We start from the raw sequence: 284,494 nt of genomic DNA on the forward strand, positions 1-284,494 counted from the left end.
GTCAGTTCAGGAAAAACAAAATAGAATTTTCATTTGGACCAAAAAACATTTTGAAATTATGAGGAGATTTGTCATTAGTCAATTTCTTATCAACATACAGATAAAGTCTGCTTCTTCTTTTTTTTATTGTTCGTGATTATGTCATGGCGGATATCATCTTTGTAAATCATGATTTTATTACTGAAAACAGCAGTTAGTCATGTGGAATATTGGTGCTTTTCCATTATACAGTTCTCGCTCAGCTCGACTCTACTCAGTTTGGTGCCAGTCAGGTTGTTTTCCATTACTGTAGCTCCTCCTCAAAGTGGGCGGGGTCGCCATAACGTGGTTTGCCACGCGACGCAAACACAACAAACTAGTGACTTGTAAAGCAGTTGTTTTGGGTGTAAGTGAATCGTTAGAATCAGTCGATTTACAAAAGATTCGTTCACAGAATGGTTCAGTACTTCCTGCGTGACACTGACCTCAAATACTGTACGATCGGCGGCTTTCAGCAGTGCTGAGATTAACGCACGTTTTCAGGATTTTTAAGTCCTTTTTAACTGATCTACAGTTCGGCATTGTTCACGTTGACTCCTGTGTCGGACTCTTCCAGTGACGACACATCGCTTTGGAACCTCGCCGTGATAAGGTTATTCCAACATTGTTCCTTTCAAAGCTCCTGAATCTGCAGGAAGGTGCAGTTGGTCTGCGGCAGCGTGTGCAGGCACAGAGATGCTTGAAGGAAAACATGTCAGCGTCTTGTTTGACATCTGCTCATTCAAATACCACAAATTATAGAGGACAAGGATTTTCGGGGACCTCCAACAAAGTTCACTTACATAACCGGAGAGAGGAGATTGATGTGGGGGTTGTGGGGATGACGGGACGCACTGAGACGAATAACCTCAGAACATCCTCATGATGAACGTGTGAGTGTGAGTGAATGTGCGAGTGAAATTCTGCCCACGTACGCACATTTCTGTGTCAGAGCGTCCACGATGGCGTGTGAGATTGAAACACATACAGCGCTTGCGTGTGGATATGGAATTATAGAAAATGCAGCTTCTCTGTTACGTGATTTTGGATTATCAGAGTCAGGACATTCTGATTCCCTGACAGATTATTTGACTTGATTGTGGCGGTGGAAAAAAGGTCCCAGATTTATATGTATACACATTTATTTTGGCCATATGTCCAGATTTAGGCCGGATAATCTGGATTTTTTGAGTTGTACTGTAATGCAGCATAGATAAAACATTGCAAGAATGATAAATAGTCCTAGTTAAATAAAATTGAATAATGAGGGGGAACAAAAGAGTTAATTTGGAGATTAAAAGTTTATGATTTAATAGTTAATAGTCATAATTAGGAGACACATCGTCATAGTTATGGGATTATGGGAAAAAAACTTTAATTCTCAGATTTAAAACAAAAATTGATTTGATGAAAAAATGTATTATGTTATTTGAATAGCATATCATAAATAATCCCTGAGATAAACTGGGATTAAGTCCACCTCATTCTCCGTCATTACAGAAGAGAATCCCGATGACCTTTCAAAGTTTCAGAGTTTGAGGTCGAGTCGTTCCAGTTCCACCAGGGTTAGGACCTGGAGACGTCCTGGACTTGAACTGTGATTTCAAATGAGACAAACTGTGGCTAAAGATGTCCCCCGTGGACATGTTTTTCCCTTTCATCTACAAAGACTGGAATCATTAGTAGATTCCTGTCTAAACATCTCGACCATTATCCTCCATCATCTCACCTGCTCTCACTGTTCATACACACATTTCTCACACGGTCGATATTCAGGCACATTTAGTAGAAGCCAAAAAATCAGGATATTATAACAAACGACACGGTCACTGTGTGTGTGTGTGTGAGTGTGTGTGTGCGTGTGCGTGTGTGCGTGTGCGTGTGTGTGTGTCCCTTCAATGTGCCGGTGAAGGCAGTTGAGAGTCTGACCTTTGCTAATGTCAAAAGAGACGGATTAAATCAAAGTTTCACTCCCTCTCAATGATGTCATCGTGTTTCCAAGTGAAAAAAGAAAAAGCTTTGAAGTTATTTATTCCTCTCTGTGTGAGGAGGGAACCCCAGGTTTTTCACCACATTAAACCTTTGTGAGTGAATCTTCTTAATGTTGAGGACACTATGTGTTATATATGAATATATGAACAAATGTCAGGTGATTATAAAAGGTTTGGAAACCAGATTAAAGAAAGATTAAAAACATTTTTAAAACAATGATGCGATAAAAGTCCATCTTTTAAGATAAATACTCATATTATGAAATAAAAAGTTATAATTATGGGATAAATAGTCAGAATTATTGCATCACAACATCACAAGCTAAATACTGAGTTCAAATTACGAAGTAAAGGGTAATTTTGAGATTAATAGAAGGCAAATTATAATTATAATATATATATATATTATATAATACATATATATAATGTATTATAATAAAAAATTATGCGTTACGAAGATATACGGAGATACGAGATAAGTCATGGTTATGGGATAAAATTAAATGATATATTAAAAAATTGTCTTAATTATGTGATAAAAACTATGAGATTCACAAAAAGCCAATTCTTAGATCAGTCAAAATTGTGTGAAATAAAGTCAGAATTATCAGATTAAAATCCTAGTTTTTTGATAAAATGTCAAATTCAGAATTATGAGGGGGGAAAAAAGGGATTTAAACAGTCAAAATGATCAGACATAAAGTCAGAATTATCAGCCATAAAGTCCTAGTTGTGGGATTAAAATAGTCAAATTTATGAGATATATATGGTAATAATTATGAAATAAAAAGTCAGTTTTGGGATCAAAGTCAAAATTGTGAGATATTAAATCATAATTATGAGATGAAATGTCCTACTTTTGGGATAAAACGTCAAAGCAGTGTGATAGAGCCAACTATGGGATTAAAAGTCAAAATAATGAGACAAAATAAAAAGTGAAAAAATATCGATTTTATTTGAATTTTTAGGTCAAACTAATGACTCAACATGACTTGTGCTTATTTATTATCCAAGCCTCCACTGAAGACGCCGCTCGTCTTGACGTCAATGTTCCGTTGTCCTGTGTCTGCTCGGCTGTTCCCGCTCAAACAAAACCTCAGTCCTCTGTGTCCTCAGTGGCGGAACATGAACGTGTCCCCGTTTGTCCCGCGCGGACCAACAAACGTTTGTGACGAGCGACAGTGAAACGTGGACGGGGAACGTGAGTGGGCAGGAAATGGCTGCTGAGGTGAGAGACCTAAAACTGAGGACATGAACCACCTGCTGGACATCAAGGAGACATCAGCGTGTCCACCCCACCAGTGTTCCCAGTCTGTCCCTCTCTGATGGTCCACACTCACTGTGTGTGTGTGTGTGTGTGTGAGTCATGACAAACACAGTGAAGCTTTGTTCCTATTTATAAACGACTCCAGTGAAGCCGGGGACATTTTCCACGTTACACAGCGCGACGTGGACTCGTCTTTGATTTAAGCTCCTGCGATGGAAACTTCAAAGACCTCTCTGTTGGCACGTGGCCTTCAAAATAAATCTCACACGTGGCCTTCAAAATAAATCTCACACACGATGAGAACGTTCGTATGGGGTCATTAATATTCCCTCGTGCTCACGTGTCTGCGAGCATGTTCCCGGCAAAAAATGCACACTGTCCAGAGCCACGCAGCGGTGTAGCGGCTAGCACTGCTGCCTCACAGCAAGTCAGTGGACACTCAGAACTGAGAGGGAATGGCTGTTCGTCTCTGTACGTTGTCCCTGTGATGACGGACTGGCGACCTGTCCGGGCTGTGACTCCGCCTCTTACCCTACGTCACATGGGATTGACTCCAGATCCACCGTGAACCTCCCAAGACTACGATTCAGAAACATATCCAAAAAAATGGGTTCTCTGTCTCCCCTTCCTCCCCTCTGTCCCCCATTTTTCCTTTCACCACAACCTGTCTAGGCAGATGGTCGCGCTGATGCCTCGTGTTTGCTCTGCATTGAATTATTTGTTTAGGTCCAAATGATTAAAGAAAAGCCTTGTTCCAGTTCCACAGCATGGATACCCAGAGTTCCGTGATTAAAAGTGTTATTTAAAGGTGATGTAAGCCACACTGGAGGTTTGCAGCTCTTATGCAACGGCACCTCTGTCTGTACAGCTAATTGATTCTGAGAATGTGCAACATCGCACCTTTGAGGTTTGGGTGTTGACCGAGAGAAGGAGTCGGCGCGGCAGATTAACAGGGCGGAGACGCAGTTTAAAGTTTATTTTTGAGATTCCCCACAAGAACCCGCAGGACATGACTGTACCCAAACACATGCAGAGTCATCAGTGATCAGTCAAGGGTCTAAATGTCACGTATCATGCAATTACTGATGTAACCAGAAAAGAAAACATCTGCCAAGTTCAAAATGTTCTCCATCTGGCTCGGACATTCATCACCGTACATGACATAATAGTTATGTAACTGTGTAATTGTCTGTCTTTGAAGAGTCTGTTGAATTTTGTGTAATGAGGAGAAAAAAGAAGAAAAAAAGCATTTTCATGGAAACTTTGGCGCTTTGGAGAAACTTTGACTTCAATGGGAATATTTCTGCGGGAGGCAGAGATTCTTATATATATTATATATTATATATTATATATAATAAACCAGCTCAGAGAGCGAGAGAGAGGGCGCGCCTCCTATAGAGCTCCAGTGAGCGCCACTGGATCCAACCTGACCGAGTTCACTGTCACTTTAAATTCCCAGAGATCGAGCGATATGTCACGAAACTTAGACTGAATATATCTCGTCTGTATAATTTAGTTTGTAAACAGGTGGAGACGACTGGCCACGTTACTTTAAAACAGTAGTTACCAGAGTTATTATCTAAATCTTTAATCATGAAAATATGTCAAAGAATTTGGATTTGAAACTTGAACCCTTAAATTCAACTGCATGTTCAATTAAATATGTTTAACGAATGAAATGGACACTTGATAGAATGAGTTACTGACAGAAAAACATTGCGGTGAAATGGTGAAATGTTGCCGTGTAGTCGATGATTTACAGAGCGGGAACAACAAAAGCTGCAGAATAGTGGACACTTCTTTCTTTCACACGTTACCAGGCAAAATAAGATGATCGCTTTGTTCAAACTTCATTAACTGTTGAAGTCCCGTTCCGTTGTCTCTGGTCACGTACGAAACACTCGTGTTTGTGCCAAACGTAGAGGATTCTGTGGACGTGAGCTCTGACAAGCGCTCACTTCCACAGAAGAGAATTGTTTTTTTTAAAAAGAAATGAAAGGCTGAGTGTAGTCTCGTTTCTCTTCCAACTTGTTTGTTCTGAGGAAAAATGAACTTAACTATCGTTCAACGACGGAAAAGTTCTGGCTTATTTGCACTTTTATGACAGAAGAAGACATCTGAGGACAAACCAAATAGTTGAGAAAATGAAAAAGCAATGAGAAAAGTTTAGCTCTGTAGTTCAGGGAAAGTCCTGTACAGCTTCTCTGTGTGTTTGTTCCACCAAAGTTCAAACTTCAGCCTTTGACCTTTGTCTCCTGCCTCTTCTTGACCCTGACAGGAGGCGAGTGCTTTGATGCTTTTTGAACTTGACAGCTCCTTCAGCCCATATTTTCCCTTGTCCACCTGGTTTTTCCTTTTTTCCCCCGTCACTCTCTCCTTCTCTCCTGTGAGGCATCATCGCTCGCTCCAAATGATCCTCAGTTTGTATGAAAACCTTCCTCAGAGAAAACAGGTGCTGCTAATAACTCAGTGTAATTTTCAGGGAGTGTTGAGAGTTATTCTCCCCCGTATCGCGTTTCCCCCGTCTCTGTAACAAGTTTAATGTCACGGGGGGGAGAAGCGGGAGGTGATACTGTACGACCAGCACGTGTTCCTATCAGATCCAAAATGGCAGATGTTACGGTGGGAGTGATGTCGTCAAGGAGACAGATCACGTGTCGCCGTCACTTTGATGATGAATTATCTACAAAAGACGTGATACTGAGACGGATTCTTCCCAAAAATAACAAGAAACGATGGGTGATGTTAATCTTTTAGTCTTATTTTATTGTATTTATTAACTTCATGTAAGATTTTCCTAACATGTTGAACGGACTTTGTGTCTGCTGAAGAAACTCCTCCTCCTCCTTCTTCCTGTGTGAACTGTGTGGCCACAGGAAGTACATTCACCGTACATTCAAAAATAAGGTCTATGGAGAGAATCTTTTTTCCCATAGACCTTATTTTTTGGAAAAGACAGTGTCTGTAGTCTGGTTCATGAGTACGTTACTGATCTAAATGCTGGTGAATGACAGAAAGTGGGTCAGAGTGGTGGATCACGCTGGTCAGAAATGAATGGAATTGAACCAAAGCCTCTTATAGAGCCACTTACTATGATTACATTAATCAGATTAGTGGGAATTTGTCGAGGGATTAACTGATATGATGAAAACAGCAATTTGAACAGAAGTTGTCATCAACTATTGACCAGAAAATGAGTAAAAATGAGAAAAAAATGAGTTAAATCTGATCTTAATTTGACTTATTTCCATATGAACATGTAAATAAATTCAACTATTCCTTCCCCTACCACATTTATTCATCTTTGTTTTGGGATAATCTGTTATTTCAATGTAAATTAAAGCTGTAGTAGGCGACATATGTTTGACATTTACTGATAAATTATTCCTTAACAACACGTCGGCATCATTTAATCACGTGATCTATATGTATATATATATACATATACATACACATATATATATATTCACAAACACTGGTGGAGCCTTTTCAGAAATGGAGACAGTGAAGAAGGAAAATGGTTGAATAAACTTAGTCAATTTAATTTTGACTAAAAATTTGGCAAATGAAATGAAGCAAATTTTCATCATATAAATTTCAAAAAATGTCGTCATCCATGTTGTTCACTGAAAAATGTAAGTCGTTGACAAACTAAGACGCTCAAAGTATTTCATTATATGAACAAATATACATACAACTGACTGACTTAAGTTTAAATGAAGTGAATGGATCATTCTTTTGTCTGATAAACAGATAAAAATGTTGTGTTTATCTGGAGCGAGGTGACACGGAAGAATCAAAGTGTTTACTCCAACTTTAACTAACAAGGGATTTTCTTTTTAAAATGAAACTAAAAGCCTCTGAAAGTGGAGACGGCTGCTGTGCTTCAAACAGACTGAGCTTTAGCTGCTTCACTGACCTGCATCCAAACAAACACACAAACCATCTCACACTCAGAGGCCGGGTGAGTTCAACCAAACATGCTGATCTCACACTCAGAGGCCGGGTGAGTTCAACCAAACATGCTGACTCTCTCTGTGTGTGTGTGTGTGTGTGTGCGCGCCTCCCCTTCCCTCCCCTCCCACCTCTTTCCCACTCTTCGAAGATTCCCAGAAAAAGAAGACACGACCGTCCAAATACCAAAATAGGTCAAAGCTGCTGGACAGCGGAGGAGGTCATTACCTCAGGAGACGACCGCAGAGACAGTGACAGCAAACCAATCATTTACTCTGAGTGTTTGACTAGTTTTTGTTTTGGTTTTAGTTCATTATCCTGTTTCTGTTGTGATGTGTCGCGACCATGTGGTCTCCAGGAGCCGGTCCCACTAAGACAGAAACTCAGTATTCTTCATGTCAAATAAACACGTTAGTCTGACTAAAATCAAGCTAGTCTTAGTCGGACTAACATACCTGGATAATGTGTTTCATAGTCTGATTACTCCTGCATGTGTACGCTTAGTCAGACTCGAGTCAGACTTTGGTGTTCTGCTAATGCACCAAAATGTCCGGCCCGGTCTTTGACCCGGAAGTAGAAGGACACGGAAACTCTGGCACTGTCTTTCGTCTGACAACGCGACGACCACAAGAGACATTTACTTTGTATCACGATGAACACGTGCAGCAGGTTTGTCTTAGTCAGACTATGACCTTAGCTTGATTAAACTGTGCGTCATTAATGATCTCATGTAAACAATAACAGAGTCTTGTGAGGTGAGACACTTGCAGCCTGACAACGTTTGGTCAGTCTGACCGTTTTTCAAAACAAGACAAAGATCTGAAAAAGTCCGAGTTATTCCTCCTCCTCCGCTCCCTGTTTTCTCTCTCGCTCGCACTCCTGCTTCACGTCACTTTAAATGTTCCATTTAACTCTCGTTTCAGATGCTGTCTTCACTCCCTCGAACTCTCTCTGTCGTCCCTCTGTGTTGTGTCTGCTCAGCTCTCTTTCATGTTGTGATTCCACCATATAAAGCCATGGAGACAGTGAGGGAGGGCTTTTAGAGTGAAGGCGACACACGTGCCACACACACACACAGTGATTGATTTGGCTGCACGTGAAAGTCAAAGTGTCCGACGGTGTAACACGAGTGACCTTATATGGTAAAAACAACACACAAACAATCACAGGCCAGACTTCACTGTCTATTTACTGACGTAGTACAACTGGAGCTACAGGACGACCGCATGTGCACTTTAAAGAATAAAAGGTGTGAATGTGTGAAATTACAAAAGCATGACACACATGGCTATTAAGGATTTATAAATAGAGGTGGGAATCACCACGATACGATATCATCACGATATTTAAGTCACGATACGATGTTATCACAGTATTTAAATCATGATACGATATTATCATGATATTTAAGTCAAGATACGATATTATCATGATATTTAAGTCATGATATTATATTATCATGATATTTAAGTCACAATATTATATTATTATGATATTTAAGTCACGATACGATATTATCATATTTAAGTCATGATACGATATTATCATGATACGATATCATCACGATATTTAAGTCATGATACGATATATCACAGTATTTAAATCATGATACGATATTATCATGATATTTAAGTCAAGATACGATATTATCATGATATTTAAGTCATGATATTATATTATCATGATATTTAAGTCACAATATTATATTATTATGATATTTGTTAAGATACGATATATTATCATATTTAAGTCATGATCACGATATTATCATGATCACGATATCATCACTTATATTTAAGTCATGATACGATATATCACGATATTTAGGTCATGATATTATATTATCATGATATTTAAGTCACAATATTATATTATCATGATATTTAAGTCATGATACGATATTATCATGATATTTAAGTCACAATACAATATTATCATGATATTTAAGTCACGATATGATATTATCATGATATTTAATTCACAATACGATATTATCATATTTAAGTCATGATACGATATTATCATGATACGATATCATCACGATATTTAAGTCATGATACGATATATCACGATATTTAGGTCATGATATTATATTATCATGATATTTAAGTCACAATATTATATTATCATGATATTTAAGTCATGATACGATATTATCATGATATTTAAGTCACGATACAATATTATCATGATATTTAAGTCACGATATGATATTATCACGATATTTAAGTCATAATACGATATTATCACAATATTTAAGTCATAATACGATATTATCATGATATTTATGTCATAATACGATAATCTTTTCACTGATGTACTGTAGTATTTTGTATTTCTGGACGTCTTCTATCCAGCCACAATCAGATTATTCTACTGGAATAATATTTCTGTTGGCCTGGAGAAGCAGCGACGGCTGGTTTCCTCTGTTTCTTCTCTGCTCGGCTGAAAACATCACGTCATGGTGTCAAACTCTGTGTCCACTGTCCAGGTCCTCGTTGTTTTGCAGTTGCCAGAGTCCGACACCCAAACAAAAGCTCACATTAAACGACACGGTGAGATGAACAGCGCTGAGATGATTTATGAATGGAAGAGTGAAGAGTTAAACGTGTAAATATAAGACACGTGTGTGACGGAGGTGAAGAAGAGCGCCGCTCTCTTCTTGGCCTGTTTTCTGAGGAGGCTGTGTTATATTATATTATAAACAGCACAACTGCAGAGTCACGGGGTCACAAACGTGATCGATGTCAGAACTCTGACACTGTGTTTCTGTCTCTGGCTGCTGTAAAAGTTCAAGTACTCCAAACGCACATATTTCAAGTGTTTAAGTAGCCGACTTTTTCCATACACGTGCACATGGAGTGTCTCATTTTTCATATAAACACATTTTAGCTTGGACCAAACACATAAACATGTTTTATTTGGCTAGTGCTTAGCACATAAATGTGATTTGAAAGGCTATAGCACTAAACACATGTTTTAGCTAGTGCTAAATACATCAAAAGTGTTTTAATTTGCTAGTGCTGAGCATATGTTTTAGCTAGTGCTAAGCATACAAACATGTTTTAGCTAGTGCTTAACACATAAAAGTGTTTTAATTAGCTAGTGCTAAGCATACAAACATGTTTTAGTTAGTGCTAAATATACAAGTGTTTTACTTAGCTAGTGCTAAGCATGCAATCATGTTTCAGCTAGTGCTCAAATATGTAAAAGTGTTTGAATAAGCTAGTGCTAACCATATCACATGTTTTAGCTAGTGCTAAGCATACAAACATGTTTTAGTTAGTGCTAAATACACAAGTGTTTTACTTAGCTAGTGCTAAGCATGCAATCATGTTTTAGCTAGTGCTCAAATATGTAAAAGTGTTTGAATTAGCTTGTGCTAAGCATGCAATCATGTTTTAGCTAGTGCTCAAATACGTAAAAATGTTTGAATTAGCTTGTGCTAAGCATATCACATGTTTTAGCTAGTGCTAAGCATACAAACATGTTTTAGTTAGTGCTAAATACACAAGTGTTTTAAGTAGCTAGTGCTAAGCATATCACATTTTTTAGCTAGTGCTAAGCATACGAACATATTTTAGCTAGTGCTAAGCATATGAACATATTTTAGCTAGTGCTTAATACACAAGTGTTTTAATTAGCTAGTGCTAAGCATAAAAACATGTTTAAGTTAGTGCTTAACACATAAAAGTGTTTTAATTAGCTAGTGCTAAGCATGCAAACATGTTTTAGTTAGTGCTAAATGCACAAGTGTTTTAATTAGCTAGTGCTAAGCATGCAATCATGTTTTAGCTAGTGTTAAAATACATAAAAGTGTTTGAATTAGCTCGTGCTAAGCATATAAACATGTTTAGCTGTGTTTGGTATATTTGCAAAACACGATTTGAACGTTTGTGCTGAAGATGAACTTTTCTTCACTTCTGATTTACACAACACAAGCAAAGCTAAGACAAAGGTAAGACCCACAATGCAGTTTAACAACTCTTTCTGCCGCTCTAAGTGAATGACAAGTGTTTCATGTGACACCTCAACTGTGTGTGTGTGTGTGTGTGTGTGTGAATCAGTTCTGGATAAATGGAGATACATGGATCAAGTTCATTTCCTTTTCAGTAAAAAAAATCCCCACATTGTCACATTAACAAATCTCCACTGTCTTTTCACTGACACATTTTCTCTAACCAAAGTCTCAGGGAATGTCAAGACTAAGGAGACCAAACTATTTCTACCATCCAGCCTGAAATAGTGAAGCAGAGAAGACTCAAACACACAGGTGATTTTAAATGATAGCAATCAGCGTCGCACCTGGTGATGCAATCAGCTGCATGACAAACACATGTGCACACAAATTAGATTCCACAGGAATGAAGGACTTGGACAATAGCTTTAAAAGAAAAATCATAAAATATTCTTTTGGATGGAAAAATCCTTCTTCTTTTTCCATATTCAGACCATTTCAGGGTGTAAAGTTTCCCCGACTCACTGTCTTTCCAACACAAATCTCACATGTTCATGTCCCAACTGTGTAAAATCACTGGTGAGGTGACAACCTTTAATGCGACACAGCTCCAGCGCTCACCGAGACCTTTTTCACTCTCGCCTTCAGTATTCATTTCAACGTAACCCTTTCCAGATGCTGCGAGCAAGAAACGGAGATCCCCGAACGTTTCGGCAGCACAATCCTAAACCCCAACTCCTTCACAACAGGAAACGACACGGCAGATTTATTATCCGTGTACGTACATACGTGTGACACACAGACACTACAAATCTGCTCACATTCTTTTGCCTCCTCACTCTTTTGTGGAGTGAAATATGCCATGGTCAGACACAGGAAGTGTAAATGGGGGGAGTTTGTGACCTAGATATCGCTGTTAGAGTTAGACTAGGATTACAAACCCAGTAAAAAACATACAGTTTCAAGGACCTGTTTCCTTCAGCTGCATTAACTCCAAAACACAAATTATGTGACAAATAAAACTTGTGTTTTGTGAGTTTCGGGTTTTTATGGGACACAAATTCTTATTATTTGACAAAGATGTTGTGGGATTACGTCAACTAAAGCGCCTCATGGGGACAATCAGAGCAGTGGAGCACATCGGCAAATTTGTATACTGTATATTTTAGTGTCATATGAGGAGAATAAAATGAATCATCATGTGTATTGTTTTTTTTAAATCAATATAGCTATAATTTGTGCTTCATTTGTAAGGATTGTACTAGAGATGGCTCTACATCGCTTTTTGTTCAATACTAGTATCACAATCTTCAGTATCTACACTAGAGGGTACTTGGTCAGATTTCTGACAATCGTGGATGTCTTCTGATTTGATGCTGATTTGAACAGATTATCTGGCCAAATTATCCTGTATCGTGAGGGATTAACAGATGTGATTTTTTTATGTCATAGAGTGACAGAGAAATAAAACAGAGCTAAAAACCAACAATGAAAATCACCGTGCGCCTGGAAACTTGACTCATACAAATGAATACCAACTGGACTGATTCAATAATAAAAACACAAAAACATGTTTAAACTGTGCCTGTGACCTAAAAGTGTTTTATAGAACTAGTGCTAAACACATAAGCATGTTTTAGCTAGTACACATGTATGTTTAAGCTAGTGCTACGCATACAAACATGTTTCAATTAGCTAGTGCGAAACACATTAACATGATTTATTGACTATAGTGCTAACCATATAAAAGTTTTAATTAGCTACAAGCACTAAATACATAAACATGTTTTAATTAGCTAGTGCGAAACACATTAACATGATTTATTGACTATAGTGCTAACCATATAAAAAAGTTTTAATTAGCTACAAGCACTAACTATATGAACGTGTTTTAATTAGCTAGTGCGAAACACATTAACGTGATTTATTGACTACTAAACACATAAACATGTTTTATTTGGCTAGTGCTACAAACATTAGCAGGTTTAAGCTAGCTTTTTTTTTTAGCTTTTCTGTCATTTATTTATAAGTAATTTGACTGAAAAATATTCTGTACTGACATTTTCTTTAAATGTTCTTTTCAGTGTTTTCCTGCAGATATAAAATCATTTTCAGTTCTGACAGACAAACAAATCCTGTTGTTTCTTAAGAGCAATATTTATTAAAGTCAATGACATTTTTTGTTCTCATGAATGTTGGACGCCAGATGTACAAAATATACAACGTGGTGCGTTTTGTAGCAAATATAGTTTCTATAGAGACGACAGCAGCAGCAGCAGCAGCAGAATTGGCATGTACAAAAATACATGTGATTTATTTTCTCTCGCTCTCTCACACACACACACAACACAAAATACCAAAGGAAGAAGTTCATATAATATTTATATAGACATATATATATTTATATATTTCTTTAACATAAATACGCAGAGCTATTGTACACGATTGACGCAATTCACCATCATCAATGAGAATAATTATTATTGATACAAACAGGATAAAGTACATTTTGAAAGTGGCGACACTTACATTTGACAATGACCTCATTCCAGTGTGTGACAGCTAAGTTTATAATAATAACACTATGATAATACTGACATTATCTACAGCTACTGCGTGTTTGTATATATGTATATATATACATATATATACATCAATGCACAGTGAAATAAGGTCATTGAATGTAACGTGTCACATTAGGAATCAACACAGCAAAGAAATATAATTATTATACACAAATATACAACAGAACAGGTGTTTTGAATGATGCTTCTCACACACACGCGCCCTAAAACCAGGTCTTAACCCTGAAAAAGCCATTTTAAGGGTTGACAGAATGGTCCTCAGAAAGGTACACACACACACGCACATACACAAACACACACATTTGTAGTGAGGACACTCATAGACTTAAGGCATACCCTAACCCCTTAGCTTAATCCTAAAACCAGGTCTTAACCCTCAAAAGGCTCTTTGAAGGGGTGACAGAATGTCAGGACCAGCCAAACTGTCCTCACTCCCTGTGGTTTCTAGGTTTTTTTGGTCCTCACAAAGATACTCATACAAGACCACACACATATACATTCTTCTACACTGTTCTTAGTGAGGACACTCACAGGGCTTCTCAGTCCTGGTCCTGGTCCCGAGGATCCACTAGTGGCCTGCATGTTTTTGAAGGTTCCTTGCACCAACACACCTGATACACATGTTGACCTCGTCATACTGCAGAAGCCTGGTAACGACCCATGCATTTGAATCAGGTGTGTTGGAGCAAGTGGCCACAAAGTGGCTGCTGGGAGTTTGCATGACCTACGTCAGCTGGGATTAGCACCAGCAGCTGTGCGACCCTCACGTGGAGGACTAAGTGGTAGACAATGGATGGAATGTTGGAGCAGAGAAACGTCTAAAACCTGCAGCGCAGTGGATCACCAGGACCAGGGTTGAGAATCCCAACCACTAACCCTAACATAAACCTGAATCGTAACCCTAATCCCGAAGCGAAATCTTAACCCTGGTCCTCACAGAGACATACAGTACTATGCAGAAGTCTCAGCTTTGTTGTTTCTACTTCTGAACAAGTGTCTGCAAAGTTCAAGCACGTCTTCAGTAAACACTACATGGACAAAAGTATTTGTCCACACCTGTTAAGTATTGAATTGAGGCGTTTCAACGAGGCTTTGGGCTCTCGGCCTCCTTGTCTCCAATAAACTATTCAGCATACCGAGACATTTTGGACAATGCTATGCTTCTATAGGACTATAAAGACATGGTTGACCTTGAGTTTGGTGTGGAAGGACGACCTGGTACAGAGACTGTGAGCCAGGTCTTCTCGTCCCAACAAAAATCCCAAAGAATATCTTGAGGAAAGTCTTCCAAGAAGAGTGGAAGCTCTTATAGCTACAAAAAGGTCCTGTCCTGTATACGAGCATGTTATTACAGTCCCTGTTGGTGTCATGGTCAGGCGTCTAAGTACTTTTGTCCACACAGTGTATTTGTCAAATATAAAAGTAGGTCACACTGAATTCTTGACACTTAAAACCTGTTTTTCTATTATTTTAAAAACTCTGTACATGTTTCCTGTAGGTTCTGGAAGTGTTCCAGTAAAGTCACTGAGAAGTAATTATAGTGTAGCTGAAACAACAACAAGCTAATGGTGGACTAAGACTTTTGCACAGTATTGGACACACACACACACACACACACAGTTTAAAAACTAACCAAAAAAGAAAACAAGAAACTGTGCGTTTGGAAACTTGACTCGTACAAATAAATACAGACTGGACTGATTCACTTAGATCACTGAAACACATGTATGTAATTATTGGTCACCAAAAAACAGAAGGTACAATTATGTTAAAATGTCAAATTCCCCATTATTGTGTATTATTGTCTTAAAGGTACACGATGTACGCTGTGTTCAGTGGAGGGAATCTCGTTGTTTCCTCGTCCAAACATCACAGGTGTTGTTTTAAACATTAAAGTTAAAAGCTTATATAATAAGTTATAAACATGTGTTACACCTGTCTGTGTATGTCTTTGCTTCTGTTTGCATATAAATTGGTAAAGGAAATGTGTGTATCTGTGCATTTATGTCAGAATTTAACTTTAAATTTAGCTAAATTTAGTTAAAAACTGAAGTCAGAAATTCAGTTTTTTGGGTTTTTGACAATCCGTGACGCTGGCTAGCACTAAATCACAATTTGAAACAATGGAAACCCTTGCATTAGCCAATATTTTAATTGTGGATCTAAGACGTTGTAAATATTGAACGGGAGTTCGAACAATTCTGCAAATGACAATAACCATGTACGTCTATCAGGTAAATTACATATCGCAAACCAAATCTGTGTCACAAAATCCGACTTCAATACTCAATAAATCTTGTTTTTTTTTTTAGATTTCAGCCACAAAAATTCAAAGAAACTTATTGTCAAAGAAGATTAATGTTCAAACTTGTTCAAACTTCAAATTCTGCTGCTGCCAGAGGGGAAGATTGTGTAAGTGGACGAATATAATCACATAATTTATGACAAAACTGGTAAAAAAAAACATCAAAACATTAGTTATCTGTGCAATTATTTACACGTACGACTCTTCCGCGAAAAACAGCTGCTCAAAGTCGTCGACGCGCGGGTCGCTGCAGCGCTTGCTCTGCCACTCCCTCTTGCCCTGCACGATCGCCAGCGCCACCTCCTGGCTCCTCCGCAGGCACACGTCGGCGTCCTCCTGCTCCTGTGGCGAAAAGTAGTCCCTGACAGTCCGCGTGGCGGAGGGAGACAAGCAGAAGCGCGGCTCCACGTGGCCGGGCTCCACGTCCGACACCCTGAGTCCGCTATCTTGGGTCTGACCCTTGAGAGTCCGAGGTCTGTTCAAGGTCATAGAAGAGGAGGAGGAGCCGGGGTTTGTGGACGACTTGGCGGGTTCAGACGCTCGGCGAGGGAGAGGAAGGGTCCGCCCTCTCTGATCCGTCACGGTCGGAGTTAGCGAGTCGGACTTTTGCCTCTGGAGGACCAGAGTTGTGTTGCTCTGTCCGTAGAAGACCCCCTGTGGCGGCTGCACGCGCTCGTTCCCAGCCGCCCTCTGTGTGACCTCACTTCCTGTGTGTGGATTAGGATTATTAGGAGTCTGGTTTGGGGTTGTCGGAGGTCTGAAGGTACAGGTTTGATCGTGAAGCTGCCTCAGCTCTCTGACCGTCAGAGGTTTCTCTGTCCCCTTGTAGAACGGCGAGCGGCTGCGTTGCAGCTGCAGCAGCGCCTGCTGGTAGGACGGAGGACTGCTGGATCTACGCTGAGTCACCGCCGTCGCCGCTGCCTTCTGGTGGCCGTTACACGCCGGGCTGTTTTTCCCGTTTACCGCGGGTAAGTCCTCGTCCGTGTGTCCGTTATCGGACTGCTTCAGTGACAGACGGCGGTCCCTCTTGAGCCACATGTTAGGATGGAGGCCGTGGGGGTGGGGGGCGCTGGTGACCGCCCGGGCGGGCTGCGGAATCAAAGGCGTGGCTTCCCCACCCCGAGGGGGTGAACCTCTGGGCGACAGCTGTGGCCGCACGGGAAAGAGTGGCGAGAGCGGTGGAGGCTCGCTCGACACAGTCGCACCGTTGGTGGTGTAGTCTGTTGAATACTGTGAGAAGGCGGAGTCTAAAGAGCTGAGGGAGGAGCCTGTGGGTGAGGTCGCAGGTGAGGACAGACTGGAGCAGCTGGCGTCCAGTCTTAACGGAGGCGGCGGCGCATGCTTCACTTTCCTCCACCCGCCATTCTGGACTTTAGCTCCTCCCTTCTCACGCCCGTCCTCGCCCTCCTGCTTCAGCTGGAGTCCGTTCAGCCTCTGCTCCAGAAACACCTCGTCCTCCCCCTCCACCCGCTCTCCCACCATGGCGGCGTCGTAGCTCGCCTTCCTCTGCGGCAGGCAGAGATTGTCAGCATGAACCACCAGGGTGCCTGACGGAGGCGTGGTCTCTAGAGCCAAGGCGGGTTCCGAACTCCTCCTCAGCCTCCTGGAGCCCTGCGACGTGCCGTTAGCCTGCCGCGTGCGCTGCTGTCGCACTGCGGGGCTGAACCTCCGCGGTCTGGCCAGCGGGGGGAGCTGCAGCAGGAGGTCGGCCTCCGCGTCTGGGTCGGGGTCGCAGTCGCTGAGCGTGATGACGGAGTCGCGGCTGCGGCTGTCGGGCTTGTCCTTGTCGCGGAGCGGCAGCTGCTCCTGACAGGGAGACTCGGGCTCGTCGTTGAGCTCGTTCTCCAGGCTGTCGTAGGACGAGTCGTTCATCTGGAAGGACGACGCGTCTGTGAGGAGAGAGGGACGGACGGACGGAGGAGGTGGAGGAAATAAAAGAGGAGAGAAATATTAATATTAACATTTTTTCTGAGTAACCCTGCTAACAGGAAACACATCCAGGACACGTTCTAACGTAGGTAACTGGTTAACAGAGGCTTCAATGCCAGAACTGTAAAAAACGACACATATCTATGTTTGTGTAAGTGTATAATTATATTTGTTTTTGTAGCCTCAGAATACGCCTTTTTTATGTACTTTAGGCAAGCGCCATCAAACACTGCAGTTTTGCCCATTCACCCATTCACTCATACTTGGACAATTCACTCTACCATCAGTTTGCTTTCAGAAAACGTATTACGACTCCAGCCAGATAAATATGAAGCTGTTCACATCATTTTTGGTACAAAAAGACCACCGTAGTTCCGTGTTGGGAGGTGTGAGCAGGGGATTCTCACCATTAGATGTAGCTAAGTATACACAATGGCCCTTCCAGGCTGTTAAAATCAAGTTTAAAGTGATTATACATGTTTTTTTATCCCCTGAAACTTAAATAAACTCTACAAAAACATCTTAAATTCAACTCTTAGGTAAATGTCTGTAGGTAAATGGTATTTTGTGTCCAAAAAACCTTGACAAATGCAAAATATTGTTTAGAAATATCCTGTATTCTCTGAGATAACAGTGTATTGAGTCTGAACACTGACTGTCTCACCGCGTGTGTGAGGTTCTTTCAGGCTCGTTGATTGGGGTCAGCAGATTGACCTGCAGTAATTTTCGGTGATTGCCGAGGTCGCAGGTGCTGATTAACGCACTGTTGAATCTCTTCATTCAGACAAATGCGACAGACCTCCAGCGACTCTATAAATAACCAGGCGAGGTCAGGGAGCATGCGGCGGGACGACGCTTTGTCCTCTGTTCTCTGCGTCTCCAGCGCTGAACTGGGACTTTGTTCGTTCAGCTCAGGACTCGAGGTTTGACATCTTGGGTTTAGCGGATGAATTGAGTCGTGTAGTTTTACGTGATACGCAGGTATATGTTGAATACCTTCTACAAAAAGGACTAGGATTTACGTATAACCACCGAAAATGCACAAATATACGCGTCAACACCGTTTCTTTGACAAACCTGTGGTTTTAGGTCATTTTCAAGAGAAAACGAATGAAATAACATTAAATCGTTTCTGTTTTAGAGGGTAACTGCAACCCATGCTCAACCGTAGCACTAGACTAGCACCATGTATCACTGTTGTTAGCATAGAATCAAGGTGAAGCTACGGCGTCTTTGTAGGATAGTGAGTCAGCAGAAAACAAAAACCACTGCTGCAAGTACAAGATATTAGCCTGATGCTAACAGTACCCCCACTGCTAGGTGAAAGTTTCAAATGAGTCTTTGTAAGTGGACAAGCTAGCAAGCTAACACAGAAAAGTGCACCCTAATACTTTATACATTGTTTTTTTCTAGCGTTTTGTTTTGTATGTTAAGTAGATAGCATTAGCATGCTAGCACACTCTTTTTGCTAGCACCCTTCTCTGTTAAGAAACCCAGACACAGCACAGTATTTTGAAGATCTATTGGCATATACCCTTACAGTCCTTATGGAGACCTGGTCCCAGAACCCCATTTTATCAACCATTTTATCAACCAGGATTAACCAGGTTAAGTTTAGGGCTAATATTCAAATTGAAGGTGGTAGTCCTCTTAGATCAGATCTAGTTAAGTCTGGTCTGTTTACACCCATTTTCATGTGAGGGTGACGCCACAACAGAGTGTAAGAGGAAAATGTTAATATTCTATAATGATAATAATATTATCTCGAGCTCTTTATTCGCGTTCCTCTGCTAAGTCTCATTTACCTGATCCGTGGTCACTGCTGCTGCTCTTCTGGCTGAAGCTCCTGAACAGCGTGGTGATATCTTCTCCCAGGACGCTGCTGCAGTTCTCGATGAGGAAGTGGACCAGCTCACACACCTGCAGGAGGACAGACAGCACGCGGTTAAAACACCAACTCTTTAACTTCTAAGTTTCTTGGACTGTAGCGGTGTTTCCTAAATAACTTTGGTGATAACTTCAAACCTCCTTCGTTCCACTTGTGGATAACGTCCTGATAATAATACATGACGTCACATGTCGGAGACTGATGTGTTTCCCCTATAACATTTAAAATCAATGGCCCCAGAAACAGTTTCACCAACACACATGAAAATGGACACACGTGTTCATCAGGATAAGATCTAGAGAAAAGTCTCTTGGACCTTTCACCTAAACGCAACCGGAAGGCGGCCATTTGGGGTCAAGCAGCCGTTTCACGCCCATTTTTGCTTGAATAAACTTCTCCTTCAGTTTTATTGCCATCAACTTCTAATTGGGTGAGGTCACGCTGATAAGGATTAATACTTATCAATAATGTGGTGCAGTTCTGGCACTAGGTGGCGTCAAAGTTGCTTACATAGAAAACATCCCGACCAAACTTGCTATGTTGACCTGTGTCAAAGTCGTCTAGTTGTATTTGTATCATATTACGGCTCAAATGTCCCAACGTTATGGCCCTGAATGACATCTGAGGGACATTTGTCAGTGTGTTTGTTGGCCCTAAAACTAACAACACATGATGTTCTGGGACAGAAAGACGCAGGAACACGTGTATCTGTCACAGAGTGCGGAACATTTCCTCTAAAATCTGCCTAAGTGAGTTTTTTTTAATCCACAAAAATCCTTGCTGTTTGTTTGTGAAGCCAGATGTTGTCTCTGTGTGTGTGTGTGTGCGAGTGTTGTCCACATGTCCACGTAAAAAAAAAGTATCTACTGTTTTAGCAGTGATTTTTATCACTTTATGTTTTGTTTATCTCTTTTCACCCGGTGGACGATGAGCCGTATTTTTAGTCCAGAGTAATTCCATTTGGGTTATCAGCGACGCTTAATCCCTTAAAGTTTTTTAAACCGGAGAGCAGATGCAACTCTTTCATCTGCTCTGCTGTGTGTGGGTTTTTTCGGTGCACTAATGGCTGCTGGATGAAAACCCCGAGGCAACACTTATCTTGGTTTGCGGTTAATCCTCAGCTCTGTTCACCATAACCTGCGGTGACAGTTATAGCTCACAGTTACACTATACTAACAATATGTCGTCCCCCGGCCACCGCACGTGACATCGGAGACATTAGAGACAAGAGACAGATTTTGATGACGTCGTACCATCAGAGGTTTTTCTAATTTGAACTTTCTTTGATCGTTGGGTCGTTTTCATGTGTTCACGGACTGACTTTTGAGGTTACTTTCCTTATTCACTCTTGATTTACTTCCTCTTCGTCTGTGATTGAATGCTCGGCCTTGATCTGTTTCACCTGTTTCCCATTTTCCCTGTATCTGTCTGTTTAGATTGTCTCCTCAGTTTAGCAGTTTAATGTTCTGTCTCATTGTCCTCCTATTCTGTCCAAGCCTTTCCTTCCCGATACGATCTTTTTTATTTGTTAAGTTTTCTATATCATGAAAACCCCCAAAAACGACTATAAAAACTAGAGTGTATATGTCGGGCCTGTAGAAGAAGATGGTAAAGCAAATGCAAGAGGTGGAGCTATGACATCATCATCATTTTCATAAATTGCCCAAGTGTGGTGTTTTGAAATTGACCAAAAATAGCGTTTTAAAGGCTCCCAAAACGTGGGTTCCATGTGGATAAAAAGCCTGTATGATGCAAAACATTTGTGGACTCTCCTGAACTTCATCCATCCATTGTCAACCGCTTATCCAAAATCTGGACCACATCATCCAACCATGATTGGGGGATCCCCAGGTGCTCCCAGGCCAGTGAGGAGACCTAATCTCTCCACCTAGTCCTTGGTCTGCCCCAAGGTCTCCTCCCAGTTTGATGTTCCAGGAACACCTCCCTATGGAGGTGTCCCGGTAGCATCTTTCCAGATGCCCGAACCATCCTGAACCATCCTCTACTGAACAGCAGCTCTACTCCGAGTCCCTCCAGGATGACTGAGCTTCTCGCCCTAACTCTAAGGGAGACCACAGGCACCCTTCTGAGAAAACCCAAATCCAGCTGCTTGTACCTGCGATCTTGTTCCTTTGGTCATGACCCAGGTGAGAAGATCGACCAGTAGATTTTCTTCTCGTTCCTAAACTTTGTGAGTTAAAGCTGTCAAATAATTGTCATATGAATTCTGATCCAGAGGTTGCTGGTTCAATTCCGGACTGCAAGGACTATACTTTCTGAGGATTGGCTTCCTTGCCAGATCAGACATGCAACCATCTAATATCTGAAAATGAAATTGCCACGATTTGTTCATTTGTCATGGATGAAGTGAGTGCGATGTGTTCTGTGAACGTTGTTTCTCTGGTTACGAGAAGAGGTCTATACCCGAGTGTGCAGGGTCTGTGACTGAATTTCCCGAAGGCGACAAACTAAATAACTACTAGTTCTTTAGCTACTTCTGTATCCTAATCCTAATCTGCTTCGGATTTGTTTTATGTCAAGACAAAACAAGGCAACAGCAACACTCTGGGTGCTTTTCTTGATATACTATAATATAAAAGGCTCATTCTACGGGAATGAAAAACAACTTAAAGAGAATTGTGAATAATTATTGTATCTATTACCAGTTTCTGCCATCATTTCACCTCAGTTTTAACTCTCTCTGGTTCTCATTTCTACATCCTGCTCTTGATTTGCTCTTGATTTCTTACCTGCCCACCCTTCCCTTTCACGCTTGGCCTCTCTGCCCTCGTTCAAACACTCACTCAGCATTCCTCGCTGTCAATCAGAGCGCGCCGCTACGTGATGCACGGCACGCTGAGGAGAAGACCCGGCGCTGCAGGCGTCCAGAGGACTTTCACTCCTCCGCCCATCCATTCATCCATCCCTCCATTCCATCTGTCAACAGCCTGTTCCTTTCACTCTATACACAACCACTGCTCACATATACTAAACACCGGATGAGATGTGTGTGTGTGTGTGTGTGTTGTGAGGATCTCAATCTCTTTACACGGTCATGTTACGGGGACTCGTCTTCCTTACAGAGACAAAAATCACGTCCCCACAATGTAAATTCTTACATTTTAAGGTGAGGACATGCGGTACAGTGAGGATAAGTGTCCAGGAAAGGAACGCAAGTCAGTGTAATGTCCTCTGTAGTCATGGAAACCGGACGTCAGATGTCACGCTGGTGTGTCAGTGGGTCATTTCCGAGTATTTGTGAGGTCATTGCTTGACCCACGCATGCATGAACTCGAGCTGTCTGTGAGTCACTTGTCTGCTTGATGTATTCTCTGTTATGATACTGTTGATGTTCTGTGGTTTGATTTTTAAGCACATTTTTTTTCATTTTAGACACAAAATGAAAAAAAAGGGAAACTTAAATTTTGAAAATAAAACATAAAAATTGTCAATTTTTATGCTGTTTTTTTTAACGTGATAAAGTAACTCCTACTATTTCTTTTGAAAATCTTGTGAAAATGTGCGATACATTTGATTTAAATCCAGACTAGTGTCCGAAAGAAAAGTCTCTGTAATAAAAAACAAAACAAAAGAGAAAAAAAGTTCAATTTTAGATCTTGTGTCGCCCGGCGTCATTCGTGCCCTGCACACAGGAAATTATTTTTTTTATGTCAAGGCAGACAGAGGATGAAGCGTCCAAGAAAAGTGAATTTTACTTCTCGAAGAAAATGTTTCTTGGCTTAAAAACCCTTCTTGACTCCGCCCGCCCCTGCTCTACTGCTGTATACACACACACGCTCCCTCAGTCAGGTCTGATTTGCATCACAACACTATAACGTTACATCATTCCTGTTCACAGAGACGTCCAAACAGAGGCAGAAAAATAACATCGACCAAAACCCCCACAAAAAATGACATACTGCAGCTTTAAAGGCATCCGAGCGATTTGTCTCTCAGTAAAAGAAGAAGGAAACACAGACTTTTAAACCTCAGAATCTCTTAAACAGCAACATTCAGACCCAAAAACATTTAAATTACACGCTGCGTTGAAAAAAGTGGGAGGGCCTCGGAGACGCAGGAGCGTTCACGTGTCTGCAGACGTGACGCAGAGCAGAGACCGGTTTAAACTGGACCACGGTCCTGACCACAGAGAGGGATGGGGGGGGGGAGAAATGTTGAAATCTCACTTTATTATTTTTTAAACGCTTTTTTTCCCCCTCAAGAAAAAAGGGACGTTTGTGCTGACACACACACACGCGGGATATTTAGGTATTTGTGGGTGTTAGGGATACTAGTACTGACAAGTGTGTGTGTGTGTGTGTCCTTAACTCTGGATTCTGTAGGAAATTCTTTGCATGTTTTTTACTCAATGGATCCCGGGCCGCCACACACACACACACACACACACACACACACACAGAGGTATACGCAATAGCAGCCACCCACAGAGACAGTGTGTGTGTGTGTGTGTGTGTGTGTGTAACACAATAACTGTATAACCTTCCAAACACAAACCAGAAATCCAAAATCTTTCTTTTTGTGTTTCATGTGTTAGTGACTACATGATGGTCTGTGGTTCAGTGTGTGTGTGTGTGTGTGTGTGTGGTTGGGGGGGGCGGGGTCAGGTATTTCAGGTCACCCTGACTGACCTAGTTATGAGCGAGGAAGTCTGACGTTTGCTCCAAATTCACAAAAAAACGCAGGTTAAATTCACCACAAAACTAAAAAAACAACTTTAAATTAAAACTGTATGACATACTCATTTAAAAAAGTGACACATTTATTAGCAAATACTACGAGGAAGTGTTTTTTGTTTTAGCTTTAAAAGGTGGTATGTAAATCAATGAGCAGAGAGGAAGTGCGCCTCCTACTGGCTGTTCTAAGACTGCATGTGCACGAACGGCTACACTGGAAACAACCGTCCAAAACAAGTGGGAAATATGGGGGGGCGGAGCCTTTCAGGGGTCACCTGGTGCATTTGAATCCTGTGGGCGGAGCTCAGGACAGAGACTTAACAGTCGACTCTTTTGTTCTGCTCACTCTGCTGTCACATGAAACATCATCATTTCAATCGATGTTGAAGCAACACCTGATTGGTTTTGTTTTGTTATTATTATTATTATTATATAAGATTGTGGCTTAAGTTTGATCCGCACGTCTACATTTGCTCATACCCTCACAGAAGAGGATATTTGATTTATAATCTCTGCTAACAACACTTTGTTGCCATAAAGTTTTGTTAAAAAGATTTCAGTCTGAAGCAGACACTGAGAAGCTTTACTTCATGACTGATGACATGTAAACGTGACTCTGTGTGCGTGTGTGCGTGTCAGTCTGCTGATGAATACATTTTCGGGGGCTGACAGAAGTAGCATGTGCATGTTAACACGTATACACTCCACATGGTATGAACATGTGTGTGCGTGTGCGCGCGGGGGCGTAATGGTGTCAGGAACGCCTCAGCATCTTCACCTGTCTGATCTCGGTTTGCTTCAAATTTGCCACTGGGATGTTAAATTCCACACACGCACACACACACACACACGCGCACACACGCACACACACACACACAGAGGGAAGCTTTGAAGACACCTTTCTAAAGTTAAAGACGTAACTGCGACGTTTCCGCATCTCCTCACCTTTTTCGTCCCCTCCCCCTCCATCTCGGGGGTGCTCGGCGCCGGAGCCCAGAGCATGCTGGGAGCGATGCAGACGGACAGATTGAAGGCGTTCATCTGGTTGTCGAGGGCGTTGCCTTGGATACGGTGCAGGATGGCGACGACGTGCCGCAGCAGGAGCAGGTTCTCGGCGGGAAGGAGGCGGAGCAACCTGAGAAAAAGAGAGAAGGATGAGTGAGTGAGTGAGTGAGTGTGATTTTTTAATATTTAGCTTTTTTGACAATGGTAATTGAATTACAACTTCATGTTCTGCATGTTATTGACAACATAGAGACATAAATCTGAACTAAGAGATTGGGAAAATTCATTTTTGGGACCCCAAAAGATCTCCGGCGGCCCATCTGTGGGGCTCGACCCAGTCTTTGGGAACCATTGGTTGAGGCTGTCCAAATGAATGGAAGTCAGTGAAGTATGGCTGTGTGTGTTTGTGTGTTTGTGTGTGTGGAACGTTCTCATTGTCGCCTTCACGGTAACTTGTTTTCTATTTTCTTAAGGAGAAAGGAATTCTGTTTTGTTGATTTTGGATGTAAAGTGACCCCCACACACACAAACACACACTCTCTCTCTGCCCCCTCCCCCTCCTGTTTTACCGTGTAGACATAAACATCTTGTAATTAGAGGAAAAACCGACAACGTGCCACAGGAAGGTGCTGGAACACCACAAGCCTCCAGAACATTCACTTCAGCCGCCACAGATTTTCCTTTCATTTGTCTCTGAATGAAAACTGTGTTTGTACAAGATTCTGGACTGAAATATCTTTTTATTTGCACAGAGACAGGGACAGAGACAAAGACACAGACAGAGACACGGACAGTTCCTTACCTCTGGACAGTGGGCGTCCTCTCGTCCCCTCTGTCCTCCTCCATCACGTCCATCCACTGCTCGTACAGATCCACACTCAACAAACTGCTGGGGATATTTCGCAGGAAATCCTGTGTGTGTGGAAATCATTTGTTTTAAATTAGTCAATATTTAACGTGGTTAATTAACATTTCATATCAGATTATTGATTATTTCTCTTGTCATTTAGCTGCTGAAGTGAATTATTTGTAGCAAATGAGCTCTTTTTTATTCATTGTTGTGCCTTTATTTTAATCATTTGTCTTGCATGACTTTTTATGCATGAAAGTGCCTGAATGTGCTTTATTGAGTTAAAAACATATAAAAGTATTCAATATTGTGTAAAAGTACCGGTGTTTGTTGAGTAAAATGCATTGAAATGTTAAATATTGCATGTTGAGTCTTAAATAATTGATTAATTGATTTAATTACGTAGAATAACGGCTGGCTCCATGAAAACTCTGCTGTTTTTACAGTTAAAAGCGTTTCTGTCTCATGTGTTTCACAGTAAATCAGTCGTACACATAATTACTGCTCAATATTTATCCATTTAAATGTCCGAGGACAAGTTTAACTCCACGGCAACGCCACTCCCTGCTCCGTCTTCCGAGTTCCGATGTAAATGGAACGCAGTACAAGCCTCATACTCACAGTTTTATAAGTAAATACACTCACTCATCTATGTTTGCCTTTAAAAATGTGAATAACGACGATGTTTTAGTCTCAGCTCGTGTGCACGACTGGAGACAAACACCTGAGCTGCTCCCATGATGCATCACAATGCAGCGCCTTGTGTGTGTGACTGGCAGACTGCCTGACACACACACACACACACACACACACATTATCCTGTCTGCACTGATGTGACTCTGGACGCACATCAGTCACTCACGCCTTCAGACGTGTGTGTGTGTGTGTGTGTGTGTGTGTGTGTGTGTGTGTGTGTGTGTGTGTGTTACCTTGAGGACGGCAGCGATGATGAACACAGACTGGTGTGAGATCTCCGGGTCTTCAGTCCCACTGTCCAGTCTGTCTCGTAGTTCCCGGCAGGCTTTGGCCCCGGCCGAGCGCCTGAAGACGCCTTTGGTGTACGGACCCTCCAGATACAGGAAGACCAGCATGTCCTGGAGGACAGAGGACAGAGGACAGAGGAGAATTAAAGGTCACACACAAAGAAAAGTATGTGTTTTCTTACGTTACAGTTTTACTCAAGGTGTAAATGTACCGCGTTATTGTGGATTCAATACTAAGTTATTCAAATATGAATTATGGTGAAATACGCTAAGTTTCTACGATAAACAGATGATTACGTACACATTTTGTTAACGTATTGTGGAAATATCGCATAGGGCTCTAGAAGAAGCTGTGATGTTCCGATTTTTTGTCTCCAAGGTCTCGTAAATGACGAGTTTGAAAAAGGGACTATAAGTGGGCGGAACTATCGGCAGGGGGGCGGGGCGGGACTTCAAGTCGTCGCAATCACGCAAAATCACACGAGCAGTCAGAAACAACAAAATAAAAGTATGAAATCAGATCAGTATCACATGATAAGGGTTAGGTTATGGTTACACAAACAGCAGGAGAGGGGGCAGAACTACGAGTGGGCAGGACTCGACTTGTAGCTCCGCCCACTCATGGTTACGCCCCTGTCTTGCCCTCTGCAGACACGCCCCTCTGGAACTGAACGAAGTTTAACATCATACAAAGTCCAGTCATCTGCATAGAAGTGAATGATTGTGTTTTGAAGTTTGTGATTATTAATTTGTTCCTCATTAATTCATCGTCATTCACTGCAGGTTAGGAATCAGAGTTCTTCTGCCACCCAGACTTCAGCTCAAACAAAAATTCATTATGTAAAGAATGAACCTTCTTCCTCTTCCCACTGCTGACCCCGCAGCAGACAGGGTCGCGACCCCTGACTGCTGGTGTACATGACCTGCACCGCCGAGCTCACCATGACAGGTTTGGGCAGGCCGTGGTCCGGAGAGCAGACGGAGCTGAGGGGTCGTCCGAACAGACGACCCTGGGTGGGGGACAGCGGGGTCGGGGACAGGGGCAGGCCGTCCAGCTGTGGGCTGGAGCCTCTCCAGAAGGGCCAGTTGATCAGAGAACGCTTCCTCTTGAAAGACTTTGGCTGACCGGGCTCTGCAGGGAGACACAAGAGGAAGAGGAGGAGGTGAGCTGTCATGTTTAAGGCAGTGAGTAAGTGGAATGCACTGAGGCTGGAATGTCCGAAGCATTCCTAAAACTTTTTGACTTCTTAAATGGGGGAAACCACTTAATACACATCTACACAAATTCACAAAATCATGATGGTAAATTTCTGTCCCATTTCTCAAACACATGATATTATTTTTGAACGGGAAAACAACATTCAAATTCCCCTCTGAAGGTTCTGACTCGGGCGTAACTTGAAATTGCAATTTGAAACATCGCAACAATTCATATATTTACGTTCTCATTGTTGCATTACAGTAGAGGAAGAAGAACTTTATTTTGAAATTTGCACACAAATAAGCATTGTAATTCAAAATATATGACAATATAATGAATTAATACAAAATGAAGGACTAAAAACTGAGAATTTTTACATTTCGTTTTTTTTCTGATATCTGATCCAGTGATTTTCGGACTAAATATCTTATCAGCTCATCAAGAGCAGCTGATGAGACAGTTTGACACCAGAGACTCAGACTTTGAGACAAACGTATGCAGACGTGTCCTCACACTTGAGCGAGTCGTTTAATTTGAAGTGCGTGTGTGTGTGTGTGTGTGTGGCCGGTGACAGTGTGTGCTTTGTTCAGTGGTGCCTCATGTTCGTCACTATGCTCATATTTTCGTGTTTACCTGTCTGTCTGTCCCGTTTCTCTGCTGGTGTGTCCTCCGTGACATAAACAGCTCAGCTTGTGTCTCTGCTCTTATGAAACTACCGTACATACTGTGCGTGCACTGAAGTTTACATTAGTGAAAAATGCACTGCAAACATTTGCCGTCTGACGAGCTGAATTCCACAGAAAGACGACTCAACCCAAGGAGGAAAAATGAGTCAGTCTGTCCCTCTGTGAATAAGCGACACCTTTAAAGACACTTATTTTAGTACAAATTTCCCAGTTTTAGATCTTATTTATCTCATCTATCTAGCCAGTGAGCTAATGGAGCTAGCTATTATTGTTCACAGGAAATCCTTCACGAGGAAATGAAACTTATGAATCAGCTAATATCACATTTCTAATACGATTAGGGTCACAGTTTTGATTATTTGATGTCAAATAATAATTTTTCTATTTCTTTTTTAAAAATGTAGCTGTTTAAGTGAATTAGACGTAGTGGGCTAATGACCTTGGCATTATCTCGCTAGCTAGCTTTGTTTATTTCTTTTTAGTAGATTTTTAATTGAGTAGTCACTGAGGCTATCGAAACACCAAAGCTTTGCTGGTTTCAGTGACTTTAATGTGATTCTTTGCTGTTTTTCTCTGTGTAATTGTTAAAAGATCTTTGGATGTTGGTCTGTTGGTTGGATGCTCCTTCAAAGTCACCATTAATGGCTTTTATGTGATTTCTCTGGCGGGAATATCATTTGATTGAATGGATACATATTAGTCTTTTTTTAAAGGATTTACTATTGTACTATTTTAGGAATTTATTTCTCTTAACTCTCTAGCTTTGTTCTGGTTTAAGGTCAGTGCATACTCCACAAGAACAGAGGGATTTGTTCTCTCTCCCAGGGCTGCGAAAAAATAATGACATGGTTCTTTTTTGTGTAATTGTTAAAAACTTGTTGGTCCCATAAAATTGTGAGTTCTCGTGCTCCCTATGAGGACCTACCAGGAGTTCTGCACTTGTCTTGTGAAGCATGAACTGTCCTGGCCAGAAATTTGTTCTTGTTTTTTTCCACCTCGAGAAAAAGAACAAATGTCTCTGTTGTTGCGCAGTACGTACAGACCTTCAGGGTTGTTCCCTTTTTGTCTCGGGGGAATGTTTAAAGACGCTGTGCTATGGATGCTTCAAGGTGTTTGGCTTCATATGCGTTGATATTTATTCTTCTAAGTGCAAACCTCTTGCTTGACAGGAAAAAAGTCAGTTTTTGTGTGTGTTTGTGTAGTTGCAAAGACATTCATGTAATTTCAGGCAGGTGCAAAAAAAACAAAGCACCCAAATATTTGCAGCAATATTCTATTGCATCTCTAAAACATCTGACATCTGTAAACTCCCTATCAATAACTCACTGCACTAAAGTTTTACTGCAGCAGCTTTGATTTGCCAACAATCTTGAAGTGATAACATAAATGTTATTATGGGATTGTGATTTACTTCCGAGGGTGGGATTCTCCGAACAAACAAAAGATTCTTTCGATGGGTGGAGGAACCAGCAGTCTGAGAGGGGCCCCTAAAAAATATGCGTTGAATCCATTTTGTAATGATCAGCCATGGCGTCGTGCCCAAATACACTCTTGCAACAAAGTGCAACAGTAACAGTTACTGGCGTGCTCTGGCACTTCTCAGCGGGCCTCGCCAACAACATGACCTCGCTGTAAATCAGGCGTTACATCACTGCAGCTCAGCTTTTGGAGGGAGCGGGTGAGGAAGCAGAGACAGACGACTGCAAATAACCTTTCTGCTGGTGGGGTACAAAACAGGTGCTGGTTGTCATGTCAAGACCAGGCTTTACCCTTCCAAAGAAGTGTTGGGGGAGCCAAAAAGGACTGATGAAGTTGCACATTTAACCAAACGGACAAACTGGATACATTTTTGAAAGAGCGATAGCGCCATTAGGGCCCTTAAACCAAGGACACACCACCTTCATAATCAGCCAATGGCAAAGAATGACGACCAACCATGACACATCCTCGATTGGCATGGATCGGGGGTGGGAAGTGTGGCACTAGCACACATACTCTACACCGACAAGCAGATGGCAGAAGTCAGTATTTGTCATCACACAGATGGCCAGTTGTACCAAATTCAACATGTTATCCAAGGGGCTCTTGTCGATGCCAACAAGGACCAACGGTGCCACACACACTGTCCCATGGAAGGCCAGTAAGTCCAAGGCTTCAAATGTGCATTGGTGCAACAGCCTGTACACAGCTAACGATAAAATCTACGATTGTTCCCATACAATTGTGTTTTGTTGTCTTCTGGTGCAACCACCCAATTTGGGGCCCAGACACCCTTGATTACCCTGTTGCGAGAACCCTGTTTTGGATGCTTTCAGGAACAGACAAGCTTCAAATATCTGGCATAATTATGGGCTGCGTGTAGGTCTTGGTATTCAGAATTAAAAACCTGAATGAGGGCTACTGCTGTGGCCACAATCAAATATGTTCATTAGCTCTCGTGTTTGGGTGTGAAAGATTAGCACTTTTACGGAGGCTTTTTATGGTGAGATTACGCAAGATGCCATTGTGCTTGAGGCAAAGGAATCTGAGGCTCAGCTTGTGGTTGGCAAACTGGAGCCTCCTTGCCTGGAAACACACACTTTTCCTCCTCGACTTGTTTTCCTCTAAACCTCATCATCTCCTTCTTTCTTTTTTTTCCACCATCATTCTTTGTACCCGCGGCGTGTCCTCGCGTCTGTCCCTACACTGTCTGTCCCTGTCTCTCTCCATCTGTTACAGTCTGTTGTTTCTTTTTCCTTCACCTCCACTGACCCTCAGATTTACTCAATAGCTGTGTCACCTCTTTTCACTTTCCGTCTTCCTATTCTCACACTCCTCCGTCCTTTCTGGGGTTTCTTCCTCTTTGTATGTCTATTGTTTTTCTTATTTTGATACTGCGTCCGTCCCAACCCCTGCCTTAACCCCTTGTCCGCTGAAACTGCCTTTCCCACCGTTCTCGCCGGCTCCATTTGTTGTTCTTCTCCTGATTCAAGCTCAGAACGAGCATCAACGGACTCACTGCTTGTCTTAGATTATTAAGAAGAAAACAAAGGCAAATTGTTGATGTAAGTGAAACAGTGTTTAGGGAAGTACTTTTGGTTCTGCAACAACACTTCTGTGTCCTCATACTTCTCGTTTTGGTTTCAGAGTGATTTGTGGATAGATTTGAGGATGGATTCCTGATAGTGACATCCAAAACCTGACATGTTGAGTTTTGGAAAACACCTTCAAGCTGCTACTTTTTTTTTTTTTTAACTAGAAAATGTGTTTGAATCCAAAATAAACCCAAGGTTTGTCTATGTTTTATGTTGAGTTCATGTCTGTTCTAAAAAGAAATCTGTCATGTGACTCCTTCTGCCTTTGAATTCCTTGGATTCTTTTTGGTAGCACCACAGACGCGTCCTTAAGAATCCCTCTGTCTTTTTTTAAGTGACTCTTGGGTCATACTTCATACCTTACATGTCTCCATTTCCTTCCATTCATACTAAAATAATGGTCTATGTTAAATAATGTGTTGTGCTACAGAAAGCAAGTCTTATATTTGAAAGTATTTGGGTATCAAGTTTGGAAACATTCAAAACATCTCCTGATTCCCAAAATATCTACAACAGAAACTTACCTATCAGTTGTCCTGGTGCAACTTTGTTGTGCTTGAGGATGAACTGGCACTGGGTGTCAGGAGGGAGACACTGGTCCAGTAGCAGGACTTCTGGACAGTCTGTGCAGGGACTGGTTGGATCCCGTCCCCCTCCTCCTCCTCCTCCTCCTCCTGGTCCTCCACTGCTGCTCCCACCATCCCGAATGTGGCTCATCTTGATGCTAAAAGGAAACTCGTGGCCTGCATGAGAGGGTCAGGGTGCGCAGAGGTTAGAGGGGAAAGGTCGAGTATGTGTGCAGCCTGTGCGTATCACGCTGAGCCAAAGAAAAACCCAGGGCAGGAGTATACTATAGTGTTCATAAAATGAGTTAGGAATTCTGTGACAATTACACAGCAAAAAAAAAGGAAACAGAATAAAACTAAAACAAAAGTAGAAATACTGCTGTGAAAATCTAAAATGCTCCCAGACGTTTTTGTTGTAGCACTGTTTTGTTCAGCAGTGACCTCCCACGACGAATCATTTCCACCCAATTTACCAAAATATTGCTTAATTTGTTTTTTTAAATAGGCTTATGTAATATATAACTACACATATATTATCCTTTTTGAATTTGACTTTCATTGTTCAGGTTTCACATAGGACGGTCGGTGACAGGCGGACTCACCGATTAGCGGGTATGGAGGGTCGTCCTTACTGGAGCTCACCCACAACCGGTGGTCTTTAACACAACCCTAGACAGAAGAAACAGGAACCAGGTTTAACAAATCCAGTTTACATCCAAATTAATCTCTTTTCAGGTATCTTCCTGGTTGAACATCTCGAACCAGGTAGATACCAACAAGATCCAGGTATCTTCTCTTCTCTATCAAAGCTTAAAATCTCTATTCAGGATTTATACCCATATTTAACAGCTTCGGAGTCATTGCGATGGTTAAATGTCTTGTTTTGTGGCGATTGGGGGGCTGTCTCCACTACCACCTACTGTCTGTTGGTGGAAGACCAGCCTTGCAAGATCAGGGCTAGCGACCCAGAGTTCTTGCAAAGTCTTGGGTCTAGCAAAAAACAGTCCATTTTTACATATTTCAGATGTTCTTCATGGCAAGAAACAGAGAAAACCATTGTTGGAGGAAACCACTCTCTCTGGAGACATCGAGTGGCTTTTTTTGCGAATGGCGAGAATTGAAAAACACAGAAGCATGCCAAACAGGCGCCAACCGGCAGGATATGGCTTCACGGTGAGTTTTTATAACAATCAGGATAAAGCAGCAGATGATGGATGGATGTTTACGCTGGTATTGCAAAAAAAATATGTACTCCGAAACTATAGGGGGAGCTCCAGAGCGAAAAAGGTTGAAAAAGCGGCACATATTTTCATTCCAGTTTGTATATAGTGACTTAAAAGCACATGAAAACTTTCAGGGAAATACATTTTCAGCTATCAGAAGCAGACGTTTGACCAAGCTTATGTTTTAAATCCAGCCACAGATTCAGCTGAAACTTTTCTCTCCACCTCACATTGAAGTCTAAGATATAATCAGCATCAGCACTGTTTACTCACTGCTATGCCAAACTGCAGCAGAGCCATGCGGATGACATCAGTGGTGCTGTCAGTGTTGCTGACCGCGAGCGTCTTGGCCTGGTGGAAATATTGTTGGAAACATGTTGGAGTTTGCACTGTGAGCAATATCATCAATTATCCACTCAAGGCGATCAAATCGTATTAGTTTCTGTGCTGGGGAAGGAAGAGGCTCTTACATATGCACAGTTCCCGATATCTTTGGCGAATATCTTGAGTGGAATGGTCTTGGGGTCATCTTTCTCTTTCCCCTCACTTATCCGACTGAAAGTTTCAGAAAAACAAAGGAAGGAAGACGGGATGAGATTAAAGAGATTGCTTGAATATGCCATCACTTAAAATATCAGCTCGTACATCTTAGCTTTTCATCCCGATGGTTCGGATTTCACAAATGAATCTCATGTGGACTTCTATTAAATCACTTTTGTGAAATTCAATTTCGGGAAAATAAACTCAAACACAAAAATGAACAGATTAGCTTTGGGAGGTTTCAGGCGAGTATTTACCTTTTGATGAGTGTCAGCCATTTGTCCTTAAGCTCCTCGGAGCTGAAGAAGAAGAGGGAAAAAAAAGTGAGCAATCAAACATAATCAGAGCAAATCAAGTCAAAAGCAGCAGTTAAGCAACCGCGGCTGGGAAAGAAATGGCAGACTTTGCCCCGAGCTGTGGATTTCTATAGCTGTAATCCACAAGATGTGATGGAAAAAATGGGTGAAGGAGTATGAACACATGAACAAGAGTGAAGCAGGTGTAAATGTACAACAGCAGCATCAGCATCAGCAGCAGCATCAGCAGCAGCAGCAGCAGCGGTGTGTATGTGTCTGTGTGACTGGAAAATGCCTCGACACAAACATTCTGTAGTTGTTCATGTTCAACATCTGCACCACAGGACATCGTGTCTGTCCCTGGAGATGTAAGTGTCCGTGTCTCACAGAGAGACATTCAGTTTAACAGTTTAATGACATGCAATACATGAATGCATACATGCAGATGTACTGAATAAAGTCAAGAGGACACTGACTCACTCTTTTCTAACTGAGGCCTCATTTGGACACAGAAACAGAACTTTCTTTGGTCTTAAAACACGGAATTGTTTCAAGAGATGTCTTCGCACACACCAAATCGCCTTAAATGACTCTAACTGCTGTAGTATATATGGCAGGCCTGTATGTGGCACTGTAACACTGACACACAAATAAACCAAAACCAGAGAAGAAGACGTAGAGAATGTGCACGTTTTCCCAAATTTCCAAATCTAAACATCTCGTAAAAATTAAACCGTACTCCAAAGATGTTTCATCTCTAATTCAGGAGGCGTCTTCAAGAAATCTACTTCAAGTTCAGTTGCTACGGATTTATTTACTTTACTATTTTCAGGATGCCTTGAAAGTCTGTGTCTGTACCTGAAGGTGGCGACACAGTTGCAGGTGGGCCAGCCCATGACGAAGCTCCTCTCTGCGATGGTGCTACCTTCACACACCTCTTCCAAACAGTTGGCCATCCACATCTCACACACCCGCACTTGGGCTTTCACTTTAAAATGAGTCGGAGACCTGTGGCAAACAGACAAAAAAAACAGGATTTTTCCATTAAAACAGGATCTTTCAGCTTTGTTAAACTGATTGATAGTGGATAGATTGTTAAATAATTGCTTTAAGAAAAGTTTAACCCAAAAACCTACTGTGCAAAAAGCTTCCATTAGAAACAACATGAAGGAGTTCCACAAGGAACCATTTGAGATCCGCTTAACTTTCAGTCTCAGTTACAGTTTCCTTGAAATAACACAGTGCTATAAAACTCCACCACATGTCAAACTTTTAAAAGACTTAATATAGAAGCAATATATTAAAAATTTGTTGGATTTTTTTCCCTCTCCTGCAGATGTTAAACCAAGCTGCTGTTGAAGTATATTTATATACCGCTGAATCTGTGATTACAGAGGGGGAAAAAGCTCACACACACACACACACGCCGTCAAACGCACACACATGCCAACACACATTCCTCTAACGCACCCTGTGTTCAGCCACAATGTAATAAAACCAATTATAGCTTATACTCAGTGCTGGAAGGGTCAACTCCGCCCACTGGCACATGACTAGCAGGACGGACCACAGAGGTCTTGCTGTGTCTGCGCACACACACACACACACACAGAGTGGTGTGTATGTACAGTACACACAGCACATGCCTGTTCATGTGTTCATGTGTTTGTAGACTTTTAAAAAAAGCCTCTCCAGGCTTCTATTTGTGAACGTGTGTGTGTTGCAGTTGTGTGGGCGGCGTTTGAGCTGCGCGCTGTAGACCCCGAGTCAGGCCAGCGTGGCTTTGATCCGAGCCAGGCTTCATATGGATTTAATTGGCTGGGAAATAATTATATACTGCGGGGAGGAATGAGGGAGGAGAGAGGGGAGAGGAGGAGGAGACTTAGGAGAAGGAGAGAGGAGGGAAAGAGGCATCTCCAGGAAAAAGTTTTGCTAAATTTAACAACATTTTTAAAGATTTGGTAAAAGAAAACACATAATTATATTATATTATATTATATTATATAATAAGTAATGGGACTATAATTACACTTTCAACTAATTTAGGATTAATTTCCCAATATATTTAATGTATCATTTCAAAATTCTAAAGATAAAAGATAGAATTTAGAAAATATGTTTAAATAAAAAAGGTTTAAATTTGTCTTTTTTCACACATTTCAAAATAAAACCATTTCCATGTCTGTTCCAGAATAAGCAGTAGGGGGCGCTAAAGTCTGAGTCACCACAGAAAGGTAAGTTGATGACGTAAATTAAAAGAATCACTACGTGTTGCTATGTGGTAACGTTTCGTTTCCCTATCGTAGTCATTTTTGTTGAGGAATCAATCGAGTGAGAAGTCAAGGCTCTTTTTGCAGCCAGTGGAGTCTCCCCCTGGTGGCTGATTTCTACTTCCTAGTCTTCAGTCTTCAAACAAGAACACCATATCCACTTCTTCTATATTTCAAGATAGATAGACTTAATTACTCAAGCATAACGGGTTGATTCTGAAGAGAGAGAGAGACAGAGAGAGAGAATCATCTGCATAGAACAGAACAAAATCCAGAAAGAAAGTCAACTTTACCCTCAAATATCATATTTCTAAAGTGGTATTTCAAGAATTTTTGGGGGATGATTTTTGTGTGTGTTTTGATTCAGGTATTTAAATGAAAACCAGTCTATTGTTTGTGATCCGTCTCGTAGGAACTGTTTAAATGTCCCCATCTTGGTTTCCTCAAATTTGTCTCCCTGGTTTCATTCTTGTCTGTTTATGTCTCACTGTCCCAATTTTCTGTCTCGCTCACACGGCCACAAAAACACACACGAACACACTCATTTCACCAAACATGCAAGCGGACACTGTCTCACTCACTTGGCCTTGGCGATGAGCAGCGCGTCTGTGAAGAGGAAGAGGTGTCTCTCCTGCGTCTGCAAGCCCGTCTTCAGCTGCGCTTGGGCGTGGCCCAGGAACAGACGGCCTGGACCCTCGGCCAGGAAGGCCTGGACCAGGGGACTGGACTCTGGGCTGACTGGCGTCAGGCAGCTTTCCCTGCAGGGGGAGAAACACACAACAAAGACACACAGATTCAAATACTACAATTGATCCCCAGAGGAGACATTTGTGGTTTTGGACGTGTTTGTGTTTGGAGACATGGACAGGTTTACGTTGACTATAGCTGGTCTTAAATTGACTACTGCAAAACTACAATTGAGCAAAAGTCTGTCAGTGCAGCTGCCAGAAAAACTGACGTCCAACAACTCAGCACTGCTTTATTATTTTCACTATACTGGATTTTTCCAATCTCCCCCAAGAGTGCGGATTAATGACTCTGCGATGTTCACTGTTTGCATCTAAAGAATGGATGTGAAAGTCCATTTTCCTTTAAGTAGTAACATAAATTATAGAAGTGACATCATGTTTTATTGGAGACGAGCTGAGACCGTTTTTCTCCTTACGAAAACCTTATGTTTTTGTAAAGTTATAGTTACTTTTGCAACCAATGGTGGTTAAATGCTAACTTTCACCCTACTTCCTAGGCTTCAATTTTCAAACAAGAACACTACATCCAATTCTCCCAAATATTCTATCCAAATATGTTCAGAAATGCTTAATTATCCCAGTGTAATTGGGTGATTTCTGTGTGTCATCTGCATAGAAGAGAACAATCCCGATGGAAGAAAGCTGGGAAATGAGTGCAAAAATTCCTTTCCAAGCAAAAAGCATAATACGTCTCATTATAATAATACTGAATTAACGTGAGTGACAAAATATGTTGTTTAACTCTAACACCAAATCTTAATTTTTCGTCATTTTTCCCTTGTTTCTTGCACAGTTTATAGTTGTGGTTGTCTGCTAGCATCATTGGTTAAAGTTGTGTAACTGTGTTACTGGGACTGGTGCTTTGTTCTTAACGTAGTTTGTCGCAAAACAAACTTATATAACAAAGAATTAAATCATGTCAATCAAGTGAGGTTTGTCTGAAAATGGCAGCTGATTTGTCTGATTTGTCTTTGATCAAATTGACCTTAAATGTCCTGTTCGGCGCTGATAATGACACAGTAGTAATTATGTAAGGAGAAGACAAACATGAGGCCCACGAGGTCATCAAAAAGGACTGTGATCAAAGTCCGACAGTGGAATTTTCACATCATTATTTCGTGGCTTTTCACTCTTGCAAACCGCACACATAATAATCATTAAGCTCTGTCAATAAAAAGAATCACGGCCTTTTGGACTCGTGGTTGTTTGGCTGCGACTCTTGTGTTTGCAGAAAATCTGTTAGATATTACTTTAATGTTCCTTCACAAAGACGACTCTATTAAGTCAAAACGCAGTTGGGTAACGCTGCCACGGAGACGACAGAGTTCTTCTTCCAGCGATTGATGGCACTCGTACAGTTCTGTGTGAGGGGAAAATTAGCGACAGACCTCGTTTGCCTTGTGTTTCTGTCACCAAGACAAATGTAAATAAATCCTCTCGTCTGCTGTCAACGTGAGCCGCTGATGGACACACATAAACATGGGGGGGGGGGGTTGGTGGCAGAGGAAATAGTTGGAGAGCTCCATCCTTTCCTGTTTACCCTCCACCACCAGATAAAAGCCCTAAACAGAGACGCACATGCACACGTATTTATAACTCGGGCCTTTTCATGTGTCTCTCTCTCTCGCTCATGTACACAAACAATAACACACTCTCTGCTCTGTCACGCACACACACGCCCACTTCTCTGCATACTTTCATACTTTCTACTTTTCATGTGAATTCCTTTCACGCCTTCAGCAAACATGGGTCATGCACCTTCTTTCAAGGTCAAATTCAAGCACTTTTCAAGCACTTTTAAGGTTATTTGTAATGGTTTTCCAGCACCTTGCAGCTGTGGCAAATTAATATGAATTCTTAAAAAGATAATTTAATTATTTCTATCGCATAGGAAGAGGTGGAATTTTGCTATAAACAAATCATAAACATGTTTTCAAGCACTACATCTGAAATTCAAGCCCTTTTAAGGTTATTTGTAATGATTTTCCAGCCCCTTACAGCTGAGGTAAAGTAACATTTATATATACATACTTACAAAGATAATTTCATTCATTCTATAACATTAAAAGAGGTGGAATTTTGCTTTAAACAAACCAAAAATCATGTTTTAAAGCAAATTATTCAGCCAATAGGATACTTTTTTGTGCAGGAAATACAGTCAGTTTTTCAAACCTTAAAAATAAAAGCATTTTCAAGGATTTCAAGCACCCTCACCGATCCTGAACAAACCACCCAGAACCCCCCGAGTCTCGCTGCAGGGACGGAGGAGCAAGAATTCGCTCGTACGCCGTTGCGTAAGTGATTAGTTACATAATTATTAACAAAGAACAGACGACCACACTGGAGCGCTTCCCCATTTCATTTTTTTTTTGTCTTTGTGTTTGTGTGTCGTCCAAAAATAAATCAAAAAGGCAGCTGCGCCAAATTCAATTAAACGCGATGAATGTGGCCAATTAAGCAGCCGAGGGACACGAGTGGAGCAGAGAAGTAAAAGCACAGAAACACAGAAACAGAGAGACAAAGAAATACTTTCCATGTGATTAAATGGCAAAAAAAATTAAAATGTGCTCTTCTTTGAAAACATGTGCGGGACTTTTCTCCTTTAAATCAAACACTTCTCTTTACTTTTATTACAACATGTAAATCTTTATTTGTGGCGTCAGCTCCTACAGCCTGATGTCATCCTTGGACATGAGTCCATATTTCCCTCCCTCCTCCCGTCCCTCTTTGGTTTGTCCACATTTTCTTCTCTAAATAAGCAGCACAGTTCAAAAAGACTCTCTGACATGAGGCTCAGCAGCTTCAAAGCTCGACTCCTTTAACTGGATTTGTCCTCATGACAGCGGCAGCTGCTTTGAGGATGGTTTCGTGAGTAAGCTTTTAGAAAATGTTTCCAGAACGGTTCTGATACCTGGACTCTGAATATCGACCAAAACCAGGCCCGGCTGCCTGCTTTTATACATAGACACCAGTGCATATGAAAAATCTGTATGACAAGACTATGAAATGATCCTGAATGAAAGGGATTGTTGTCAGATTATTGTATGAACTGATTGAAATACATCATTTCTGTAACACCTACTTTTATTTTGAAAGGATAAAACCAGAGAAGAGATAGATGGACGAAACGTAATTTTTGTCGATATTATTTTTTTACACATCAAGTAAAAATGTTTAAAAGTAGTACTGGTATCACTGTCAGTATTGGTATCGATACCAGTATCACTATCAGTATTGCTATCGATTTCAGTATCACTATCAGTATTGGTATCGAATCATTATCACTATCAGTATTGGTATCAATTTCAGTATCACTATCAGCATTGGTATCAGGATCAGTATCACTATCAGTATTGGTATCGATATCACTATCAGTATTGGTATCATTATCAGTATTGGTATCATTATTGCTGTCGATATCAGTATCACTATCACTATCAGTATTGGTATCGATATCAGTATTAGTATAAGTATCAGTATTAGTATCTGTATTGATATCGATATCAGTATCAGTATTGATATTGGTATGGATATCAGTATCACTTTCAGTATCTGTATCATTATCAATATCAGTAGTAGTATCATTATCTATATGAGTATCAAAATCAATATTGTGTTGGTATCAGTATTGGTATCACTAATGATATCAGTATCCGTTCGCTCTCTAATTGAGTTGCAGTGAGTTCAACATCATTACGGAGCAAAAGTCTAGAAAACACATCGTCGTCTGTTCTTTATGGTGAAGACTGACCCAGGAAATGAGCCCACACACACACACACACACACACACACACACACACACACAGAGCTTCCAGTAAAGAACCCTTTCACATGTCGCTGCCCCCAAAAAAAGGACAACGTCTTCCGTATTCACCTCACATCGTTCACTGGTGAATGTCAGATTGACGGCTGAGACGCTCGTCCATTCAGTCTGACGGACGAGCAGCTAATGGCTCCTTTGTACGTCATGTGATGTTGATAAATCGCGTGTTTGGCCCCCGACCGCACAGACACGGCCGACCTTTTGTCAACTGGACCCAAAAAAACCAACACAACAACAACACAACACAGACACGGTGGCGACAAGAGCGCATACTAATGAGCCGGTGTCATGAATATTTAAGTCTGAATACTAAGGGTCAACTCATCTGATCAACATTAATCACAAACTACAACGCAAGACACAAAAGAGACTTTCACAATAAGAGCACATTTCGTTTCATACGTGGAGGCAAGATCCGACAGGTGTAAGACGTCCACACCCGAGGACAACAGCTGGACAAACAGCTGGACTACACATCTATCATCCCTCCTTCCTCTCCTTTTGAGTCACTCACTTTCTACTTTGGCAATCACTTAAGACTTAACTTAAAGGCTGATGTGAAAAGTCACTCATAAATTCTCCTGATTGTGAAGTTTTCTTAAAAAAAAACCCAATGCTTATTATTATAACCCTAAAAGAAGCAGCTGTGTTTCTGTGGATAAAGAGAAGAGTGGAGATGCTGTCGTGAGTGTGAATCCCTGCCAAGGTCTTTTTGGCTAAACTCACATTTCCATTAAAAGCACATTAACGGCTCTTTGGGGGAGTTTTGATATGATTTTACAAGTGTTACAAAAACATGAAGACGCTTTTACAACAGAAACTGCAATAAAGACACTTTTTACCTCTACCTGCTGTGAGTCACATGACCACATCATGATTTCACGTCTCTGCCACACTGAGACACACACACACACACACACAACATGAGAGGTGTCGACCCCTCATGACCTCCTCCTCCCTCCACTGACCCGTCCTCCTCCTGATGGGATGATGTCAAAGGTCAAAGGTGACTGAGAGCTGAGAGTGTCATGGCCTGGCTCCACATCTCCACACACACACACACACAGTGGTCAGACTCTGTCAGTCAAATCAGTCAGTGTCTTGACCTTTGTCTGTGCTTCCAACTTTCTTCAACACACACACATCACTATAGTGAGGACATTCCCTAACCCCTTACCTTAACCTTAACCATCACAATTTTCTATCACACAGCCGTCAAGAGCAACCGTGTTAAGGGTTCAGTGTCTTGCTCAGGGACACACCAGCATGTACACACTGGCAGAGCCAGGAATCAAACCAACAACCTTCCACTGAGCCACCTTAGTCCAGTGGGGGTGAGAGAAAGTGATGACAAATGAAAATGTCCTCACTTTTCAAAAATGTCCCTCCTAAGGTGTTTTGGTCCTCACAAAGATACACAAACAGGAACAACACACACAGGTTTGCACAGCTCTCCTTCTTAGGACACCGCATCGATTCATTTAGACAGACTAAACAAAGCCTTAACCTTAATCTTAACCTTAACCACAACTCAAGTCATAGCTTTAAACTTGACCAGTTCCTCAGAAATGAGGTTCTGCCTCATTAGGACCAGGTTTTGGTCTCCTGTTAAGGTCAGTGTTCATGCTAGAAAAAACAAGGTCCTAAAGAGGTAACAAAGACAAGTTCACACACACAGATTGAGCCACTTGAGTGTGTGAAAAGTGTCTCTCAGCACTCGCTGGACTGTGAAGGTCCAGCATCGGAACCTGATCTGTCTGTGTAAACACACGTCAACGTAAACATGACACGCAGACGCTTCACCTTTAAGGTTCTTTAATACGAGACTACAGAAGTGCAACTAAGTGTTAATATCACTAAAAAATATTTCCTAGAAGAAAATTGGAGCCGTGTCTTAAAGAAACCAGTCCTGAAGGAATCCTGCAGCACTTCCTTTCAGATCATTCTTTAATCTGTTCATTTCTCTGTGACTAACTGATTTTGTTTCCAACATGGTCCGATCCTTTAAACACAAACACCGTCTCTAAATATACAAAAACAACAACAACAACAACCTGGCTCCGACAAAGAGAGAGTGATAAGTTAAACACGGAGTAAAATCCGTGTTTTCCTCCAGGGGTTTGTAATGGCTTATTTCCGACCGTGTTAAAGGAAGAGGAAGGGATTTGTGTGATAGTGGGTGAGGAGGAGGGTGAGGAGAGGAGAGAGTGAGGAGGAGGAGGAGGGTGATGAAAGTCCTGATAGCTCTGGGAAAGGGAAAGCCAGCCTCTAATCCATGAATGAGTCAGGAATGTTTTCAGGGAATGTTGTGGGAAAAGGAGGTGGAAACGACGTGTGCCACTTTCCTCCCGACACATTTTTCTTCTTCTTCTTTTCAGTCCAGTGATTTAAACCAGATTTTTTCTCTCTCTCAAACATTTATGTCATCGCCCTGTTAAAGCTCCAGTCTGTGATACCTCATCCCATTCCATTCCAATCCCATTCCATTCCAGGAAAACAAAGAAATTCCCCACTGCTTTTCGACCAGCGTTCGCAGATGACTTTCTCTTGTCCTTCCAGACAGAAGAGCAGTGGTCAGCAACTGGTGGCCCGTGGGCCAAAAGTGGCCCACCAACATCAGTTATCTGGCCCCCAGCAGAGGATTTTAACAAAGTTCAGAGGAGTTCAGAGCTTTTATTCTGAAAAAATATGAACTGATTCAAAAAGATTCTTGACAGTGAACCTAAACTAAATGTTTGGATTTAAAAATAAAAACACTGCTGTTGTCATGGAGACAGAAATAACAAACTCAACGCCCACACTATTGTTAACTTTAGGCAGCGAATGTGGGTTTGAAGACGTTTGAAGACACGTTTGTGTGATGCCAAGTTTTGGCCTAAATTATATTCACTTGCTATGTTTACTTGCTGATTGATCCCTGCAGTCGAGAAAAAGGTCTCAAACCCGTGGCCTGCGGACCACATGTGGCCCTCCACTCGATTTCATGTGGTCCGCCACTTAATGTCAAGTTGTAAGGAGCTATTTCTGTTTGTATGTTGTCGTTTTTTTGGAGTAATAGATGATTAAATGTGTTATGTCTATGATGTGTCCTCAGTAAGATATAAAAACAAGTTTGTGTGTGTGTGTGAGCTCATACCTGGACGTGCTTCTGGATCTGGTAAGTGCTTTGCTGATGACCAGTGATGGCGCCGACTGTCGTCTCTGAGCCAAAGTCTTCATCTTCTGCACGGTCGGAGAGAGAGGGGGGGAGAGAGGGAGGGCGAGAGGGAGAGATGGGTGAGTACAAGCGCTCACTGAAGGTCATGGTTCACTTGGCATCAAGTTATAAAAAAATAAAAGCTACGTAAGAAGGTTTATTTATTTTTATTTTTATTTTAATTCATTATTGCCCTGATCGGTACACGTCATATTGAATGAAGAGAAACTTTTTTTTTTATCACAGATCTGCACAAATATCACACAATCATCCCTTTAGATGTTTTTCCAAATGAAAAAGAGAATAATGATGTTAAAATTACCGTTCCAGAACACGATTCTTGTCAAAATAATCACAACTAGATATTTATTCAAAATCTTGCAGCCCAGCTAAACTGTAAATTAGCATTAAATAAATAAATGTTTAAAAAGACTTTAATAAGTGTCCCGTGTACCTGATAAAGTGAACATGGACTTTACGTCACACAGTTGCACAACGTTTACAATCTTTTATTCTCGCTGTAACATGATCTAATGTGAGCGGCCTCACAGAAATATATATATATATATAGATCTATACATCTATATATCTATAGCTATAGATGTATAGAACACAGTGGCAGTGATTCACTATAGAAATGGTTTGAATTGAGTGAAAGGTTGCGACACAGACTCTGTTTCTACTGTTTCTACATTCCTCTCTCCTATAGAAGACGAGCTGACTGAGCAGAGTTTGGACTCATGTTGATCATAAAACCGCAGCGCATATGTAACATGACATGATGTATATCATGGGATGTTTGGAAAAAAGAGACATTTCATCTGCTTTTCATTTCTCCAAAGAAAAGGAAAGTTTTTTATATATATATATATATATATATATATATATATTTATATATATATATATATATATATATATATATATATATATATATATATGTATATATATATGTATATATGTATGGGTGAGACATGTGGTCTGTTGAATCTGCAGAGTCGACAGTTTCCTGACAGCTATGCTGTTCAAGATTCTCACAAAATCACGCTTCAAGATTCAAGCACTTTACAACATAATACAGTTTTGGGAATGATCTAGTCATTCATTTATTAGGGCTGGGAATCACCAGAGACATCACAACACGATATTATCACAATTTAATAATAATATTATTGCAATTTTATCACGATATTTTAGCCACGATATTTAAGTCATGATATTTAAGTCACAACACAATATTATCACGATACTCAAGTTATGACACGCGGTACGATATTGTCCCCAAACCTTTGGATATTTGGAGGATTCAGGAGGAAAGTTACCAGAACATTATTATTATTATTATTGCATGAATATATACAGTTTTTATTATTATTTTTGTACTTACTGAAACACTTTTAATACTTCTGTAATCTCTGTAAGTCTGTCGTTTTTCTGTGACAATAAAGCTATTGTATATATATATATATATATACATATATATTTATATATATATATATATATATATATATACATATATACATATATATATATATATATATACAATATTACTATTACATATATTAATAAATAATGTGCTGCCCATCCGCAGCAGAGGAGAAATCAGAGTTCAGCAGGTTTAAGGCAGAAAATGATTTTTTTAATTATTATTCTCTTTGTTTGTGTACGGATTAATCTTAAGCCCCTCCCATAAGGCAGAGGGGAAGAGCCACATTCATAAAGGGACTGACGGTGATTGACAGGATTCATAAAAACCTTTCACATGGTAGATTTTATGCAGAGCCGGCCCAAGGCAAGGCCAACTCAGTGGCTCAGTGGCTACGGGTTAAAAAGCAAGGTGGTGGGAGTACCCTAAAGGCACCCTAATTCGAATTCAGCTTTGGGCCCCATAAAGGCTTGGGCCGGCCCTGGATTTCAGCACCATACACTCAGCTGGAGGTGAAGCCGTCACACTGTGGACACGGAAAGCATGTGAAGAAAGAAACAATGAGTGAGTGAGTGAGTGAGTGAGTGAGTGAATGAGTGAGTGAGTGAGTGAATGAGTGAGTGAGTGAGTGAGTGAAGGGAGGCATGTGGACGATCCACATTCACGCCGCCTCTCTGCAGCTGACAGCTCGTCTCTCACACACTGCACAAAAACAAACCACAATCTGAATGAAGCGGCTGCAGCGACAGACCACGACTAACAATCAGCAACAGTTTAGTCCAGCTAAGGACATAGTCTGACTAAGACAGACAATCGGACAACTTGCCGAGTCCGAGTATGCCGACCTGTCCTCCAACTGAAGTGTAACTATGGGTCATTTTTGGTCAATCCCTGCATACGACCCAGAGTTACATTTCCTTGTATCGCTCTCTAAGCGAGTACGTATTGAATCAGTTTCCTGTTGACCTTTATGTCACAGAAAAACAAACAAATGCGAATAACGAGAAGCATAAATCTCATCTCTTCGTCAGTCCAAAAGAGGGTTCTCTCGTTAGCTTTAGCTGCCACCAACGCCAGCGTGTTGTTTGTCAATACTGCAGTCTGACTAAGACTAGGTCAATCTTAGTCGGACTAATGTGTTTACATGACATTAAGAAAGCTATTGTCCAACCAACTGAACGCATCAAACTCTTGCGAGACAGCAACAGTTTAAAAGGGTAAACAGACATCGCCATTGCTGTTCTAATATTCCTGCTGTCTTCCGGCACTATTTCCTGTGTCCCCCCTACTCTTTTTCATTGGCTGTTGATAATGTGTTTGCAGTTGGGTCAGTAATGAATCATGGGTAAAATATCATGTAGTGTGTCCCCGCCTTAGGCGCTTACATGCAGGAGTAATCGGACTGTGAATCTTAGTCTGACTAACGTGACCTGAAGAAAACTTCATTATTGTCTTAGTCTAAAATTAGACTTCGGAACTCGGATTTCCAACTTGGAAACAACCTCCATGTAAATGGAACGCAGTTATAAGTAAAACATTTTTAAATATTTATGCTTTAATTTTATTGTCTAATTATTTTTGCTAAATCTAGTCAAATAGTTGCATTTGTTGCCTTAGCGTCTTTCCTGATCCTGAGTGGTGGAATGCTGAGTCAGCATTTCCAACTGTAGCATTCCTGTTTTCTGATATCAGCTGGGAATGCTGAGTCAGCAATTCCTATTTCCGCCGTTGCTATCTACATTCTCCAGCCGATTTAAACAATGAATACATCAAAATGCTTGGCTCGCTCAGTCCTTCCAAATTTGTACGTTATTTTACAAAATATTACATGTATTTCTTGTCTTATTTTCCATTAAATATGAATTGAAAACTTGTCTGCCTTTTATCTGAGAAAACAACAGGAAAAAAATAGTTGGAAAATTGCTGATTTAGCATTTCAATGTTGTAGTTAGCGACAAAAAAGTGGTTAACAAAGATTTTGTTTTTGGTTTTCGCAAATAAATCTGCAGTGGAAACTCATTTTTTGTAAATAAAATAATATTATATTTCATTTTAGTAGTTATTTCTATACAATAATTACACACAATATACTGCTGCACTTTTAACATTAGGAATAAATGCACACGTTGTAATTATTATATCATTATCCCACATTTTTAGGTCGCTGGATCTACATTTTTGAGCTAAACAACAGATCGCACATCAGAACATTTGCATCTTTCGCTATTTTCTGATACATTTTCTCTTATAGAAAATGAACAGATAGAAAATAGTTCTAATTTCTTGCTACTGAACATGTTAACACTTAATTGTCAATAAAGCAGATTGTATTTCCGATTTTATAATTTAAACAACAAAACAATGGAGCATACATATATATATGTATATATATATATACATATATATATATATATATATATATATATATATGTACACTCTGATGCCAAGATGCTGCACTTGAGCCTTTTTCTGTAGGGGGGCGCTGTTTCCTACAAGATCACAGAGAATCTCAGCGTCTCCAGAAGCATCGTCCACAAATAAAACACAAAGAATAAATAACTGAGAGTGCAGGAAAAGCCAGAATTCATGGGTGTGAAAAAAAATAATAATGAAAAAAAGAACAAGGTGTGTTGTAATGAAGAGGAGTGCCACTCCTCTGTGAGTGTGAGTGTTTGATTGCCAAATCAGCCACGATCAGCAGTGATTATCGTGATCTGCGTTTTGGTTTCGCTTCAGCTCCTCAGCCTCAGTCACAGTCAGATAAAAACTCATGATAAACACAGATACATCTGTCTCGACTTTGACCACAGTCACAAATGGAGATAAAAGTCACTGAATATCAAAAATGCAGATGTCTTTAGAGATTTAAGTCTGCAAATATGTCTGTAAAATCGCAAGAAAATTCACCAAAATCAATTATGACGTTATTATCCAGAATCAGCTCTAAAACAGACCAAACGACTTCAATAATCAAGATTATTCAGACAAACGTCCAATAACGCCTTGAATTCAAACCACCAATAATCTCTAATCTGCCTTAATCTCACTTGTGAAATCACAGGCACTCATACACTGTGTTAAATTCCTCATCACGGCATGGTTTTGATGTGAAAACACGGATTAATTCTCGCTGGAAACACCTGGAATCCCCGCGCGTAAAAGAGAAGCGCACGCGTCAGGACGCAGCGGAGCGTGTCCGCGCTCCATCCATTGTTACCTTTTTGTTTTCGGGGAGCGGCTTCCTGTCTCCGGACAGAGAGTCGGACCTGTTCTGTCCCATCGTCCCCTGCTGCGGTGACATGCTTTCCATCAAGGCTGCTGCTCAGATCCACGGCGCCGAGAGTGTCCGCAGCGCCGGTATATTCCCATCATACGCGCGTAAATCCAACGGTTTATCCAAAGACTCGCGGCGTCCGCGGAGGATCCATGAGCGCGGATGCGGAGGACGCGATGCGGAGTCCGGATGCGGAGGCTCCAGAGCTGAGTGCGTCTCTGTGCGCGTGCTGGTTCGTCTGAGAGAAGGAGCTCCGCTGCTCCTCAGCTCAGTCTCACGGTGTGAAGCGAGCGTGGGTGAGACACGCTACTTCCGGTGATACCTTTCAGAATAAAAGTATCACCGGATGTCAAAATCCGGTGGGGGTTTGTGTGTGTGTGTGTGTGTGTGTGAGTGTGGCGTGAAAATAGAAAAAATACAAAGGAAATGTAGGTTTGGATGAAGTTACGTTTAGTTACGTTACTTTAAAGGTAGAGTCTGTATAATTTCGGGGACACGATTATAATTTGGAAAAAACTTTTAGGATAAAATAATTATACTATTTATTTATCATGATAGTTAAGTCACGATACAATATTATCACCAAACCTTAATGATTTATTTGTTATTTGGAGCAAAGAAACTGAAAGATCTAAAAACATGTTTTAGTTGTTTAAAAAAACAAGTGTACAATTTATACACCTTCAAATTTATATTTATTAAGTGGCCCACATGTCTTTTGTTGCAACAATCTATGTATTCTAAATCAGTTATTGAGGGTCTTTTATTTTGAAGGGAGGCCGGACTTCCTCAGCCAGTCTTCATACCCTGATGCAGCTCATGTCCACGGAAACATGCTGTTGGTTTAACTCTTGATCTCTTGTGTTTTGATTTTAAAGGCCCCCGCGGTCGTCGCAGACGTATGTTCTTGCTCGACTGGCCGTCGTCAGCGGTGGCGTGAAGAAGCCGAGTGTTTCTGCTGCGGTGGTTTCCACTGGGTCCCGGTCCAGGTGTAAGAATGTTCCACGGGTGCCAAGAACAACACGGCTGATGAGGAGGAATGTGAGAGTCGACGGTGGCAGTCGTCGCTGACGCGTAACTGTACGAGCCGCAGTTACACTGTGCACCTCAGTGTGGAAGTGTTTACGTTCAAACGTGGGGCAGAAATCAGAGCGCGAGCTCCTACGTTAAAGCTGAGGTGATTTGTTGACCATGAAAACTGACTGTTGGTGTTGTACCACTAGTGTGTGTGTGTGTGCACCCCCCTGGTTTTTATAGCAGGGGCTTTAAAAACCAGGAAGAGGATAAGCATTGAAAATCAGCAATGCCTTAGAAATATGTTAGTTTTGGTTCTTTTCCTTCAACGTAAATCTGAAAATACAGACGTCAGAGTCAAGATTTACACTTAGGTCATTTTCACACCTAATAATCGTCCGCTAGACTCGACTCAGTTGGGGGTTGCAACGTTCAGCCGGTCTGAGATCGCTTTCACACTTTCGCACTTTAGTGAAACAAAACTAACCTTTTGAATAACGTATTGCCCCTCCTCGCCTGAGGCGGCGCTGCTTCAAGAATTACTGAAGGAGAAGACGAGACAAGGATGAACAAGAAAACTCACTCATCTGTTGGTTAATGCTTCGACACTGTAACAACGGGCTCAGACATTTCTCCCCGGCTATCGTTCTACACGCACGCATGTTCTGGTTGGGTTTACCCACAATGCCCTGCGTTGTAGGCTACTTCCTGTATTTGGTTCACCAGAGTTTGCTTCTTTGGTCCGCAAACGGACAAGGATGAATCATTTGAGTTAGGTGAAGTGTAAACATGACGGAGATTCAAAGTGTTCTGTTCCACTGATTCTGATGACTCAGTTACACCCAAAACAAACGCTTTTTGTTGACGACGACGCCCACGTTGAGGAGGAACTATGAAGTTGTGGAAAACAACGTGACTGATACCAAACCCAGTCGAGAGCTAGAACTCTAAAACACAAAGAATCGTCCACCAAACGATTCTGAAGTCAAATCTTCTGCTGAACAAACCTAATCATTCAAAGGTTTGACGGGGTAAACACTTCTCGTCACCGCCCGCCCCTGCTCTGCTGCTGTATACACACAAACGCTCCCTCACTCAGACGCAGCATATCAACAAACGTTACGTGGTCGTGTCACACACGCGAGTCTCCTGTAGACCATTGTCTGCACAAACACAAAGGTATGCAACAATTGACTCATCTTATCTGTCCTCTGATGATTAGAGCATTGATACTGTCGCTGCTCGTCTTTGATCATGTCACAAGCCGCAGAGAGAAACACCGTGGGCTTCTGTCTGGAGAACAACTTCACAGCCACATTCCTTCTCTCCTTCCCTGCACCTTAGATCATCCTTTCATCGAGAGCCCAGTGTGGCCAAGTCACATTTGTGGGGTTTTTTTTGGAATTAAATTGTGCTTCACGTTCACATGCAGTTCTAAAATGACGGCCTTTGCTTCCATGCTTCAAGTTTCAGGAGATCAGGAGTCTCTCTGGAGGGAAGAAGAAGACGAAGGAGAAAAGTGAGACTAAAGCTGAGGGTGTGTCAGAGAATGTGGTCAGAAAAGCCGCCGGTTGACCACGAGCGTCTCTGCGCTGCAGTGTTTTGTTTCTGCCTCCTCATTGTTCCACTCTGTCACTGGAAGACGCCACTTTGCAACAATAAAAAAGGGCCTGTGTTTTTATGGTTTTTTAACTTCTAGTATCCATGGCAGAGGAAGAAACACACTTTTCTGTGATGAGTTCAAGGCCACATGAAAACACAAACTTTCTCTATACCATCTTTTTCAGGGCGGGGGGGTTTGTTTTCCGTAAACATGGCATGGTTTCAAGAAATGTCTTCATACACACAAACCCCTGCCAAGTTATTGTAAAAACATGGTTCTCAAACTGTGGTACCACTGCTTCCTCTGGTGGAAAATCATAAATACTGTTCTACTGTACATGCCAGGGTATGTGATCGGAGAAGAGCTGAGGATTTTTCAGTGCGTCAAAACCTTTCGACAACTTTTCACTTTTGACCAACATGCTCGGACAGCTTTGCTAATTTACGTAGGGTGCATATCGTCAAAGTGGACGCCAAAATTCAAAATGGCCGACTTCCTGTTGAGTTGAGGCCATGGTTCTGGTCGACGTTTTCGTTCGTCTTGGTCTGTAACATCTTCCCACCAAGTTTCCCGAAATTCGGTGAAACTGCCTCTGTTTTCACCTGAGGGGGCGCATTAGAGCCCTTGACCAACGCCCGGGTCCGGGAACTATGCCAATATCGCATTTTCGCCAGACCTGACCTCCATGAACGTTAACCCCCTCAGAAATGACCACACAACCACAGATATAATAGTGATCTGAAGGATAACAATAGGCTCCTCGCACAAATCTGCCTCCTGTGAAAAGTCCGTACACCACTGTATGTTAACGTTGGGGATGATAGGGTTACTTTGAAAGTTTAATATTATGGTACTTGGTATAAAAGGTTTGTTTGGTACAAACAAAAGAACGCAATGGTGACGTTAACGTTCTCTGTGGACAAAAAGCAGATACCATAAAACACTTTTCGCAGATTCTCCTATAATTGCTCTCATGTGCACGGACCCTAATATACCCTCCTCTTTAAATTTGTCCCAGATTTCTGCACCAGGTCACACACACACAGATGAGATGAGCTTAGTGGAGTGACTCGGAGGAAACGGGAATCCTAATCTCTGCCGCTGACTCTCCTCTGGACAGTGACTCAATAATGTGTCCTTGTGAATATCGTCTGACGTTTGCTTTGAAGTGTGCCTGAAAAAAAGGGGAATGTCTCCGTCACGCTCGGGGAGTCAGGCTATTGAAAACCTGAAGCCGAGGAGGAGGAGGAGGAGGAGGAGGACAGTATTGACTTGGAAGGCAAACAGTCGATTCCAGGGAGAGACACTGAGCTGGAGAGAGTCCAGAGTTCTGGATCTGCACGTGAAGCCTTTCATTCTCGTCTGCTTTGTAGGCTCCAGGTGTTAGAGATGCACTTTGTACCGTAAACAAAGGCACAGACGACTCAGAATGAGGCTGAAAGTGTATCTGAAGAGCACTCCGCCGCCCCTTTCTTCTCCGCCTCGTTTCATCTCGCTGCTTTCAGACGTTTTTCCTGAACTTGTCCAGACGGGCTTTTCGTTTATCTGAACACGAATGTCCACAAAAGTGTCAATTTTCCAGATACTGTCTGAGCAGGAGAAGCTCAAAGACTCAACAATGAACAGTTCTTGTTATAAACCCACACCAACTGCCGTTTGAATGAATGACCTGCTGACGTGAAGTGATGGAAGTTTTTAAGGTCTGCTTCATTCTTTCCACATTTGGAGTCTTGTGGTGTTCATAGGTAATGTTCTTGTGCTCTTAAATCCTGTTTAAACCAGATTCACTTTTAATGAATTAAAATTAAATAAAATAAAATCAAAATATAAGTCATCTCCTTGACTCACGCTCATTTGTCAGTAAGGTCTGAAATCTGCTGTTGTCCCTCTAAATTCTATCATTCTGTGGCACATCTTTGCATTTTAGACAGCTCACAGGAAATAGTCAAGTTAGCTTATTCAAAACCAGGAAGTGACTGTGCATATAGTCAATTATGGTCGTTAGCTCCTTGTTTACGTGTAATTCTTCCTGTTTTTGTTAGTGACAGCTATGTCAAGTATAACCCTTCTGGCAACACGTGTGTGAGGCGAGCCGTGATGTTGTTTTGAGTCTGTTTTAAAAAGCTACGGTGCTGTTTTGTGTTTATGTGAGAGCTGGTGTTGTGAGCTAAGCTAAGCGGAGCTAATGCTAGGCACACGACTTCTTCACATTTATGACGTTGTTCTTTCTGTATTGCTTCCCAATATTATCTTCAGTAAACTTCATAAACAGTGGCGTTAGATTTAGCTGGTTCATAGCTAGCGCTTCAAGCTAGCAGGGCAAGTATCGACACACCTCTGTTTGATAAAAACACAGGACTCTGGCGACAGGATCGGGACCAGAAACAGGATTTGTTCTGTGAAAGTACAAACGTTTTTTTGTGTCTGATACCACAACTTTGAGTATCTGCGATACCGATATCAGTCCAATACAGTCAAAGTAAAATGTTGTTGCTGCTTTTATTAGCTGTTTTACGGTCTGTGCTTTGTATTTATGTGATATTTAGAGTTTTGGGCTCATATCTGATGCAGAAATTTGGACTAACAGCGACTCAAGTTTTGACAGGAAGTAGACGCATTTCACACGTGCGTAGAACAAGCCAGGTTTCTGGTACAGTGTGGGTATTTATAACCATGTTCTGGCTCCTGTATGATCCGGGTCTCGTTCCAAATCCCTGGCTCAGATGTTTTTGACACATTCTGCCGCTGCATCAGTCAACACATACCCACTTTTCCTGGAAATGATCCAGGGTTCGAGTCTGAAAATGGCTGCACGGGGGAAGCCACAGGGACGTGATGAGCTGCCTTCACGGATAAATCCGGGGAGAGATGGTTGTGTGACGGATGACAGGGATGATTTAGGCAGACGGGGAGTTGCTGTGACCCAAAAACAGAATCCACTACCCAGGAATGGACACTTCTCCACCACAGCCACCAACACCACCTTCCTCCTCCTCCACTTCTGCTGCTTTAAGAAGCCAGACTTCCACGTTGCCTGCCAAAAATAAAGACCTGCTGTTTCCTTTTTTTTTTTTTTACTCCCCCACCAAAACCAGAGGTTTCTGGGCGACAAATGTTTGAGGTATGGCTGAACAAATTCTGGAAAAAAAAACATCTGGGAGGGAAATCATTTTTAGCTCATGTCTCTGACTCTAATCCCGTGTCATTATTTTTTGTCAATTATTATGCTTAAATATCTGCGTTTCCAGAGGAATTTGTGCTTTTCTGCTATTTTGAGCTCGACATTGCTTCGTGTCCTCGTTTCCACTGTGGAGTCCATCGTCTGTTTACTCCTCGGGGATTTACGATCCAGGCTTCAGAGCCTGCGCGGCTAACATCAGGGTTGGTTCCAGAGAATGTGGAGGCGGAAATTTCAGCATCACTCTCCTCCACAGTCGGCGCGTCTCTGTCTCTGTCTCTGTGTCTTTGTCCAAACATCTGTGGCTCACAGAGAGAGAGGGAGAGAAGAGGACGAGGCGGCTCGGGCCGTGGAGACAGACTGCGGTCAGAGGGAGGGACTCAGGTGGAGGACGGGGCGGGAGGAGACACGTCCACTGTGACATCGCCGGGTCTTATTTTGAGGACACTTTTTAAACTATAGCGTTCTTTGTCCCGAGCCAAACTTAGCCAGAGGTTTCGTTTCGTTTTCATTCTAACGACTAAATTACAACCAGCGCTTGTTAATTGCAACTTGAAAGCAGCCGTTTTACACACACACACACACACTCAGGTTAGAAAGTGTAATCAAAGTTATTTCCAGTGTTGGGTAACTAACCTTCTCATTTGTGATGCCTGACAAATGAACACCCGTGTTTACAACAGAATGCTTACTTACATGTCATAATCTGGAGGAAGTGCAGGCAGGAGCCTTTGTTGTTGTTGTTGTTATTATCGTGATGTTGGAACCTCCCAGTATTTTGTGTGACAGGAGTGAGAATGTCAGTGCACTTTTAAAAAGACTTAAAAAAAACACTTACATTGCAGGTTTATTGTTAGATACTAATGTTTTGTGACTTACTGTTAATAAGATATTTGCGTTAACAGACAGTCAGACAGGTGTACCTAATAATGTGGCCGCGAACAGACAAACAGACAGACAATCAGACAGAAATCAGAGAAACAGACGGTCTCAGTCTGGGTGGTAGCCTGTTACATCTGCTATCTAGTCGCGCACACACACACACCGCCTCCCTCCAGACCCCCAAACCCCGCCCGCTAATCTGATTAGCACAGTCTCCCCGCAGAGTTTTAAAGATGCTATTGACACAGAGTGACATGCACGCTTATGCTTTACTGTTGCTGTTGTTGTTGTGATTGTATTAGTAGGATTGTGTGTCACTGTGTCTCACACACACATGCAGCAGCATGTAGCTTAGCATAAAGCATTACACATCACACAACAACTCCAAAAAAATGATGTACGACTTTTATTCCAAATTACCTGGATATTCACAATGCTGACTCTAGTCTGAATGTTTATTTTTATTTAAAACAATAGTTCAACTTTGAAGACAACCTGAACGATTTAACATCACGGCTCACAGGAGCGGTTAATCACTAAGTTCAAATGTCTTATTTTGTGACTTCGGTATTTGAAATGCTTTCTTCAGATTAATCTCAGTGACACAAACTGACCACACGAGGCAGCAGTCGACACAGCACCTCCTGTGTCCCTGTGAGCTGCACACACAGCAGTTTTTTTAAACACATTATTTAAATGTCATAGACTCCAGTAGGTGCATATTTTGTGCGTTGGGTGAGAGACAAACTTTTGTTGAGAGACTGAACTCTATTGTTCCTCGTGTCTCCTCCGTCTTGTTACTGTCCAGACAAAACAAAACAAGTGGTGTGGACGAGGCAGCGGGACAGGTTAAGAGTTATCCCCTCAGGTCTGATACAGGACTGTAAAGGTTTCAGTCAAGAGGTCGCGCTCGTGTCACCAACAGGTTAAACCGATCACTGGTGCAGCGTGAGCTCAACCAGAGAGATATGTGCACGTACAGTGTTGACTTCCACCAGTGTTTTCTACCACATGCCTGCACAGAGTCAGCACAAAAGGAAAACATTCTATCTGACACGATCTGTCACACATCAAGAGGAAAATCCAACCGACCCAGTTCTACAGCAATCACTCAGTCAAGAGGAAGTTTGTTTCCTCTAAAGTGGGGCGTTTTTGTTATATAAGTAACATAAAAATGTGTCATGAATTGTGCAAAAATGTCATTCTTTTGATCTGACTTTCTTGTCCAGTACAAAGTGACGCGTTTTTAATGTTGCCACGATTAACGTTTTTGCACAAGTTTGTCCATTTACAAAACGTGCAAATGGCCAAGATGGACGCCAAATTGGAAATGGCCGACTTCCTGTTGACGCCATGGTCGCGATTGACTTTTTTGTTCGTCTTGGAATGTGACATGTTCCCACCATGTTTTGTGAAATTTTGTGCAACTTCGTTTTGGCTTTGTCCTACCGGGTTTACTACTGAACCATTGTGTGCCACTTTTATGAATTTCTCATATTTCATGAAAAATTTTGCCAGTTACAATTTGTGTGCCAAAAATGCAATTGTGGGTAAAAAAAATGTTTTTGAAGTGTTAAAATGACTTTCTTTCGCCTCAAAGGTCAAAAGTTTCATTTATTCTACTTTCTCATGCTTCATTAGCCGCCTGTTATTGCAGAATATACCGGAACGATCCCTCGTCACGTCCACATCACGTAAACACAGACACGTCCAAACAAAGGTCGTCTTCCAATTAATCCTTCCCTAAACACACGTCAGTCACTCGGGCTTTCAGCAGCAACAGTTTTCCATGAACAAATGCAAAAAAACAAACCACAAACATGAAGTCAACAGCAGCGTTAGCATTAGGGTTAGCGTTAGCAGCAGCAGCGTTAGCCTCATGTTCTCTCTCTTCAGACTCCGATTGTGTTTGTATCCACAGACACACACACACACACACACAATTGTTGGCGTAATCTTCAGGATCTGCCAGGAACTGTTTACACACTGTCGTCGACTGACTGAGCTCTCTCACATTGCGTCATGTAAACAGCAGAAACACTGAGTGTGTTTACAGCTACACTAATTATTGTGTTAGTTCAACTAAAATGTGGCTTTTTAGAGGACATGTAAACATGTTAGTGCAGCTGAAATCATACTCAATACTCAGGGATTTATTCTTTTGCACTAGAAAAATAATTTAATTTTACTAGATTATTATGCTATTACAATTACCAACAATAAGAAGCTTAAACAATGAGGCATGGAATCTGTACTTTTACTCCACTACATTTCCTCTAACTGTCTTTGTTAATCGTTACCAATTAAAATCAGAAGAAGAAGAAGAAGAGTTGCTATTATGGTCTGTATTTATATAGAGCTTTTGTAGTCTTGATGAGCTGCTTTACTACACTTTTCACCCATTCACCTGCTGCAACATGGGGTTAAGTGTCTTTGCTCAAGGACACATATAGACGAGCAGAGCCAGGAATTGGAATGACTTAGAAGTACAGTAAATGTCATTTACTTTCGGACTTTTACTTAAGTAATATTATAAAAAAAAAGTGACTTCAACTTCTACCAAAGTAATTTTCTGGTAAAATAATTGTACTTTTATTTAAAAGTATCACTTTTAAGGTACTTTATACGAGACTGGACAAAGTGAGGATTACTGGAAGTGTTTGACCTTCATGAAGTGGATCAGTCAGTGAGTGTGTTCATGCTATGTGCTGTTTTTCTAAAACCTTTCAATGGTCATGAATGTGCTTTTGTTTACCACGATACTTAACACTACAGATAATGACCTTTTCTGTTTATTAGTTATTTTGTCCAGAACGTTGTTAAAATGTCCATCTGTGATTCTTTTCAGAGTTCCTAACATGTGACTGAAGCGTCTCCTGTGGTCTTCTGTCTGCTTCACACGGCTTCATACTCAGTCCACATTCACCAAACTCTGAACTTTGACCTCTTAATCATTAGATGGTCATCATCTGGTAGAAGAAGAAGAAGAAGAAGAAGAAGAAGAAGAAGGAGCTTGTTCCTCTGTGATGGTTTTAGAGTCCCGTAAAAGAAAAGCACAAGTTTTATGTAACACAAAATAAAAATGAAAATGTAAAATATAGAAATATACAGATTTATTTTGTTTTTTTAATCACAAGGTCACAACTAATGAGTCTGACCTCTGGTGGAATGCAGGCTGTGAACTCTTGACCACACGCCTCTGGTGGGCAGATAAGAAACTGCTGCAAGTGACAGCAGCTCACACACACGACATTGAATTCCATACATTTGGACAGTTTAAACAAAGCAGTGTCCTCCATCTTATCCACTTCATTTCTATGAGGTTCGGACTCGTTTCCACCACAACATTCCCTGAAGGCCACATCTCAAACATCATCCTATCCTGTTGTCACACATCTTCTTCTTCAGGTTCCCCCTTTAGGGGTCACCACAGCGGATCATCTGCCTCCATCTTGTCCTCTCCCTGTTACACCAACTGTCCTCATGTCCTCCCATGAACCTTCTTTGTGGCTCCTCTTCTTTTCCATCTTCAACATCCTTTGTCCAATAGAATTTGACCCAAACCATATCCACCTTGACTCTCTCTACCTTATCTCCAAACCAAATATGCAATCAAATGTGTAATCCATGTTTCCGCCCTGGTCAATCCCAACGAAAAGTCTCAGCATCTTCAGCTCCACCTCCCAGAATGGGAATGTCCACAGGTTTTTAGTCTTTGGAGATCCAGTTGTACAGCGACTGACTGTTACTGTGGACAGAAAACACTACATTTTGCTGGCAGGCGAGAAGAAACCTTCTCAAGAACTTCAAGAACTCCTTGGCTTTGTCGTTTTCTGGACATTTCCTTTGTGAAACTATCGTCACGATCAGTGTTTCTCCTGATGATCCTGGTCCTCAGGGACCCACTGTCCTGCGTGTTTGAGACGTTTCCTTTACACCTGAATCACAGCTGTTTCAAGGGGAACATCTAAAACATGCAGGACACTGGGTCCCAGAGACCTGGGTCCCAGGACCAGGAGTCCTCCAACCTCCATGCAGAAAAGCTCTTGTTCCGACTGGGTCGCTGCTAAGGCAAGAGTTCTAACCACAACACCAACGATGTGCGACCCAGTGCAACATGAATGTGCTCAAATGTAATATCTAACCTGTGCGGACATGGAAGGTGCTGTAGGTGGGGATGAATGGGTGAAAAGTAAGTACTCACTTTCACACACACACACACACAGTGTCCTATAGATTCTATGAATGTGAAAACCCACATGACAACAAACAAACAAATGGACTTTAAATTCACTCGCTCACACACAGACAAACACGTGTGGTAAATATCAGCTGACCGACTGTTTACATAAACACACTTATCTGATTCTCTTAACTGTCCTGATTAACTTTTCTTCTCTCTCGCTCTCCCTCGTACTTTCTCCCTTCCTTCCTGTTCTTCCACTGTGTGACAAAGTGAATAAAAGCTGAACAACACAAGAGTGGAGCGCTGCTTTAACTTCAGTTACGTTATAATTTGACAGTTTGACAGGAGTTAATCCCAGTCCTACTTCAATATACACGGCAACGTCTGGATTAGATTAAGAGTCAGGGATGCACGTGTGTGTGTGTACGTGTGTGTGTGTACTTGTGTGTCAATAATGACACGTTTTGGTTACACAGTGCCAGAAATAAACCAGGATCTGGACCAAAACCTTTTCCATTTACTATGACCACAAACTTTACTTTAATTTAATTTAACGAAAATTCACATTGACACACGCACACACACGTACACCCAACAGTCACAAACTAACACACACACACACACACACACTCAGAGTCACTCTGTGTTTCCAGGGAGCGCCTGCGGCTATTTCTGAACGTGCTGCACGCATGTGTCGTAATCGCTTCTCACTGCACATTCTGTCAGGAATCAGGATCCCTGTCAAAACAACACTGCAGAGGAAACGTGCAGCAGCAGCAGAAACAGCAGCAGCAGCAGAAACAGAAACAGCAGCAGCAGCAGCAGCAGAAACAGCAGCAGCAGCAGCAGCAACAACACAGACACAAATGGAGATAACAGGAGTTTTGGCCTGAAGCCCTGAAACACAACCAAATCCTGCTGTGTCAACATCTGTGTGTGTTTGAGATTATGGTGTGTGTGTGTGTGTGTGCGTGACGCAGGTTGTGACCACCTGCAAATGTTTCCGTTTTATTTTATCTTAACTTTTTATCTTAACGTTTGATTTATCTTCTTATATGAGACGTTGAGTGACCGTGCTGAAAGGTGCTAACAAATACAATGTATTATTATTATTATCATTATTATTGTTATTATTATTATTATTACTATTATTATTATTAGTAGTAGTATTATTGTTATCATTATTACTATTATTATTATTGTTATTATTTTGTTGTTGTTATTAGGCAGTGGAGACTTCCCTGCTCAGGTTTTTGCTTGCAAAAATAAAAGGAAAAATATTTTTTCCTTATATGAAAACTGTATGCTGCACTTTATGCATATATTAAAACACAGTCTGGAATATTGTCATTTTTTACTTTTATACATTTTAATATGTAATATTTTCTGTCCTTTGGTAGTCCTATCTTATATATATATATTTTTTACAATATGAGCTGATTTAACACTGTGATTTTCCACATTGTGGGATCTTATGTTATCTTACATTATATTATATAATCATGTCAAACTGGTCCTGGAAACGTTTCTATCTCGTTTTATCTATTTGTTGATATCTATTTCTGTGTAAACACTGTAAAACACACGTAACACAGTGTAATAAAGTGTAGATAAACTGTCATGTGACACAATAGTTGGATGAGTTCACAGACTCACCAGCAGAGGGAGCTACTTCTCCCACTGGAGTTGGAAAAAGTTTTCGGTGACGCAGACAAAGCCGGTTTGATGCCATCTCATCAAAAACTTTGATGAAAATCCCCCTTTTCATTCCCTCCCTCCTATAACTACCGACCCTTTCCCGCTCCTCTCCTCCACCTCCTGCTCTCTAACCTGGGAACGCCGGGGATCAGCGGTGGCGGCGGCGGCAGGAGGTTTTAAGGCAGCTGTTCAAGGAAGGGATTAGCCGCCGCCACGACGCCTCAGACTTCACAACCTGCCCATGTCACGAAGCGGCGCCTGAAGCCGAGGAGACGTAATGCAGCCTGACACTGAGAGGCAAGAGGCCTTGCTGAGCCAAAATGGCCACCCATGAGGTGCAGAGGTGAAGGGGAAATCCAGAGAAAAACACAAGGTAATCGGGGAAACACAGTCTTTCTTTCTAGGGGTGGGTCAAAACTATTGATTTGGTGATATATCGTCATCCTTCCTCGTGTAATAAGATAATAAACAAGTTAAGACACTCTACAGTAAAACAGCCTTGACCAGTTTCACTCGCCGGGCGTGCGGCGCGAGAGTTTAAGTCTTGAGGAAAGATTTGAGTCTAAGTCTAGTCTGGAATAAAAATGTCACATCCTCAAATCTTTACCAATATTTTTGGACTTGACTTTGCAACGTCTCTAAATCTTTCTTTACAAAAATCCAGTCTCAAAAGGTGCGTGGGTTCTCTTTGGGTTCACTGTCCAAAAACATCCAGATATGGGGGGGATTTCGGCAAATTGGACCATAGGTGTGACCATGAGACCCTCATGTGGAGAATAAAGCAGTAGAAGATGAGAATTCAAGGTCTTTAGGGAGGAAAATCATCGCAGACCGGGGTGTTAAAGCCAAAGTTGAGACAATTTCCTGGGGCTTGCGATGAGATTATGTTCGTCCACAGCAACTGGCAGCAGTTTTCTGCCAGGTTAGGGTGGTGGTGTTGGTGTTACCCCTAACCATAACACTCTGAACTACCATTCTGAACCATCCAGATCCACCGCCCAGACAAAGCTCCTGAATCAGTGCATGAACTTTCCTGTTTAATGAGTTCATTCAGTGAGTCTGCAGCAACTTATCTCATCTCAGCAGCTCCCAGGTTTTGTTGTCGTAAAAATGGTTGCGACTGACTCTTAAATCAATCTTTGATTCATTTAAAGCAGGTTCAAGCTTCATTTTAGGGAAGGAAGTGTAAACGAAACCACAAGTTTCTTGTCTTAAAGCCTGTTTTACATAAATAAATCCTTTAAATGTGTCTTCATGTATGTACGGGCTCTACTGGGTGAAAAACTTGCTCTCGAGTCTTTGATGAAACTTGTAAAAAGTCTAATTTTCTGTGGCCACAGACGGATTTGTTTTTCCCTACAAAAACACCCCAAATATGCTGAAATCATTGTAACGCTTCCACGCTTTAAAAACACCACAAAGCTGTGACATCAAACACATTCCCGACCTATTCTTCTCGTCCTAATTAGCCAAGCAAAGATCTGAAAATGTGAAAGTCTTAAAAGATGTGGCTCCATGTTTTCATTTCTGAACAACTTTTGTTTTTCCCGTTCAAACAACGACACCGAGAAGATTCTCTATATCATTCACACTCATTAAATAATAATACTAATAGATTTTATTTATGGGCGTCTTTGAGGACATTCAAGGTCACCGTACAAAGGATAAAGAGAGTGAAAATGTCAAATAAAATACAAGAAACAACACAAAAACAAACCCAAATGTTTACGATAATGAGTGAGTTTTGAGTTGACATTTCCTCTAACGATCTTGGTTACTCGTTACTACCAAATAAAATCAGAAGAAGAAGAAGAAGAGTTGGTATTATGGTCTGTATTCATATAGAGATTTTCTAGTCTTGATGAGCTGCTTTACACTATCATTTTCACCCATTCAGACGCTGCAACATGGGGTTAAGAGTCTTTTCTCAAGGACACATGTAGATGACCAGAGCCAGGAATTGAACCCACAACCTTCCAGTTGAAAGACAACTCACTCACTCACTCAGACACTGATTCATTCATTATTTTGTGACTTCTGCACAATAATCACAACTGTGTGATATAACATGAATCATAACTTTGACTCAACAATAACATAAGAAGCCTGAAGATGTGACCTAGAAACACACACACACACACATACACACAGGACGTTCATATAAGGAGTTGTGTTTTATTCCCGCGGTAATTTACCAAGAGTTCACCTCAGGGTTAAAGTGGAGGAGGTCAGTGAGGTACTGAGTGAGTGAGTGAGTGAGTGAGTATACTGTACATGCAGTGACTCAGTCACGTGAAAACAATCGCCTACCTTCATATAACATGATTATTAACCTCCTGACTCCCACACACACACACACACACATAAACACACGTGTAAATACATATACAGTTCATGAGTCAGATGTGTTATGACGTGGAGGCAGTAATGATTTAATGATATAATTATATAATGATATAGCTGGACGATAACTTTAATGACTCTATGTGTGTGTGTGCGCGCATGCATGTATAGATGATATAGCATCAGAGTGTGTGGACGCTGTGTTCACACACACACACTGACCTCTGACGTCACGCACTCCAACACACAACCCTCGGAAAAACAAGACAATGCCATTTTTGGCCTCCAGAGACAAATATGTACACATGTTCCGTAAACATGGCATTGTTTCAAGAAATGTTTTCATCCACTTTTATTCCCCTCTCTCGGGGAGGCCACAGTCATCCAAATATTTGTAATTAAGGTAAAATATCGTTATTCAAATAACTTCTTCAGAAATCTCAGTTAAAAATACTGTTATTTTAAAGTTTTCAATACAGTTTTTTTTTTACAAAAACAGAAAAACTACTGTAAAAAAGAGTAATTTACTGTAAAATTAGGATTTTTTTACAGTGTACATTACAGTGTTTACGATAACAGAGACAGAATGAAGAAAGGAAAGAAAATGAAGATTAACCTAAAGTGAAAAGACAGACAAATAATCTCCAAACACAAGAAGAGGAAGATTATGATGAAGATAAGTGACAGAGAAGACAGGTGTTCTCCAAATGTTGGGTTATTGGTTGTTTACACGAAAACAGCTGATTCTCCTTGTTCTACTTGATTTCACTCAGGTTTTTGAGCCACTTTTTTAAGTCTGACTTTACATTTAAAATAGAATTCCCCTTGTGTTCTACTGTACTATGCAATATCGTGTTCCAAAGAGAATTTACTGTTAATTTGACTCACAAATGTCACTAAATCATGTTTTTTTTTTTATATTTTGTCCATTAAAAATGTATGAAAATCAGAAAATAAATAGAATAATATCATCATAGTTGATCATAATAATGAAGTAAAGTGAACAGGAAGTCAGTAAAATTGCAAACAATGGTGAAAGGATTGTATCTAAAATCCTGATTTTAAGGACTATTTTGTATTCTTTTGTTTGGTTAGATACTTTTGTAATAATATTATTGTTTGTGTAATATCATGAGTTACCAGGTGATAATATGGCTCTAAGCTTGATGTAATCACAGGTTTATGATTGATTAAATATGACGAAATCACAATATTGTGCCTCACACTCAATTCTTCTAATGCTGCCAAAATGTGCCTCCAGCTACGCTTTATTTTGAAAAGGTTATTAATGATCTATGTGTGTGTGTGTGTCAGATGATTATCACATTAAGTCTTTGACTTGGTGTTTGCAGTAAACTCCTCAAACATATACTCTAGTATATACTGTGACAACAGCGGCTCAGGCTGCTGCTGGTACGACGTCTGTCGACTGTCAACAGCGTCACATGGACACACACACGCTCCTCTGTTTGTTTGTTGCCAAAGCTTTTTAAAAGCTGCCTCTTTTTTTTTTTTAAATAGCACTCTGTGTGTCCAAATAACGTGTCTGTAAAATGACTTAAATAAGCGTTTTGTCTGCTCAGTCCAGGGGGAAAAAATGGCTCTTCAATAAGGGCAATAACAATATTTGTGACGATATTTCACAGAATTTCTAAATAAAAGCATTTGTGTAAACATGGAATGTTATGAAGTTCACAATAAAATGTGTTTATGATGCAAAATGAATCTTTAAATGAAAGGAAAACAGAAATAACTTGAATTATAACTTGATATTAAGTTGTGAGCCACATGAAATCAATTGGAGGGCCACACATGGTCCCTAAGCCACAGGTTTGAAACCTTACCCTATTTGATGGTTAGATACTGTATGTATGGAATCTTAATGATGTGTTTGTTGCTTTATTTTGCCATCAAACTAAACTGTCTGTGAAGTCTGTGTCACTTTGCAAGCACCACCAAATCCCATAGAAAAAATTGTCGATTTTACATCACAACATTCAGGAGTTTTTTATCCGTGTCTCCTTCCATCACTACGTTCAAACGTGTCATTTTGAACTCCTGACGTTGAAAACAGTTGTTTGACTCTATTTAAGTAACACAAACTCACGAAAAGAGGCAGCAGTAGACCTGCAGCTTCTGTGTCCCTGTGAGCTGAAAAACGCTGATTTTCTCTATGGAGTTTGGTTTGCGGATTACAAAAGTGACACAAACCTTAGTTTTTGGGACTGTTTACTATCAAAATAAAGCAACAAACACATTATTTAGATTGTATACATATCTAAGCATCACAGTGCAGTAATGTAGAGGTGCCAAACCTGGTTATTTCTTGGGTTTTGCATCATAAATCTGTGAAATCTGTGAGTGAGCAGTTTGCAAAGGCCAAATATATTAAGGTGGACAATAAAGGTGTATTGTGCGGCACAATATCCAGAAATAGTAAAAAAAAGCCTGTGTTTAATGGTGCAAACACAGGTTTCTGGTTGACTTTGAATGACCTCCATTGAAGAACATACTTATTACGCACATTTTGGCTTTTTACCAAAACTGTTGGGCTCATTTACTCAAAGTAGAGCTGGCTAAACACACACACACACACACACACACACACACTTGAGCTCAAGCATCTGGACGTGTGTGTGTGTGTGTGTGTGTGTGTGTGTGTGTGTGTGTGTGTGTGAGTGTGTGTGTGTGAGCCTCCGTGAACAGTTCAGCTCTTTTCCAATCACTGAGATCTGTGTCGGTCTGCCGGCTTTGCACAGAGACACAGAGAAGTGCTTGTAACAACAGTTCAAACTGATCCCGTCTAAAGATCACAGGCATTATTATTATTATTATTATTATTATGTGCACTTTATTGAATTGTGGAGATTTGTATCAGAGAAAGAAAAACACACAAAGACAAAGACAGAACCTTGCGGTTATGAAAGTGAAAACCAACTGTTTTTTAGGGTTCTTTTAAATAAACTTTTCCATGGTCGCTCACTTGTTTGTATAGTGATGAGAGCCGTATAACAGGGGAGTGATATGATCAGACAATTACCCGGCCACTTTATTAGGGACACCTGTTTGACTGCTTACTGTTCACACAAATGTAAATGAGTGAATTGAGGATGAAAATTAGAAAATTTGAATGTGTTTTTAATCAGAGTAATTTAGAAACCGGGACTTTTACACTGAATGATATAAAAACAGAGCGGAAACCTTGAAGCAGCTGTACCTAATAAAGTGGCCATAAGTGAGTAAGCTTATAGCCCCCTGTTATTCTCTCATTTTTTATTTTTTTTTATTTATAATTATTTTTCTTCTCCTTATTTACTTCTATATAACTTTACCTAGGGCGATTCCCTATTTGCAAAATGTCAATAAAGTGTTTGTTCAGCAAGTTTAATGTATTTAATGATGTGTTTTTTTTAACTAATTTGACTAAAAACTTTGTACTATGACAGTATTGTTGCACTTTATCCAAACAATAGTAAATGTATTCTTATAATATTCCCACATGTGAGCCTGGAGGATCTTATTCATTCATTTCTGTGAATGAGAACCAGACTGGTGTCACATTCTTGGCGGCTGCGGCCGCTCCTGACCTGCAACGAGCGGAGGGAAAAACACATTGTGGTGTTCTCCTGTGAAATTCCATCATATTCTGCAAAGTCCCACATGAAAATACATACTCCATCCATGTTTGTGTCAGACTGGGCTGCACGCAACTCATACATGTTCATAAATGCCAAAAACCATGTGACCTTCTGACCCCAACATCAACAACAACAACAATGCACAAACAGCCCTGCTAGAGTCAAACGTTCTTAAACATCGTGTTTTAAGAAAATGACTAATTTTGCAAATAAGGAATCAGCAGAGGTAAAGTTATACATACAAAAAATACAATAAATAATAATTAATAACCCCTGAATCCCTAAAATGTATAAGATAATAAGTGGAAGTAAAATAAAAAAAAATAAAAAAGATAGAAAATGAGAGAATAATAGGGCTATAAGCATATTCACTGACTGGCCACTTTATTAGGTACAGCTGCTTCAAGGTTTGACATGTTTTTGGATATTTTCTTTCTTTTTTGTACTGTAATTTTCCTAAAAACGAGGAAAAACGTGCCAAAAGCGAATAAATTCTATCAAGACACGTTAACTTACTTTATAGCTTATAATTTCTTATGTTTGCACACACACACCAGTTACTGACAGTGAATTTTGCATTTAAAGCTTAAAAAATAAGCTGTAATAACTCATGAAGACACTGTTTTCCTTAACATTTTTTCATTTTTCAAGTGAAACATTTGCCTGCCAAGGTTATTTTTCCCCCTGAGGGCAAAAATAAATAAGAGCAGCTTCAGAGAAACAAGGAAAAATCCAGAAAGGAAACTTACTTTGAGTGAAGAGAACTCCACACAGCTGCCGGCTCTGCTCCGGGCAGCGTTCACACGCTCGTCCTGCATCTCCACCAACCCGTCCATGTCCGAGAACCTGAGTCCAGCTGCTGGCATCGTGCACAGCGATCAGTGTCTCACTCTGTGTCGCACTCTGTGTCTTCTTCCTAGTTCCAGTGTGTGTGTGCGTGTCACCCTCGTTGTCTTCCAGGTCCACAAACGTCCGTCCTTCACACCTGGCAGTGATGAAGATGCAGTGAGGTGAAGCAACAGGTGGAGGAGATTCATTCAGACGACGACAGTGTCTGCCTCATCTGTGTGTCTGTCCTTCTGTCTTCATCCTCCCCTCTCGCTCTCTCTCTCCCTCTCACACACGCTCTCCCCCCCTTCATTCTGTGCCTGGACAAGCCTGTCTGGTCTCATTGGCTGGTCAGGTGGAAGAGGGAAAACAGGGGGAGGTGCTGAGACCACAGAGAGGAGGGAGAGGGGGAGGTGTTGGGGTAAATGGATGACGAGGGGTCATAAGGAGGGCTGACAGCACGCTCCAAACTGTCACAGGGAGGAGGTGACCGCTGATCCTCAGTGAGGGGACGGAGGAGAAGTGAAGAAAAAAACCACCTCCTCTTCACAAGACGGAGAGAGACAGAGCAGTGGAGGTGGAGGAGGACCAGTGAGGCCTCATCCTGGACTCAAAGATAAACCAAAGACACATGCAGATGGGAGGTGGGGGACTCTGGGGGGGGTGGGGTTATCTGGAAAACGAGAAACCAAAGACAGAAATAACTAAAACCAGACAGAAATGAATCAACCGGAAACACAATTGCATGTGTGTCAGTGTGTTAGTGTGTGTGTGAGACAGACAGACAAACAGACAGACACTGGGGTGGTTGTTAACCTCCACCCACCGCTGCCCCTCACAAAGCCTTTGCTATTCAAATGCACAGCTCTGATGAGATGAGAACAGGTCATTGTTTTGAGCCACGACGCAGCTTTGTGTGCAAGAACAAAAACACACACACACACACACACACAGGCTGGTTTCCAGGACTCCAGAGGACATTGACTTACATTCATTTTCTGGAGACGTAGTCTGAACCTTAACCTTAACAAAACAACATGTCTTTGCCTTAAAATGTAATCGTTTATATTACGAGGACTTGATTTTTGTCCCATAATGAAGACAAGTCTCCATAATGTGATTTAGGTCCCTAACCTTAATTTACCAAAATACACGATATGACTCAAATCTTAGTCCTAAACATAACCAGTTCCTCTGAAATGAGGTTCTGCCTCATTAGGACCAGGTTTTGGTCTCCATGAGGACTTACTGGTCCCGACAAGGTCAGTGTTTATGACAGAAAAAAAAGGTCCTAAAGAGTGGACAAATGCAAGAACACACAAACACACACCAGGGGTTGACAACAAATTCAAGGACTTTTCAATTACTCTCCAGGACCAGTTCCCTCAAATTCAAGAGCTTTTCAGGGACTTTCCAGGACAAATTCCCTCAAAAACAGAGCATTTCCCACCGAGATCAGTGCGAAGAAAATATGACAGTAGATTTATGCCGTTCCATTAATCCTCCTCTGACCCCGCGACCTCTTCCTCTCTCTCTTTCCCTCTTCCTCTCTCTCTCTCTCCCTCTCTCTCTCCTAAAATCAGCCGCGCTTGTTGTGACGAGCCGTGGACCGCAGGGATCAGACGTCCAGATAAGATAAGACGAGATATTTTGACAACACGTGATGACTTGTTTGGACTCTTTCGCTCATTGGTGTCCTCATCACTTTGGACGGACTCCGTCTCCCTCAGGTTTCGCCTCTCGCTCCAGTTTCTCTTGTTTATGAAAGTGATGTGTGTGTGTATACGTGAGGATTAAACTCGTTCTGTCTGCTCACTGGAAACAGAAACAAATGTGGTGCATTTTCTCTCTTCATGACGCTGGACGTGTGGCGTGTGCGTCACTGCTGTCCCTCTAATATGATTATGACGTCACTTTCTGATTCATTCACTTTATTTATTCAATCAGGGACAGAGTAAACAACATTTATAACTTCAACTTGTTAGCGGTAAGATAAGATAAGATAAGATAAGATAGAGATAAGATTATTTATTCTGTACATATATGAAATGTTCCCAGTTTCTGATAATTTGAATTTTGTCAAGTTTACAGGCGACACTTGTGTATTGTTCTGGTGAGTACATAAATGAGTAATTACAAACTGTAAAGAGTAAATTGATAAAGTTAAACAAAATGGTTTGATGCAAATACGTTAGCATTGAATTAAAATAAAAAAAAAACTTATGTAGTATTAGGCCAAATTATGAAGTATTAATAGATCCTAAACTTTCCTTTGTAAGGAACGAGCCCCATGATCTTGGAAATTCAAAGTTCCAACAACAAATGGATTGTACCATTTAGTCGATTTTTTGGGGGGGTCGCATGCGTTCTTTTTGGGTCCCCACCCCCAAAAAATGTAAGAATCTTTCCAAACCTTCAGCCAAGATTTGTGTGTATATGTTTTAAACATTCCTAAAATAATGTTCAGTATTGTTGTGTGCTATTTGGTGTTACCAAAGTGTGAATGTATTGTGTTTTGCAGTAAGTTTGGGAAACACTGCACTAAAGTCGATATTGCTAAGAGCTATCGCTAAAATTCCATGTAAATATCAATAAAAATAAGAAAAAAAAAAAATTTTAAGTGTAACAAAACAAAATCTTCAGTAGACTCATGCACATATACACTGTTTACCCACTAATCATGAGTGGGACTTGATCATCCATATTTATACCCGCTGATATGGAAATGAAGCAGTGGTGATTAGTTGTAATGAAAACATTGATTCAGGTGAAGCAGCTGCTTCATCCAACTGTTGCACTAATGAGAGATAACCTGGCATCCGCCCAGTGCTCCTCAGTGTTTGGCCAACCTTTGTTCTACAACTGGATTTGACTAATTGGATCATCGCTCACTCGAGCTTTCATAACGCCAAACAGACAACTGACCAAAAAAAAAACATAACAAGACGCCGCACACGGAGAGTTTAAAGGACGCGGCGCGATACACAAGACGTCTAATTAGTGTCTGGTTTTGGTCGATGATGAATCCACAAGTCTTTTTTAGCTTTTAATCTAATCCGTATGATGAGCAAGTGTGATCTGAATCCCTATTACTACAGAATACATGGACAAAAGGTAGAATTCCACTATTATCCTCTATTATATGAAGACATTTGCAATATTGTTGCAGCACAGGCGATAAAATGAAAGGTAATTAATAGTAAACAGTGACTGAACACCAGGAAGAACAAAAACTATAGAAACTATAGATTAAATACAACAATTATGAGTGTTCCATCAAATTGAAACAGCATTCTTAATTGAAATTCATGTCAACATGATCATTTTTTAACCACCGGAAAAGATAATAACCGCTTCCTGGTGTGGAACTCTGTTCTGCTGAGTCGAAAAATATGTGTCTTACAAATCATAACTTGGGAGAATGCAGTTCTCGTTGAGTGGAAACATAATTTTTGTGAGTCAGTGTTGACTTAAGATAAGATAAGATGTAAATTTTTATTGATTTCTCCATAGGGGGAATTTATGACACCAGACACGGGATTATGTAAAAACACCCTACTGCACGTGATGTTGCAGCTGAAGACCTGATCCACTGCACACATGTTTTATGTTAAACTGTGTACGAGGGTGGGCTGAAGAGTTCACCGGCTGACGAAGAAGGAGTCATGCCAGAGCCATGAATCTTCACGTCCAATAAATTCAACTTTTCATGATACCAACGGCGCTGTTTCCTTCCAGATAAACCCGCATTTGATAGCTAATTGAGGACTTTGTTCTGGAGACATTAACCCTAAAAGGACATTCATGCTGATGTGGTCGATAATGCTTCAGCTTTATCAACTTTATCTAGTGGGCAGGTGAATTCAAGAAGGGTTAGGGAGAAGACCCAAGGTCTGGACATCCTGCCACAGCCACCACCAAAGAAAACATTGATGGTGTCCACCGCAAGGCGATGAAGGACAGATGTTTGACTAGTAATCAGATCGTCAACGTTGTAAACATCTCCCATAAAGGAGTAGTAGAAGATTCTGCACAAGAAACTTGGCGCGTTGAAGGTTTCTGTATCATTGGGTGCCACAGATTTTGACCCCTGATGTCTCAGGAGAACTTGGCACATTCTGCAGCAGATCCATCTTGTTTTCTTGAATGTTTCCCGAACCAGAATGAGTGTTGGGCCATCACTTTGAGCCAGAGACAAAAAGACAGTGGACATATCTGCCGTTTAGGGACTTTTTGGACAATCCCGATGAGGGCTTCAGGTTTTAAAAGTGAACCAAATTTGGTCAAATTCCATGATTGCGTCAGTGGTGAACTTCTCAGCCCACTCTGGTATTATGTAATTATGTCAAACTGATAGTTTTATTTGGACTTTTCCATTAGAAGAAATGTGATACAATATTTTTTCAGTAAAACCAGTTTCCCAGTTTGTTTGGATGCAACATAAACAGAGGCACAAGTATCTCTTCAAGTTTTCCAGCTGAAGCCAGTGGGCGGCGGTCTTCCACACCAATTCACACGTGATTTAATATAAAAGATCTGCATTTATAAGACTATACATGGTCCATAAACACTGTATCACTGCTGTGCAGGTCTCTCCAGACAAACCAGGGTGATGTTTTAAAGTGTTTCTACGTGCTGGAATCAACATAAAGGAAGTGTAAATCTCCGGGAAAAATGTGCCAAAATTCATCAACCTGTCAAACCATTACCACCTTTTCTTATCACACTCGAACGAATCACTTCATCAACCAACAGAACTCCTCTCCTTTATAAAGAAATGCTCTCCAGAAAGATGTCTGTCAGAGACACAGGCAGTGAGTGACAGCGGATGTTTTTATTCTGCAGAGGACGTTCAAAGACTGACTGGACACCTTGGACAGAAATGTCAGCCTACGATTCATCTCCTGACCTCTCCACAAACCCTCGCCGTCTCTCTCTGTCAGTGTTTATCTATTCTCTTCACCTCTGTCTCTTCCTCTAAGTGTGTTAGTCTCCAATGCTTTATGTCGACTGTAATGAGAATTTTGAATCATAAATCTGTGGGATTTGGCTCTGACCTTGCATCATATTTGACCACAGCTCTGGGAAGTATGTTCTGAAAACGAACCGTTCACTCACAGATACATACAGAGAGTTTTTCCTGTTTGTATAACACACATCAAGAAAGCTGTCAGTTTCTCGTCCCTCTGCCGTTTAAATTTAGCTTCAGTGACAAACAGCTCAGTGGGAAGACGACACGTTAATGACGATAACTGCTTTGTTGCGTTTAAGAGAATCGACTTTGGAGAGACGAAGGTCCCGCGGTTACTAATGTGTCACTGTCAAATGCAGGACAAACGGTTATAGGTGAGTCACACTGCTCAAACATGCAAAGTAAATCGGGAGAGATTAAAACAGAGAAAAGTCACAAATACCTGAGAACGCAGCGAGCAGGAACAGGAACAGGAACCAGAACCAGAGAATGTTGCAGAACAAACTGGGAATGAACCGGCAAAGACATAATTGACCACAGGGGAATCACATCAGGGCGGAGCAAACAATCACATAGGAGGGAAAACAGGACAGGATACAGGAAGTCAAAGTAAACTAGGAGGAACTACAAAATAAAACCAGAAAGTAACAATACAAAATACAAAATACAAAATAAAACAGCAAGTCCACAAACCACAAATGTACAATCCTGTCTCTACATTAACTTTATCATAATCTCACTGATCAAAACATGTCCATCAAAGATCAGTAAAGTTACTGATAACACTGTTATTTTGTGTAATTTTGTGTAATCACAAAATAACTATTTGCTGACACCAAAAAGTTTTTATTTTCTAATACACAATTCCAGTAAAGCACTTGTTGGTTGGTTGATTGATGGTTGGTTGTGGTTGGTTGGTTGGTGGGTTGGTTGGTCAGATGGTTGTTGGTTAGATGATTGGTTGGCTGGCTGGTTGGTTGTTGGTTAGATGATTGGTTGGCTGGATGTTTGGTGATTGGTTGGTTGGTAAGATAATCAGTTGGTGAATGGTTGTTGTTAGATGATTGGTTGGTTTGATGTTTGGTGATTGGTTGGTTGGTTAGATAATTGGTTGGTTGGTTAGATGATTGGTTGGTTTGATGTTTGGTGATTGGTTGTTGTTAGAAGATTGGTTGGTTTGATGTTTGGTGATTGGTTGTTGTAAGATGATTGGTTGGTTTGATGTTTGGTGATTGGTTGGTTGGTTAGATGATTGTTGGTTTGATGTTTGGTGATTAGTTGGTTGGTTACATAATTGGTTGCTGATTGGTTGGTTGGTTGGTTAGATGATTGGTTGGTTTGATGTTTGGTGATTGGTTGGTTGGTTAGATGATTGGTTGGTTGGATAATTGGTTGTTGATTAATTGGTTGGATGTTTGGATGGTTGGTTTGTTAGGTGATTGCTTGGACTCACTACCAGAATTCATACAGCTTCAGACAGTTAAACTCTTTTCTGATCACGGAATAATTTTTGAAAAAAATAAATGTGACCTTGTACAGGCTCTACCTGCATTTTGACTTTTTGTTCTGCCAGTTTTGCAAGTTCAGAAGAAAAAAAGTGAAGGTGATGTGTGTATAATACCTCCATCGATTTCCTGTGGATTACACATGCTTCCGTTTTGGATTCCACAGACTTTACAAAATCCACACGTGAGCCAACACACAGGTGTAATAGCTGAAGAATGTGTGTTTCATGCCAGGTGCAATTATCGTGAATCTCTTGACAAATAGGAGGTAATCTCCTGTCTGAGGCAGAGCTACTGCTGCTGCTACACAGACTGTAACTCAGTACATGTGTTTTTTTATGAGGAAGAAAACAACACAGGTTTGAAAACAGGTTAAAACAGACTTTCACCACCAGACGCAAAGAAAAATCAGCGAAACTCTAAATTGCAATTTTTTTTGATTATTTTCAATATCTTTTATTTTCTTTTACATATTTTAGATCTTTAGATGTGTTACTTTCTTTTACAGATTTTATTGTTGGTGTATAGCCAACCATGTTGTTTTTAAAAGTGCTTAAAAGATAAAACTGGATTGGATCTGTAATGTAATGTTAATGTATTATTATTGAAAGTAGAAGTAATAGTAGTAGTAATATCTGGGCTAGCATGTGTCTTTTCCGTTGTCATACCTCATGTTCCTCCATGTTTTTGACCCTGGACACAGCTAGTAGCTATAGCATCTAGTAGCTAAGTAGCTCTCAGTAGCTAGTGACCTGAAATCTGATGAATTATCCTCTAGTTTTGGGCTAGCATGTCTTTTCAGTAATTTCACCTCATGTTTCTCAATGTTTGACCTTGGACTAACTAGTAGCTATAGCATCCAGTAGCTAAGTAGCTCTTAGTAGCTAGTGGCCTGAAATCTGATGAATTATCTTCTAGTTTTGGGCTAGCATATGTCTTTTCTCTTGTCTTCCCTAATTTTCCTACACGGTTTTGTCATTGAACACAGCTAGTAGCTATAGCAACTCGCAACAACTCACTCTAGTCACTGATGCCTTTGTGCATTGTTTGATGTTTTTATGTAGATTTAATTCAAGCATTAGCTGGTAAAATACACAGATTTGTGAAAAAAGCACTATTCTGAATCTAACCCCTGACCTTTAATGTCCCAGAGCCTTAGTCATTCACAGAGCTGACGTACGACACGTGACAGTGTTGACACAGTGATGACTGAAGAAGATACGCGCTGATGCAGTGTGTTATTTTGAGATAAGTGCAGGATTTATCAGATTTGAGGAAAGCATAAAGCTGGTGTTGTTTTTGGAGATGTTTTAGCTTTTAGCCTGAGCTCATTTTAGACTAATCTCACACTCACATTTTTTAACACGAGAGATAACTTACATGTCTCCCAAAACAGACATGTAGGTTATCTGTAAAAGAGCAACAACAACCACACCTGCACACAAAACCTCACATGCACACAAACAGTTCCAGAGACCTACATCTGACCCCCCAACCTATTTCTAAAATCCCAGGATATTTATTGCAGAGATGAGGATCTGGATTTATTTCCTCTCAGGAGGCTTTAAATTAAGAGCGAGGGTTGTCAGAGTTTAAATATGAAACATGGATTCCCAGTCAGACGAGGACAGGTGAGCTGCACACAGTAAAAGGTACAATAAAAATGTCTCAGTTGATTGTGCTGCATGGACAAAATTGTCCAATCCAGTGCAATTACTTCTGTCGAGAGAGGAAGAACTTCAGCCTCTCGTCTTTCGGATCCATAGCGTTGTTTCCTCGGCGATGACTTCTTCTGTTGTCAAGTTTTTTCTGCTTGATGAGGGGGGCTAATTACTCCACCTACAGCGGCGGCCGGAGTTCAGTTTGCGCATGCGCTGTCCACAGAACCGATAAATCGACAAATGATGGTGTAATAGCGGTTATGGGTTATGCAAAGTGTGCTTGCACAAACACGTCGTCTGCGATACGCTCGGTGTTAAAGGGTTAACAACTGTGTTGAATCCTGATCCTGCAAAATATTAATAAACTCGGAGAAGAAATAGATTTTTGTTTTTAAGTCTCATTGATCTGTGCTTGTGTAACCTCACCTCGTGTGGCGAGTTTGACAGTATTACCGCTTATTATCAGGAGGGAAAGTATTCCATTACACCGGCCTTAACTGGGAGCTGAGGGCTAAATTAAAAACAAACAACCAAGGAACAAGAATGTGAAAGATAACAAAGCATCATTTTAAAAGTAAAGCTGTGTTTAGCAGCCGTGGGGAGGAGACACGGTTGTTTTTGGCAGCGCCGCAGTGTTCACAGGTCCATGTTGGCCATTAATAAACAGCTGGTTTTCTTACTGAGCCGTGTCCAATAAAGTGTCAAAGCAAATGAGTCAGAAAATGTCTCTATCTCTCTCTGGATGAGTGGACGCCACAGAGCTGCAGCCACGTTTAAAGAGTCACATTCATGCTCTGTCAAAGGTTAAGTTTCTTCAATTTTTGTGTCAATTTAGTCCTGAGCAAAGTTGCAAATACAGAAATCTAATCCAAGTGTTACAGTTTTCAAGCTCTGAGCTCATGAATGACGGATGGAGAGATCAACAGAAAACCAAAAAAAAAGGAAAGAAAAGAAAAAATGACCCTCAAGAGGCAGCTAAATATTTTACGAGCCATGATCCGTCTTCAAGTGTTCGCCTGTGGCCAAACCACAACGGTTTGGACCAATCAGTGCTCTGCGAGGGAGGAAGAGACTCGCATAAATATTGCTGCTATAACATCAATTATATTAGAAGTGGACATTATTTTATTGCCCAAAAAAAGAGAGAAAAGCGAGAGGGAAAACGAGAGGCTTCTTTCACTGGAAATTATATCTTTTTTTATGGTTCTTCTGCTGCAGCAACTGACAGTGAGAGAAATGGGATTCATACAAGTATTCAGTAATTACATCAACGTTTGGTAACCTTTCAAAAAGAAGGTTTCCCCCAGTACTTTGTTATTTATACTTCTAGCAACTTTTACTTTTCCTACAGTACCTTTGTTACTGCCAAATAAAATCTTGGTCTAGTCTTGATGAGCTGCTTTACACAACAGTTTTCACCCATTCACTCATTCACACGCGTCAACATGGGGTTAAGTGTCTTTGCTCAAGGACACATGTAGATGAGCAGAGCCAGGAATTTAATCCACAACCTTCCAGTTTGAAAGACAACTCACTCACTCCCTCAGACTCTCACACACTCATTCACTCACTCACTCAGTTAGTAAAAACATGACTTCAACTTCTACCAAATGTACGTACTTTTTGGAAGAAACCATCTAAAATACGAGCCATTCCATCTCCATTCAATCAGATTTATGCCTTTCTGCTTGATTTACATGACTCTCTGTGTCTCAGTTTGGCAGTGTTTTTCGAATCTCTGCAACTTTCCCTCGCTGCGCACAGGAAGTGGTTTGTTTTCACGTCATTGACTGGAGGAAGCACCACAGCAAGAGAGTTTAAATAAAAGCTGCAAATGTTTGTAGTACGGCTGAAAATTCCAAGAATATTAAGTGTGTCTTGATGACCACTCAAATATACAGTTTCTTTCAATCACTCATTCATACAGTGGATTATGTGCAGCACTTTTTCCAGCGCGTGTTTTTCAAACATATTCAAACACTAGAGCAACGTGGGGTTAAGTGTCTAGCCCAGAGTTTGTGTAAGATTCCAACTGAAGTAAGAACGTTCAAATATTCTTGAGATGTGTTACTTTTTGGGGCTTGCACACATGTCACTGATACATTTCCAAAACGTGACGAAGTGTCTGTGTGACTGACATGAAATGAGTTTAAAAACCTGAGGCAAGGGTTAAAGAGAAGCTGCTCATCAAAGGCAAAGTTTCGGTAGAGAAAGAGGAAATGGAATTTGATGTATGTACTGATCACACAACTGGATAAGTAGGTTTGCCTTCAGCGGTGTGTGTGTGTGTGTGTGTGTGTGTGTGTGTGTGTGTGTGTGTGTGTGTGTGTGTACCTCTTTAGAAGCTCTTCTGGTATCAATCCTGACCTTGTCAGGACCATTAATTCTCATGGAGACCAAACATTTTTGAGGTTTTTGAAGAACTAGTTAAGTTCAGAGCTAAGATTTGATTTGAATTGTGGTTCAGTTTTGTTTCAACATTTCTCAATCCTGGTCCTGGGGAGGTTTCCAAACACACCTGATTAAATGACTGGGTCGTTATCAGGCTTGCTGATGAGCTGACCATTTGAATCAGGTGTGCTGGAGCATGGAAACATCTGAAACATGTAGGGCAGTGGGTCCCCAGGACCAGGATTGAGAAACTTTGCCAATGAAGTTCTCGGTCAACCATTACATAGCCATCTTTACGAGTTAGGGTAACAGGAACTGCTTGAGTTGAGTTGAAGAGGTTTCACCTCTCATCCAAGAGAGCAAGACCAGTTGCCTACAGCTAACTGAAGATGAGATCACTGGACATCTTCAGGAACATCTTGAAGACGTCTGACTTCTGAAGGTTTGTGGAAATCTGGGTTTCACCACAAACCTTTAGAACTGAAGAAGCCAAGTCCAGTTTGTTTTGGAAAGCAATGACTTAAATGATTGAGAATCTACACAAACATCAGAGAGAGAGAGAGAGAGAGAGAGAGAGAGCTCCCACTTTTGACCAGGCTTTGTCAAATGGTGGGTGGCAAAAAAAGGTGTGTCACTGGGCGACTTTGAGTGGGTTGCAGATGAGTGGGTGTGATTTGGAAAAATAAAAATGTATACTTTTATTTTTGTAGGATGGGCTTTCGTGATCTACTCATGACAACTGTCCATCATCTTTGACGTTACTTCTAAGTTGACCATTTGTAAACATGGCATACTGAAAAATGACAATTTTAAATTTGAGTGGCTCAAAAATTGTGGTTGCAACTTAAAGTTTCATGGCTTTCTGATGATTTTTGTTGTTATTTGGTCTTGCTGTGTCACAGTTCTCAAAGTCATATCAGGCTCAGTTAGTACTATGTGATCTCAATTGACAATGGTTTTAACATGACATTTGGTTGTATTTATAGTAGATACACAGTTTTAAACTTGAGTCGTTTCCAAAATTTGGGTAGCAGTTTGACAACTTTAGCCAAATGTAGGTCTCAGAGTTGGATCCTTTACGAACTGCTGCCCTAAACTGTCATATAGACAGTTCTGACAAGCCAACAAAGTCAAAGATATGTGTTCTTCCAGGATCTGCACATTGTTACATTGTAATAGTTTTATTCACACATTAAAAGCTATTCTTCGTAAATCTCCATGACAGCACACAGCGCGCAACACGCCCAGAATATTTCGCCCGTGAGCCCCAGGAAAGTGATACCTCTGAGATCTTATCTAAGCTAAGTGACTGACTTAGACGTAATCTCAGTCTAAACAGGTTAATTTGTAGCGAGTGCCGCATGTGAGGAGAGGCACACGCCTCTCGCAGGATGGGATTTCCAAGTGCGAGGTAATTGTTTTTGGAAGACCCTCCTAAAAAACTTGTGAACTTTTCCACTTTGGGAGAGAAATGATGGCGAGAGCTTGGCGGTTCTGTACATCCAGTGATATAATGTATTCAAAAACAGACGTACCATCCAAAACCAACAACTGCTTTGGTGATGTATCATAACCATGACACTGTGGCCTGTAATTAAATCACATTGAGCTCAGTGCTGAAATTCTGTGTCTCAGACACGCTGAGATGGAAGTAATTAAGCGTAGTTATTGATGATGGTATTCGGATAGTTTGTTGAAACGTTAACTCAGTGATGTATCTCTCCGCAGAAACCTCTAAAGACCAAGCCAAAACTGTATTTATCGTAGTTTATAATCAGCTCCTCAACTCAGCCAATCATTTCCTTAAAAAAGCATCTGGGGAGAACCAAACCAAGACTTTCTGTATGACATTTACGTGTTCTCCTTATGCTTTCCTGGATTCCTTTTCAGGTAATCCAAGTCCCTCTGACAATCCAAACAAGATTGGAGTTAAGTAAACGGGAGAATCTTAATAACCTAGAATGAGAGCAATTATGTCCTCCCATCATTTGCTCAGCTAACGTTACAGAAATATGTACTGCAAATGTAATGATCTACAAATGTGCTTTATTTAAGAAACCTGACCTGACCAGACCAGAATAGAATTATATAAGTCTTGTCTGAATTGACTGTATTGTGTATGGTGTTGGTATCTGGGGCAGTCCACAGTCAAGCGGAACAGAATTGGGCTTGTAATCAGAGGGTTACATGTTTGAATCCACAGCAGGTCAAGGGCTAGGAAAGCCCTGGGCAAAGTACCCAATCCCCATTGCTTGTTAATTAGACTCTCTAGTCGCAAACCCGGATAAATGGGAGGGTTGTGTTAGAAAAGCCATTTGAATAAAGTATATACCTGTGTAGATATACATGGTGGTTGGTATTTCTCAAGGGGTAGCAGTCCTTTGTGTATTGGTAGGTCCTTTGTGTAGTTATTTGAGTAATTAGAATTAGTGAACAGTGAGGAATTTGTAAAGGAACTAAACGTTGAACTGTAAGGTTTGTATCAGGTTTTAAATCAATAGAATTTTTGATGTGTCAGTTTGGTCGAGTACAAATGGTCGTTTGTCTCCTTTTCTTGGCCCAGTGAAAGGCTGGCAACAGCTCAATGTAAAGGGCCTCTTGTCCAGTTTCCAGCTTCCCTCAAAGGGACAAGCAGTGTAAACGAAGGATGGATGATTAAAACCATTAAAAGAAAACTTGAGGGGATATAACTTATGTATAACAGTAGCTGGAAAGGAGTCTGGAAAGAGTGTAGTCACCTCCCATTTCCAAATCAAAATGCCTCTATACCAAATTGGATAGACGAACAACCAGATCAGACCAATTGCCAGAACAATGTTTGATTGCAGAGCAACGAAAAGTGTGTCAACAAACGTGCTTGTTGCAGTTTTCTAGGAGCAATGGCTATCTAGTAATGGAGCCTAGTGACTTTTGCCCGAGGGAACTCCGTGGAGCAAGTCACTTAAAATGGAACCAACAGCCGAATCATAAGATGCTCCTCGGTAGCCACCATGTTGGATGTATTTAAAAGCTGCTAGATGTCACTTGTCTGTCGTCATTGTGTTGAATCCGCCTCTACTGATGCTAAGGGGAAAAACCTGGTTGTAATTGGTTCCCCTTTTTTAGGAGATTCTGATGTTGGCCAAAACGTTGTCCTTGCCAGATGTGTCTGCAGAGCGAAATCAAGTTGCTGGCAGACTCGGCTGTGTGTTTAAATCAGGTACTGCAATGCCAATTTGATGGTTTTTTAGAGGGTCAGTGAGGCTTTTTATGTTTGGTAACATTCATATTTTCCATCCCATAGCTGCAGCTCGCTGTGTTCAACTCTGCTGGCAACATGGGTATCAAAGTTCTACAGACTACCTTATTGGGTAGGCAGCGAGGGTTGGAGCAACAGACCAAAACACCAAACCAAAACCTCAATTTCCTCAATCTCTAATGACATATCATGGTCATTTTAAGACTTAATATGATACATTTCTTACAATAGCCCCTTTAAATTAACTAATTTGAGGTTGAGCAGTTGGCTTTGTGGTCACACATTGTGATTTTGACTTAAGACAGCTGGATTTTAAAATGGCTCCACTCTGCTGAAGTGCCCTTGAGCAGGGTTAATAAAAAAAAAATAAAAAAAAAACGCTGCCAGCCAAAGAGCAATTTCTGCTGCTGCTGCTGGTCAAAAGCTGACCGCAGGAAAAGCAGAGAATTTCTCATCGGGGATCAATAGTCACATTTGTTCCACATTCCTGACAGTATTTGCTTTGGTAATCATAAAACATGGTGTAAAACTGACCGACATGCTGCGTTCCAGTGGAAAAATATGTGGTTTACACACTCCACACACACACATAAGTGAGGAAGACAATGCAGTTGTGGCCAGAATGTACTTTATAATCTGGTTTATTGGGGGAGGAGAGTGAGTCATCCCGAACCAAATATGGTCACAAACACAATCACCTGGCTCGTCCATCACGGCACTGACGGCGTGTATGTGTTTGCGTTATTTATTCATATTCTGCACTGAGTGGCCTGTAGAAAGAATGAATGGCTTCACTCCCCAAAAGGTTTTTGTTTACAGTAAGAACTATTTACTCTCATTTGGAACAGTTTGATCCGTGCTCTCTAAGCTCACACACATACTATCACACACATACGTTACCCACATTTACTTGTGCTCTCCAAATTAGGATGCTGTGCCTAACGCCTGTAATTAAAGTGCATTCATTCACGCTGACTCACTCCAGATTAGGGCAGTATTTCTTCAATGTAGCATCCAGAGGACAAACCTCACACACAGACAATGAAAAAGCACAGATCTGGACAGAGTTTCAGGGGAATGAAGAGCAGAGCTTCCCGGCACCAAACTGGACCAAGACAATCCCACCGGGCTCTCAGCTGAATCCCCCTGCAGTGGCGTAAAGCTCTGGTTGTACTCGGCAATATTCCATGACCCATCAGCTTCAAAGAAACTCTCAGAACAAAATGCTTTGGTATCAGTCACGCTCACAATGTCCAGCGCCTCCAGCTGAACATTTACTCAAAGCCAAAAATAGTTGTTGTTTTGGGTTTTTTGTTTTTAACCAAAAAAAATTTTCAATTGAACAATTGATACTTACCAATGACAGTATATAAAATATTTGAATATTTGAATGTGCTTTGTTTGACTCTCTTTATCTATCTATCAAGCTATGTTTCTTATCTAGCTAGCTATGTAGCTGCTAGCTATAGAACTATTTCTCAGTTATTAATCTAGCTAGCTGGCTATGGAAGTTACTAAAGCCTAAGGTGCAAAACTTGTTTAGAATGTGCTATTTCATTGATCATGAAAGGCAAGCTCACAGTCTCCATATCTCTCAACAATCATGTAAGAAAGCTTGGACAGTGAGGATTCATTTCTTTTTCTGTTTGTCAAGCTAAGACCTCACCTTTGCTGTTACAGGAAAATACTGAACTCCAAAATATAGGCCACATTATGGGTGTGAGCATGACGACATAATAAAAACAAATTTACAGAGAGATAACAGAGCTGTACAGGAGGCATCAGGTTAATATGACATTTACTGCAGGTTATTCACACATTCTGAGATTCAGCTGCAAAAGAAAATACATGTTACTCACCGAGTGACTCATACGTTAAACATGCCAGGCAGCTGTATCAGGATTGACCCCCTTCTCAAACCAGTGTAGGTAAACATTATGATAGAGGAGCTATGCAAATATAAGCCCCAGCCCTGTTACACTGATTTTATCAACTATAATGCTGTGCTGGTTCTTAAACTGAGGGTGACCGTTTCTTTCTGTCAGAAACAATGTAGTCTGAGGTTATGTGTTTTTAAAGTTGAAACATTTTTTGCACATTTTAACACAGGATACATAGCGAGGAAGCAACACTACAACATTACAGAAAACACTACAACATTTCAGAAAATGCTACATTTCAGAAAACACTACAGCTTTTCAAGAAACGCTACATTTCAGAAACCGCTAATGTATTTCAGAAAAGGCTACAGTATTTCAGAAAACACTGCAAAATTATATAAAACAATGCAATATTACACTAAATGTCCAGTCACAAACAAGTGATTGGACATTACAATGTCTTAGTGTACTGACCTTCAGGGCAACCGTAGGGAGCAGTTCCCATCAGTGTAATAAAGTAGACTGGGGTAAAACTAAGGCGGGGCATGAGTAATGAAAAGAAACAATGTGACTGCATTCATGATGTAGAGAGTCAACAATTTATGGGTAAATAATGAGTAGGTTTGAAGGCCATAAAAAAGTTCTCATGTGTTAGTCACATGATGAGTCTCTTTCTAGTTTACTAGGTCAAGTTAACTGAAACTAAAGTGTTGTTGACTACGGAGGGTTGAACCTTTTGCTATCACAAACTTTCATGATTTGGTAAGAAAATGAACGAGAACATGGACTTGGGAAATTTGTACTGGGAAATGAATGGTCGCATCACCTACACTTTCTGTCTTTCACTGGCAGGTAGATTTGTGGGTCAGTTACTATAGCCCCTAATGAAAATAGAATAGGGCCCAGAATACAACCCTGTGGAACTCCGCAGGAGAAAGGAGAGACATTACCTACCATAACGGAGTAACTGTTAGTCAAATTAGAGGTAAACCACTCAAGTGCAGTATCGTGAATACCTATATAAGGTTTCAGTCGAGAACTAAGGACTGCATGATCAACTATATCTTTAACAGTGAGGATAAGACCCACACTTTATTAGTGTTTGATGCAACACATAACACCTCCAAATCTGTAAACTGTAAAGATATAATCTGATATTATATGGACTTTTAAGACATAAGACATTTGGTGATCTAGTCTGTCTCTTTGTCCTCTCCCTTCCTCACTGTGAGCTGTTCATCTTCACAAGTTACAGTGGAAACTCAGTCCATGTGGTTCTCATTTCAGAGCGGTTTCTGTTGACGTTCTCAGTTCGGAGAAAATAATAACAAAATTAGAGATAAGATGACAAACACATTTCAGATATTGCGCTCGACCCTGCAGAGATTTTTATCCCACAAAAAAATGACTAAGAGACGGTTTATTGTTTCCTTTTCAGAGATTCAGTCTGACGCTGAAAGTGTTGCTCTCAACATGGATGAGTTGAGTGACGTCTGCAGCATCTTCTGATATCTTCATTCTCTTTATACATTTAAACTAAATTTAAGATATAGCAAAGAAGTGAAAAGTAAACACTGGGTTTCATTTCTAGTGTTAGAGCCTCTCATTGTTTTCTTTTTGCTCCTTAAATCAAAGTTTTACTTGGAAAAAATAGTTTTCAGGGTCATAACTAGACTGCAGAAGTTTGTATAATGATAATATGGTATACATTAAATAATAATAATTTACTCTCACTTTACAATATTACTGTGACTTTACAGTAGTAGTGGTACAGTAGATTGAGATTGAGCAGTATTTGAGTATACTACATTTGACTTACTTTACAATATATCTTGTTGTGTTGAACAGTATTTACAGTATTTACATTGCAAAGTACTTTGCAGTCTTTTTCCTTTTTGAACACTGTATATTACTGTATTATTCATTTCCATGAATAAATACTGTATTACACTGTATCACTCACAAATGATGGACATCCATGTAATAGACCACACTTATAACACATTTATATTAGAATATACAATAGAATAAACATTTAAAAATTATATTATGTTGTAAATGAAGTGTTATTCACTAAGTCAAAACCTGAGCTTTAAATAACTTACAAAGCTAAATTTGGGATGGTTTGAAACCAATGGGAAACAATAAATCAATACTGTACGAAGGGTTTTGTCATTTTGGGAAGTGCCAAACATGTTCTTCATACTTTAGTCACGCTGCAGCGCCACCCTCAGGCCTTGAATGTTTTTACAACATGTTTATGGCCTGAGGTCGTTGTGATCCTGCGGCGAGTCACATACGGTATCATTCAAGCACATCGTGAAGTGACTTTTTTTCTCTGTCAGGACTCCTGTGAATCCAATCATTGCAGAAACATTAACAGTATGTTGTTGACTTTATTTTCTCCCTCTCTCTGTTTCTCCACCCCCGCCTCACTCGCTGCTTCTGCAGAGAGGCCTGTCTTTTGGGTGTGTTTCTGAAGTATATAGTTATATATATACACATGTCTCCAAGCCACTAATCAGTAAAAAACCACAATCCCAGACTTCTGCAGGAAACCCAGAGGTACAAAAATAGCCGTCAGATTAGTGGAGTGAAGCAAGGTTTTTTTTTTGTACCTGCTGACAGGAACATCACAACATTTCTTTCTCTTTAAGAACACTCAGAAAAGAATCAAAGAAGATTCCATGTAGAGTATTTTCAAAGTGGACACTCATTTTTCTGTGTTTTTAAAGATGCTATATGCAACATTCAGCCACCAGGACACAAGTATTTTATGATAAAATAAGATAGTCTTTAGTTAGTCCCACAGTGGGGAAATTTGCATTGTCACAGCAGCAAAGACAGTAAAGATAAAGGAAATGAATAATAAACATGCATTTCCACATATGTGAATGTACAATATAGAAAGATATTAACAAGAAGACTATAGAAAGGTAAAATTATAAATTATCTATAATTAACATTATAGATTTTAAGTTACCAGAATATATACAGTATGCTAGTATACAGTATCAAGCGAGATAGCTAGTTAGTACCGCCATTACTGCGGTGGCACATCGTCCGTCACTCTCTGCTGTCCTGCTCTATTCTGCACAGTAGTCACTTCTCCAAACTTGTAATGTAAAATTACAGACTTAAGAAAAATATAAATACTACTACATAAATACTGATAAATACATATTTAGTAATCTGTGTATATTCTCTCACCTTTGCTGTGTTTACAAGAAAGAGATTTCATTATAACATGATGGCGGGCCGCATGTAATCCATTGGAGGTCTTTATCCATTGGTCTTTATTGGAAATATTTTGTATGAATCCACTTACAAAACATTATTTTGTACAAACAAAATAATGAAGCCACATAGAAAGAGCACATTGAATTCAATAAATAAAATGTACCACAGCAGCAGTATTATTAAAGTTGTGCCACTGATTCTGCAGCAGTGAAGTCAGTCAGTGACAGACGCGAACATTGTGTGATGATTTAAGTCGTGACTCATTCTGTGTGAATCACTGATGTGTCTGTCGGAGCCTCGGTGATGAGCTCAGCAGCCACAGAACATCATCATTCAAGCACAACAAAAGAGAAAAGAACAGTGTGGTACCAGGGTGATGTTATGATGGTGATGTTTCACAGAATTTCAAAATTAAAGTGTCTTGTTATGGAACGTTAAATAGTTAATTATTACTTGATATTAATTGAATGGGGGGGTGGCCTTGAGTTTGAGACCTCATTTAATTAAATCTCAGTCAGATTATGCTCATTTTAACATTATATATCACACACAGATTGTATATCTTTGCACATACTGTTGAGGACTGGATGAATCGGCTTCCTCTGTGTCGGATGTCGTAAATAAATTACCAACACTGAGCTAATTAAATAAAACCCAATAATGAATTGAAAAATAGATTGCACAATGTCTCGGGGAGTGATGCATCATGACATTTATTAGTTTGTTTTCTCTGTTCCGCAGCTCATCAACAATAACACGTGTCACATTGCATTTAACCACCAGAAGAACTCCACGTTCTGTCTCATTGTGAGCCATAAACGTGTTTGTGCGTCTGTGATAATAAGAGGAATCGTGTTTGGGGTGTTGACTGTCCTCTCTCTTCCTGCTCTCCTCAGCTTCACCACAGATGTTCCTTCTGCGCTTGTAATCAACAAATATAACATAGTATTAGCAGAACTGTGACATACAAGAATTCCTCATGGCATTTTTATAGCGCTATGTGTGTGTGCTTGTATTTGTTACCTTTTTGGACCCTTTCTGGCATAAACACTGACCTTGTCAGGACCAGTAGTCCTCATGGAGACCAAAACCTGGTCTTAATGAGACAGAACCTAATTTTTTCAAAGGGCTTTTAAGACCTGGTTTTACGGTTAAGTGAAGGCTTGAGGATATAGTCAGTTAGTTGTGATAGTTATAAAAGATATAAAAACTAGTGTGAGTGTGTGTACAAATGTTGCTTACAACTTGTCCTTACGAGGACATTCTGTCTTGTCCTCACAGAACCATTACTGTCAGCCAATAAGCAGTAATATCTTTTCAAATTTGAACTTTTGGATGGAAAAGACTTTATACTCCTGTAGTGTTTCGTGCGCTGTATTGATGATATAGTTTATATATAATCTATATAGTTATATAATCTATCTTTCTTAGTAAACTGAGAGCAAGCTAGATAAACTGAGAAATAGCTTAATTAGCTAGCAACTACCTTGCTGTTTCTCAGTTTATTATCTAACTAGCTCTCTTTATTGAGACAGACTGAGAAACTGAGAAACAGCTAGACAGCTTGTTAGCTAGCTAAATAGATCAAGCTATTTCTCGATCAATGCACTGTTCAACTCCATTAACCTGCACTATTTTTATATATTATTCATTTATATATATCTAAATAAACTGAGAAAAAAGCTTGATCTATTTAGCTAGGTAACTAGCTAGCTGTTTCTCATTTATTTCTCGTTTATTATCTAGCTCTCTTTATTGAGACAGACAGACAGCTTGTTAGCTAGTTAAATAGATCAAGCTATTTGTAGATAGATAGATGGATAGATGCACTTTTCTACTCCATTAACCTGCACTATTTTTATGTGATTTGTGATTTCATTTCATTGTACAATTTCTGCACTTTTCACTAACAATAAAGTTCAATTTAATCTCATCTAATCTAATTTGACAGTGTCCCTCATGCAGAACTTCACTGCATGTTCTGTTCTCAGCTCAGGCATTTGTGCACCAAGGGTGAACTGCTGCGATTAGTCATGGAGAAGTGTGTTTTTTATTGTGCTGCCTCACTAAGACACATCATCTCAAAAACAAAACTGCAAAACATCACCATACTGTATGTATTATACACTGTAAACACAGCAGCAAATTAGGACCAGACATATTAAAACTGTATTGCATAACCTTTTAAATATAAACAATGATTCAAATTATTTATCAAATAAGTGCACATACTGTTCATTAATTCCATCAGTTCTACTCTTGCACATACAAAGTGATTCATTTTATGTCAAGACAGACAGAGGCAACAGCAACATTAAGCTTGTAAAGCGAGACGACAGGAAACAGATTGGAGTTTGACTGTACACTCAAAAAGTTTCAGATTCCACTTTCATCCCAAAGTCCACAATCACTGCTTGAAGCTCTTTCACACAACTCAAGACTGTCCTTAATTCTCATTCATCTTTTTCTTCAGCACAGTTCTTCTTTAATTCTCACTTTTTAAGTTCCTTAATGCAGTTAAAAGTTCCTTGATGCAGCTCAAAGCTCCTAAATGCAGCTCAAAGTTCCTCAACATGAACCAAAGTTTCTCAATGCAACCCAAGGTTTATCAATGCATTTCAAAGCACCTCAACACAGTCCAAAGTTCATCAATGCTGTTCAAAGTTCCTCAAAGTAGTTTAAATTCCTCAACACCGTCCAAAGTTCCTCAATGCAGCCCAAGGTTCCTCAGTGCTGTACAAAGCTCCTCAAGTAGTTCAAAGTTCCTCAACACAGTCCAAAGTTCCTCAATGCAGCCCAAGGTTCCTCAATGCTATTCAAACTTCCTCAAAGTAGTTTAAAGTTACCCAACGCATTCCAAACTTCCTCAATATAGTTCAAAGTTTCTTAATGGAGCCTATAGTTCTTCAATGTTGTTCAAAGTTGCACTATGTAAGTTCCTCAACACAGTCCAAAGTTCAAAGCACGTAAGACTTAAACAGCTGTTCCAAATGGTTGCAATTATTATCTGTCTGCCTTATGTAAATATGACACATTTCCAGTTTTTGTTATCACTGGAAAAGCATAGAAACATGGAAGCTTGTCATTTACTCAGAAACATTAGCAAGCATCAGCATCCATTCACACCTGTATGAAATGTTTTGTTGCTGTTTTGTCGTTAAATTCAGTGTCTTGAGCCAGTCTGATCACATCCAAATTCACTAGTGGCATATGGAATGTTTACACAGTTGCCATACACACACAGAGAGAAGCTGCACACAAACAGCAACAGTAGCTGCCAAACTGTTTCATCTGTTTCCATGTCTGAGCTGGACGGTGACCAGCAGATGTTCCTCATACTCCGAGAGCATGTCGTCCGTCCCTCTGTCATTGTCACTGTCACAGTCATGGCTCTCAGCATCCGCAGCCAAACATAGACACAGATGACAGGGTGTGCGCAGTCTCCTTCCATGATGCCCTCCTTCACATCCACGTTACATAAACCCGGTGCCCTCTGTCAAACCCTGCCGTAGTTGGCCGAGCAAGGATCGTAATCACACACATACATCCTGTCATTACACAACCACCCAGCTTGGCAGGGGGAGTGAAGGAGAAGCTCTCAGCCAGGCTGCTTTATTTACTAAATGAAATGTGAAGACCAAGGCTCAGCGGCTGAGGCTTCTCACTCAGCAGGGGGTGGAGGAGTTAAACCTCCAACTATCTAACACCTCACAGAATCTCAGTAAAAAACAAATGTTACATCATCAGATTCACCTTGCATGCCAGTTTTATGGTCATGCAAGTGTTTCCTGTTGTGCCTCTTAAAGGTCTTGTAAAAAATAAACTATATGGACAAAAGTATTATGACCACTGTCCATATACAGGAATTTAATATGGAGTTGGTCCCCCTTTTGCAGCTTTACCAGCTTCCACTCTACTTAGAAGACTTTCCAAAAGATTTTGAAGGGTTTCTATGGGTATTCGTGCCCATTCACTGCCTAATCCCCAAATCTGGATGTTTTTGGACAGTGTGAGGAACCTGGATAACCCAAAGAACCCGGAGAAACCCATGCACTCATTCCGACCGGGTCACTAACCTGGGTCTTCTTAATGCAAAGACAAGAGGGTCCATTCATTCTGTAGAGCATTGATGAGGTCAGGCACTGATGTTGGATGAGAAGGTCTGGCTCACAATCTCTGTTCCAGTCCATCCCAAAGATGCTTGATGGGTCAGTCAAGTTCTTCCACACCAACCTCAAAGTCAAACCATGGGATACAAAGTAAATTAAACCAAAAGGAGGAACAAATCTGTAGCATTTGATAGCCCAGATCTTCTGATCCCTGGAGAGGAGGTTGAGTTTACAACACTTATCTGTGGCAGCAGACCCACAAAACCTCCCACAGTCGACCAGCTTAGTCACACTGGGGTTTTCTCCACACACACCACCGTTTGCCTGCTTGGTCCACAGCTTGATGGACCTGAATCTAGCATCCTGAGTGTCAAAGCTGATCGCCAAAGGAAGTTTCTCCTACGGATGCAATCTTGATGACATCCAAAGCTTCCAAATTTGACTTGTTTTTTCTGTGGGTATATTTCTGCACCACAGTATTGTAAAGGTACAGTATGTCTGTTAGGGTACTAAATTGTAAATTAGTACAATAAGGGGTACGCTATTGTCTTTAACAAAGGGACACCCCCAGCAGCAAGCTTTTGGAAAGGTAAACATGGGTTCTTCTATTTTTGAGTGTGACTTGTCAATGAGTAAATAAACATAAATAAACAGAAATAATTCTTGTGTGTTACTCTGCGGTTTAACAGAATTGAAAATGGGCTTGAACTGCAGTAATGGCCATCATACAAAACCCATCTCACACCTAAAAAATGTAATATAGTGGGTTTTTTTGCCAACAATTCCTGACACTATTGTCTTTGTTTAAGACAGACTAAAAATGTTTGATGCCGGCCGAACTGAAGGTGAAGATGAGAAAAGGCGACTGGAGATTACATCACACGCAGGTTATGTGACTGTCGAGGAAGCATGTTTTCACATAAACAAAAATGTATTTGGGATCAAACCTGGGATCTGTAGGTCCAGTCTAGGGGCTCTGATGTGTTATGGGTCAATTGTTGTTTGATTCCCGACATCTCTGCCCACATTCATACACGTATCCTCTCTCAGCCCTTTAAATCTCTCTGGATGAAGGTGTCTTCGGCATGTGCTCTCCTCATGTTGTGTAATGTTGTTATGAAAGTAGACAGCAAACAAAGGGGAATTCTTTGAGTTTACGAAACCTGTTGAGGAAAGCAGAAGAGTAAGAAAAGTCACATTACTGCAGAAGTGAGAATAATGCCACGTTCTTGGAACTTGGAACGGCTACAACCAAGAACAGAAAATAACATTCACAGCCTATATTTGCCTACACTAAGAACAAAAAAGAATAAATAATAAAATAAAGATGTACTAAGTACTAATATTAAGTGTGCAGTCCAAAAAGTATAAGAAGAGGTAATTGAACATTAATAAGTGAACTACGTATAACCTAATATATACAAGTAAGTGTTCAGTGTACATTGGCACTGAAGTAAAGGCTAACTTATCTCAAGCTAGCAATTGCTAGCAAGATATGGTATTTTGCACGCACAAAAAAAAACAGTGTAGCAACACGTCCACGGTTAAAAATTGAACAGTACAAGAACTGAATAAAATAAGTACCAATATACAGTGTATTAACAGTATAAGAAGTAATTATAAATGAACTGTGTACAAGCTAATACAAGTGTTAAGTGTACATTGGTACTGAAGGAAAGGCTAACTTATCTCAAGCTAGCAATTGTTGGAAATTTTGCAGAAACACAAAAATAGCGTAGCCACATCCACGATTAAAAATGAAACAGTAATATGTATACGACTGACTTACAGTAAAAAACTGTGCTGATGGAGATTTTGCAGGTATCTGTTTACAACTTTTTGCTTTCATTCCCTAGATTTTAACACAAATAATGTAATATATGTGGGTGAACTGAGGATAACTGTTGGTAAAAAGCTGCAGACAAATGTTGAAAAAGGCCTAGAAATGTAGGAGATAGTGGACAAAAACAACAGATAATATAATAGGAAAAAAAAAACAGGAAAACAATAGTTGACGACACTCACTGTATCAATCCCAACTATCAGTTTATGACATCAGCGAATAAGAGATGGTTTTGAAGAAGATTTGTAGGGTTTTAAAAGGGCCGTGACGTCCTGGAATTCAGTAATGATACAAAACCCATCTCAAACCTGAAAAATGTAACATACTCTATTATGCCAACAATTCCTGGGACGCCTTGTTCTCCTTACACAACCCGTGTTTGCTGCCAGCAGCACTTGAACTGTGCAGAACCGAGGGTGAAGATGAGAAAAGACGACGGGTGGTCATGTGACAAGTCAAGATGTCGAGGACTTTAAGTCAAGATTATCGAGATTTTGAGAACAAAGTCCAAGTTTAAGAAGGAAAAATGTTGAGATTAAAGTCAAAATGCAGAGGATTTTGTGTGTCAAGAAAAAAACGTCCAACATTTTTGAGAATGAAATCAATTTAGAGAATAAAAAAGGAAAGGTTTTGATGAGATGAAATGTTAAAAATACAGTTGAAACATCGAGGACGGACTCAAAATTAAAGTTAAATTGTACAGGGATTGAATCCCAATCTACCACTGATCCACAGCCACTTGTTATACATGTCCATGATCCTGAAAAGACCCTCATGTTACATAATTACAACAACGACCACCAGTGTTCTGTTCTGATGAATTGGTCATTTCCCACAAACTGTACGTTCTCATGCGTCACACACTGTATGTATACGTGTGTGTGACTGAGTGAATGCACTGTACCCACACTGTGAAACAATGAACCTGAGGAAACCACTAATGATTTAACAATAATGTAGGACATGTTTTTCCATAAACAGACATGAAACACTTTCAAACACTCACATGTGCTTTCTTCTTTTTCATACATTCACTCGTTCATCTGACAGCAGCAAAACACAGTTACAGCTGTTAAATTATTAATTGAACTAAAAATAAAAGTTGTATGATAACAGTTTTCCAAAGAAATGGAAAGTAATGACCCATGGAAACAAAGTTTTACCCATGACCCATGATTGATGTTGTTTAATTTGTTTTTGTTCTCCTACATCCTCTCATCTCTACAGTCTTTACATCCTAAGTTCAACTTAGTTGTTTTTTCTACATGTATTTTATTGACTTGTGTGAGCTTTTACATATTTTTATTCATCCTGTCCTCTTTTATTTATTCATCAGTACGGCACTTTGGTCCACTGCGGTTGCTTTAAAGAGCTGAACAGGTGTGCTGTACCTAATAAAGTGGCCCATTAATGTATTTGCTTGAGACAAAAAAAGGTAATGATGATGGATGAAGTGATGCACGCTGACAGCAGGTAAAATATTTTCAATGAAGACGGCCTTAACTGCACGTAGACACACACACACCCTCAGTCTATAGCCTGTGAATCCAGCTGCTCCTTTAATCAGTGGTTCATCACCGTAGCAACCATTTTAATATTCTTTGAATTGAATAATCTGAAATACACACAAAAGATGGATGGAAACACATTAAAATTTCCAATTTTTACAGTACAAGTTTAAAATAACAAAATGTGACACACAAGAAATAATTTTTGGGCTTTTTACACACACACACACACACACACACACAATGTAGGAAGCCTCTGTCCACGTGTGTGACCCCCCTCCATTTTTTTTATGTTATCCAACAACTTTCACCTTTCCCCTCAGGAAACACTGCAGACGATGAGGGTCCAGACAGTCTTGTCCCAAAACAAACAATACTCGCATGAAACCTCTGACCTCTGACCTCCCATCACACACGGTCATGAGACGCCGCAGACACAATCACATGACCGGCCGCTGACTGGCCTAACCCTCTTCATTTCCCTTTAATCTGTTTTTATTGTTTATTATTTGTCCAGATCATGCACAAAATTAAGAGATAATTTCCTTTGTACTAAACTCTACAGCCTATAATAACCAATAATAGCCAATAACGACCAATCATCCAATCAAATTTGTTTTTGTTTTTTACAAATATTTGATTATTTTCCCCCCAAGAAAAAATCTTTCTAGTTCAGGACCCACTTTTTTAAGGGTATCTTTTGTCTTTGTCTCTCTCGGGGGTGCCACTCAAGTCCAAGTCAAGTCTCAAGTCTGTGAGCTTGAGTCCAAGTCGAGACTTGATTGTTTGAGATTGAGTCCAAGTTAAGACTCAAGTCTTTGAGCTCCAGTCAAAGTCAAATCTTTGACCTTAAGTCCAAGTTAAAACTCAAGCCTTTGAGCTCCAGTCAAAGTCAAATCTTTGAGCTTAAGTCCAAGTTAAAACTCAAGCCTTTGAGCTCGAATCCAAGTCAAATCTTGAGTCTTTGAGCGAGAGTCTAAGTCAGGTCTCAATTCTCAGAGCAGAGAATGTTTTCATGATTTAAAACAAAATTCTTAAATTGGTGACTTCTTTTAATCATTCCAATTTGGCAACGCTTTATATATAATTGCTTTACATTGATTTTAACTTACACATTCTGTGCATTACTGTATAATAATAACTTTATATTTCTGATAATATTGAAAGTAATAGCTGTAGTCACTAGATTTCAAGAACTTTTTCCATTTTTTGTTGTTGTGGTCACAGATATTCATACATACCACCTGATCTTTCGCACCTCTGCTTGCTTTTCACTCACTCCTCTTTTCTCTCGTCACAGCCCATCACAATCTTCATCTCTCATTCGTCCTCACCCCGCCTGTCTTCTTGCACCTTTACACACATTTTTACTGTCACTGGCAGCATAATCACAGGCTAAACCAGTGATTATACCTTTAATTGCACACTTGTTTATACTTGAACACAGATTTGGTCGTATTTGTCACAGAGGTTTCTGGGTGGGTGTGTTTATCCTCCTTGTTGAGGGACGTATTTGAAGGTAAATACAGTGATGTTGTTTACAGTTTCTGTGGTGTCAGAGTACAAATGTCATGTTTTGTGTGTAATTGTAGGCATACAAATATCTAAACTTCACAGTTTAACCTAAACGTAGCTTTTTATTGAAGGTGTGCATTTCATAATTTGTCTTAACAAGCATACAATTGTCACAGTTGTCCTAGAAAGACCTGCTGCGCTGACGTAAAAGGTTTATCAGAGAGTTGAAGACGTCTGGTCTTACTAGTCTCAGGTCTTTGAAAGGCAAGACAAGCAAAGTCTCAAGTCTCCATCTGACTCTGCACTGAAATTCATCAAGGTTCTTCGTCCAAGTCTTCATCCGAGCAGAGACAAAGAATAGTGGGTGTGTGAAGCTGTGGCACCAATCATTCTCCGATGAGCTCATCCAAACACAGACAGAACTCTGTCAGTGACCACAGACGGACAGAGAGGACAGAGAGAGGAGAGGAGGAGGAGGATGAAGGGGAAAAGTTGTTTTTGGATAAGTGGGATGAAGCGTCTGCCGAAAGCGGAGAAGGAGGTCAGAGAAAACTCCTGGAGTTTTAGCACCTGCGTCATTTTCTTGGCCCCGTTTTAAGTCCAGTGGCAACGCGGGTTGTGCATGAGGAATTATGCGCGGCAGCCAAGCATAGCTAATTTGTCATGAGGATGAATTACAGTGAGACACATTATATTACAATGTAATGTCGTGTCTTCTCAGACAGCTGCGGGGGAAAGTCTTGAGTTTCTCTGTCTCCGCTGGCAGACAGACACCAGGTACAGGACAACCGGTCCAACGACTACTTTCAACTGTCAGAAATGTTCTTACCCCAATATCACGTTCGTGCAATCGTAACCTGTTTTTAATTGTGTGCAAATTAATGTCTGGTTTGTAGGTGAGATTGAAACGCTGTCGTGAGCAGCTGTTGGTGATTTATGTTGTTGTTGTTATTAGTAGGGATGCACGATATATCGGCATTAATATTGTTATCGGCCGATGTTCGTCATTTTTTAACATATCGGCATCGGTTCAATGAGTAAAACTGCGCCGATTTTAACAACCGATGTTTATACCCGTCTAATTGCTGTTTGTGTATGTGTGTCGGGAAGGGGAGGCCATGCGGCATTTGTTTGGGCATATGACAGCGTCAGTGGCGCAAGCGCAGCACAAGATGTGTGTGTGTGTGTGTTGAGGAGAGAGAATGTCAGGGTGTCAATAGAAGATACGTAAAAAGCATTATGCAACACTTGCAAAGTCGAGGTAATGCGCGGAGCGTTCCGCGTCAAGTCATTCAATACCACAAATTTGATTATGTCATTTGAAAAACCGTCACCCTGAAGTACACAAACAACGGCAGGAAGCTAACGCTAGTAACATTAGGCAGCAGACAAAAAAAGAAAGCGCAGCTGGGACTCGACCAAAGGAAGACAGTGGCCAGGGCAATAACGATCAAGGTAATGGAAATGATTGCTCTTGACGACCAGCCGAGGGTTCCGACGGTTGATAGCGCATATTGAACCCCGCAACAACCTGCCAAGTCGGCGCTACTTTTCCGATGTTTTGCAATTGAATAAATATCTGGTTGCCATGAATACTGGCAAGTTTAATAAAGTATTTTAACATGTATTTTTTATTATGGCAGCTCTTAGTAGAGCTTGTCAGGTATTGTTTCTCATATTTGTTGTGTAGTTTTATTGTGAAGGGAAGTGGCGCGGTTGTTGTTGCCGGAAGGAAGGGTTGTTGACTTTATTTACATACCCAGTATAGACGCCCTTATCTAGGTTACAGTAACTTTGGCAGGGTATTATTTTTATTTATCATTTATCATATTCATGTTTGTAATTTATGATCCAAACTTTCTCACAGGAGTTTAGTGAGTTGAGGGAGTTAAACTGTAATTTAATTTAGTTACACACTTGCTACAAGTGGTAAAGGTTTCTAAAAACCTTTACTTGTAGTTGGTTACTTGTGTCTTATGTGACCTTGTTATTTGGAGGTAAAACATGTTTTGAAAATAAAGGATGACATTCAAAAATTCAGCTTGCATGATTTTCATTCTGTACAAACTTTTATCATCTCAGAAACTTTTTTTTAAAACATATATCGATATCGGTAGATATCGGTTATCGGCCATAGCAGCAATATTAATATCGGATATCGGTATCGGTATCGGTGGAAATAGTCATATCGGTGCATCCCTAGTTATTAGTCTTTTAGTGAAACAGAAATATTGTTCAATTATGTGAAAACAGACAGTCTAAGGGCCAAACTGAAGAACACTTTTTTTTCAATCATTTCAGAATAAAGTGGTTATATTATATAATTGTTATTCATATAAATACTTAATCTTTTTGGCACGTCAGCACCACATTATCATCATTAGCATCAGGACTAAGGAAAAGATTGTGAAAGAAACTGAGTCTGTTAGGATGAAAGAATCACACAGATTTGGAGGAAATCCACAGGTAAGGCTACCACAGGTAACATGTGCGTTCTGTTGCTATTTAATCATAAAAATAATACATTAAATGAAATATTGATATGTATACACATTATATAACAACAATAATAACAATAATATTCTCAAAAGATAAATTTTTTTCCCTTTCAGAACAAACTATCAGACCTGCAACGTTTAAATCAACGTTCAAATCAACATCCAATAATGATTTATAGAAAGAAGATATCAAATCTGTCACGTGTAAAGATACAGTATCAATGTTAACTACTGCATCAGGGCCAGCCCAAGCCTTTATGGGGCCCTAAGATCAATTTGATTTGGGGCCCCCCATGTTACCACAATGCTTGACTATTATTGATTGAACAGATGTGCAAATGTTCCCCAGGTTTCCTCCCACAGTCCAAAACCATGCAATGTGGGGACGGCCTGGGGGCTACATGTTTAAAAAAAAACACATTTCACTGTCCCTGAAAGATTCTTACGTGAATTCCTACAGTAGCAGACCGCGGACCGTGAATGCCGCTCTTCATGTAGCCTAACAAATTCGATGGTGTTGAAAGCTCTTTTGTACTCGGATACGTGTGCACACTTCGAGATGTGCCTGGTTCACGTATTTATCTTGGAATTTTGACCTGAGTGCATAGAAAACTAAACTAACAACAAAGTCACCTTATCTCTAATGTCAATATACCAGTGTGTGAAGTATATGTGAGCAAGAGGAGGATGATGAGAGAATAAATCTGCCTCCTGTGACTTATTTGCTTGGTCTGTTTACGCCACTGCATTTTAACATTTTACTGAGAGAAATCGGTATTTTCTCAGGTAGTTCTTGGTATAAAAAAGTTTGAGAAGCACTGCTTCAGCATTTGCTGCACCATCATCTCACATCAGCCTCTTGAGAGTGAAATCTACTCTCCACACTGACCTCCATGTTGTCCTGTACAGTATTTACACTGCAGTTAAGCATTAAACTCCAGGTATGCATTTTGTTCTCGTGTCATAATCTCATACCATCGACACTCACAAACCAGCTCTTGACAGCTTCTGTCAACAAAGCTCCACGGCGTGAGTCAACTCCGCCCCTTTTGTTTGCCAAAAAATGCCTATATATGTGACTCGTGCTGTTTTCGCGATTGCGTCACTTTTTGTGTGCACACATGACAAGGATTAATTCAAACAAAAGAGTGTGGAAGAAGAAGGAGAAGAAGTCACGTAGACCCCGTTTGTCTCACAAGGCGCGTAAGCTATGCCGGGCATGCACGGGTGAATTACAGTGCGCAGTTTTATTGTCATCTTGAGGTTACAGTGGTGGATTACAGAAACGTGGGGGCTTCTGGCATCGAGGAATGTGGTCACGCAGGCACGGAGCGAGGCCCAGTGTTTATGCTGCGCTCTGTGAAACAGGGTTCTGTTCCTTCTGCAGCCCCCTCTGACCTAGATTTCCTTTTTTTTTTGCCAAATCTGACGTTACACTATCCGTGCAGGATTCTCCTGTGGCCTCTGGTTCTGAAAGTCACACTATAGGAAGAAAAAAGAAAAAAAACACACTCAGATATTTACAGCCTGATTCAAACAGTGACAGCCTTAACAGAGTGTCGGGGAGAGATTTTATGATAGCGACTGCACAGTGTTTTTCCAAGGCTACTCTCCTTTTCTCTTTAGTCTTTGCTGAGTAAATACACAAAGCCGTTCCAGGGATGTCGCAATGTTAGTTTAGCAGGAATGAGCCTGGAAAGGCCTTGGTGTGTACTAATACTTCGGGTTTTCTTGGCATGTGCAAGATGTAGGGGCATCACGATTGTGAATCCAATGTCGATCGAAAAGGACGCCACAATCTCAAACTTCGACATCAAAGGTTGAATTGAGGATTAAACCATGTTAGGGATGGTAATCGGTATCAGACACAATCACTGGATCAGATATGGGACAGATAAAAATGTAAAATCCAATAAAAATCAATCCTATATATCAGCAAAAATCAGCAAAAGCATTTTACCTGAGTCACGTTCTGGCTGTTTATTTCTTCTTCTTTTATGGGAGAACAATATTTGTGACCCCGGATTTAAACATTAATTAACACTTCTTAATTGCACCCTAGTTCGTTCAGTCGGAAAATTTTCAAATCTGGTCCTCATTGAAAAACGTTTGGACACCCCTGTCCTCAACTTAACTGTGTGGAAGACCAGATATCTGCACTAAAAGAGAGGGAAAAAGAGATCGGAATCGAATCAATCGGAATCGTGACATCCCTGGCAAGATGATACCAGCATCTCACGTTCCGACATAAGCTTAACAAAAGTGCAATAATAGCAGTTAGAGGAGCAGCTGGCCAAGGCCAACACAACACAAGGACTTGTACATTTGTAGAGGATTTGCACGTGCAGATATTGATGTCATGTTTCTGCTGCACCGATGCACTCCTGGCTGTTTGTTGCCTCTGTAACAGATTGTTTCACAGGACGATGCTGCGGGCAACGGGAGGCCGCACTGTCATGCTCACAGAGAATTAGTTCCACATGTGGATGACTGTCGGTGTAAACAGGGAGGGGTGTGGGCCCCGATCTAAGTGGATCATGCTACGCCTCAGACTAATAGACAGTGAAGGTTCTGGAAGGAAATAAAGAAGAATTTAAAATGGATTAATTCATGCAAAAAAAGAACCGCTGGTTTCAATTAAGACAACAACAAAAAAAAAGGCATAAAGAGCCATGAAGGCTTTTTATTGAATCCATATTCAGAAATTAGATTAATGAAGAAGTAAGCAGTTATTAAGTTAATGGTGTTTGGTTAAGAATTTAAAGCCGGGAACAATAAAAGACTCTTTTAAAGCTAATTTGGTCGGATTACATGGATTATACAGTGACATTAGCCTGGTGTAATGAAACGTTGCGCTGTCAGTGATGGAATTCCTCATCTATCACTGTCACTTAAAGATAAGATAAAATAAAATAAGATAAGGTTAAGGCTCAGAGTTCAAGGAGCTTTATTTTGTCATCATGTAAGGAACATGTGGAATGACATGTATGGTACTCCGGTCTCTGTCTCCTATATTTAAAATTAGAAAAATAATTAATCATTTGTTTGTATTTTAATACAAACAAACCTATGTTTGAGTTAAATGTGAAATGTGGTACAAAAACAAGTCTCTTTGAGTCGCTGCCCATTATCACTTATGTTTTAATAGCCTGTTTACATTTTTTTGTTATGGTCACGTGACCTCCCTTCCAGTGAATCTCTCATGATGTCAATAAGTTAGTGGTCACATGACAGGGATTCAGCCGTGTCTGTTTACCATGTACAATATCCTGGTGCTGAGCTTTTAATTATGCTGACATCAATCCCTCCGAGTCATATATACAAGTACACACATGCTGGACTATCTGTGTGTGTGTGTGTTGTGTGTGTGTGTGTGTGTGTGTGTGTGTGTGTGTGTGTGCATCGGCTAACGTCATTGCAGGAAACAAGTGCAGCAGGGCCTGAAGTTGGAAACCCAAGAACTGAATTAACATGAGGGGACGTCCACCGCGGCCTTGTAAGCTGTGTGTGACATATTAGACATATACACCAGTGCCAGTGGGTGATAATGATGATGATGATAAATATGAAATACGACTGGCAAAGAGAAACTCTGAGAGACAGACAGAAAAGGGCAGGAAGGTCAACACAGAAAGCCTGGAGAAAAAAAGGAAAATTAAATGAGAGGATGCAGAGAGGAAAAACAATGAGGGCGCCAACTAGTGGTGAAGTGTTGTCCAGTGTTTCCCTTTCTACTGTATAGGAGGACCCTCTTTTTAAAGATGTCAAGTATACGTAAACACAGCCATATCTGTAAAACCTAATATAGCTTTGAAATATAAACCTGTAACTAAATGATGGGAAAAATCCAGCAAATTTGTTTGAGGACGTCAAAAAAAAAATCTCTTGTGATACATCTATGGGTCCCAAACCAGTCTTTGGGAATCCCTAGTGTATAATCCACTGAGCTGTGCCAGGTTTTACCAACAGAGAGGGGTGCTAAAGCAAGCTAATGCTGAAGAAAATCAAAACAATACTACAAACTGTGTAGCGTTAGCTTGCTAGCTTGGCTACTTAGTCTGCTAATGCTAAGCAGTACAGTAACAACTGACTCAACTGACTTGTTAGCATCAGGCTAGCCGCGTTTTTTTCTTTTCTGCCGACTCATTGTTCTCTTAAGTGGCTGTAGATTCAGAAGCAAGCTTTTAAAATTACACTCAAAAATTGTCGCTTGCATCCATTTTTAGTTCACCTCAAACTACGGTGGCCTTTTTCATGCCAGAAAGGTGTGCGTTTGTTTGTTCTAGCTACTGAAGAAACACTTTTGGAACAAGATGGCGGCTTCCATAAAGAAAGCAAGGCTAAAACTAAACTAAAGTACACATAAAAGGATTATTCTAAGATTTTTTTCCGATTATCTACACACAAGGAAGTTATCTTCTTCTGGTTTGGAGTAAATAACACAACTAAATATAATTAATATAACTAGTGTTACATTTGTATTAATAGTAGTCAAGCACAGCTGGTGGTGGGAGGGGGCCCCAAATCAAATCCCATAAAGGCTTGGGTGCAACCAGGGAAGTTGTTATTATTCTGAATGGACATTTGGAGGAATGAGCCTCTCCTGCGCAATAATTGAGTTAGCGCAGCTTCAAAATATTATTCCATCAGTCGTTAAAAAATAATAACGTTACCGGCATCGTAAACAGAGAAATTCCAACTGTCTTCCGCGGATACTTTTTTTTCATGCAGTCGTCTTCCAAGAACAGACTATTTACAATTGTGTAACTGCAAAACTGACATTTTTCGGAAGTCATTGTGTCGCGCAGCAGATTACAGGGCTGTGTCTCGTGGCGCGGCGCCACACTCCACACTTCCACCACCAGCACCAGCACATTAGGCTCTTCGTCACCTCCGAGACATTCGCCCAGGTGTTTTCACAGTCGCACTTTACTGTGTCTCTGACTGACAGGGAGGCGGATCTTCTCACCGTCAGCTGTGTAATTTAAGTTATAGGTTTGGCAGCTGATGGCATCGCTGTCATTGTCTGTCTACAGGAAGGAAAGGATGTTTGCGATGACAGCAGAGGGAACAACAGAATTCCAGGCATTGTGTGAATGTATGTGTGTGTGTGTGTGTGTGATGTGTGTATCTGTGATTGTATTAATATCTTTCTGGGGTCCAAAAAAACATACAAACCTATCTTAGTGGGGCCCCCGCTTAGGGGGTTAGGGTCAGGGTTAAGGTTATACGGCACTCTGTTGTGACGGTTAAGGGTTAGGGTTAGTGGTTAGGTGTGTGTGTTTGTGTGTTTGTGTGTGTGTGTGTGTGTGTGTGTGTGTGTGTGTGTGTCTTGTTATCTGGGGACATATCAGACTGGACTAGACAGACAGATTTTTTTTCATGTTGACAGAAATCACAGATATTCTGTCTCTTCCAATTCTTTTATTGTTGTGTGTGTGTGTGTGTTTGTGCAGTAAATTTCAGCCCAACAGTAAATTGCGTGGGACCAAAGGCCAAGACTAATATAACACGTCTTTATTGTTTTCCCTGTTGAAAATATTTAATATTACTTAATTACATAATAAAAAAAACATTAGGATGCAATGATGTGACAAACATGAGCATGACGATGGTTTTCTGAGCCGATCGGCACAAAATCATGACATGTTCATGAAACAAAACACAGTCATGCTAGAGGACATGACACAAGACGACCCAAATCTATCTCTTTCTTTCCACAAACATGTTTTTTCGGCTTCAGATTCCAGGTGATTCACTCAAGCAGCTGTGTTTCCATGTGATTCACGCAGGAATCATGAAGACAGGAAAGACAGAGAGCAGTTGGTCCAACTCGTCCTAGTTGACTCATGTCTCCTGTCAGATGTCACCTCCTGATGCACAGGAATCTGTCAGCGGTTCGTTTTTAACTGTCACTCACACTACAAAGCTAGAGTGGAAAGAGATGTTCTGTTCTGTTCTGTTCTGTTCTTCAGGGGATTTTAGTATCAAATCCTTTGCATCAGCTTTTAAACTGTGTGTGCTTTTATTTTGAAGCCTTGCGTCTGCATTGCCTGCAGGAACACACTTAAGTGCCCATATTGTTCTCAGCATTCGTGCAGAGAAGAAAGTAAAATAGAAAATAAATAGTCTTCAAAATGAGGGAGGTGTGAGTGTTGTCTCTGTGTTGTCATTTAAAACAAAGTTTGTGACCTCCAGCTCCCACAGGTGTCATTTTCTCAGACTGACAAAATACAGCTCAAAATTACACAAAATTTTGTTTGTGGAGCCTCACTTTGCCTCACCTATGTGTTATCTTTGTGCATTTATACACTGTATATATACACATATATATAATTTTAAGTATGTTAGGGTATCAGGGACACAGTATATTTTATGTTTTTCTTTGTGTATGATCTTGTTGTAAAGTGTTTCACTATCATGTTATGGTTATTTATCAATTTCCTCTTGTATGTTAGCATATTCTCTTGTCTCAAAGGTGAAAGGTGAATTTTACCGTATACACACATTGTGTTGCACATTCTTATAGCCTCTGTAGATATACGTTTTTAACATAGTAACGAAAACAGCATAAATGCTCTCTGTTCTAAGGGTCAACAACAAAAATGCAACTTTAAAACATGCAATGAAAATGCATGTTATCTTCCTTATACATTAAATGGTTTGGGGGCATTTTGTATGAGGGTCTTGTGATAAGATAAACCAGTCAACACTGACTTTGCCTCCTATTCAACCTCTTCATCCTCACAACTGCCCACCCAGAAGGAGTGAAACTCATGAGCTCAGTCCCACCACAGGGCAGCTGATAGGTAAAAAAGTATGTATGTTTGTATGTAAATGTTCGTTCGCTCACATACACACACACACAGTCCGAAGTATCTCTCTTTCGCACACACACACAAGCTCCCATGTAGATCTGGAACCTCTGTGCCGACCCCCGCCTCACCCTGAGAAATGTGCCATATCGATGCTGAGAAGCAGGTCAAGCATTCTGTAAGTGCAGCAAAGTGAGATAATTGTAACATAGACCGCTTACGGCTTACTATTAAAACACCCTCCCCTCAACCTCGACCCACCCCCTAAAAAAGTCTCCGCCCTCCTTCTTACCCAGACCTCCTCACACAGCATTTGAAAACAACCTGCTTTTCTTCAAAGGTGGCAGCCTCTCGTGTAAAAGACAGTGGTGGTGATTTCATCGGGTTTTAACGATGGATAGGTCATGAAATGCTCAGTGATTGGTGAGTTGGGCTCCCCCCTTGATGTTTGACGAATACTAGGTCACAGAGTCGTGCAAGGCCGGCAAGGTCTCACACATGCACCGGCTTTGCATGTCACCTCCAACGACTGGTACGCTGTCGACTCCCTCCCTCCTGAGCTAATCCTTGACTGAATCCATGTGACGAAAGGGTCGCGAGGGTGTAAGGAAACATGACCGTGAGTGGTCAAGCACGTATGACTGCGTGTGACTGAGGACACAAAGGGTTCAGAGACCGTATCCCCAACTGTGGCTTGTTTTTTAATGACCGGTGGAGCAGGAGCTTCTGTGGCCTGGTGCCCCTCTTTTAGCAGAATGTGTGAGCCACTGGTTCCAGTGAGGTTACAGGATTAGGAGCACAGACTTTGATGTACACTGAGTAATGAGAAAAACTAACCTCAGTCACACTGTAAAGCAAGAGACGAATAAAATTTGATTGTGAAACTACATGACGGTTTACAGGGTTTTCGTGTGCTACGATTGAGACTGGGTCAATGTAAGAAATGCTTGTAGCAGCCCGACACTCATTTATATGCCTAAGATATATTGTCTCACCTTAAAACAGAAATGACAAGGTGTTTGAGTTTGTATTTTTACACAGTAGATACTGCGATTACCTGTTTTTTGGGGTTAAACTTATATGTACTACTATAGTACCCGATAACTTTTGACACATTGACACATTCAATATACTTTCTTTGAAATAACTCACCCCAGCCAACTCTGTAAAATGAGGAAAATGTATAACTTTTGAAATGAACAGTTAGGTTGTTTTACACAAAACCAGGGGTTATTCTATGGTTTTCTTTAAATATAACAAAAACAAATAGTGCCATTAAATGCCACGCGGTTAGTGTATAGGTTAGCCCTCTTGCCTAGACAGCTAGGAGACACAGGTTCGAGCCCCGGTTAGAGCAAGGGCCTTACTGCATTGAATTTGCATGTGTTCTCCAGCTTCTTCCCACAGTCTAAAAACATGCTATATAGGAATTATTATGACACTCCAGGCCTATAACCATATGTCAGCTGAGATTGGAGGATATAACAATATGGATTAAGTGACTATTGACAGTCACTTTTCACTCTGGTTATTTAACCAGCTGACCTTTACCTTAACAGTCGACCTAAAATGATAAATGAACAGCATTTATCAAACTAAATTGATTTGGTACTGTACAATTACTATAGAAACTTAGATAAAACACCAGGAAAGTTTACAGTAACGTCCCTCTTCCACCTGTGTTCTTGTTAAACCCTTGTACTCTTTCACAACATACAAAACACCAATAAACTCTTCTTTCGACTTAATTACAACAGTAAGCAGACAGTTTAACTTACAGCATTCAGTCGCGGTCCGAACAACGATATTCCTATCCAGAACATTCCAACAGTCCTCCCTCGGCGCTCCGTGCTAGCCCACTTAGCTTAGCCTCCTCCTGACGTCAGCAGCTCCTCAGTGGACTTGGTTCAGACACACTTTTACTCACACTCCTTATAACGTATTAATATGCACACGTACTGCTCAGGTTCACATATAAACTTCTCTTGTTTCTTAAAACTTGTCAACATTTAACAGCTTCGTTACCACTTCAACACTACAAAACCAGCCGCGCTCTCTTCGCTTTTCCGTCTCTCTCCTCTCTCCTTATCCAACCGCGCCCTCTACTGGGCGCCTCCATTTCTGCAACCAATTACTGCAGGAGATTCTGATTTAGGTCTCTTTTCTTTTTAGAAAACATCACTTTCTACCCTAAACCTATTTGTAACTATTAATAGTTTATTTTTTAATGCACTTATTTACATTTTACCTCATTATAACCAAATGACCTATATATTTCAGTTTCAGGCATTTCTTTACCAACTCAGTTTTGTTCAGTTTTGTGGTCTTTCCAAGTCTTTTCCTTCTCATAACCTAATTAGTAACTTATTTTATGCCCACATTTTTTAACAAGGGCTACAACTTTTTTGATGAAGCGACAAACAGAGCAATGAAGAAGAACTAGAGGTACCCAACCTCTCCATTGCTCCGTTTTGTATGTGTTCACATGGTGTCTACAAACCATGGGAAAATAAAGCCAATTCCAATTGTATAGCTAAAGTATCTGTACATTAAACAGAGCATAGCCGATGTTAGCTTTTCCATTATCAGCATAAACAAAGTCATTGAGCCAGACCAGGATGGCCGAGTGGTTAAGGCGTTGGACTTAAGATCCAATGGACAATAGTCCTCGTGGGTTCGAACCCCACTCCTGGTAGGTAAGAAAGTTTTAGCCGCTGAATTACAACTTTGAATTCTGGGCAAGATCAAGGGTTGATGTGCGTAAGTAAGTACTGCCTATAGTTTCTAAAGCTGGGTAGTTTGTGTTCACACAGGTCAAATTAATCGTCACTGATTTGGTTTGTGTGCAGATGAAAGTAAGAAGCTTCAGAAGCTTTACTTGTATCATAATTTATTTAGTATATCATAAACTGTAAGTGTTTAATTTACATTTCATATGCATTGTGTGTTTTTAATTTACGCTGTGGTCACTTTAAAAATCTAAAGTGTCATTTTTGCGGGACCTGTAGTTAGCAAGAAAACTCACGTTATTTGTTGTTCAGAGTTCTCAAAGTTGTTTTTGTATCTGTGTTTACTCACTGCAGCTGTATTTACGTCTACATCTTCTGCCTATAATGTAGCAATCATAGCTTTAAAAACACTGTCTATATTATTATCTAAACTCACATATCACTATTTTAAAGACTGTTCAAAGTTGTCACTGCTATGAACTAGCATAGCATTGATTCACATATAAATGCTATGCTAGTGTAGCAATAAGTATACCCAGGACGGCACAAAAACTATTACTAAAAAATGTTGAGGTAAAAGTTAAGCTAACTACTTTTACTGTTGTTAACTCCCGAGCAAGATTTTGAGATAAGCTAACTGCTTTTACCCTTGTTCACTTAGGAGTTAGCAATGCTAACTTAGCTTAACGTAGCAAAGAAGAAAAAAGAGTGCGACATTAGCTAACAACTTAACAACAACGAAAGAAGTTAGTGCAGTATACCGAGTTAACTGATCTTTTCATGTTAGTCATGTTAACTGTAAAATTAGTCACTTTACCTTATAAAGTTTAGAGGTAAGCAATAAACTGCAAAAGCAATTTGTTGTTAGCGTCATAGCTTTTCAGGGTTAGGCTGTGTTTGCCATTTCGTGCTGGAGGGAAACAAATGTTAGTTTAAATCACTGAAGACAATGAAAAGCTTGTTTTTTTGTTTTTTTAAAAAAAGGTGCTGCATTGCTGCATGCTGGTGAGAGAAACCAGACACTGAACCATGTAATAAAAACATTTGTAAGCCGTAGGTATCAGTTACTGGGTAATTCCTGGCATCAACCATAAATCTGGATTTACTACAACTGTGCTGCATTACATTACAGCATAGTGACCTTTTTTTTGTTTAAGCAGGACATTATCTGGATCATATCAATGTCGTCAAGAAAAAAACGCCAGGCGCGTGAATCAAAGTGGGCAGAGAATAGTTGGTTTGACTGAAATGACCACAAGCCTTAAATTCTGGGCATATTGTGAGCAAATATCCCCCACCCCCTATTTTATTGTGCATTTTTGTGTGTATGTGTATCGATGCGGTCACCACACATTAAAAAAAGAGCAGTTGTGTGTCTGTTTGTGTCAGCTGACCTGAATCTAATTAGAACCATGATTCTCAGATAATCAGACATTAAAAAAAAAAAAAAGTACCTAAAACTTCAGATGTAAAGCAGAAAAGTAAAGCAATGTCAGACCGTGTTTTAATGGGCTGACCGGTCTTTGTGTACCGGCAGGTCTTTCTTTGACCTGACAAAGAGATTTGGAAAGTGACTTTCATTTGCTCTTTTCACGTTGTGACCAAGTGGCCTTCAGGGAGAGGGGGCAACCACTTAGAGCCAATCCATGAGTCTCCTGGGCTCTGAGTGTCTGCTGACCTTTCCTTGTTTTTATGTACCTTTTAGAAGGTCAAGAGCCAACCTGAAAAAGGGTCGAGGGAGTTCAGCTTTAGGCAATCCATTAGATAATGTTATGATTCTGATTGTCAGGAGTGCATCATGAAGTCTTTTTAAGGTACTTGATTGCATCCTGGTGGTTGTCAGAGCACGCTTTGACTTTGAGAACAAAGGAATTTGAGACATACTGTCCTATAGACATCATCTCCTGCCACATGAGATGATCCACAACAAATGATTCAGGAACTGGTTATTCACGATAAAGTGGACGGATGTTGTCTTATAATGCAGCTTAATTAAGAACATCATTAATGAGGAAGTGGTTTGATGTAGGCGTTTTTGGTGGGGGGTGCATGAGGGTTCCTATGGAAACACGAGGGGAAAAATCACCCGAGGATGTGAGGTGACCCACATTTGAAACCCCCATTCCCCTAACTGGCAACCCCACATCTCCCCCCTCTGGGCGACATGCTGATTGGTTCATTACCCATAGTGAACACATTTATTGACCCCCACCCTTGAACACCCCCCACTCACACACATACAGTATATGTATATATATATATATATACACACACATGCTCCTCCAGATCCTCCTGCCCCGTGGAGGTTCCTTCAAACATAGCTCCACACTCTGCTGGAATCCACGGATGTGTGATGGAGAAATTAAGTGCTTTTATTAATACGATTTATAATCATATGAAACATGACTAGAATATGATCTATAATAATATACAATTTATTCATTGACATTGTACAAGATGAAACCATCTTCTGAAACCTGTGTCTACATTGTACAATACGTTAGTTTGTGTGAATTTGTGTTAATTCCTGTGCAAGCTTTTTTTCTAACCACTCAAATTAAAATAATATAAAGGCATAAAACAAATAAATACGGATATAACTAGGAATAGAAACATACAGCGTGGCAGAAAATTAATAGGGAAATTAAGATATCTTTATTTAATATGATGATTTGACCATACTTTTTGGTTGTACATGTATGATCTTACTTTTATTTATGTGTAGTTATTGTAATACTTCTAATAGCTGGAGCAAGTGTAATAAAACCAATTTTCACCTGGGACAGAGGGTTGAACCCCACCTTTAAATATTAAGTAACTACTTTTAGATATTTGTACTTCATTACCTGCCGGTGTTGGTTTAGTTTCACTTCAGATCATTGGCAGTGGGTATTTTTATGCATGTGTATGTGGAGGTTCTGTTCAAACACATGTATGTCAGGGCTCCGTCCTGCTCGCCCTCCACTCCCTGCACTTTCATTACTCCCTCCAGGGATGCGGTTGAACCCTCTCTGAAGGTTACCGTTTTCGAATCGCATCAACATGATTTACCTTGATCATTGCACGTGTGTTTCTTCCTTACTCTCCATGAGCTGTCACTTCTGCTTACTGCCGCTTCACTGCAGTGACAGACCGACCGTTGTCCTCGGCCAGCGGCTCTACTGTTACTGTAGTTTAGCTGCTGCTGAGCCATGTCTTATTGGTTCAGAGACAAACAAAAGGAACTGAACACATGTGCCACAACTATGTAAAGAGAAAATACACAGAAATAAATTATGGATTTAATAGTTTCATTGTGTTTATTATTTAAATAAATGTCTGTAATCTTATGATTCCTACCTTTATCTCCAACTCTTTACCTTATTAATTACATAATGAGCATCTATCTATCTATTCACAATTATATTTATAATTAAAAAGTGTATCACACTTTAATGAAGATGTGAATTAAGGCCAACAATTATAACATAACAGTCCTAAAAAGCAAAGAAAATATGTCAAATATTTTTAAATGATAAATTATGCCGTCTCATCCTATACTGTTGGTATTGTATTCTTCCACGTTTTCATACAAATCTACCAAAAATACTGTAACTATCATTTTTTTTATACACATTAACACACGTGTTCCTTCACCTTCATTATTCTCATTCGGCCTCACCTAGCATCCATTCAGATAAAAAGCAAATATTGAATATTTACTGTTAACAGATATCTAAATAGCTCTGAGTCCATTTTTTTTTCAGCTGCCGTTTGAGAGCCAGTCACCTCATAGGCCAATAACTGTGTTTTTGCCTTAGTCTTTGGCGCCCTCATGTGGTCACAAGAAGAACACGTAGGTTGGATTTTAGATTAGCTCGTGCATATGTGACGGTTATGTGAAATGCTTCTCTCCCCTCTTTGTAAATATGAAGTTTTGTCTGTCTGTGACACCTAATGCACATGTGTCCAGACTTGTTTTTGTTATAGCAGCACCATCCATTTTGTATATCACTTTCCTTAGCGCACACTTTTCTCTTTCTACGGTCTGTGGCTCGCTCACTCAGTCGCCGCCGCTGCTCGTGAACTCTCAACTGCAGACGTGATCGCACCTGCTCGGTCACGTGACCCGTGATTTGCACAGGGGGTCGCGAGAGCGACAGTGATCAGTCAGTAAGACGGAATAATTAGTGAGAGCCATTAAAGATGAACACACGGGACAGTCCCAGCGCTGTCGCCTGCCACATGTGTGGCGAAGCCTTCACTCTACCCGGTACAACATTTACATCCCCTTTCTTACACTTTAACGCGCTGTTATTAAGCCAATTTAGGAGTTTACTTGACGTTCGCTTTGCTATCTTAGCTTAGCGCGCTAATTGCTATAGCTAACGAGCTGCTAACTAGCCGCTAACTTAGCCAAGTGTTTTTTTTAACTTGTTTTTTACGGGTTAAATACATACGTCAAAACATTTAATTATTATTATTGATATTATTAATATTATTAATACAATTATTAATAATAATAATAATAATAATGTGTGTTTTTGAGGTTTCATGATGTACTTGTAGTAAAAGTATTTTTCTGTTTCAAATCTCTCATTGAAATGATTAGTTGTTTCAATCATAAAATCATTTTATTTTATTTATTTTCCCCTTTTATATCAATAAAACAGCTGCTGCTCTCTATCATTAATAAACATGTATGGTCTGCTTCACCAACCTCCATTTTCTGTTTGCAATACATTGTTTAATAGTAGTATTTTCAAATAAAAATAAGAAATACCAGGTCTGAACATTTTTAACACATTTTTAAGCATTTGGATGAAAAAAGTTTCAGTGCACTTAGTCGCATACTTGATTGCATCACTCAAGTATTGCAAGAAAATATGAATTTGTAGAAACCAAAACAACTTTAATGAAAAATGGGTCAGATTAATTATTAGTTTACCATCAAGTTTACCATTTTATCTTTTTTACTTTTTATCTTTTGGTAATTTTGTCTTACTATTGTATTGTATTGTATTGTATTTTTATTTTATCTTATTTTTATTCTATATTTTTATTCTTATTTTTACTTTTATTCGATTCTCACCTTTCTTAACTGAGCTGTTGTGAATGTGTGTTTCCCCCCTGGGGGAGGAATAAAGTCATTCAATTCAATTCAATTCAAATAAAGGATCCAGAATAAAATAATCCACTTAGTTTGTAGAAAGTTAGTTCATAACGTCTGAAGGGCAAAATGTGGCTTAAAAAATGTACACTGTCATCCTTTTGTTAAGTGAAAATATACTGATTTTAATGTTTTTAAACATTAACAAACAGGTAAAGTCATCTCCTTTGAGTGGGAATCCATTAATCATTCACAGCAATAGCACAATTATTCATGCTGTGCATTTTGCAATTATTTGCAGTTACATTATTTGCATGTGTTCTGATTTTCAGAGGATGACACTGAAGGTAACCTCCCTCGAGTGCTTCTGTGCGGCCACATATACTGCACGTCTTGTCTGCAGTCCCTTCAATGTGACGACGTAATTCAGTGCCCAGACTGTGAGGTACAATGTCACGTGCTTATCCAGTGAAGAACCTTGAAGAATTGCCTTTTGTAGCACGGTATAAGATCCAGAGTTTCCTCTTTGCAGGTTGAGACCACGCTTCCTCGAGGTGGCGTGTTTTGTCTACAAGAGGACAGCAGAATCATTGGCCTCATCTACACGGCTAAAATTAACAAAATGAAAAGGTAAAAATGAGCGGTTTGTTGCTTTGCATGTTCAAATTTTGTAAAACACGAAGTACAGATTTTTTTTGGCATTTCTTGAAGCTCACAGCGTGGCCCACCAAAGACTCGTCGAAGGAGCAAGTTCTTATCGACTGATCTTAATGATAACTGTGGCACTGTGGAGCAGGTATGTTTAAGATATCACAAAAGTTGCTTGTAATGCCAGCTGCTAATGCATGTACTAAAATATGTACATTTCTAATGAGATCATGGTATACTGCACGTAGGGTGGCATTGAAATTCTTTCACAGCCACTTTATTAGGTACACAGGACACCTAGTAAAGTGGCAGGATAGGCACCAGCAGTTTAATAGGTGTCTCTAATAAACTGGTGGTTTAAAAACATGGCAATAATTTACAAAAGGAAAAACTTCCTCTTGTTTGTTGTAGGTGAGATGTTGCGCAAGTGAACAACATTCAAATTAAGTTTTGCCGTGCGAAGATCTCACACAAACCTTGATATATGATTTAAGGTTCTTTTTTTTTCCTTTTTAAAAACTGCCAATGATAAAGAAATTATTAAAATAGATTTAGTTTTTATTTGAACTGTGTTTTCCCTGAGGGTCAAAGTGAAACACAATAAAAGCCTTAAAACAAGCATATAAACAAGTCAGCAAACTTTCTCCTGATTTCAAACAATGCCCCAACTTCCAGGGATCTTATCTTACCTATAGGAATCCTACAGGAGTGTTTGGGGTTGAAATTAATGAGGAAACTGATTTTCATTAAAAGTAAATCCTTTTAAATTAAAAATGCAATTCATCCACTTTTCATTACATGCTAGAGGCGTTTTATGTTACACTGTGAACTGTAAACAAAAGTGTTTATGAAACCATTGGGATAAATTAGATTATAGCAGGCTACCACGGTGTAGATAATGAACAGGAAACACTACGGGGGATTGGGGCAATGACTGTCAAAGTAATTCACTTTCACTTGGTTGAAATGCTGTTGTTTTGACTTTTTTATTCAGCCAGCTGAAATCGAGAACATTCAGAAGGTGGTGGATGAGACTTTGGCTCAGGCTGATAAAAATCTCGCCCAGCTGGAACGCATCTACGAGGTGAAGACAACTAAAAGTCCAAAAAGCTTCACACAAATTCATACCATGGTGAAAGTATTCAAATATGTCTTTTCCTTCATATTTTTTCTGCAGACTCTGAGCATGGGTCTGGCAGAACAGGTGGAGAGAGAAAAAGCTCACCTGGGGATGGAGATCAAGCATGCGACAGACAAAGCTGTATATGCTGTTCAAAAGTGGTGTGGAAAAAAAACAAAACACATCATCGAGCTTCACTGGACAGATTTGGATGCTTTTATATTTCTCGTCAACAGGAGGAGCCTGCAGCTGAACCGTGTCACAGACGTTGAGGCCCACTTTCCCACCAGCCAATCAGAGGTCTGCCGTGTCAAGGGAAGGGTAAAGGCTCTGGAGAACGCCATACAGATGGCCAGAGAAGTGCGCCGTGTCCCCTTTCTGGAGCAGTACTGTGTCCTGGACAAGGTATGAAGATGTTCTACGGACAAACAATCGGATCCTTTGTAATGGCAACATATACCAAGGTTACTATTCTATGTTTTTGTCTGTTATGATGGAAACAGACATTGTGAGAGTGAAGCAAAAAGAAGAACAGACTGAAAGATTGCAGATGTTTGTTTGTGTAGACATTAAAAATGCTTGTAATCCTATGTTTTCAAAACAAACTCCCCCTTTTTCACGCACAACCATGCATTTTTACTCTAGGGAACACCGTTTACAAAATTGACATCATGTTCTACTGAAAAACAGCTGATACGTGTGACCATTAACTTGTCTGTATTCCCACTGACCTCCATTTTAATCGACTTCTTTATGCCTACAGGGCAGTTGCTAGGGCAGGGCTACTTGGCTACTTCCATCTTGACTTCCTGGGTTTCAGTTTTTTTTTTTTATCTAAAGTCGCAATTTGTGAGACAATTATGATTTATGACATGTCGATCAAAGAGAATTTGAGGTACTTTTATCACTTTTTATTGGGAGGTTGTGTGGTTTCCCCAGACTGAAACTTGTATATCTGCCGTACAGGGCTATCGCCATGTGTGGAGTCTGACTTTGACATAAGAAAATCCTGAGTCTTCTCTGTACCTTTGTGTGTCCATGTCCATGTGATAGGTTCTGGAGACATTGCAGGCTCCCGTGGATCACCAGTCCTTTGATATGAAATGCGTTACTCTGAGCTCTGGAATGAGGTTTGTCACTTCATGACTGATTTACTACTGCAATGTTTCAGTGTTTCTTCAATTCTGACAAAGTGTCAACGACTCGTAATAAACGATATCTGAGGTTTCTTCAGTTTTCCAACACTACAACTCCCAGAGTAGACACATTTTGTTTCCTGTGCCCCGCCATTGATTTGACTTTGACCTCCAATGAACATACAGTAAGTAACAGGTTTTAATGCACTTGATGTGTGTGTTTGTGTTACAGGTGTGTTTTCCAGTCAGAAACTCTAGAGCAGGGTTTAACGTTGACTCTGAAGATGGACGTCGGAAGCCCAAAGCTGTGAGTCCCAAAAATATCTTCACAGACAAGGAAAAAAAAAACCTGCGGCGGCTAAACTGAGAAACACAAACATTTGTTTATATTTACGGGGTTCCCACAGTCATGAAAAAAACAGGCCTGGATATGGTTTGGAAAAGTTCTAAATTAGGAATGGCACACTGTGATATTGAATATGTCGGATATAGCACTCCAAGCTGCATAAACTTCACTCACTTTTGTCATAGATTACACGTTACGTAATACACTGACATTATTTTCACTCAAGTTAGTTCAGGTTAGAGTTAACAAGCTCTAACCCAGTGGTCTCAAAGCAGTACTATGCAGTCATTTTACTGTAATTTAACAGCTTCTGAGTCATTTTGATGGTTATATGTCTCTTTTGCGGGAAGATTAGGCGCCTCAGAATCAAGAGGTCTCGCAAAGGAATGGGTTCAAATGTGAATGGGTCCTGTTATTCTGTTCCCTTTTTTAGTTTGTCCGAGTTTCCGCTGAAAGTCTCCCAGTCTGCCAACACGAGCAGAAAGTCACCGCTGCACATGGCCGAGGACAGAAAGGGACACTCTCTCTCACCCAGTGAAAGGAAGTTCCCCTCGCCACAAAGGAAGGAGCAGGAGAACACAGCAGCCAGCGGTCCGCCGTCTCGAGGCTCCTCTCCAACCCCGAGACCTCGGCGCTGGTCCAGCCATTCTCGCCACAGCTCGGGCTCAGATGTCGGAAGTCAAGATGTAATTGTTGAGGAGCTTTTGGAGGAAGGAACAAGACACGGTTCGTTTCTTTCGTCTCACTTACATGATGCACAGAATGGACACAAAAGCGAAGCCTTAATCTGTTTTTATTAATGTCTTCTTGGTGGTTTCTTGTAGCTCCTCCTCCCACTGGCCCTGAGCTGGCCAATGACAGGTGGAGATTCAACAGGAAGAAGAAGCATCAGCTGTGGGGTAAGAAGACAAACGGTAAGAAAAAGCAACTTTTACTTTACTTTACCTTTACGTACCCGTTCCCTTACATCCAAACAATGTCGACGTCAGCACGGAACACACTGGTGTGAAAACAGTATTTAGCTCTGTTTTTTATACATTTATGAGATATTTTCCTGATCTTTTTCCACAAAAAATTATCTCATTAATTCAGAAAAACAGAGCTGGGAATTTTACTTACCAGGAAAATTATGATTAATATTGAAAAACTAAATAATCTGGAAAAATTAGCCAATTTATTTTTCCTCTCATGTTTCTCCTACCTTAATGATGTTCCAGTGGCCCAGTGGGTGGTCGTGTCCCACATTGTGAATCCGAGTCACTTCTACGTTTGCTACGTGGCCGAAAAGAGGGAACGTGAGATACTGTCAAAGAAGATCAACCACTTCTGCCACAGAGAGAGTTGCCTTTTCACTCCCAATGATAAAGTCGAGACTGGTGTGTACACATATGTTTAACAAGAAAGCTTTGTTGGAAAAGCAAGCATGGATTCAGTTGAACTGAAATGCTAGAGGAAGTGCTGTGTTTGTGGCATGTGTGACAGATGTAGACACTGAAACTGTGAGGAAAAATAATAATTTTTACTGTACGTTTTTTGATTTTTGAGACGTGTGGCTTGCAGTTAAAATGAGCAAGATGTCCATTCCCGAAAAGCGATGCTTGTTTAAGCCAAAATGAAAGGAGAGAAATCGATACATCTGCTCCTGGTCTCTCTCTTCTGTCTCTACCTTACCTCCCTCTTGTCCTTTCTCTCCCCTCTATCGTTCCTTTCACCACAACCTGTCTAGGCAGATGGCAGCACATCTTTGAGTCTGGTTCTGTTAAACGTTCTAAGAGTTGTCTAGTATTTGCTTTTTTATAAATTGAAGTGAACAATTCCAGGCCTTAGTTTTCCACATAAATAATGCTAAGTAAATTAGGTAAAGTTGAAGTTAACTGACATAGTTCTTTGAATCTCTCTCTCCAGGATCCACGATCTTTGTGAAGTGGAAGGACGGACTCTGGTGGCGAGCCAGTGTGATTGAAGTCTTTCAGCGCGACTGCACAGAGACAGTGAAAGCCTGCAAAGTCACCCAGCTGGCCAGTATCCAGATCTTCTTCCTGGACTATGGCGTCATCAAAAGATTTACAATATTCAGGTACATACATGTACATACAGACGTGGATGGATGTATTACTGTTACTCCAGCTGCGGCAGGTGCTGAGGTTTGGTCCGTGCCAAACCGTGTAACTGAGGTCACATGATCAGTATGTGATTCCTCTGTCCAGACCTCACTTTCGCATTCATTCATCTGTTCTTTCTGTACAGCAAATCCTTTCTGTTCCAAGGCACAACTTCCCATGTGACTGCAGTCTTTCAATTCAGTTCAATCTCAACCTTTATTGTCCTTCATGTTCATGTTTCACTTGGGTTTATGTCTCATATGAACCCGTAGCGATTGCTCTAAGACAAAAAGTGAAGCTCAGCTTCCTCTGAAAGTCAAATATTTAGTACTGTGTTGTATTTACATTTCAATACTAAACGTGCACTAGAATGCAATTAGAGCTTGTCACTAGTTCAGTTCGTGGACCTGAAATGAGCTTTCCCCTGTTTCAAAGACAAGAAACCGCCACTGATATGAACCCAGGTGCACACAGGATAAGACTAATTGTACCTGACTATCAAAATTGATTAATTCCAGTACGTCCTCCACTATTGTGCATGTTGTCCAGTGAGGAGGCGGCTGATTCTGTACTGAAGGCCGTGAACAAGAACTTGAGGAAGGTTCATGAGTCAGTGAAAATGGACCTGAGACGCTTTGCTCCTCAGGCCATCAGATGTTCCCTCAAAGACCTGGTCCCATATGACCTGGTAAGAATCAACCAGTGCTCTGTAACCTTTCACTTATAAACCTGGATTTACACTCAACCAAGGAGGAAATGATTGTAACTTTACGTTTTTCAGACAAAGGGCTGGGGTAAAGAGGCAATATATGAGTTCCGCAGTGTGGTCGGCTCTGCAACTGTGGAGATGAGACCTCTGGGCCAGGACAGAGACTCTCTGTTGGTGGACCTGAAGAAAGCGCCCATGGACCAGTCCAGCGATGTGCCCATCTCTGTCAGAGAATACCTCATTTTTATTGAAGTGGCCAGGTACACAGATTGTTGTTTGTCTGGTTCAATCAGTCATAGCTGGTATGAAAGTCACGTCTGTTTTGCTCTCTCTCTCAAACCCGGTGTTAGGTTTTATTCTCCGGTGATACCGAGCAGGAACCCGCTGCTGTACTACCCACCCGTCTACCCCATTCCTCACATGGAGCTGGATGCCGTGGTGTCCCACATCAACAACCCTGCGGATTTCTACATCCAGCTGGTACCTTAAATTAGCACAAGAACTCTCTAATTCTTACACACTGGACCTTTAAACCCGGGGAGAAAACTTAACATTAAACACAACTTTCCTTTTTTGTCCCTTTCTGTTTGTTTCCCCCGATCCTTTCTCACAAAAAACCCCGACCAGGTGGAGAACATGGAGTCCTTGTTACTCTCCTGCAAGCTTCAGGATTGTTACAGTGCAGAGACTGAACAGGATGACCTCAACGTCTACTGCCCTGCTATTGGACAGGCCTGTGTCGCACGCTACGATGACCAACTGTGGTACAGAGCTCAGGTCACAGGTGAGGATACGTGTGTGTGTGTACGTCCCTGTTTGAGTAAGTTTTGTTATTGATTCATGCGTTTGAGTGTGTTTTTGTAGTTTATTTAAAACAAGAGACCTGATTTTTCTGCTTCTTACGTGTGAATATTTTAATTTATTAATATTGTATAATTTTGGTTTGTGGACAAAACGCAAAATGGCATTATTTTACGTTTTTCTGACATTTTATGGACTGAACAACACAGACTGACCAGGTATTGTGTTTGGGTTTAGGACATCCTGGTGGCAGAAAAGTTGAAGTGCGGTTTGTTGACTTTGGCAACGTCAAAATCCTGTCTGTCAGCGACTTGAAGAAGATCAAGGATGAGTTCTTTGCTCTTCCTTCCATGGTGAGAACACAGTGTTGACCGATTCACTGCAATTGATTTTGAAATTTTCCAGGATCAATCTTGTTTTGTCTGTTGGTCTTTTTTGCACCAAAGCACAAAGAGGTCCATTAAAAGTCTGCTTACATTACATTAAAATATTGACATTTTCCACATAATTCTCAGGACAAGCTCTCTGGCTTGTGCTGGGTTTACAGTAGTTAAGAGAAAGTGTCTCTTCTGTTCAGGCAATCCACTGCTGCTTGTCCGATGTGATTCCTCTGGATGGAGCAACCTGGAGCGACGCCTGCACAGACAGATTCATCAGCCTGGCTCATCAGAAACTTGTCACTATCGTGGCTAAAGGTACTATCTGTATGCAGCAACTGTGATATTTTTTTTCTTAATCCTAAAAATGTAAGAGAAATGACACTCTTGATACTCGTCCAGGTAAAGGGCCAAAGTCTCGCCCTCTGCCTTTACAACTCTACGTGAGAAGCCATGATGAGCAAACCAACATCAGTGAGCTGCTGGTCAAAGAGGAGCTGGCCAGCTTCAAAGACAGGTAAGATGTCTGTGTCTTCATCTGAGTGTCTACGATAGATCTCGGGACGTCACGTAACTAAATGGCACCAGTGGAAATTCCTTGAAAGGTTCTTTGTATTTGATGTGTGTGAACCCTGCTCCTCCTGCTCTTATGTCACCACAAATAGCGTCACTGTTCTTTTCACGTTGTTCCCTCTCTCTCTCTCCTCACTTCTCCTCTGTCTATCCCTCAGCTCTAAGTCCAAACCTGCCGCTTCCCTCTGTGACGACTCAGCCATATGGGACCCTCCCCTCGAGCTCGGCTCCACCGTGGAGGGCGACGATTCTCCGGGACCGAAAATCACAGAGGAGAAAGACGAGGAGGAGCTGCTGGACCTACAGCTGAAGCTGAAGCTCCCTGCTCAACTCAATGACCTGAAAGTGAGAGTCAGCCACGTCAACTCGCCGAGCAGCTTCTACGTGCAGCTCGCCCAGTACGACTCTCAGCTCAAAAGGTTCAGTGGTAAATTAAAGAAGCGAGTGAAAAGTGAAGCAGCAGCATTGGTCATCATGGTTCTGAAATGTTTTCTCTGTGTTTTACAGGATATGTGAGCTGGTAAAACAGGAGTGTGCACTCACGGAGCCACAGGAGGTGCTGTGGAAGGCAGAGATGTTCTGCGCCGCTCACATTAACGGCGTTTGGGAGCGAGGACGGATCTGCTCTGATGTCACATCCAACAACATCGCGGAGGTTTGAAGCACTTTCCTGTCTGACAGTCGTACTTGTTCTTTTTATGTTCTCGTTAAATGAGAACATTGCGGATCCCGTTGTCGTCACTTTAAGCCTGTTTTGGTTCAAAAATAGTCGGTATGTTTTTACGTGACGTCGGAAAAAGTATTCTTTAGTCTGACTGCAACTGAACTAATTTCTCTATTTTATCTATGTTGGACTTACACACCCAGAAAATATGTGTTCCACCCCCCAACTAATACCCTGAAATAGTGAAAATCTTGCATGTTTTTTACTGACGAGGAAACAGATGTTGTGCCTTATCAGCCAAAATAATTGGATGTTTTTAAGATATTGGATGGTAGGAAGACTCAGAATGGCACACAAACTGTAAAAGAGCATTTTGCTGCCTGTTTACATGGGAACTTTGTTGAAACTTCACAAACTCATCTCAAGCTAGCCATTGTTAGCACGATAGCAGACAATAAAGATGTGTTATTTGGTGGTTTGATGCACACAAACAAGCAATGCAATGTGATTTGTTTACTGTGAAACGAAAACAACCGAAGTGTTATTAACGGTAAAAGAAGCATCTTAGAATCCTACCTTTGGTTCATGAGGTTGTTCCTGGTTTCCTCGGGCGTTTTTGGCCTCGGAGGTTCTGAATACACCAACGCTGAACTTAAACCGTGCGTGAGTGACTCTTTCTCTTTTGCTCCCTCCTTGCTGGCTGTTACCAGGTGATACGCTGTGACCATGGCAACGTGGTGAAGATCGACATTAGGAACCTGCGGCCGCTGTCGCCCTCATTAGTCGGCTCTCTGGCGCTGGAGTGCACGCTGACTGACATCAGGTTACACACACACACACACACTCAGACATGATAATGAAATGTGTTTTCACAGTGTGTCAAACACATGTCATAGTTTCTAAACATTGTGTTTTAATGCAGTTGAAGACGCTGAAATGGCAGCTACTGTGTTTTAGTCTGAATTCTTTTACCTTTGCCAAGGAGTTTGTTTACGTCCACTGACTGAACCACATCATTTAAAAGAGTAAAGGACCGATTTGTCCGGGTGTTAAGGCCCGAGAAAGGAAATGGTTTGAGTTTGGTGGCGATCCAGACACTTTGTTTGGATTCAGGATTCATTTTAAAAAATAAAACATTTATTAACCTTGTGAGATACAGGGGTGTATTTACACTGTGGGAAACTGAGTATCCTTGAAAGACCCTTCACAGTGGTTTTATTGGTAAGAAGATTTCTGTTTCTCGTCACGACTTTCCCTCCCTCTCTCCCTCTTTCTCAGGCCTGCAGGAGGCAAATCCAGCTGGACTGCTACAGCCTGTGACGTATTCTCCTACTACCTGACTGGAGTCTCAGCTGTTGTCACCATCAAGGTCCGTCTCTCCTCTTCTTCATCGTCCTTTTCTCCCCATTTCTATCCATTTCCTTTTGATAAAGTGCCAAAAACTGTGTTGTCATTTCCCCCAAGTTACTGTTTCGGTCCCATTTTGCGCTTCTTTTGTTTGTTTCTGTTTTGTCTTTGTGTCTCTGTTCGGTTTTCCAGGAGTTGACGGACGAGCGTCCCGCACCCGTCATTCTGTTCTGCTCCAACAAGAAGGGACAGCTCGTCAGCATCTCTGACTTTCTGGCCAGTGAGGGCCTCGCACTCAGAGAAAGAAAATCAAGGTTTGTCTGCGTGTGTGTGAGTGAATGTGTGAGAACTAGGACTGCAACTAACGATTATTAAAGAACGATTATCCTTTGATTCATAATCAAAGGATCTGTCCTCTTTGCTTTAAAAAAACGCACGGCACTGTTAATTACCAGCATAGACGACAGTTGTAATAAATGTTTTTTGAAATATCTGTCGCACTTTCAGAGATGCTGTCGTTCAGAAACCCAATGAAACGGAGGCGCCGTCTTCACAGCACAACACACAAGATCAGTGCTCTGATGGTGAAAACCAAACTAGTCCTCAGAGCCCAGGACCTGCCGTCGTTCCTTTCACCTCCCGGTCATCGGTCCCCTCGATTTCCTGCCCTCCCAAACCAGCTCCGCGCAGAGTAGTGACTGCTGAGATGGTGATCACACACACACACACACACACTCACAGTTAAAACCATGTTCAGTTTCACTAGTAAAACAAAAAGAAAAGCTAAATTAAATTAAGTACAATTGATGCTAAAACCTCAGTATGTATCAGTAGCACAGATGTGAGATCAGATCAGAGCTGGGTTAACAGCAGCTTTAGAATCGATTTTGAATTAAAATCAAAAACAGAATTCAATCAGGTCCTTGTGAAATTGTATTAAATCACTTCAGGAAATCAGCAGTGATGACCAGCTCTGTCATAGGATGTGTGAAATGATACGGTTCTACATGAAACCTAAAGTTTAGTGTGTGTGTGTGTCTGTTGTTTTTGTGTGTGTGTGTGTGTGTGTGTGTGTGTGTGTGTGAACAGGTGAAGACCAGGTCTTACGACCCTCCAGAGCTGCCGTGCCTCGGCCACATCCAGATAAACGTCTCTGCAGTAGGAGACGACGGCCTCATTTACACCAGGACACAGAACGCAGGTGCTTGCGAGAGTAAAATGTTTCCACAATCTGACATATGCTGGATTATATTTTATATATTAAGTTTATGTGTGTGTGTTTTGTCAGAGTGTCAGCTGGAGCAGCTCAGGGAGAGGATTCAGCAGAGCATGAAGACGCTGCCCAACCAGAAGCCTTACACCTGGAAGTCGGTTCAGGGCTGCGCCGTCATCGGACCGGACATGCTGTGGTACCGAGGGCAGCTGCTGGAGGTGCTGGGAGGACACGTGAAGGTCTGGAAAAAGCACACACACACACAAAATCTTTATTTTATCCTGATGTAGGTGAAAGTTTTTGCACTTTAATCACTTTTAAAATAGGTGGTTTCAGGGTTTAGTTACGCTTTAAAGTACAGAAATATACAACTTTTGGGTCAAACTCTTAAAAGCAAAGAAAAAGCCGCTTATAACTGTTCTTTCACATCTTTTTTGTTATCACCAGGTTCAGTATGTGGACTTTGGCCTGGTGGAGAACATCCCAGTGGTCCACGTTTACCCCATACTGCTGTGTGACGACGTCCCTCAGCTCTGTATGCCCTGTCAGCTGCACGGCATCAACCCTGTAAGAGTCTGTGTGTCACAGTATCCATAAAATGTTGAGAAAATATCTCAAAACTGGAAATAATGATGTTTCTCAAGCGTCTTCTTTTTGTCCACAAACCAAAATGGTTCAGTTTTAATGATTTCTTTGTTTCATGGAGCAAAGAAACCAGAAAATATCCACATTTAAGAAGTTGAAAAATCAGAGAACGTGGTAAAAAAACACTAAAATGAATAGTTGATTATTAATATAGTTATGACAGTTAATATAGTAATCGATTAATAATTGATCAGTTGTTGCAGTTAAGCATTACCTACACAGAAAACCATGAAACCCACAGCAGATGTTCTCCCTTGTCTCGGTGTCCTCAGGTTGGCGGGTCGTGGCAGAGAGAAGCCGTGGCCTTGATGAAGGAGATGTTAGTGAACCGCTGTGTCAACATGATTGTCGTGGTAAATCTTCATCAACACATTATATTTGCGTCTTCTTAAACACCGACTTTGTCAGGACCAAAAACCTGGTTGTAATGAGGCAGAACCTAGTTTCTAAAGAACTGGTTAGAGCTAAGAGTTCTGGTAAGGCATTAACTTAATGTGTGTGTGTGTTTTAGGAGTTGCCGTCTGACCCCAGACGTCCCCTCACTGTTGAACTCTTTCTGGACGGACTGAGCCTCAATAAGGTCCTGTGTCACCATGAACACGCCTCCATGGACCGAACTGTGTCAGCACAGAAGGTTGTAGGTTTGTTTTTGGTGTAATGTATATCCTGATATGTGTGAGGAGACGCCATCATTTACACATTTGTCTGTAGGGAGACTCTCTGCTGCCTTCCACCCTTTTCCTGGATGATTGGGACATCGACACTGAGGTATCATAATCATTACAACTGGACTGTTTCCTTCTGTTTTGTCATGGCAGATAATGTGACCAAAGCTTCATTCCACCTCCTGAAATGTTTAAGCCATTCTCAACCCAGAGGTCTCAAACCTGCAGGCTTTTATTTTGAAATTCTGTGAAACGTTATGATTGCAGTATCATGATGGATTGTTGAGATACAGTTTTAGCTCATATCACCCGCCTTGACTGCTCTTTTACCCAAAAAGGTTTTGGGACTTTTTGTTTCACATGACCGGCCCCTTCCTGACCAGTCACCTCAGTTTGAGACCCCTCCCCCCAGACCCCTTTAAAACCTCAAATCTTATCAAATCAACTATTTTCGTACGTTTTCATACATAACGATCCATACATTTTAAACTGAAAATAAAAGTACTTTCAAGGCCCACTAGGAGGAGTTTAGCCCACTCTTTCAACTGATTTGGATCCTTGAAAGGTGCAGTACAAGTCAATATAGTAATTGTTATCTTTATAATGTCCAGGGTGTGAAGAATGCAGAGGAGCCAGTGTTGGGACCTTTCATCAGGTCAAAGCTGCCAGAGAAGGAGCAGCATTTTCCGGTCCGGGTCAAACATCTGTGGACTCCCAATGAGGTAACCTGTTTCCACGGAGATGAAGAGTTAAAAACTCTTACTGTACATGTACCAGGTCAGCACTGATGTGACAGTCGTGGGTGAACTTAATCTTTCAATTTAACATAGGGGGAATTAAAAAAAAACCCCATCAAGGATAGATGTATCTTGTTTTAAACTATAAACATACAATTCCTCTTAATTCCACCAGGATTATGAGATTCCTGGAATTATCCTAGCGCAAATGAAACAAATTCTCTCTGTATCGCAGCTCTTCCTGTGGCCTTTAGAGGAAACGGTAGAAGTGAAGGTGGACGGAGAGACGCTGAACGACGCACTGACCCGCATCAACGACGACCTCGGCACTTTGTCACGACTCGGCGAGTTCCCTCAAGGTAACGGGACGCTCGCCGCTGTCGCTTCCAGGCGGAATGGAAACTATTTAAACGTGTTTTAATTAATATAAATGAATCTCATAAGATTATTGAGTTTTGTAAAGTTGGTAAACAAACAATAATACATCCTAAAATACAGGAAACTTTGAGTTTGAAGTCGGAGTTTGTGTGTAAAGACGTCTCTCAGCAGAGTCCAAAACTGACCCGAGTTTGTGCCACCGTGGTTCACAGGTGGTCCGTGTTTGGCCGAGTACAGCGACGGCAAATTCTACCGAGCTAAAATAATGGAAATCACCAGTGTGGATCCCGTCATGGTCCTGGTCCAGCATGTGGACTTTGGTTCCTACGACACACTGCCCACCAGCAGGTTTGACCTTCAGGAAACACATTTGTCTACATTACCAGGCGTCTGTGGTTCCAAACGTCCTCTGTGCAAACCTAATATCTTAAAAATAAAGGGTTTTTTTTGTCACTTCCTGTCAGGCTGCGTCAGATGCTGCCCGAGCTGCTCAGGTTCCCAATGCAGGTGCTGAAGGTCAAAGTGGCCGACCTCAAAGCTCCAAGCGCCAGAGTGCAAGGAGAGGTCCTGCCATACAGCCCCAAGTGGAGCGTGAAGGCCGTGCTGGACATGATCGACCTGCTGGACAACAACGTCACCACAGCCTGCGTCGTGGTGAGAAACACTTAATTCCACCTGCTGGTTTTATTTAGGTTGTTAAACAGCCTTTTATGCCTGAAAAAAACAAGTTTCTATCACTTTTGAAAAAGCTCACTCTACCCCACACCGAACCACATAGAGAAAATCAGCGATTTTAACATCACAGCACAGGAGTTGTTGATCCACTGCTGCTCCGTCACTGACTTCAAACGTGTTGTTCTGTCACTTCAGTGTTTGAAATCCTTCGTTCACATTTACCTCAGTGACAGAAACTGACCACACGAGGCAGCAGTCGACCAGCAGCTTCCGTGTCCCAGAGATATAAAAACACTGATTTTCTCTATGGGATTTGGTGCAGGAATGACAAACTTCAGTTTCCAGTGAGAAAAGGCTGCCATACTGTGAGAAAAAGCAACAATATACATATTCTGAAGATGTTATAGACTTAATCAGGTGTATAATTTATTAGGTGAGCCTTTCGTCAAGTGGCTAAAATAGTTTTCTTTTTATCCATTTTTTATTTTCTGTTAGTGAAGCTAGTTCTTTGGTGACGTCTTTGCTCCAGACTTACAACCGCATGTCCAAAAACCTCTAACTATTCCTTTCAAGTGATTAAAACTCAACATTAGGGCCACAAATAATAATTATCTTTGATTATTTGTGTACTTTCTTTTAGAACTTACTTTGAGAAATTTCTCAATTTTAGTGATTTCTTTGTTACATGGAGCAAAGAAACCAGAAAATATTCACATTTAAGAAGCTGTAAAGCCAGAAAACTTGTATTAATTATTGGAGAAACACAAAATGGACACTTGACACGATTTATCATTCAACATTTCTGTTTGTTTATATGTGTGTGTTTTTGTGCATTGTCGTCGTCGTCGTGTTTCAGGCTCATGAACCAGAGCTGACCGTGCGTCTGTACAACAAGCACAAAGAGTTGGTTTATCAGCCGCTGGTGAAGAGTGGACTCGCCGAGCTCGAGTGAACTCTACAACCCTTCCATTCACACGTTCATGTTCATATTCATTCATTACCATTATAGTTATATATAAATATATATATATAAAAGTATATCATTTTTGTTTTTACATTTGTTTATATCCCAATTTTTTACTGTATACGTTGGAAAAGATGATCCTGGGGAGTGACAAAAATAACACAGGTAAGAAAATGACAGTAATTATTAAATATAAAGAGATAAAGACTGATTTTTGCTCCCTGTGTGAAAGTAGTTTGTTTGCTTTCATATAATCTTGAAAAAGTTCACATTTCCAAGCTTAAATTGAGAGAATTGTCAATATATTTGGTGAATAATGAAGTAATCAGTTAAGTGATTGACTTTAGAAATATTGAAAGCAGTGGGAGCCCTTTGTACGGCAGCCATTTTGACGTTGCCGTCGTAAATTCCCACTTGTATAAAGGTTTAGTCATGATGGCCACGTTCCATTTAGCTTCAGAGTGCATGCTGGTTCACTACAACACGGTCTTGACTCCCATCAACTGAACAGTTGGAGTCGGTGTAGATGCTAAAACGGGACAAAATGGCTGCTGTGAAAAATGCCTTGTCGTGTTATATTGTATTATTAAGTATTTAAGTTGAATTTCCGTTAATATTTAGTTTCCCTGCTTTGACTCCTTGCTCTCCTGTCTTTTCCTCAGGTTTTATTCGCAGACGTCCCTTGTTTTGGTTTTTTCCTCTTCTGTTTTGTTCGATCTGCAGATTAAACTCTAAAAACACTCAACCACGTCGTCCCTGCGGTGTTTTATGATTTTTATTCATAAAAGAACACTCGACAATTAACAAAACAAAGACAAAAATGTATTTTATATCGTCATCTAGGTAAAAAATAAATAGCTATTTCACATTTTTACAAATTAAAAAGGGTTCACATGTCACATTCATGCAGTTCAGTTTCAAGCCTTTAGTGGAAATAAATGTAAACAGTGAGTCCACGTCAGTCCCAGTTACTGTTAAAATATTATGTTCAAGTTTTAAAATAATACTTAAATAATTAAAACATTTTCAAGGGAAGATTTCAACTTCCTCAAACTTAAAACCGCGACAGGATTTTTGAATTTCCTGAAAGAAAGAAGAGCTGACCACACAGATATGAAGTGCCCTCTGAGCGTCCTCTACGCTCTTTTGTCCATGAGGACGTTGCCGTCTTTGTCCTTGATCCTGACGCGCCCGGTGGGGTAGTGGGTCTCCTGCCTGCCGTCACTGTAAACGGTCTTCACGGTGCCGTCGGGATACTCCCTCCTCTTGTAGTCGGCCGTGTGGATCTCCCTCTGACCCGTGTTGAAGTGGATCTCCTTGGTGCCGTCGCTAAACAAAGCAAAACGCTGCAAAATCACTCAAATCCTTTGAGATAATGTGGCGCTTGTTTTCCTACAGAATTACAGTGTAAGTGATCTATCTGTTCCATACTCGTTTTATGTTAAAAGTCAATGTTTTTCTTTGCTTTTGACTTTCCCCATTATGGTTCTAATAAAGGACTCTCTTATCTTGACTTATATTAAAACACGCCTTAAGAAATATTAATTTCCACTTAAGAGAACTGGAAACTTTTTACAAGGAACTAAAAATGTTTCTGTAGATTATTCTTATCTGTGTTTCCACCATAGTTAAAGACCTGGGAACATTTAACGCAATAACACAAGCCAATATTTTCTTTTTTTATCCACAGATTCAATTAATCAATATTAAAGAAAATCTCCAAAATGATTAATTATTGGCCTTTGAGCTTTGATATAAAGTGAGAATTATCCATTGTAACACAATCTGTCTGCTGTAATACCACAGCTACAGTAAAAATGAGAAACAATTATGTTTTGACTTGCAGCAGAGAATTTAATCTTTATTTTACCAGCAGCAGCAGCAGCTTGGACTGAAACTGCTGTGGTCCGTAGCAGCAAACGTCCACTAGGTGGGGTAAAAGGGAACGATGCACTGTCTCTAATGTCCATGTTGATTCTTTTCTGTTTTAAAATCTGATGAGAACTGTGTTGTTTTGAATCAGCAGCTGTGGTTGTTACTCACGGGTTGACCTGGATGATGGTGCCATCTGTTAACACGCTCTCCTCTCTGCCGTCTGGAAACAGGTTCTTCACCATCTGGTCCGGGAAGGTGATTTCCTTACGACCGTCAGGAAAGTGTTTTTCTAGAGCGAGGGAGAAAACAAAAAAAACAGGAAAATAATTTATTATTCAAAGAATAAGGAACTTGAATTAAACATCTCTAAGTTATGGTTAAAGGGGGATGGCAACTTGAATACTAGAGCATTTCAGTAAAAAAAACCTGTTATTTTTGGGTAAGAAATAATAAAGTCCACCCCAACAGTTATTTTTTGTTGTAATTAACATATTTTGTCGCAGTATCTGTTCATTCTGACTCTAAATAAACAGCCTCTGCTATTTCATTGTAACTTCAGGGTGTGATAATCTGGCACAACATTGATGCTCCTTCCAAAAAAAGGTGTAAATTAAGCAAATCTCATATTGATAATTCTGTTTTATTTTATTTTTGCTGCTGTAACATTTAGTCTAATCTGATCCAAAATGAGGTGATCGTTTTATGATCTTGTGCTCTCACCTGTCTGGTTGTTGGGGAAGTGCAGGACCTCCATCCCATCAGGGAAGGTGATGTGAGTCGTCTGAGCTTCAGAGTAGAAGTAGATCTGAGGACAAAGAGCAGAGCAGTGATGACGAGGTGTCACCTGACTTGTCCCGCGACAAAGTTCCTCTGTGGTTAGAGAGAAGGTCTCACCACTCTCTGGTCGGCCGTGATCTGCTTGGTGTCTCCGTTGAAGAACGTCACTTTGACTGTCAGTTCGTCTGCCGACACCTCCTTCCTGGTCCCGTTGGGGAAAAGGATGACGCGATCTCCGCCAACCAGAACCTTCTCAATCTGGAAGCATGAGAACCACAACTTTTACATTTAAAAAGAAAACACGATTCAGGACTTCACTGTGATCTTCTGGAATTGAACTAATCTGGGAAAGCATAATTTTTTTGATACCAATTAACCAGAATTTTGAACTGAAAACCATTTTTACATTACATTTTAAATTTGCAGCTCCCCCAATGGCGGAACGAGCTGCTTAATGTTATTGGAGAAGCAAAGTCTCGTTCCTTCTTCCAGGAACTCTCGACGGCTCCTCTTTTTGTGGACTATTTCTCTCCAAAATGTCTTGAGGACTTTCTCACCTTCCCGTCAGGATGTGTGATGACTTCCTGAGTCGTCTCTGCCTCTTGGGCTTCTCTGCTCTCTAACTCTGTCGACACAGAATCTCTGTTCTACAAAAAACACACAGGAGATGATAAGGAAAGTGATGAAGAAGTGATGGAGCTTCAACAGCTCACGTTTTTATGCTGCTGTGAAGACACCAACTGCCATAAAACACCAAAGGACGGCAGGATTATTATGGTCTCGTACCGGTGAGCAGTTTTCTGATTGTTTGTGGTTTGGTGGTTTGTCCTGACTCCTGTTGCCGGCTGTTGATTGCTCCTCTGTTCTCCTGACAGGTAGTGAGGAGGAAGATGATGAAGATGGAGTGCCTGCTCCTGATGGTCGTCTCAGGCTGCTCTTCATCCCTGCTGACGATGACAACAAACATAATCTGGTTACGGACAAAGAGAAGAGTGAAGAAATGCTGTACAGGATGAAATAATGGGATTTACAATTATTAAGAAGGTAGATTGTTTTCTTTTATATTTTTTAAATAAACAAGCAGATAATTCTGTCCATAATCTACCTCACTATGGTCATATTTGTAAGATTTCAGGAAAAGAATCTGTCAGATGTTAACAAATGTAGAAACATTATTATGGAAATTTTTTTTCCATAATCTTTAGTCAATTTTGAGTAAATAAGATTATTTTCAGTTCAAGAACAATACCAATGTTTTTCTCCATTCATAATCATCTGATAACGATAAATCAATTTATTGTTCCAGCTTTTTTAATCAATAACGATGTCTTTGGTTTCAGCATCCATATTATTACTGTTAAACTAAATCCTCTTTACCTGCGACTCCTTGACCGATCTCTGATGAGCTCCTTCTATAGGCTGCTGCTGCAGCGCCGCCCTGTGGAGGACTGCTGCTACTGCAGCTGCTGCTTCCTCTGGAGTCCAGGGGACTCTGGGAAAATACACACAAACAAATAAATAAATAAATAATATCCTCAATTCAATGTGGAAAATGACGGCTTTAGATGCAACTGTTTAAAATCGAAGTCATTCCAATAAAGAGATTTAGTTTTAAGATCAAACTCATGAAAAATGCAATTACAGCTAGTGTCATATTATGGGCCATTGATATAATAAATAATAAAAAAAGTGTCAAATATTCTTACGGCAAATTTCACTCCTTTGGTGACGGTGGACAGATTGTTGGGGAACATTCTTGGACCGTCCTTAGTTTCTTTGTCCTTCTCTGCACTCACTGGGGTTTTCTTCAAGGAGCTGAGGCGGAGCTTCTCCAACATGCGGATCTTTAACATAAAAGAGAAGGAATTCGGCGTGACACGGGCGGCAAGTACAAAATCACTTTTTCATGTCTTCTACCAATATCACAACCTTGAGTATCTACCAAGGCAAATATCAGACCGATATTGCTTCATTTTACATGTTTAAAACTACAAAGCTTAAGAAACACATTTGTGCCGAGGCTTTATTGACTCTGAAATCAACAGATCATTGATAAAACTATTGATCATTTTAGTTTCATCATCTACAGTACAGCTATTTTCAAGGTCATTCAGAAACATAATTCTACAACTGTCCAACAAAATGGCGAAAATCAAAATGGCCACAGTTCCGATCGACTTTTGTGTTCGTCTTGGTCTATAACATCAAGTACTGGGAAATTCGGTGGAGCTAATTTTTGGATCGCAGTAACAGCTGCTGAGAATAATTCTGTGAGAGACGGTGATTCTTTCACAGGTTCATTCTTTCTCATACAATCTCTGGAGTCATGATGTCATAACACATGTATTAATGTTGATTATTATTCATACACGTGAAACGATGTCGTGTCAAGTGTCGAGTGATCACCTCGTCTCTGAGTGAACTGTTCTCTTCACTGAGGGAGTCGATGTGCTGTCTCTGTCTGCTGTGTGACGACGCCCAGCGACTCTCCTTCCTCCTCAGCTCCTCCTGCAGGGAGTTCAGCTGCTGCTTCAACACCTGACCACCAGGGAGAGGAAGAGGAGAAGGTTAAAGGGCAGTTCCTCCTGATCTAAGACGGTGAGATGTACTTTAAGAACCCATTTAGTTTTCACAGGTCTTTGTTCTAAAATCACATGTGTTTAAACACTAGCACAAACCCATGTTTCAGAGAACTGGGGTCAATTTCATAACCTAAAGTTCTCTTTCACTCATGTTTCAGAGAACCAGGGTTACCTTCTTAACCTAAACTTCTCTTTAACTCATGTTTCAGAGAACCAGGGTTACTTTCTTAACCTAACGTTCGCTTTCACTCGTGTTTCTTTACTAGCATAGCTTCTATGCCATCACTCTTGTGTCTCCACAGACACCCAAACAAAATGACCAAAACTACAATTTTTTTTGCGGAATCTGTGTGTAAAGAAAACAAAGGAAACTCACCTGGATTTCCTCTCTCTCCTTCTTGTCAGGAATGGCTCTGGCGGCCAACACGTGCTTCTCGAACAGTTTGCGTTCCCTCTGCAGCTTCTTGTTTTCCTCTTTCTTGTATTCCTCAAACTTGGCCGACTCCTCTGCTTTCGTCCGCTCAAACTCCAAACGCTCCTTCCTGAAAAAACAAAATAAACAATCAAAATGCAAGTTTTATCTCGTACATTTTTATTTTCTCATCCAGAGTTGGTGCATGCATCTGTTTCTATAGATTAGAGTTCCAGAAACAGAAATATCACCTGAGGTTCTCCTGGTTCTTCTCGTTCTCCTGTTTGAGTTTGGCGAGGGCGAGGTTCTCCTTCTGGAATCTCTCGATCTCAATCTCCAGCTCAACCAGTCTCTCCCTCAACTGCCTCGACTGGAGCTGCTGACCTGAGGATGATGATGATGATCATTTTTAATCTCTTCCTCAGTATGTTTGGAGGTGGTATGTTCTTGTATTGTAAAATATAAAAACACAATAAAAGTATGAGTCTCATTTTCTTTATATGAAGAACTTTTGATATGAACTATTTCAAAAAAGACTCACTTGTCTCCTCTGCAGGTTTCTTGGACTCAGGAGCAACCGAAGTGGCAGCAGGAGGAGGAAGAGGTGCACTCTGGGTCTTTGGCTTCAGCGAGGGGAACAGCTTTGTCATGAGTTGGGAGGCAGGAGGAAGAGGAGGAGGATCTGGCTCCTGATTGGTTGACATTTCTGTGTCCAGCGTTACAACTTTACTCGCTGCCACCTTCCTCAACAAAATCTGCATCGGTGGTGAGACGCTGGCGGCCGTTGCCTTGGAGACGGGACTGTTTCTCCCGCTGTCGTCGTCCAGCTGGACCGAAATCTCGTCAACGTCATTCCACGTATCGTCGTCGTCGAACACAACTCGACCTCGTTGTGCGTCTTTGTCCTCGATCAGCGTGGACTCGTCGGCGTTGCCGTGACTCTCCTCGTCGCCACCTTGTGTCCCGTCCGATGCTCTGCGGCTGTCCTCGTCCTGATAGGACCACTTGTCATACGGCCGGTGAGACTGTGTGGGAAAGGAAAAGTTGCTGGGACACAAAGATGCTTTGACCATGACTTCTTCCTGGTCTTCAGATTCAGAGCCACTGCAGGATGAAGCTGAGTCCTCGTGTTTGTCCTGTTCCTCTTTTTCCTCAATGCTCCTCCTTTGGTTCTTCACTGAAACGTCTGTTTCCTTCACGGCAAAAGCTTCAGAGTTCACAGACGAGCTTTTACGTGGTAAACCGTCGCTGCTGCAGCTCCTCTGGAGTTCTCCTCTAGCAGGCGACTTGATGGGGGTGGAGGATAGTCGTCGCTGGTGGAGACCCTGAGCGACCTGCAGCTGCCGGTGGTGTTGGTCCATCTGAAGAACCTAAACAAGAACAGAACAGAGGAGTTGGACAATACACGATAATATCGTATTGTGTGAATTTCTAAAATCCCTGACATGAGAACATAGCGATCTATTGATATTTTTTTTTATGAAGTACCTTCATGACAAACGAGGAGTTGGAGGAGAAGGACAGCTCATCAGCTGCCTGCTCCAGAAGCTCAAACTCTCCCAGCTCCAAGTTTTCCAGCTGCCGGTCACTTTCCCAGCTCTGGAACTTCTCCTGGAACGACAACTCAAACGAGTGGACTGGAACTTTATCTCCTCCTCCTTCTTCTTCTGACATCGTCGTCCTGTCTTCTGCTGATTCCATGCCCCTCTCTTTAGGAGAACTGTAATGTTCAGCTCCTAACACGCCCACCTGTTTGGTCACAGGGTTTGGCAGCGTGTTGTGAGGCCCGGGCTTCCTCGCAGTCTGAGCAGACAAACCCGCAGTCCTGGTATTCTGCTGTTTACTTAGTCTCAACTCTGCTCCTTCTGTATTCAGTCGCTGATAACTCCCCAAAACTGTCCGCGCCGTCTTACCGTCAGCTCTGATGAGCTGAGGTGGTGAAATCAAGCCTTTCAGTCGGTTCTCTTTGTTCAGTATGGCGGTTTTGCGCTGCACAGGAAGCCTCTGGACACCGTTTGTGCTCCCTCTCTGGATAGCCGTAGGCTCTGAGTTGCTGCGGGACATCACTCTGACCTGGGCTTGTTGTGGTCTGGAGTCCGTCTTCACCTCCTTTTTCCGTAAAGGTGCTTTGCGATTGTTGGTAAATCGGGAAAGCCCCTCGCCTCGCTTCAGAAAGGGTCTCCTGGGCGGGGCTTGTACAGCAGCTTCAGCTACATCCCCGCTCTGTTACGGGAGGTGAGCGACAAATTAACACGTTGATCTTTCACTTAGGAAATCCGTAGATTGTAGAGATTTATAGTTTTCTGACCTGCTGTTGCCGTGCAGACTTCAGCCTCTGCTCCTCCAGCCTCAACTGCTCCTCCAGTAACTCCTCAAACGTCTGCTTATGACCTCCAATGCCTGGCTTAATAGGTCTGGTGAGGGGATACACATGGAACAAGAATCTGTTAACATGGAAGCAGCACCTGCTGTTACCGTCTTAAAGCTGCAGTGCGTTACTTTTTGTTGTTATGTTGTTATTCTGCCTCTGTCGGGCAAAACTATGAGACCTGACTGAGGGAGCGATTGCGTGGATACAGCAGCAGGGCAGGGGTGGGCGGAGACAATAAGCGTTTATCCTGTCAGTTTTTGTTAGCAGTAAAATTTGCTTCTGAAGCTTTTCATGAATGTTTGTAGTAGTAAGTTTAGTAGTCGTTACTGGTGGATGGATCATGGGAGATTTTGTTTTCCAGAATTTTACTTGACAGAATCTTAACTTGAAATTTGACTCTTGGGTCAGAATTGGATCACAATGGTTTGTCATTTTTAAAAATGACATTCCTATATAGAAAGTTTGGGAAACACTAGTATATAGCAGCAATTACTGGATTACTGATCATTTTCTAAATTAATTGTGAACTATCTTTGACAGTCCGTTGATCAGTTTGAGTGTTTTCTTTGATAATTAAAGCAAGACCCAGGATTTTTCTGTGAATCTTTACTGGTTTCTTTGCTCCACATAACAAAATAATCATTGAAAGTGTTTCATTGAAAAAACACGACATTTGAGTTTTCTCCCAAAAAGACAGATTAATCTATTATAAAAATAATATCGTTTTATTACAGAACAAACTATAGCAGAGTACATACCTGTCCTGTAAGACTGCATCTTCTTTTCTACCCCGGTTTTCAGTCATATTGTCACTGTAACTTGATACTAATGTGTCGTCATGCTCCTGAAAAACATCCTCGTGATCAGCGGAGTTCCACGTGTCTGTAGGAAACAACACAAATGATTCATAAGATTTTTGCTTGTTGCATTCACAAAACAACAACAACAAAACAGTGGAAAAAACACAAACACACACAGCACTGAACGGGTTATCATCAGAGACTGATTGACTCTCTAAAAAGAAGATGAAAAAGAATAGAGAAACAGGGCAGAGAACTGCTACGCGCTATTCCTGCAAATATACTTTTGGTCACTACCTCAGTTGCCACGGAAACCCCGCATACAGATCAAAGGAATAACCTGGTGGGTAGGCCGAAGCCTGTTGCCTGGCAAGTAGTTAAACATTATGTGAAAATTTGTTTTTAACTAAAATTCCTGCAAAAAATCATCAGATTGCCCTAAAACTGGGCTCAAAGAGTGGGTGAAATAAAAATAAAAATAATAATGACGATAATAAAATGCTTTCTCACCCTCGTGATCGTTGTCCTCCTCCATGTGAGTTTGACTTCTTGGTGGACCTTCACGCCTTGTTGTCGGTGAGAGCACGAAACACTCCGAGTCATCTAGGAAGTGAATTATGACACGGTCAGGGCAAGTCTTTCTAAAATGTGCAGCATTTTAAAAACTTATATATATATCCCATATCTCTGATCGAGAAGGAACCTGGAAAAGAAGAAAGGAACTACCACACACGTTTTCTGTCTGGAATACCTGCATTTGTTTACTTAGAACTACGTCTCTGACAATAGTCTGGGTTTGCGGTTCGGCCCTGCGATGGACTAGCTCCAGTGGCCCCCCATGACCCTCATGTGGAGGATAGACAATTTTCCTACCTGCTGTGCAGTCCTCGGATCCATTCATCATCCCCAGCAGCCTCTGCTGCTCCTCCTGCAGCAACAGCAGCTCCTCCAGCTGATGAGCCTTCAGCTGCTCCTGCATGTGCTGCTGCCACTTCCTCAACTACACACAAACACACACACAGTGTCATAGGCCCATAATGACAGCTAAAGGATGACTGCCACTCATACGATTAAATCGACATATTAACGGTACAGGAAACATTTCCAGAGACTTTTCCATCACTATTTAACCCTTGACATCATAAACAGTCTTACTGCGAAAACACTAATAATAGCAAAGCCGCAGAAAGTGTGTTTGTGTGTATGCAGGAGGGTTAGGTTACCAAGCCAACAGAAAATGGCACATTCTAACTTTATTCACGCTAAATCTACTTTCATTTAGTTTTAACAAACCCTTCTACTTAGGAAAACTAAACTCACCTCTTCTAGCTTCATCATTAGAGATGCATCCTGTGAGCTGCCTGCCATCTCATCCAGACTGTCCATGTGTGCAGGTGTGCTTCCAGACACTGGGCAGAGAGCGGCCACTGGGCTGTCACTTCCAGCCCTCTCTCCTCCGGACGAGTGGGCAGCAAATCCATCCACAGTGAGGCAGCTGCTGTCGGCGGAGGCGGGTAGAGGGGCGAAGTCTGAGGAGAAGGAGTTGTCCGGCTTTGCGGGCGACGATGATGATGATCCCGCAGAGGAGACGTGCCGCAGGGACGCGACCAAATCCGTGCTGGGGCTGAGGATCACGCCGGCTCTGTTGCTGCTCGGCATCCACCGGGCCAGGAACTCTGCCTGAGAGTAGCGGAGCCCGTCTGGAGATGACATGTTGACCGCGCCGTCTCAGGCAGGGCTGGCTAATCTGGGGATTTGAACAACAGATTATGGTGACAGGTTAGGAGGTTAATGACACTGTGAACAAACACGGTTTAGATCATGGCCAGATCCAAGAAAACTATAAATGGAAAGTGGTTTTACTGTGAATTAACATTTAGCTATTATCTAAGAATATTCTCTATCCTTTTTTCAGGGTAAATGAAAAATATAAAATAAGACATGGAACAGTAGCAGCACATGTGGATTTGATCTTACATCAAGACTCTTGTTTTTCACATTTAAAAATGTGTATGGATCCTTTATAACATTGTTTGGTTCCATAAGTGATGTTTTTAGCCCATTAATTCATCCTTTCATCTTCATCTGTATTTGAGAACACCTTCCAAATCACTTATAGATATGAACCAAATCACAGGTAAGCCGGAACTCCCTGCCCATGCCCATTTATAAATATAAAAAAGGTATATATTTTTAACCATAGGGCAGCAACTACCAATTATTTTCATAATCACTTAATCTGTCCATCATTTCCTCGATTAATCAAGTACTTGTTTGATCCACAAAATGACAAAAATCAGATTTAAGAAGCTGAAAAAACAGACAGCTTGTATTGATTAAATATACTCAAACTGATTTTAATTAATTATCAATATCGCAATAATATTGCAATTCAACAATATTTTGGTACGAATGATCATGACTAAATTGGCAGTTGTGAATTTATTTTACTTTCCTATCAAAATATTTAGATTTCATACATACACATGTAAATATTTTGCTAAATGAAATGTTCTCTTTCATAAACTATTTAAAAGAAGGAACCTGAAAAAGAAAGGAAACAGAACTATGAAATAAATAAAATACATTACAGACTAGTTTTTGTTAAAACAAATAATTTATATGTAAATAGACTCACTTATATCCTTACACATTCATAAAAGCTAAAAGGGAAGAATATCCATTGCATAAAACATCTTTCATTAAATTTATTTTGGATGTTTTAACTAAATTAAGTACAACCTACAGTAGCTTTACTATTTTTATTTTTTTAAAACATAGTGACGCTTTGTTAGCAAAGAATCTGGTTTATTTTCGCCACAGTCTAAATGTAGATAGAAATACATGTTTGTTTGGTTGATAGAAGCAAAAATTAAACCTTTCTATCTCAAGCTCCAGTTAAAGTTGTATTTTGTACCTTACACGTGATCTTTAGAGTGAAAATGCCTTTAAAAAGTGAATTTCTAACGTATTTTAAAGGCCTCGACTTCACAGCTCGATACTCGATTGTTATTTACGGTGGTACCTTTTAATTTCAGGCACAATAAACCTCAATTAAAGAGATGTTACGCTGCAGTGACAGCGCGAATACACCCAGAACAAGAATAAAAGTGGGTAAAATACATGGAAATTACCTGTAACGAGGGAGAAAAGCGATGTTACTGAAGTAAAAGCCTGCGTAGTAAAGCCATGACAGACAAAAGTTTCGAAGGCTGCCGCCATGTCAAAACAAAGCCCGCGAGAGTGTGGGTGCATTGTGGGTCATGGAGTTCATACGTCACATGTCGTCATTCAAACAAAAGGGCGTTTTATTTCGCACAGAAAGATAAATAAACTATAAACGAACCGCAAAAAAAAAAATACATCTGTATTTTATTATAAAAAACAAGACAAAAATCTAATGACATCCAGTTGAACAGCGCGTCCCTTAAATATTTCAAAATAAAATCATCGATCGAATACATGAAATGGTGTGTCCATAAAAAGTTTTTACCGTTTGTATTTGTTTTAATGTATTTGAATCATAATACTCTATTTTATACCGTACACGTGATCTTTAGAGTGAAAATATCTGTAGTAGGTTTTTAAAAAATGTCTAACGTCTTTTAAAAGCCTCGACTTCACACTCGATAGTCTATTATTATTATTATTTACGTGGGTACCTTTTATTTCAGGTACAATCTTTAGTCTTTATTCAGCAGCTGTTACACCACAGTGACAGTGCATATACATTAACAATATGAATATTATTTTATTATTGAAAAAAACTCAAAAGAAAATCTAATGACATCCGGTTCAACAGTGCGTGACTTAAACATTTCAAAAATAAAACCATCGGTCGAATACATAAATAGCGTAGTGTCCGTATTAAGTTTGTACTAAATGTATTTCTAAAGAAAATGTATTTAAATGGCGATAATTTAATTGTATTATGCGGTTTACTGCTAACATAGGCTATTTGTGTTGACCTCTTTTCGCAATCAGACTTTATTTTGAAGGTCGTACGCCGGATTTTCTTTCCGGTGATTGCGATTGGTGCATACCGAAAACACCGACATTCATATTTCAGCAACCCAAGCTAAGAGGTGAATACGTTGTGTGTAGAGAAAATGGAAAGAATTACATGTGAAGTTCACGGTAAGTCACATAAACTCAATGTCAGTTTTACATTTTGTTTTGAATTATCACTCTGAACGCTGTGCGTAGTTTCCAGAAGGCGTAGATACGTGTTATTTCCTGCGTGACAGTGCACTTCACTCGACTTTTAGTTTCTCCTTTGCTAACTTTCACTGTGTGCTCGCTGATTATTTATCCTCCATTTTCTCTCACAGGTTGTAACTGTATGTTAAAAACCGGCGTAAAAGATGGACCGAGTAAAGGCAAAAGCTTCTACATGTGCGTTGACAAGCAAGGCTGTAATTTCACTCAGATGACCAGGTATTTAATCTCCACACCATCAACAACACCCACATAAATTATCATCGTTAATAATTATTAAAAGTCTACACATGTACACAAATAATAAAATGCAAAACTGTTTAATAATGGCAAATGGTGCATACAATTAGCTTAACCTAAATAAACATACATGTATGGATCTATGGAACTTAATATTGGACTTTTTGCTGACAGTTCATTATTTATGATTAATCGGCAGAGTGATCGAGTAATAATTGGCCAATATTGTTCATTAAAAAACAGCAATTTGAATTTATGGCCACAATTTGTCACTTGTCAATTTGCTTTTGCATGAATTATGTTGTGAGATGGGTTAAGATTGTTTTGGCATCTTTAGAAAGTGTGGGTATCCATATGGGAAAATGTTTACACAGTTTCTGATTTTTCTGGTCTGCATTATCGTTATTGTCTCTTCCCCACTCCCAGCATCCCACCGTCACACTGCCTCCATCATGAAGACTCAATGGTGGAACTGCAAGCGCTCAGCTTCAATCAGCAGCAGCAGATCCACAGGTGACTGCACTGCACTGTACTGTTGATTGGATTGGATTTTTAATATAATATTTCAATATAATTCTTTTTTTTTGCCACCAGGTTGTTCTTTCGTTGTGTTGCTGGTAAAAAAGCAGGCCAGAGGTGGTGTGGAAATATTCCTTGGGCTTCGGTAAGACTGTCACACACATGTGTATTCAGATTTATATACTGTGTATATACAGTACTCATATTCACCTTTTTATTTCACACATGTAGTTCCATATCTGTGATAGCCATTTTCAAATCGCAGAAGGCGAAACCAAAATGTGTGTGTCTTTATTTTACACAGATCTGCGCAAATATCACATATTAAATCAGTATTTTCAATGAAAATTTAAAATTTTTATGTAAAAATCACCATTCCCTCTAACATCGTGATTCGTGAAACATTTGTTCAAATATTATTGCCCTACACCCAACAAGATAAAATATATCAGTAGAAGGTTACTGATATTTTTTTCCCCACACCATATGTGATGGAGAAACCACCGTATGAGATTTAAATCTGCTGCTGTGCTCTCCACCTTCTATTAAAATACTTAAACGTATCATTCAGTTTAATTTGGAAGTGGAATCAGTTTTAAAGAATCACATTCTATTGTCTTCCTTTTTTTCTGCAGCCAGAAAAAGAAAACAGAACACCCGACACACAGCTTCGGTCCTCCCTCCTCTCACCCGTCCGAAACCCCTTTAAGGCCCTGTCGTGCAAGCTGGACGGGGACAGTGAAGAGAGACAGACAAGTGAAGGAAGAGAAAGTGTGGCGAGCAGAGGGGCAGGAGTGGAGGAAGAGGAGGAGGAAGAAGAAGAAGAAGATGATGATGAGGAGGAGGGAGAGAAGTCAAATACTTACCGAGGGAAACAACTTCCACCAGGCATGAAGGTGAAGAAGAGAGTCTCAGATGAGGAGAACGGTGTGGAGAAAATGGCAGAAAAGAGTGACAAGAATCACTCTAAGCATGAGAAAACTAGAAGCTCTCCTCCTTCCTCTACTGTCAATCTTGAGAACATGAATAAGGAGACTCACAAGCAACCAAATCCCACTGAAACACGCGCGGAGAAACAAGCAGAGCCGACTGTGAGAGACCGAGTCTCTAAATCTTCACCCGGCAGCAAAACTGAGGCCCCCAGAGACTCTGTCTGCACCGTGGGCCCCGCATCTGATGACACACCAGCACAGTCTGAGTCCAGTCAGACACATAAACACCAAGATGATGATGATGATGATGATGATGACGACGACGACGTCGTGTTGGTGTCAGTGAAACCTGCCGCTCAGAAAACTCCCCCATCTGCTGCCGTACAAAAAACCCTCACCGCCTTCGCAGGGTTTCAGCCCGCGTCTAAGGTCAAAGTTCAACAGGGGAACACGAAAGGTCTGCACAGTCTGCTCTCAGCTCAGCTGCAGCAGAAAAAGGTGAGTGAACAGTCTTCTGATACCGATATCAGTCTTCAACACCCTTAAATACTTCAATTTATTAAGGAAATGACTGATTATTTGAAGATTTGAATATTTGACTATTGTCTTCTCTTCTCTTCTCTTCTCTTCTCTTCTCTTCTTTTCTCTTCTTTTCTCTTATCTTCTCTTCTCTTCTCTTGGTCAAGGCCACTCTGTCTGTGGTGAATGTGGCCGCTCTGCCAGACAAAGGAGAGAAGCTGAAGACTCAGGTCAAGGAGCTGGAGGACGCTCTGGAGTCTTTGCGTCTTACTGCTGCGTCTGAGCCGGGTAACGGAGATTATGACGGATTAAAATGATATATAACACATTTTTACACAAAGTAAATGATTTGTTTTGGTGAGAGTTTTTCTTTTGGAGCTGCAACTGGCAATTATTATTTTCTTGATTAAGCCATTCAATTTTTGGTCCATAAAATGATAAAATGACAGAAAATATTTAAAAAAAAAAACATGTCAACACCATGAAGATGCAGAAATACTGCTGTCGTATAACACGTTGTTGTCTCAGATTCTCAGGAGGAAGTCAGCAGCAGTGAAGCTCGTGCCGGCAGCAGTCACGCGATGAATCCGTTCAGCCGTCAGGGAGGAACCATCCTGCTCCCTGCACCTCCTCCTGCCTCGGGCTCCTCACAACAACAGGCTTCTGGCGGCTCCCTGGGGCTCCAGCTGAGTCAGGGCTACACTCAGATGTACGGAGGTGAGCTGAGCACCATCGGGGCATCTGTGTTCGTTCATTGTATTTATTTCACCGTCAAATGCTCTAAATCTTCCTCCTTGAATCCAGTCAATCCGCAGGTTCCGGCGTATTACGGCGGCAGGATGACCAACGACCGTCTGCTGGCGGTGAAAAACGCCACCAGTGAGACCATCGACCACCTGCACAAGTCGCTGGAGTCCTGTCCGGACGGCGAGGCCGAAGTACCGGACCCAAAGGGCATCAAGGTATCACCGTCTCTGGGTTTCCATCATCAGTGTGTCCTTTTGTCAAATGAGTTCGAACAACGCTGATTTAAGTCGATCAGAATGTATCAAGTTTTCTGGGAACAAATCTGTGTTAATATTTGGCTGATTATTATTATTATTATTATTATTATTGTAATAATATGATAAAGGCAAATATTGGCCTGATAACACTGCCCAATGAGAAGCATCATATTTCTATGTGTTCAGGTGACGCTCCTGCCCCATCAGAGGAGAGCCTTGGCCTGGCTGATGTGGAGAGAAGCTCAGAATCCATGTGGAGGAATCCTGGGTATGTTTTTATCACCGTTTATCATTATTCTTAAAGAGGTTACACTGCTGACAAATAAGAAAATCCTGATGAAAAGTGTGCGGGTTAAAGAGCAAACGAACCAGATCATGGTTTCTTCAACACTTCCAGACTCTTTTTGAACAACTTAAAAACCAATGGTTGTCTTGTTGTTGTTGTTTTTTGTGTGGATCCAGCTGACGACATGGGTCTCGGGAAAACGCTGACCATGATTTCTCTCATCCTCGCAAAGAAGAAGAAGGCAAAGGAGGAGGATGAGAAGAAGGAGGAGAAGAAGCTGGAGAAGTGGATCTCCAAAACTGGTAACGGGAACCTGTTCTCACTTCTCCTTTCATTTGGTTGAATGTGATTTATTTATTTGTTGTTGTTGTTGTTTGTATTTGCAGACCCCAGCATCGTGGCGTCTAAAGGCACTCTGATCATTTGCCCCGCCTCCCTGATTCACCACTGGAAGAAGGAGATTGAGAGACACGTGAAGGCGGGGAAGCTGACCGTTTACCTTTACCACGGCCCCAACAGAGAGAGGAGCGCCAAAGTGTGAGGGGGAAACATTCACACGTTCATCACACAAATCTTGGTGATTAAACGTTCTTTAGTATCTATAAGACATTGTGGTTCCCTCTGTCCCTCAGTCTGGCAGAGCATGACGTGGTGGTGACCACGTACACGTTGGTCTCCAAGGAGATTCCGGTCCAGAAGGAGGACGCGGACAAACCGGTCAAAGACTCCAGCGAGGTGGTGAGTGACATGTTTTTTAACTCTCTTTAATCTTATTTGAAAGAAAAAAACTTGAATTTGTTTTCGTTCCTTCAGCCGAAGCACGCGGCTCCTCTCCTGCGAGTGGCCTGGGCGCGCGTGGTTCTCGACGAGGCCCACAACATCAAGAACCCCAAGGTGCAGACCTCCATGGCCGCGTGTCAGCTGAGAGCCTGCGCTCGCTGGGCCGTCACGGGGACGCCCATCCAGAACAACCTGCTGGACATGTACTCGCTGCTCAAGTACGCCACAGGTTTTATTGACCTCTCAGACTCACAGACCTGCTACTACTTAATATCAACTTGTTTTGTGGTTTTAATTCAGGATGGCACCGTATTAGGGCTGAACGATTTTGAAAAAACATCTAAACGTGATGATTTTGACAGGAATGACATCATTATTCTCATTTTCATTTAAAATAAAAACACACATTTAGAGTGACAGCTGTGTGATATTTGTATTATATTCTCTTCAGTCTGTAGATCGAGATGATGGTTCATCTAAAGTGATATTTGATATTTTACAGTTTTCCATGAATTGTTCAGCCCTTACACAACATCGCTGATATCACAAACTCAAGTATCTTCCAATATCAATATCAGATATATCACTATTCTCCTTTTAGTCCTTTTTAAATCATGAAGCTGTTAACAACACATGTATGCTGAGTCATTTCAAGCAAAAGAAACAAAAATAAACACATCATTCTCCAAACTGTGTAACAAATATTCCTCTCTTATTGAGAAGAAATAAGCAGGTCACAACATGACTCGGCTCATGTTCTGTTGCTTTAATTGTTTAATAACTTTTTTACAGTTTACAGGATTTTTGGATTGTATCAGATTTTACATTTTTATTTTTCCCCAATATGACAATACCAAGTATCGCGTCGACTCAATAATCACTTAAGGAAAATCATCTTGGTAATAATAATCCCTTATGAGACTGAGTGAAAACTTGTAAGACATTGTTTTTTCCAACAACTTATGAGTGGAAACGTGTTTGGAGACATGGCCACAAGGTGGTGCTATTAATCAATCTTTCCCAGAGTCTGTTTCAGGATCCACAGATTTTCCCCAGCATTTAATCTGAGAATGATGTGTCTAAATTTTATAAAATGTTAAGTATAAAGTATAAAATGTTATTATGATAGTGATATGAAATGGCGGGTTGTTGTGTCGGAATCTTGATTTTTCTGCACAAATTTGCTTTTTGTCACAGTTAATTTTGCAGCTGGGAAACGCTACGTTAAGCCCCAGCTTTCCAAAGTCTTTTAAAATGAGTTTAACCTTCATTTCTATGAATATTACTGCAGTCACCCACTCTGTGAACAGCTTTTAGACTATTTTAAATGCTGTAATAGAGCATTCTCGTATTTCAGTTTGAAGAAATGTTGATGAGTAAATTCTCCTTCCCTTTAATGAAGTAATAAATCACAATATTTAAACTGTGTTTGTGTGTCTGTCAGGTTTCTCCGCTGTTCCCCTTTTGACGAGTACAAAGTGTGGAAAGCTCAGGTGGACAACGGCTCGAACAGAGGCCGAGAGAGGCTGAACATCCTGACCAGGACTCTGCTGCTGCGACGAACCAAAGACCAGACGGACTCCACAGGAAAACCACTGGTACACACACACACACACACACACACACTGAGAACCAAGGCCACAACAGTGATTCTTGATCATGTTTAAAAGGAACATGTGGAATATTTCAGGTGTCTCTTCCCGATCGAACCTGCGAAATCCATCGACTCAAGCTGTCCAAGGATGAGCAGTCGGTGTACGACGTCGTCTTCGCCCAATCCAGGTTAATCTAGATTTATTTTTCAGATTCCGAAATGGGGAATGGTGACATTTTTTACATCATTATTCTCATTTTCATTCAAAAACAACACATTTAACATGATGACTGTGTGATATTTGGGATTATCAGATGATTATATTGTCCATAATGTCTCTTTTTAGGTGATTTTAAATAGTAAAATAATCATTGTACGTATATGTTGGTATATAAATATGCGTCACATGCTGAAAAAGCTTGAAAATGGACGTTGAATGAGCTTGAATTTGACTGAAGCAACTGTATATTAATAAATAACCCTGTGAACAGATAAAAAGTAAGGAATTGTATTTTAGATCCATGCTGCAGAACTACCTGAAGAGGCATGAAGGAAACGACGTGAACAAGGGGAGAAAGTCCACGTCCAATCCCTTTGATAAAGGTCAGAAAATCTTCAGCTTCTTTTAGAAAATGATCACAAATTCTCTCCCTGTTATTGTGATTATGAATCAAAAAAAAACATTAACATGAGCTTTTTACAGACGTATCAGTGTCTGTGTTTGTGTTTACTGGTATGAAAACTTTATTCTTCATCGATTATTTTTCATTTTATCATCCTTAGCAGTGATAAACATTTTAGAAAGATGTGTACAATGTGTAAAACGTGTGCATATTTAATGTCTCTTATTTCTTAGTTTACGTTCCATAGAGGGTATTTGAATTGAATTTGTGTTTCCTTTTCATTTATACTTATTTTAATCAAGTTTCTATGGGTTTTATAATGTGTCTCTTGTCTCTTCAGTGGCTCAGGAGTTTGCAGGAGTGTCGCAGCCTGGACCTGCTGCGTCCAGCTCACAGCAGGCGTCCAGCACCGTCCACATCCTGTCTCTGCTGCTGCGCCTCAGACAGTGCTGCTGTCATCTGTCCCTCCTCAAGAAGGTACAGTGTGTGTATATATTTTTTATATATATATATATATATATATATATATGTATATATGTATATATGTATATAGATATATATATGTATATATATGTATATATATATATATATAAATATATATATGTATATATATATATATATATATAAATATATGTATATGTAGTAGATGTAGATATATATAAGGTACAGTGTGTGTATATATATATATATACACATACACACAAAAAACACACACACTGCTATTCAGTTGAATTTTGATATGAAACATTTTCTCCTTGTTTTCAGTCACTATTTTCTAATGTGGAAGTTCTCTACACACACACACACACACACACTAAGCAGTCAAACGTCTGCCTCTCTTCCTCTCTCAGACTCTGGACTCGACGGAATTGCAGGGCGACGGGATCGTCTTGTCTCTGGAGGAGCAGCTCAACGCTCTGTCCCTCTCCTCCGGCCCCTCGCCGTCGGCCCCCGACCCCAAAGACACCGTGGCCCTCAACGGCACCCGCTTCTCCGCGCGGCTGTTTGAGGAGAACAGCGAGAGCAGCAAGGTGGAGAACTTTAACGTGTCGGTTCATGAGCACAGTGTAGAGATTGTGGTTTAAAAATGTAACGGAACTACCTGCATGTAGATTAAGTAACAAACTCTTCGAATCACGAGACAAAGTGCCAGAGCTTAGAGGAGAGGCTACGAGATGCATTCAATGACTCTGTTAAATTGCATCATTCTTGGGGGTCCGTGGTGTTTTGAGCTAAGAGGAGAGGCTGCAAGATGATCCTTAATGATCCTGGTACATTTCCTCAATTCTGCGGATTCCACCTTCTTCTGAGTTTAGAGGAAAGGTTAACGAGATGCATTCAGGAAACCTTGTAAATTGCATCACTTCTGCAAACACACACAGATTCACACACAAGCCGATGCTACCGTTGCCACCTTGTGGTAATGAATGCGCCACAAATTTGATATCCATCATGTCACTCAGTCAATGCAATAACTGATGAATCTGAGATTACACTGTAAATATTAAGCCAGTTCTGTTTTAATTCCGGTAACTTGCTCTATAGTGTATTCTATTTTTTATAATCGTATTAGTCGATATCTCCTATATTGCACATTCACAGATGTGGAAATGTATGTTTATCATTTACTTTTTCTGTCTTTGCTGCTGTGACATGGTAAATTCCCCTATTATGGGACTCATAAAGGATTATCTTATCTTTAATTTTGTGCATTTTGTGCAAACAAAAGGCTACTCGGAACTTGAATGTATCACCTGAAGTGCAGGAATTGTGACATTTAAGTGTAATTACGCTGTGACTGATTCTTTAACCTCCTTTTGTTTGTAGATCTCTTCTATTGTCTCTGAGCTGAAGGCCATCAGAGAGAAGGGTGACGATCAGAAGAGGTGAAACAAAAGCGGTTTATTCAGTCCTATTCAATTATTCAGTTATTTTAAAACAGTTTTTTGAATAACTGTTGTCGTCTCTCTCGTGTAGCGTGATCGTGTCTCAGTGGACCAGCATGCTGCAGATCGTAGCCGTTCACCTGCGTCACATGGGCCTGAGATACGGCGTCATCGACGGCACCGTCAACCCCAAGCGCCGCATGGACCTGGTGGAAGAATTCAACACCAACGCAAAGGGACCACAGGTGAAATCCACGATTAAAAACACAAGATCCGACAATAAAATATTTACTATTGTTGACCACAGATGTTCTGATTTTAAACTTACAAATGCTGTAAAACTATTTTCACCACAATTAAGTCATGTCATACACTGAATATAGATATTATTATATTTTTTAATGTAAATAAAACTCTTTATTCTTGAGCTGCAATGATAAATTGATTATTAAAATTAATTGGCAACTATTATAATTTTCTGGGCAAAAACTGAACAGCATTTTCTGACATTTTGTGGACAATAAACTAATCAATTAACTGAGGAAAATGAACGTTAGTTGTAGCCTTACTTCACTCACACACTCTACATGAATTTGACTCAAAATAATGTGCTTTTCATGCATTTGCACTTTAAATTTGAAAATCTCTCTATATATATTGATTTAGATAAATGCAATACTATAAGCACTTGACTGTTATTTATGGCTTTTAAATTATCACTGAATGTCTTGGCTCTTGTGTTTTTATGTTTTTTTAGATGCATCATCATCTTTCGAGGGTCACAACTTTAATTTAATTCCGTTGTATTCCCGCACAATGGCGATAAAGTCTTATTGTGATTTCTGTTTTTCTGCCAAAGGTGATGCTGGTTTCTCTCTGTGCTGGAGGAGTTGGACTCAACCTCATTGGTGGGAATCACCTCTTCCTCATTGACATGCACTGGTGAGACACAATTATTGATCACGTCGTCTATGTGAGAGAGTGATTGGTTTAACTTTCTATTTGTTTTTCATTGTACAGAAAATGTTTTAATTTGCAGATGTTTTGCAGTAGATTTAAAATGTCTCCCTTGTTTGTTACAACGCCACCTACTGTTTCATGCCCTGCGTTGCTTTAAAACGTGGCGACATAATTACCAGCGGTGTTGTGGACACTGTCCACTGTCTCTCTCTCTCTCCGCCGTTGACGTGAGATTCCGTGCAGAACCATGATCGAGTAAAGTTAAGCAAAGAGAGAGCAAATGATGTGAAAATTCCAAGATCTCTGTCTCTCCAAAGAAAAATGAACAAAGACTGACTTTGACTTGAGGGAACTGGTCCTGTAAAGTCATTGAACAATCCTTGAATTTGAGGGAATTGGTCCTTAAAGTCCTTGAATTTGGTGTTAACCAAGGTGTGGGAACCCTGAATAATGCTACGGAGGAATTTAAGATCTTTCATGTGATCACTATTACTATTTTATTTAAACATTTTACACCTTGAATATCAATGACAGGAATCCAGCTCTGGAGGATCAGGCCTGCGACCGGATCTACAGAGTTGGACAAAGGAAAGATGTCACCATCCATAGGTAATCGGTTTGAATGTTTTTTTTTTATATATATATATATATATATATAATTAAAATAAGTTCTTAAAAGGTTCATATTTTCTTTCTTCAGGTTTGTGTGTGAGGACACGGTGGAGGAGAAGATCTCCACGCTGCAGCTGAAGAAGAAGGAGCTGGCTCAGAACGTGCTGTCGGGAACAGGAAGCACCGTCACCAAACTCTCGCTGGCCGATCTACGGATCATTTTTGGCGTCTGAGATGCAGAACAGTCCTTCATACATGTCATTTAAAAAAAATGAAGGGTATAATTATGGACACATATTGTAATAACCTCATAAATGTGAGGTAACGGCTTCTCCAAATTAAGACACTAGAGTTCATTTGTTCTGTTTTCTGTTCTCATTCGAACTACATTTCAACGTGATATTAGGCTCAGTGTGCTTTTTCTTTAATGGTTCTATAATTTCACGCCTTGTGTTTGTTTTTTTAAGTGTAGACACAAAGTACAACTGCAAACACTTACATTCAGCAAGAAATATGCACTAAAGCATCATTTAAAGTCTACACACACCTCTAAATATACATATATATATATACATATAGTGTTTGTATATGTATAAGGAAATCTTAAACTGTATTTTGGTAAAATATCACTTTACGGCACTTGCATGTATGCCACATGCTGATAAATGTCTTATTGTTTCAGTTGAAAAGAGAATTTCCCTCTTTTTAAATGTTTAATGTCAGGTTGTTCTCCTTTAAATAAATTTGATATTTTCTTTCCGTGTCACCTACTGTATTTACTTTGACTTTATTTCCTGTAGTAATGTTTTTTTTCCCTTTTATTGTGGCATTAAAATAAATTACCGTCATGGAAATTGCTCACAATTCAGCTTTAAATTTATTTATTTAATTAGAGAGAATTGTGTTTATTTGTTATTAATAAGGGAATAAACATTTTTGAGTAGTTGTGATAACAACGTTTACTCAATCACAACCATATATATATATGTATATATATACTATACTATACAAATATATATTACTATTAGTAGATCGTACAGTTAATCTTTATAATTTTCTATGTTTTTCTGTGAAAGTAATCTGTTGAAAATTATGTTTTTGACAGATCATACCTTTACTTGTAATATGTACTAATTAGTACAAATACACTGAAGTAAAATAGTCAGAAATGTATGAATGTGTCCAAATTTACTATTATATAAAACGCATAACTTGACTTCCATCTTTGTGTGGGCCATGTTTGCGTTGCTGTCTAAAATATTTGCTACGTCAAAATCCACAGGGCAGCTTTACCACTGTGTTGCCTTTATGAAACATCGTAAATTTGGGTTTCCGCGCTATAAAACAACGACTTGATATATAATCCACTTGTTTTATATTAAATATCTACATAATAGTAAATATATCATAATCAAAACTTTGTATCTCATTATAATTATTTAAGTTCTCATAATCATAAATCAGCATCTCACAATTATGACTCATTATCTCATAATTATGATTTAGCATCTCATAATTAAGCCATAGCATCTCATTATTACGACTTAGCAACTCAATCATGACTAAGCATCTCATAATTATGACATAACATCTCATAATTATGTATTAGCATCTTTTAATTTTGAATTGCTATCTCATAATTACGACTTAGAATCTCATAATTACGACTTAGAATCTCATAATTACGACTTACGTGTTAACGTATCGTTAAATAAACGTTTTAAAACTAACTTTGAAATGTAAAATGTAAAATGTAAAGAACGACCACTTTCCATGGACGATGTGTTCATTTTTATAATAAAAAAAAATAGAAAACTCCAGATTACGAGTTCGGCCGCGGTACGTGAACGCGGCGCGGTGGGAGCGGGCGGTAACTGTTGTGCACTCGGTTCATCTCCTCCTCCTCGGAGCCGCAGTCAGTGAGGGGTTGGCCGGGTTTCACGTTAATAACGCCCGTACCTACCTCTGTGTATGTGTGTGTGTGTGTGGACGAACAACACACCGCAGACGAAAAAAGACAGACCGAGCACCGAGCCGCAGCAGCAGCCATGGCCGCCGCCGACGCCGCCGATAAAGTGGAGCCCGCGGACAGCGAGCAGGACGAGGAGGAGGACGTGTACGAAGTGGAGCGGATCATCGACATGCGCGAGGAGCAGGTAAACCCAGCTACATGCTAAGTGCTACATGCTACGTGCTACGTAGCCGCCGCCTGGCTAGTTTGGCAGCCGCAGACATGGCTCCGGCTCTGGCACTGACTTCACTGGCTTCACGACGCATTGCCCACGTACGACTGCATGTCCACACACTTTAATGAGGCTAAAAACGCGTGCGTTCCATTAAAGTTGGTGCATTTACGTGGATATTTGCTAAAAGCGGTGCCTCCTTTTGTTTTGTTGTGGCTCGTCCATATTTTCGTAGCATCGTTTTTTTTCTGCATAACTTCTCCCATGATGTCCGCTCTTCTCTGCGTCTGCTGAGGCCAGAAAAGGAAGGACGCTGTTTACGCCACTATTACCTTTTGATATAAAACACGAATAGCTAATCACTGATTTGAAATATACAAATCAATAGTACTGCGAATACACTGACGTTTGCTCATGTTATTGTAGCCTCGCGGCTGAACTAAGTCAATAACCTATTTTGCGAGTTCCCTGAGCATAAACTGTCCAACCTGGACCTTTAATATCAACATAATTTAAGGAATTATTAATACACTATACTCATGGCTTGCACTAGTTGTGTATTTACAGAAAAATGCATAAATGTATCTGTTTTTTAATGCAGTATAAATCGTAGTTATTAACACATTTTCAGTGTTAGAGCCCACAGACATTTTGATCGTCTTATTTTCCTGTGAATTTGCAGGGAAATTTGCAAATTAGACCTAAACTACTAAACTAAACCTAACTAGCAGTATACCTGTACTAATAGTATGCACTAATACTTATAGCATATAGAGACTAAAATGTCTAAATTAGACTTTGAATCAAGTATGAAGCTTAAATAATAACATATTTGCAGTCACGTTATGCCCTTAAAGCAAATTTGCAGAGAACTGTCTAAAGTACACTTTTTAAACTGAAGTATAAAACTTAACTTATGCACTAATACTTAATTTGTATTACATTCTGTGGCATATACAGAAACACATGTCTAAACTGGACTTTCTAAGACAAGTATAAAGTCTAAATAATAACATATTTGCAGTATTAGCACAAATTAGTAGTTGATTTTTCTCATTTCCCCTGTGAATTTGCAGATCAATGCACAAATAAGACTTTTCAAACCGAAGTAGCAACGTACTTGTACTCATAGGATGCACCAATATGTCATTTTTCTTACTTCCCTGTCTAAAGTACACTTTTTTAAATCAAGTATGAAGCAAATAGTATGTAGTAATAGTCTTAAAACTAAGTTTAAATCAAATACAAAGTCCATATAGTCACACATGTGCAGTAATAGTGTGTACTCACAAGTTGTTTTTCTTTCCAGTGTATTTGCAGAGAAATGTCTAAATTAGACTTTCTAAATTGAGTGTAAAACCTAACTAGGCACATACTTGTCTAAATCAGACGAGCTAAATTAGGTTTTTAATTAAGATATTTGTCGTATTTTGTACATTCTCACAAGTTCCTGCGACAATAATTTGATTACTTAAGTTTCTCAGATTTTTCAGCTTCTTAAATGTGAATATTTCTTGGTTTCTTTGCTCCGTGTAACAAAGAAATCATTAAAACTGAATCGTTTTTGTTTTGTGAACAAAAACAACAACAACATCTGAGGACATCATCATTTCCAGGCTCCAACGTTTTTCAGCATTTTTCTGACATTTTATGGCCCAAACGAATAACCGAGAAAATCGGGAATAGAATTGACAGAAGATGATGCGACCTTTGAAGACGGTGAAAAATGCAAAATAATAGCAGAAAAATCAATGTGTACAGCAGTCAGTGGTTGGTAGGAATGCAGAATGTGCACTAAAACATGAATATATATGGATCTGTGACGTCGTGAATGGACACATCATAATGCAAATGCATGTCCGAGTCATAAATTCAACTCAATATCTCTTCAGTTTGACCTCGGCTGGATATAATCCTTGTGAAAACGGTGCTAATTACACATTTCTGTGTAACTTTACTGTGAATTCTGTAATTTAGACATTTGAGCTTTCAACAAATTGATTTAACCTCGTCTGCCCAGCACATATAGATATAATGGAGATACTTTAACTCATGTTAGAGATGCACTTATTATTCTGATTATTCCTTTCTTATATTGTGACCACGAAAACCCGTTTTCATCGTCAGCGCTTTAGCTCCGAAATGTCACAGCAATTACATTAATTGCAAGTCTTTTGCAAGTTCAGACAGTTTGTGTTTTTCATGTTCCTGGAAACAAAAACCCGGCCTACAAAACCCATGTTTGTATATTTATTTTCTTTATCCTGGCACAGGTGATATATGTGGATATAAAGTTGCTGTTAAAGCCACATTGTGTGTCAAAATATCATTTTTAGATTAATTATTGTCTTGATCCATACACATCTTACTCTACAAACTGAAAAAAACATATTTGTTTCTCACAGATCTGTGCAAATATCACACTAATCATTTTTAAGTGTGTTAAGTGTTTTTGGAATGAAAATGAGAATGATGTAAAAAACAAAATGTATTAGTTATTCATTTATTCAAAATCTTTGAATATAGATTAATCTCGTTTTTCTTTTGAGATGTTTGTTCTTAAAGAGCGAGAGTGGCGAAACGCTGTAAAGACAGTAAAATATAATCTAATAAAATATAATCTACTGTTTTTGATCTGTGTTACATGATCTTAACATATACACTTTAGAGCTGCAGCGAACAATTATTTACACGATCGATTAATCTCTTGAATATTCGACCAAGTGATCGTTTCGTTCATAAAATATCGGAAAATGTAAATAAACCAGAAAATACTCACATTTAAGAAGATGAAAAATGAATGAATGAATTATGAAAAAACCCTCAAACTGATTCATTAATTATCAAAATAGTTGTCGGTTAATCTAGAAACCGTTTAATAATCGATTAATCGTTTGTTTTGTACACTAATACACTTATTACCTTTCATTTCAGATAATACCTGTTTTATTTCTTGAAATTGAAGGACATTTACGCGCATTAGAAGCGACAACGTTGACTCTAAATGTGGTCAAATTCTGCTGTAACACGAATAATTGGCGTTAAAATGACAGAATCTTTAAAAATGAAGTGACCGTTTTTGTAATTAATGTAATGTTGTCAATTCCATGTATTACCTTTTAGGAGTGTGTCAAAATATCAGTTTGGTGATACGTCGTCGACTCTAAATTGATCGTCGATCTTGTGAATAAATAGAGAAATCTTGCACTTTTAACTTGGACGGATTTCCTGACGTATTGTGATATAATTGTCTTGCAATTTGGTGATCATCACAAAAATGTCGTATGGTGGCGCTGAAACCTGAGCCTCATCCGTCTAAATCTTCTCTCTCGCTCTCTGTTTTCAGGGTGAAGTTCTCTACAGGGTTCGCTGGAAGAACTACTGCTCTGACGACGACACGTGGGAGCCAGAGGCTCATCTGGAGGACTGTCACGAAGTCCTTTTAGCCTTTAAGAAAAACATCGTCGAAGCAAAGGCCAAGAAGGAAGCGGAGGCCAAGAAGATCGTGGTGAGTCTGAAGCTACATCCACATCCACACACTTCTCTGGTTTAGTTTAAAATGTGGAAAGTCTGCGTGTGGATGCACCTGTTGTCCACACTAGTATCCTTTATTTCAAAGATTTCCATATATAAATGTTAGAAATATTATCACATCATAAAATTAAGAGGTTTTTGTTTATATTTGAACATTGTCATGTCAGAACAGGTGTGTTTAAGTGTTAGAACGAGCTCAGAGTTGAGTTAAAATTGTCTATTAAGTTCCAGAAAAGCCTTAAAGGGCAAAATAATTAACAGTTATTGTTTAAATTAAGCAAAATACTATTGTTTTTTTTGTGTGTTTTGTTTGTTGCTTTTCAACATTTTTAGTTTGGTTTTGTGCGATTGTTGTGCGGTTATATTTGATTGATTGTACAGGTTTGGCCAAAATAAGCCTTGAGCCTTCGGTCATTAATTTTGCAGAAATGGATGTTGAACTATTTATATTTTGAAGAACGAAACAAAGCGAAATAAAGAAAACATTAATTTTATTCATTCAGAATGTGATTTTATCACATTAGTTTATGTGTCTCTCTGTATTTGTGCACATTTTCTTAAAGTTTACAGATACAAACCAAATGACGGTATATTACGAACACAAGGCTCCACCTTTTCACGTTTAAAAAAATCTGAAATCGACAATATTAAAGCCTGTTTTTACAGTTATCCCAGTGATTTCAGGGCTGTATTTTCAAAGAGAACTGATCATCAGATCTTGGGGAAAAAGCAAAGACGTTGTGTTTAAATCCGATTTTTCCTTTCTTTCTTGTAGAAACCGCTGCCCGTAAAAACCGAGGTGTTTGACGCCGACTCGGAGAGCGACAGTGACAAAGAACGCCCGGCTCCGTTGCCCGTCAAGAAGAAGAAGAAGAAAAAGATCCGGGAAGAGGATGAATCTCCTCCAAAGGAGAAGGAGAAGGAGAAGGAGAAGGAGAAGAAGAAGAAGAAGAAAGAGAAACGGAAGGAGGAGGTCAGGCCTCAGCCTGCTCCGGAGAGCGATGAAGAAGAGGAGGAGAAGGTCCCCACTCCACCCTCGCCCACCAAGGAGAAAAAGGCCGATCTGAAAAAACGGCTGATGGACTCCGAAGAGGAGGACGACGAGCCGGTGCCCTCCAAGAAGCAGAGGAAGGAAAAGGGGAAAGAGGTAAAGAAGGATAAGAAAGAGAAGGCAGAGGAGGGGAAGAAGAAGAAAGGGAAGAAGGACAAGAAGATTGAAACCTCTGAAGACGAGGCCGCCGCTCCTCTGGAGGACGACCTGAGTGAGGGTCCGTCAGAGCCCCAGGTGGACGACTCTGCGTCAAGAGACGCCGTGAAGTCATTTGACAAGGTCCGCTTGGACGATAAGTCCAAAGAGAAGAGGGGGAAGTGGGAAGTAAAGCTGCAGGGCATCAAGGACATCTTTTTTGACAAAAAGGTCAAGAAAACAGACGTCGGGCTGAAGGAAAGCAGCCTCCAGAAACTGAAGAGCCTCACGTCAAAGGGCAAAGAGGAGAGCGCCCCACACTCGGACTCCAGCGACAGCTCCGCCTTGCACAAGAAGGTGAAAAGCAAAGGGCAGGAGAGCACGTCGGCGCCCGCCAAAGTGGCGGCGTCCTCCTCGTCCACGTCGTCCTCCGCGTCTTCTGTCCCCGCAGTCAGCAGCAGCAGCAGCACAAAGGTGAAGGAGGACGAGGTGGCCAAAGAGGAAGTGGCGAGCTCCAAGGACAGCCCGGGCTCCGCTAACCTGTTTGAGAAGTTCCTGCTCAACTGTGAGGCCAAGGATCGAGCTCCTCGACGGCAGCCCGTGCCGGAGAAGAGCGTCACTAAACCAACTAAGGTACGTGGTTCTCACACGTTCTCACACACTCTCATGCGTACGTTCTCACACGCAATATCACACGTTCTCACATGTTCTCGCACATCACAATGACTTTTCTCCACTAATCAGGGAGTTGTTTGGACCGGAAAATGGTCTGGACTCGTTCGAATGATTCAGTTACAACCAAAACAACTGCTTTACAAGTCACTAGTTTGTGTGTTTGCGTTGTGCCGCCATGGTACCATGACTCCGCCCACGTCGAGGAGGTAACTATGATGTCATGGAAAGCAACCCAAACCGTTTAGAGACGACTGTAGTATAGTGGAAAAGTGCCATTTGTTTCCTTTAAACCTGGAAACGATGACGTTCTCAAACGTCTTGTTTATGTCCACAGACCAAAAATAATTCAGTTATAATGATTTCTTTGTTATGTGCAGCAAAGGAACCAGAAAATATTTACTTTTAAGAAGCTGGGAAAATGTTATTCACCCTCCTCTCCTGTCATTTTTCTTGGAGAACATTTGTGCCGCTCACTTTTCTCTTAAACTATAATTGATATTAACGGTGTTGTTGATCATTTCCGTCTCTTTGCCCACATCAGGTCATTGGGAAAATCGAGAAGATTCCAAAGGTGTCCAAAGAGTCTCCAGCTCAGAAGGCAGAGTCTGAGAAGACGGAGAGGACCAAGCAGTCTGACGGTACGAACGACACACACATTAACACGATAGAAAGATCTAAATTTGGAGCTCAAGTTGAAAGAGTGACGTGAAGATACTTAAAACAACGGTGTTCCTCTGCTCCTCTTCAGCCTCCAGGCCCAGCCAGAGCTATGGCTTCAGCCTGGACAGCGACGAGAGGGAGGCAGAAGAAACTGCGGTAAAACCAAGAGCCGGAGAGGATTCACGGGAGCGACGGGAGAGGCAGGAGGAGCCGCAGAGACCCAGCTGGGAGAAGAGGACGCCGACGGACGACAAGAAGAAGAGGAGAGAGGACAGCGAGCCCAGGCTCTTCATGGCGTGTGAGGAAAATCAGGAGACGCAGGAGACACTGGAGGGCACTGACAAATCTGGTGTGTACCCCAACACAATAAACATCTTAAACATCAATAAACAATAAACTATCCAAAGTCGCTTTGGATAAAAGCGTCTTCTAAATGACATGTAATGTAATGTAATAACATCTCAACTTTCCCTCTTGTGTTTCTACACAAACCTGTGCTGAAGATTTCTTCTCTATCTTCTGTGTGTTTGACAGAAAAGGGTCAGGCCACACTGAGTCTCGGGATGGACCTCAACCTGGACTGGATGACTCTGGACGACTTCCAGAAACATCTGAACGGGGAGGATGAGATCCTGTCGGGTCCACCACTGTCACCAAGTGAGTGTTTCGACGGGGCTTCACTCCATCATTTTAGGCTGGACAGACCTGGGAGTTCTTAAAAGTAAACTCAAAACTCATTTATTTAGAAGCTCAGTGACTGCTGAGTCTCTGTAGGAAAGATCTGACGGATACCAGAACTATTTTAACCTGAGTTGTGGATGTAACCAATGACTCCGTTTTTGAATTTTTAATCCAACAGCTGTTCAATTTGGCCGATATTCTCAAACCATGAAGATGTTTGTGGTGTTGGTTGTTTTTTCTATGTAATCTTGTGTATTATGAGTGATTTTAAAGATCATTTCAGTGTCCCTCACCACGATTTGGTTTGGTTTGGCTCTACTTTTACGTCAGGTGAGTTGCGGGACGCTGTGAAGTGCGGAGATTACATGGCAGTAAAACTAGCACTCAACTCCAAAGAGGACTACAATCTGGACCAGGAGGTAAGTCATGTCGGAATGTTTTTCATTCTGTTTTATACGTCTTTATTTATTTAGATTTTTTTTGATCGAGTCTCAAGGTTTTGAGCCTTTTAAGACAAAAGAAAAAATCCTGGATTTTACGGTTTGCACCTTGGTTGCCCCAATGTGTGTGCTAGTGTGAGTGGAAGTGTGAACTCTTATCTATCTATTAATTCATCCATTTATTTATTTTAACACAGACACCATCACGTCCACGATGACGAACAAGCCTAAAATTTCGGACAGATGAGGAACATTATAATGTTTGAACAGTATTTGACATAAATGTTGGGGTTTTGTCTCCGAAACAGACATATTTTACCGACTTAATACAAATACATGGTGTTGGCGACTACGTTCAGGGGATCTTATAAAAAATAACCTACACATTATTCAGAAATTAAAAGCCTGTTGTGTCACAAGAGGAATGTCTTCATCAACAAACTTTGCCGTGAACGTCTGCGAATGACGCATCAGTTCAAGATGTTTTTCACGTCTCCGAGCGCCTTTGCCTTCTGCAGCCGACTAAGGTAAGAGTGTGACCTTTTTTTTATTATATAAATAACTTTATAGAAATAATATGTTGTAATGTTAGATATATTTTACAAGATTAAGTGGGTTATTTTTTCTAGCTCATGCCAAAGCTGAGCTCTATTGTTTCAACTTGGGCAGAATATATAGATTTATATATATATATATAAAGTTTTTTTATATATGTTTTTTATTTTTATTTTGGTAAAACAGATTATAGTATATAATTATATAATCAGAATTATAATTGGAAATTATATTTTTCAGTTTGTATAGAGGGGATGTTTAGAGTCTTTTTTTTGTGCATGCCAGTGAGTGCAGTGTTTCCCAAACATTGTTTTTTAAAGATGTCAAACTATCGTGACCCAGATTTGTGTATCATGTAACGACTTAATCTACAGCCATATCTGTATTCATTTAGATATGTTAAACAAATCTTTTCCAATCTAAACTACATTTCATGTGTGTTACTTATGGTGCGTTTCCACCAGCTCGACTCGCCTCGGCACGGCGCAGTTATTTATTTATTTAGTTATTAGGGTTTCCCCTAGCGATAGTACCTGGTATTTTTTTAGTGCCTCTCTGTGCGTGACGGTGCCAGACTGCCGGCCACTGATTGGTCAGAGCGCCGTCACAGGAAGAGATGTCTGACGCAACAATCAAGCAGAACAATGCCGAACTGTAGATCAATTAAAAAAACCTAACGATCCTAAAAACGTGGGTTAATCTCCAACAATTACCAGGGAAATGTCTAAAATCTCTATATTTAACAAAGGAGTCTGGTTTATTTAGCGATCACGAGCGACATCACAAACCCTACCGCTGTATTTCAAGGAAGTACAGAACAAATAGTTTTAATGAACTGATTTTAATGATTAAGTTACACTGAAAACAAATGCTATACAAGTCACTAGTCACTCGTTTGTGTGCACGTGTGTCATGTGTAAAACAAAGGTAGGTACTTGAGTTTCATGCAGCCGTACAGTGATGACTCCGCCCATGTTGAGTAGGTACTATTGTAGTGGGAAACCAACCTAAATCAAGGCGAAACGAGCTGGGACCATAGTTGGAAAAGGGGCAATTTTGAACAGGGAACCAAAAAAAATCCAGTGTTTTGGAACCACAGAGATACTATCCTGTATTATTTTGAATTTCAAATTATTCATTGTAATGTTTGCACAAGAGAGACTGTGTTAATTTTTCCTTGCAGTGACCAAAGCACTGGATGAAGACGTTGAAAACATGAAGTCAACGGGGACAAGATTAAAGCATTTGAAGCAGGTACAAACTGCATATGCGCTCAGAATATGTGTCACCGTCGCAGTCATAACACAACATGCACTAGTAACACTTATATATTTAGCACTTTTTTGTCTTTTATCTTTCATTAACTATTCAAGACATTTAAACAAAAAAAAATATTGTTATTTGTGTGATGGAACACCAAGGTGTCCTCATGTTTTGTGCACCTGTATCTGGCCTGATCCCAGACTACATTTTTGTTAAAAACACAGCTGTGCTAATTCATCCTTTTGTATACAACATCAAGAGTAAAGTCTAGTGCATATTATGTTCCCTCCATGTAGCATTTCATCCAACACCTCATGACTACACATACCTACGAATAGACGTACACAATGTCAAAACGCTGCTTGATCCAATAAAGCCATTAACTGTTCTCAAATGGGTCACATGTCGTTTTTGTACCGAGTTGTGAGAGGTGTCAGCTTTTGTGTTGGGCTAAATAGTGATGTGTGGCCATCACGTTGACTACTGTTTGAATGAGTCTGGATCTTGGTGGGGGCATGGCCAAGGTGCAGATGTGTTAAAATGTCGAGGGATTTTTGACGAGGCAATACCAAAAGTAGTTTCTTGACTTATCACCACAAGTTAAGTTAACTAAAATCCAAACAATTTGTACTTTCAGCATTTGTTTCCTAATTACTGTGTCTTCACGTAATCAAATTATTCATTGGGTTTGTTTTGGTGATGAGTCTTACATATACTTGTTCTTTTACAGGCATGTACTATTGGTGGCAAGGGGTCATTTGAAGGAGAGAGGAGCTTGATTGAAGAGACGAGTTTGAGTGATGCTCTTAGGTTGACTTCTAACTTTGACAATGCAAGGAATCAAGAGGGAACGACAAGAATAGAAGATAATATACTCCAGCATTTGGATTGTCTTAAGGATAAGGTTGAAGGGATGGCATGCTACCCCGACGATGTCAACTCAAAGCAGATGATACTGAGTGACTATAAAAACTTCCGAAATGATGGAAGCACTGCTTGTAATACAGCCGTCAAGCAGAATAGTGAAGCATATAAGGACCCGAGGCAGTCGGAGGAAGATGAGATGTTGGCCGACACAAAGGGCGGTTTATCAGGTGAAATGAGTTTGGACGCAGAATGGATTTTGACAATGGAGCACGATAAAACGGAGCTAACTGACGAACTGTGTTCCCCCGATGAGTCAAACGATGAAATGGACGATGTGGTTGCTGGTCATTTAGATAGTAAAGACCTAGATAGTTCTGAGCTGGGCACAAAGGAGACCTCTAAAAGGCAACTTCGCCGCTGTAGGAAAACCTTCGAGAAGAAAGAACCGACACGATCTAGTCAAAGGACTTGTAAAAAGGTTCTCAACATAACGCCTTGCCCAGAAGATGAAGAGAAAAAAGAGCCGCCCAAAAAGCACTTCTGTTTATATTGCCAAATGGCTTTCACCCAACTTACAAAGCACTTGGAAAAGAAACACGCTTTGGAAACGGACGTCGCCCATGCAATACACTTCCCCAAAGGTTCCAAACTCAGGCAGACTTTGCTTGACCAAATTCGCAATAAAGGAGATTATGAGCACAATTGCCAGGTTCTTAAAAGTGGCGAAGGGGAAATTGTGACCAAGAAACAGGTGAAAAATCCTGCCATATCTGTCCGTGACTTCCTGCCCTGCCAGCACTGCTTTGCTTTTTATCGTAAAACTGACTTATGGAGACATGAGCGAGCATGTAAGGCCAGAAAGGGTGACCACAAACCTTCTGAAGGGACAAGTAGAGTCCACTCTGCTGCCTCCCGGTTGCTTCCAATGTCGGAATTCTTAACTGGAGGCTGCGAGGAAATCGTCCATATCATGCATCAGGATGACATCTCGAGGCATATCAGAAACGACCCACTTATTTGCAAATATGGCAACGCCTTGGCTGTAAAGTACGACCATGACAAGTCTCAGTTTGCTTACATTGCACAAAAGATGAGGGAACTGGGTAGATTTATTGTTGCTGTTAACGAGCTTGACAATAGTGTTAAGTATCTGCATGAAATATGCCAACCATCCAAATTTGAATTGGCTGTTGAGGGGGCCAAAAAGGCGAGCGGATTTGATCCTGGCTCCAACAAGTTTAAAACGGTCTCTCTCGTCTCAAAGATTGGCTACTCGTTGAAACGAGCTGCAGAAATTGCATTTGGGGAAAGTCGCATGACCGAGGACAGTGAGAGTGAAAGTGAAGTTAAAAAGTTCATTCACCTTCTCGATACAAAATGGAGTGAGTGTTTTTCTCGCAAAGCTCTTGCTTCATCTGTAAAGCCAGAAATAAAAAAGGTTGACGTATCAACTTTGACAGAAGATTTAATGAAACTACACCGTTTTATCGCAAAAGAGGAAGACGAAGCCAGGAAGGACCTGAAAGAAAGTCCTTCTTTGTCAACATGGAAAAAGCTCAGCGAAGCCACACTAGCAGATGTTTGTCTTTTCAACAGAGGACGGGTAGGAAACATAGGGCGATTGCTTTTGCAAACTTACAACTGCAGGAAGAGTAACGCAACATCTGTGCTATCTGCAGAGCATATCAGGAAAAGCACAAAATTAGAGCTGGAACTGCGTGCCTTTTTCACAAGGTTGGAACTTGAAGGTCAGTTTGGCAGGAACATGCTGGTTCTGCTCACAGAAAAGATGGTGCTGTCGATTGACTTACTAATTGAAAAGCGACACCAGGTGGGCGTGTCGACAACAAATCCATACCTGTTTGCCCGCAACGAAGGTCCGTCCTTCATCAGAGGATTGGATTGTTTCCGCCGAGCTGCTGTGGAATGCGGAGTTAAAAACCCGGACACACTTCTGTCCTCATCAATAAGAGAGCAAGTTGCCACCTGTTGGCAGCTACTGAGCCTAAATGAATGTGAACTGGACCAAGTAGCCCAGCTAGTCGGATTGAACAGTCAGGAGTGTTACAGGCTGTCTGAAAACGCTTCACAGCTTGAAGAAGTGAGCAAAGAACTGATCAAGATGGAACCCACACTGCCATCAAGTTCACCTACCACCTCAAATGATGGTGAGTATTGTTTTTCTTTGATACTAAATGTTGGATTTGTCCTCAAAGTATAGTAAGCATTTGAAATTACAAACAAACCAATCTCAAAGTTTACGCATTCTGCCTAGAGATTCGCTCCCCTTGGTTTCATTCATACTAGAACACAAATGCGTACTGAATCCCACAATCTTTTCTAATATATTGTCCTACCTGGATCATGCACAGTCAAAGCGTGCGATCTGTGTGGTCGCCAATGTCTGACATGGCTGATCACATGAGCTATGTTTCTACAGTTTGAAATGGTGAAACCCTGCAGTTTTACCAAGTAAAGTACCTGTGTAACTTTTTAGATGGGGTGTGGGCTGTGCCTGATGGCCGCATCTGTGAGATAGGTAGCGTGTCAACAAACAACGGCAACAAACGCGACAAAACAGGTTTGTCTCAACAAGAAGTCAAGCTTTGTATGACAATAGACTGGGCGTTGAAGAGAAAGACAGCCAGAAAATAAACCCAATAAAATAGAACGGTTGGGGCTGGTACTGTATTCCTAATGGTAATAGAAAGAAAATATGTCCCTATTGAACCAAACCAAACCTTTCCACTCAATGGAAACACAGCAAAAGTCTCTGTACATACAATTCTGTACTTGGAAGGATGACATTGATGTCATGCCGACCTGTGGACTCACTGATTCTGGGGTCATGAACTTGATTGTTCTTTAGGTTTTATTCTTGCTTCTTGCACCAAGATCTTGCTTTTTTTGTATAACCATGTTTTTTTACGTGCTTTTAGGAACCACACAGAAGACCCCTTTAAAGAGAAAACCCTGGAGTGAGGAGGAGCAAGCTGCAGTCAAGCGTTACTTGAATGACTACATCACAAACATGAAGGTTCCAGGCAAAAAGCAGTGCAACGCTTGCATAGCTGCTGAGCCAAATCTTAGTGAAAGATCGTGGACAGACGTCAAAAACTATGTACACAACACACTACAGACATTACGGAGGAGAATAAACCAAGGGAAGTCTGAAGGGAATCCAAAGAGTCCTACAAGTCCTGAAGTCCAAACCATCAAGCAAGATTTGGAGGACACCAATGTCGTCTGTTCTTTGACGACAGTAAATCCAGATGACTTTAATTCAAACTGCCTTGTGACAATGGCACCTCCAACAAACATGAGAGACTCGTCACCGCCGTTCCCCCATGAAATGACCACAAGCTATGCATCCTTGTGTTCCACTAGTTCAAATATCCTCCATTCGAGTCAGTCATTAATTTCCTCTTTCACGCCACTGAACGCTACCGATACACAAGTAGTTCCTACGTTTACCCCACACAACACTACAAATGCACTTATGCCTCCTCCGTACACTTCCGAGAACAACCACCTGCTGCCAATGTCTTCTTCATTTACTCAGAATATGGCGGTTATGTCTTCTGTGTACACGCCACACGATACTGCAGGTCTACCGATGATTCCTGCTTTCAGCTCACTGAATGCTCCAGTTACCTCAATGATTCCTACATACACAACACTAAATACCCCAAGTGCATCAATGATGCCGGCATTCTCCTCACTAAATGACCGAAGTAGGCCAGTCGTTTCTTCCTTCACAGCACTGAACCACACAGGCTCACCAGCTTATCCCACAAGCCCACCTAGTATTCCTACAACTGCCCAGGTTGTCCCAACAATCCTTGGACCCAGTGTCCCTGATAGGGCACCCGTGGCACAGGAAAGTTCGCCCATATCCACCGCAGAGAGTGCCAAGCGTCCGAAGCGAAATAAGAGATTATGGAGCGAGGAGGAGCAGGCGGCAGTGAGGCGCCAGTTCGGAGACTTCAGTAAACTGTCCAAGGTGCCTGGCAAAAAGGATTGTGATGCATGTTTAGCTGCTGAGCCTGCCTTGAGCAGCAGGACATGGAGGGAAGTCAAGTATTTTGTGCATAACTCAATCCAGTCATTGAAAAGAAAAGGGCATGTGGTTGCCGCCAAAGAAACTGGAGAACGAGAACCCGAGACTCTTACTTCAAACACAGATTGGGATGGTCCTGTTTATCTGTCGCTGTAAATGTCCCTTTTCAATGGACACACTGGAAAGCACTTGGTGATCGTGACACTTTGGAAGTGTTTGAGCACTGTGGCCGTGACCTCAAATCACATGGGGTTTAAAAAATTCAGTTGATGTGAACTGTAGTGGAATACAAACGCTAATCCTGGCAGGCGTATGGATCTTTTCCGACTCGGCCTGCCATCCTGAAGTACTTAGAAACTAGTCTACCAGACTAAGCTGTTGGTGTACTGTTGCATGAATATATGCTAATTGAGTGGAGTTAAGGATGTTTGTACTGTAGCTCGGACTCCTAAAAAGCAGTTATTAATGTTTATTAATATGTTTAGATTGTGTATACCTAATGTAACAGTCCATGATACAGGGGTGTCAGTTTGTCACATCATCAAAGCTTATCAATGGGAATTGTTGTAATTTTGATATGTGACCATGTAGTTCAACGTAAACCTAACTTTTTTTGCCAAACCTAATTTGCAACAAATCATTGGCACACAGTAGCCACGGTGGCACTTAATCTCAAGGTTCAAACTAGGGCTGAAAGGCTTGGGGATCTAATTTACGATTTGCCTTCTGGTATTCTGATTTTATATTTGTAGCCATATGTATTTTTAAGTCAGTTTCATTTCAATATTCAGTGTTAACAATTACAAATGTGATAGAGCATTGCCACATGAGACATGTTCCACCGAATTTCCCCAAACTTGGTGGGAATAAGGTGTTATAGCCCAAGTCATACAAAAAAATTTGCTGTAACCAAGGCCTCAACTTAACAGGGCTTCGGCCACTTAGAACTTTGACGTTTTGTATGTAAATGTAATGAAGAGGTAAGAAAAACTACTTTTGGCAGTCCACAGCCTTTGTGAAAGGAGATTGTGACTCTCAATTGGAGGGTTGTTGGATAGAATCCCGCCCCAACCTCTGTGCCCAATTCCCATGGTTCCCCATTAATTGGGTCAAGTGGACACTCCCAAGCCCGGATAAATGGGAGGGTATTGTCTGTTGATAGATCCCCCTAGATCCCAATGTGCTAATTGATTTTACATTGGAATTTTTAAAGGGAAATGTAATGTTTTTCAGCCCTAGTTCAAACACAATATTCACAGCAACAGCAATGAGCCGTTAAAATTGTCCCCGTTATTAAGCCTCATTACCAGCCTCAGTACGTGGACAATTCTACAGAGAAGGATCTTTACTCGTCGCTCCTTACCTCCAGAACGCACTTGGACGTGAATCTCTCTGCCTGCACAGTTTTCAGTATTTTTTTCTGTGGATTTCACCGAATCGAAACCTACCAGCAAATGTTTTCCAGCTCGTTCCTTCAGTATGGCGACGATGATGATGATGATGATGGAGGATGTCCGTTGACTTGCTCTCCCTGAATGCCTGATCCAAGTGAACCAAATAACTTTGCTTTAGCCTGTAGACGTCTGTGTGTTGTAGAAACCCCCCCGACAGCCTGCACTTGTGGCATATTTTTCCTTGTGGACGATAAAGCATCTGGGATCAAATGTTGATGAATGATATAATCATGTGTTTTATTCCATGTTTATTAATAAGAAGTTTGAAAGGTTGGGCTGTATTTTTATATCACTATACACAAAAATGTAAAGAGCATTTGTAGTACTTTATTGTATTTAATGAACTCTAATTTAAGGTAATATACACTGCATTTGTCCGTTTAATCACCTGACCATCTCATTTTGATCATTTGCTTCAAATATATCGCATCGATTGCGTTTAGCACACATCATGACAAACGTGTTAGTGGATTTTCGGCTTGTAAATCCATACTTTGTAAAAGTGAAGCCTTATTTTTAACGACAGCAATTAATAATCCAAAAGGGAATAAAACGCCGATTAAAATTGCAATAGATTTAGGAAATATATAGTGTTGGGCGTTGCCAGATGTTTTCCGAGTATTATCGTTTCTTTTTTGAGCTGCAAACCTTGTTGAAGGTCAGTCAGTCATCATCTAACCGCTTTATCCTCCACCAGAGGGTCGCGGGGGGTGCTGTGCCAATCTCAGCTACATCGGGCGATAGGCGGGGTACACCCTGGACAGTTCGCCAGTCCATCGCAGGGCCACACACAACTAGAGACAAACAACCATTCACTCTCACACTCACTCCTATGGTCAATTTAGAGTGTCCAATTTACCTATTCCCCACATTGCATGTTTTTGGACTGTGGGAGGAAGCCGGAGAACCCGGAGAGAACCCACGCACACACGGGGAGAACATGCAAACTCCATGCAGAAAGGCCCTTGTTCCAACCGGGGCTCGAACCCGGGGTCTTCTCGCTGCAAGGCGAGAGTGCTAACCACTACACCACCGTGTAGCCCCTTGTTGAAGTTTTAAAAGTAAATTAATGTACAAAATGCACTTAATTGAAATATTCAGTCACTGCAGTTTGGGGCTACAATGATTAATCCACCTCCAACCTCATTTTTAATCGACAACTAAAATTTTCAGATTTTCCAAAATTTTCTGGTTTCTTTGCTCCGTTAAACAAAGAAATGATTAAAGTTGAATATGTTTTGGTTCGTGGATAAAACGAGACGTTTAACAGCGTCATTTTGAGTTTTTTGGACCAAAAAATGTACTTGCATAAACATCAGATTAATCGATTATAAGAATAATTGTTAGTCATTGACAGTCGGCAGAGAAATAACAATTGACAACATGCGATTGTTATCTGCGATTAAATGAAAAGGAAATTATGTTTTTAGAGTTTCAGGCGTCACTGTTGCCATTTATCAGAGAGGAAAACTTGAGTTTTCTTCCTCAGTAGCAGCTGTAGTGAAATCAGTGTTCATTCATTCATATGCATCAGTTTTCTGCAGGATCTGTTTTTCAGTTCACTCATAACTTGGGAGAAGAGTTCATGTGTGAAAGGTCAAATGAGAGACACTTCATCATTTTTACCGTCCAATGTTGCAAAGCAATGTTTCTCCTTTTGTTTTTATATAGTAGATGATGGATTTTCTTTATTTTACTGTTGTACATAAAGTTGCACATGACTCCACACCCTGTTGTAATTATGTTTCCTTCACTTCATCCTTCTTACCTAGTACTGTAAGGAACCTCTGCTTGAACAATAAAAATGTTCCTTGATTTAAAGGTTGAGGATTTTCTTATAATTAAAGGCATCTAGTGCGTAACTTTTGTTTTTAGGGCCCAAGCCATGAATGGCAGGGGCCCCGAAACGGCTCCTGACAGAACTTCACGCGAGGATCTACTGTTATCCTTCAGATTACTATTATAACAGTTAACATGCATAAAAACTTGGCATGCAGGACAGGTCTGGCATTAATGCAATATTGGCATAGGTTCCTGACCGGTGTGTTGCTCCAGAGCTCTATAGATAGCGATCCCCTAAGGCGTAAACGGAGGCTAAATTTAGTTCCACCGAATTTCCCGAAACTTGGTGGGAAGATGTTATAGACCAGGACGAACAAAAAAGTCAATAGAAACCATGGCCTCAACTCAACAAGAAGTCAGCCATTTTTAATTTTGCTGTCCATTTTGGCGATGTGCACCCTACGTAAATGAGCAAACTCGGCGTGGCCACAGCAACCCTCTGCATTTTTTTTTAAGATTTTATGGACACTTCTTTGGCATCTTCACTCACACTGAAGCCTGATCATGATCAATGTCAAGATATTATCATACTTTAGATACTTTTCTTTCGGAGGAAATGGCTCCAGGGATTCTCCACCTTCACCTGTAACGTAGGAAAGTAAAGGGAGACGACTCTTTATCGCCCCCTTTCATCCATGACACTGTAGCCTTGTATGTGTGTCCATTTGTCCACAGGACGTGAGCGGCATGTCCCTGACCATGCTGGCGGCGGCGGGAGGACAGGACGACATCCTCAGGCTGCTGATAAAGAAGGGGGTGAGGGTGAACGGACGGCAGAAGAACGGCTCCACGGCACTGATGCACGCTGCTGAGAAGGTAAGAGAGAAATCACAAATACTGCCACTTTTTGTTGTTGTTGATGCATTAAATTTGTGTTGAAACCAAACTGAAAAGTCAGTTTCATGTTTGTAGAGTTTTTCATACACAGATAAACGTGATGTGATTTATATTAAAGGCACAGAAAACCTAAACAAACGTGAAAAATTTCACATAAACGTAATTTTCTAATAGTTTTTGGCACAAATTATTAACTAAATACCTGAATGAAAAGAAAACTATGAAGTTTACGTATAAAAAGAGATTCTTTATTTCTGAAAAATAACAAAGGGGGAAACAAATCATGTGTTATATTTAAGTTTGAATGCTTGCTTTGGTTTGTCCAATTTACTCGTTTTTTTAATTGTGTCTGGAAATAAATAAAGAGTTTTACAAGGAAGGTTTATTTATGTAACCCACCTCACAAAAAACTTGATAAATACTAATAAAATACTCATAAACTTATCTGTCAAAAATAAAGTACATAAAGTTGCATAAAGTACCTTAAAGGGATAAAAAAAAAAGTTTAAATAACCTTTTATAATAATACTTACTTAAGGAAAATTTAAAGGATATGACATTTACTGAATCAAAAGTAATTTTCTGATATAAAAAGTACTTAGGTTTTAGAGGTATGAAAGATGTGTGAATGGGTGAAGCAGCTCATCAAGACTAGAGAAGCTCTAGAAATACAGACCATAATACCAACTCTTCTTCTTCTGATTTTATTTGATAGTAACAAGTAACAAAGAGAGTTGGAGGAAAATGTAGTGGAGTAAATGTACAAGTTGCTAGAAATACAAAAAACAAAGTAAAATACAGATCTGTGAATGTTGTGACAAAGCATTTGTGCTTGTATTGTATTACAGCGCCGATATTTAGTCGTCATTTTTCCTCACGTTGTCGATTTTGTTCCATCTCCTCTTGTCAGAATTTCCTGACCACCGTTGCGATCCTGCTGGAGGCCGGCTCCTACGCTAACGCTCAGGCGCTAACCGGAGAGACGGCGCTGATGAAGGTAACAGCATTTCACGCGTACGTCAAATACGTCACGTAGCAAATCGTCCATCACGTCCATATGGGACTGTACACGTTATTCCCTGAGGACATACTGGATAAAAGCTGTTTATTCGCCTTGTTCATGACTGTCACTCACTGTCACAGTGTGGGGATATGGCGCCACCATGTGGAATTATGTGGTTGACAATGAAAATAATATAAGTATTTCAGCATAACTTCCACCAAGTTGAAGGAGTTTTTTCAACTTCTTTGGCTTCTAGAAAATAACTAAATATAAGAATGAGCCGAGTCTTTCGAACGACTCCCGTCAAAGAGTCATAAATCCCGGATTTGTTGACCCCTCACGTTCTCCCTGGAACGCTCGGTGTCATTGTTTCATCCTGATGTTTGTAAAAAAAAAAAAATGGAGGAAAAATACTTTCTTCTTCAGGCTTGTAAAAGAGGGAACGCCGACATCGTGCGCCTCCTGCTGGAGTACGGAGCCGACTGCAACATCCTGTCCAAGCACAAGAACAGCGCCATGTACTACGCCAAGCTCGGCAACAACCTGATGGTGTGCGACCTCATCAAGGACCACATCAACACGTGAGTCTGACCACACGTTCACTCGGCTGCTGCTAAACTGTGCGTCTCCTCCCTGTTGACAGCACTTTTGTCCCCGTCCCCTTCAGGTTGTCCAGTGTGGCCGAGGACACCATCAGAGGGTACTTTGAGTCTCGCCTGCAGGTGCTGGAGCCCGTGTTCCCTCTGGCCTGTCACAGACTCTGTGAAGGACCAGACTTCTCCATGGAGTTTGCCTTCAAGGCTCAGCCTCAGCCAGAGGGTAAAACAGCAGGGAGGGGTGGGGAGAAAAAAAGGACCAAAGGCCCGTCCACACGGAGACGGTCATTGTTTTTGCGTTTGGAGATTGTTTGACAGTCAGTCTATCAAAGATCACTAGAACACGTTGTGTCTGTAGAGATTTCATACACGGGGTTGAACACGTGAACAAACTTTCTCACTTGCTGGGTTCATTCTGTCTCTGTTTCTGTAATGTGTACAATGTTATCAACAGTTTGTGCCGTATTCGCCTGGATGTGGCCTAGCACAGTGTAGTGTTGCAATAGTTTGTGTGGTAACATTGTATCAGATGCTAAGAATTTATGTTTTATGATGACATTTATCTTGCGTCCCTCTCTGCTCACTGTCCTTGGAGTGTGTTGCTGCTCAATTTAAGTTTTTGCACAAAAGAGACAGTCGAGGGCAGGAAGGAACTCCCAGAGTCTGTGAATTTTTATTTAAAAAGCAGAAAACTTAAAAACTAGACTAGAAAAAAAGAATGAGGCAACAAATACGACACTGTAAGAAAAGCTGGAAAAAAAATACAAATATACAAGAACTGTAAACATAATGAACGATTAAAAAAAGCCTAAAAACGTAAATATTGAAGGATCTGAATGAATCAGGATAAAATAGTTAGATTTACAGTTATTTTAATTTTCATTAGCCTTATTGTCTCTCTTCTCGTCTGTCTTTGTGAAAGTGGGATTCAAATTAATTTAATACCATTTCTACATTTCCCTTCCCTCCTGGTTCCAGGCTCAGGAATCCTCCTCTTCATCTTCCACGCCAACTTCCACAACGAGGTCATAGCCAGGCTGTGTGGACCCTGCAGCGTCCACGCCGTGGTGCTCAACGACAAGTTCCAGCTGCCCATCTTCCTGGTGGGTTTATTTTAAACACACACGCACACACGCACACACGCACATTTAGACAAATTCCCTCGAGACTTTTTGACCCGGCATGCGTACATCTCATCACCGTAACTCCTAGACCGTTTGCGATATCTAAAAAATTCAAAAACTATGGACTGGGTGTGTCCGTGGTGTGACACGGTTTCCTGAATGCATCTCGTAACCCTCTCCTCTAAGCTCAAAAGACACTGTGGACCCCTAAGAATGATGCAATTTACCAAGGTCATTGAATGCATCCCGTAGCTTCTCCTATTTTATTGACATCCAGGTAGTTTTCTATACCAGAAAGCAGAGAAATAGAGCTTTGTCAGTACGATAGAACCTCAGGACTGCGGAACAACCATCGTCCAATCACAGACATGATACTAAAGGCTATTTTTTGACAATTCTACAGCTGTAAAATCAAAATAATTCCAGATTATCATGATGCTATATAATCTAAAAAAACTCTTATCATATGAAGCGTGACTTGGCCTCTTATTTAACGACTTTTCCAGTTGAAAATGCTTGTTTTTCTAATTCTCTTTTTTTTCTCCTTTGTTTGTTTATTTAATCTTGAACCTTTCAGGACAGTCACTTCATCTACTCGTTCAATCCAATCCCGGGGATTAACAGACTCTTCATTCGTCTGGCAGAAGCACCAACGGCCAAGGTAACAGAGAATTATCACATTTAATCTACAACGTTTAAGACGTAGTGTAAAATGATCCAGTAGTAGGAGTAGGATGGGATTAAGGGATTATTCTCCATCTTGTCCAGTGTTTGAAAATAAAAGTTAATCTCAGTGGAAAACCATATAGTGACCCGAAAACTCGTCTAGACTGGATCTGATCACCAGTGAACAACTCTATTGTTTAATTTTTTTTAACATGCAGCATCAAATAAAACTTGTTTTATAATTTTTTAATGATTTTGTTGCTGTTTTTTTATATTTCATGGATTTATAGATTAAGAGAAATCCATGTTAACGTTTATTTTAAACCAAAATGTCAATATTTTGATTTTCATTATCACAGCTAGCACGTTGGACCACCAAAATAAAAGCTCCTACAATCTAAAAACTTGAAATCTTTTTAGACCTAAATTTAAAGATTTTATTACCTTTTACTTTATTTTATTAACATTTTAACCCTTGTGTGTATAAGTACTTTTCCTGATAGGGCTTTATTTATCATTTATTAATTTTTATTATATTATTTTTCCAGTTTCTTTGCTCCATGGAACAAAGAAATCGTTAAAATTGATCATTTTCATTAGTGGACTAGAATAGAATAGAATAGAAATATTTTATTCATCCCCAAGGGGAAATTGTTTCAACATAGCAGCAATACAAACAAATATTATAAACATAAAATGTAATGTAAACATTTTATGTTTACATTACATGAACAACTATAGTAGTGCAGTATTATTATTATTATCTAAAATAACCAAAATCATGATTATTGGTGAAATGAAGCAGTGTTGGATTCTCATCGTCATGTTTTCCTCTCCTCAGGTCAAACTCCTCATCTGTGCGTACAAAGTCCAGCTGCAGTGACAGGCAGAGGTCAAAGGTCAAACCCCCGAGTCACCAAAGCAAAACAAAACACACAAACACTGAGACCACAGCACAGACACGACGGTCACAGATGCTCTGCTGAGCTCGCCGCCGTCTTTAAAGAAACAATTTTTGGAATTCTCACCGACAGTGACGACGAGACGAGACGAGGAGGTCACGAGGTCGAGAAACTCTCGGGTCACTCGTCCACTTGTGTGCGATACTTTTGCATCGGGAGTTAGTCGCAGTTTTTCTCCTTTTTTCTCATGTTGAAGATGAAGAAAAAAAACTCCTGGTTTTGTGCCTTTTCTCTCTCTTAAGCTCCGCCTCCTGTTAGTGTGGACATGTTAGCTGTGTGTGTGTGTGTGTGTGTAACGAATCTGCTGAGTTTTCCACTATTTATGTACATTTTTTGGGACTAAGTCTGATGTTTTCTGTTCTCTACACTACGTCATCTCAGTGCGTCGACAACAAACAGGAGCAACACGATCAATCAGTCGACAATGCTTTTAGTTTTGTTGTCTTCAGCAGTTTATCCTTATTTTTGACACGGACACCGTCTCACCTGGGACGACGTGTCGTATCTGACCTTCGCAAGCCAAAATAATGTGACGAAAGTTCTCGCACGTGACGCAAATATATGATTGACAGTTCAACGGTGCGTTCCGATGAGTGCTCTCTACCACGATTTTAATAACTGAATACATAATAGGACATTCTGATTGGTTTAGTTGTTTACGTTAATATGTGAGATTATTTAAAAAGAGGATTTTGTTTGAACAAATAAAACTGTAAAAATTGCTTGGTAAAAAATAACGTTAGCCAAGTTTCTATTAAAGTTTATCGCAAACATTTTAACTGGAATTTCAGGTTTAATTTTTCTGTTTCCTTCAACTGCTGTAAAGCAAATGTTGTTTGTTCCTTCTCCTTCCTCTCCTCCTACCTCTCCTTCTCCTCTTTTCTCTCCTCCTCCTTCCTCGCTCCTCCTCCTTTATTCACAAGTTAAAGGTGTTTATTTCAGCACACTGAGAGAAAATTTGTGTCGCTGTCTAAAAGAATTGTGAAGTGTCAAGATGACTTTAGAGTTTATTGCGTTAAGAAAAATCCCTGTTGCTGTTTATACATATATATGTATATGTATGTGTGTGTGTGTATATATATATGTGTGTACATATGTGTATATATATATGTGTGTGTATATATATGTGTGTATATATATATATATATGTGTATATATATATGTGTGTATGTATATATATATATATATATATATATATATATACACATGTGTGTGTGTATGTGTTTCACCCTGTACATATTCACATACTTTATGTAAAATCTACACTCTTATTTTTTATTCACACGTCCGCCATTGTTGCTGTGCGAGACTTCCGGTGTGGCATATCCGGTTAGAGATGTAAAAAGTAGGATCTTTTATTGCGAGGACAACAACAACAACAACAACAACTTTGAAAAAACAACAAAAAACAAACCATGTCTTCTCGAAAGACGGGTGTCGTGTGTGCCGTTACGGGTTGCCATAACAACTGGTACAAGCGAAAGTCTTTCCTGGAGCAGCAGTGTTACGACCACCGGCCGCAAACGCGACGAAAGTGTGGATGTAAAGCCCCGTACGAACTTTATCCTCCGCCGAAGAACGCGGCGACGCTGCGCCTGTGGCTGAAGGCGCTGAATCTGAAGAAGCCGCCGAAGCGTCCGTACGTCTGCTCGTTTCACTTTGTCGAGAACAAACCCACGGAAGATCATCCTGTACCGGAGAAATGGCTCGGATATGAAACAACGCAGGTAAAACAAATACAAAAAGTAACACTGATAATTATAATTTAAGTGTTAGTCGTGTGATGTCGTGTTCCAATTAACTGTGTTATTAAAATTCCGGTAAAATTGCCTACTTTTTGATTAATTCAGTGACAGCACGAAATAATTACACATAAATATCTTAATATGACGTTATATTTCCGTGTCACCGCACTCTAATATTGCACACATGTGGAACTGATAGTTTTCGTACGAGTGTTTACGTGATATATTTCTTTTTAAGTAAGAAAACAAAAAAGTGTTAGCCGATACGGACACCGGAAGCGCTGCACATAAGTACGAAGTTGTGGCTCCCGAGTAACTTCCGCTATCCAAAATAAGACCGTGTCATGTGATGACTGTTCCCTTTTTTTGCTACTGGAGTAGAGTGTTAGCTTATTTAGATTTGTTAACGATTTGATTATTGAAAATAATTAACGTTCTGTCGTCATGAAATCAGATTGAAATGTTTGCGAGATTAGGAAGATTTTAAATCTGGGGGAAAAGGTCAACGTAAACACAAATACTAGAAAAAAAAAAAATTATTTAAGCTAAACTTGCACAAGCAACATGACTAAAACCTGAGGAATATAACATATTTATATTAAAAAATATGCAGTTGTATGTAATTTTATTTGAACAAATAAAACTAAAATGTCTCTTCTTGCTGACGTGAATCTCACGTTGGCTAAGTTTAATCGGGAAAAATGTTAACTGCAGTTATTCAATTTTTCTGTGTCCTCAAACTGCTGTAAAGCAAATATTTCGGTAGTTTGTTCAGTGTGACAAGCAGTAGGTAGCACTTAAGTAGTTAGCATTTTTCCAGCTGCGTTACTGTAGAACCTGTTGTTATATGTGATAGATATTATGTTTACGTCCTCCAGTCTTTGTGTTTGGAGCATGCGCTGTTCTAATCAAAGTTCAGTTGGTATCAAAGCACTGTTGTCATCAAAGTGCAGTTTGTCATCAAAGCTTTGCTATTACATTACATTATATTATATTACATTACATGCTATCAAAGCAAATTACCGACACCCGCACAATTCGGATATTAGCAAGAATTTTACTGAACCACATAATATTTTTTCAGACAGAGGTTGATTTTTCGCCAGAGTTTTCTTTGGTTTGTTCAGCGTGACAAGTAGTAGGTGGCGCTAAAGTCCATATTTCTTGATTTTTGATACAAGATTGATTAAGTATGTAGAGCTGCCAATTTGAGGCTCTACTCTGCTGTTTTGTGTTAATATAAAATATGAGTATGACATTTATATTTATAGAAACTTTGAATGAATCATAAGTATAAAAATCACAGTTTTTTATGACATCTGAGCGACATTAAAACGCTCTGTGGCTGTTTCAGTGACGAAACACAGAACGTGTCAGAGAGAGAGTGTGTGTGTGTGTATTTGTGTTCAGCGTGGGTCACATGACTTCCTGCGCTCTGAAGAAGCACATGCAGAGGTTTGATGCGTCTTCAGCTCTGTTTCAAAAACACACCAGGATGTTTATGTGCAGCAGTTTTTCCCATGAACTCTTCCTTTGGTTTAAAAAAACAACAACTATTTGCTTTCTGCTTTTGCTCACTCTATATTTTCCCATCAGTCACATTTGTAAGAAGTAGTGACATCTAGTGGTGAGAATAATTGTAACAACATGAGTCGCTTTTTATCAACTATTGTGGCCTTCATATACCAAAAATGATTATCCATTCAGGCTGCCATAGGAACATAGAAAGCAAAGCTCTTGCCTAAATTACACATAAAAGGCTGATTTTAAGGCTATAAAAAACAAACTGTTATTATTTTTAGAGCGATTAAACACTTATACAAACATACTAACGGGTAATAGATTTCATTTCTGACAATAACCCTGCGTTTTTACTAGAGATGGGCATTTTCTAGTAAATAAACAATTGCTATGTGAATATTCATTAACTGCTGAATATTTGAACATTCTAGCAGTAAATGAGATGCATTCAGGGAAACTTGTAAATGTCATCACTTGTGCAAACACACATGAAGTCCATTCATTAACTGATTACTTGCTGCTGCTGTCGCTCCCTTCTGTTAATAGATTGACCAACACAAATGTGGCCCGAAGCTTGTTGCGACATAAACCTCCTTTCTGGTTTGTGTCCGGCTGAGCAGTGGCGTAGCTATCGCCCCCTAGGGGAACGGAGGCTTGCACTTGTTAGTGCTTGTATACTGGAACCGGGACAGTCGCCCAGTTCAATGGAGTGGCGTGCGCGGAAACTTTCCGAGTAGTTCTTACACACTGGAGCTATAAAACTTAACGTACTTGGACTAGAATAAACTAGTCAATGTTCCTGGTATTCAAAGATTAAAAAAAAGAAGAAGCGTGAACTGAATCTAACACGTGTATAAAACCTCCTGACTGGCTTTAAACACATTACATAGGAAACCATCAGACAACGTGTGGAATTGATGAGTAATGGTTTGAGGCAAAGACTCCCTGAGGCAAAACAGTCAAATCTGTAAAAAAAAAAGGAATTCCTAAAATGTGTTTGTGCCGTTTCAAGTTGGAGCTACTTTTAAAAAACAGTTAAAAGTCTTGGGGGTCGTGTCAGGAGGTCACAGGGTAAATGTGAGGGGGTCATAAGACGAAAACAATTTACTAAACTACAGAAATGTGTTGGGTTTTGTAAGTGAAATATTGATCATTTGAGGTCATTTCTGGGCCTCAGATGTCGACATGAACCTCACGCGTCATGTGGTTTTAAATTAAAGCATGTGAGACTTCGAAATGTGTCCTCGATTGAAACGACTGAAATAGAATAAAGTAACTAACCCTAACCCTTAAGGTAAGGCTGTTTTATTTAAGTGTTTTTCACACGGTGATATATGATCAAAGACGTCGATGAAAATGAATAAAATAAGGGATAAAAATGAGTTCAAAAGTTAATTTAAGCACTAAAAAGGACATTCAAGACATTAAAAGGAGCAGATTAAAAGAATTAAAGTGCTTATAATGATAAGAGAGTCTAGAAAAATTCTATTAAGTTGTATTTACTAAGGTAAATGATGCTCCCTACTACAACAACACGTAATAAAATATACTTAATGGGTTTTATCACAGAAATAAATCACTAATAAGAACATTTGTGTTTCTGGATTGTGGGAAATCATCCCATAGATGGACCACTTATTTTCAGTTAAAGAGCTGCAAAACACCTTAAAACCTTACTAATGTTTCCACAATATGTCGTGAAAAGTTTCTTTAGTGTCGCTTGAACAGAGGATTCTACTGCTGTGACAAATGTTGGTAGACCTATTACTTTAAGACTTTTACTTAAGTAATGTTATAAAAAGTGACTTCAACTTCTACCAAAGTTTCTGGTGACATACTTGTACTTTTACTCAAGTATCACCTTTGAGGTACTTTATACAAGACATAAAGTTCACAATATGTGAAATTAAGAGGTGAATAGAGTTAGTAGAAGTTGAGAGTGCCTGTTGAATAATAATAAATGTGTTTATAGAGCATTTTTAAAGGTTCTTGTATAGTTTACAGCTTTAAAATCACAAAATGACACATTATTTAGTGCATTAAGTGCCATGTAATGGAACATAAAACATGATTTTGTAAATTCTGACACAGGATCTGGCAACCCTGAGTGTTCTTCAACAAAATACACAAATAATGTCTGATCACTATGACGTCATTGTGTTGTCTACACGTCACCTTTTATGTAATATGTGACGGAAATCGTTTGTTTTTCTTCGTCTTTCTCGCTCCACCATGACGTAAATCACATCTGCACGTTTCAGCATTTGAACGCACCTGATCCGCCATTTTGATTGCGTCATCGGCTCATTAGCCCCAGCGCGCGCACACACACACACACAGTATGACTCATGTGGCCTGTTTTACTCATTTACGCCACTTTAAAAACCTCTTTCAGCTCATTTTCCCCGACATTAACTGACTCCTGCTCTTGTTGTCGCGGATTAAAACGCTACCCTGACACTCGCGTGTGATTAAATATAAGTTATTTAAGTTATTTCCTCTCAGCTGTTCGCGTTCTGCTGCTCATGTCTGGTTGAAATTACGTGAGGAAAGCCGAGGTTTCGCCGACTGAGAGCGGAGAACATGAACTCTGTCAACCCGGATCTCTTCCTCTGATTGGACCCGGACTGTGAGGGACTCGAGTGCGACCTGGTTCGGGGGGTTTGGGTCCGTCCCGGTCAGGGGTTTGTGGTTTTCTCGTCGACGTGGACTCAGTTCTCGCGGAGGTTGTGATAACGTTTCAACGTTTAATAGGTCGTTTTAATTACCGGCCATGCTGCCGCTGATTGATCCTCGTGCGCATGCGCGGAAAAAGGGAGAGAGGAGGAAAAAAAGAAGAAAATTAAGAAGTACGAATGGGTGCCGTCGGAGAGCATAAAAAATGACGGGAGTCTCACTCTGCCTCTGTTTCTGGCTACAATAATTGTGTGCGCGTATGTGTGGAGGACTTTAAGGGATACTTCAGGTTTTTTGTAAAACAGTGGTTATAAAGGGTTTAGGGCTGAAACCGTTAATCAATTGTTAATCGATTACTAAATTAATCGATTTTAGAAGTTGTTTTTTACAGTTAATACAAGCTTTCTGATTTTTCAGCTTCTTAAATGTGGATATGTTCTGGTTTATTTGCTCCTTTGACAAAAAAAAAACACTGATGTATGTGAATATTTCAGAATTTCAGAATGTGAACATTTTCTAATCTCTGAATGTGAGTATTTTCTAATATCAGAATGTGAATGTGAACATTTTCTAATCTCTGAATGTGAATGTTTTCCAATCTCGGAATGTGAATGTTTTCTGATCTCGGTATGTGAACGTTTTCTAATCTCTGAATGTGGTCTCAAACTCGCGGCCCATGGTCCACTTGCAGCCCCTCAGTCAATCATCTGCTTACAACCTTCTGTTTCCAGCTGGAAAAGACTGTCTTAAGGTTAGATGAAAGTATATATATATAAGTTTATATATCCTTAAGATTCAAGATTCCTTTATTGTCATTCCAACACACATTAAGACATGAGGTCAGAACGAAATTTCAGTCTCTCCAGAACCCGGTCAGCCCAACAATAACAAGAAAGAAAGAAAAAGAAGAACCAACAGTTTAAACTTAAAAAATATAAAATTTAAAAAACATTTAAAACTTTAAAACCTCTGGAGGTAAGGTGCTGTGTGATTATAGAGTTAACGAATGGAGTAATATAATTGAATTTAAATAACTGTCCTGAGGTAGTGTATAATAAATAAGTAAAAATTAGTGGAAAAGGTGGGCGTACAGAACTGAGTTGAAGTGATAACAGTTCGAAAAAAGGGGGGGTGGATGACAGTCCAGAGCATTTATCTGGGGGGGTGCGCAAACAGTTATTGTATAGAATAGTAAAATATAGAATATCCCCCAGAAAAAGTTTGGGAATCACTGACTACTCTGTGCCTCTTGTTTATCCTGCGCTGGCTGGTTTGAGTGCGGTGGGTGGGGGAGAAAATCAAAACAATAGGAACAATTATTCATTGTTAGTCTAGTAAACAGATTTAGAACGGTTTTACCTCAAATGTGTGAAATGTATTTAACAGGGACAGTGCACAGCCTCTTAGCTGTAACAGTTATAACTGTAACTGAAAACAGTTGACAGTTATAAGCTTATTTACAGCTGTAGTTCTCTAGGAGCCAAAGAAAAACATCAACCACGTTGATGTAGTACAACACAGGTTCTTAGCTTTAAGCTTACTTACATCTGTAGTCATATGGCAGGAAGCAATGAGTATCATCTCTGGTAATTTACACATTGCTTTACACATAAACACATTTAAACGTGTAAAAATCGATCCATCTGAAACGTATTTAGCATGTGTCCCCGTGTGCTCGCGCCTGAGTTTTTCCAGAGCAGAGTGAGGCATCTTCACCACGGACGATCTTTGGGTCGAAAGTGGCAAGTCGCACTTTGTGCGCACGCGCTCCCCGGAATTAATGTCAAGGCACAAAAGTGGCGCTACACCGTCTCGAGCTCTCCTCCGGTAAGACCACTCCACTGACGGGCTTTATTTGAGCATTTTCACGTCACACTCTTACGACTAATTCAGTCAAACTTTCGGGAACTTGTGCGACGCCTCCGGCGGATGCCCAGCAACTTCCCCGGTGGGTCACACCGGGGCGAGGGGACACGTTACGGCTCCGTTAAGCAGTGAAACTGTGCTGATTTGTGGCTCCGCCGTGTGTGTGTGTGTGCTTGTGTGTGTGTGTGTGTGTGCTGTGGCCGCTGCCGCCTCTAGGCTCCAGTATTGTTCAGTTGGCTCCCTGGCGGACGGCAGTGCTGTTTTCCTGGGGAGGAGGAGGAGGAGGGGGGGTGTATGGGAGAATGAAAGGGGGCTACGTTAAATGTGCTAACGTGTGAAGACACCGGGGGTCACACCCGCATCTGGGTCACGCTGCCTCCCGCCACACCGAGCCCCCGTTGTTTACCAACCGCATGACACAAATTGGAGACAGTTCATGTGATACGTTGACGCCATGGCGCCCCCAGCGGCCGCCGGGCGTACGTGTCACTGATTGCGCCAGGGTGGACTGCGTGCGGGGGTAACTTTCCAATTAAAACCCCCAGCGTCACAGGTATCATATGAATCGGGTTTTCTCATTCGGATTGGGTGTCAGTGCCATGTGTGCACACACGCAGCCGGAGTGTCGTGGCTTCACCGTGGGAGTTTGTGTCGTGGAAAAGCCCACGTTGCTTGTCTTCACGTCAGGGATTGTGTAAGTCAGTGTCTGTGTGCGCGCGTGCGTGTCTGCTTTAATACATTTGAATAAGTTGTGATCATATTATCTTGGTGGTGTTTTAAACAATGGCGCAGTCCGTGCCTGCTCCTCCTCCCCTTCATCTGCCGCTAATCCAATCGCAGTTTGCGCCAGGAAGAGCAGAGCAGAGCAGGGCTGGGAGCGCAGAGAACCACGTTTCTCCTGGTTCTCAACTTGGAAGGCAACCCCTTCATTTACCCGGGTTATTTATGGTAGAGCTGCGCAGCTCAGGTAGTTTTTACTGCCCGTGATTATAAAGTTTTTGGAGCTGCCCTTTAAAGCCAACTTTAGTGCCGGAAAGAGGAGCTTGTATCAGGGGGGTGTATGAGGTCGACCGATGGCCGCTGGTGGTGACCGGGCTCCAGGAGCGGATTTGGTACCGTGGTGATCCGAGTGTGTCGGCAATGAAGGGCACCAGCCGGCCCTGATACGCTCGGTACAGCCTGTCCTTGTGCTGCTGCTGCTGCTGCTGCTGGTTCTACCTCACATTTTAGCTCAGTTTAGTTAAAAAAAAAAAAGGTCTAAGCCTCATTAGCTGCTCTGGTGGCTGCGCATTACGCATCTTTTTTTTAGTGACATAAGCCTTATATAATATTTACACGCGTCTGATGTGAATGTGTGTGTGCGGGTGCTGTTGTCTGCGCAAGTGGCGCAAACGGCTGTGCGTCTCCACCTAGTGACCATGTGGGGAAAAGTCATGTCAAGTTGCAGCTGATGTTGTGGAGAGGTTGGAGGAGCACACCTATGTGAAGGTGATGGTGTTCTGTTGCTCGGAGGCAGCTCCTCCTCCCTCCCTCCCTCCCTCCCTCCTCCTTCCTCACCCTCCATCATCATCTTCATGTCCACCTGGTGTTGACGTTTTGGAGCAGGGTTGCATGTCAGAGCTCATTCATGCTGGATCCTGGTTCCTCTGTCGTCCACGTGAATGCAGCTCGGCTCACAGCTCTGCATTGCAGTCTGATGAACAGAGTCTAGACCAGGGCTATTTTTTTTTCCTCCTGCTCTGCGCTCGGTTGCTTTGCTTTGCACACAGAGCTTCCCTCTGTTGGTGTTTATATCAGGCCAAAAACTGTGATGCATTTATTGGAGAAATTGTGCAGCAACAGCGCAGTCTTTAATGTCCTTGCCCAACATTTGGACACGAGTTAAGCACTCAGCCGTTTGTGGGCAGATGTCATTTTCATGTCTTTTAAAAAATGGAAGAGAGAAAAATAAATGACACGCTCACTGCGTTTGTAATCCCAGTCTGTTTTTGAACGGTTGAGAACATCTTATTGATCTTGAATGTCATGCTGTTTTGGTTATTGCTTCCTGTCATGTGACCACTGTGTGAGCAACTCTTCCTCTTCCAGCTTTACAACCAAGTAGAGGTTAAGTCAGAAAGCAGCACTCTGGACAGCTGTAGGTTGTTATTCTTATTATATGGAGTGTTTTAATTCAAAAGTACAGACCTGGATTAAAACTGACTGTTCATATCACTTTAACTTCACTGGATTTGTGTAAAAATGTGCTTTTAAAGGTCCACTGTGTAACACTAAGGCGGGTTTGTTTTGGCAGCAAATGAATGTACTTCCTAAATTTGTGTTTGTGTGTAAAATCTCTTTGAAAAGAGGTTTAACCAGTTGAGTTAGAAAAGCCAAGCGTATCTCGGGCTAGCCATTGTATGCTACTGTTAGCCATAGTTTAGCAATAACAATGTGTTTGCAACTTATTTACCGTGAAACAAATAAGAAATTGGTAAAAGTAGCCTTGTTTGTATTAGGGCTGCCACGATTCTCGTTTTTAAGTTGTTTTTCTTAGACTTGTTTAAAGCGATAACTAGCCCTAAATGCGTGTTTGTAGCCTTAGTTATCGATGTAGCGCGAGTTGAATTTTGAGGAAATTTAAAACAAAGTTTTAAAGGTCCAGTATGTAAAATTTAGGCGTGTTTATTTTGGCAGAAATTGAAACTTCTTAAATTTGTGTTTCTAGATGTGTGAAAGTCTCTTACAAAGGAGTCCACCGTTTTCCAGTTGGACAGAAACGCTAACTTTTCTCGGGCTAGCCATTGTTAGCAATATCAGTCAATAACAATGCTATACATGGTATTTTGTGCAGTTGTCTACGGTTTAAAAATGACCGTGTTTTGTGTACGACTGATTTACTGTGAAACAAATTTGATAAAATGATTTAATTTTGTTAATCCCCTTAGGGAAAGTATTCCTCTGCATTTGACCCATCCTAGAATTTGGAGCAGTGGGCTGCCACACTGAGTAGCGCCCGGGGAGCATTGTGGGTTCGGTATCTTGCTCAGGGGTACCCCAGCCCTTATTGGCCGGGTGGGGATTTGAACCAGCGACCCTCGGGTTGCAAGGCAAGTTCCCTTTCCACTTGGCCACGAGCTGCCCGAAAGTGATATTAACGGTAAATGTAGCAGTGTTTGAATGGTGGCAGCCATCTTGGCATCCTAACATGGTCTACATGAGTTTGCTCCAAGTTGGAATCTGAGTTCCCGTAGAGTTCCATATAAGGAGTTTTCCCATGACCTTGGAAAGTCTGAGTTCAGACTACATATATATAGAACTCACCATTAGCCTCGAAACTAGAATAGGCCTTTTCTAGCTCCCTCTTACTATAGGCAAGGGCCTTGCTTTATGGAGGTGGCCATCTTGTGTTGTGTTTTGTTGTGTTTCTGTGAGGTTGATGGTTACAAGTACAGTTGATGCTTGATTGCAGGTGTAGACAAAAAAATGTCTGATGCTTTACCAAATATGGTTACCTCTGGTTTGACAAAAACAAAATGGCGCTGGTCAAAATAACAAACTCATGGCTTCAGACTGGGGAGTTAACAACCCAGCGGGCAACATTATTGTGGATTGTCATTATGGTACGTTCCATTTACATCAGAAGTCAGAACTAGGGGGTAACGTAACCTCCAAGAGACTGCGTTCCAGTTGAGAAAGTGGAAAGAAAACAATCCACGCAAACGTATCTTGGGGCTAGCCGTTGTTAGCTATACCAGTTGATAACAACCTTGAGTATTTACAGATGTCCATCGGTCTGATACAATCTTTTGGGGGCAACGGTGGCCCAGTGGTAGAGCGAGTCGTCTTTCGAATAGAAGGTTGTGTGTTAAATTACTAGCTCCGCTAGTTTACATGGCGATGTGTCCTTGGGCAAAACACTTAACCCTGTTTTGCCCTTGACAGCTGCGTCTGCAGTGTGTGAATGGGTGTAAGAGATGTGTGATAGAAAATGCGCTGCAATGCGCTGCGTCACTTTCTACCCAGCATCACACATTGTGTAATATATGTATATCAATAAAATGGACTTGGCTTAGGGCTGCAACCAGTAATCAATCTATTTTGATAACTGGTTAATCAGTTTGTTGTGTCCTTTTTATTAAAATAAGCTTTTTGATTTTGCAGCTTTTTAAATTTCTCTTTGCTCCATGTGACAAAGAAATAATTTAAACGGAATCACATTTAACATCTTTGGGAAACACTCCACATTTTACCACCTATCTGAGTGAACTAAACTAAAATATCAGTCATATTTAATAACTGCTGCACCATATAATGTCAACTTGGGTGGGGAAGCCAAAGTGTGAGTTGTAAAATGATAAAAAAAAAAAAAGATCTCATAGGTCTACCTGTTCCCCTCCAGGTGTCACCACCACAGGGACTTATGACTTTTATTGGACATGTCCCACAGAACTGGGGCCAAAATGGCCTCCGCTGTGTGTTGTAAAGGCAGAACCCTGGATTCCGCTGTGATGTCGACTGAGCTCAGTTATAACTGCTTTATTCAGGTGCTTCAGGCTCTTCCTGCTCTGGGTGAAGAGCACAGAGCTACAAAGACTGTTCTCTGTGTGTGTGTGTGTGTGTGTGTGTGTGTGTGTGTGTGTGTGTGTTTGTGCAGCAGCTGTCAGCTCTGACGTGATGTGTGGCTCACAGTCGCCGTCACTGCTGTGTAACATGGAAAAAGAGAGATTTTGACAGAAACTTGTCAACGTAGAACGTGCAGGCATGCGTCTATATGAACAACAGATTATTTTCACAGTTGATTAATATGTTCCATTGTTTACTCGATGGTTTATAAAATGTCAGTCAACGTCGATCTGTGTCTCTCAAACCTGGAAATGGTGACGTTCTCTAATGTCTTGTTTTTGTCCACAAACCAACGATGATTCAGTTCTAATGACTTCTTTGTTACGTGGAGCAAAGAAACATTACACATTTAAGAAGCTAAAAAAAAACCCACTCTATTAATCGAGTGGTTGTCTCAGCCCTAATTTATACTGGCCACTTTAATAGGTACGTCTGTTGAAATGCTTGTTAATGCAAATACCTAATCAGCCAATCACACGGCAGCAACACAAAGACAACTGTTGAATTTCAAATCCAGCACTAGATTTTTGCAAAGCGTGGACCCAAATATCCAGTGAGCTGCAGTTTTCTCTTTTGAGAAAACGCTTTGTTGATGCCAGAGGTCAGGTTCAAATCGATCTGAAAGGCAACAGCCACTCATTACTATTAAGGTGTGAAGAAAACCCGTCTCTGCACGCGCGCCACATGTCGAACCTTGAAGCAGATTTCATGTATAAATTCCCCTTTAATCACAAAGGACGTCATCTCAACCGTTTGAACACCAGGTTGGCCAACTCATCAGCGCATAAACGCACCCGTGGTAGTAATGTTGGGGGTGGCCTTACCATCACCATGGCAACCAGGGTGTAGCTTCACTCGTTGCCGGGGACAACAAGTGAGAAGCTGTGTGGAGCATCACACGGGTTGAGAGCTGAGGAGGAGGAGGGTTGGTGTGAAAGGCAGCAGGTAAGAGGAGGAGTAGAGTGCCAGGGAGTGGAGGAACAGGCAGGTGCAGAGAACAGAGAGAGGAGGAGAAGGAGGAGTAAAGTTGCCCCCGTTGCTGGGCAGGCACGTAGCAGTTCTTGGGAGTCAGCCATGGTGACATCGCCTCTACTGTTGCATCTGCTGCGTCTGAGCAGCCCTTCTTTTCATGGTGTTTTCACTCGGCTAATTGCAACCTGAAAGAAGGATTTGACTCGAAGCTCGGCCTCCACTATCCGTCTAGTGATTAGTTTGCATTTCTTTTTTTTGACTATGGCTGCAACTAATGATCTTTTTTTTTTTAATTGCTTATTCTATCTATATTTTCTAAATTCATTGATTTGTCACTTGGTCCTGAAAAATGATGTAATATGTGGATCGGTGTTTCCCAAACCTCTTCCCAAATGTCTTCTTTTGACCACAAACCAAAATGTTTGTTTTTATGATAATTTTTTTGTCATATGGACCAAAGAAACCAGAAAATACTGACATTGAAGAAGTTGAAAAACCAGAGAGCTTGATTTAATTAGCCCTGTTGTCCACCACCATCATGTGACCAGGACTTCAATGAGAGCTACAAATGTCTTCCACACTGGTGGGGCATTAGGGGGGTGAATCACATGGTACCTCACAAAATGATACGCGATACATGCTCCACGATACCAGTAATATCCTGATACAGCGATTCTGTGATAATCAACGTATTGCAGGCAATCATAAAGCGATACATCGCGATAGGCGTTAACATAGCTTCCTCCACCGTTATCCAGCAGTAAACTCCCTCTTCTGCCCCCGTTTCCCGTTATTCATTTGAGCAGCGCCACCGTGAGGAGACATGAAGTAGTGAAGACGCCCGGCAAATAAAACTGACAGGGACTGTTTTACTTTAGAGTGTCTTATTTTGTTGATTGAGATATCGGTATTTGCCCCGGCTTATCGAACATCGTATTGCACAAGGAAGGACAATGAAAAATTGCCAAATCAGTGTTTCTACCCACACTTTTAGGACGTTAGGTTAAACAGTAAAATGAATCGGATTGATTTTTTTATACCGCACAAATCTGATTAAAGTACTGTATGGACAGATATCGATGTTGAGGAAATAACGTTATCAGTCGTCAATGCTAACAGCTACCCCAAGATACATCCAGACATCTTGTTTTCATAATAATTTTTTGGCGGGATGAGGTCAGTTTTAATAACGGGCATTTTTGATTTTTAATTGTAATAAATCTGATGAAGCTGAAGCTGAATCATTTCTTTTATACCAAGCAACTGACAGATTTTAATCAGGCGAGGTTTCTCAAAACAATGGGCAATAAAAACACCAAAACACCAAAGCTCACTTAGCCATCAAGCAGAAATTCAAATGGCAGATTTATGATTGTGTAATTATGTCCAAATATTCACTCTGTCTTACTGTACTTTTTAGTGTTATTGTAATTATCAAAACAAGTTTCAAGATTTTTCAGCTCCTTTTTTAAATGTGAATATTTTGTGGTTTCTTTGCTCCATGTAACAAAGAAATTATGAAAAATCTGAAATAATTTGGGTTTGTGGGTAAAACGGGGCATTTTGAGAACATCGTCATTTCAAGGTTTGGGGAAACGCCAATCACCATTTTTTCCTTAAACATTCAGACATTTTTTTGGACCAAACAGCTAATCGATTTATGCGTTTCAGAAAGTACTGACACTGATGTTCTTCTTCCTCTGTTGAAACTCTTCATCAAATACCGGGGGAAATAAACAAGTCTTCTTTATGTCCTGCTTTTTCTGGAGGGATTCTGACCCTTTTTGTCCCTCCTGTCTTGGTAGAATGTGTCTGATCAGGTGTTAATTTGTTGTGAACTTGTAAGCAGAGCTTTCAGTCACTTCAGAGCTTCAGCTTTAGAGGAGAACGTCATGTCTTGTAGTTTTTAAATCGAAGCTTGTATCTGGGACGTGATCGGCTAAAGATGGATGTTAATGCTGAGCATTCGGCTCATAAACAAAGAGGTTGGCACAAGGGTGGTCGCTGTGGTGGTGGTGGGATTTCACAGGGCAGCAGGAGGCTACATGGGGGGGAGGTTTTCTCCGGGGACACCTGAGCTACCTGTACAGCTGTCGAGCATCATAAGAACCAATCAGTGGTGCAGCCTTTAACCTAATTGTCTTCTAACTGCCTTTTTTTTGTGTTGCCAGGTGGTTGCCTTAGCGATGGATGGGGAGTCGGAACCAAACCCCGCTGTATCGGAAGAGGCAGGGGAGCAGGTGGAGCCCATGGATGCCACTCCCTCCCCCCAGCAGCAGACCACGCCCCCCTCAGAGGAGGCTGGGGAGGCAGTTTCCATGGAAACAGAAGATGGAGCCACAAAGGAGGGCGGCTCGGAGGACAATGATGATGATGTGGTTCTTGTAGGGGAGGAGGCTCCCCAGCCTTCTGCCACAAACCTCTCCCAGGACTTGGGCAGCGCAGACTGCCTGGAGCCACTTGCGGATGTCGCACCCCTCGACATGTCCACAGCGGCACCGCTCTCCGCAAGCCCCAGCCCTCCCGCGTCTTCCTGTGCGTCCACGGTGGAGACGCCCCCGAAACCTCCAGCCACGGTGGTGGAGCCCATCGTCATTGACGACGAGGAGGACCCCGAGCAGAGAGATGCCTCCCCCTCCTCTCCAGCGCCCCCTGAAGGCTCCCCCACGCCGCTCTCGCCAAGCGTGCTCAGCAGCACCGAGCCAGATTCGGAGATCAGGATCGCCAGCGTCACCACGCTGGGCTCCGATGGCCAGAAAGGAGACGCGTCTGCCCCAAACACTCCGCCACATCCAGTGGACGTCCAGGAGGACATGAACCTCATGATCACCTCGGTGACGTCGCTGCAGGGAGACGCGACGTCCTTCACAGTGGTGAGGATTTGCGCGCACACGCACACACACACACACCAATTAGTGATAGTGAATTTGACATCTGCTCTTTACACACCAGTGGAGAACACACACACACACAATCCACACACAGGTACAGTGGGCACGGGGAGTAATGGTGGTTGGGTAGGTTGCTCAGGAAGCACCACAGCCCTTGACCTGTTTGAGGATTTGAACCGGCAACCCTTTGGTTATACAAGGTGGCAGGGAATTGAAAGCCCAGTTCCCTGCCATGGCCTTGAGAAGTCGTTTCCAACAAGGACGATTCTGCCTTGGAACGCATTCATATTATATCAGGCTTCCCACGGGTCCTTGAAATCCTTGAAAGTTTGTGAATTTGTAAAGAAAAGGTTTTGAAAATCGACCCAAATGTTCCGAGCAGAACAAGGAGAGAATAACTAAGTGAGAGAGCAAATGACGACGTGATTCCTGGGAAATGAGAAATTCTAAGATCTCTGTGTCACCAAAGAAAAATTACAACTCTGACTTTGGCCAAGATCTCAAGGACAATCACTTACCCACATGCAGAGCGTGCTGCAAATCAATAACAGTGGACGCCATGGACGCTCTTACAAGTTGCCCTCTTGTCTTAAGCTGGGTCAGTCCTTGAATTTGACAGAATTGGTCCTGAGAAGTCCTTGTATTTGATGTCAATCACGATGTGGGAACCCTGCTATTACTAAATGCAGGGGATTACTGATGTGGTTTGATTGAGTTTGTGTTTTCCCACACTGGACTGCTTTGTGCACACTTCCCTGATTTCCTCATGACCTTGTTCTTTTAATATTTTGAAAATCTAACAACGTGTGTGTGTGTGTGTCCAGACAGGTGAAGGCCAGGCAGAAGAGAACGGCCTGCAGATAAGCAGCACCTTCAGCCTGAATCCTGACACCCCATCTGGTCGACCGCCAGCCTCCTTCAACCCTGGGCGGGGCTTGGGCCCCATGGGCCAGCTGGTACAGAATGGAGATACGGGGACTCACAACAGAGCAGGTGATGAATTTATTACCCAGAAGAAACTGAAACCTTGCACATTCTCCCGGGTAAAAGAAAAAAGAAGAAGAAATGTCTCAATTGTGATCAAAATGAAGAGTCGCATTAAGCTTTTGTCGCAAAGCTGTTCACAATCCCCTTTATTCCTTCTGTTAACGTTTATATATTTATCTTTTATGGTTTTGAGACCTCACTGAGCTTCTGAACCCAGGAGGGATGCACAATATTGGACTTTTTGCCGATATATCGGTAGTGATTGGGGGCGATAACCGATACGTAGTAGTGATATATTGGTGTCCGTTTTTTCCTCTGCACTCAGACTGCAGAGGTTGTTTAGTCTCCTATGCTGTGACGTTTTATTCATAGCGTAAAATAAATAAACATAAAAGAGAAATAGTTGGACAAGGCACTCGCACAGAAGTCAACGTGCGGCAGCTTATTCTTAGGGATGGGAATCGGTTAAATTCACAGATACAATCCACAAATCCTGGATTCACCACGCACAGGCTGTACAAATGTAAATAAAACATCAGCAAAAGTATTTTAATTGAGTCATGCTTGGGCCGTTTATGTCAATATTTGTTACACAGTTGAAGAATTATGTCTTTGAAGTGACGCACAATGGTACAAATGTGTTCACAGCTTCACACGTTCATCAGTGGTCTAAAATGACTGAAACAGACTAATATCAGTGGCATGCCTACTTAATCTGCCCACTGTTTATGCCATTAGTCATCGCCCTCACCCAAAAACACATTTTAAAGGCAATATCTTTCCAATAATAATATTCGTATTGACGTATGAGATGTATTTTGATGACAGCAATTTAAAATAATGAAAAAAAAAGTTGATTTTGTCCAAAAAAAGGACAGAAATATCCTGCAAAGTAAAGTAAAATAGTAGAAAAGTGCTACGAAACTGACCCGTTCGTAGATAATGGGACACCATCTTGTCCTCATAAGACAAAAAGAGACTCTGTAAACCTCTCCACATTACATCACTCTGAATTGTGGGTAATTGTCTCCAGCAGAATCTGCAGCATTGTCGACCTCCGGAGAGTTTACATACAGTGGTTAAACTTCCTCCCCGGTGAACCATCAGCCTCCTTTTCAGATTTCACCGTCTGATGATTTCCCCGTCTTTTAAAATCTGTGAATAGATAAAGAGGGGGACTGGGGACTCGCTCTCGTCAGTCGGCACCAGGTGGTGCTGTTGACTGGAGGATTAATTCTATCTCCTTTCTTTTCCACATTCATCGTCATCATAGTTTCATGTCTGTTTAGAATCGCATGACGTTTCACAGCGGCGGCGTCCTCCTGCTTTATCAAAAGAACAAAAACAAAACAAACAAACCACTGTGGAGCCTGAGATTCAACAAGTGTGAAGCTGGTTCTCGAGCTTAAAATGGTGGAGCTTGTTTTTTTTGTTTTGTTTTGTTTTGAAGTAAATGTGACGCCTCTTCCTCGGTGTCAGTTGTTTTCCAGACTGTGAAATCTATAATTTATCATCAGATTCTTTAAGATGTGATCCGTCACGGCACAGACAAGCAGGAGTTTAATGGTCTCTTAAGGCACATTAGGTTCTTGGTTTGGTTCCAGAACTTTTACTACATGTCAGACCCAAGTCTTTTCCTCAGTTTCCTGTTTGCCTCACAACTATTATCTGTCTAATAAGTCAAATCTTAATGTTTTTGGTGGTAGGCAAAGAATCCAGCGTGATGTAATGAATATTCTGTCCCTCCCAGGATTTTCTGGGCTTTTTTTTTGCTGTAGTTTTAAAAGATACCTTTATGAAAACTAGATGCTATTATGCAGAAGAGCTGGTTTTCTTTGTCATTTTGAAAAAGTAGTCTTTCGCTGTAAACGCTGCTACACCAAAAACAGAAGACGGTGCTTAGCAGGTGCTTAAAGCAAGCACTGGGGGGATTTTTTTTTTTAACATAAAGCTTTAATGAAGAATACATTACAATGTCTACAATTACAGGGACAGAATGCACCAAGCCAGGGGAAAGGAAGGAAATAAATGAAGCGAACAGACCCAACAAATCTCCTAACTCAAGAAGAGGAAAGACGATGGCAACGAATATAAGCAACCTGTTTCTAAAAAAAAATGGTTTCAGGTCTCCCTAAATTTCGTTTCCATATGGATAAAACGCCAGTACGATTAAAAAAACTTTGGAACTTGTTGGACAGCTCCTTAGACCCTGTCCATACATAGGTTTGTGTTTTTTTTGTTTTTTTAAAGTAGGTTTTTCTGTGCTTTTTTGGCTTTTATTACACAGATATGTAGGTTTGGTCTCTGATAATTAGGAACAGGCATGATTATTAGCTTGCTTATAAAGTCAGTCAGTTAATGTAACTATTTGAAAGATAAAAATACATATTTCATCAACGATTGCAATTATAAAAACAGATATTTCTGTTATCACGAGTTGGCGGCAGCAGCAACAAACATTTAGTGAGTGGACGTCACGTGTGTTTGCATTAGATGTGATTAAATTTACAAGGTTTCTTGAAGGCATCTTGAAGCTACTCCTCTAAGGTTCAACAGGCTGTCCATCCTGCGAAAGTAATGAAAATTTACCGGGGTCTTTGAATGCATCTCATTGGCTCAACGCACCCTGTGTTATTTTACACAAGCGCTCGTGCTGGAGTTCAGAATTTCCAATGAATAATGCACACCTCTACTAATTTGTGTTTTCTTGTGTGCTATGGAGACAAAAAGGTTTTGAGAATTTGTGGAGACTAAACCTTAGTCTCTTTCTTCTCCTTCCTCCAGATTCGTGGATCTCCCAGTCGGCCTCAGTCCCCCGCAACCAAAAACAGATAGGTGTGGATTCTCCGTCGCCCGCTTCGTCGCTACCCAAACCTCCAGGCCAGTCTTCCTCATCCACATCATCCTCAGGCTCCCAGCCTCAGCCCAGGACGGTCAAGGTGAGCCACAGGCGGTTACATGAGGCGTAGACCTGACCTGACCTAACCCTGTTTTGTTTAAAGAGCTTTATGTGCTCAGCTGGGAAATGTATGCGCAGTTAAATGTTCTCCCGCACAGTACGGAAGACTAATGGACGTCACTGTCGTAGATTAAAAACGTGATGGTGCTGGAACAGCTGCGGTGCAAACATAATCTCCTGAATTCATTAGCTTTTTATTCCCTGTTTATTGGATATTGCCCGTTTGAGTCATCAGCACCGTTTTCCAGTTGATTACTGTTTAACCGGGAGTGCAACAAAACATTTGCGTTACAATTTGATTTCTCATATGAGGCCTTTCATCATTTCACTTGTTTCTTTTTTCTTATCTGAATGTTTAAATCCAATCTTGGTTGTTTTTAAATTCTCCTAAGAAATATACCTGCAGGGCTTTTGAAGAAGGTTTTAACTCCTCGCCACTGTCGGAGTATGGTCATAGATTACTTATTGCCCGTCGTAAAAGTCCTGTGCCGCATTTAATCTTGTGGTGTTTGTCCACCGTCAGGTGACGTGCGCCAACTGCAAGAAGCCTTTGAAGAAGGGCCAGACGGCGTACCAGCGCAAGGGCTCCACACACCTGTTCTGCTCCACCACCTGTCTCTCTGCCTTCTCACACAAACCCGCCCCCAAGAAGAGCTGCACCATGTGCAAAAAGTGAGTGTGGAACCACAAGACGGTTGATGGTTTGACTTTATGAGTGTCCGGGTTGGCCTCAGTCAGATTTAGTGCGCAGGTTATAACCATAAACCAGATCCTGTGTCCAATTTATTGATTAATAAATCAGTAAGTTGTAGTTTGTCTGTTCAAATATTAACAAAAACCTTTTCGATTCAAACCATTGTCAAGTAGCCAACAAGCTCCTCATGACGAAGTGTTTCTCAGTTTAGCACTTTAGTTGCAACACTGGACTGGGTATCACTCCAAACGTCCCTAATATAGCATGCATATTTTGGCACAGGTTCTCATATTTTGGATTTCTTGGTTATGGGAGAAGAATGTTTGGCACACAAATGATTTGAAATTAGCCCAACACGTAGTTAAAAAAGGTGTAACGTGACTATCGGTCCATTATTGGTAGATATCTAAGGTTGTGGTATCGGTATCGTACGAAAAAACATCAAAAAGTTCCCCTGAAAAGTTTCAGAAGTGGATTCTACTGCTCAAAAAAAGCTGGTCTTTCTGCAGTTTTAACAGGACATACGCTCCTTGTCCCCACCCACCCCTGCTCTGCTGCTGTATGCGCACAAACGCTCCCTCAGTCAGGTTTAATAGTTTTGCTCGACAGAGCCTGTTTTAAGATTGACGCAGCCTAAAAATGATGATAAGGTAATGTTAAGGTAATGTTAAGTTATGCACTGCAGCTTTACTGTAAATGAATGCACCACTGTTGGTTAATGTTTGTCACTCGTTCGTTTCAGGGACATCACGAACATGAAGGGTACTATCGTGGCCCAGGTGGACTCCAGCGAGGCCTTCCAGGAGTTCTGCAGCACGGGCTGCCTGGGCGCGTACGAGAACAAGCAGAACCCGCCCAAATCAGGCCTTAAAACCAAATGTACTGTCTGCGGGAAACTCACAGAGGTCAGTGTGTCTGTCTGTTGCGTTTAACAACACGCAACTCTCCTCTTTCACTATCTATGAGACATTCTTTACCAAACCTGTCTATCCTTCTCTTTACTTCAACATGTCAAAGTTTCCCAATTTGATTTAAATTTTCAATTTGACCCTATATCGTTTTCATTTAGAGATATTTCATCCATCATGCCAATTTGCTTTTGAAAGAGATTTGTACAGAATTAATGCTGCACTTTGCATAAAATTTGTGTCTCTAACTATTAAAAATGCTATTTTTACATAGAAAATGTACCCCAATAGTTACATTAATGCACTTTTCATTAAATATGTTTTCAGTGAATCTTGTCCACTGAGGATTAAAGCATTTGAAAAGATGACGCAACAGAAGCAAGAAATAGTATTTATTATAAGATTTATCCAAGGATTTTCCACATGAATCAGAATTTTCTACTCTTTTTACTCCCGATGCACCAGGACATCGGTTAAAACTATGCATGCATAATTATGTGTTATTCATTGTTACAGAAGTGCCTTAATTCACCGAGCTTTTCAAACATCTTTCATCACAAGGGCTCAGTTCTGTTTGGCTTCACCTTTTCTCCTTTATTTACACATGTGACCCTAAACAAACGTCCCCCTCTGTCTCTGCGTCATTGTCTTCCTGCTCAGGTCACATTCATTCATTCACTATTTATCTCTTCCTTGTTCCTTGTCTGGCTTCTCTCTTCTCTTGTTCCCTCCTCTTCTTCCACCTCCTCCTCTCCTGACTTCTTTGTTCTCTCCATCCCTCTGTCTTCACCATGGCTTCATTAGCCGCTCAGTCTCCATGGACACCGCATGTAAGAATGATCGTGGTGGTCCCTGAGTCGTGTCCGCCACTGTGTGTTGTGTTGTGTTGTGTTGTGTTGTGTTGCTTAGCATACCACAGGGGGCGCTCTTTCTCCCTCTATCTCTCATAATGTTCATAGCATCTTCAATCAATGAAGTAAGCGCTCACTTACTGTTCACCTCACTGTCTCAGGTGCTGCTGCAGCCGTCACCTAGCAACCAAGACGATCTGCGTTTGAGAGTAAATGTGCATTATTTATGTATCGGCCACAATTTGCATATCAAAGCATCTGTACATGTTCTAGACTTGCATTATGATACTGTATATACTGTGTATTTTTGTGAATTTACTGTATGTGCGTGTGTATTTTTATAATCTGCTAATCTGTCGATTTACTTGTTCCATGCAACAAAAAAGTTGAAACATATTCACACTCAAACCAGAAAATATTTACATTTACACACACTGCAAATAATAAGCCCATTCTGTATATATTCTGTTTATTTAACATATATACTGTATTGTCTAGTCTATTTTATATAATAATATCTTCAATATTCTACATTCATAGATTATTTTTTATTTATTCTCTTTACCATTACCCTGTGTGACACTGTAAATGCCCCCATTGTGGGTCTAATAAAGGATTATTTTACCCGATTTTAATGTAAAATAATGCAATTAGCACATCCCAGTATAAAACAGCGATTTGACTCAATTAAAAACTTGACTTACATTTTGTCGATCGATTAATCGGTTTGAGTGTTTTTGCAAATAATTTAAATGTTAATCTTAAATGTGAAAATTTCCTGGTTTCTTTGCTCCATGTAACAAATAAATCATATTAAAATGGAACAATTTTGGTTTGTAAACAAAACAAAACATTCGAAAACATAATTTTCAGTTTTGTGAAACAACCTATCAACATTTTATAGACTAAACTAATGAATGAATTGAGAAATGAATCGACAGATCATGAAAACACTTGTTACTTGCGGCCCCTTTCCCCTTAAGTCAATGGAACTTTTCCTTCTCCTCTGTACCACAGATCCGCCACGAGGTTAGCTTTAAGACGGTGACCCACAAGATCTGCAGCGACACGTGTTTCAACGTTTACCGCCGCGCCAACGGGCTGATCATGAACTGCTGCGAACAGTGCGGCGACTACCTGCCCAGCCGAGCGTCGGCCAACCACTTTCTCCTCGTCGACGGACAACAGAAGAGATTCTGCTGCCACACCTGCATCAGGGAGTTCAAGCAGGTACCTGTACATTGTGTGACGCTCACCTGAGACTAAAGCTGCCACCTGTCTGACTAGTCATCTGTTACTGATACCAATTAATCGACTGAGTGAAATGCTACTGAACATTTTGATTATTTGGGGCGATAAGAGTGTCAGATCAGCGGTAGTCACGTCGTCTCCTGCTGTTCACTGCACGTGCAGCTCCCAACAGATTGTTATTTTGTCATTGAGGAAGTATCGTGGGCTTAGTGACGTTACTGTGTCCCCAGGCACACAGTAAACTTGCGACCTGCTCGTCCTGCAAAACGCTGATCAAGACGGGCGAGGTTCTCCACAGCATCGGCGCGAGCGGGACCATGGGCGCGTACTGCTCCCTCAACTGCATGAACAAGGTCAAAGTGACGTCCAGCTCCTTCATCAGTGAGTAAAACAGCCTGCTGAACACAAACGAGAGCTTTCATGAGCCACTGAAAGTCACAACGTTCACAATTTATTTCCTAATGTGTATAAATGTGTGTGTTAGCAGATGCAGAGCCCTCGTGTCACTTCTGTAAAAGGAACTCATTACCACAGTATCAGGCCACGCTGCCAGAGGGAAACATCCTCAACTTCTGCAGCTCGCAGTGTGTCACCAAGTTCCAGGTGGGCACAGTAAATATTAAAACACAGAGTTAATATCCACAGTAGGGTTTTGGTTTTTTTAGAGAAGGGAAAACTCAAGTTTGTATATCATAAAAGTAGGGCTTTGACTTGTCCCAAAATCAAGTTTCTGAATTTCATTAGAATACATTTGAATACAGTCTGCAGGCTCTCAACAAATCATGAAAACAGTGAACACTTTTTTTTATAATACATAAGGTTATAAATATAAATATCATCATTACATTACATTGTGACGCAACTCTGACTCTCTTCCCGAACTCTTTAAATCCAGACTCAAAACCCACCTTAAAATAGACTACTGTCTGTAATTCCTCTCCATTTTCTCTTTACTATTTTTTATTGTTGTTTGTTTGTTTTGTAACGTGTCCTTGAGTGTTGCTTAAAAAATGATTTATAGATAAAATGTATTGTTGTAATTAGATTTTTTTTAAATTCTACGTTTGTTTTTAGAGATTCATTTTGCACCATAAATGTTGTGGACCATATAGTTTCATATCAAGAGTTTCACTTACTGTGAAAAATCGCCAGGAGTAACATAAGTGCAGTGTCTTGATGGAATATTGTAAAGTTTTCAACATGTAATTACAGTTGAAACATGAAAATAATGTTGAATTTTCAGTAAAAAAAAAGTGTGTGTGTGTGTGTGTGTTACAGAGATGAATTGCATGTGTCATTTATGTTAAAAGACCCTTTAAAAAAGGTTAAAACTAAAATATGCCAGTTATTAAGATATACCATTTCAGAATTGCCTTTGTCCTCTGACTATTTGTTTTTGTTGTTGTTTTTCTGTTTTATAATCCTATACTGTAAGGTGACTGTGAGTGCTTTGAAAGACGCCCTTAGATTAAATGTATCATTATCATCATTATTATTATTATTATTATTATTGTTCTATATTAAGAAGCAAGAATTGATTAAACAGATTTTTTGTCTTTTTTGTTTATTTCCCAGAATGCTACCCTTCAAACGACCACTAACGGTCAGACGCCCGTGCCCACGACGAACACCACGGTCCAGCTGAAATGTAACTACTGTCGAGCGACGTTCAGTCTGAAGCCTGAAACTCTGGATTGGGAGGTGAGAGACCTTTTTTAAGATAGAACATTTGTTTACATCGGGCTTGGTCAAAGTGGGGCAGGTTTTAATTTGACCCTCCAGGAGGAAAACCTGGAGATTTAACAATGGAAATGTTGCCAAAAAAGAACAGAACTGAACTCTTTTATCCACAGCAGCACTTTGTTCAGTGCGGGACAAACAAAAATGATACATTTGAACATTTGTGTCGTCCGTCTCAAGGACAAAGTCTACCAGTTCTGCAGTAAGACGTGCTGCGAGGACTACAAGAAGCTCCACTGCATCGTCACGTTCTGCGAGTACTGCCAAGAGGAGAAGACGCTACACGAGACGGTCAAGTTCTCCGGAGTCAAGAAGCCTTTCTGCAGCGAAGGTAATTATTTCCTTTGCTTTGTATCGTTTTTGCTGATGTCAGTGGGTTCAAATTCCCCCTTTTTTTGGTTCTATTTTTGTCCACAAGTTGTCTTTGCCTCATCTATTTATAAGCGCGTCTCTCCGAGTTTCAATCGAATAACTGTCCTAACCGACATTTGCATTTGTTTTTAACACGCTCGCACATTCCACCCATTCTGTCTTTCCAGGCTGTAAACTGTTATACAAGCAGGATTTCATCAAGCGTCTGGGTCTGAAGTGCGTCAGCTGCAACCACTGCAGTCAGCTCTGCAAGAGAGCCGTGACTCGGCAGCTCGGCGGCATGACGCGGGACTTCTGCGGCGAGGCGTGCGCCAAGAAGTTCCACGACTGGTACTACAAGGTCTGCAGCTCACGCTCGAGCGTGTCTCTCACATCCTCACGTGCTTTTTTGTTCTATTCAATTAGAAAATTCTGAAACAAAAAGTGTTTCTCCCTGTGGCCACTAGGCGGCGCGGTGCGACTGCTGTAAGGTGCAGGGACACCTGACGGAGTCGGTGATGTGGAGAATGGAGGTGAAGCAGTTCTGTGACCAGGAGTGTTTGCTGAAGTTCTACCTGCAGCAGAACGAGCCCATCATGGTCACGCAGAAAGGCCCCGAGAACTCCAGCCTGGGTAAAAAAAAATAAAAAATAAAAAACACATCCTCAGCACTTTGACACGTCTTAGTGACAGAAAATACTTTTTTAAAGTGTAACTTAAGCTCTAAACCACTTTTGTTTTTGTTTGTTTTTTGGTGTAAACCACATTTACTCGTTTTTTTGGGTACTTGTACTTTGTTAAGTAATTTTAGTTAATTTAAGTTTGTAATTTTACTTTTACTCCAGTATGTTTGGTTTCTTTGGAAGTACTGTACTGAGCTATATTTAAAATCACATCTGTTACTGAGTAAAAACAAAAAATGACAGGTGAATTGGCATTAATTAATTATTTTATTTTGTCAGCACTTTAATTTGTAGGTTTAATAGAATACAGTTCATGTGACATTTGTGTCCCCAACCTTGTTAAAAGGTTTACATTTTTACAGTTAGATTAGATCAAAGTAGTAGAATATTTTCAGTACTCTTTCCACCTCTGTGTATCTAGTAAATATTATTTGTTGATCTAGGTGCAAATCTTCTGTTTAGTGTAAAGTATAGAAAAAATAAGTAATGTAAATGTATTCTAAATTGTTCTTTCAAACAGGCCTCGACGTGCAGGGAACCAAACTTGGGGTACGTAAGAACGTTTGTTATTTCTGCACATTTCTTTAGTGTAACAAGTCGGTTAAAAATAAACCACGTAACATTTGGAATCATTGAGGATCTCCACTGATGAACTGATCCTTCTTTATTTTTATGTAAATGTAAACATTTGCAGCTGGTGAACCAGGGCACTATGGCGTACACCGGCAGTCGAGGTCTGATGAGAGACGTCAAGAACAAGGCGGTGCTCTGCAAACCGCTCACGCTCACCAAGGCCACGTACTGCAAGCCGCACATGCAGAGCAAACACTTACAGACAGGTGAACCAAGAAATCCGATATTTAAATATGTCCCGAAACAATATGACGCGCTCACCATTTGGACACCAGTTACAGAATATAATCTGTGTTGTTGAGAAAGCATTAAAACAACAGTAAAGCTGGATTTTACCAAAATAAGAGACACTTAAAAACAGTTTTCTTTTAACATAACATCATACATATGCTGAGATGCTTTCATATTTATGTATTATTCTGTATATTCACAGATGTAGACGATGGTGTGAAGAGGGAGTATATTCCTGTACCTATACCTGTGCCTGTCTTCATCCCCGTACCCATGAGCATGTATTCCCAGGTCACGCCCACTCCACTCTCCCTGCCCATACCGGTAAGACCTGATGTCAACGTGACCATCTGCACTCAAGAGAACAGTTTATTTTCCTAAGTCAGTCAATAAATCTCACTAAATAGACATTTATTTTGTTGTACCTTCTTCCTGTTGCAGCTTCCTGTGCCTGTCTTCCTGCCCACCACCCTCCAGGGGGCGGAGCAGATCATCCAGACCATCAATGAACTGAAAAACAAGGCGGCGACCTCTGAACCCGTGGAGGCCGACGTGACCCCCGTGGCCGAGGAGAAGGTCACAGAGGACCAGAAACCAGGTACCTTCACCACTTCAGGATTTAACATCTGGTGGAGCTGCAACTAACGATTATTTTCACAATCGATTAATCTGTTGGTTATTTTCCCGATTAATCGATTAATTGTTTGGTCCATTAAATATCAGAAAACCTTAAATGTTGAGCGGTGTTCGTCAAACCTGGAAATGATGATGTTCTCAAATGTCTTGTTTTGTCCACAAACCAAAATGATTAACTTTTAATGAATTCTTTGTTATCCAGAGCAAAGAAATCGAGTAATCGATTAATAATCGAGTAATCGATTCATAATCGAGTAATCGATTCATAATCGAGTAATCAATTCATAATCGAGTAATCGATTCATTGTCTCCGCTCTAATGTCTGGATTAAAACTAAAATTAAATTGTGAGAGGCCATGTGACACAATTTAAAACTTTTTTAACCCCAATTCTTATTAGATAATTGCACTTTTCTTGTCAAATTTGGTCTGAAAATCTCATATTTTAACACTTTTATGGAGTTTAATGTCCATACAGCCTTGATTTAGCATCGGATGTACATAAATATTTGTTACTGACACTTGTGCTGCTACCTGGGAAACATGTCTGCTGCGTGTTTCAGATGTAAAGCTGGTGAAGAGGGAGCGTGAGGAGGAGGAGGAGGAGGAGGGTGGGTCGTCCATAGGCAGCAGCATCTCTGAGAAAGAAGAAGAGGAGGAGGAGGAAGATGACAAGTATGAGCCTGACCTGGATCTGGAGGCCGACTTCCCTCAAGGTAAACGTCTTTGTGCTTCATGACATCAGTGATGCAGACCGTCGGGTTCAATAAGTTTTCATAACATCAAAGTTTCATCTGAGTTGTGTTTTCTTTTGTTTTTAAAGTGTGAGGGATTCACTCTCCATGTCTTTTTAATGTCAGTGTGCCATTTTTTAAAAATATACATATTCATATTATTGTGTCACCGCCTCCTAAATAAAAAGGAATTGTGACAAATTACAAAAGCAACAGAAGACGGTACAAAGAAAAACGGCAGTTCAGAAACATACAAATAATTGAATACATGAAATCAACAGAACACACACACACACATTAAATGTCTTCTAACAATAAGTCAGTCAGTTATTGGAAACCTGTCTTATCCACGAGTTTCCTGGAGTGAGTGAGACGTGATACGAGGAACTGGACAAACTCCAGAGTTTCCTCTTTACCTGTCAGAGTTTATCTGAGAGTGAGAGCATTGTTCTGTATTCGTCTCACGTTCACCATCAGATTTTGTAACCCCCCCCCTCTCTCTGAGGCTCTCGCTCCATCTTCAGGGGCAGATTCTTAAATGACTGCTATGTTGTCAACTGAAATAATCACTCGCTCACTTAAGAAAATGTCAGGATTAGGTTAGATTTAGGATCAGTGGCTGAGTTATCTGCTGACTAAATACTGAGTGGTCGTAAACTGGACTGACTTCTTCATCAATGACCAAAAAAACAAAAGAAAAGACAATAAGACAACAGATGTTCTTCTCTGTCTCAGCCTCAGACCCTGTTCCTGCACTAGAGGGAACAGACAAGGACATGGGTTTGTCTCTACCTCCAGTCCTGGCAGAGGAGAAGATGGAGGAAGAGGAGAAGATGGAGGAAGAGGAGAAGATGGAGGAGGAGGAGAAGACGGAGAAGGAAGAGGAGAAGGTGGAGAAGGAAGAGGAGAAGGTGGAAAAGGAGGAGGAGAAGGAGGAGGAGACGCCACCTCGACCTCAGCCCAGGAGACAAGTACGCACCACACACAAATGCTTCAACACAGAATGTACGAGAAGGGCTGGGTTAATCCTCATTTCAAAGATCTGATATCAATTCTGCCTCCATTCACGGGTTACCAGCGAATTTCAGATCTTTTTGAACTTTTAGAGCCTTGCATGGTCAAAACCGTTCCTTACGTCTCTGACCTACTACAGATGTTACAGACGTGGTCCCAAAATGTCCTATTTTCAGGACGCGAGGTGATTGCTCCGTTGAAACAGCAGCACCGAGGCTGTGGAACGCTCTCCCTCTTTCCCTTCGCTGCCTCAACCCTTGTTGACTTTCCTGTTAAACAACCTTGGAAAAGGTTAATGAAACCTTTTTTACAGACCAAGCTGCACTCACAGGGCCCTCTGTTGGACAGCTTTATTACCTCAGATAGTCTGATGTCCTTCTAGGCCGTGTACTTTGAATGTTTGTGGGTATTTGAGGTTTTAGAGTTGCTCTGTGTGGTCGTATCAAATATAAGTGCAATAACGTAACTCCATTTGGTTAGAGACATCCAAAGTTATTTACACTTTGTATTTGACGCTGAGACACATTGAAGGTGTCAGCCACCTCAGCAGTGGATCTGGTCTTCAGCCTCTTGATAATCAACGCTTTGGTCTCAGGGTGAATCTTAGGCATGTTGTCAGAGGTCAAGTTGCAGTTGAAGTGAATGTCTGGTGTGATGGGGTTCTTTTTATACACACCCGCTAATTGATTGATCAATTATTGATCACAGGAGAGGCTGTAATCTAGGATTGGGTGCATTATATGACAAGGCGACAAGACTTTTGTCTTTGCAAAAACTGACTCAGTGGGCTTTACCAAGCTGTGAACGTTAGAATGCTTTTCAGAAGTTTCATTTGGCACCAAAACATTACTTCAAAAACTGTTGGGATTAAAATTAGCCATTCCTTGTAAAAAAAAAAATTGATTAGACATATATTTAAGGGGCACTTAAGGTCAACTTGTACCCAGGCGACAAGACTTTTGTCAGGGACTGTAGACAGAATTGGTATGGAAATTAAAATATTTCAAAATTGGTACCTTCTGAATATAGAACCAGTCCTATACACACAGTTATACTGGGGAAAGATTCAGGCTCAGTGTGTAGTAACAGGTGTGTGTTTGTGTTGCAGGGAAGTAAGAGGCGGGCGGTGGAGGAGGGCACAGATGCAGCCACGTCCCCGTCTTCCTCTCATCCGGCGGGCAGACACTCGGGAGGACGCTCGCTGCCCCTCAAAGCTCGCTACGGCATCAACGCCTGGAAGCGCTGGGCTCTGTCTCCCTCTGAACACACACACGACACCAAAGTTAAAAGCGAGTCCAAACAAAACGTAAAGAAAGGTAAAGGGAAACAAAATAAATCATCATCATCACCGCCATCATCACACCCGTGTGAGATGTTTGTAGAAATGTGTTTCTCTCTCGTCTCTTTTTCAGCACGGTCTAAAAGCAACCTCCTGTCGCTGAGTTCAGACGAGCTGAACGCGGCGCTGTCGCGCTTCGTCAGGGAAGTCTGTCGGCCCGGCGGGGAGCGCTACTCTGCAGACAGCATCCTCTACCTCTGTCTGGGGATCCAGCAGGTTGGTACCAGCACAAGCGCGGCACCTGTACAGCGAGACTGCAACCGTTTAAGAGTCAAACTCTAACTGACTTTCATTCAAATTGTTTTCACCAGTCCTGAGACTTCCTGTCCCGACACGTTACAGTCAGAGTCTCTGAGTTTCAAGTGGAAAACACACGCAGCCACCTCACAAATCCTGACAGTCACTTCTGTCTCATTAGCTTCACATTACATCAGTCGTACACATGGTACTGTTCAGTAGAGCTGAAACAAAGAATCAATTAATAATCGATTACTAAATGAATCCACAACTATTTTGATAATCGAATAATCGGTTTGCAGCTTTTTTTATGTTTAAAACAATATTTCCGATTGTTTAAGCTTCTTAAATGCGAGTGTTTTCTTCATATCTTTGCTCTTGATAACAAAGAAATCATTAAAAGTCAATGACTTTGGTTTGTGGACAAAACAAGACATTTGAGAACATCATCATTTCCAGGTTTGACGACAAACCTCAACAACATCAACATTTCTTTAAGATTTTCTGATATTTTATGGACCAAACGATTAATCAAGGAAATAATCATTAGTTGCAGCTCTACTGTTAATACATAGTGACCTGTAAGTTGTTTGTCCTTAGTTGCGCCCTCTGCTGGTCGCAGCCTGCGTTTTGGTCATGTGATTACCGTTTAAACGTTAACTTTGCGTCCCACGTTCAAAATCATATGGAATCTCAAATAAAACGTGCGTCCCGCTTAGTTTTGACTTTCACTTTCTACCACTGCTGAAGAAGCAACCAGCACTCACTTCTGTGCCTGTGTGAGAGGTCGTTACTCACCTTACCAGCAGGTGGCGCTAGTCTATTCATCTCAGACAAAATGGAAACTGGAAAACTTCAATGTAAATGTTTATTTGTTTTCACACGGACACTGTATAGTTGTTTTTGCACAGAAAGCTTGAATTTAAATCTTCCTCAGTGCATTAAAAGTGTATTAAATATATAAAAAAAAGGTGTTGTAGACTAAAAAATTAAATAAAAAAGGGGAAACAATTCCTCTAAATGTCGTATTTTATCATTGTTTCCGTGACTGAAACATCCAGTTTCATAATACAGCAGCACATGTCGAGTTTACTCTCCTCTCTACAACTTTCTGGAGGTAGGAACTAAGTTTAGGGGGGAGTAGTTCCGGGTAGGACAGACATATGTGGTGCACTGCTTCCCCTCCCCCGTCCTTTTCTCTCCCTCACATGTGAGCAGCAGCAGCATGGCTGCACAGAGGAGCGCAGCGTTCTTTAAAGGCCTCTGGATTTGGATTTTTCTCTCAGTAACTTCATGTAAGATCAACTCTCAGCTGTTTATGAACCAGATCTTTAAGATTTTACTTGTTTTTGTGAAGTTTAAAAGTAGAAATGTGGCTTTTTTTGTACCGTTCACAGCATGTGTCCTGTGATTATAACTCTTTGCTGTTCACATCCTGAAAACAGTGATGATTTATTTAATATGAGGACACTTGTTTGATCTTCCTGAGGTTTTTTCTTCATTTATTTGTTAATTTAATTTATTATTCTTGTCTTGTTTCTTCTGTCGTAGCATCTCCACGCCAAAGGCCGCACGGATGACCTGTTCAGCGACGTGTGCTACCAGCAGTTTGGAGAGGAGCTGAATAAAGTGTTGAAGGACTGGCAGCCCAGTGTGCTTCCTGATGGTGAGACTCAAACTCATGAGATCCTTGAGAATACTTGAATTTCTGGAGGAAGTGCTTGAAAATGCTTGAAATACTGATAATTTCTCTCAGGGAAAAAAAGCTTAGTGGTTGAGTAATCTGCTCTTTATGTGATAGAAACAGTGAAATTATCTATGTATTCGTAATAATCTGCAACAGCTTCTAAGTGCTGGAAAGGCATTAAAATAACCTTGAAAGGGCTTGAATTTGACCTTGGAAAACGTGTGTGAACTAGAGCTGTAATGGTTAATCGGCTATTCAACAGGTTTTCTGATTTTTCAGCTTTTTAAATGTGAATATTCTCAGTTTTCTTTGCCCCATGCAACAAAGAAATCACAAGCTAGAGTCCGCACCAGGGTCTATATGGGTGCTTGAAATCCTTGAAAATGCTTGAAAATTATAGCTTATTGGTTGAATAATTTGCTAATTAGATGAAGAGATAAATGAATACAAGCACAGTGACTGTAGAACACAATTCTATCTTTTAACATGATAGAATCAGTGAAATTATCTTTTTTTGAGTGTATTTGTAATAATCTGCTACAGCTGCAAGGTGCTGGAAAGGCATTAAAGATAACCTTGAAAGTGCTTGAATTTGAGAAGTGAGTTTTTGTCCACAAACCAGAATAAATTAACTTTTAATGATTTCTTTTATCTGCACTAAAGTGACGAAGAATATATTCACATTTAAGAAGCTAAAACAATCAGAAATCTTTTAATCATGAAAAAAGCTTCAAACGATCAATCGATGATCAAAATAGTAGTCGATTAATCGAGTGATTGTTTCAGCTCTAGCACTGTCGTATAATTTAACAATAATTCACACAACAAAAACTAATTGATAAAACTACAATAAAAAGACATTGAAAGGTAGTTTAAACAGCGCCAACTGGTGGCCGTGTGCTGCATTAACACCTGCAACTGTCCAGTGATTATAACTCGTCTGCTGTTCACATCCTGACTCGTTGTGATTGTACTGTAACGATTTATGAGGACGCTGCAACGACACACACGTCCACAGTAATCCCTTGTTTATTCCCTGGGATTACACTGCCTTTGAGCGTTGGTGCTTGTGTGTCCCTCAGGCTCTCTGTGGGCTCGGGTGGAGGAGCGCAGCCTGTGGAGCAGCGGTCAGCTCGGCGAGCAGAGTCCCGCGGCTCTGCTGCGCTCGCTCGTTTACCTCAACACCAAACACTTTGGCGCGCGCACCGTGGAGCAGCACCTGCGCCTCTCCTTCGCCAACGTCTACGGCCCCGACACCGTGCATCCGGTCACCAAGGAGACCGACGTCTGCATCCGCGTGCCTTCCATTTCTCAGGATCACCACGGTGAGGACGGCACCGCCGCTCATACAAGAGAATAAAAACGCATACAAAGCCTGTTTTTTTCTTGTAATCTGTTGAAAAAAATGTCTTTAAATGAATCTAAAATGTACTTTTTGTCCATAAAACACTAGAAATCGTCATGGAGTTTTTCTCCATCAGATTTGTCGTACATCGACATTTTTGTGACTTAGATCCTGAAACCTGAAAGTAAACGATATCAAATCTAAAAGACGAAGCTACGTTATAGTTCTTTAGTTTATTTAACATTGTACGAACAGGGGGACGTCCATAAGTTAACTATTATATAAATTAAAAACTGAATAATTATGGTTTGTGGGTAAAACAGGAAACTTAAAATCATTATTATGATTTTATGGACTAAACAAGATAAAATTGACAGATTTTGGGATCAATTTTTACTTGAACCAAAACCTAAAATAACTTGATTTCCATCAGCTGTAAATCATCACAACTCCAAATGTTTAAATGTGCGTTTTCTTGTTTTTCAGTAGAAACAAAGTCAAAGAAGAGGAAGCGTAAATCAGACGAGGGAAACCAAGACAACGATCCGGACGACGGCTCGGGAGACGCGGCCGCTCGCTGCCCGCTCAACAAACACGAGTGTCGTCTGTACGACCTCTACAGAGCCAAGTGGTGAGTTTTATATTATATAGAAACAGGAAATAAAACAAACTTAAAGTGTTAATCTGAAGTAGGTTTAATATGAGCAGTGTTTTACTGTAACGTGAGAAGTCCAGTGATTAAAACTCTTTGCTGTTCACATCCTGAACCACAGTGTTGATTAAAGAACAATGAGGACTTTACTTTAAAAATCGAGTTTACTTTATTTAAGAGAACTACATTTTCAATGCGATCGTCTATTAATCTCAGATTTTTTGTCTCCTTTTCTTTCCCATCCTTCTATTTTTATCTTTTATTTTTTTTCTCTCTTTCTCCTCCTCTCCTTTCTTTCTCTAATTTTTACTTCACCTTTCCTCAATCTTCCTCCATCTCTCTCTCCCTTTTTTTTTGGTCTCCTCCCGTCTCTCTCTCTTTGTCCCGCCTCCCCCCTGCAGCCCGACGTCGCTGCGGCAGCGTCTAGACGTCTTCTACGTTCAGCCGGATCGGGCGTCCGGCGCAGACGAGCCGCTGTGGTTCACGTCGCAGCCGCTGGAGCGGCGGATCCTGGAGAGCCTCCTCACCAGAGTCCTCCTGGTCAGGGACATTTACACAGACAAGCCACGCCCACAGGAGGAGGAGGAAGACGACGAGGAGGTAGCGGAGGACAAGAAGAAGGAAGAGGACGGAGGTGAAGCGTAGCAGCCACTTGGGATTTTTTTTTTGTTAGTAGAGCCTGAACAGTTGGCACAGGAGCTTTAGCTGTTAGTTTGTGCGCTCCTCCTCCTCCTCCTCCTCTTCATCGTCCTCCTTCCTGTCGTAGCACCTCCTCCTCGCTGAGTTTCCTCCTGGTGAGGGAAACGACAGCGTAGACTGAGTCACACACGGAGGAGGAGGAAGACAAAAACTCTCCAGTCATGAAATAGAACGGCACAAATGTCCTGATGTGAGGGAGAAGCTGGGATTAAATATGGAATCTGATGAGACACAAATAAAAGGAAGTGAAGCTGTAATCTGTCGATGCTCAATCCGAGCTTAATCAGGTAGAAAAATGTCCTCTTTTTTCCTCTAGTTTCTCCGAGAAGCAGCTGACGCACGTTTAAGCTTTTTACCGACATGGCGGGATCATGCTTCCACCACCAGAGGGCGACGAGGTTCCACCCGGACAGGAAGTCAGAGGTTTATTTGAATTATTTTTCTGCTTCTCGTCCTCACTGTCGCGCTGCAGGTGGAAAACGCGGAGTTGAGTTCACAGGGTCAAACAACTTCAGTTTTCTCTTTCAAATTAAAGTGAATCAAACAAAGAAGTGAGGATGAGAGGAAGTAAAGCACCTTTGACGCAGTCACTTGTTCCCACAAAGTCTTAAACTCAAGTGTCATTTGTTAATAAATCATAATTATTCCCTCTCAGGCGCAAAAATGTCCACAGTTTTACCGTCAGAGGGAAAATAATCTAGGATTTAACGTTGTTTACGCCCACACATGACTGTTGGTTTGTTAGATTTGCTCTCAGGTTGTTTTTACTTGGATTTTTTCCCCCACGTTTAAGAAAAAAAAAATCATCCCTCTCCTATTTTTTTATTTATTTGATAAAATAAATGGATAATCTCACAATGGCATTATTATAATCCCACCTCTCTCTGGACGATGCAGAGCCGAGTAAACCAGGTTTTATTCCCTGTCGGTTATTGTGTTTTTTTACAGTGTAACAAACACAAGAAAATAAGATTAAAGAAAGAACTTGAACTTGAAACAAGAGATTACTGTGAGCAAAAAGACAATAAAATAAAGAATTTAGACTGAAATGGAATAAAAGGAGTAGAAAAAAAACCATTGCAGTAAATAATCCACTGGTTAAATTAATTTGTAAACTGCACCAAAAACATTTAGTGCGAATTATGTGACGGCGTTAACGTCATTTTCTGGGTCTGAGTGAAGACAAACGTCGCAGTAAAGTTCAGTCTGAAGATCTAATCAGATTAAACTGTTGCGTCGTTGATCCTGAGCCTGTAACTTAAGAGTTCTCGTGTATTTAAGTGTTAGAGGTCGACTAATGCTGATATTTTTTGGCCAAGTAACCCTTCCACGATAAAATAACACAACAAACATGTAATGTCTGCACTGCACTGACATAATCTACAGTATTTTCAATAAAAGTATGAAATGGGTCATAAAAACTTAAAAAATATAAACCTTTAGATGAGAAAAGTGACATTAATTAACTTTCTGACAACATAAATGATTAATTCATCATCTTCCACTACAGATTTGTTAAAAATCAGCCCAGTAAAGGAGTTGGATTACTGGGTTAATCTCTGGAAAGTATTAGCGACATCTAATGGTGACTTTAAACAAGTGCGTCAGGGAAACTACGGTGGCCTTCACGTGCCCGAAAGGACGTCATTGTCGTACTTTGTGTTTTAAAACTCAAACTTTAAACTGCAAAAAAACCTAAAACCGCTGCGTCGTGCGGCGGGTTTGTCCATTCAGGCTGCCGTAGAAGAAGAGACACCGAGGCACAAAATGGCCGCCTTCTTAACACAAGGCCCACAGCTAAACATGCTAATTCTGAGGCTACGTGAAGTTTTTCTACATTGAAGTGCGTGTGGGTGTTCTCTGTTCGACTCCTGCCAGAAGTTCTTTTACATTTAATCCACGCTGGATTTTTGGCATGATTGTGACAGATTATTTTCCCGCCTCTTCCTCTGAATCAGCTGGGCTGCGTTCTCTTTTCTTTTCTCACCGCTCTTCCTCCGCTCGCTGACATCGACTCTCAGGCCAAAACAAACACTTGCTGCACCACAGAAGACCAGGACCAGGACCACACCTGGACTCCAGTACACGGACATTTGAGGGTGAACCTGCCGCTCATGTTCATGTGTTCATGTTCATGCGATGTAGCATCATCAATCATGTTTCGTACTAAACCCAGACTGGGTTGCTTCCCACACGTGTAAATAATCTGTTATCAGACGCGACGGGAGTGGACACAGACGCTGTAATCTGAGTTTAAAAAACATCACACCCACTGAAATCTTCAACTTTTTCTATTCTGTTATTACTTAAAAAAGAAAAAAAAAAAAAAAGACTGAGTATTTATTTGTTTTTATTAAATTTGGCGTCTTTAACGGACTGGGATTATTTTATTTGTTTGGGGGTTTTTTTACGGCTGCCATTTCCTTGGACACTGCTGCAGTCCTGTCTGTCAGGACGTGGATTATTCACGTGGGACTTTTATTTATTCTCTTTTCTCCTCTTTTTTATTAAGATTTAGTTTGGAAACAAAAGTGCTCAGACGTCAGGATAAAACAGGATTAAAGGGTTACTAAGGATTACAGTAGAACTCACAAACTCTACGCTTTCTTTTCTTTCTAAATAAATATATCCCAATCCCCATAGATTTAAATCAAATTAAGATTATTTTGACCTATTTATCGACTCTTGACAGCCTACAAATGTGCTTCCCAGTGCCGGGAACATGAGGAACACCTTCCACACACACCAGTGTCTCTCAGATGTCTTTTACTTTGTCTCAACACCAGGTGTCCCTGTTATTTTGTGCACTTTATTCTTTTGAGAACAAAGCCGATTTAAAACATCTCACGGCCCAAAATGTAAACCTTTAAACGGTGGACGTGACTTGAACTGAATCAGTTAAGCCACCTCCCCTTCTCTTCTTCCTCCTCCTCTTCCTCTCTAATGTTTCCTGCTGGAGTTCTCGGAGGCGGCGACCAAACCTGCCACAGAAGGTTTGGACGCGCGTGCGTTAGACGCTGTGGCCGGCTTCAATGCCTAATGTGAATGTGCCTAATCTGTAAATACTGGAAGTGAGTGACTGTGACTTGAGTCTGATGCTTTGTGTGTGGGCTGATCTGCTGATACGGTCATGTACAATAAATGAGTTCATTTTCTAAAACCAGACTCCCACTTTCTTGATTGATTCCACCTGTAATCCCTAATCCTGGTCCTCATGGGGGCCGCACACCTGGTCCAAATGATCGAGTTAATTATCCGTGTTGGGGCAGTTAGACGTCTAAAACGCGCAGGACTGAAGTGCCCGATGTTTTTTGACATTCGTACTTGACATATTTGTACTTTTCCCTGAAGTTTGTAAAGCTGCTCGCTTTCATGCACCAAATCCCATAGAGAAAATCATTGTTTTAGCTCGTGGCGACACAGGAGCCGCCGGTCAACTGCTAACCTTTAGGATACATTTTTGTCACCGAGGTAAGTCTTTCAAATGTTTTTCAAGCGCTGAAACAAAAATAATTGATTTGAACGTACTGAACGAGTTAGCCGTGGATTAACATCTCCAGTTTGCTGTAAAGTAAAATTGATGGTTTTCTCTATGGGGTTTGGTGCAGTAGAGTGAGTCTACTGGAGTCTGTAGGGATAAAAATCAGTGTTTTTAGCACATGGAGACACAGGAGCTGCTTGTCGTCTGCTAACACGTTTGATACGTTTGTCTCATTTAGATCAATGTAAAAATCATTAAAAATAACTGATTTTAATTTACTGATGGAGGCAGAAGAGTTCAACAGAGTCCAATCTCTGTTTTTGTCAGTGGGGTTTGGTGCAGTTGAGTGAGCAGTTTACAAAGTGACAGACGTTATTTTCCTCTTAGAATAAACTTCCCAACGTGAAGATAAAATAGAAAACATGGTTTTAAGGTATTGTAGATTTAAAATGAGATTGAGATTAAATTCAATAGAATCACAGAATTCTGATTTTGAAGAAATCTGACTTAAATTTTTAATCTCTGAATTCTGAGATTACAGTTAGAATTCTGACTCTGAGATTTTGAGAAATTGTGAGATTTAATTGGGATTTTTCTCAGAATTGAGATTAAATTCTCAGCTGCAAAAATCACAGAAATCTGACTTGGAAATCAAATTTCTGAGGGAAAAAAGTCAGAATTCACCTTTTAATCTCTGGATTCTGAGATTAAAGTAAGAATTGTGATTTTTTTTTTGAATTGTGAGGGGAAAAAAATTGATATTAAATTCTGACTTTAATCTCAGAATTCTAACACAGAAAAAAAACATCCCATATTCCTAATCCTCTTCTGTACCAATGAATTTGGCAGATTAACCTTCATGCATCTTCATATCTTTTTGTCAGAATTTGTCAGAGTCTTTATTAATCTTCCAGATTAAAAATATGCTGGCTCATGTCCGTGAGCCTCTTCACTTGTGTTCTGACCTTCTTTATCTTCACCAGGTCCCATTTTTACAAGGTGTCAGGCGGACATGACACCCAGGCAGCGAGCGCTATCTGGAATATGACAGGAGGAGGCGTGGCCTGTCCACACCACAAGGTCAGAGGCCGCAACCACGGAGACGAGGAGGCCCGAGAGTCGTCTCAGGAGAAGGTCAAAGGTGAGAGGATGAGGTCGGAACATGTGTGTTGTTATTTTTACGATTCTTTACGTTCTTGCAAGAACGATATTTTTTTTAAAAACACCTTCAGGGAATTTCCGTGAAGTTGGTCCAAACGTCCACTTGGACTCGAACATTAACCTTTCAGATTTTAGTCTTAAAAGGTCAAAGCGGAAGGTCACACTAAACGTTCACTTGGACTCGAAGATGTTCTGAACAGATTCTACAGGTCAAAGGTCACTGTAACTTTACAAAGCATGACTAATCTCGTGAATGCAGCCTTCCTAGAAAATCTGAGAATTTCTGCAAATTTAATCCAAACGTTCGCTTTGATTTGAGAATGAAGGTCAAAGCTCAAGGTCAAGTGATCTTTGGTAATCGTGTTTAATCTCGTAACGCAGGAAACATCTTACAAGGATTTCTGCAAACATGGTACAAACGTTCACTTGGACTCAACGTAGCCTTCCTGGAAAATCGCAGAATTTAGTACAAACGTTCACTTGGACTTGATGGAGGTCAAAGCTCAAGGTCAAACCCCTTAGAATTCATAATTTCCTCTCGTAACGCAGGAAAATCAGAATAAAATGTGATACAAACGTTCACATGGACTGAAATATGACCATTTCGACCACACTCAGGACAAAACGACTCAAACAACACAATTATGTTTTAGATCAAGATGTTTTGTTGCCATGGTTACCTTAGAAAGCCCAGATCTCCCCTTAGCAACAACTGACGGAGCGTTGAGGAGCATCAGACTGCAGAGGAACACAAAGATTCCACGGTAATTGTAGTTGTTTTTTTTTGGACATTTAGGATTTCTTTTCATCTGTATCATCAGTTCATTTGTCAGTAAAGTCAGGAAATAGTGGAAAATGTCAATCCGTCGATTCCCAAACCTGAAGGTCACAGTATTTGTGATGATCGGGACGCGATCGGCTCATAAAACACACCTGTGACACGTCACACACACAGTTTTTCATTCAGAATTCACAATTATTGATCTTTGCTACAGAAGGATGTTGTTTTACGGGAGAAAAAATGTGCTGGTTGAATTAAAAAAAACAAAAAATATCATGAGCACTGTCCTGTTTCTCCCAATGGAGGGAGCTACACACTCGCTGTCAGCTCAACTCCTCCTGCTCCTCCTCCTCCTCCTCCTCCTCCTCCTCACACACTTTTAATGTTTCTCTCGGTTTTTCAGAACCGTCATCGTCACCATCAGACCCTGGAATACAAATATTATATCACAACACAGTCGTTAACTGTAAACGTGTGACGTGACGCCACCTCACATAATCCTCCTCCTCCTCCTCCTCCTCCTCCTCCTCCTCCTCCTCCTCCTCCTCCTCTCCCCCTCACCCTCACACTGCATGGCAAACTCACATCTGGATACCTTAAGGAAAGGAAAATACTCCTCATTTTTATTTTATCTTTTTTTTTTTTGTGGTGCCGCAGTGATGGTGAGGAGGTTGAGACTGAGGTAGAAAACACGGTGACAGTTTTTTTTGAAGAGGCAGCTGTTTTCTGTCTGTCCTCTGTTCTGTGAGAGTTGGCCAGACTCCAGGAACTCGTCCCACAGCGAGGGGACACTGTGTGTGTGTGTGTGTGAGTGTGTGCACGTGTGTGTGAGAGAGTGTGTGTGCATGCGCGCGCACGTGTGTGTGTGTGTGTGCACGCTCAATCCCCGGCTCTTTCACTGCACATAAAGAAAGCGCCGACCTCAGCGGGGTCGCGTGGCCGAGGCCCGCGGCTCAGACTATAGGCGGTGATTAGAGCCTCTAATGTGCGATGAATCCTCTTCCAATCACATGATATGAACCGATGTCGCCATTTAATGATTAAACAACGGCGTCAGGGCAGGCGGGGGGGGGAGGGGCCTCTGCTGTCTACTGTGTGTGTGTGTGTGTGTGTGTGAGAGGAGGTCAGGAGGTCAGGAATGGATGACGACTGCATTTCTCAGGTCGTGTGTCGGCACAGACAGATTTTCATAATCAGACATTTTTTGTGTTTTTGGCTTCTGGAATATTTTTTATCCTTTTTTGGAAGCATGTTGTTAAAAATTGATGCCAGGTCGTGCGTGTTCTCAAATCGTTTTTCACATATTATTTTTTATTTTTCATCCATCGCAAACAACGTTAACTAAAATACTCACACTAGCACACCTACGTCCAAAAATGTCCTCATTGAAACCGGTTCAAAATTGATACTTTTGATGCATCATGACAAAAAGTTGGCAGTTTAAACGTTCAATAATGTTCGATATGTGTGACGAGGACTTCACTTTTTCTGTGATATGTGAGTGAATACTGGTCAAAGGTCAAGGTCATGTTGCCCTCACAAGTCACAAACCCCAACATTGGATCCAGAAGACTGTGCAGAACTTTACCTGTTCATAGTTTTTAACCATCTTACGTAAACCGGACAAAATCTGTTAAAACGCTGTAACCATGACAACTGAATGTCCAACACTTGAGCCTAAATATAACCTTAACCTTTTAAACAAAGTCTTGAAAACCTGACTTTATTCACAAATATACAACAGTAACTGATCATTAGTATTATTCTTGCACTGATTTTAAAACCGCTGATTACACACAGGTACAGTGTCTGTCTTATAGGTCAAAGGTCAATGGCTTAAGCGTTGTTTGTCCCCAGGGACGCTGAGACAGGAGTGAGGATCTGTGGGACAAATCTGTGACGGTGAGGACACGAGGGGCTAAGGACACAAGGACAAGGTGGAAGGAGGTGAGAAAAAGAAAAGGAACAGTTTAAATTCAACAGTGCAACACATGTGATTCATTTGTCACATGTGCAGTGAAGAGATTTTGTTTTGTTTCATTCAATTATTATTTAGACTAAAGTAGAGAGAGGAGATACTTATATATGAATATATATATATATATACACATATTCATATATATATATATATATATATATATTCATATACTGTGTGTATATATATATACACACACATATATATATGTGTGTGTATATATATATATACATATATATAAAGTCATAAAAAGTCCAAATGAATGTTAAGTCTTGTACCAGCTCAGGTGCATGACTTCATACCCTGCTGTGACCTGTAGGTGTCGCTGCAGAGCTGACCACTCCCACTTCACATAAACACTATCAAAGACAACATGTACATCTGCTGCAATGTTACATCAGACACACACACACACACGTGAGTAGGCTGCATCAATGTAGAATAAAATAGAATTGTAATTATTCTTGTTGTCTAAGAACAAACTAAACATTTGCTGTGCTGCTCCTTTTTAAAAGTCACTTTAACATTCACACATTTCCCATTTTAACATTTGTCCTGCGTCTTCAACTCTTTGTTTTTATTTAACTTTTCATTTAACCAGAGATAAAAACTCTTTGTCAGATGATCATAAGTTCTCACAAGTCCATTCTCATAAACACTTTTATAAATGTTAATAAACATTAGTTTTCACACATCAATACTGGCTCATTATTTGGCAAGCAACAAATCACTGTTGTGCCTTTCTTATGTTGTAGCATCTTTTTATAAAGTTAATAACCTCATCATAAATGGCTTATAATGATGTTATTAATCAGGTAGTTAACTATACATTTAATAAATTTAATAAACAATAATAGCTTTGAAACATTGATATTGGATCATTATTTGGCAAGCAACAAATCACTGTTGAAATAGACAGGCAGCGACACAAACACTTGAAATTTATTTGTCCAATGAGACAAAAAACCTCCAGTTTCACATAATTTTGCTGAATTTGTTCTTTGGTGTCGATAATTGAAATAAATCCTGTTACAGGGAAAAGGGGAAATAATCTGAGATATTTAATGTTTACCTGCGATTTCGGAAATTCAAAATGACAAAATGTCCAGTGACTCACATTTTTAATGAATTTATTACCTATGAAATGTCTCTGACGGCGATCATTTTGAGATGAAACAGTGAAACAGAGTCGAATGTTTCCATGAGGCAGCGCCGCTGTGGCCTCCCACAGACAAATTCATCACACTCCTGAAATACATAAAGAGGCTCTGAGGTATTTGTGCTGTGGCCTGAGTGTGAATTTGTGAGGTGATTAAAAAACTAAAAATAACTCGCTGTCTATCACTCTGTCGTTCCGAGCTGCGGACGAGTGACTTCTCGTTCTCTGGTCGCACTTTCCACTGCAGGACGCGCTCCTCGTGTGCAAGAACTCTGATAATAACAACAATAATAATGGTAATAATAATAATAATAATCATACAGTTTATGATTAAAGTGCTTTTAAATATTCTCAAAGCTCACATAGGTAAACATTCAAGGTGAAAAAAACATCACAACATTTGCACATAATTGAAAACAAACAATCCTTTTGCTGTTAAACTAATTAACAACAAAAAACAACATTTTCTAGGTATTTAAAGACAGTAAATGGGATTTAATAGCAGTGAGTCTGAACCACCTTTGACCCCCTGACCTTTTTGACCTCACTCTCTCACCAAAGAAATGCATTGTTCTTGCAGATTATCAAGTTCAGGCAACCGGGAGCAGTTTTTACAAAGATATGAGTCATGTAATTATTAATCAGGTAGTTAACACTTTTTAAATGGCTAATAAACAATAATACCTTTCACACATTGATATTGGATCATTATTTGGCAAGGCACAAATCACTGTTGCTCCTTAAATACTGTCACTTTTATTCATAAAGTTAATAACCTCATTATAAATGGTTTATAAGGATGTTGTTAATCAGGTAGTTAACACCTTTTGAAAGGTTAATAAACAATAATAGCTTTCACACCGATATTGGATCATTATTTGGCAAGCATCAAATAACTGTTGCTCCTTTTAATTTCATAACATCTATTTATAAAGCTAAAAACCTCATTAAAAATGCTTTGTAAATTGTTAATGTATTACCAAAAAGTTAAATTTAAAAGAAACACAACAGGTGATTTACTGTATTTTCTGTGTTTCACGTACATGAATGGAAATTGGTACATGCGTTAATCGTGTCAGGACAGACAAAAAAGTCAACAAAGACTTTATCCTAAATCCTACAGGAAGACAGCCATTTTGGATTGAACTGCCATTTCTTATTATTATTCCACAGTGGAAACAGAGACTCAGACTCAGAGTGAGAGTGAGTGACAGACTCAGGCCTCCAGTCTGTCGCGCCAACAGCTCCATTATCTGCCGTCACTCCTCAGCTACTAAAGCCAAGAGCTCAGCACTCATGTGGTGACTCTGCTCCTCCACTCAGAGCCAAAAACCTCCTCTGCAAAGTCAAATTATATTAATAAATAAACAAATAAATACATGAAATACAACTTTTATCGTCTCACTGTTGTCAGCTGATGTTTAAATAAAGTAAAAGAGACTTTAACGTGTTACAGTAAATTTAAATGTAGTTAAAATTACGCTAAAATTTAACACCAATTGACCAAATATAGAAGCATTTATATATTTTCTAGTGTCAAAAGAGTTACATTTGACACTATGACACGAATTTACTACATTTTTACACGTTACTTCAATACCAGTTACATTTTGCTGCCGGGCAAGATTTTAAATACTTATTTTTAAAATTAAATTGAACAAAGTATAACAGACATAAGTTTGATGTGGATAGTCTGTGGCATTGTACTGCCAAATACTCGGGGGTTCCCAAAGACTGGGTCGGGACCCACAGATGGGTCGCCTGAGATTTTTATGGGTCCCGGAACTTTATTCATTTATTTATTAAAAAATAATATTATGTTTTTACAGATATGACTGTAAATTAGTTGCTGCATTTCGCACAAATGTTTTGCTTTAGATTATCTTATTGTGTATTTATAAGTTTGCAAACATGGCTGTAAATCTGGTCAAAGGTCACTTGAATTATTCATTATTTGTAGATAAATGTGGTAAAAATGTTGCATTTAGTGTAAGATTTTGACGAAAAAGTGAGGACAGCAAAACTATGGTACAAAAAAATGTTTTTATTTCGTCAACAGTTTTGTAAACATTTGAGGTAAATGAACATTTACATCAACTTGTTCTTACAAAAGAATCATTCATACACAAGGCACTTCTCTTTGTTTAAGACAGCGTGGAGAACGGGGTTTTTTTGCTGTTTTTTTGGTTTTCCGCTCTCTGACGAGCCGGAGGAAAAAAATCATGCTCTGCATGAACACGTTAAAGAGGAGAGAGTTTGCAGGCGTTGTCGTGGTGACGGGGGTTTCGAACGCAACAATCCTGTCGTACTGTAGGGGACGTGGTACGCGGGGGTTAGGGGAGGGGCCAGCGGACACTGTCTCAGCAGTGGAGTCCATGTCTGATGTCTCTCTCTCTCTCTTCTTTATCATCTGAGTTTGTGAGATTTTTTTTTAAAGATTCTGCCTTTTCTTTCAAGAGCTGATGCCATTTTTTATTATTTAAGACATTTTTCCTTTGAGGATCATAGAGTTTGGCAGTTTGACGTCTCTCTCTCGCTCTCTCTGTCTCACATTCACTCTCGCTCTCATGCTCTCTCTCTCTATTACTACCAATATTAGCTTTGCAGAACAGCAATTGTCTTTTTTCCTAAATGTGCAAATCTTTATCAACTACCAAAAATGTAAACTTTAAGGAATCAAAAAAAAAACAAACAAAAAAAAACAAATGCAGATGAATGACTTTCTGTCGTCTTTGGTTTTAGAACAAAAAAAACATGGATCGAGTTGAGAAAAGGAAAGAAAAGGCTGCCGTGTTCACGCGTGTCGCGTCGCCGTGTCGCTGGATCTGAAATAAGAAACGCTGTGAAACATCTTAAAGGTACAGATACACCACACGGTACCGTCCCATCCCAGAAATAAAATCAATTCTCTCTATATTCTTTCTTCAGTGTCTCTGAGCTCGTAAAAGCAAATCTTTGACTCAAATAACTTAAATTGGTAACACTTAACTAAGTGAAGTTCATTCAAACGAAGGTTTTGTCCACACGGAAACAGAATGTGATCTTTTTTGTTCTTAAAAAGTTCTGGCACTACTCGAATTTACTCTACTCATGTGGTTTTCCATGACTTCATAGCACCTCCTCAAAGTGGGTGGAGTCATCACAGCATGTGACGCTGTTTTATACGCGACACAAACTTGTAAAGAAAAATCATTAGAATGAGTCGAGTTGTTCACAGAATCGTTCAGTACTTCCTGACACAGTCAATGAACTGAAATACCACTGAACGTGGTCGTGATTGAGCTCACGATCAGCAGTGTTGTTGCTAAATGTACCAGACTCCTCTGTTAAATATTGACATTTTAGACATTTACTTTAGCTAAATGTTGTTTTTTTAACTGATCTACAGTTCGTTCATTGTTCACTTTGATTCTTGTGTCGGACGTCGTCACTCATGACTCATCAGTGACGACGCTCTCGCTCACTCGTCAGTGTTGACGTCACGTTTTTAGTATCGGCTCAGCTCGGCTCGGAATCCTCGTCAGAGCAAGTGTACGCAACTGGATCGACCTACAACCAATCGCACCAACAATCCGCGTGACGTCTGCAGAGCGACGGAAAACGTTTTACTAACTTACTAGCGACGGCTATTTAGCGATGTCACCTTGTTGGATGCTAGCTGCGCTAGGCATTTCTGCTGTTATCACGTCAAACCCGCTAGTTTTCCCTCCCTCTAGCGCTCCTTGCTCGGCCGATTCACCCTGGCCCACGTAACCACCCAGAATGACTCTAAACGCTGTTGTTTACGTGCCAGGCCTGTATGTGGCGCTGTAACACTGTCACAGAAAGACATTCCATTCTTTGGCCCCCTTCCCTCGGGGTACCAGAGTGAAATGGCACAGTTTGCCATTCAATCAGTCAGCTTTTGTGTGGATAAAAAGGAGCTGCGATACTTTTGCGCATTCTCCTAAACTCGTTTTTGTTTGTAAAACTTGCTCACTTAGGTTTGAATGAACTTCATGAATCCAGGTGTTGCCAAAATGAAGTATTATTTTAAGAAACTACAGTGCTCGAGTTGTTTCACATTTCACATTTCTACCTTTTCCTGCTCTTGTCACTTTGTCTTCTTTATTTGTAGGTTTAACTCTTTACATCACATAACAGTAACAACATGGTAATAGTATGCTAATAAATGTGTAATAATGAGATAATATTACAGTCCTACTGAAGTCTTATCCAGTCATAAGCTCTGTAATGACAGTTACTACAAACTACCATCAGTGTTATTTGTTTACATGGAAGCAAAAGCAACAATTACCATATTATTAAAGGTCTAGTGAGTAAAATTGAGGTGAAATCATGTTCATTCGGCAGAAACTGAAGATAAAATAATAAATATACTACATTTTATGAGTATTTGGACACCTGATTTTATGAAATGTTTTTATATTTCTATCAGGAGCTGGGTCAGCTCTGCAGAGGCGGCCATTTTGTGTCAACAATGTTCTAATCATGGATGAAACTAAATATCTTTTTGATCGAAACAGTGTGTGGTGAGGAATATTCAGCTGCAACTTTCATCAATGTTGCTAAATTTCATTATGTTGCATATACTATAAAAATAAGATGTTATAACCATAACCTTAACAAAATGATCACCATATTGTTACTGTGCTGTAATTTAAAGTGTTGCTGTCGTTTATTTGTTTTCTTTTCTCAAAGTGTTTGCTGTGTCTTTATGTAGGGTGGGGTGGGGGTGCGGTTAAAGGTTAAAGGTTAAAGGTTAAAGGTCAGGGAGGGGCTCAGGGACATGAAAGTGTTGAGAGAGAGATTCACACTGCCAGGTCGCTCGGCCTGGCTCTGATGCTGCTGCTCTTGCTGGCCCGACTGAGCGGCCGCGCGTCTGTGCTGACGGCCGCCGGAGGCTGGTGCATCTCCACTGTGGTGGTGGTGACGTAGCCTTGCTCCCGCTCGCTCTTCTCTCCACCCACACAGCTGCCTGCGTTAGACGCAGTGCTGGAGCCGCCGCTGCCGCAGGAGGAGGAGGAGGAGGAGGAGGCGGCAGCAGCGGCGGCGGCGGTCGTGCTGGTGATGTTGGTGTTGCTGGTGGTGTTGCTCTTAGGAAGGAGCAGCGCAGCATCGACCGGCTGCTGCTGGTTGTCGGTGCTGGTGGAGGAAGAGGGGGATGGGGAAGGAGAGGCGGCCTTCATCTCCCGAGTCTGCTGCTCGGTGGCCAGATTGGCCCAGTTCTGCTGCGTGGCCAGCCTGTGGTTGTTGTTGTTGCTGATGTAATAATGGGAAGACGGTGAAGGCCGACGGAGGGACTCCTCCCGCTGGAGGTCGTCCATCTTGAACTCGGCCGCCGCGGGCACAGCCGCCGGCCCCCCGGGCGGCAGGAAGGCGCCGCTCCCCGCTGTGGCGTCTGAGTAGTTGGGAGGGTAGGTGAGGCTGGATGGGGCAGTTCTGGAACACTCGGGCTCGGCGATGTCGACGCAGCGCAGCGACTCGCGCGTGGCGGGGAACCCGTTGGTCATTCCCTGTTTGACCTTCTTCCACCCAAGGTGATAGATCTCTAACAAATTCAGCAAAAGGGACACGCAAGCCACCACAAGCATAAATATAATAAAAATGGTCTTTTCCGTGGGCCTCGATATGAAGCAGTCGACGGTGTTGGGGCAGGGCCAACGCGCGCACTTGTACAGAGGCCTCAGCTGGAAGCCGTAGAGGAAATACTGGCCCAAAATGAATCCCACTTCAAACAGAGTCTTGAAAATAATGTTGAAGACGTACGTGCGCAGCAGCGCGCCTCTGATGCGGATTTTGCCGTGCTCGTCCCTGATTGGCGGCTTCTCCTTCTTGCCCCTGCTAGCGTTTCCGCCGTTTCTATAAAGGAGTTCTTTCTCCTCCTGCAACCTGTTGGCCTTGCGCATCTCCTCCTCCTTCTCTTTCCGCTTCTCCTCCATGCGGACGATGTGCAGCACGTGGCCCAGGTAGATGAGCGTCGGCGTGGACACGAAGATGATCTGCAGCACCCAGAAGCGGATGTGCGAGATGGGGAAGGCCTGGTCGTAGCAGACGTTCTCGCAGCCGGGCTGTTGGGTGTTGCAGGTGAAGTCGGACTGCTCGTCGCCCCACACCTCCTCCGCCGCCGCCCCCAGCACCAGGATCCTGAAGATGAAGAGGACGGTCAGCCAGACTTTGCCGATAACCGTCGAGTGCTCCTGAGCGTTCTCCAACAGCCGCCCCAGAAAACTCCAGTCGCCCATACTTCAAGATTTTCTAGCCTATGGAGAAAGTACAGGCTGGAGTGAAGGCAGAGGAGGAAGGAGAAGAGGAGACAAGGAGAGGGTTAAACAAGTGTCCGGTTTCCTCCCAAAGTTCTAAAAAGGTTCAATGGAAACTCTAAATGAACCGTAGGTGTGAATGGGAGACTGAATGGGTCTTTGTCTCGATATATTTGCCTTGTGATGGACTGGTGACCAGGCTCCAGCTCCCACTGCGATAGTTTTACTTGACAGAGCCTATTTTCAGATGATGAACCATAGACGACAAGCCGGATGTTAAAATGTATTCAGTAACCACTAGGGGGCGACTCGAAATACTTTGATTTACAACGTTATCAAACATTTTCCTGAAAAGTAAATGGACTCCGTCGCTAGTTTCAGCTCTTCACCAACAGAACGTGATGTCAATTTTGTAAAGTTTCCATTTAGAGGAAAATAGGCAATAAAGCACAACACATATAGCGTGATTGACAGCTGGTTGGAGTTTGACTGAAAACACAAAGAAGGGTTCCAAGATAAGTTTCAGAAATGAATTCTACTGCTCAAAAAAAAAAAACAACCAAACCCTTCAGCAGTTTGACGGTATAAGCGCTCTGCTGTTGTATACACACAAACGCTCCCTCAGTCACGTCTCATAGTTTTGTTTTTACAATTCATGTTTCTGTTCATAAAGATCAAATACATGCAAAACAATAACATCCTCAACAACAAAAAATACAAAACACCAAAAGTTACGCATTGAAACATTTTGATCCCCCCCCCCAAAAAAAATTCCATGTAAGGAATTCCAATACACAAGTTGGCAACAACAACAACAACAACAACAACAACAACACAACGACACAGGTGAGAGTGTCGGTAAATGGTCTGAATGTAATATCACATTTTTCTAGATGACCACTCAAAGCTGCTTTTGGACACATTGGCATGTAGACTAACAGGGCTGGGAATCTAACCCACAACCTCCCAGTTGAAAGTCAACTCGCCCTACCGCTGATCCACCATCATCTCTATGAACTTCAGTCTGTCGTGTTTCTCTTTTAAGGCTCAGTGTCCAAAAATTGTCAGATATTGATAACAAATCAATTCACTGCACTCGCTTGAAACACAGATGCTGTCCACTGTGTCCTCTGTGTCCTCTGTGTCCACTGTGTCCACCACCTGTTTGATTCAACCCTCTCTTTCTCTGTCTCGCTCTCACCTGCTCGCTCCACTGACCAGCAGGCATGTGCTGAGATCAACATTATAATGTTCGAAAACAGTGTTAAGCAGAGATGGGGCTCTGGTGTGGCACGTGCACACACACACACACACACACACACACACACACACGCGGGTTTGTGCAGCTATTCTTCTGAGGACACTGTGTTGATTTCCATTCATTTAAATGGCCTAAACAAAACGTTATTCCTAACTTTAACCCTAATCACAATTCAAATCTTAGTCCTAAACTTAACCAGTTCCTCAGAAATTAGGTTCTGCCTCATTGGGACCAGGTTTTAGTCTCCACGAGGACTACTGGTCTTGACAAGGTCAATGTTTCTGACAAGAAAAAATACTTTACAAATACACAGCACTCTCACTCTCTGTTCACTGTAACATTAAAATAACAATATAAACATGTTCATGTGATTATATTTGGACAATATTTGAGATTTGACCCATTTTAAGTGTCAAATTTCTTACATATAGTCAACTTATAACTTGTTTTGTGTAAACAATTTTGCTTTTTAACCAATGTACCAATGGAGCAACTTCATCATGAACCCTTTAAACCTGACAAAACATGGTAAATTATTTGATTAATCAATTATTCAAAGTTTTGCTAGTAAGTTTCCTTATAAAAATTTAATGCTGTAGATTTAAAACGGGGTTCAAAACATGAAAAAGTAAACTTTTAAAGTGGAAAAGCAGTTTTAAAACTACCTTTTTAAATTTCAGCTTCAAGCTAGCTTACTATCTAACTAGCTTACGAGCTAGATATTAGATATGGGTTTAGCACAGGGTTCAGAACATTAAAAAGTAAACTTTTAAAGAAAAAAAAACGTTTTGAAAACATAATTTTAGCTAGCCAGCTTAATATCTAACTGATAGATATTTGATATAGGTTTAAACACAATGTTCAGAACATTAAAAAGTAAACTTTTAAAGTGAAAAACGGTTATAAAACTAAACTTTACATTTTAGATAGCTAGCTTAATACCTAACTAGCCTACTAGATAGATAGATTTTATGTAGGTTTAACAAAGGGTTCAGAACATTAAAAAGTAAACCTTTAAAGTGAAACTTCATTTGAACTACTAACTACTTAATTCTAGATATAGAAAAATGTTATTCAATGTTATATAACCTGTACAAACACTATCCTAATGACAAATTCAACACACAAACATGAGCATTATAAAGAGAAACTTACTAAAATATTCTTGTATTATATCAAGTAATAAATCCATCGACCAGCATTCAGAATATATATAACACCTGGAAGAGGGAGAAAAACAAGTTAAGGTTTTAACCAATTACAGCAGGAAGTCTAATCAAAGAAACATATACTGTAAGTAGTAATAACTTTTTCAAAACTACTGAAAACTCATTGAAATGCAAAAGATATATATTATAAATAGTTGGGGTGTTGTAATTTAAACCAGCGGAGAGTCAGGTTTGACCTTGTAGGGACTTAACTGTGCTGCTGATAATAACAACAACAACAATAATAATATAAAAATTCTCCGTGTTTCTCAGGTATTTGAGGCATGTTTGTGTCCTGATGCTGAACGTTCACAGTCAGAGTCAGGTTCAAATACAAAGACAAACCTGTGAGGCCTCACAATACAGAGTTTACCAGAGACACCAGACGGCTTTTAACAGCCACACAGGCTTTGTCAGGCTTTTGTCTCGCTCCCTTAATTATTATTATTATTACATTTCCTTCCTTCCTTCCTTCCTTCCTTCCTTTACTTTGGTCTAACTTTAGTTTTGGCTTAAGTGCAGGACGGTTTTCCCAGCTGTGCTCACACGTCATTACCTTCAAAGTGGAGATGTCATACTTAAACACGACAAGCAAATCCGTGAGACATCACTGGTGCCATCATCTGCTGGAGACCTGACGCAGCTGCAACCACCTTCTCTGTCCCTGCGTCTGTCCCTGCGTCTGTCTCTGTGTGTCTCTGTCACCTCTGACAGCTCAAATAACTTTGTTCTAAACGTTATCACACAAACTCATTCATGTGCGCTCTTCTGCTCTCCAGGCTTGTGCTCAAAGGTCTTCTTCTGCTTCTTCTTCTTCTTCTTCTCCTTGTTCTTCTTCTTCTTCTTTCTTCTGTCTTGTTCTTGTTGTTTGTTGTTAGTGTTTGGAGTTGGAGGCGGCTCGGTGCTCAGTCAAACAGAGCTGCCTCCTGGTTCCAGCCATGTCTGGACTGTCACATTGTGTGACCATGCATGAGTGAATCCACAGAGTCATCAGCCTGTCCACAGTCACACCACGCCCCTGTACACTAAACCCCCCCCCAACACACACACACACACACACTCAAAAACAGACCAACCAGACACCAACGTGTACATTAAATTTCCTGTAAAGTTCCTGTGACGCCAAAAACTTTTTACCGTAAACTTAAAATCCTTCAAAAACTTTAACACATTATCAGAAAATACTGATATTTAACATGTTTTAAGTTAGAATTAAGCATTAAAGATCAATATAAACTCTACAAACCTCATAAACTTCAATTCATCTTTGAGATCAATAAATCTTTGAAATCTAAATTTTAGCAGTAAAATAAGTTTTAAAAACCAGTATTGGCATTTTAACAAAAACAGCATTAAATGGTCTAAATGGACCAGAATAGGCCTCAAACTAAAATGACCTGTGGGCCACTTTTTAGACTCTAGTCTGATCAGGAGGTCAAACCTTTGATTAAAATGTTATCAACATATATCACAATAACGATATTTGAGACGACATTTAATAGAATTTGAGTTTGTTTTGACATGGAATGAGAGATAATTCACAATAAACGGTTTGAGACCTTTGATATAAACCTGTTTTTAAATTGAACAGATTGTGTTAAAATAATCAGATTCAAATTTGAATGAATGAAATGCACACAAACTAATGTTGTTGTTTTTTTTACTGATTTATGACACAAACAAAAACATCTCAAAGAGCAAAATGACTTCAATGATCAAAGTGCAAGTGTGATAAAAAATATCTAACCGTACAAAACGCAAACAATCACAAACAAACTGTTCAAATCAGAGTTTTCTAAATCCACACTGAGCAGGACACAAGAGCTGAAGAGAAAACGACAAGAATCCACAACATCTCATCTCAGGGTTTTGATTTGTGACGGAGGACAAAGACTTTTCTTTCTTTGTTTCTTTTCTTTTTTTTAAACGACGGTCGGTGTTGTGGCTGAAATAAGGCACATCCTGAAAGCTGATACAGCCGACTGAAAACAACAACACAAGCTTTTAAAAGCAGGATTAGGAAGGAAAACTCCAAAAATGACATTGAAAATTATACAAATCATAACAATAAGGCAGTTGTTTAACTTAATAATCTTGTTGTTGTTTTTCAAGTGTCCACACGGTAATCCAGTATTTCTGAATTCACATATTCTTTTTTTTATCCATTCAGAAGAATAAAAACACCTTAAACAGCCTTAATATAAAGGTATACATCTATACATATAAACAGTATATGTGGGCTGTGTCTTATTTTATAAGATAAACTTCCATTTCAAACACTTTCAGTTCAAGTAAAAGACGAAAAGATTTAAAAGGTGAAAACTTCATATTAAATCTTAATCAGCGTTGTTGTTATTATTTTATCTTGTGCAACATTAGTTATAAACACACACACGGACATTAGAGAAAGTTAAATTAAAACTTGGATGTTTTAAGGTTAAAATCTTGTGCTACAGTCATGTGACTCATGCACTGGTAAACTACACACTACTGTACATGGAATCAACACAACTTCATTTGTTTCTCTGCTTTCACTTTGGTAGATTCCCACTGTCACCACTAGGTGTCAGTGCAGACTCATTCTTCTCTGGTTCACTCATCGACGTCTGAAAACAAACTTTCACTCTCTGAGCGATAAAATCGCCTGTAAAAGATAAACGTGTTTGTTGTTTCATGCGTTCATTTATAACATCTGACTATAAATACGGGATTCACTATAATAATGTAGGACAGGCCATTTTTAAGACATAGTTTTTGTTTTTTTTTTGAGACACAGATGCTCTTTTTTGTTTAAAACGTGGCTGCCAACAGGGACAAACACATTTTAGCCCCTTGACTAATAAAATTCAATCCATAATATCTCAAAAAGATTTTTTCCTAACTGTTAGACAGCTTTTTCTGCCTGGAAAATGAAAGTTTTGTCACTTTGCTAACTGCTCGCTCTCCCACACCAAACTCCATTAAGAAAATCAACGATTTTACGACACAGAACACAGGAGCTTTTGATCCACGGCTGCTTCCGTCAGTAGCTTCAAATATGTTACTTAGAGACTTCAGAGTTTGAAAACGTATACACGAGGCAGCAGTGAACCAGCAGCTCCTGTGTCCCTGCAAGCTCAAAACGCTGATTTTCACTATGGGGTTTGAGCAGTTTTTAAACTTCAGTTTCCAGTTGGAAAAGTCTTTCTAAGTGGCTAAAATCTAGTATTTTCCCATCTTCTCAAATCATCATGGGTGTTTGGACATGCAGTTTATGGTTTTCTCCTCTTGGATCCCAGTGACGTTTGTCCTTCAACACAAGGTCTTGTTGCTGGTTGAATCCGTACGCGTGGAGAGCAACATCTCGTTCCTCTTGTTCTCCATCAGGTCGTTGTCCTGCCTCACGCTCTCCGTGTAGAGGTGGTTTTTCCGCTTGGACCGGGCCGAGCACCTCAGGAGCGCCTTGCTGATGAGGTAACCCAGCTCCGCCACGTTCAGAATCATGCAGATGGTCGACGAGGACACCATGAAGATGGTGAAGACGGTTTTCTCCGTCGGCCTGGAGATGAAGCAGTCCACCTTGTTGGGACAAGGCCACTGCTCGCACTTCACCAGGCGCGGCATCTGGAAGCCGCCGTAGACGAAGTACAGCGCGTACATGAAGCCGCCCTCAAAGATGAGCCTGAAGAACAGGCTGCAGGTGTAGGTCCACCACAGCGGGCCCGTGATCGGCAAACGCCTCTTCTTCAGCTTCTCCATGTCCATGTCCGTCATCTTCTCGGTGCCGTTGGAGGCCAGCATGGTCCTCGTGTCCTCGCGCCTCCTGTAGGCCACGTGCATGGCCACCAGCAGAGCCGGCGTGGACACGAAGATCAGCTGCAGGCACCAGAATCGTATGTGCGACACGGGGAAGAAGTGGTCGTAGCAGACGTTCTTGCAGCCCGGCTGCTGCGTGTTGCACGTGAAGTCCGACTGCTCGTCCCCCCAGACGCTCTCGGCGGCCAGGACCAGGATCGTGATGCGGAAGATGAAGAGGACCGAGAGCCAGATCTTTCCCAGACTGGTGGAGTGTTTGTTGACTCCGCCCAGCTGGGCGTAGAGCGCCCCCCAGCTCATTGTGGTACAGACGACCTGTGGAGGGAACGAGGAGAACGAGGTTTAACGGCCTGGAAAACTCCCGTACAGAGGACAGAGACAAAAGTAGTGACATCTAGTGGTCAGAAAGCAGATTGTAACAGAGGACTCTACCGCTAATCCTTCCGTCACTACGCGATCGATACTGGAAACCCGATTTTATTCTAAACAGGTGCACATATTTTATATTATCTTCCGTTTTAGGAGTTAATCTACATTATCTTTTGTGTTTTATTAGTAACTTTTGTGAAATAAAATACAAGTTTTTAATATTAACTGATGTAGTAGTAGTTGTGCCATTAAACATAACATACTCATTTTTATTTTTCTCTTTCATTTTAGTAGTTACGGCGCAACTGTTGTGCACAGAAGTGCTAATGGGAAGTAACATATTGGGTTTCTGGAACACATCGAGCAGTGACGTTCCCGTTCCCCAGTGCATCAGGGAACTACGGTGGCCTTCACACATCAGAAAGGATGTAATTCGTTCATGTTTTTGTCGTAAACTGCGGCTTGAAAATGCAAACCAAATGCTTAGTTTGATACCTAACCTTAACTAAAGAGCAGATAAAAGGCTTATTCTAAGGCTAAAAACAACAATTTGAAGTGATAACACACACTTATGAAGAGTATATTCAGTTTCTGCCAATAAACCTTTTTAATTCGGACAAAAAACACGAGGGTTCTCGCACATGTGCTGATTTTGCATCACGCTGTTCCCCCGTGAGCTTCACGACTACGTGACATCTATGACTGTATCACGTTTCACTCTCGACAACTAACAACTGGTTGTTATGTCGTTTAAAAAAAAAGAAAACAAAAAGTCTGGCCCGTGCTGTGTTGATGTTTGAAAACAGGAAGTTGACACAGATTGTGGAAAAAAGGAATGACAACATCGTAAACCACATTTTTTTAAGATTAAGACATCATCATCATCATCATCACAAAACTAAATGTTTGTAACCAGTGGACAAACACAGCTGTCAATCACACTGGTGTCCATTCATATCTATTTTACTGAAATGAAAGGTCCCGTGCAAAAATTGAAGATAAAATTGATATATTAACTTTTTTAAATAGGTGTACAATCACCTGATTTATATTTATATTTGTGACCTCAAAATGAAGCCTGAGCCTGATCCACTCTGCTGAGGCGGCCATTTTGTGTCACCCTGTTTCTACTATAGCCCACAAAGGACAAACTAAAAACATCAATTTTAGGTTTTGGCGCAAACTGAAGGCGACCTAGATTCAACTCAACACTTTTCAAATTTTCAGCTGCAACTTGCAACTTCACCAGTAAACGTTGGCATATTTTTTTACAAACTGTACCTTTAATTTTACAAAACTGACATCATGTTCTATTGAAGAAGAGCTGAAACTCGTGTTTGAAACCAGGAATTATATCAAATCTTATAAAAACAAGTGAGAAATTGAAGCTAATTTTCCCATAAATGTTCATTGGAACCGTCTGAGTCGCCCCCTGGTGGCTATTCAGTGTATTCTTACATCCAGACTGATTTTCACCCCTGTCTATTTTCATAATTGTATATTTTGGTGTCATAAGTGTTGTTTATATGTATATATCATTTCTTAAAGGGTGAATCTGATAGTAGAGGAGACATGACCCCGGGTCACCGGAGAACCTGTGGACGCCCCTGCTTTGAAAACACCATCATTATTGAACCTGAAGACTTACAGCTAATGTGAGTATTTGTATTAATAATTGTTTTAAATAATAATTTACTCTCACAGGGCTGATGAACTTGTGGTGTTTTCTAAAGTTTGAATGAAAATAATGAAGTACTTAAGAAATTAAAGTCAGGATTAAAAAGAGGACGTTTTTTTATCTACCACAATAACATAGGATTTTTTTAAACTAACATAAATGTCATAGTGTCTTCATTTGTTTAAATAAAATAGAAAAACATGTTTTGATGTTGTTTTAGTTAATAATTCCTCTATTGTCTTTGAAGGATAATTTGAAGTATTGGTTAATTTGTAAGAGGGAGAAAAAAAGAGACGTTTACAAACCAAAAACTCACCTGACTGTGCAACTAAAGTATATATTAAAAAAAGAAAATCAATAGTTTTCCATGAAAGTAAAGTGAATTAATCCTTTTTTTGTGGTTCAGTCTGAAGAAAACAGTTTTTCCCGCGCTCCAGAACCAGAACCAGAACCAGAGTCTGAGTCAGAGACTGGGTTGTTGAGGAGGAAGTTTGACTTTTAGAGTCTTGACTCGGTGTGAGAGACGCACCTGAGTCTGCACATGCTTTTACATCCCAGCTCCTGGAGGCAGGCAGGGGGAGGGGCCGACAGTGAAGAGGAGGGGACCATGTTTAAGGGGCGTGGTCAGAGTGTAGAAAGCTGACGAAACACTGAAGATAAGCACTTGAAGACTTGAAGCTACACACTTAACATTCTTGAGAATTTCACCAGAAAATGACTTTGGTAGATGTTAAAGTCACTTTTTTTATAATATTACTTCAGTAAAAGTCTTTAAATGTTGTTTTCTGATATTCAAAAATGATATATTAGGATTAAGCCATGGTGGCTCAGTGGTAGAGGGAGTTGTCTTTCAACTGGAAAGTTGTGGGTTAAATTCCTGCCTTTGCTAGATGTATAAATATGTATAAATATGTACATTACATTGAAATACATTCATTTCGTGGAGACTTACTCCTTAACCTTAACCATAACTACTACTGTACTAACCCTAAAACCAGGTCTTAAGCAGCAAAAAACCAATTCCTTAAGAGGCAACAAACACAAAAACATGTCACATTTATCTGTAGACGACCACAGACCATGTGACGGTCACTTCTCTCCCATGGTCACTGTGAAAGTCTGAGAAAAAAACCACTCCTGATCCCTGTTTCCTCGAATCAAAGCGTTTGACCGTGAACACATACGTCGCACCACGTCATCCATTTGTTCTGCGGACGTGAGAAATAACAAAACCACCAGTGACCTGATTCAGTAACATCTCATGACTTTATTAATAACAGTCGTTTGTTTGTGTGTCTCTGTGTGATGGACTGGAGACCTGTGAGTGAGTGAGTGAGTGAGTGAGTGAGTGAGTGAGATTTAACATGTAAAATAACATTTTTACTGTCTGCTATTACATATTTACAGAAGAGTATTAGGGCCACATGTAAATAATAATAATAACACAGCATGAATTCTGAGATTAAAGAAAAAGTCAAAATTCTGAGATTAAAGAAAAAAATCAAAATTCTGAGATTAAAGTTAGAATTCTGAAATTAAAGAGAAATGCAGAATTCTGAGATTAAAGAAAACATTTTTTTTTTGTTTTACATGTGGCACTAATAATCTTCCATACACATTTATAAAGATTTATATGTATATGTTTTAAATAACCTGCATAAAATGAAGTTCATTTCTCAAACTAGGTTCTCATTTTTAGGATACAATCATATAATTATTATTATTTCTTGATTCTATTATTTATATTCTATGATTCTTGTCCTCTGTAGAACTAGAGACAAAAAAGTACATTTGATTTGATTTTACTGAATGAATCCCTTTAAAATCCTCAGTTTACTAATGAAAAATAATATCAGCTGTTTTGAGAATTCCCTGTTGTTGTGACTTCTATAAAAAGTGGGTCGTGATGTTAAAGTGTTTAGGAAGCGTCTTCATGGTCCTTCTTCAGTTTAGACAGACCCATGAGCAGCTGGTCTCTTCTCTCCTTCCTGGCCGTCAGATGCTTCTGGTCACTGGGAATCAGCTCACTCATTTCCTGTGGGGAGGAAAAATAAGGTTAAAAAGTGTTGTGTAAAGTATCTTAAAGGGCATGAAGTCACTTTCTTTTTATAATATTACTTAAGTAATAAGTAAGACTTTAAACCTAAGCTAATCCTAAAACCAGGTCTTAACTCCCAGATAAAATTTTATACACTTTTTGGTCCTCACAAAGACACACAAACACACACAGGTCTGCACACAGCTAGTCATTTCAGGACCCTGCATCAGCCTGAACCTTAACCATCACCACAGTCCAAATCAAATCAGCTTTAAACTTAACCAGTTCTGCCTCATTAGGACCAGGTTTTGTTCTAGATGAGGACAAATGGTCCTGAAAAAAAAGTCCTAAAGAGGTAACAAATACAAGAACACACACACACAAACTGATTTTCACGTTTGTTAAAAGCACTTACAGGAGTTTAATTAGCGCGATATAGACGTTTGTCATTCACACAGAAATAATGTGGAGGTAGTAAAAACACACACACACACACACACACACACACACCCTCTGGGACTCAGATTCCCAGGTGGCAGGTGGACTAAGTTCCTCAACAGGTTCCTGTGCCCTGAGGAAGAGTTCCTTTGCTGGAATCTCACCTTGTTCTCATGATGACCTGCTTTTTTTTTTTTTTTTTTAATCAGCTGTTTTCACACAACCACAATTTGCAATTCCCTATGGGCTTTTAAAAACAAACAAACAAACAAACAAGTCCATATGTTCTAGACAAGTTAACGATTGCAAGTTACCGAAGGATTTTCTCTACGTCAGAAGGCGTGGCCTCGCCGACAAAGTTGACGTAAAATGGCAGGAAACCTACTTTAAAATTCCACTTTTTGAAAGCTTTTTTATCTGTAATTTTTCCAATTGTCATACAAAACGTTCATATTCACTCTTTTACAAATAACCACAGAGAAATAATCCCAACATTCAGAGTTCCAGCTAAGTTGTTCACAAAAGTTATTAGAGGGTCCCAGGTTTTGCCGCTTGTTAGTTGTTGTTGTTGGTGTCGTGATTGTCCACCCTTGTTTATTTTATTTGTGTCCTCCGTTGTCACTGCAAAACAACAGCACCCTCTGTTGGTCACTGTGATGATTACTTAAAGCAGTCTGATGCACTTCAAGGCTGTTTTATTCTGTTCAAAGTTCAAGCGAACATAAACGTAAGCACGAACACAGTGATTCCCAACTTGTGGGCCCTAGTGGGCTGTCACGGTACTGCGGGTGGGCCGTAAAAGATCATTAAATATAAATAAATAAATAAATAAATAAATAAATAAGTAAATGAATGAATGAATATGTTTTTAATTTTCCGTTTTGTAATTAAGTATTAAATGATAGATTTTAAGAAATACTTAGGAATAAAACAAACAAATAATGTTTTATTTTTATTTTACCTAATATATGTATATAATATAATATATAAAGCAATCTTGTGATATTTTATGTGTATCCATGTGTATGTGTCGGTTTTTTGTCAGTATTTGCACTCAGTGTTAATGCGTTCATTTCAATTCATGAACTGTTATTTACATTGATGGATAATTACGCGTTTTGTGGTGAAGCGAAAACCCTAACCCTAACCCTAACCCTAATCCAGCAGCAACATCCACGTGTATGTGGTGAAAGATATGCATGCGCCGGCTAAGGGGGTTTCGCAATTCTGTACAATTTGCAGCTTTAGTTCTGCAAAACTCTCTTTCATAACCAAGAAAATTTGGCATGGAAACTGAAATATCGCACAAATCGAGGACGTTGTGAATCAGAGTCTAATCGCTTGGTGTAGCTCCAGACCTGTGGACGTGTTAATAACTAAGTCACTTTGTTTTCATAGCTGTGGTTTTAAAAAAAAGCGTGACGATGTTGTCGGAGTATCTGACGTTTGGTTTAAGCCGCACATCAAGTTCACGCGCCACTAAGTCGTGGGATTATCTGATTTAAAAACAAACAACAACATTCATGTCTTGCTTTTTAAAGTTGGAACAATTCGCAGAAACATCACAGAATTACACAGACTGGTGCCGTTCTTTGTTTTCTTTATTATTTCTGTGTTATATGCGCATCTTTTTTTAAAAAATGTCGTCGTCCATGGCAACCGTGAAAACCCTGCCCTGCCCTGTTGTGATGTGAATAATCCTTTTTGTGATTGTGATGATTAATATTCAAAGAGAATGCAGAACAACGGCTCAGGGTGTGAAAACATGAGCGACTGCCATTATCCTCTGAAGGTTCATTGTTTCCGTGTTAGCGTGTTAGCGTGTTAGCGTGTGACCATGCGACGACTTCACACGCTCAGTCACGCAGAACTAAAGACATCAGACTCGGCAAATCAGTGACAGGAAGTCATAGAGCAGGACGCTTAAAGGTCCAGTGTGTGACATTTGAATCTGCAGATACTGAATAAAGTGTGGAAGAGAAAAAGACCGCACAGGGAAAAGTTCTATTTCTGTGTTGAAAACACCTCATGCTTACATACTAGTCCTTTAATGTTTGGCCGCCGCTGCCGTCGTCACACTTACATTACAGATTTTCTTGGCTCCCTCACCGCAGAAGTCTGGTACCGGTCCAAACGAGGTCAGAACCCTGGATAAGCCGCCGCTGTAGCGCTTCATATAATCCTCTAAACCTGTGTGAGAAGATGAGAGAGAGACGATGAGTGGTGTCGAGAACAGTTCACGTGTTCATCAGAACTTTTTAACACACACAACAACCGCAAGCCGTCGGACAGAGAAAGTGACGACTCGCCGTGAAAAGACCTCGCTCTCTCTAAATTGCAAACTCAGAGCCAAAGGACCTGAAACCCATCATCACTCCTCAGGGTTCACTGATTGAGAAAGTATCACAGTACAAATACCCTGGGATTTTATTGGATGGCTCATTTATCAAGATAACCAAACGGATTCACTGCCAAATAGTGAGCTGTTCTATACACCCACCAAGAAAATGATTGCTAAATAGAGATCTGTTCCACGCATGTATCAAGAAATTGCCAAATAGTGAGCTGTTCTCTATATCCACCAAGAAAGTGACTGCCAAAAAATGAGCTGCTCCATTTATTCACCAACAGAGTGACTGCCAAATAATGAGCTACTCAATACGTTCACAAAGAGGCTTCCTGCAAAATCATGAGCTGTTACCCCATACATGTATTATGTTTACGTTTGAATGTCACCGTTAACTTGTGCTGCTTTAAAGGTTTAATAACATTTTCTCATCTTTACTTTTATTAATAGTAAAATCAAGTTTTCCTAAAATGACATCTGTTCAGTTTCTCTTATACTTTTTCCTTCTTTCTCCCAGATAAATCAAAATAACACCATGTTTCCTGCTTTGTACCAGCCTCCTCCTCAACAGTTAATCCTGGAGCTGACACACTGGGATGTAAACGTACTGTAATTTAGCAGGTATGAACATATGTACAGTAAATGTATATATTATCTGTATCTATATGACTTTCCTTTGAATCTCAAAGCTTCGTTACCTCAACATTGTGTCGTGACAACCAAAGCTAACCAAAGCAACACCTCAGATTTGTTTGCCTTTGTTTAAAACTTGGATCCCCCCACATAGAAAGTGAGGGAAACACAATCATGGAGCACGAGACTGCAGAGGTTTTACTGGAAAAATAATTTCCTCATAGTTCAAATCTTAAGTTCCTTGCAACCTCGTTCTGTTTGTTTCCTGCAGAAGATTATTTTAGTCTCATTATTTGTTGTAATTACCTGTGAAGAGAAACTACAGGGTGTGTTAATAGATGGATATTAACAGCTCTAGGTGTGACCTAGACGACAGGGATGAGGACTGTTAAAGATTAATGTTTTAAAAAACCCAAAAACATTTAAACACATTAAGAGAGGAACTGTATATAACTGGTATTTTATTTTATTTTATGAGGAACACTGCCAAATAGTGAGCTGTTCTATACATCCACCTAAAGACTGACCACCAAATAATGAGCTATTCTAGACATCAACCAAGAGACTGTCTGCAAAATAATGAGCTGTTTTACACATAACCAAACACATTGACTGCCAAATAGTGAGCTGTGCATATATACATATATATATAAATATACACCAAGAAAAGTATAGCTAAATATTGAACTATTCCATACATCTGCCAAGAGACTGTGTGCCAAATAGTGAGCTATTCAATACATTCATTAAGAGGCTGTCTGCAAAATCATGAGCTGTTATCTATATGCACCAACAGACTGAGTGCTAAATAATGAGCTGCTCTTTAAATCCAGCATCAAACTGCTATTAAAAACATCTACTAACAGACTTGGTGCCAATTCTATTGTAATCTGTAGCCTTCTCTCAGATTAGGGAACAGGTGGAATAATAGTTTAACAATAACGCAATCTAACGTGGTATATTTTTCTTCAATATAAATAAAACAAATGGGTTTTTTTTTAAATAGAACACATTTTGAGACAAAACACTAATCTCCTGTCTATTTTATGTTCGGCCTCAGATTTGTCAAATATTTGTTTTTGTCCAAAAAGTAGTTTTAAAAAACACAATTAACCATTTTATACATTCATCCATTCTTTTAACTATTCAACAATTAAGAGCAAATCTTAATATGACATTTTATAATGACAATTATCTATATAATAATACATTTTATTAATAGAGCACCTTTAAAGGGTGATCTAAGATGCTTTACCTTATGTTTAAAAGTCCAATTTCACATTCAGATAAAAGCTTTTATGAGCGTTAGTCTCAGTCGAATAAGTGTCCCTTTTATTCTGACAAAACACGGTTAATGAGGCATCAATTATGACCAATGATTGGACAAAACTGATCATAAAGAGGGGACGTGTGTTTGCTTTGTTGACATTCCTGCGATAAGAGACTCAGCAGGTGAGGACGACGTCTTTTCAAGTCGCAGTAAAATGAAAGTCAGTGTGGAGTAATGTGAAACGTGTGTGAAGTGCTTCACACTGCGTCTTTAATTAAAGCAGGTCAGAGGCTCTGTCTTTAAAATAACTTTGTCACAATGACATGAAGTTTCACACCGAGAAAACTGAACCGCGTGACGTTTCATTCAGAAACTGAAAAAAATGAAATATAATGTGAACGTTTTTTGAATAAAAGTCTAAAATTAAACAGTGGAACACACACACAAACACACACTGCTGTATATGTACAGTATAAATACCGTCAACCTCCAACCAAACACAGACTCTGTGTCTCTGTGTGTGTGAATCTCTTTTCTTCTGCTGCCTCTGACTCATATTTTTTTTTATATTTCTTATTACAATAAGAAATAGCAATTTTTCAGTTATCAGCATTGGCTCAATATTATACATTTTTACAAATTCCACCTTTTTTGTTCTCAAAAACTTGATACATGTCACTAAAATAAAATTTATATCAACCCGTTTCATGTATTTAATATTTAGTAATAAAAAATACTGTATATAATTACAGTGCAGACACAACATGTGTGTCATTATCATTTGTTGTCATTAAATTAGTTAACACAATTATGCTTCTCTACATGTTTGTTAAACAAAGTGGTCGGATACCAGAGTTTTATTCGTTAATATTCTGTACGGACAGAAAAGATTTATCCATGGACTCTGGTCCCCACTAAAGTAAATAAGTCAGAATGTGTGTGTGACATTAAATAAAGTGCATTAAATGAGGACACAGCTCCTCCAGTGGACACTGACTCAATTACATGCTTTAGGTGAGACCAACAGGAAGTTTGTTACTGGAGCATTTATGTTAATATTCTGTACAAACAAGTTCGGCTGCTTTGGTCCCCACTAAAACGTAAATGTCTGTGTGTTTGGCTCCTCCAGTGGACACGCCCCCAATGTCCTTAAGCCTGAATTTGAATGCTTTGTCTTGGCTGAGAAGACGCAATCAACTCGACTTGTACAAGTAACGATTCTATACAAAAGTACGCAACATCCATTTGTTTAATTCTACTAATCGAGAAAACTCTAATGCGTTCAATGAAGTTAAAATTGCGTCACACTACAGGATAATCTGTAAAATCAGAAGCAGCAATGATTGGTGGAAGGACCAGATTGGGATCAAAATCGGGCCAATCTGTCCTCTAGTGTGGGGGCGGGGCTTCAGGCTTTAGAACAGTGAATGTTGCTGAATTTTACATGATTTAAAACCAGATTTTGAATCACTTAAATTTGGCGAGGTGATAAGTAACTCATTTTTATTTTTTTTAATCACTTCACAGGGCCTTTAATGTCCCTCCTGTGCTGAGTCATTCAGGTAAGAGAGACAGAGACTTTAGTCCTCCATTATCTGATCGGACAGACTGCAGGACGGGAAGTCGCGACAGGAGTGGGTCTGAGCGATCGAGGAGAACACGATCACGCGACAGTGGAGAGCTCCGCGAGTGTAAGTACAGGTAGAGTTGGCGTCTGCTCCGCGTTCTCTGTGAGTTTTGGATTACTGGTGTGACTGAGTGCATTCATCGTTCCCCATCAAAAGGCCGCTTTGTTTCGTCCATGGCGACCTTTTTTCTCTGTGTGTACACAGACTCATGGCCGCTCTGTGGGTTTCACACTCGCCTCTGATATTCCTCATCTGCCCGAGGTTTCACTCTCCGTCACACACACACACACTCACACATGTTCTCGCACAGCAGTCTTACTGAGGACACTCTCAGATATAATGCCATTCCCTAACTCTTAAACTAAGTTTAATAAAATGTCCTCACTCCCTATGGCAATAGTCAGCAATTGGTGGTCCGTGGGCCAAAAGTGGCCCGTCAGTATCAGTTTGTGGCCCCCGGCAGATGATTACAAAAGTCTGATCTTAAATGAGGAGCTTTTATTCTAGATTCTCTTGCTAGAATTAACAGTAAACTTGAAGTAAATGTTTGGATTTGAAAAATAAAAAAAAAACCCTGTAGATTTCAGAGCCTTTTTGTTCTGAAAAACAGATGAACTGAGTCAAGGAGCAGTTTGGCAAATTCAAGTTACTTTTTTTAAACCAAATGCCATTTTTGTACAATAGTAGAAAACACCAGGTGTTTGCTGATGAAGATATGATGGTTTTTTTTTTTTCTTCTGGTATTCAATTGTTTAGAAAACACAATGTTTTTTTTTGGTCCCGACAAAGATAGACATACAAACACACATTACCATGACTTCAGAGGACATTACATTAACTTACAGTCATTTCCTGGAGACTTACTCTAACCTTAACCATAACTAGTACTGACCTTCCGTAACCTTAACTTTTCCCCATAAGGGAGACAAGTCCCCCTAATGTGACTGTGTAATCAGATCAGAACACACACACACACATTCTCACGCAGCATTCTCACTGAGGACACTCATAGACATTATATCTACCCTTACCTTAACCATCACAGCTAAATACCTTACCCTTAACCCAATTCTCACCCTAAAACCAGGTCTTAACCCCCAAAAAGTCTTTAAAAGATTTGAGAACCAGACAAAATGTCCTCACTCCCTCGTGGTTTATAGGTTTTTTTTTTTGGTCCTCACAAAGATACACATACAAGGTTTGTGCAACTTGTCCCTTAAACAAACCCTTATCGCTAATTCAAATCTATAGCTTTAAACTTAACCAGTTCCTTTTAAAAATGAGCTTCTGCCTCATTAGGACCAGGTTTTGGTCTCTATGAGGACTACTGAGTGTCCTTAAGAGGCATCAAATACAAGAACACACACACACACAGGAATGCCACGGTACATGCATGTAATGTGGAGACGAGTGAACTATGTGTGAGTTTCTCACACTTTAGATAAGCGACGCTCTGGTGTTCACTGTAACACGGAGAAGAGTCGAGTATCGAGAGACAGTGGCATGAAAATGTAATTATTATGAGAGGAATAAAAATAATGAGACAATGAAATTTGACATTTTTTTTAACCATTTTTTTGATCAGTTCTTTAAAAAAAACCCAGATGATTAGTTTAAGAAAATCATCTAATTACATCTAATTTCCCCATTTTCCCATAATTTAACTCATTAACGTGGACCCCATCACCAGAAAATATGTTTTAGAGCAAATAACTTGACTTTGCCAATTTTATTTAAAATTATCTAAAAGAATAATGACTTAAATTAAGTTATATGAGCAGAGATTATACTTTTACATGTTATTTTGTTGACTGTGACAAAAACTTGTCACATCTGTGGTTGGTTTAAGGCTTTAGTCAAAGACAGATTATGGTTTTGATTAAATTAAATTAAAATAACACATTTTTGTCCATAACATGTCAAATTACTCCAAAATGTTCCACTCATCAGAACTCCCTCTCGCTTCCTGATTTCAGTCTTGAGTACTCAAACAAAAGCATAACACCTGTCCTTGATGAGGTTCACTGGGCAGCGACTGTTTGTTCACAAATGTCCCAAAAAAGAAACGTTACCTTCAGGTGCATTGAGGTGCATCGTTTCCATGGGACCGATGAAGGCGTAACGCATTCCTAACCCCTCTGACATCACCAGGTCGATGTCCTTGACTGAGACGACACCGTCCTGATAAAAGAGGAAGAGGAAACAGTCGATAAATGTACAACAAAGTCTCTGCTGCTGCACAAAAGACAAATATTTAAGTGAAACAGCTCAGTCCAGAGTTTCCCTGACTGTTCCTGACTTTTGGAGGATTTCATGATTCCGATGCTACAGCAAACAAATAAACACAAAAATGTGTTTAAGATCTGTTAATTAAAGGAGATGGTTCTGTTTTACTGAAGTGTGGAAGAGAAGTCTACGATAGAAGAATATATATTTATCACTAAATGTCACCATTAAACTGCTCAGAACCGCTGTTTTCTAAACAGCTCACTCTCCCACACCAAAGTCCATAGAGAAAATCATCGTTTTAAGCTCACAGAGTCACAGGAGCTGCTGGTCCACTGCTGCCTCGTTTGGCAAATTCATGTCACTTATGTAAATCCAGACAAAGCATTTCAAACACAGAATTCACTAAAGAACACATTTGAACTTAGTGACAGAGGCAGCAGTGGATCAACAACTCCTGTGTGCTGTGATGTTAAAATCACTGATTTTCTCTATGGACTTTGGTGTGGGGAGCAAGCAGTTTACAAACTTTAATTTCCAGTGAGAAAAAGCCGTCTAATTCTGAAGAAAATGGGGCAAACTCTTTCTAAAGATACTGTAGACTTAATCAGGCATAGATTTATTGAGTGATATGTTTTTGTCAAGTGGCAGAAAACTTGTTTTTACTTGCGTCTCCATAGGCTGGTTTACAGGGTAAAATCAGTGTCAAAATGTCATCTAAGCTCACTGAACACTGAACCATCCCTTTAAATTCCCTTTGATGGCAATCAGATGTCTCCCACCATCTAATGTTTCCCTAATCACCCGGCTCTGTGTGTTCAGGATTATGTAGGCAGTGCGGGGAGGAGAGCAGCTGAGGATAGAGGGATGGGAGGAAGGAAGGCGACACACAGGGGAGGGGGGGGTTCAGGTGTTTCTGGGTTAGAGGAGCCCGTTTGGCCGACCACGGAGGAAATCAAAGCCCTGACACAGATACAGAGAGTAGGGCGAGTGAGAGGAGCGGGACAGGGTCGTCTTTGTTTGGGTCCCCGCGTCCAACAACGGGTCTGTTATCTGAGAAAAGTGGGATGGAGGGTGGGGTCTTTTCTGCGCTGTAATCACTCGGGGGGCAAACGAGCTGCTTTCTCAGCCGCTCTGCTTTCCAACGCTGGCACCGGTTTCAGTGTGAGTGTGTTTCTGGAGCGATGAGAGAGAGAGAGAGAAGGTCCTTCTACTGGACGGAGGATCACAGAGTCACTCTGAGAGCACAGACCTTAACGCTCAAAGGTTTAGGTCCTAAATTAAGGCAAAAGACTAAGATAAAGTCGATGGAGCTCCCCCTACAGTTTTGGAGTACAGATTTGCCCGCAACAAGACATTTAACCATCACAATCAGTTTAATTGGGCTAAGGTCGTAGTCCATAGTGTGGAGGAGAAAAATTTGGGGATTCCCTAATAATCCCCAAATTTTTGAAATGTCGCAGGAAACCAGAGTTTCAAGAAGAACCCGAATCTTCTTCCGAATCGACCCTGATGACCTTTGTGTCACAGAAGAACAAACTAGTTCTTAGTCCGACTAAGTGTAACCAAATTAAAGAAAACATAATTATTAAGGGCTAGGGAGGTGGGGCTATGACATCATCGTTTTCCTAAAGTAGCCTATTCGCTGTCTACACGGAAACGCGAGGCCCCTAAAACGCAGTTTCCGTGTGGATGGAACGAAAAACATCATCCTTCAGAGGTTAAAAACCTGGATATTTTTCCCCAGTCAGAAATAAAAAGACCTCTTGGATTAGAGGTGAAACATCTCCAGTTTAACTTTGGATCCCTCACTAATGTCCAGTGCAGGGTGTGAAACTTCCAGTCCCGACAGACTTTACCGGAATATAAATTTGGCCCCAGTATAAACAGCGTTCTGAGAAGTGACATCTCCACTGTAAATCACTTTGTTTTAGTCACATGACAGCGCGGCAGCGGGTTCCTCGAGGTCACCCGCTCCAGAAGATTCACAGCTCACCTCTATCTCCACTGGAGACTCTGATAGAGAGAGTGAGTGTCCACTGTTTGTTATTGAATGAACTCGTCTTCTTCTCCTGATTCTGACACACATTCCTGTCGCCTTAGACGGCGGTTACGACTTAATTAGAGCCAGGCCCAGACTTTTAGAGCTGACGCTGACTAATTTTCCAGATTTACCTGTTGTACGACTTTGGCGATGCAAACTCGCAGCGTATATGACAGGTTTACTTGGGTTTGATATTGTGTCAATGGTTAGTGCTGAAAATCTAATCAAAATAAATTGAGAGTTATACAAGCGAGAATAATAAGTTAAACGATTTTTATAATCTGTCAGTGAGTTCATTGTGTCACCTATCACCTAGCTGAATATGTGTCAACTGATTATCTGTTAACATGACCAATCTGTCAATGAATCTTTGTTTGCGTTACACTTAAGATACATACAACACAACGTTTTACTCACCCCACCCATTCACCCATTCACCCACCTCCATAAACACAACTGAGACAAACGTGCAGAGGAAACAAGGGGAAATATAATAGGCGTCAAAAAGACAGATAGTAAATTATCTAAAAAATTGATTAAATAAATAAATGAATACAAATAAATCAATAAATATCCATAAACACACTAAAATAAATATATATAATAAAGTAAAATAATTAAATTAATCAATAAATGAGAAAGATAAATAAAAAAGTTTTAAAAAAACAACTAAATAAATAAATAACTAAATACCCCATAAATAAATAAGAATAAAAACTATATAAAATATATAGTAAATTAAATTAATAAATCAAATGATAAGTAAATAAATATGCATGAACACACTAAAATAATATATATATACACACACATGCACACATATATATGTATATATATATATATATAAATAAACAGGAAGTTATACTCAATATGTGTTGATTACTCATCAAAATAAAGCGTTACCACTCAAAGCTGCTTTACACAACCGTTTTTTCCATTCATCCATTCACACGTTCACTCACACATTCACACAGTGCATCTTTTTATACCCATTCTCACAATGACAACACAGCTTTCAGGAGCAACGTGGGTTAACCCATGCAGACTAGTGGAGCCGGGAATCAGACCCACAACCTCCCAGTTGAAGGACGACTCACTGAGCCACCGTCACTCCCTATTTTTACTTCTGTCGTGTGTGTGTGTGTGTGTGTGTGTGTGTGTGTGTGTGTGTGTGTGTGTGTGTGTGTGTGTGTGTGTGTGTGTGTGTGTCTTGCTCACATTCACAGCACGAGAATGTGAGCGAGCCTCAGCTTCCACACGCGTGTGTGAAGACACAAATATCACATGATGGATTAATGTATGGACGCCGTGTCACAGCCAGGACACTGAGACAGAGACAGACGGAGAGAAAATAATCCACTCGTCTCTGCTTCACTTCCTCGAAGTCTGCTTCAGCTCTGAGAATCTGAAATCCCCTGACATGTTACTGCCGCTCTCATCTCATCTGCTCGTGTTTGGCACCGACTGAAGCACGGAGAGCTTTCACCTGACTGACTGTCAATAACAGTAATGAATCTGAGAGTAATCTAAAAGTCTTGAAGCTGAACAGTTTATATAATGAGATGGAAGTCTTCATGAGAGTTCAAGCTCGGGCAACGACTGTCATCGCCGTCATCATCCTCATTATCATTCTGACCATTTCTTCCATTAGAGATCATGTGATGGCGCCTGTCGTCGGAGGCTAAATCTCATTTACCCTCATTCTCTTCCGTTGCTGGACAGAGACAGACGCAGCAGCAGCAGAAGTGAACACTGACACCGACCTTCCTCTTCTCTGCTTGTGTTACAAAAACCATCAGCGGCTAAAGTCTCACTGAGACTGAGCTGTTTTTGTCCACAGAAACAAACACACACAGACCCAACGACATGTTAATGACACCAAAAATGTTATGATTTTGTACCATTTGTTTATACAGCAACTCCTAAGACTTAAAACTGTGGTGTACGACTTTCAGAGATATAAAAAATGACTTGGTAGTATAAAAGGACAGGCACTGACCTGGACCAGCCTCCAGGACTCTGCGATAATGGCTGCCTGGACTCTGTTGAGGGCAAAACCATCGATCTCTTTCTTCAAACAGACGGGTGCTTGACCGACCTGAATCAAGAGCACTAAATCAATTTGTAAGTCTGAATGCAAATGCATATCAGAGCCTTAAAGGGAACTGACAGAACATTTAATGATAAAACATTAAGAATGGCTGAAAATAATGGTTCCAAGTGGGTTTGTCCAAAGTTTCCCCGCCCATGTTTGCCTAAAATGGGCTTCACATGTGGGACCCATGTTACTGAAACTATATAAGACCCACATAATTTGCCCTTAGTATCAACTTAGTATCTTTTCTAGGGTTTCTACGAACTACCCACTTTAGTACCAGGTGGCCTGGAAAGGGTACCAAGTACCCAGTTGGCCTGGAAAGGATATTAAGTACCCACTTGGTATCCAGTTGGCCTGGAAAGGGTACCAAGTACCCAGTTGGCCTGAAAAGGATATTAAGTACCCACTTAGTATCCAGTTGGCCTGGAAAGGGTACCAAGTACCCACTTTAGTACCAAGTACCCACATGGCCCAGAAAGGGTAGTAAGTACCCACTTAGTACCCAGGTGGCCTGGGAAGGGTACCAAGTACCCACTTTAGTACCCAGGTGGCCCGGGATGGGTACCAAGTACCCACATGGCCCAGAAAAGGTATTAAGTACCCACTTAGTACCTTGGTGGCCCTGAAAGGGTATTAAGTACCCACATGGACATGCTGGCTGGGGTTTGACTAGTTTTCATAATTTACTTTACAACAATGTGTTCTTTATTTCTTAATAATGAATTTTTAAGTGTTTTCCTTTTGCCGTGTTACTTGTACTGCAAGCAGGAGTACTTACTCAAAAAACTACCAAATCATCCCCATCAAACTGGACGACTTACTAAAGTATGACTTTTTTGAAAGTCATACTGGCACTAATCTGACTGATTAAGTGGATAAAGGATTTTCTACAGCAGTGCATGACGATAGCGTTTTTACTTTTGTCAGAACTATGTGCTCTCTGAACACTTTCCTAGTTCGTCATACCATGAGAAGCATATTTTCTAATTCATTGTTACTTATGTGGTAATTGGTCATTCATCTAACGCCTACACTACTGACATTTACTTTGTTCTCTCAGGATTGAGTAACCTGTGATCTTTACCTTGGTCATCACAGCATGGGTGGTGCTCATCACACCCGCTGCTGTCTCTGGGTGAGGTACCAGCTCCACCAGTTTAACATAGTAGGGTGGGTTTACCTGAGAAGCACAGGACACACATCATCATCGTTAAGTGGAAACTCAGTCATTTTTTCAAGGTAAAGTCTTTCAAACAGAAAATTAAATAAATAACTGGTTTCTGTTCAAGGTCCAGTGTGTAAGATTTGTGAGGATTTTGCCGGCCAATGACTGGCCAGAGTGACATCACATGAAGAGACGTCCTGTTCGCAAGCAGCATCACAAACCCTGCCACTGTAGTCTGTGCTGTGGAGACGTCAGAAATCAAGGCAAACAATGCCAAACTGTAGATCAGTTAAAAATACTTAACAATCCTAAAAACGTGGGTTAATCTCCAACAACTACCAGGAGTCTGGTGTAATTATACTATAAACAACTGCTTTACAAGTCACTAGTCACTCGTTTGTGTTTGTGTGTGTCTCGCGTATAAAACGAAGTCACCGCAGTTTCACGCAGCCGTGCAGTGATGACTCCGCCCACGTTGAGTAGGTACTTTTTTGTAGTGGAGATGCAACCTAAACCTTACTGTGGTGAGGCGAGTAGAGCTGGTGGAAATATGCCATTAGTGTTATTTATTTTGTGTATTTGTTTTTATAAAAATAACTAAAAAGAATATTTTGACAGGAAGTAGTCACACTGAACAAATTGGGTAATGACACAGAGTCCTGATGCAGGAGAAATGAAGGGAAACATCTAAAATGACTTCCAATAGTACAAGTATCTGTAAACACATGATAATAGCTAAACTGCATTCCCTCAGTTTGGCACCCTCACCAGCACCTACTGGTACCAGGACTGCCGTGGCACTGACCGGATGGGAGATGAGGCAGCGACTCTTGTTGTGGACTTTGGAGAAGACGCTGCTGGGCATGAGGTAGGAGGTGGAGCTGCTCAGGATGACGTCGTCTCCCACAAGTCGTTCTACGTCCTGGAAGACGCCCTGCTTTACGTCAAGCTGCTCAAACACACACTCCTGGTAAACACAAAAACACACACACACATTCAGATACACAATTCCACTCTGCAAAGTCATGAAGATAAATGTGCTAATTCTTGCCTTTATGGACTTCACATATGGAACCCATGTTACTGAAACCATATGAGACCCAAATAATAGCTCTGAAAGGGTATTAAGTACCCACTTCAAAGCCTGGTGGCCTGGAAAGGGTTTCAAGTACCCACGTGGCCCAGAAAGGGTATTAAGTACCCACTTAGTACCTTGGTGGCCTGGAAAGGTATTAACTACCCACTTAGTACTCTTGTGGCCCGGAAAGGGTATTATGTACCCACTTAGTACCCTGGTGACCCAGAAAGTTTAAGTACCCACTTAGTACCCTGGTGGCCCAGAAATGGAATTAAGTACCCACTTCGTACCCTGGTAGCCCGGAAAGGGTATTAAGTATCCACTTAGTACCTTGGTGGCCCGCCCAGGTGGACCGGAGCAGGAGCAGGAGTACTTACTCAAAAACTACCAAATCAATCTCCATCAAACTTTGTGTTGCGTCATGGCACAACCAGTAAAGAAATCGAGAACACTGGCACTAATCTCGACTGATTAAATGGATTTTCTTTTGCATGACGCATTGTTTTTACTTTCATTGGAACTATGTGCTCTCTGAACACTTTCCTAGTTTATCATACCATGAGAAGCATATTGAATTCATTGTTACCTATGTGGTAAACTGTCCTTGTCATTCACCTGTTCTCATCATTCACCTTTCCTTATCATTCACCTGTCCTCGTCATTCACCTGTCCTCGTCATTCACCTGTCCTCATCATTCACCCTTTCACCTGTCCTTATCATACACCTGTCTCGTCATTCCCTGTCCTCTTCATTCACCTGTCCTCTTCATTCACCTGTCCTTATCATTCACCTGTCCTCGTCATTCACCTGTCCTCTTCATTCACCTGTCCTCATCATTCACCTGTCCTCATCATTCACTGTCCTTGTCATTCACTTCAGTAAAAGTAAAATTCAGAAATTTAAAAATGACTTGCCGTACAAATACACAAAAAAAACGAGTAAATTAGTACTCATAAAAGAAGAGGAATGCTGCAACTTCACAGGGACTTGAACCCTGTACCCTCAGATTAAAAGTCTGGGACTCTACCCACTGAGTTACCCAGGCTTCAAGTACATCTAGTAAATCAGCCAAACATTTAGACAAATAACACAAACAACAAACATAAAGACAGTCATAACAGTCAAATTAAACGTATTTTTCTCCACATTTAGATACAGTACAAGTGTGTTTGTTTTGTTTTTTTAAATCATCCAATGTACTTTAAGGTCTGTCCTGAAAGGAGTGGCTGTCACAGGCTGCAGTGCAGAGAGAACGTGCTCTTTAAAAACCAGTCATCATCGCTGGAACTGCTTTAACTGGCTGAGCAGGCGGCAGGCAGTGATGTGAAGAATGCACGTCGCACAGTCACATCACACTCCACTGACTTCACAGTGAGACCGCACAAATGGTTCTTACAATACCAGAGGTCTCAAACTCGTGGCCCACAGGCCACATGTGGCCCCTCAATCAAGTTAATAGGTTCATTTTGTAACAATTTATTTTTATCGTAAACTATACATTGTTCAGTATCAAAACACTTTTATTTTGAAATGAAGTGAAATACTGTCATAAATGTTGTTATTACTGTTATTTTATCCATTCATTTATTTATACTTTTATTTATTCATTCATTAAATTATTCATGTATTATTTATTTAATTTATTTATTTATTATAATGTCATTTATGGTCCTCCATAGTCTTGTACATAAAGGTATAGCAGGCTAATATTAATATTAATATCAATATCAATTAATTCCACATTTTATACAGATGAATTTTGTAAGATAGTGGTAATATTAAACTTTATTCATAATATTTCAGTTGTTTGGCCAATAAAATGTCAGGAAATGTAAAAAAAATATTTGATCTGTGTTTCCTAAACCTATAAAATAATGTTTTTAAATGTTTTTGTTAAACATTTAAGAAGCCAAAAAAACTCAGAGAACTTGTTTTAGTTATAAAACAATGAACTGATGATACACAATAGTTAATAACTGAAATGACACTGAAAGTTGTTCTCAGGAAACGTAGGTGTGAACATTTGCCGATTAAAAATAACAATAATCTACGTGGTGTGACATAATTCCTCTATTGTTCCTTGTTTGTATGAACTCTTTAACAGGAAATTGATTTTTTTGGAAACTGACCCTTTTTCCCTGTGAGCTCTTCTGCGATGAAAAGAATCATTGTCTGCCTTCACTGACAACTCAAGTGTGTTTTACACGACCGAGCAAAGAAAACAAAGTGTGCAGGTGTGTTAACTGTAACTGTATCGTCATGGTGAAAAAGACAATTTGACTCATTTGTCGTTAAAATGTCATGTAATTGTTTCAACATCAGGGCAAAACACTTCTCACACTTTCTCACCCCGGCTGAAGCTCCTTTTGTTTGCTTTAAAGCCTCAGTCTGACGAGGTATTAACAGACATCCTGAATGAGATCATTCAGTAACTCGGACGACTCAGACCTGCTCAGCAGAAAACACTAAATTATGTACTATATTTTATACTTTATAACTAGTCATACTGAGATTTATATTACAATAATAACTATGGTACACAACTGCTTTGCATCATGAATAAAATGACATGCAGAAGTTTATGGTAAATAAAGAAAAAAATTGATACAGAAAAACATTGCAATATTTTCCGTGGCGATATATCGCTATTGAGACACCAAGTATCAATATTTTTTAATCATATACTTTTTTTTTACTCATATATCATATATTTAAGCCACGATATCGTACCGTGGCTTAAATATCATGTTAATAATGTAGCATGATAATTATTGTATCGTGACTTAAATATTGTGATAATATTGTATTGTGACTTGTATATCGTGATAATATCGTATCGCGACTTATATATCGTGATAATATCGTATCGCGATTTAAATATCGTGATAATATTGTATTGTGACTTGTATATCGTGATAATATCGTATCGCGACTTATATATCGTGATAATATCGTATCGCGACTTAAATATCGTGATAATATTGTATTGTGACTTGTATATCGTGATAATATCGTCGGTGATAATATCGATTTATTTGTATATCGCGATAATATCGATAACTTATATATCGCGGATAATATTGTATCGCACTTAAATATCGATATATCGTTTTAAATATCGTGATGATATCGTATCGCGACTTAAATATCGTGATAATATTGTATCGTGATATCTTTAATTTTCTTCAAATCGAGAGAAAACTGTACATAAGAATTGGACGAAGTCTTCTAGTTTGAAAAGTTGAGCCTTAGAAGTAGAATGTAGGGGACAGTTAGCCACCAGGGGGCGACTCCACTGGTTGCAAAAATCCCTTTATTGAAAAGTAAACATTTTCCTGAGGAGTCATTGGTCTTGATCACTAGTTTTGTAAATTAAGTTCACATTTACAGGCGACTAAGTAGTGTTAAGATCTGATTTTAAGGTTCCTCACTAAGGCATAAAAACAGGTGAGTCCAGTGATGTTACCTGGACAAAGAAGGCGCCCTCTAGTGCCTGCTCCAGGTCGTCATAGCTGCTGAGTAGAGCGAGCTGCTGAGTGGACGTCAGCTCTCCTCTGATCATGTGAGCTTCCTCCAACTCATTCAGCTGCTTCCTGAGCAAAAAACAACAAAACAGTTAACACACTCACCCACGTCTGCGTCTTTGTCTTACATGTGGCGTCTGTCCAAACTGAATATAAATACAGCAGATATAACCGTAACAAAACCTAATTTTTACTTTGTTGTCCTGTAATATGCTCACTATAGAACGCTTACTTTTTGTGATTTTTAAGGCAATTTTCTTCATATTCTCATGAAACCATTTAATTTATTTTATTTAAATGTGTGAAAATGAATAAATACAATGCGACATAAGGAAAATAGTGAGTGGAAAATGTCACAGAGCAATTCCAATGGAACTCACAATATTAACAGAAATGGGAGAAGTGGACTGTGTTTATACATCGGTGACAGGGTGAGGACTGAAACTTTGATGGATCACAGGAACAGACTGTAGGGTCTGTTCAGTCCAGAATGTCCATGGGCTGATGGTTTTTTAAACTTTATTTCATATATTTTTATCAAAGAATAATTCTGCTTATGTAAGGGTAAAACCAGAAACATCCAGGATATAAATTTGTGTTTAAGCACATGTGAAAATGTACAAATTATAAAGTAACTGGCAACCGATGAGCAAATAATGTCAGAAGAGTCAGAAAAAGAACTGAATGTACTCAAAAAATAAAAATGACCTAAACTAGAAACTGACAGGAAATCAGACGACAGAGGCAGGAAATGTCCAGTACAAGGACGCCCTCTACTGTCCACAGAGCAGAGGACATGGCAGCGCGGTGGTTATTGACATGAGAAATAAAGCTAAATAAATCTTTAAATGTCTGGATTTCTCCTAAATAACAGTATGTTCCAGAGTGTGACTGTGCTGCTGTGTCATTCTACACTAATGTTTAACCAGCAATGACTCGACTGAGACGCTGTTTTCAAGCAGGAACATGAGTTTGTTCATGTTTTCCTGTTGTGAGAAAAAACTGCTGATGGAGGCAAAGTCCACGTGTTTTCTTCTACGGTTCTGGAAGAAGGAGAAGGTGGAGGTTAGAGTTTGGACTGGACAAACTCTAACCGGTTAGTTTATTATTTGATTTAAACGTGCTGTTAATGACCCAACTCAACTTTTTATTTGCACAGATGATGATATTTTCATTTATTTTCATGGATTACTGCAGTTCTTGGTCAATGTGTAAAAACACATTTCTTTCGACTCTACTCGACTAAGACGACGACAAAAAAAAAAAAATAAAACATTTGCTTATACAACGCACTTATGACTAGCACTTTATAGTTTGGCTTACTTGAAGCTCTTACTTACTTCTAGCTCTTGTTTGTACCCAAATGTTTAAATGCACTTATTGTAAGTCGCTTTGGATACAAGCATCTGCTAAATGACATGTAATGTAATGTAATGCCTCCTTTTCTGACCGACATCTCTTGGATTTCATATCCAAACAACGGCAAAGTCATCATGGAACACAATGGCACCCTGGGTAATGACGCTTTCCCACAATACAGTTCCAGCATGACTCGGCTCGAGTCTATTCATGTTTGGCATCCTTTTCAACGTGGGCGGAGCCTGGAAGTCGGAACTGGGAATGACGTAACCCGAAGTCTCTGTGTTCCAGTTGAAAAACCATGGACACAAACCACAAACAGTGTACTATGTGTTCGACTGATACGACAGAAGTGATATTAACAGTGAAAGTAGAATCCTAAATCTGGGTCGGTGAGGTTGCTCCGAGTTTCCAAGGATCAGGTGCGTTCCTGTATGATCTGGTAAATTCCCTCTACAAATGGAACATAGCATTCAGAGCAGGACTGACCTGATCTCTGCGACGGCCTTAGCAGCTTGTCCCGGCTGGTTGTCGTAGATCTTCACAGCGTAACCTCCGCTGACAAACACCATCGCCCAGGAGCGGCCGATCAGCCCGCTGAAACAAACACACAAGAATAATTCCTCATGGTGGCGCTGCTCAAATGAATGAGTGAAATTTGGGTGGGAGAGACCTGGTTGAAGAAGAGGGAGTTAAGGCCTTTGTTCTCTATGTTGTGAATAAACCGAGAAATCCTGCACTTTTAACTTTTCACGATAGCGTTTTGTTTCTTCAGTTAGACACAGAATCACAGAATCGTGATATTATTGGTATTGTGAAACACGTATTGCGTATTGAAATGAGAGAAAAACACCAATAATGTCAACGACAGTTTCAACTACACATTAAAATGCCTGCATCATGTCTGAGTTCACTTCCCTGTAAACTGCTGCAGCTTCGTTTGAGCGCTTTTCTAGTCTTGATGACCTTTAAAGCTGCTTTTCATTACTGTTTTACACAGCCTGCGAATGTAGGTGTCTTGTCCTAGGATGCATTGGCACGTAGACTAGCAGAATCGGTAACCCTAACCCAGATTGCCTAGGTTGTGCTGAAATAAAGGATATACTGTAAGACACTTTATTGCACATTCTTACAGCCTCTGTATATATGTTTTAACATAGCAATGGGGAAAAAAAGCAGCCTAAATGCTCTGTGTTCTAAGGGTTAATTATTTAGTTATAAGAGATATTCAGCTGCTAAACTTTACATACTGTCCCTTTAAATACAATAACAACTGAAAGCAGGAGGGGTGGATATGAGGGGGTGAGTGTTTACTCTTTCAGGTTAGATAGAGAGGTCACCTCACCAAAAGTTCAGCACATAGTGAAACAATGAACGTAACGTGCAGCAGGTGTTTGGTTGCACATAATATGCTAGCTGTAATTATGAAGCCATTAAACCCATAATATGCTACTTCATTAAAGCACTTAAATGGCTGTAGTTGTACAATAACAACAGTCATTAAAAATCAGTGAGACCTGTCATTATGAAGAACAAGAGACTTTGCCAAGAAATGTAAGCATTTAAAAAGAATCTATACAATGCAACCGCTTAACTTTAAGTGCTGTTATTCACTTATAACAGCTCAGTTAATATCGTTAAGATCAACACCAACGCAGAATAAGTATAATGTCACTCACCTGCCGACGACGGTGATCGTTTTCACGTCAGATTGGCTCATTTTTGGGGGGCAGATTATGACAGAGTTTAGTTCAAAACTCACGATGTTGCTGGCTTTAGCAGAAAAATCTGTATTTCTATCAAAAACTGAAGCGCCGCCCCCACCAGAGTCACACGCTTCCCGAAACCAAGAGTACAGTGTCCGAGATGGCACACTAGTCATTTATTTCGCATTAGACACTTGTGTATTGTATTTAATAATAATTTTTGATGAAAACACAATCATTTGTTTCTCGATACCACCGATTATTTCAAACATTATACAATAATATTACAGTAAAGCGCTGACATTTGTAGAACGTGTACGATTTTGACTCTACTCTTGTATCTTAGCAACGCGCGATATTGGTTTTAAGCCAATCATACACCCGCTAAATTTTGATTGACACGTAAGTAACCAATCAGAAGCTAGAGAAGTAGAAATCGTCCGCCTTTGCCGCTTGGCACTGTGGGATTGAATCACTAGAACGACAACATTACAGACACCCTTTTCGTTGTGACTTCGCGAATAACTGTAAAAAGTGATTGTTTTTCCCATTAAAGTTCCGTGTCACTGTTTCTGTGGTTGAACCGAGATGGAGAATGTGCATCTCGTACCGGAGGACGAGGACCTTTATTCGGGTTACAACGACTATAATCCCACATTTGACTCCGAGGTGAGTTAGCAACTATGCTACAGTCACCTAGCTTACAGCTCATCGCCTGTAATGTACACAACAATAATATGACATATAACTGTTTACGTGCTTATAAAGTGGACTTTGAGAGTGTGGAATAATGTTTTTTTCGAAATAAACTAGTTAACACGTAGGTAATGCAGTGCCTGGATTAAAAAAGTGTTTATTTAATGGCTCTGTGGGGGTTAAAAACTGAAAAAATAATGTCTATAATAATTTATTTGGCCACTGCAATAGAGAGCTGAAGCATATATGACATATATTAAAAACGCAGTTGAAACAAAAAGCCAGACAAACCGAGATTGAAGTATTTATCAAACTGCCCTCTGGGTGGCGTTAAAGAGCTGCTGCTATAACAACAATACCATTTCCACTGAAGCTGTCTCCATTATCCGATTTGTATGTTTATTTATTGCATTGTGTGATTCATGTGAAGTGTTTATAAACTAACCTCTGAAGCTAAAGACAAAGCTTCACCTCTGTGGACAAATAATAACAATAGTTATTATTGTTTTGACAAATTTCAAGGAGTTGGAGAATGATGTGGGCTTCCAGCAAGCAGTCAGGACGAGTCATGGAAGAAGACCCCCTGTGAGTATGGATTATATATAGTTCGTATGTGTGTGCACACGTATAAAGAGAGTGAGACTGCTATTTTAAAATCTGTGTGAAAATGTCTTAAACTTTCTAGATGACTGCGAAATTTCCTGGCACTGCCATTGGAGCTCGACCTTTAGCTACTTCATTTGGTGTAAGTTCAAACAAGTTTACTAGTTTTTAATCAGAAAAAATCTGCACATTAAACTTTTTTGTCTCTGTAGTTTTCTCTAAAGTCTGACTCAATATTACATAATAACAACAACACTTTTAGCTGTTTTTTCATTAATTAAACATGTCCTAATTATTCTCTGTACTCGGTTGTTTCATGAAGCCTCGGATCCCTATGACCTCTTCTATGGGCAGACCAGTAACTGGAGCTGTACAGGTATATATTGTTGTGTATATAATATTGTTTCCATATGTATACATATGCAAAATAAAATCACTTTTTTTTGTATTCACAGCTCAGATGATACCTTGTAAATAATGATAGCTCACTAACAACATCATTCTCATTAAAAAGAAATGTTATTTTATGTGAATTGAAATGTGTAAATGAGGAATATCAGGCGAGTTTTCAGTTTTTATTGTGTTGTGTGACAGGATGGAGCCGCTCGACCGATGACTGCCGTCAGAGCCGCTGGTTACACGTCCTCTCTGACCCGTGGTGAGTTTAGAGATTATATGATCAGGTACTAGTATGCAAATCTGTGGCTACTATGTGGAAGTTTGTTTTTGTAATACACATACTGTAGATGTCGAAAGTTGTTGTCATCATGTTTTAATACTTTATTTCCCTCAAGTATTCTGAAGCTTTTGTCTCATAATTCTCTCCCTACTTGAATGAATTAAATGGTCTTTAAGAACAGACTCTAACATACTTATTATTATCTGTTGTGTATTTTTTTAGGATCAACCTTTGACCCTCTGGGCCAGTCCAGAGGTCCCGCCCCTGCGCTTGAATCAAAGAATGAGGACACGTGAGTCTTAAAACTGAGCAACAAAACATTATCATTCTCAAAAAAATAAACAGTTCTCATAAGATTGCACTTCATATTGGAACTATAAATATCACAGAAACTGTACAATTTCTGAATTATAAATGAACAAGTCCAGTATATTTACTATATATACTGTATGTGGCTCTGTCTATTTCATCAAATAACATAAACTAACATAAACTGTAGAGTTAAAGAATGTAGCTGATGTGCTCTTCAACATAAAAGTCCAGATTCTTCGTTTCAAAACGTTTAATTAAAGATTTTCTCAATTACAAAACACACATGTTGAAACCCCAGTGTTCTCTCCAAGCTCCTCAAATTCAATTAAACTTTCTTAACAGGCACAGACAGTATCGTAATTATCCAGCCAATCAGAAACTGGCGCTGGTTCCAGTCAACAATGAACCAATTAAGTGCCAAATATTCAGCTTTTGCAACTCAAACCAGTCAAAATACACTCAAAACTGCAGTATTTTACAAGTGGTTCAAACATTGTATTTATCTGCCCTGATGAGCTGAACTTCAATGTACTAATAGCTTCATGGTTTCTAACAGCGTTATCTCAACGCTTTGTTTCTGTTTCCCTGGTCTTCACAGGCCCGAGGAGAAGATCAAGATCCTGGAGAAGAAAGTGAACGACCTGATCGAGGAGAGCTGCATGGCACAGAGCATGGGAGCCTTACAACTGGTCAGACTCAGAAATCATGCAGTGAACACTGATTATCTTTTTATCTTATAGCTCTAAACCATTTAAGATTTTGTCTGAGTCCCATTTGATCAAATTTAAGTTTGTAATAAAGTTTTTTACAGATCCATCAGCAGTTGTAATAAGTTGGAACGTTTATATTCAGTGTACTTCACTGAATTAGGCACAGTAATACAAGAAAATTAGTTGTAATCCATTATAAATGAAAAGTGACTGGTCAGCCAAAGTACAAACCTTTGTGTGTGTGTTGTTGGTGTGGTCGTGTGCGTACTGTTCGTGTCTCCTCTAATGGACTCTGTGTCTCCTGTGTGGTGATTCTCCAGGCTCTTGAAAAAGCTAAAGAGGCAGGAAGGAAGGAGCGAGCCCTGGTGAGACAGAGAGAACAGTCTGGAAATGGGGACCACATCAATTTAGATCTCACCTACTCAGTAAGTAAATCTTCTTTGCAGTATTTTTTCAGTGTTGTGAGTGCTTTGAAATGCACCTAAAATAAAATGTATTGTGAATATTGTAACTGTTATTAAACCATTTTTAATATCTCTGTTATTACCAGGTTTTGCTGAACCTCGCCAACCAGTATGAGAACAATGAAATGTACCCAGAGGCTCTGAACAGCTACCAGGTCATAGTGAAGAACAAGATGTTCAGTAACGCAGGTGAGAAGACTTCACTCAACTTCACTCTGATTACAGTGATGTGTTTGCTTCAGTGAAAACACCACAGACGACATGATGTTAAAATGACAAGAATTAAGAATGTTTCTCACAGGGATTCAGATCTGATTATACCAACATAAAAAAAATAAATAAAATTAAAATCATTTAAATGAAATGTCTTCAACATAGAAATTAAATCATTTGACATAAACACAACATTAAATCCACATAATCTTGTACTGGGATTGGTTAGTAATTATGAGCAGGGCTGCATCTAACTTCAGATTATCTCTTTTCTCTTGTTCGTGCAGGCAGACTGAAGGTCAACATGGCCAACATCTACTTCAAACAGAAAAACTACCCCAAGGCCATCAAGTTCTACCGCATGGCCCTGGACCAGATCTCCAACGCCCACAAGGAGATGAGGATCAAGATCATGCAGAACATCGGCGTGATCTTCGTGCGCATGGGCCAGTACTCGGACGCCATCACGTCGTTCGGACACATCATGAGCGAGAGCCCCAACGTCAAGACGGGCTTCAACCTCATCCTGTGTTACTACGCCATCGGCGACCGCGAGATGATGAAGAAGTCCTTCCAGAACCTCATCTCGGTGCCGCTGGGCGTCGACGACGAGGACAAGTACATCCCGTCCAATGTGAGTCACAAGAGACACATTTAAGAAGGCAGTTTACCTGCTATGTAGAGTGGTTTTATATAGTAGAAAATGTATATATATAATGTATTCTCCACAAAGGGACCATGCTTCTTCTCTTTTATTTAAAGTTTGTGAAATATACTGAAGAAGAATTAGATTCTGTCCACTTTATAACAAAAGAACACTGACCTGGTCGCATCACGTGACTGAAAATGCTGGTTATTATTGGTTAAATAAGTTTATAAACTGTTTTCTATAACTGAAGGTAAACAACGTTTTTGTTCCTTTTGATCTTCAGAAAAACTAACCCTTTCACTTCATTAACCTCCTCTTTTTTTGTTGTTTTCTTTTACAACTTTCAGGACGACACCAACTCAAACATGGTCATCGAGGCCATTAAGAACGACAAGCTTCACCAGATGGAGAGAGATCTGTAAGAAGAAGCTCACACCATACAAGCAACACAAACAAAGAAAGAAACTATATCATCATCTCAGCTTTATAAAACCAATTTAATATGTCTTTAATTTCCTTTTGTTTTCCTCATAGAAAGTCTTTGGCTGAGAAGTTCATCATGACTGCAGCCAAACTCATCGCTCCGTCCATCGAGGCTTCGTTTGCTGCTGGATTTGACTGGTTTGTCACTGTCATGTTTTAATTTTCATTTTTTATCTTACATCTATAATACCAACACTAGAGGGCAGACAATATACAAAAAATGTGCTCCCAACTTAATTATAGAACTAAAATATACTTGTTTTAAGGGTTAACTTTTATTAAGTTTTATTGATTTCTTTGTTAAATGAAGCAAAGTAACCAGAAAATATTCACATTTGAGAAGATAAAAAAATCTGTGTGTGTGTGTCTTCAGGTGCGTGGACATGGTAAAGAGTTCTCAGTACGTGGAGCTCGCCAACGATCTGGAGATCAACAAAGCCATCACTTACCTCCGACAGAAGGACTTCAACCAGGTGAGTGTCCTCTTCTCAGCGGCATCATACCACTCCATCATACCAATACCACTCCATTGTGTGTTCTTGTGTCCGTGTAATATTTTTACCCAATAATAATAAAGTTTTAGAACGGAATAGAGGTGTGAAGTTATTCACAGGATAACCTAACGATAAGAGACGCACGGTCCACGATACCAATAATATCATGATACAACGATACTGTGATCATCAATAAAATATTGTAGATTATCGTATTTCACAAAGGGCGACAATATCCTATATGTATATATATATGTATATACCGTCCCCTCGCACTGAACCGAGAGTGGAAATAGTGTGAGCTTAAATCATCTAATCTACAGAGGTTTAAAACATAACATTTTATCTTTATCTAATAATTATCATTATTATATGTTATATAATATATAATATGTATATATATATATATATATACATATGTATATACTGATTATGATTACCTAATGTAATTCATTGACAAAGCAGATGGACTATTATGTACAGTAGGTGTCCACGGCTAATCTATTGACTGCCTATTTGTTGTATAATCTGTTTTTGTTTAGGATTTTAAGATGCTTTACAAGTCTTTTTTTTTATTGTTTACTGCTTTTCTGTATGTAAATATGTCTTAATCAGGTGAGTCTTATAAGATTTTGTTAAATTTTAAAGTGTTGAAATCTGAAAATGTATGTTAAATCAGAAACTTATAGTTACTTTTTATCATCGATAGATGCCTTTAAATTCAGTGAGTGGTATTTCCCCTGGTAAAATACAGATTGTTATATGTGGGTTATCTGTGTTTTTGTTGTACTTTTATTGTATTTTTAGTGTCTTTTTTTGGTTGTTGTGTATGTTTTATTTATGTATTTATATATATATATATTTGTGTATATATATATATATATATATATATATATATATATATATATATATATATATATATATATATATATATATATGTATATATATGTATGTATATATATATATATATATGTACACAAACAGACACACACAGGCAGTATATGTGAGGTTTTCCCTGCCGACGCTGTCTCTGCAGCTTCAGGCTCATGTTTTCCACGTCTCATTGCCCAACATTCTCTCTTGCTTTTGTCTCGTTTTCCCTCCCATCTGCATGCCTAAGGTTGAGGTATGTGTCCCTTCTGTTTCTATGTTTGGTTGTTTTTGTTTTATTTCCCCCCTCCCGTCATGAATTAAGCATGAGTTTTTTTGAAATAACAGCCACGAGAACTTCTCCGGCGTCTCCTGTGACCTACAGTAGTGAACTAAACTGTGTTTTTACACCTGCTGCATGCGTGTGCTGCTTTTAGAGTGTCTGCAGTCTGTGGTGTCGGTGGTGGTGAGAGCTGCAGCATCAGCGCAGCCGTAGCCAAGATTTCAGCTTCTCAAAAACGATGTTTTCACTGTAATACTGACAGAAAAATCTCCCCAGTGAGTGACGTTTTATTTTTATTTGTGTAGCACAAGTAGGAAATTAAACTAAGATGCGGAATAAAATACTGTAAAAGTAATATCTAAACACTGGCTTAACTATATCAACTACTTTGATAATCGATTATCTGGTTTTAGAGCTTCTTAAATGTGAATATATTCTGGTTTCGTTGCTCTGTTTTACAAATTAATCATTAAAACGGAAAGATTTTGGTTTATGGACCAAATAAATACTCATAGTCGCAGGTCTAAAGTATTTTTTTGAAAATATTAGTTTCATTTCTATGATATCCATTCCTAAAATTCTGTAATCTGGATTTACTTTGTGTTTCTTTTGATTTATATGTTGTTTTAGGTATTTGGACTACCAATTAAGGATTAATTGGTTATTTGGTCCATAAAATGTCAGAAATTGTACATCAATGTTACTCAAACCTCAAAATGATTAAGTTTTAATGATTTCTTTGTCAAATGGAGCAAAGAAAGCAGATCATATTCACATTAAAGAAGCTGGAAAATCAGAAAACATATTTTAATCAATAAGAAAAACACTTAAATCAATTAATTCTGTGATGATGGTCTGTGTGACCATCTAAACAGTTGACTATTTAGTTAGTAATTGTTAAGTAATTGATTAATACACTTGGACGTGTGTTACATACTGGGGAGACTATAGTCAATGCAGTATTATAGTAAGAAACTAGTGTTTTTTTAAATGTATGTTATCAGGCAGTTGAAACCCTGAAAACATTTGAGAAGAAGGACAGCAGAGTGAAGAGCGCTGCAGCCACCAACCTCTCGTTCCTTTACTTTCTGGTAAGTCTATTCAATGATTAAACATAACAAACAAACTAGCAATAAATAACTCTATATTTAAAATAAATGATATTTAATAACACTAAAGTTTGTGTACGAGCCGATCTCCTGACTTCCGCCCCTCCACCAGGAGAAGGACTACGACCAGGCCGACCGATATTCCGACCTTGCCATGAACGCCGACCGCTACAACCCGGCGGCGCTCATCAACAAGGGCAACACCGTGTTCATCAGACACGACTACGAAAAGGCGGCAGAGTTCTACAAAGAAGCGTTGAGGAACGACTCCTCCTGCACTGAGGCTCTCTACAACCTGGGTAACGTTATTATACAAATACAATTATACATACGTGTACAATTATGAGTTGCTGAACTGCCTCTCTGCTGTGTAATCTGGCTTTTTAGGAGGTGAAAGGTGAAAACAGCTGCAGAATAAGTCTTGTTTTTATTGTTTTCAGCTTTTCTATAGACACATTTTTTTATGTAAAACTAGAGAAAGCTGTTAAAAAGCACAAACTGCTGACAGACTGCTTATTTTCCCACAGTAACAGTACACTCCTTAATCCACATCTGTATCCAGATCACCACCAAAGTCTTGCCAGTGCTTCCATGGACCACAGTCTATGTCCCCCTGAATTAATCCAAATCTGTCCCTTATTTTTTGATTTCTGTTGTTCACAGACAGACACACAACAGCTAGAAAAGTGTTAAAATCTGAAAATAAACTGACAATTGACTAGCAAATAATTTTGTTAGGATATAAATTGCCTAAAATTCCTGGCTTTTAATCATTTTTTAGAGAATGATTTATGGTGTGATGACTTGTTTTCTGGAAAGAAAACAACAAAATCCTCATTAATGTATCATATTTATTAGTTTTCCACAGTCTTACATTAGAGCTATTTAACATTAGATTGGAAATAAATGACTGAAACGCCATAATTTGGAATCTTTGATTAATATGGGGAATCTGTCAAGTGGTGTAACCATCATTCAAGGAGCCATTTTGTTTATATTGAGCAGGAAATGCCACATGTTGCATAGTAACTCTTTAAAATATTCAGTCATATTATATTTGTACAGCAGGGTCAGAAGTGGTATAAATATAAATATCAACTGCAGCTGCTTTAAAGTCCCTCCGTCCACTTGCTCCAGGTCTGTCCTACAAGAAACTGAATCGTCTGGACGAGGCTCTGGACTGTTTCCTGAAGCTCCACGCCATCCTGAGGAACAGCGCCCAAGTCATGTACCAGCTGGCTCAAGTGTATCCTGCCTATAAGACAGTGTCTCCTTGTCAATGTGCTTGATTCAAACCTGAAACCATCTCACACCATTTCTATATTAACACTTTTCTGGTCCTTGACTCGACGGACTCAGCTATGAGCTTCTGGAGGATCCGCATCAGGCGATCGAGTGGCTGATGCAGGTCATCAGTGTAATCCCCACTGACCCCAAGGTGCTGGCCAAACTGGGAGACCTGCATGATGGCGAGGGGGACAAGTCCCAGGCTTTCCAGTGCTACTATGAGGTACAGTAAGAGAATGATACTCAGAAATCTGTGATAGAAGCAGACTCAAAGATGTGCAGCATCTGCCTAGACCGGTTGTGGTGAAAGGAAAAAGATGCGGGACAGAGAAACGTGCTTCTTAAGACAGTCCTAATATTTTCTTATGTAAAATAATGTTTTTCATTCAACAGTAGCATGAATTGTAGTAAAAATATTATACGGATATCAATTTTAATCATAATGTAACATTAATGATGACAATACTACTAATAATAAGAATAGACGCACTTTACTAATCCTTGTAGGGAAATTCAGTCGTCCAGCAGCTCACAAAATAGACAAGTTAAATACATAAATGAATACATAAAATGCAATGCAGTTAGAAAAAAGGCATAAATAGCATAGCAATGGACCAGTAACATACACGTCTAAAACGTCTAAAATGTAGTGAAGATTATTGCACAAGGCTGCGAGTATTGGCCGTTATCTAGGACAGAAAGTGACATTTGAATCTGGATCCTGCAGCTCTGGAGCCATAGGTACTGGCAGAGCAAGGACAGACTCTGAGAGGTTATTATTAATTATTATAATAATAATAATAACAATAATAATAATAATAATGATAATAATAATAGACTCACAACTGGATCTGGATTCTGCAGCTCTGGAGTCACAGGAAAGAGATGATAATAATAATAACAATAATGTAAATAATAATAATTATTATTCTGAAGAGTTGTGATTGTCCCTGTGTCACTCTTTAGTCTTTCAGGTACTTCCCCTCTAACATCGATGTGATAGAGTGGCTCGGCGCCTACTACATCGAGACCCAGTTCTGTGAAAAGGCCATTCAGTACTTTGAAAGAGCCACACTCATACAGTAAGTAACCACTATTTATTTTACAGTGCTCCAGATCATAAAATCTTACTAAAACTTTTGATAATTAAAGCATCGGGCTGTTTTCACTTCATATAACAGCAAAAAGAAATCTGTCAAATGTTATTTTACACATTTTCTGACTACAGACCTTCTTATTTCATCTCATTGTTTTTGTATTTTGTGTCTTTTTTTCATTAAACACATAACTTAGTTCTCATCTGGAAGCAGTTTCTTTGTAACTTGAGCAACGGGAGACAGATGATTCGATTTAGTTTGCCTTCCAGCTGGATTCATAATTGGAATTTCACTTATCTATTTATTTATTTTTTTAATTAAAAAAGGCAAAAACAGTCTTGGGTTTATGATTCTGTGCTCATGTTCTGTGGATGTTTTTGTCCGTTTGTTTTCTCAGACCAACACAGGTGAAGTGGCAGCTGATGGTGGCAAGCTGCTACAGACGAAGTGGTGAGAATGATTCTGTTTGTTTTATCATAAATATCATATCATTTATCTATAAACGATGTGACGGTAGAAGAGGTTATTGGGAACTAGCAGTGAATTTAGCTTTTAGCAGATATGTTTTTCATTTCTTCACAGGAAACTACCAGAAAGCTTTGGACACGTATAAAGACATCCACCGCAAGTTTCCAGAAAATGTGGAATGTAAGTCCATCCTTTTCTGTTACACACTGTTTGTTGCATGTAGCTCTTTTAAAAAGTGGCACATACTGTCATCCACAAACTTAAACAAGGTACAACAAGAGCATAAAACACAATAAATCATGAAAAAGTGGTAAACTCTTGTTAGATTTGTTTGGATAAAATGCACGTCTAAAAAACATAAGCTTATGTGACCTCAGTGTCTGGGATGAGTCGTGAAGATGGAGGAGCTCAGAGAGGGTCCAAAAGCTTTAAAAACCAACAATAAAATGTTAAAAAAATCAATCTTAAAATGAACAGGAAGACTGTGGAGGGAGATCATCAACACAGGTATGATGTGGTCCCTCTTCTTTATCCCAGTTAGTAGGCCAGCAGCCGTATTCTGGACCAGCTGGAGGCGTTAGAGAGATGACAGGTGTGAACCCATATACACCTGAGGTGTTACAAAAGTGTGGATCAGACTTTCTAAAACTTCAGGAGGAAGATAAGTGCTTACTTTGGCGTTAAGCCTCACCTGGAAGGATTTACCAACCAAAGAAATCTGCCTCACTGTCAAAGTGGATGCCAAGACTCCTAACTCTATGACCTCTCTTCCCTGTTCCCGCTTCATTTTTAACAATAATTTACCCTAGTAGCAGCATAAAGAAAGAAAATGGGATAGGGCCTAAAATGGAACCCTGGGGAACACCACAACCAATCAACTCAATCACAGTGTAAAAGAACATAATAAAGACATTAAAATGTTGTTGTGTGTTCACGCTCAGGTCTGCGTTTCTTGGTGAGGCTTTGCACAGACATGGGACTGAAGGAGGTTCAAGAATACGCCACCAGACTGAAAAAGGTGGAGAAGATGAAGGAGATCAGAGAACAGGTATGAACATGGAAAATATGGCTGGTTATAGTCGTATGGATGTAGCTGATGTAACTAAATATATGTAAGGAAATACTGAAATGCACCAGTTAATACTTAAAAAGAGAAACATATTTTCGGTCATTTGTGCAGAAAAAAACCCTCAACATTAAGACCTAATGAAGAAAAATACCAAAGTAAAATATTCTGGAATGTTGTGTCCAGATGGAAAAGATTTATGTGTGTTTACTTCACTGAGATTAATTTATACAAAACAATCTAAAAAGAGTGTGTATGCTTTAATGGTGAATCTCATGAATATCAATGTATTTTGCTGTCAGTTGAAGACGTTGAAATGTGTTTTTTTCCTCTCGTTCCTGGCGTCTTGTGTTCATTTCCTGGACAAGAACACAAACACTGGTCTTTTTTTTTCTGACGTAAAGTTGGTCAGCGGTCACTGCTCTTGCAGAGACGCATGAAAAACAGCTGTTTAATTATGTATTTATTTATTTCCTCTCCTGTTTATTTGAGTCTGTGAATCAAACCGCGCTGAGAGGAGCTTTCACAGCTGCTCTTCAGCTGTTAAACACCTGCCTGGTTGTGTTATTCACACATATGATGATGCTTTTACAGGTTTTTTTTGGGATGTTTAGGATCACCTGAGACTTCTGAATGTCTTGGATAAGTAGAAATGAAGCATGTGCTTCCTTTTTAATTCTAAGATTATCCGTGTTTGTGTTTAATTTCTTGCGCACTGCTATATAAATAAAGCAGGGCTGGTTTTCCACCTAAACATAGAGCGACTATGGAGACAAACTCAGAGTGCGGAGGGAGAAAAACAGAAGTCTGTAATTTTTAAACAGCAGTTTCCTTGGGAACTGTCATAAATAGTAAACACTAACAGCGTGCTAATGCTCTTTCTTGGGAGTGATTTATCATAAAGTCGTGAATAAATCATATGGGAAACTCTCGCGTGAGACCTGGAAAACAAACACCCAGTGCATGAATGTGGAGGATGGAGCTTAAGAAATAAAGAGTCCTGAATATGAAGGGTGTAAATCAGAGCTTTTCATTTCCAAACTCAGTCAGAGCCATGTCTTCAAACCAAGAGATTTGACATTTTCCGCAGCCAGTAAAAACTGCAGGTGATGATACATGTAACCCGAAGACAGAGCATTTAGGGTGCTTTTTTTTCCATTAACTATGTCAAAACGACATATTTTCAGAGGCTATAAGAATATATGTGCAATATCGAGTGACTATATGAACACATATGAGCAAAAGTAATTTACCAGGGTTAAAATTAGCATAAATGTGCGTATTGGTGTAATTTTTTTAACTCTTTAAATTTCGTCATATCTGACACAGGAACATCAAAAATGCTTAAAGGCTATAAAATAACCAGCTTATTGAATCTGGGGTAGTAGCAGTAATGTTTTTCACTTTGAAATAAAAAAATATTTTGGTCACCTGACCCAGGTGTGACAATTTAAATGCATAAAATAAAAAAAATGAAAGAAATAAAGGAAAAACAAATAAAACGGCATGAATTCTGAGATTAAAGTCAGAATAATTCTGAGAAAAAAATCAGAATAATTCTGAGAAAAAAAATCAGAATATTTCTGAGAAAAAATCAGAATAATTCTGAGAAAAAATCAGAATAATTCTGAGAAAAAATCAGAATATTTCTGAGAAAAAAATAAAACGGCATGAATTCTGAGATTTAGACCCTTTTCTCAGATTTCATGTCGTTTATTTGTTTTTTCTTTATTTCATTTTTTTTGTTAAAATTAAATATGACTATAATCCAGGCACATGTAAAATAATTCAAAAGAGCAATCAAACCTATCAGGCTACACAGATAATGCTGCCTTCATGGTCAGTACTAATGTAGGAATCTTTGAAAGTTGGTGAAATGTGTTTTTCTAGTTTTTAATCCAATTGCTTTTCAGGCCACATGTGGCTCCCAGGCTGGCTGTAAAAGTGTCATTAACCACTGGAACATATCGGCAAATTACTAATGAGCTGCTACAATCAGGCAGAAGGTAGAGGGCGCTGTCTCTCCAAACCAGTAGGGCTCACGGATCATTATGTGCCAAATATATTATTAATGAGTGCACTTTATATTATAAGAGCAGTGATTCTCAAAGACTGTATCAAAGACTGTGTTGTAAATGACAGGTAAATTTGTTTACCATTTCTAAACGTCATCAGGTGTTACATATGTGGCATTAAAATGAGTTGTTTACGTTAATAGGCACAAACTTGCTCTTGTCACAATTTATATTGTGATAGTTTGCCACATAGAAAGTTAAGAGAACACAGTTTTAGAGCACTGGAATACTTAAATATGTCTATTTTGTGTTGTTGATGTCTGGATTAGACGTTGTTAAATGTGTGTCATTTGCTGTGTGGTGGACAAAATCAATGTATCTGTTTAAGAATTGATGTTTATAGTACCATGGTACCATCATGAGCTTGTTTGGAGGTGCGTGTTATGCTAATAAGTGGCATTTTTTTAAAAAAACTCCACAAACACAGATTTATTCTATTTATTCATTTTTTTCACATTAAAACTTATATTGGGAAACTTTGAAAAGGTTTCTTGGTTTCACGTGGAAACAAGAAGCATAACTTTCTTTTTAGATAGATAGATTATTTTGGGGCACAGCTACACTTTATAAAGCTTTTATCATTGTAGGAGTGCCTAAATTGACATGGCCAGATTTCCATGTGTTAGACATTGTTGGAAAGCTTTGAAATCACAGTTTCACAATCTGTAAATAACTCAAAATGCCCCTCGGGGAGACTTGGCCCCGGTTTTTCCATGGCTGGCACAAATACCCAAATGTTTTTTTGGAATTTCTCTGCAAGTGACACTGTTTAAAAAATCAGTAGAAATGGAAACAGAATCGGACAGATGTGGTTTTGAACTTTTACCTCAAACACCTCACGCTATCTGACCTGCCATCGGTGTTTCCCCAAACTGAAATCCCCGACTTTGTGGTGTTTAATGAAGCCATCCATGTTTTGGAGGAGAAGTTGGAGGCTCACGACGTGACATCCTCCTCCTGCAAAAGTGATGGTGACATTTTAATATTTGTGGATCAAGTGCATTGACGTAAAAACATTTTTCCTCCTCTGATGTTTTCTGGGTGAGGTTAGGAACTTTTTTTTTTAGAAAACACACCAGCGTTTTTGTTTTTCAGACTTCACTCAGATGCCTCTGGCACCGAAAAATAACTAGAATACGTGTCTATGATTATTGGAATATTTTGTTGGGTGACGTTTTAAGTCCACTCCAAAAATAGATGACAGTCCTGTGAACTGGTCTGGAGTCAGTGTCAAGTTCTGAAGGGAGATTGGGAGCAACAGAGCCGTGTTCCCCCGGTCCTGTGGAGATGTTATATCAGGGCCAGGAACAGATGAGAAGGAAGACTTGGTCAAATCACAACCAGCTGCTCTTAAATCAGCCTCTGAGACGCTGCTGGATCAGAGTCACATTTCTGCTGAGACGCGGCCAAAAAAACAAAAAACTAAAAAAAAAGTCCCAACTCATGAATCCCAGACTTCTCCAAAAACTGAATGACAACAAAACAATAACTGATCCTAATATTACAACTGTATAGTTTATGGAATGACAACTGGGAGAATGATTGAAACTTATATCTATGAACAAGATTAAATCACCGCTGTAATGTTGTGTTTATGCTAAGTGTGTTATTTTTCCTGCTTAAATTTGTTCCTGCGGTTGACTTTCCCCAGTGGAACTGTGAGATTAATTCCTATGATATGTATGTGTGTATGTTTTTATACTGTTATTATGTCTAATTCCATTATTGCATCTCAGTGTTTATGATTAGCTTCTTTGTTGAGATGGTGTGTGTTTCTTAAATAGTTTTCATACCAGTTAAATGTGATGTAATTGATTAGAAACAGAGGGAGCGACAAATAAAGTATAAGGCACAGGCTCAGCTCTGGAAATAGACGTCACTACAGAAATTTAAACAGATTACAATCTAATTAAGTTTATTATTTCTTTCTAATCCTCATCTGTCTCTTTCTCTTTTCTGCAGAGGGTGAAGTCGGGGCGTGAGGGCAGTGCCAGAAGTCGGAGAGAAGGCAGAGAGGGCAGCGCTGGGAGTGCAGGTGAGTCACAGTGCAGTTTAGAGAGAGAGAGGGCGCCTCCTAATGGCTGTTCTCCAGTTGCCTATGGTGCAAAGAAAACTTAAAAATGTAAAGAATAATCACGATAAAGCACATTTCAATGAAGCAGAAGCTTTTCAGACATGGAGAGCTTTCCTGTATGTGCTTATCTTGTGGGAGGAGCTGGCAAGATTTGAATGCAATAGCTGGTGTTTGACCAGAGGGAGGCTAGATACACAGAAAATGTAGTTCTTGGGTTAAGTCTCTGAACAGGGACTATGTTTACGGTGTTAAGACGATCACAAAGTTAAAAAAATGATAAACGTAACAACAGCATATGTTGTAAAATTAACAACCTGGTGATAAAACTACAGCTTTTAAGGTTTAAAATAAATTAATTCAGTAAATTGTTTTTGCGTTTATTTGGAACCCCATTAGCTTCCACACAGAGGTATTTGCTAACCTGCTCAGAGTAATCAGCTCGAGTTGTTGAACGCGATGCATTCAAGGAACCTCGAAAATTTCACTTCCCGTCTGCAAACACGACAAACACTCACTAAATGTTTGCTGCTGCTGCTACCTTGTGGTCATAGATGCACTGCAAATTGGGTCATCACTGGAGTGGAAAAAGATGTGTTTTTTATAAAGGAAATCTGTCATGAAATCATTTGTTTTTAATCTTTTTTTAATATATAACAAATGTTCACGGTACAACTGATCGACGTTTCACAATCAGGGCGAGTAATCGAATACTCGTGTCCATCCCCGGTCGATATGGCAACGGCATTACAAACAGTCAGTAATCAGATCTACAGATGAATAAAACAGATGCATTAATCCTTTCACTTTAGCCGTTCATCTCCACGTAAAGAAGGAAGTCAGGGAAGCACATGAATGTTGAAGTATTTATGTACAAAACAAACAGATTCTGTCAGTTTGACAAACATCGCAGGCTTTATTTTAAATCTGAACAGTCCTTTGAATAAAGATAATAATGAAATTGCAGCGGGAGTGAAGCCAGGACCGTTTTAACACTCCCTCACGACAGATCCACAACAAACACAAAATACAGACACATTTTACTCCAGACTGGTTGCGACACAGGAAAACTGGCACGTTGGCAGTTTTCAAACGAAATCCAGACCAAGCTGAAGTAACGACGAGGCCGCGGCTTTTCCCTCTGTGTCTGTTGTCTCCTTTTAATGTAGTTATACATAAATATATGTTTATTTTTGACACCAACGGCTCCACCACTGCCAAGACCTCCATTAGTCCCCAGCGTCCTCTTCGTTTTTATTGTATTGAACATTAATACGTTTTTTTTTATTATTTCCTCCCCTGAATATTAAATTAGATTAATCCCAACAGATTTAAGTTGTTTAACTTAACTGAACACAAACTGTTCTCTCACTTCTCTAAGGCATTGCAGAGGATGTCAAAACAGGTGAGAAGAGGAAGGTTGTGAAGGTGTCTGAATGTGTGCAGCAGCATTTTTCCAGCTTTCTGTGCCGTTTTATTTCCTTTTCTCTGTCTGTTATACACTTTTAGTGCAATTTTTTACTCTGTTTATCTCTTTAGTTCTTGTTTTCTCCGTGTGTTTTCTTGCTGTGCTTCGTCTTTATTGCCTGTTTATTTCAGTCTGACGTTAGATCAGTGGTTCCCAAAGACTGGGGTTGGGAATTATTTTGGGTTCCTGAACTCATTTGCGTGATTTTTTCCCCAACCTTCTAGATAAGATTTATGTTTGTAAGTTTTAAATAACATTCATAAAAGTAAGATTTCAGTAATTTGGAAAACATCTCTTGGAAATTATTCATTTACGAATTCAAAATGGTGCTTTTGCCATCTTTAAAAAGTGGTTCCCCGTATGGAAAGTGGGGCTGGGCAATATGGCTATAATATCTCAGCTTTTTTCACTGACTAAACTCAATTAACGATTTTAATCGGTTTTATTTCCTACTTAAAAAAACAATCTACAAATGACAAAAGAATTTAATAAGTATAAGTTTTGCATTCACTTTGTTTTTAATTTCCCTTGTGGGATTAGAACAAAGTTTCCCTTTAGGATTAAAGTCCAACAAAATCCAAACCCTGAAATGAAACAAGCATAAACAAGATAGCTGGCCCTGCCATTTATCGCCCAGCCCTAAGAGAATATTCAAGAAACACTTTGTTGGATTATTCCTCAGAAATGACTAAGGGAAAAGAGACGGTTAAGTCGGATTGAACTTGTGGCCACTTGTTCAGAAGTGACTGTGACAGAGTGAGAGAGAGACTGAGGAAACCAGAGCTCAATAATTTCAGTCCAATAAAGTCTGTCATTTCCTCTCAGAGCGCTTCAAAACATCTGAGATCAATCAAATCGCCTTTTTATTTATACGACGCCAAACCACAATTAACATTATCTCAAGACCCTTGACGTAGCGATTCAGAGAAACGAGAAAGCACTTGCTACCACTTCATTTACCGCTCAACAATGAACGAGTTACAGCGCCACATACAGGCCTGGCAGTGTTTAGCGTCATTTCTGGGGGTTTCATGTGTTTGAAGACATTTGTTTTGATGCCATGTTTGTATAATAAGAGTTTCAAGCTAACTTGTGATGCAATAAGCAATAATACTGGCCCACAATTACAACATCGTCACGATGCAGTGATTCTGTGATAATCAATAGATCTATCACGATATTTGACGACATGAAGAGTATAAGATATCTCTAAAATGACAAAAGTGCAGAATTTGGAAGGGTAACTTCCTCTTTTCACTGCTGTTCTCCCACCTTTAAAACTGGTTAGTCATAGTTTAACTTTTCTTTTTCACATTTTTAGATTATTAACCCTGGGAATTAAAACTATTCTTTCAGCGTATCCCTCTGTAGGGGTCGCCACAGCGGATTACCTGCTGTTTTCTGATTTATTTGGGTTTAAGAGTACACTGGATGTGGCCCCCCCCTGTGGCTGGGGGTCAATTGTGAGCGTCCAGTTAACCCAATCAATGGATTGGGTACGTGGCCCCTAAAATGTTGATAGACGGTGTAAGAAAATTTAAAAGATTTAAAATAAAATGGGCTAAACTGCCCTTTAAGCACTGCAGTATTACACACTCTGCTTTTAAAACGTCTTACACCAGCTTCATACAAGGGGGAAAACATTCATCTAACTCTTTTTATTGCTTCAGAACGGTCCAAGTTGGAAATTGACTTTCAACAGTTTCCCAAAGAGTGAAACACACAGAACACTGGAAACTTATCTGCAGTGTTACAAACCGGGATCAGGAGTATTTTGACAGGCAGCTGTGATGTTGGCCAGTGGTCGGTGTTTTCTCTCCCACACACGAGGAGGAGAAGGGAGGGAAACGGCCAAACCTCTCCCAGATACTTGAGTTAATATCCTTGAGAGCACCTGAGAGTTTTCCCTCTTTTCTGTAAAGTCTGCGTGTTTGCAACGCTGTACGTTTTCTGTGTGTGTGCGAGCGAGAGATTTATTTTCTCACACATCTAAACCTGCGTCAGTGTTTGGCATTTTGAAACTGGTGGGGAGAAAAAAAAACTGCCTCGAAGGCGTCAGTTGGTCTGACCTTGTTTTCACTGTTCAAATAAATGGACTCGTTAGGTGTGAGCTTGAACTCGTGCTGTGTTTTTGAACTCCTCCTTCCAAGTTCATGCGATCATCCAAGAGGGGGATTTTCCAACGTCGACTCTGATATTCATCATCATCATCATCGACGTCCCTGTTGACCGGCTGCAGGAACATTATGTTGTCGAGGCTCACGAAAAACAAATCATCATTACAAAACTCTTACACGGGATTTATTGGGTCGGTCTGTCAGTTTTTAGCCACGTTGTGTCATCCCTGTTTTCCGGCGTCTCCCAGTTGTGTAATATAAAAGAGAAGAGAAAAAAACACACACACACACACACACACACACACAGACGGTCCAAGAAAAAGAGAAAGAAATGTATTTTCCAGTGGAGGTTTGAGTTTGGCAGCAGTTTGCGAAGCCTCGTGTGAGATGTTTGAAAACTGTGTGAGAAGGTGGAACACCGGGGCCTCCCCTCCCCTCTCCTTCCTGTTTTTCAGCCGCGGCTCCTGTCCGTTTCCACGGCGACCTGGCAGCCATATGTGATGGGCTGCTGTCTGTAATCATGTCTGTCCCTCAGCTCACCACAGAGACTTGTCAGCGTCTAATCTGAGACTTGAATGTAAACACAGTCTTTGACATTCTCCGTCACACAGTGTGAGGAGAAACTCTGTGTCCATGGCGAATACGAACTTGACTGATTCATTAATGGAGCGTGTTTTATTAGTAAATCTTGAATAATATGGTAGTAAACCAGCTTTTATTATATGAAAGTTATAACACACTTAAAAAATGCATTTAAGTGTGTTAAAACATTTATAAAATCTTTATATTTCACTATTATTACTGGACAGCACTTATGACTGTCTGGTTGTTACACGTGCAGATGATTCTTTAGTGTATATAACTTATTGTAGCCTATCTTAACTTACTTTATCTCATCATAGCTTAGCTTAGTTTATATAACTAATATTAGCTCAGACTGCCTTATCTATCTTAGCTTAGTTAATTGATATAGCTTATGCTAGCTTAGCTGAGTTTATAAACTAATATTAGCTCAGATTGCCTTATCTATCTTACCATAGTTGATTTATATAACTTAAACTAGCTTAGTGGAATTTGTTAAACTAATAGTAGCTCAGTCTGAGCATCTATCTTGGCTAAGTTTGTTTATATAACTTATGTAAGCTTAGCTGAGTTTATATAACTAATATTAGCTCAGCCTGCTTTATCTATCTTAGCTTAGATAAGGCGGGCTGAGCTAATATTAGTTATATAATAAACTCAGCTAAGCTAGCATAAGATATATGAATGAATTATGTGTATTAGCTTATCTCATTGTAGTTTATATAATTAATCACAGCTTAGCTTACTTTAACTTATAGTTTAACTTTATGTAAGTTTATATTATGTAACAAGGAGAATGGTGGATGAATGGTAGAGCGAGTCAAAAGGTTGAGGGTTTGATTCCCGGCTACTTGGCAAGACACTTAACGCCATGTTAACCTGACGGCTGTGCTGGAAGCGTGTGAATGGCTGTGAAAGATGCGTGACAGAGGCGCTGCACATACATGAATGTGAGTGAATGGCTGAACTGTAGCGTAAAGCAGCTTTGATTAGTCATCAAGACTAAGCACTTTATTTATCGTAGCACATCCCATGTGTTTGGTACAGACAGCAGCCACAGCAGCAACAGCACTAAAGGCGAGCGACTCAGCGCCAAGATGAGGTCACTTCCTGCCTCTAACGAGCCTTACGAGGCCAGCAACCAGAAAGAGCTCGGTGAGGAAAACGTCTGTGTCTCTCTTTACCGCTGTCATCAGTGACATAAAACAATGCTCTTAACTCCTTAAATCCTCTTCTCCTCATCCGGTGCAGACGCGTCTTACATGGACCCACTGGGACCTCAGATGGAGAGACCGAAGACGGGAGCAAAGAGGCGAGTGGAGGAGGACGACTTCGCGGACGAGGAGCTGGGAGACGACCTGCTGCCGGAGTAGCTGCTCCAATCTTCAAGGCCTGTTTTTTCCTTATACGATCTTTTCTTAAAGAATTTTTTGGTAAACACTGTATTGTGTATGAAGAGGTCTGATAGTTTTGTGCTGGGTTTATGGAAAACTCTTTAAAAAGAAGATCACTGACTGCAGCTTTAAATCTTACAGTTAACTGTCTCGATAAAAACACTCTTGTTCCAGCTGAGGAGTAAATGGACTGTGACTCCTGCGTTGATGGAAACGCTCACCAAGAACTGATAAGGCTGAAAATGTCACAACTTTATCCTCACATCACTTTTCCCTCCTCTTCAAATAACAATATTTCTCTGACAGCACTGGAGCGCGTCTTTATCCTGGGAAACTTCTGGAAAATCCATCAACAAAACACAACACAACCACACATAACGTTCTTTCACAGATGCTGATGTTTGTGCATTTGTACTTTTGTACCAACAAATGAATGTCTATTTGTACTATTATATTTATTTTTTCTTTATAAATCTATTTAAAAAAAAAAAAATGATATTGTGATATTATTTATTTTTATTAAAGGGATATTCAGGTTTTTAAGTGCTATTGTATAAGATACTGACATATATATATCTCATTTTCCCATAGAATTCTATTCAATTTTTGTTGTTTTTTTGCAACCAGCAGAGTCGCCCCCTGGTGGCTAACCTGCTCCTTCTAGGCTTCACTTTTCAAACTAGAAAGCTACGTCCATTCCTTAAGTACAGTCTGTGTTTTGATCGTATAGATGGAGGCAACAGAATGTCGACAAAATGGCTGATTTTCTTCACAGACTTTGGTGCAAGAGAGTGAGTTTTTTTACAGAGCAACACAAGCAAACAAAAAGAGCCTGTTGAAGGTCATATTTTTTAAGATATGGTCGAGTAAATGGACGTCGCAATGTGTCGGTTACTAACAGGGATATGGCGATTTATCAATTATGCATAATAATAATAATTTTGAGACCAAAATCATTCCGATAAACGTTTTCAGATGTAGTAATTGATTTAAATAACTGTCAGTTGCAGCCCTAGTTTGTAACACAAAAAACCCTTAAACTATCCCCTTAATATGAGGTTTTTCCTCAGATCAGACTGAGGATTTAGTGGAAGGTGAACTGATTTACAATCATCATGTGTTTAAAATGTTAAACCTTGTATAAATCTCGACAACATAAATTCACAGTGAATGTTTTTACTCAGTGACGGACCACTGTGGACTCGGGGACGCTGGATTGAAGTGGATCCAGGTTCTTTTTTTCTTCTTCTATTTTTAAGGGGATGTGGACTCCAGGATCCAGAGTACACACACACACACACAAAGTCTGGTTTCCGTGACTTCAGAGGACATCACATGGACTTACATTCAGTTCTTGGAAACTGTCTCTAACCCTTAACCTAACCAATAAAACACGTCTTCACCTTAAAATGTAGTAATTTACATTATGGGAACTTTTTGTCCACAAAAGAAAGACCAGTCCCCACAACACAAGTAATACCTGGAACACACACACACACACATTCTTGTCCAACTCTCTTAGTGAGGACACTGGCCATACTCTTAACCTTACCTTAACTTTAACCTAATCTAACCCTAACTATGAAGCCAGGTCTTTGGTCCTGATAAAAAGCCCTGAAAAATTATGAGGACCAGACAAAATGTCCTCACAAAGAAACATCTAACGACCAGGATTGGAAGACACTGTCTTAGTTTCGTCACATGGACAGACAAAACAAATCGCTAACTTTAAACCATAATGTCTAATCCTAACATGAACCGAAACACAATTAAAATCTTCATCCTTAACTGAAGATATCCTTCAGAAATTAGGTTCTGGTCTCCATGAGGACTACTGGTCCTGACAAGGTCAGTGTTTATGGCAGTAAAAGGGTCCTGAAGAGGTAACAAATACAAGTAAACACACAGGAGTGGGGACACTCTTAACCCTTAACCTAAACCCTTAATCTAAATTTAAAACCAAGACTTAATCCATCCCCAACAAAGTCATTTGCCAGAACGTGAGGACCAGACAAAATGTCCTTTGGTGTCCTCACAAAAACACACATACAAGAACTCACAGAGAAAGAGCGAGAGAGGGGGAGAGAGAGCGAGAGAGAGGGAGAGGGAGAGAGAGAGAGAGAGAGAGAGAGAACACTGTGGACTTTCACTTCTGTCTCGAGCTGCTCTCGTGAAGCTAGAGGACATTTTTATGAGCGGAGCTAAAGGTTTAAGGCAGTTCTTTTTCTGGGACTGGGACTCCAGATTAAGACTGTAACTGGGATTTCAGATTAAGAAGACTGGGACTTGGATTTCAGACCAGGGTTGGGACTCCGGGTTCAGTCAGAGTTTTCTGGATTACAGGGTTTCTGAGTTTGACGCGCGCAGAAGTTTCATCAGCAGAGAAACGGTTTTTGTCTCTGCGTCATTTCTCATCATTAACAGAGCAGCAGGTGTTAATCTGTCACTACAGTGATTATTTATTATTCTGGGACAATAATTACGACAGTGTGTGTGTGTGGGCGCGCGTGCGTTTTGTGCCAATATGTTCCTGTTGGCCGCGCACTCTCGCCGCGCCGCGCTCTCAGCGCCAGATCCGCTGTTTCCAGCGACTCAGTGCGTTTTAAAGGAGAAACGTGACTCGTTCTCGGTGAAACTGCATCATTAATTAATTAATTATTACTTTTGTTGTCTTCTGGAGAGGACTTTAAGTTTTTTTCTGTGGAAGCGTGTACTTATTTTTGCGCACGGAGATGCCGCGACAGCTCCGCTTCCTCCTGCTTCTCCTGCTGCCGCCGCTGCTGCTGCTCGTGTCCGGCAGCAGGTGGTCAGCGGTGGCCGTCAGGGTGCGGAAGAAGGCCGGCAGCAGGGGGCGGTCGTGCGCGGACCTACCGGAGGAGATTCTGGAGCAGATGTTCGGACGTCTGTCTGTGGGAGTGATGAGCGCGTTCCACCACGCGCTGCAGCTGCAGCCGCGCGACAAACACAACATGAGCTGCCCCAACATTTCCACTGCCACGCTGACCCACGGCAAGAGTCACCTTCCGGTCAACCTGCTGAGCGTCGCCCCATGGGCCTACCGGTGAGAAAATGTATGTATACATGTATGTGCATATATATATATATATCTATATATACATAAAGATGTTATATATATATATATATTCACACATGTATAGATGTTGTATATACTGTATATAGATGTTATGTATACGTATACATGTATAGATGTTATACAGTATATATAGATGTTACATATATAGATGTTACATTTCACACAGATATAGATGTTATATATATAGATTTCATATATATTCATACATATATAGATGTTATATATATTCACACATATTTAGATGTTACCTATTCACACACATATATAGATTTTATATGGAAATATTCATACGTATAAAGATGTTACACAGTACATATATAGATGCTATATTTTTCATACATGTATAGAGGTTATATGGCGTGCCATTTCGGAAATGAATATATATATGAAAATGGGAAAAAAAAGTCATAGTTTAGTATGTCGTCCAAAATGTCACAAAAAGTCATAGAATAGTATGTGGTCAAAAATCACTCAAAACAGCCAGTATGTCGTCTAAAATCAGTGAAAAAAGTCATAGTATAGTTTGTCTTCCAAAATGACTCAAAAAAGTCATAGTATAGTATGTCGTCAAAAATCTGTAAAAAAAAGTCATAGTATAGTATGTGGTCAAAAATGACTCAAAAAAGTCATAGTATAGTATGTCGTCCAAAATGACTCAAAAAAGTCATAGTATAGTACGTGGTCAAAAATCAGTCAAAAAAGTCATAGTATGTCATCCAAAATCAGTTGTATGTGGTCAAAAATCAGTCAAAAAAGTCATAGTTTAGTATATGGTCAAAAATCTGTCAAAAAAGTCATAGTTTAGTATGTCGTCAAAAATGACTCAAAA

The 284,494-nt window shown here is 40.3% G+C and overlaps 11 protein-coding genes, 3 long non-coding RNA genes and 1 other non-coding gene across 22 annotated transcripts; 10 read left to right on the plus strand and 5 right to left on the minus strand.

Moving 5' to 3' along the window:
• Positions 1–15,375: 15,375 nt before the first annotated feature.
• LOC122765059 (rho GTPase-activating protein 20-like) lies at positions 15,376–69,387 on the minus strand. Of its 2 annotated transcripts, none has more exons than XM_044019125.1 (15): positions 69,040–69,387; positions 44,992–45,077; positions 37,865–38,041; positions 35,872–36,021; positions 34,975–35,016; positions 34,648–34,732; positions 34,451–34,528; positions 33,557–33,623; positions 32,913–33,131; positions 28,369–28,559; positions 27,374–27,538; positions 26,397–26,506; positions 25,535–25,724; positions 19,813–19,927; positions 15,376–17,967 (listed from the first exon to the last, which is right to left on the minus strand). In XM_044019125.1, the coding sequence occupies exons 1-15, from the start codon at positions 69,154–69,156 to the stop codon at positions 16,268–16,270; spliced, it is 3,492 nt and encodes a 1,163-aa protein (XP_043875060.1). In that variant the 5' UTR covers positions 69,157–69,387; the 3' UTR covers positions 15,376–16,267. The 2 variants fall into 2 exon arrangements, with proteins under 2 accessions (XP_043875060.1, XP_043875061.1); XM_044019126.1 differs by lacking the exon at positions 69,040–69,387 and adding an exon at positions 49,692–50,000.
• A 39,518-nt stretch (positions 69,388–108,905) lies between these two features.
• trnal-uaa lies at positions 108,906–108,988 on the plus strand. Its single transcript has one exon. It is a non-coding gene; the product is annotated as a tRNA-Leu (tRNA).
• Positions 108,989–113,187: 4,199 nt separating this feature from the next.
• On the plus strand, positions 113,188–129,244 carry rnf17 (ring finger protein 17). The gene is made up of 37 exons (XM_044053009.1): positions 113,188–113,274; positions 114,444–114,556; positions 114,644–114,741; positions 114,823–114,907; positions 115,754–115,843; positions 115,937–116,040; positions 116,116–116,284; positions 116,933–117,009; positions 117,248–117,322; positions 117,795–118,087; positions 118,186–118,275; positions 118,579–118,737; positions 119,267–119,438; positions 120,013–120,151; positions 120,245–120,432; positions 120,523–120,652; positions 120,800–120,956; positions 121,211–121,326; positions 121,551–121,668; positions 121,753–121,867; positions 122,082–122,342; positions 122,431–122,578; positions 123,298–123,410; positions 123,866–123,956; positions 124,127–124,248; positions 124,442–124,643; positions 125,024–125,135; positions 125,223–125,386; positions 125,595–125,714; positions 126,065–126,145; positions 126,304–126,426; positions 126,504–126,560; positions 127,069–127,179; positions 127,430–127,553; positions 127,785–127,920; positions 128,037–128,226; positions 129,104–129,244. The coding sequence occupies exons 1-37, from the start codon at positions 113,208–113,210 to the stop codon at positions 129,197–129,199; spliced, it is 4,806 nt and encodes a 1,601-aa protein (XP_043908944.1). The 5' UTR covers positions 113,188–113,207; the 3' UTR covers positions 129,200–129,244.
• Positions 129,245–130,048: 804 nt separating this feature from the next.
• Positions 130,049–141,276, minus strand: cenpj (centromere protein J). 2 transcript variants are annotated; one of them, XM_044019749.1, is made up of 19 exons: positions 141,163–141,276; positions 139,349–139,775; positions 138,902–139,028; positions 138,539–138,631; positions 137,987–138,110; positions 137,166–137,271; positions 136,346–137,080; positions 135,399–136,227; positions 135,109–135,241; positions 134,822–134,987; positions 134,270–134,401; positions 133,570–133,707; positions 133,241–133,355; positions 132,650–132,807; positions 132,421–132,510; positions 131,981–132,121; positions 131,807–131,891; positions 131,255–131,375; positions 130,049–130,540 (listed from the first exon to the last, which is right to left on the minus strand). In XM_044019749.1, exons 2-19 carry the CDS (start codon positions 139,739–139,741, stop codon positions 130,348–130,350), a joined length of 3,879 nt encoding a protein of 1,292 aa, XP_043875684.1. In that variant the 5' UTR covers positions 139,742–139,775; positions 141,163–141,276; the 3' UTR covers positions 130,049–130,347. The 2 variants fall into 2 exon arrangements, with proteins under 2 accessions (XP_043875684.1, XP_043875683.1); XM_044019748.1 differs by having other exon boundaries at positions 132,650–132,810.
• Positions 141,277–142,067: 791 nt separating this feature from the next.
• On the plus strand, positions 142,068–152,967 carry ttf2 (transcription termination factor, RNA polymerase II). Its single transcript, XM_044019973.1, has 23 exons — positions 142,068–142,165; positions 142,360–142,465; positions 142,913–142,999; positions 143,081–143,150; positions 143,641–144,435; positions 144,624–144,744; positions 144,985–145,173; positions 145,261–145,418; positions 145,647–145,728; positions 145,923–146,048; positions 146,133–146,283; positions 146,379–146,484; positions 146,560–146,744; positions 147,971–148,124; positions 148,217–148,308; positions 148,638–148,723; positions 149,084–149,220; positions 149,595–149,774; positions 150,571–150,629; positions 150,721–150,874; positions 151,489–151,571; positions 152,124–152,198; positions 152,290–152,967. The coding sequence occupies exons 1-23, from the start codon at positions 142,138–142,140 to the stop codon at positions 152,432–152,434; spliced, it is 3,369 nt and encodes a 1,122-aa protein (XP_043875908.1). The 5' UTR covers positions 142,068–142,137; the 3' UTR covers positions 152,435–152,967.
• Positions 152,968–154,071: 1,104 nt separating this feature from the next.
• Positions 154,072–177,568, plus strand: mphosph8 (M-phase phosphoprotein 8). Of its 3 annotated transcripts, XM_044014068.1 has the most exons (14): positions 154,079–154,357; positions 157,731–157,892; positions 158,694–159,737; positions 160,321–160,417; positions 160,528–160,788; positions 160,974–161,096; positions 161,451–161,539; positions 172,277–172,417; positions 173,349–173,435; positions 173,868–174,022; positions 174,109–174,260; positions 175,016–175,140; positions 175,739–175,822; positions 176,669–177,568. In XM_044014068.1, exons 1-14 carry the CDS (start codon positions 154,250–154,252, stop codon positions 176,708–176,710), a joined length of 2,670 nt encoding a protein of 889 aa, XP_043870003.1. In that variant the 5' UTR covers positions 154,079–154,249; the 3' UTR covers positions 176,711–177,568. The 3 variants fall into 3 exon arrangements, with proteins under 3 accessions (XP_043869985.1, XP_043870003.1, XP_043869994.1); XM_044014050.1 differs by lacking the exons at positions 172,277–172,417; positions 173,349–173,435; positions 173,868–174,022; ... (2 more) ...; positions 175,739–175,822; positions 176,669–177,568 and adding exons at positions 164,109–166,413; positions 167,185–169,005 and having other exon boundaries at positions 154,072–154,357; XM_044014059.1 differs by lacking the exons at positions 154,079–154,357; positions 157,731–157,892; positions 158,694–159,737; ... (9 more) ...; positions 175,739–175,822; positions 176,669–177,568 and adding exons at positions 161,575–162,087; positions 163,299–163,369; positions 164,109–166,413; positions 167,185–169,005.
• On the plus strand, positions 169,911–171,580 carry LOC122759301. The gene is made up of 2 exons (XR_006358252.1): positions 169,911–170,417; positions 170,813–171,580. It is a non-coding gene; the product is annotated as an uncharacterized LOC122759301 (long non-coding RNA).
• Positions 177,569–178,056: 488 nt separating the features above from the next.
• On the plus strand, positions 178,057–215,855 carry zmym2 (zinc finger, MYM-type 2). Its single transcript, XM_044014804.1, has 26 exons — positions 178,057–178,516; positions 192,346–193,047; positions 193,890–194,058; positions 196,837–196,991; positions 197,535–197,683; positions 198,448–198,610; positions 200,482–200,694; positions 200,946–201,096; positions 201,203–201,318; positions 202,291–202,416; positions 202,636–202,786; positions 202,995–203,167; positions 203,274–203,439; positions 204,010–204,038; positions 204,184–204,328; positions 204,556–204,677; positions 204,795–204,951; positions 205,552–205,704; positions 206,458–206,525; positions 206,643–206,693; positions 207,845–208,052; positions 208,149–208,291; positions 209,864–209,978; positions 211,082–211,324; positions 211,831–211,975; positions 212,398–215,855. The coding sequence occupies exons 1-26, from the start codon at positions 178,205–178,207 to the stop codon at positions 212,639–212,641; spliced, it is 4,569 nt and encodes a 1,522-aa protein (XP_043870739.1). The 5' UTR covers positions 178,057–178,204; the 3' UTR covers positions 212,642–215,855.
• Positions 215,856–217,163: 1,308 nt separating this feature from the next.
• Positions 217,164–220,065, plus strand: LOC122783717. The gene is made up of 2 exons (XR_006362078.1): positions 217,164–217,317; positions 219,976–220,065. It is a non-coding gene; the product is annotated as an uncharacterized LOC122783717 (long non-coding RNA).
• A 5,915-nt stretch (positions 220,066–225,980) lies between these two features.
• Positions 225,981–230,954, minus strand: gja3 (gap junction protein, alpha 3). The gene is made up of 3 exons (XM_044016303.1): positions 230,541–230,954; positions 229,932–229,996; positions 225,981–227,533 (listed from the first exon to the last, which is right to left on the minus strand). The coding sequence occupies exon 3, from the start codon at positions 227,495–227,497 to the stop codon at positions 226,064–226,066; it is 1,434 nt and encodes a 477-aa protein (XP_043872238.1). The 5' UTR covers positions 227,498–227,533; positions 229,932–229,996; positions 230,541–230,954; the 3' UTR covers positions 225,981–226,063.
• Positions 230,955–231,627: 673 nt separating this feature from the next.
• Positions 231,628–236,329, minus strand: gjb8 (gap junction protein beta 8). The gene is made up of 2 exons (XM_044016312.1): positions 236,143–236,329; positions 231,628–234,094 (listed from the first exon to the last, which is right to left on the minus strand). The coding sequence occupies exon 2, from the start codon at positions 234,077–234,079 to the stop codon at positions 233,276–233,278; it is 804 nt and encodes a 267-aa protein (XP_043872247.1). The 5' UTR covers positions 234,080–234,094; positions 236,143–236,329; the 3' UTR covers positions 231,628–233,275.
• On the plus strand, positions 235,734–254,342 carry LOC122761116. 2 transcript variants are annotated; one of them, XR_006358534.1, is made up of 6 exons: positions 235,734–235,803; positions 241,167–241,270; positions 244,080–244,243; positions 251,609–251,787; positions 252,468–252,683; positions 253,999–254,342. It is a non-coding gene; the product is annotated as an uncharacterized LOC122761116 (long non-coding RNA). The 2 variants fall into 2 exon arrangements; XR_006358535.1 differs by having other exon boundaries at positions 241,206–241,270.
• cryl1 (crystallin, lambda 1) lies at positions 237,448–259,521 on the minus strand. Its single transcript, XM_044016307.1, has 9 exons — positions 259,355–259,521; positions 258,165–258,272; positions 256,259–256,385; positions 252,519–252,680; positions 251,633–251,728; positions 250,450–250,548; positions 246,253–246,361; positions 240,386–240,492; positions 237,448–237,861 (listed from the first exon to the last, which is right to left on the minus strand). The coding sequence occupies exons 1-9, from the start codon at positions 259,393–259,395 to the stop codon at positions 237,745–237,747; spliced, it is 966 nt and encodes a 321-aa protein (XP_043872242.1). The 5' UTR covers positions 259,396–259,521; the 3' UTR covers positions 237,448–237,744.
• A 335-nt stretch (positions 259,522–259,856) lies between these two features.
• On the plus strand, positions 259,857–281,056 carry ift88 (intraflagellar transport 88 homolog). Of its 3 annotated transcripts, XM_044019016.1 has the most exons (26): positions 259,857–260,050; positions 260,600–260,662; positions 260,763–260,822; positions 261,003–261,056; positions 261,275–261,338; positions 261,582–261,651; positions 262,270–262,360; positions 262,702–262,806; positions 262,932–263,034; positions 263,346–263,692; positions 264,055–264,125; positions 264,242–264,328; positions 264,564–264,663; positions 265,805–265,810; positions 266,842–266,928; positions 267,059–267,245; positions 268,084–268,192; positions 268,306–268,456; positions 269,200–269,315; positions 269,728–269,780; positions 269,913–269,978; positions 270,740–270,846; positions 274,902–274,974; positions 276,392–276,415; positions 280,225–280,332; positions 280,429–281,056. In XM_044019016.1, the coding sequence occupies exons 1-26, from the start codon at positions 259,970–259,972 to the stop codon at positions 280,548–280,550; spliced, it is 2,505 nt and encodes an 834-aa protein (XP_043874951.1). In that variant the 5' UTR covers positions 259,857–259,969; the 3' UTR covers positions 280,551–281,056. The 3 variants fall into 3 exon arrangements, with proteins under 3 accessions (XP_043874951.1, XP_043874954.1, XP_043874952.1); XM_044019019.1 differs by lacking the exon at positions 276,392–276,415; XM_044019017.1 differs by lacking the exon at positions 265,805–265,810.
• Positions 281,057–282,680: 1,624 nt separating this feature from the next.
• On the plus strand, positions 282,681–283,636 carry il17d (interleukin 17d). The gene has a single exon (XM_044019389.1). The coding sequence runs from the start codon at positions 283,304–283,306 to the stop codon at positions 283,634–283,636; it is 333 nt and encodes a 110-aa protein (XP_043875324.1). The 5' UTR covers positions 282,681–283,303.
• Positions 283,637–284,494: the final 858 nt, after the last annotated feature.

The sequence above is a fragment of the Solea senegalensis genome, linkage group LG2 (assembly GCF_019176455.1).
Source record: "Solea senegalensis isolate Sse05_10M linkage group LG2, IFAPA_SoseM_1, whole genome shotgun sequence".
In the NCBI taxonomy this organism is placed as follows: domain Eukaryota; kingdom Metazoa; phylum Chordata; class Actinopteri; order Pleuronectiformes; family Soleidae; genus Solea; species Solea senegalensis.

Excerpts from the sequence above, each read along its gene's own strand:
- LOC122765059 (XM_044019125.1), bottom strand. The coding sequence starts at position 69,156 with ATGCCAGCAGCTGGACTCAGGTTCTCGGACATGGACGGGTTGGTGGAG. Across the intron at positions 33,132-33,556 it reads CCCTCCATACCCGCTAATCG|GCCACGAGTTTCCTTTTAGC; the intron begins GTGAGTCCGCCT and ends CCTCTCATGCAG. Across the intron at positions 25,725-26,396 it reads AGGACGCCCACTGTCCAGAG|GTTGCTCCGCCTCCTTCCCG; the intron begins GTAAGGAACTGT and ends TCTTTTTCTCAG.
- rnf17 (XM_044053009.1), top strand. The coding sequence starts at position 113,208 with ATGAACACACGGGACAGTCCCAGCGCTGTCGCCTGCCACATGTGTGGC. Across the intron at positions 117,323-117,794 it reads GACGTCGGAAGCCCAAAGCT|TTTGTCCGAGTTTCCGCTGA; the intron begins GTGAGTCCCAAA and ends TCCCTTTTTTAG. Across the intron at positions 120,653-120,799 it reads CGGATTTCTACATCCAGCTG|GTGGAGAACATGGAGTCCTT; the intron begins GTACCTTAAATT and ends AACCCCGACCAG.
- cenpj (XM_044019748.1), bottom strand. The coding sequence starts at position 139,741 with ATGTCATCTCCAGACGGGCTCCGCTACTCTCAGGCAGAGTTCCTGGCC. Across the intron at positions 136,228-136,345 it reads ACTCCTCGTTTGTCATGAAG|GTTCTTCAGATGGACCAACA; the intron begins GTACTTCATAAA and ends GTTCTTGTTTAG. Across the intron at positions 132,122-132,420 it reads TCACACATCCTGACGGGAAG|ATTGAGAAGGTTCTGGTTGG; the intron begins GTGAGAAAGTCC and ends TCATGCTTCCAG.
- ttf2 (XM_044019973.1), top strand. The coding sequence starts at position 142,138 with ATGGAAAGAATTACATGTGAAGTTCACG. Across the intron at positions 150,630-150,720 it reads AAGGGTGACGATCAGAAGAG|CGTGATCGTGTCTCAGTGGA; the intron begins GTGAAACAAAAG and ends TCTCTCGTGTAG. Across the intron at positions 150,875-151,488 it reads CCAACGCAAAGGGACCACAG|GTGATGCTGGTTTCTCTCTG; the intron begins GTGAAATCCACG and ends TTTCTGCCAAAG.
- mphosph8 (XM_044014050.1), top strand. The coding sequence starts at position 154,250 with ATGGCCGCCGCCGACGCCGCCGATAAAGTGGAGCCCGCGGACAGCGAG. Across the intron at positions 160,418-160,527 it reads GAGGACCAAGCAGTCTGACG|CCTCCAGGCCCAGCCAGAGC; the intron begins GTACGAACGACA and ends GCTCCTCTTCAG. Across the intron at positions 160,789-160,973 it reads GGAGGGCACTGACAAATCTG|AAAAGGGTCAGGCCACACTG; the intron begins GTGTGTACCCCA and ends TGTGTTTGACAG.
- zmym2 (XM_044014804.1), top strand. The coding sequence starts at position 178,205 with ATGTCTTCTCGAAAGACGGGTGTCGTGTGTGCCGTTACGGGTTGCCAT. Across the intron at positions 197,684-198,447 it reads AGCTGCACCATGTGCAAAAA|GGACATCACGAACATGAAGG; the intron begins GTGAGTGTGGAA and ends CGTTCGTTTCAG. Across the intron at positions 208,292-209,863 it reads TCTGTCTGGGGATCCAGCAG|CATCTCCACGCCAAAGGCCG; the intron begins GTTGGTACCAGC and ends CTTCTGTCGTAG.
- gja3 (XM_044016303.1), bottom strand. The coding sequence starts at position 227,497 with ATGGGCGACTGGAGTTTTCTGGGGCGGCTGTTGGAGAACGCTCAGGAG.
- gjb8 (XM_044016312.1), bottom strand. The coding sequence starts at position 234,079 with ATGAGCTGGGGGGCGCTCTACGCCCAGCTGGGCGGAGTCAACAAACAC.
- cryl1 (XM_044016307.1), bottom strand. The coding sequence starts at position 259,395 with ATGAGCCAATCTGACGTGAAAACGATCACCGTCGTCGGCAG. Across the intron at positions 240,493-246,252 it reads GCACCTCAATGCACCTGAAG|GTTTAGAGGATTATATGAAG; the intron begins GTAACGTTTCTT and ends CTTCTCACACAG. Across the intron at positions 237,862-240,385 it reads GAGCCAAGAAAATCTGTAAT|GAAATGAGTGAGCTGATTCC; the intron begins GTAAGTGTGACG and ends TCCTCCCCACAG.
- ift88 (XM_044019016.1), top strand. The coding sequence starts at position 259,970 with ATGGAGAATGTGCATCTCGTACCGGAGGACGAGGACCTTTATTCGGGT. Across the intron at positions 266,929-267,058 it reads TCTCGTTCCTTTACTTTCTG|GAGAAGGACTACGACCAGGC; the intron begins GTAAGTCTATTC and ends CCCCTCCACCAG. Across the intron at positions 270,847-274,901 it reads TGAAGGAGATCAGAGAACAG|AGGGTGAAGTCGGGGCGTGA; the intron begins GTATGAACATGG and ends TCTTTTCTGCAG.
- il17d (XM_044019389.1), top strand. The coding sequence starts at position 283,304 with ATGCCGCGACAGCTCCGCTTCCTCCTGCTTCTCCTGCTGCCGCCGCTG.